The 243,793-nt window shown below is 51.5% G+C and overlaps 5 protein-coding genes and 1 long non-coding RNA gene across 24 annotated transcripts; 2 read left to right on the top strand and 4 right to left on the bottom strand.

Annotated features, from left to right (window-relative positions):
- The first annotated feature begins 423 nt into the window (after positions 1-423).
- Positions 424-58,504, top strand: CROCC (ciliary rootlet coiled-coil, rootletin). 11 transcript variants are annotated; one of them, XM_073007791.1, is made up of 37 exons: positions 454-526; positions 8,715-8,850; positions 10,358-10,512; positions 14,879-15,064; positions 15,157-15,240; positions 15,319-15,380; positions 15,459-15,624; positions 16,417-16,523; positions 20,326-20,562; positions 21,336-21,432; positions 22,108-22,191; positions 22,617-22,850; positions 23,573-23,772; positions 27,108-27,290; positions 28,434-28,578; positions 29,230-29,376; positions 29,719-29,949; positions 31,276-31,469; positions 31,744-31,871; positions 33,627-33,796; positions 36,247-36,426; positions 37,165-37,299; positions 37,675-37,818; positions 38,575-38,813; positions 39,252-39,411; positions 42,106-42,273; positions 44,541-44,913; positions 50,959-51,128; positions 51,235-51,355; positions 51,644-51,807; positions 53,777-53,992; positions 54,700-54,924; positions 55,367-55,516; positions 55,820-56,020; positions 56,203-56,334; positions 57,005-57,187; positions 57,880-58,503. In XM_073007791.1, exons 3-37 carry the CDS (start codon positions 10,378-10,380, stop codon positions 57,964-57,966), a joined length of 5,838 nt encoding a protein of 1,945 aa, XP_072863892.1. In that variant the 5' UTR covers positions 454-526; positions 8,715-8,850; positions 10,358-10,377; the 3' UTR covers positions 57,967-58,503. The 11 variants fall into 11 exon arrangements, with proteins under 11 accessions (XP_072863890.1, XP_072863892.1, XP_072863888.1 ...); XM_073007783.1 differs by lacking the exon at positions 454-526 and adding an exon at positions 560-2,160 and having other exon boundaries at positions 57,005-57,166; positions 57,880-58,504; XM_073007782.1 differs by lacking the exon at positions 454-526 and adding an exon at positions 560-2,160 and having other exon boundaries at positions 57,880-58,504.
- A 1,783-nt stretch (positions 58,505-60,287) lies between these two features.
- On the bottom strand, positions 60,288-66,555 carry MFAP2 (microfibril associated protein 2). 4 transcript variants are annotated; one of them, XM_007980329.3, is made up of 9 exons: positions 66,432-66,555; positions 64,013-64,090; positions 62,883-62,969; positions 62,657-62,683; positions 62,468-62,554; positions 62,259-62,303; positions 61,394-61,481; positions 61,071-61,144; positions 60,288-60,825 (listed from the first exon to the last, which is right to left on the bottom strand). In XM_007980329.3, the coding sequence occupies exons 2-9, from the start codon at positions 64,047-64,049 to the stop codon at positions 60,722-60,724; spliced, it is 549 nt and encodes a 182-aa protein (XP_007978520.3). In that variant the 5' UTR covers positions 64,050-64,090; positions 66,432-66,555; the 3' UTR covers positions 60,288-60,721. The 4 variants fall into 4 exon arrangements, with proteins under 4 accessions (XP_007978520.3, XP_007978519.3, XP_007978523.1 ...); XM_007980328.3 differs by having other exon boundaries at positions 62,883-62,972; positions 66,432-66,554; XM_007980332.3 differs by lacking the exon at positions 66,432-66,555 and adding an exon at positions 64,169-64,192 and having other exon boundaries at positions 62,883-62,972.
- Positions 62,982-72,383, top strand: LOC119625289 (uncharacterized). Of its 3 annotated transcripts, none has more exons than XR_012089770.1 (4): positions 62,982-64,879; positions 67,481-67,604; positions 70,539-70,612; positions 72,280-72,366. It is a non-coding gene; the product is annotated as an uncharacterized lncRNA (long non-coding RNA). The 3 variants fall into 3 exon arrangements; XR_012089768.1 differs by having other exon boundaries at positions 67,952-70,612; XR_012089769.1 differs by lacking the exon at positions 70,539-70,612 and having other exon boundaries at positions 72,280-72,383.
- Positions 71,794-98,839, bottom strand: ATP13A2 (ATPase cation transporting 13A2). 4 transcript variants are annotated; one of them, XM_037998373.2, is made up of 29 exons: positions 98,603-98,839; positions 92,202-92,296; positions 91,892-92,074; positions 91,532-91,590; positions 91,233-91,347; positions 90,863-90,942; positions 88,862-88,939; positions 88,599-88,668; positions 86,950-87,057; positions 86,796-86,862; positions 86,567-86,698; positions 83,562-83,717; positions 82,929-83,039; positions 82,798-82,844; positions 82,520-82,708; positions 80,138-80,344; positions 78,999-79,094; positions 78,756-78,915; positions 78,522-78,642; positions 78,247-78,371; positions 76,589-76,749; positions 76,349-76,465; positions 76,153-76,268; positions 74,465-74,617; positions 74,281-74,377; positions 72,877-73,100; positions 72,640-72,791; positions 72,298-72,467; positions 71,794-72,193 (listed from the first exon to the last, which is right to left on the bottom strand). In XM_037998373.2, exons 1-29 carry the CDS (start codon positions 98,610-98,612, stop codon positions 72,056-72,058), a joined length of 3,537 nt encoding a protein of 1,178 aa, XP_037854301.2. In that variant the 5' UTR covers positions 98,613-98,839; the 3' UTR covers positions 71,794-72,055. The 4 variants fall into 4 exon arrangements, with proteins under 4 accessions (XP_037854301.2, XP_037853972.2, XP_007978517.3 ...); XM_037998044.2 differs by having other exon boundaries at positions 86,950-87,084; positions 98,603-98,838; XM_007980326.3 differs by having other exon boundaries at positions 76,153-76,232; positions 86,950-87,084; positions 98,603-98,838.
- Positions 98,840-105,905: 7,066 nt separating this feature from the next.
- SDHB (succinate dehydrogenase complex iron sulfur subunit B) lies at positions 105,906-139,399 on the bottom strand. Its single transcript, XM_007980323.3, has 8 exons — positions 139,244-139,399; positions 130,131-130,258; positions 120,808-120,893; positions 116,311-116,447; positions 115,469-115,585; positions 111,389-111,490; positions 110,028-110,150; positions 105,906-106,112 (listed from the first exon to the last, which is right to left on the bottom strand). Exons 1-8 carry the CDS (start codon positions 139,313-139,315, stop codon positions 106,035-106,037), a joined length of 843 nt encoding a protein of 280 aa, XP_007978514.1. The 5' UTR covers positions 139,316-139,399; the 3' UTR covers positions 105,906-106,034.
- A 13,766-nt stretch (positions 139,400-153,165) lies between these two features.
- Positions 153,166-206,914, bottom strand: PADI2 (peptidyl arginine deiminase 2). The gene is made up of 16 exons (XM_007980321.3): positions 206,727-206,914; positions 191,371-191,554; positions 189,662-189,734; positions 182,602-182,663; positions 180,241-180,358; positions 179,096-179,221; positions 173,179-173,357; positions 171,270-171,373; positions 170,397-170,508; positions 169,217-169,324; positions 165,973-166,124; positions 162,341-162,485; positions 161,518-161,611; positions 157,755-157,840; positions 156,464-156,592; positions 153,166-155,662 (listed from the first exon to the last, which is right to left on the bottom strand). The coding sequence occupies exons 1-16, from the start codon at positions 206,816-206,818 to the stop codon at positions 155,429-155,431; spliced, it is 1,998 nt and encodes a 665-aa protein (XP_007978512.1). The 5' UTR covers positions 206,819-206,914; the 3' UTR covers positions 153,166-155,428.
- Between the last annotated feature and the right edge of the window lie 36,879 nt (positions 206,915-243,793).

Genomic DNA, 243,793 nt, shown 5'->3' with positions numbered 1-243,793 from the left:
CCTTCCTCAGGGCTGTACCTCAGTTAGCAAAACAAAGGCATTCTCTCCGACGGGTCAAATCACCGAAGCCTCGGGATCGTCGCTGGGGGCTGTGACGGGCCTGGCATGAAATGTCCCCTCCGTCTGGGTGGGCGAAGGGTCAGTGCTCAGGAGTTTCAGGCCTTTAAGGCCGGGCCAGACTACAGGGGGACTCTGCAGCCGGGTGGGGGTTTCGATCCCGCACTGTGGCCTTGCAACTGCGAGGCCTTGGGGGTCGTGCTTTGTTCGCCTGAAATCCTCGTTCGTGCGTGCAGGAGGCGCCTGGCTTGCCCGGCGGTGCGAAGCAGCAAGCCGCAGGGCGCAATAGGCGTGTCCGCCCAGGGCGGCCTCTGTAAGCCCCGCGGCGCGCGGCTCCCGGCTTCCGGCTCCCGGCCCCGCCCCCGCCTCCGCCCCACTCCCGCGCGGAGCAGGCTCCGCCCCCGGTTCCCCCTGCCCGGTCCGGCCCGCTTGGCCTCGGCTGCAGCGGCTGCGGCGAAGGCGCGCGAAGGTAGGAGGCCGGGGGCGCGCGCGTGCGCGGGGGCGGGACGGGCGCGCTCCCGGCGGAGGAGGCCGCGCGCCTGGGGACGGGCTGGAGGCACGTCCCGGGTTTGGGGGCGCTGTGGGCTCCTCACCCGCTGCTGCTCGGCACGGGAGGCCAAGTGAGCGTTCCCGACGGGCTCCGCGGATGCCCCGCTGCGTCCTGCCGCCCATCCTGCCCGGATTGTCGCGGGCCGGGGGCACGACAGGAGGCCGGGGCCTGCTCGGGCGCAGCGGCCTGCAGGGCGCAGCCGTCCCTCCGCCGGCCGGGGTCCTCTCGCTCCGCGGGCGGCCGTGGGAGGCCCTCGCGACGGCAACTGCCCCCCGCAGACGCCCTTTGCAGCTCCTGCGTGCGGTCCCTGCTCTGTACTGCCCTCCTCGTGTGGGACGCGGTTTCGTCTTCATTGCAGCCCTGCCGAGTCGGAAGCATCTCCATTGTGCGGATGCGGAAACTGAGGCCTAGAGCGCGCAGTTGGGCTGGCCACAAAGGCAGGGCCGCCGGCTGCTGTGCGGGGATGGGGCCCTGCACCCCTTGCGCCTCTCACCATGCGGCGTCAGGCCCCTGGGCCCGGCAGCGTCTCTGGAGTGGGCATTTTGAACGAGCGCCCTCCTGATTTTCACACAAACCCAAGCCTAACGACCATGCTGGGACGGATGTCTACCCCTCTGGTGACCAGCTCACAGCTCCCTCCGGAAGACGATTGACTGGGGAATGGGGACCCTGGGGAGGGGGCCTACACGGTGCCATCTGTCTGTTTACGCCAGAAAGCAGATTTCTGGGTTTTTTTCGCTGGGCTCCCAGCAGGTGCTTAATAAACAGATCTTGTGGCAGGAGCAGAGGCCAGCGGGATTCAGGCAAGACTCCGGGAGTCAACTCCTGGATCTCGGAGACTCCCCACCCGCGCACATTTCCCTGACTTAACCCTCCCCTCCCAAGTCTTTCAGCCCTTGGAGGGGAGGCCCCCTTTCCACCCAGGTGGCCCCTGTGGGGGTCACTGCCTGGTTTTCACCCTGAACTTCTGGGATGCGGCAGATGCAGGATGTGTTCGCTGGTGTCCTTCCGTGATCCCCGTCTGTGACTGACACCATCTTTGGCCCAACATGACCCCAGCCAGAGCCAACGGGAATCATTTCTTTTTCCATTTAACATCCTACATTATTACTTGGCTCTTAGCATTCATTAATTCATTCAGCAGCTCTTCGTGGAGCTTTGGCCTTAGCCCATGCACTGTGGAAGTGGCAGAGAACTAAGCCAACCTGGCACTTTGGGAGGCTGAGGTGGGAGGACCGCTTGAGGCCAAGAGTTGGAGACTAGCCTGGGCAACATCTCATCTCTACAACAAGTAAAAAATTAGCCAGGCATGGTGGCACGTACCTGTGGTCCCAGCTACTCAGCAGGCTGAGGTGGGAGGATCCCTTAAGCGCAGGAGGTCAAGGCAGCAGTGAGCCATGATTTTGCCACTGCACTCCAGCCTGGACAACAGAGCAAGACCCTGTCTCAAAGGAAAAAAAAAGGAGGAGACAGACAACATACATGTTGGAGAAAACGGAACAGCCACTGGAGGGACCTCTTTAGCTGGGAGTCAGGGATACCTCCCTCAGAAGGTGATATTTTTGAGCTCAAATCTGGCTGACAAGCAGCAGTGAGTTGTGCAGAGGAAGGGGGAAGAGCGTCCCAGGGAGAGAAAATGGCAGTGCAAAGGCCCAGAGGTGGGAGCAGGCCTGGTGTTTGAGGAATCAAGAAGGCCATGAGCAGCCGGGTGTGGTGGCTCACACCTGTAATCCCAGCACTTTGGGAGGCCAAGATGGGTGGGCCACTTGAGATCAGGAGTTTAAGGCCAGTCTGGCCGATATGGTGAAAGCTCATCTCTACTAAAAATACAAAAATTAGCTGGGCGCGGTGGCCCACGTCTGTAATCCCAGCACTTTGGGAGGCCGAGGCGGGCGGATCACAAGGTCAGGAGATCAAGACCATCCTGGAGAACACAGTGAAACCCCGTTTTTACTAAAAATACAAAAAATTAGCCAGCCGTGGTGGCAGGTGCCTATAGTCCCAGCTACTCGGGAGGCTGAGAAGGAGAATAGTGTGAACCCCGGAGGCAGAGGTTGCAGTGGGCCAAGATTGTGCCACTGCACTCCAGCCTGGGCAACAAAGCCAGACTTTGTCTCCAAAAAAAATATATATACAAAAATTAGCTGGGCGTGGTGGTGCTTGCCTGTAATCCCAGCTACTCAGGAGGCTGAGGTGGGAGAATCGCTTGAACCCATGAGGCGGAGGTTGCAGTAAGCCGTGATCATGCACCACTGCACTCCAGCCTGGGTAACAGAGCAAGACTCTGCCTCAAAAAAAAAAAAAAAAAAAAAAAAAAAAAAAAAAAAAAAAAAAAAAAGGCCATGAGCGAGGGGGAGAGAGAAGGAGATGAGGTGGGAGAAGTGGGGGTGGAGTCAGATCTGGTGGGCCCTGTGAGCCATGGAAGGACTTTGAGCTTCATTTTAGGTGCGGTAAGAGCTAGTAGAGGGCTTTGGGCAGGGGAGGGGTATGACCTCTACTGTGTGAAATTGAGTGGGGTGAGGGGATGAGCAGCGAAGCAGAGAGACCCTTGGGGAGCCATCTGAGCAGTCCAGGCAGTGGCTTATGTAATACACATCGGAGTCCTGGGGTGGTGCCAGGCACACAGCAGGCGCTGCAGGATGGCAGTCATTGCTGTTACTGTTTTTGTTTATCTGAGGCAGTGTCTTGCTCTTTCACCCGGGCTAGAGTGCAGTGACACAGCCGCAGCTCGTTGCAGCCTCAACCTTCCAGGCTCAAGCAATCCTCCTGCCTCAGCCTCTCAAGGAACTGGGACTACAGGAGGTATATGCCACCATGCCAGGCCAGTTTTTTGGTATTTTTTGGTAGAGATGGAGTCTCACTATGTTGCCAGGGCTGGTCTCAAACTCCTGGGCTCAAGCAGTCCTCCTACCTTGGCCTCCCAAAGTGTTGGGATCACCCAGCTTGCTGTTATTATTTAAGACTCTGGGCTGGGCGTGGTGGCTCATGCCTGTAATCCCAGCACTTTGGGAGGCCGAGGCAGGTAGATCAGTTGAGGTCAGGAGTTTGAGACCAGCCTGGCAAACATGGTGAAACCCTGTCTCTACTAAAAGTAAAAAAATTAGCTGGGCGCAGTGGCGCATACCTGTAATCCCAGCTACTCAGGAGGCTGAGGCAGGAGAATTGCTTGAGCCCAGGAGGCAGAGGTTGCAGTGAGCCGAGATCGTGCCACTGCACTCCAGACTGGGTGACAGAGCGAGACTCCGTCTCCAAAACAAAGCAAAACAAAACAAACAAAAAAACCAAAAACCCTTTGGAATCAGGCACACCTAGGTCACGGCTGTGACTTGAGCTCTTTGTGGCTGGGTGCTTTGGAGCCAATTATTTAATTTTGCTGAGACTTCATGCTGTCATCTGTAAAGTGAGTAGAGTGGTGCCGGGAATGTTAAAGCAGGTAAGGGACAGATGTAACATTTTGCGCACAGGGACTGGCTCATGGTTAGTTCAATATTTTTGTCATAATTTCCAGTCAGCAACAGGAGGATAAAGAAGGGGTAAGCGGATAAGAGGTGCTGCTATGTTTGAAATGAGTAATCTCTGAGGAGCTTTTTGGCTAGTTCCTGCCGCTAACCCTGGCAAAAGGCAGGTTTGGAGGGTGGTAGTGGGGAGGGAAGGGTACAAAGGGTGTCTCTTCTGTATTTGGTCACTAAATAATGGCCCAGCATCTAGAACAAGGCACAGGGTTCTAGCTTGGGTACTAGAAAGAGCCAATAATACTCATGATAGTAATGATAACAGTAGTAATAGCCAACACTTACCCGCTGTTTAACTGCTGGTAGTAATTAAGGTAACACTAGCTAATGTGATAGTGAAACCCTGAATCCTCAGAGGCTTAGCACAATAGAAGTTTATTTCTCATTCATGAAAAGTCCTGTTGGGTGTTTGGCCAGTGGCTTTCTATGTGACCCGGGGACCCAGATCCCTTCTGTCTTGTGGTTCCAGCATCCCCTAGGACCTTGGAGTTATTTCCTTCTAGCTGATGGACCAGGAAGGAGAGAAATAATTAGGGCCAAGCCTAAAGTGGCACGCTTTCTTTCTGTCTTAATTCTATGGACCAGAAGTTGACCACAAGGCCATACCTGACTGGAAGGGAGTCTGGGAAATGGCTTTCAGCCATATTCCTAAGAGGAAACGGAAATGCTTTGTGGTGAGCACATTGCAGCTTCTGCCACACCATATCCAGGCATATAGCTTAGCACGGGGTATTTTATTTAATGCTCATGCTAGAAACAGGCAGCATTATTATCCCACTTTGCAGATGAGGAAACTGAGGCTCAGGGAAGTGAAGACTCTGGTGAGGGGCTGGTGAGCCAAGATTGGAGTCCAGGTGGCCAGATGCTGAAGCTGTTAGCATCCAGATTTCTAAGAGGAATTCAGTCTTTTTTTTTTTTTTTTGGAGAATTGGGTGGAAGTAATGGACACATACAACATACACAGGGTTCAGATGTGACTTCCTGGGACCCACAGAACCCATCAGGACTCTGCAGGAGAACTTTGGGGATGGAGCCAAGGGTTGGTGTCACCTGGTGCCAGGGGCTGATATCCTGTCCCCTTCCCCCAACCTTAGGGCTGTAGTCAGGAGAAGGCATAGTTCAGTCCCCTAAGGACATCTGGAGCCCCCTCTGCTGAGCTGGGCGTGCAGGGCTGGACATGCTGGTCCAGGGGTATTTGTATTTGTGGCTTCCCCCTTGCTCTGATAGGCAGGTGTGCAGCCTGTAGAGGGGATTTTTGGAGGCTGCCTAGAGGTAGAAGAGTGGACATCCCTGTGGTTTGTAGTGGCAGCTCTCTGCTGCTGGCTGGTTTAGTTTAGTTTTTTTTTTGAGACAGAGTCTCGCTCTGTCACCCAGGCCAGAATGCAGTGGTGCGATCTCAGCTCAGTGCAACCTCTGCCTCCCGGTTTCAAGTGATTCTTGTGCCTCAGCCTCCCGAGTAGCTGGGACTGCAGGCACCCACCACCATGCCCAGCTAATTTCTGTATTTTTAGTACAGATGGGGTTTCACCACATTGGCCAGGCTGGTCTAGAATTCCTGACCTCAAGCAATCCACCTGCCTCGGCCTCCCAAAGTGTTGGGATTACAGGCGTGAGCCACCGCACCCGGCCAGTGGCTGGTTTAGTTTTGCCCAAATCTGGCTTGCTTGCCATTGCAACTTGGCAACATTTATCTTTTCTGCCCTGTCTCTTGGTTTTCCATCTGCAGGACAGGTCCCTTAGTTGGGCATGAGCGGTCCAGCCTGGACTGATGAGCATTTGTACAGCACCGTGGCATTCTGGGTCTGACCTCGATACAGTAGTAGAGCCTCAAAGTGCAAATGCTTTGGCCTTGCCCTTCAGTCACTTATTGGGAGGCAGCTGGTCAAAGTGGAATGAGCTCTGGGCTCACCACTTCCCTGAAGCATGTCACCTTGAATAGGTGAGAGCCCAATCTCTCTGAGCCTCAGTTTTCTCATCTGGAAATGGGTTGAAGTAAGGATTTAATGAGATAATGTGAATATGCCCCCTTTAGGGCACAGCATGGAGCAGAAGGCACCCAGAGGCCGAGGGCTGAGGCATAGCAGTGAAGCAGGACGAGCCACAGGCAAAACTCCTCAGACACCGGGTTAAAGAAGGAAGGAGCTTTATTCGGCTGGGAACTTCGGCAGAATTGTGTCTTAAAAGTGGATCTCCTCGAATGAGCAATTCCTGTCCTTTTTCAGGGCTTACAACTCTAAGGACAGGAGCCCAGACACATGATGCTAATGATGAAAGGAATAGTGGCCACCATTGGCTAATAGCTCACCACCTGCCAGGTGTGGCAGGTACTATCAGTCTCATTTTTTTGTTGTTTTTGGTAGGACAGAGTCTCGCTATGTTGCCCAGGCTGGTCTCAAACTCCTGGACTCAAGTGATTCTCCCATCTTGGCCTCCCAAAGTGCTGGGATTACAGACCTGAACTACCACGCTTGGTCTAGTCTCATTTTATTTTATTTTATTTTATGTTTTTGAGACAGAGTCTTGCCCTGTCACCCTGGCTGGAGTGCTCTGGCACAATCTTGGCTCACTGCCACCTCCTCCTCCCGGGTTCAAGTGATTCCCCTGCCTCAGCCTCCTGACTAGCTGGGATTACATGCACATGCCACCATGCCCCAGCTAATTTTTTTATTTTTATTTATTTATTTATTTTCTTGAGACAGAGTCTTACTCTGTCGCCAGGCTGGAGTGCAGTGGCACGATCTCAGCTCACTGCAACCTCTGCCTCCCAGGTTCAAGCGATTCTCCTGACTCAGCCTCCCAAGTAGCTGGAATTACAGGCATGTGCCACCACGCCCGGCTAATTTTTTGTATTTTTGGTAGAGATGGGGTCGCACCATATTGGTCACGCTGGTCTCAAACTCCTGACCTCAGCTGATCTGTCTGCCTTGGCCTCCCAAAATGCTGAGATTACAGGCGTGAGCGCCCACACTCGACCTGGACTGTGCCTTTTGGATTTTCAAATGAATGAAATGAGTATTTCTTGGGTGTTGGACATGTGACGCCCCCGCACCGTGTCATGTGCTGGTTATGCACACACGATATTTTCTTTCATCCTCAGACAGCTCCATGAGATGGGTGCCAATATTATCACATCTTATGTAAGAGGACACTGAGGCTCAGAGAGGCAAAGTCACTCTCGCTGGTGCACCCAGCAAGTGGGGGCTGGGGTGGGTGTGGAGGGGCCAGAAGCTTCCCAATAAGTGCCCGCAGGGCAAGGCTGGGGCATTTGTAGGTCGAGGCTGTGCCACTGTGTCTAGGTCAGACCTAGGAATGCCGCAGGTGTTGCATAAATGCTCATCAGTCCAGGCTGGACTGCTTATGCCCAACTAAGTGCCTAGCCTGCTCTGGGTGACCTCACAGCCTGCATTCTTTGCCCTACACCTGTTGTGGGAAAGCGTGCTCCCAGCGTGCTATAAATCCTCACATTCATAGCTAACCATGTGACCCCAGTTCTGGGCCAGCAAAGATGGTCCTGAAGACCTAGGACTCTGGCCTTTTCCTGTCTCATGGCTACTGACCCCATCCCCTGGGTTTGGAGGGCTCTAGGACCCAGCAACCTGTGGAGGGTGGAGAGTGTGTGAGGTCCTGACCTCTAGGTACCTCCCCTCCTTTTCAACCCCCATTCCCTCTTCTCTCCCCTCCCTTCCTTTCTCTCCCTTCTTCTCCCCTCTCTTTATCCTTCCTCTTCCTTTGGCTCCCGCCTCTGCTTCCCTCCTCTCCTGTCCTTTCCCATCCCCTCCCCCCTCAGCCCCCATCCCGCTCCTCCCACCCGGGTGGTCACATGGGGGCGCCGCCGGATTTAAGCTTAATCTGCCTGGTGCTCAGCACAGCAGCCTGGCTGTGGCGCGTGCTGACTGAGCTAGTCTTGGGGTCCTGGGGAAGGGGGCGGGAGGAGTGCCCACAGCCTCCCCCCCATGAGCTTGGGGCTGGCGGGGGCACAGGAGGTGGAGCTGACGCTAGAGACGGTTATCCAGGTGGGTCCTGGGGGCTGTGCCCACCCTGTCTGGGGCGGGCTAGCGTGGACTTAGCAGGAGTGGTGAGAGGTGTGTACGTCTTGGGGGTCAAGGGGTGGGAGGGGTGTGGTGGTGGTGGGGCGTAAGGGGCCCCTGTTTGCAGTTCCTGGCAAGACATGGGGCAGATGTACACACAGGGTGCACCTGCTGTGGCTCCCTCATCCCAGTGCCCTGCATTGGGAGAAGGGGGGTCCCTACTTCCAGATTTTAGGGTTTGGAGGACCTCTGGCATAGCCGGATCCTCATCCATCTAGGGTCGGAGCCGAATTGGAGCCCCCAATACTGGACTGCCTCAGTGGGGTTTGGGAGTTGCTCGTGGGGTTTGGTTCGCATCTCTGGCCCTGGGTGGCCTTCTTCCAGGGGCGGGGAGAGCACAAGAGGCTCCTCCCACGGGGATTTTTTGGATTCTAATTCCCAGGCTTCACTCCATCTTGTGGGGGCTCCTGGGGACCCATATCTTGGGCAGTAGGACTTGGCTCTTCCCTCGAGGCCAGGGAGCCCCGGGTCCCAGGTCCCCTGAAGACCCTCTCGCTTTTCCCACAGACACTGGAGAGCAGCGTCCTGTGCCAGGAGAAGGGTTTGGGCACGCGGGACCTGGCCCAGGACGCTCAGACCACCAGCCTGCTTGCCCACATCAGGGAGATTGTCACCCGCAACCTCTCCCGGCCTGAGAGCCCAGGTGCCACCCCCATCCGCTCCCCTCCACAGACACCACCCACATTTTACCTCTTCGCATGTCCCTTTCCTGAGCAGTCACCATGATGATCATGACTGTAACTCGATGTGGGGCAGGCACAACCTTATGATAGAAGAACCCATTTTACAGATGAGGAAACGGAGGCTCAGGGATGTAATTTGCCCAGACTTATTCCGCATGTGGTGCAACTAGAAGGAAGGGCTGAGCATCCCCTCCGTGCTTGCCTGTAGCCTGCTGCCAAGATGTGAACCCCAAATCCCATATTCCCACCCGGGGAAGTCGTGAGCTGGTTGAACCCAAGATATAGGGAAAGGGCAGCTCAGCTCAGACCAGGGTTTTGCAGAAGTCTCAGTGGATGGCGCTGTCCATGCATTTCCCACGTGGGCAGGAAGGCGGATGGTCCCTGCTTCTCTCAGCGGGTGGCACACATGGTGTCGTTATGTGGCTTGAGGGTCTGGGAAGGGCACAGTCAGTTGCAGCTGGTGCGCTGGCAGCTGTCCGTTATGGCGTTTTGGTGTTCTAACCATTGTCTCTGTTCAACTGACAAGCTACAGACGGGCCCCCTCCTTGGGAGCACCAGGGATGTTGGTGCCCTGGAGCCCCAGACAGAGACTCAGGGGGCCCTCACCCTGACACCTGGGGTGTATGTCCAGTTCTCCCAGGGTAGAAGGGGAACCCACAGGAGGTGGACAACCCCGCTTCTCCTGCTGGCCTTTCTTTCCCTCTTCTCTGTTTCTCCTCCTCCTCACAACCTGACCCACGCTATCCTGAGTCCTAGCCTTTAAAGTTCCATGAAGCTCTTCCCTTGAGTGTGGCTTTGATGCTTTTCTGGGAGGATCTGGTTACTATTCTACCTTTTTTTTTTTTGAGACAGAGTCTCGCTGTGTTGCCCAGGCTGGAGTGCAGTGGTACAATCTCGGCTCACTGCAACCTCCGCTTCCCGGGTTCAAGTGATTCTCCTGTCTCAGCCTCCCAAGTAGCTGGAACTACAGGCATATATCACCATGCCCAACTAATTTTTGTATTTTCAGTAGAGACAGGACTTCGCCATGTTGGCCAGGCTAGTCTCAAACTCCTGACCTCAGGTGATCCTCCCATCTCGCCTCTCAAAGTGCTAGGGTTACAGGCGTGAGTCCGCGCCCGCCCCACCCATTTTACAGACAAGTAAAACAGGCCCATGAAAAGAATAGTAATTGGAAAAGGAGGGAGCAAGAACTCAGGGGTCTCCTGGCTCCTAGACTGAGCCTCTCTCCTGCACCTCCAAAACCTGCTGGGCCACACTTTAGCTGGAGCTGTGTTCACTTTATGTCCAGCTTTGTATCCCCTCCTTGCCTTCCTCCCTGTTCTCAGCTCTGTTTGCAGGCCTAATGCTGCAGCCATTCCCCCCTGGGCTCATCCCAGGGGCCTGGATGGTTTTCTTGCCCCCCCATGTGGGGAGGATGTCCCACTGGACCCAGAAGCCAACCATGTGCCCACTGTCCCTTGCCAGTCCCGCTGCCAGCCACGGAGATGGCATCGCTGCTGTCGCTGCAGGAGGAGAACCAGCTGCTGCAGCAGGAGCTGTCCCGCGTGGAGGACCTGCTGGCCCAGAGCCGTGCCGAGCGCGATGAACTCGCCATTAAGTACAACGCGGTCAGCGAGAGGGTGGGTGCCGCCCAGGTGGTGGGCTAGGCCAGAGCTCCCCTGGTTTGAGGGCATGGAGGCATCTAGACCAGGCCCACACACGGGGCAAAAGATGGGCCCTGGTGTCAGGTTGGCCTGAGCTTGGATTGAGGCTCTGCCGCCTTGAGTGGCGTTGAACAAATCACTACATTCTTCAAGCCTGTTTTCTGTAGTGGGGATTGTAATGGGACGTGGAGTTGTGTGAATAATAGGAAATAATAGAATAAAGTGCCTGGCATAGGGGCATTTTGTTCCCGTCTGTCCCAGGCCTGTTAGGGGTGCAGGACACAGAGAACGAGATCCCTAGAGATTCCTGCCCCTTGAGTTTCTGGGCATCTCCCTGTGCTACCATTGCCACGGGCCTTGGGGCTGAGGCGGTGGCTGGATGCTGGCTCAAGGCTGGTGTGGCCACCCGCAGTGTTCTGCAGGCCATCTGGGGCAGCCACAGGACCTGCCGCCACTGCCTATTGGAATGGGTTCCAGGCAGGGAAGGAAGGAGAAGCAGGCCTGTCTTCATGTCCAGGCAGGTTTCACATCACCTGTGCTGCAGGCTTGTGGGGGTCCCACGGCCTGGGGCGGGAGCTGGGTGTGTGCCGGTGCCAGGGGTGTGGGATGCTCTTGATGCACTGTCTGCTTTGGGCCTCCAGGTGGCCGGGAGGTGACCCTGGGAAGTTGGTGGTGGCTGAAGATTGGTAAGGGAGTTACAAGTGGGACCGAGTGTATGTGTGCAGATGGGAGGCATGCAGGTGGCAATAGTGTATTAATAGTAGCTACTGTTTATTGAGTGCCTACTGTGTGCCAGGCACGTGCTGAGTGTTTAACATTTAATACACCAAGTTCGGGACCATTATGATGCCCATTTAACAAAGGAGAAAACAGAAGCTCAGGGAGGGGAAGCACCATGCTGGGGGCACACAGCCAGTTAAGGCTAGACACCAGGTCTTCCAGCTTGCAGCCCCAGTGCTCTGTTTGGTTTCTAGACTAACGCAGTCTAGAACCAAAGTTCTAAAGTTTTGTTTCCTACGTACAGGAAGAGACACTGGGCTAGGGATTTCAGGGCACAGCTGGCCCCTGCAACGCTGGAAGGGACCCAGAGAGGCAGGGGCTGGCCCAGGGTCCCCTGTGTGGTAGTGGCAGAGCTAGGGTTGGCGTGGGACCCCTGAGCTGGGCTTGTCCAGGCTAGAGCCTGCACTGGGAGGAGGGTGTGTGTTCCTGTGTGTGATTGTGGGGCGTGTCCGTGTCCTGGGATTTGTCTGGCTGGACAAACCCCCAACGAGTTGGGACTTGTAGAGGAGCCAGGTAGGTGGCCCGCAGTGGCCCCTAGCATCAGGTCAGTGGAGAGCTAGTTTTCCCAGGGTCTGCAGCGGGTGTGTAGGGCATGCTGGCCCCAGTCTTGCATTGTCAGTGGTGATGGGGCCCTGAGCCAGCCCTCCCTTTTCTTTTGGCCCGTGCATGGCACAGTGCCACACCCCCAGGGCCTGCCTCTTAAATGCCACCTTCTGAAGCTAGCCCTGCCCCCAGTTGGCAGGGAAGGGAAAAGGTGGGAGGTGACAGGTTCCTCCTCTGCTGGGACACAGCAGTTGGGGCTGGGACTGCAGCACAGGGGGTCTGGGTTAGTGTGGAAGGCTCCCTCCTGTGGCTAGGGGGGCCCCAAATGGCATGCAGAGGACGCCCGCTGCTTCAGTTGTCCTCTATCCACCGTGGTTTGAATGAGGCCTCACCTGGAGGGAGGGGTGGAACAGGAATGACTGCAAAGGCCTTTCCTGGAGGGTGGGTCCCCAGAGAACTTCAGAGCCTGGAGATCACCTTATCACAGATAGGGAAAGTAAGTCCTGGAGAGGGGGCATGATAGGCCCAAGGTCAGTGGTGGTGCTGGGATGAGACCCTTGGTCCAGGGCTCTGCAGTTGGGCAACATTCTTTCCCTGCCACCCCCTTTTCCCCATGGCCACAGGTGGCAAGTGCCTGCCCCTGCGGCCCTCACTGGCATGGTGGGCTGGGTTGGGGTGCAGTCAGTGAGATTGTTCTGATCTTTCCAACCCTGCAGCACCCTTGGCATGGAGAGTGGAGGGAGGGTCAGGTATCCTGTTGACTGCATGTCCTGCAGGGAAACTGAGGCACTCCCAGAGGCCACCTCCCAGCCAAGAGAGAGGACCTCCGGCCCCCTACAGGGGTCCCCCCTTCTTGCTGTCCCTGAGAAGCAGGTGTAGGCACAGCTGAGAATGGAAAGGAGGGAGTGGCCACGCCTCCCTTGGCTCCAGAGGACAGACCCCTGGGCTCCCTCGTGTCCATAGCAACCTGGAAAGAGTAAATTGAATGGCGGTCCGAGGGCAGCGGTTGCTAGGGGAGACAGTCAACTTATTTCATCTCTGGCTTAGTGGCAGCCTCCTTTCCTTTTGAATTGCAAGTAAAATTGAAAGGCTGTTTTGTGCGGGGTGAAGTTTGTGGAAAGGGGTGAGGTGTGGCCAAGAGGGTCCTGGCTCTGGTTCTGAGCATTGGAGAAAGGGGAGGAGAACCCGGCAACGGCCTGAACCCCTCTGTGTCCCAGAGGCAAACAGTACCTGCTTTACACAGATATGCAGTGTGGACACGACACGGGCCCCACACAGAGACACACAGATGCACAAAACAAGCCACAAACAACATAGTGAGACCCTAAAACCAGGCCACACAAAAGCACTCCAATTCACAGAATGTGCACAGCGTAACCCGCACCCACAGATGGTGAGTGTGGGGCTAGTGTCAGAGTCAGCTGGGCTGGGGTGTTGTCCCTGCTGGGTGCCCCCAACCCACTGTGCGCTCTCACACTGCCCTGCTCCTCTCTCACCTCCCTTCTCCCCAACAACTGGGGAAGATCAGGGGCCAGCAGGTGCCTTAAGGGAGTTGAGAGGGTTCCATGGCTGGTAGGGGCAGCCAGAGCCCACAGGGGTCTGAGGATGCAGGGGATGGGAGCTGCCTGGGGGTGGAGGAAGGGCGGCAGCGGCAGAGGCTTTCCTGAGGTGAGGACGAAGGGCGCCTTTTTTTTTTTTAAAGACGGAGTCTTGGGCTGGACACTGTGGCTCGTGCCTGTAATCCCAGCACTTTGCCAGGCTGAGGAGGGCAAATCACGAGGTCAGGAGTTCGAGATCAGCCTGGCCAACATAGTGAAACCCCATCTCTACTAAAAATACAAAAAATTAGCCAGGCGTGGTGGCATGCACCTGTAGTCCCAGCTATTTGGGAGCCTGAGGCAGGAGAATTCCTTGAATCTGGGAGGCAGAGGTTGCAGTGAGCTGAGATCGCGCCATTGCATTCCAGCCCAGGAGACAGCGCGAGACTGTCTCAGTAAAATAAAATAAAAATAAACAAAGATGGAGTCTTGCTCTGTTGCCCAGGCTGGAGTGCAGTGGCGTGATCTCGGCTCACCGCAACCTCCGCCTCCCAGGTTCAAGCAATTCTCCTGCCTCAGCCTCCTGAGTAACTGGGATTACAGGTGCATGTCACCATGCCCGGCTAATTTTTGTATTTTTAGTAGAGACGGGGTTCCATCATGTTGTCCAGGCTGGTCTCGAACCCCTGACTTCAAGTGATCCACCCACCTTGGCTTCCCAAAGTGCTGGGATTACAGGCGTGAGCCACTGCACCCAGCCAGAAGGTGGCATTAATATACAGGCGCTGTATAGGGCAACATCTATGTGCATCTTTTACAAATCTTAATGTTGTATATTTGAGGGGGTTCATTCGTGTCCACCTGGGGATGTTTAAGGTTGCCTGTATGTGTTATTGTGTGCATGTCTTTAAGCTCAGATATGCATATGTTGATTGACACCTCTGTTTTGAATATATTCCCATGAGCTCATGCCATTAATTCACCATCACAACAAATATTTTACTGAGTGTGAGCCATGCATACCACAGCCACCATTCTAGTACTAAGATACACTGAGGAACAAAAAATCCAGGCTTTCCTGAGCTCACATTGGAGTGGGGGCGTGGTGGGGAAACACAGGCATCAGTGTAATAAACAGAAACCACGACAGGGCTGAGTGTTCTGGAGGAGAGGCACATGGTGTACTGAGGCCCCTGAGGTTGATCCCACGTGCATCTTTGAGCTTTGCCTGCATAGTTTGGGTTTGTGGGCTCACCTGCATGTGTCCATGCATGCCCCATCTGCATGTCTGTGCATGGCTGCATCACCCCCTGCACATGTGCACTGCCCCTGGGCTTGCCCACATGTGCCTGCTCCCTAGGGTGCCAGACTATCAGCCTACAAGGCATTGTGGGTCTGGTCCCAGCCTGGTGCCCCCTACAGAGGCCTGAGCCTGCCTTCCCAGGAGGCCCAGGACTCTCACCCACGGCCCTTCCCTGCAGCTGGAGCAGACTCTGCGGCTGGAGTCTGGGGAACTGGAGACGCAGGAGCCCAGGGGGCTGGTACGGCAGAGCGTGGAGTTGCGGAGGCAGCTGCAGGAGGAGCAGGCCTCCTACCGGCGCAAGCTGCAGGCCTACCAGGAGGGCCAGCAGCGGCAGGCCCAGCTTGTGCAGCGGCTGCAGGGCAAGGTCAGGGCCACCCACTCCTGCTCCTATCCTCCCACATGTTCACTTTGCACTACCCCAATCCCTGGGGCTCACCATCAGCTCCCCATCCCCAGATTCTCCAGTACAAGAAGAGGTGCTCGGAGCTGGAGCAGCAGCTGCTGGAGAGATCCGGAGAGCTGGAGCAGCAGCGACTGAGGGTGGGTGCCAGGGTGGGGCAGGGGCAGGCCCTGCCCTCTACCTGCCCAGCCTGATGCTTTAACCTTTCTCCTACCCAGGACACAGAACACAGCCAAGACCTAGAGAACGCCCTCATTCGGCTGGAGGAGGAGCAGCAGAGGTGAGGGCGCAGCAGGGAGGGCCAGGGCTGGCAGGATGGCCCCCTGGGCGAGTGCCTGATCCCCTGTGCCCCATTCAGGAGTGCCAGTCTGGCCCAGGTGAATGCCATGCTCCGAGAACAGCTTGACCAGGCAGGCTCGGCCAACCAGGCTCTGAGTGAGGACATACGAAAGGTGACCAGTGACTGGGCACGCAGCCGCAAGGAGCTGGAGCAGCGGGAGGCAGCATGGAGGCGTGAGGAGGAGGTGGGCATGGGGGTGCAGGGAGGTCAGCTTGACCCAAGGGGAAGGTGCATTGGAGAGGGAGCACTGTCCAAGGGAGCATGTTAGCAGAAGTAAATAGCCGTCATCACAATAGCTGGTCTTTATCAATGCGTAGCATGTACCATGTGCACGGTGTGCATTGACCTTTATTCCTCGTAATAACAGCATGTGGTAGGTGTTATCATTCTCCTGATTTTAAAGAGAGGTTAAGGCCAGTTGCTGTGGCTCAGGCCTGTAATCCCAGCACTTTGGGAGGCTGAGGCAGGTGGATCACCTGAGGTCAGGAGTTCGAGACCAATCTGGCCAACATGGTAAAACCCTGTCTCTACTAAAAATACAAAAAATAGCCGTGCATGGTGGCACACACCTGTAATCCTAGCTATTCAGGAGGCTAAGAGATCGTGCCACTGCACTGCATCCTGGGCAACAGAGCAAGACTCTGTCTCAAAATAAATAAAGACAGGTTAAGTAACCTGCCCACAGTCATGCAATTGGCAGCTGGGAGGCAAAGCTAGGTCCCTGGCATTTTTTCCCTTCCTTGCTGCCTCTTGCAGCCAAAAGAGGATTTGAAACCCAGGTCCCTGTGCAGGAGGGAACCATGAGGCTTGGGAGGCTGAGCATGGCTGCTTGGACACAACTCTGCGCACAGGCCCACAGGAAGACCCGCTCCCTTGAATGGTGGTGCCTCCTGGAATGGTTGGAGATGGGGGAAGCTGGGGGAGGGAGTAAACCTGCTCTCACCCCAACCCTTCTCTTGGCATGTCTTCCCTCCAGTCTTTCAACGCCTACTTCAGCAACGAGCACAGTCGCCTGCTCCTCCTCTGGAGGCAGGTAGTGGGGTTCCGGCGGCTGGTCAGCGAGGTGAAGATGTTCACCGAGAGGTGAGGCCTGGCCGGGGACGGGGCAGCAGCTGAGAGCCAGCCCTGCTCTTTACATCCAACTCAACTCAGTTGAATCTTAGTTCAACTCAATGCACCTACTGTGCACAAGGGCGTGTGAGGACACAGAGGCAACTTGTAATAGCCATTACCATAGTCATGGCAGTCAGCATTTATTAGATGTTTACTCTGAGCTAGACTCTGTATATTTCATTTCAACTAATATTCATAGCTTCCCTGTGAAGTAGGAACTGTGTTCATTTCCATTTTACAGATGAGGACATTGAGGCACAGAGAGGTTGAGTGATCTTCCTGAGGTCACACAGTAGTACATAAGTGGCTGAGTCAGAGTTTGAAGTTCCTGATTTTTCTTTTTTTTAAACGGGGTCTCGCTCTGTCACCAGGCTGGAGTGCAGTGGCACGATCTTGGATCACTGCAACCTCTTACCTCCTGGGTTCAAGGAATTCTCCTGCCTTAGCCTCCTGAGTTGCTGGGATAACGGGCATGCCGCCACGCCTGGCTAATTTTTTTTTTGTCTTTTAGTAGAGACGGGGTTTCACCATGTTGCCCAGGCTGGTCTCGAGCTCCTGAGCTCAGGCAATCCGCCAGCTTCAGCCTCCCAAAGTGCTGGGATTATAGGCATGAGCCACCGCACCAGGCCGAAGTTCCTGATTTTAATACACTAGAATATTCAGCTTTGCTACCAAGGACCTCACAGCCTCTAGTGATGAAGAGACGTAGATCCCTAGAATTCTAGACTAAAGAAGCGAGTGGTCAGTGATATGTACATGGGACAGAGAGAATGTCCTGGAGGCTCAGAAGGATGGGAGGGGTGGGGAGGTCAGAAAAACCGCTTTGTGGAGATGGAATTTGCTCAGAGCCTCAAGGAACGGGTAGGGTTGAAGCAGAGCAGCAGGCACTCCAAGTAGAAGCAAGGCATGAGCAAAGGCAGGGAGGTGTGAGCCCATGGCAGCTAGCAGGGTTGCAACGAAGCGCTGGTACAAGGAAAGGAGAGCCTGCCTCAGCAGGGGAGCTTGGGCCTGCCTGATGTTTGAACAGGGGCGTCTGATCAGTGTGAGCAGTCCGCTCAACAGTAGTGTTGGGGAGGCTGTGGAGAGAGCCCCAAAGCAGGGGGCCAAGCTGTTTCATTTAGTGCATTAAAAACCTTTTAGTAATCTTTTCTTTATTTTTTCTTTTCTTTATGGCTCACTACAGCCTCGGCCTCCTGGTCTCAAGCAGTCCTCCTACCTCAGATCCTGTGCAGTTGGGACCACAGGTGCATGCCACCAGGCTTGCTGATTTTTTTATTTCTTGTAGAGTTGAGGTCTCACTTTGTTGCCCAGGCTGGTCTTGAACTCCTGAGCCCAAGTGATCCTCCTGCCTTGACCTCCCAAAGTGCTGAGATTACACACACCTGGTTTAATAATCTTTTCTTAATATCATCAAATAGCCAGGGTCTAGATTTTCCATATGTCTCATAAATGTCACAGATAGGCCAGGTGCAGTGGCTCACGCCTATAATCTCAGTACTTCGGGAGGCCGAGGCAGGCAGATCACCTGAAGTCAGGAATTCGAGACCAGCCTGGCCAACATGGTGAAGCCCCCATCTCTACTAAAAATACAAAAATTATCCAGGTGTGGTGACACACTCCTGTAATCCCAGCTACTGGGGAGGCTGAGGCACCAGACTTGCTTGAACCCAGGAGGCAGAGGTTTCAGTGAGCCGAGATCACACCACTGCGCTCCAGCCTGGGTGACAGAGTGAAACTCTGTCTCAAAAAAAAAAAAAAAAAAAAATTCACAGATAGGAATCTTTCCTACAAAAATACATCTACAGGCTGGGCATGGTGGCTTATGCCTGTAATCCTAGCACTTTGGGAGGCTGAGGCAGGTCAGGAGTTCAAGACCAACCTGGCCAACATGGTGAAACCCTGTCTCTACTAAAAATACAACAATTAGCTGGATGTGGTGACGTATGTCTGTAATTCCGGCTAATTGGGAGGCTGAAGCAGGAGAATCACTTAAACCGGGGAGGCAGAGGTTGCAGTGAGCCAGGATCACACCACTGTACTTCAGCCTAGGCGACAGAAAGAGACTCCATCTCAAAAAAAACAAAAACAAAAACAAAAATTTTAAGTAGCCTTTTAATATTTTTATATTTTACTTTTGATTAAGTCACATGTTCACAAGGTTCACATTTCAAAACAGTACACAGTAAAACGGCTCCCTCTCCCTGCTGACCCCAGATATCCCCCTTCCCTCTTTGGAGGCAAGCAGCATTATCAGCTTTTTTTTCTTTTTATATATACAATTTTTTTCTTTTTTCTTTTTTCTTTTGGCCACCAAGTTACTATGAGACGCATTATCAGTTTCTTTTTTTTTTTTTTTTTTTCCGAGATGGAGTCTCGCTCTGTTTCCCAGGCTGGAGTGCAGTGGCACGATCTTGGCTCACTGCAACCTCCATCTCCCAGGTTCAAGTGATTCTCCCACCTCCACCTCCCAAGTAGCTGGGATTACAGGCATGAGCCACCACACCCAACTAATTTTTGTATTTTTAGTAGAGGCAGGGTTTCGCCATGTTGACCAGGCTGGTCTTGAACTCCTGACCTCAGGTGATCTTCCCACCTCAGCCTCCCAAAGTGCTGGGATTATAAGCGTGAGCCACCGCGCCTGGCCTATCAGTTTCTTAAGTGACCTTCCAGGGTTATCTTATATAATCAAATAAAGCAGATCTCTCACACACACACACACACACACACACACTTTTTTGTATATACGCCTGGTAAAATTTCCTCTTCACCGTTCTTGAAGACACTTTCCTCACCTACCAGTTTTAACTGGGAAGTGACTCTGTGTCAGACTGGGAGGAACTTTTTCACTGGTTTTCTTTGACCACAGAGTGTTCTACTGAATGGATGTACCATCATGTACTTAGTAGTAGTCCCCTTTTGATAGACATTCAGGTTGTCACCAGGATTTTTTTACACGAGCAATGCTGCAGTGAACCTCCTTGTGCACAAGCCATCTTCTCTGTGCTGGGGTCTATCTTTGGATACGTTCTTAGAGGAGGAGCTGGTGGGAAGGTCCTATGCATGCATAGTTCTCGGAACTCTCCCCCAGTGCTCTCCCTAGTGGTTGTACTCACCCTCCCACCAGCTGTGTAGGGGAGCGCCTGTTACCCCAGAGTCCCTCCCTGTGTATTATGTGACCCTTTCCCCCCCCCCCCCGATCTGATAGTGGACAAATGGCATCCCAGTGTAGGGTTTGTGGTTGTATTTTTTTTTCTTCCTCTTTTGTTTTTGAGATGGAGTCTCACTGTGTTTCTCATGCTGGCCTCAAACTCCTGGGCTCAAGCAGTCCTGCCTCAGCTTCCCACATAGCTGAAACTGCAGGTGCATGCCACTGCACCCAGCCTAATATATTTTTATTTTTATTTTATTTATTTATTTTTTTGAGACGCAGTCTTGCTGTGTTGTCCAGGCTGGAGTGCAGTGGCATGATCTCGGCTTACTGCAGTCTCCATGTCCTGGGTTCAAGCAATTCTGCCTCAGCCTCCCAAGTAGCTGGAATTACAGGCGGGTGCCACCATGCCCCACCAATTTTTGTATTTTTAGTAGAGATGGGGTTTCACTATGTTGGCCAGGCTGGTTCAAACTCCTGACCTCAGGTGATCTGCCCGCCTCGGCCTCCCAAAGAAAGTACTGGGATTACTGGTGTGAGCCACCACACCTGGCCCCAGCATAATTTTAATTTGTAGTTGGGAGTGAGCCCCATCCCATCGCCAGCCTGTGCTCTCTCCCCAAGGGACCTGCTGCAGCTGGGAGGGGAGCTGGCCCGGACATCACGAGCTGTCCAGGAGGCAGGCCTGGGACTGAGCACGGGCCTGCGGCTGGCAGAGAGCCGGACTGAGGCAGCCCTGGAGAAGCAGGCCCTGCTGCAGGCCCAGCTGGAGGAGCAGCTGCAGGACAAGGTGCTCCGAGAGAAGGACCTGGCCCAGCAGCAGATGCAAAGCGACCTGGACAAGGCTGACCTCAGTGCCAGGTAGGTATGTGGTGGGTGCCGCACAAGGCAGGCGTCCCTGCAGAAGGTAAAACTGGAGAGTTGGGGAGAAGGGAGCATCTGTTCACTAGGCACAGGGCCTTCCTCTGTGAGCTCAGCCAGTCTTCCCAGGCACCCCACTGAGGTTCCGAAGGCACTTGCCCAGTGTATATCATAAACAGCTTAGCCTCTGATGACAGAACTTGTGGCCGGGTGTGGTGGCTCACACCTGTAATCCCAGCACTTTGGGAGGCCAAGGTGGGGGGATTACCTGAGGTCAGGAGCTCAAGACCAGCCTGCCCAACAGGCAAAACCCTGTCTCTACTAAAAATACAAAAATTAGCCGGGTGTGGTGGTGCGTGCCTGTAATCTCAGCTGTGAGGGAGGCTAAGGCAGGAGAATCGCTTGAACCCAGAATGTGGAGGTTGCAGTGAGTGAAGATCACATCACTGTATTCCAGCCTGGATGACAGAGGGAAACTCTGTCTCAAAAAAAAAAAAACAAAAAAAAAGAACTTGTGCCCCTTACTCCTGCCACCTGGACAAGTCCTCAAGTGCTTTCCCATGAGATAAAGCTGGTGGGAACCTCATTCCCATTTCACAGATGAGAAGTGTGAGGTCTGGAGAGGAGCCGGGACTTGCCTAAGGTCACACAGCCAGGGAGGTGGATGTTAGGGTCCCTGCCTCGGGTTTGGAGAAGCATGGTGGACACAGAGCTAGTGGATTTGAGAGGCAGGGGTGGTCCCCTATTCACCTCTGTTGCTCCCCCAACTCCAGAGTGACAGAGCTGGGCCTGGCAGTGGAGCATCTTCAGAAGCAGAATCTGGAGAAGGATCAGGTCAACAAGGACCTCACCGAGAAGCTTGAGGCCCTGGTGAGCTGTCGCTTCCCCTGAGATGTGGCAGGGTGGGATGGGGTACCAGCCAGATCCATGGACGCAGGCTTAGGGCTGGGCTGCCTGGGCCACCTGGGTCACCCCCAGCGTCTCACTCACACCCAGGTTCAGCCCTCACAGGTGTGCAATCTTCGTGGTAAGCACACTCACCTCCTCCATCCCATTTCTTCCCCCCAGCAGCCCAGTAGTGTAATCCTCATGACACAGATGGGGAAACTGAGGCCCAAGAGGGGAACTGCTTGTCCAGTCTCAGAGCCAGTAAGCAGGAGAGTGGGGACTTGAACTCCCATCCACGCTCTCCAGGTCCAGATGCTGCCTCTGGCAACCCAGCTACTCCCCCTCCCCCACCAGTGGGACACTCACTACTCCAGGGTACGGCCTGGTTTGGTCACCCCTCTGTGTGGGGCCTGGCCTGGGTTCTAGGTTTGGCTCTCCTCCAGTTGACTGTGTGACCTGGGGCAGGACACAGCTCTTCTCTGGGCCTGGACTGTTCAGCGAGGGCCTCGGGCCTGCTGTGAGGTCTACCAGGTGGCTGGCCGATGGATATGGCTTCAGAGGCCACCTGGTCAGTGGTGGGCCAGGGAGGGAGGGGAAGGGGAGGTTTCAGATAAGATAGAACCCAGACCACCCTTTGTCTCCCTAACTGCACTCCAGGAATCGCTGCGACTACAGGAGCAGGCGGCCCTGGAGACAGAGGACGGAGAGGGGCTACAGCAGACCCTAAGGGACCTGGCACAGGTGTGAGCCCAGAGAGGCGGGAAGACAGGGCCCTGCCAGGCGGTCCTGGGCTCCCCTGCCACGCCTTTCGGTGGCCTGGGACTGAACTGCAAATAGGTGCGGGCCTGGGGCCCAGGCTGTAGCTGCTCAGCAGCCCTGCTAGCTCAACCGGCCCCTGCCCTGGGGAACCCCCAGTGTCAGAGGGGAGGCACAGCCCTTCCGGAGCCCACCTGTGAGCAAGGCCAAATGATGTCTTCGCAATAAATCGGAGGCCTCAGCTGCGAGCTGAGAACTGAACTAGTGGAGGAGGTGAAATCAGGAAGGCTTCTTGTAGGAGGGATCATTTGGGATGAGGCGGCCCCCAGCCTCCCTTGGGCGTCTTTGCCCAGCTAACCCCGCGGTTCCTAACTCTGTGGCCTCTTTCTGCCTTCCTCCCCTGCCCTCAGGCCGTCCTGTCGGACTCTGAGAGCGGCGTCCAGCTGAGCGGCTCGGAGCGCACCGCGGATGCGTCTGACGGCAGCCTGCGGGGTCTCTCGGGCCAGCGGACTCCGTCCCCACCGCGGCGGTCCTCACCTGGCCGAGGCCGTTCGCCCCGCCGAGGCCCCTCCCCGGCCTGCTCAGACTCCTCCACGCTCGCCCTGATCCACTCCGCCCTGCACAAGCGCCAGCTGCAGGTCCAGGTAGGAAGGGGTTTGAGTGTTCTGGGCGCCCCCAGACGTCCTGGGGGAGGTGCTCGCGCCCTCCGGGTGGGGGTGGGGGTGGGGGTTGGGGCGGGGGCTGGTCCGGGGCCAGGGTCCAGAACAGGAGTCTGAGCGCCCTGTGGTGCAGCCAGAGCCCTTAGAAATAGTGTCTGAGGGTGTCAGGACCCCCAAGGAGGTGGCCGAGAGCTCTGCGGTGAAACAGAGCTCAGAAGTAGGGGTGCTTGGGCAGCTGGTGGAGGGAGAAGAATGCGGCAGTGTTAGGGTCCTGGTAGAGAGGGAGCCAGGACCCTGGGAAAAGGTCTAGCAAGGGGAATCTGAGCCTAGGATGAGAGGAGCTTGGCAACTAGGGGCAGAGCCAGGGTAGGGAGGAGTCTGAGGGTGGAACCAGGATGGAAAGGAGAGGGGCCTGGGAGCCCTGGAGACTAGTGTGCCTGGGGGTTTGTGTGGCATGGGGGGAGGGGAGACTTTGATAGGAGTTGTCTGGGACCCCAGGGAGGTGAGGGCTCAGAGGGTGGTGAGGGCACATAGTAGGGGAGTGGAAGCCTGGATCTCAGGCCTAGGCCCCTATCCTGTCCCAGGCCAGGTCCAGGCCCTGGACCCTGCCTAGCGTAGACTGGTGTGTATCCCTGGAACCAGAAGAGAGTAGGTGGGCTCTGGAGGCCTCCCAGGACCCCTCTAGACTCTGTGATCCCCACCCCCAGGACATGCGTGGGCGCTATGAGGCAAGCCAGGACCTGCTGGGCACCCTGCGGAAGCAGCTTAGCGACAGCGAGAGTGAGCGGCGGGCACTAGACGAACAGCTGCAGCGCCTGCGGGACAAAACCGACAGTGCCATGCAGGCCCATGAGGACGCCCAGCGCGAGGTGCAGCGGCTGCGGAGTGCCAACGAGCTCCTGAGCAGGTGCTGGGGAGGTCTGAGCTGGGGGCTGCTGAAGAATAAACAAACATCTGGGCATAACACCAGTTGAGCCTTATGCGCTAATATTGTCACCAATAGCTACATGTGCCTATTAATATTTATTTATTTGTTTATTTATTTCTTTATTTTTGAGATGGAGTCTCGCTCTGTCGCCCAGGCTGGAGTGCAGTGGCACGATCTTGGCTTACTGGAAGCTCCGCCTCCCGAGTTCATGCCTTTCTCCTGCCTCAGCCTCCCGAGTAGCTGGGACTATAGGTGCCCGCTGCCACGCCAGGCTAATTTTTTTTTTTTTTTTTTTGAGGCGGAGTTTCACTGTGTGGCCTAGGCTGGAGTGCAGTGGCGCGATCTTGGCTCACTGCATCCTCCGCCTCTGAGGTTTAAGCAGTTCTCACCTCAGACTCCCGAGTAGCTGGGATTACAGGTGCCCACCACCACGCCCGGCTGATTTTTTTGTATTTTTAGTAGAGATGGGGTTTCACCATCTTGGCCAGGCTGATCTTGAACTCCTGACCTGGTGATCCACCCGCCTCCGTTTCCCAAAGTGCTGGGATTACAGGCATGAGCCACCGCGCCTGGCCAACATTTAGTTTTTATTATTCAGTTTTGTTTTGTTTGTTTTGTTTTGTTTTGTTTTGCTGTGTTTTGAGTCATGCTCTTGCTCTGTTTCCCAGGCTGGGGCGCAATGGCTCCATCACAGCTCACTGTTGCCTGGAACTCCCAGACTCAAGTGATCCTCCCACCTCTACCTCCCAGCTGTTCCTAGTTGGGGGCCAGGGCCTGGGCCTGGCCTGGGGAAGGATATGGGACCCATGCCTGAGGGTTAGGTTTCCACTCCCTTCCTCTGTGCCCTCACCACCCTCTGAGCCCTCACCTCCCCGGGTCCTGGGCAACTCTGATCTCAGCCCCGAGGATGCTAGACAAGCCCCCAACAGTTCTAAATTTTTTGTAGAGATGGGGGTCTCACTGTGTTCCCATGCTGGTCTTGAACTCCTAACTTCAAACACTCCTCCCACCTCAGCCTCCTAAATTGCTGGGATTACAGGTATAAGCCACTGTGCCTGGCTCTATTAAAATTTAATTAAAAATTTTAAAAAGTGAAAATTCAGGCTGGGTGTGGTGGCTCATGCCTATAACACCTACTGTGTGCCGGGCTCTTGGCTGAGTGGTTTTTATGTACTCTGTCATTTAGCCTTCCTGTCAAACTCATGCAATTCGGAACTCTGTTGTTGTAAGCTTGAGAGACTCGCTCAGATTCGTACAGCGTGTGTGGCTGGGGGTGGCAGGGTGGGAATTGGAATTCAGGTCCATGTGAGAGTAAACCGAGGCTTGCTATGCCTGGAAAGGAGAAGATCTTTTTAAGTAGTTGTGTTCACAGCAAACATCTCATTTGGCATTCTGCTATTTGTACTTAACAGCACATTGTCGACTGGGCACAGTGGCTCACGCCTGTAATCCCAGCACTTTAGGAGGCCAAGGCGGGTGGATAACTTGAGGTCAGGAGTTTGAGACCAGTCTGGCCAACATGGCAAAACCCCATCTCTACTAAAAATTAAAAAAATTGGCCAGGCACAGTGGCTCACACCTGTAATCCCAGCACTTTCGGAGGCTGAGACTGGAGGACTACTTGAGGTCAGGAGTTCAAGACCAGCCTGACCAACATGGAGAAATCCTGTCTCTACTACAAATACAAAATCAGCCGTCCATGGTGGCGCATGCTTGTAATGCCAGCTACTTAGGAGGCTGAGGCAAGAGAATCGCTTGAACCCGGGAGGCGGAGGTTGCGGTGAACCGAGATCACACCACTGCACTCCAGCCTGGGCAACAAGAGTGAAACTCTGTGTCTAAAAAAATAAGTAGCCAGGCGCGGTGGCTCATGCCTGTAATCCCAGCACTTTGGGAGGCCGAGGCGGGCGGATCACAAGGTCAGGAGATCGAGACCACGGTGAAACCTCGTCGCTACTAAAAATACAAAAAATTAGCCGGGTGCGGTGGCGGGCACCTGTAGTCCCAGCTACTCAGGAGGCTGAGGCAGGAGAATGGCATGAACACGGGAGGCGGAGCTTGCAGCGAGCCGAGATCGCGCCACTGCACTCCAGCCTGGGCGACAGAGCGAGACTCCGTCTCAAAAAAAAAAAAAAAAGTAAATAAAAATAAAAGTAAAAAATAAAAAAAATTAGGGCCGGGTGTGGTGGCTCATGCCTGTATTCCCAGCACTTTGGGAGACCGAGGCGGGCAGATCACTTGAGGTCAGGAGTTTGAGACCAGCCTGGCCAACATGGTGAAACCCCACTTCTAACTAAAAATGCAATAAAGCTGGGCTTGGTGATAGGTGCCTGTAATCCCAGCTACTCGGGAGGCTGAGGCAGGAGAATCACTTGAACTCAGGAGGTGTAGGTTGCAGCAAGCCAAGACTGTGTCACTGCACTCCAGCCTGGGCGACAGAGTGAGACTCCATCTAAAATTAAAAAAAAAAAAAAAAAAAAAAATTGCTGGACACGGTGGCTCATGCCTGTAATCCCAGCACTTTGGGAGGCCCAGGCGGGCAGATCACGAGGTCAGGAGATCAAGACCATCCTGGCTAACACGGTGAAACCCCGTCTCTACTAAAAATACAAAAAATCAGCTGGGTGTGGTGGCAGGTGCCTGTAGTCCCAGCTACTCAGGAGACTGAGGCAGGAGAATGGCGTGAACCTGGGAGGCAGAGTTTGCAATGAGGGGAGATCACGCCACTGCACTCCAGCCTGGGTGACAGAGTGAGACTCCGCCTCAGGAAAAAAAAAAAAAAAAAAAAATCATGTTGTGAAGTTTTTTTGCACCTACTGCCAGTGAGGAAAGTGGCAGCTCACAGCAAGTCTTTGGGGTCCCAGTTGTTGCCTTCTCCTCCCTTCCCTGCTTTGGCCACCATGTGCCTATGTAGCAGGAAGCTGTGGGATCTGCAGACTCAGCTCTATCAGGCTTCCCAGAATTGAGGGGCATGGCGTGTTATAGGGGGCATTTCCTGGTCACATGGCCTAGCAGAGCTGGTGGCACAATTGCCCGTGTGTCCCAGGAGCCCAGCGTGGCCTCTTCTACCTGGTGGGGTGCTTGGAGATCACCCCAGTGCCTCCATTCACTCCACTGGGCCTCCAAGTGGACGGGCTGGGGAGAAGGAAAGCCAGGTTCTTCTGCTGGAGGGTGTGAGTGAAATGAGTCAGCCATGGGCAGGGTGGTCAGGGAAGGCTTCCTGGAGGCAGGTGCCTTGGAAGATGGAAGGATGTAGCTCATGGCTAGAGGAGCAGCCCCAGCATCCCCTCTGCTCCCCTCCCCTTGTCCTGAAGGGAGAAGAGCAACCTGGCTCACAGCCTGCAGGTGGCCCAGCAGCAGGCCGAGGAGCTGCGGCAGGAGCGGGAGAAGCTGCAGGCTGCCCAGGAGGAGCTGCGGCGCCAGCGGGACCGGCTGGAAGAAGAGCAGGAGGACGCGGTGCAGGATGGTGCGCGGGTGCGCCGGGAGCTTGAGCGCAGGTGAGCAGCATCTCGCCTGCCTGCCAGGGCCCTTCAGATGTGGCTCAGATCCCCTGACAGTGCCCCCGGGGGTTAGGGAGCACCCACTGGGTCCTGGGCCTCCTACCATCTGGACCCCTCTGATGTCGGGTTAGCAGACCCATTTCAGGAAATTGAGGCTCAGGGAGGTGTCGTCACTTACCTGGGATCAGAGAACTAGTTAAAAGGTAGAACTTGGATGATAATAACAACAATAATTAAAATAACAGTAGTAATATTAACAATAGTATTTTTAAAATTTAGTTATGATCATAACAATATCCTTACTAATTTCACTAAGTACCAGATACCATTTTAAGCAATTCAGTTCTCATTCAACTCTATGATAACTCTGTGTCGTAGAAGCTGTTATCTCCATTTTGTGGATGGTAAACTGAGGCACAGAGAAGCCATGTTCCTTGCCCCAGGTCACACAGCTAGTTAGCAGAAGAGCCAGGATTTGAACCCAGGCATTCTGCCTTCAGAGTTAACCTCTTCCCCACTGCGCTGTTTACCTCTCTGGGACGCAATCGATGATGATGTTTAGTAGACTGTGGTGGTGCATGTTATTCTTGTTTCTGAAGGCCCTTGGGGAGATGTATCAGGCACCATTTTAAGCACATGTGAGGTCTGTATCCTTAAAACAGGCAAGGCATGGTGGCTCACATCTGTAATTCCGGCACTTTGGGAGGCCAAGGCAGGGGAATCACCTGAGGTCAGGAGTTCGAGACCAGCCCGACCAACATGGGGAAACCCCGTCTCTACTAAAACTACAAAATTAGCCAGGCATGGTGGCGGGCACCTGTAATCCCAGCTACTCAGAAGGCTGAGGCAGGAGAATTGCTTGAACCCGAGATCGCACCGCTGTACTCCAGCCTGGGTAACAGAGCAAGACTGTCTCAAAAAAACAATGTCACGAGGCAAGTGTTACCTCGTTTTGCAGATGTGAAAACAGAGGCCCAGGGTCATGCAGCTAAGTGTAGTGGGCTTGGTTGGCCTGTGGGTCAGACTCTTTCTCTCCAAACTCCTGCCTCAGGCCTGGTCCCTGGCCCAGCATCTTGCTGGCTACAGGAGGTTCAGGGCAGGAAAGTGATGTGGGCCACCCACCCGCCCTCTGTCCCGCAGCCATAGACAGCTAGAGCAGCTGGAAGGGAAGCGCTCAGTCCTGGCCAAGGAGCTGGTGGAGGTGAGGGAGGCGCTGAGCCGCGCCACGCTGCAGCGGGACATGCTGCAGGCCGAGAAGGCCGAGGTGGCTGAGGCGCTGACCAAGGTGGGTCCCTGTTTGCTGCACAACCATAAACCTACCTCTGACCCCCAGCCTCAAGACGTCTCGCTCTGGCATGGACTGGTCCCAGTGTCAGGCAGACCTCTGAGCCTGGTCACAGACTGACCCCTTCCTTCTGGATACAGGCTGATCTTTGTCGCAGGCCACAGACCTCTGGACCTCTGGTTCCAGTTATAAGTGGACTGACCTCTCTTGATAGCCATATCCCTGCTCTTCTGGATGCTCCTGGGGGCAGTGCCTAAAGCTCAGGGTCATCCAGTGCCTGAGACTCAGCTCCTGGGGTCTGAGAGTTGGGGCCACAGCCCAGAGAGTCCTTGGCGGGGGGGCTGGCCTTGTTCACTGCAGCCTGGGCTCTGAGCAGTGCTATCCCTAGACCGTACTCAGGGGATCCTCTGAACTCTGGTCCTGCCCTGCAGCTTGAGCTATTTTTGCACAGCTCTGTGGTGTGTGGCTTTTAAATGGCTCCATAAGCAGCGGGCTTTCTGTGGTGATTTTTTTTTCCATCTCACACTATGTCCCCTCCTTGTCTCCCCTCCCCTGTCTCCGAGGGTCCATCTCTCTGGGTCTCTTCTTGTCTCTCCTCACCTCCTCCGGACCTTTCTGCGTTTCCTCATCTCTGAGGGCCTGACTCTGCAGGCTGAGGCTGGCCGCGTGGAGCTCGAGCTCTCCATGACCAAGCTGAGGGCAGAGGAGGCCTCCCTGCAGGACTCCCTGTCCAAGCTGAGCGCACTCAACGAGAGCCTTGCTCAGGACAAGCTGGATCTGAACCGCCTTGTTGCCCAGGTACGCTGTGCACCTGCGGGCCCACTGCCTTGCCACCCATCCTCCCCACTCAGTGAGGCATCCCAGGCCCAGCCCTCCACCTGTCTTGGCCGCTGCCTCCTTTTTTGTCTCTGGTTCTCTCTCTGTCTCCGTCTGTCTGTCTATCTTCTCTAGGTGTCAAAGCACAGAAGCTCCATGGGCCCTCATCTCCCCCTCCCCAGTGTCCCACACACCCAAGGGCACTGTCCTTTATTCCCTTGGAGCCTCCCCTGGGCTATTGTGGGTGGTGGGTGGGTGGAGAAGGCATCCTCGTCCTGGGAGGGGCACCCTGCTCATGAGGCCCCACTCGTACCCGGCCTACAGCTGGAGGAAGAAAAGGCCGCCCTGCAGGGCCAGCAGCGGCAGGCAGAGCAGGAGGCCACAGTGGCGCGGGAAGAGCAGGAGCGGCTGGAGGAGCTGCGGTTGGAGCAGGAGGTGGCAAGGCAGGGCCTGGAGGGCTCCTTACGAGTGGCGGAGCAGGCCCAGGAGGCGCTGGAGCAGCAACTCCCCACGCTGCGCCATGAGCGCAGCCGGCTGCAGGAGCAGCTAGCGCAGGTGGGCCAAGCCGTGTGTGGGGGCGGTGTGGAGAGCATGTGGGGCAGGCCGGGCTCCCAGCCCCCTGCATCCAGTCCTGGGTTAAGTCACAGGCTCTGGAGCCTGCTTCTGGGTTAAATCCAGCCCCACTTCTGCTAGCTGGGGACCTTGGACAAGCTGCCCAACCTCCCCATACCTCAGTTGCCCCATCTATAACATGGGGCTAGCCGGGCACAGTGGCTCACGCCTATAATCCCAGCACTTTGGGAGGGTGAGGCGGGTGGATAATGAGGTCAGGAGATCAAGACCATCCTGGCTAACACAGTGAAACCCTATCTCTACAAAAAATTAGCTGGGCATGGTGTCTGGCGCCTATAGTCCCAGTTGCTCGGGAGGCTGAGGCAGGAGAATCGCTTGAACCTGGGAGGCAGAGGTTGCAGTGAGCTGAGATGGTGCCACTGCACTCCAACCTGGGCAACAGAGTGAGACTCCGTCTCAAAATAATAATGATGATGATAATAATAATGATACAGATTAATAAGAGGTCAAGACTTTTAGAATTGGAATCTTAGACTTTTGGGAACATCACATCTGGAAGAGACCTTAGGATTTCAAGTATCCAAGGACCTTCATGCAGTGTCTATCCTGGAGCCCCTGGGTTTCTGGGAGGGGCCTCTAGAGGATGGGGCAGGGGATGCAAGGAGCAGGGTGTAGGCCTCCACCTTGAGGCCTGCTGAGCAGCTGCACTTGTGTCTGTTTTCTATATTCAACTTCTCTGCAAGTTTAGCATAATACAAGGGTTCTGTTACTTGTTAGTCCCAAAGCTGAGTGAGGGCCCTCGTTTGTTTTTGGTTTTGTTTTTTTTCTTTTTTTGAGACAGAGTCTTGCTGTGTTGCCCAGGCTGGAGTGCAGTGACGTGATCTGGGTTCACTGCAACCTCCGCCTCTGGGATTTAAGCTGTTCTCCTGCCTCAGCGTCCCAAGTAGCAGGGACTATAGGCGTGCACCACCATGCCCAGCTAATTTTTGTATTTTTAGTAGAGAGAGGGTTTCACCATGTTGGCCAGGCTGGTCTTGAACTCCTGACCTCAAGTGATCCACCAGCAAAAGTGCTGAGATTATAGGCGTGCACCACCGTGCCTGGCCAGGCCCTCGTTTTTGTACACACATGCACTGCAGATCTAGAGAAGGTCATGACTTGCCCAAGTACATATAGCACATGAGGGCAGACCCTGGGCTCGAACCCAGGCCTTCTGCCAGGACTGGGTTAGGCCCAGAGTTGGGGTGCTGCACAACGAACAAGCTGGGGCATGCCGAGAGTGCTGCTCAGTCTCTGGGTGGGGGCCAGCTCTCCCGGCAGCTGAGCGGGCGGGAGCAGGAGCTGGAGCAGGCCCGGCGGGAGGCCCAGCGGCAGGTGGAGGCGCTGGAGCGAGCGGCCCGGGAGAAGGAGGCGCTAGCCAAGGAGCGCGCTGGCCTGGCTGTGCAGCTGGCGGCTGCGGAGCGTGAAGGCAGGACCCTGTCAGAGGAGGCCACGCGCCTGCGGTAAGGCCTTGGGCTCTTCCCAACCCGCCTTGGGGGGTCCTCCTGGGGCCACACCATGACCAGCCACACCCAGGCATGGGCCCCCAGGGGCAGTTACTAAGGAGTCTGGCTTGCCAACACATCCTAGCTGTGGCTCAGGCTTCCCCAGGGAGTGTGGACCTGGCCGGGCAGGTAGGTTGGCACTTGGCCCATGCCTGGCCACTCCCTGAGATCCACAGTTTCCTGGGGCCAGGGAGGCTGAGTCCCAGGGCCTCAGGGACTGTATGTGCTGCAGCTTGGAGAAGGAAGCCCTGGAGGGCAGCCTGTTTGAGGTGCAGCGGCAGCTGGCCCAGCTTGAGGCCCGCCGGGAGCATCTGGAAGCCGAGGGGCAGGCCCTGCTGCTGGCCAAGGAGACCCTTACTGGTACGAGGGGCTGGGGACTTGGGGGGAACACCAGGCTCCAGCCCAGACTGCAACCTCCCAGGGTCTGGGGTCTCACGGAAGTTGGGAGCACTGGAGTAGGAGTCTGGCTAGTCTGGGTTCTAGTCCTGTGCCACCACTTAGACCTGACCTTCCCTTGAGTAAGCCCCTTTCCTCTCTGGGCTGCAGATTCCTCATCTCATTATTAGAGGTGTCAGTGCCCACTTTCTAAGCCTATTGCCAGGATGACGTGGGAAAAGCGTGTAAGGCTGTGTGGCATGGTGCCTGGCTGAGTCAACGGTAACTGCAATTCATCCCTCATCAGGCCTGTTAAAAAGTCTGAGTTCTCTGTGGTTTTCAGATGACTCTCTTGGCCCCAAAATCCCAGCCCTGCTTCCCTACACCGTTCCTCATCCAGTGTCTGAACTCAGGGCTTCTTTCTGCTCACCTAACATTAACTAAGCACCTACTTGGGTCATGGAAATTAATTTTCCTGTCCTTGTACACCTGAGCCAGACAGAACCAGGAAGGGAGATGCTGGTGGGTTTCCAACCCGGGAGATGGTTTTTAGATGGTGGCTATACCATTTCCATTTCCTGTAGTCATTTCCATTAATACTGATAGTTAACGTTTGACAGATATGTTTATGTCAGTCATTAAAGGAGATGCTTTATGTGTAGCTGTGCGGCTTTGGGAAGTCGCTGCTGATTTCCTCTGAGCCTCCGTTTCATCATCTGTTAAATGGAGATGAGGATAAACTACCTAGGCATGTTATGAAGACAAAATGAAGTTATATCTAGAATACTTAGCTGGGTGCTTAACCTATAGTTAGTGTTGAGTCAGTAATAGGGTTGTTTTTTGTTTGTTTGTTTGTTTGTTTTGAGACGGAGTTTCACTCTTATCGCCCAGGCTGGATTGCAATGGCATGATCTCGGCTCACCTCAACCTCCGCGCCTCCCAGGTTCAAGCAATTCTCCTGCCACAGCCTCCCAAGTAGCTGGGATTACAGGCATGCGCCACCACACCTGGCTAATTTTGTATTTTTAGTAGAGACAGGGTTTCACCATGTTGGTCAAGCTGGTCTCGAACTGTTGACCTCAGGTGATCCACCTGCTTCGGCCTCCCAAACTACTGGGATTACAGGCATGAGCTACCGGACCCAGCCTGTTTGTTTTTTGAGACAGAGTCTCGCTCTTGTCGCCCAGGCTGGAGTGCAATGGTGCAATCTCGGCTCACTGCAACTTCTGCCTCCCTGGTTCAAGCGATTCTCCTGCCTCAACCTCCCAAGTAGCTGTAACAACATACGCCCACCACCACACCCGGCTAATTTTTGTATTTTTAGTAGAGACAGGGTTTTGCCATGTTGGCCAGGCTGGTCTCGAACTCCTGACCTCAGGTGATCCACCTGCCCCAGCCTCCCAAAGTGCTGCGATTACAGGTGTGAGCCACTGCGCCTGGCCTAGGGTTGTTATATCTTTGGCATCCTTCCCATTTGGGAGGCCTTCTCATCAGTCATTTTATGCCTTTAATGCCATTCTAGGTAGGCAGGAAAGGGGTCAGGGCCAGTGGGCCCATGTAGCAGATAGGGAAACTGAGGCCCAGAGAGGGCAAGCCAATTCTTCAAGAGGACCCAAACTAGCTGCCAGGCAGGCCCTCTGCCTCTGGGATTTTGCCCATGTGGCTCACCTGGCCTAAGTCTGCTGGCCCAAGGAAAAGTTTGAACCCAACCCTGCCCTTTCCCCCATTCCTCTTGTGCAGGGGAGTTGGCGGGCCTGCGGCAGCAAATAATAGCTACACAGGAAAAAGCCAGTCTAGACAAGGAGCTCATGGCCCAGAAGCTGGTGCAGGCTGAACGGGAAGCCCAGGCCTCTCTGCGGGAGCAGCGGGCAGCCCACGAGGAGGACTTGCAGCGACTCCAGCGCGAAAAGGTTCAGGCAGCTGGGGAGGGGTGGGCAGGCCTCAGAGCCAGTGTCTCATCGTCGTTCTTCCTCTGCCTTGGTCTCTACATCTGTGAAATGGCACTTCCTCTCTGTTGTGGAGGCCCTGGGGACAGCTGGGAGGACTTGGGGTACGGGCAGTGGGGGAGGTTGTGGTCCTTATTAGACATGCAGATTCCCAGGTCCCAAATCTGGTCCAGCCCTGGTAATCCTGATGCAGAGGGTCCACAACCACATTTGGGAAATGCTGACCTAACATACAGCAGGAAAGCACTTTCATTTGCTAAGTACTGTTTGCATATGAAGGGCCACTCAGACCTGAATATATAGAAAGGCAAGGGACCAGGGAAGTTACTAGAACACTGACTGACTCTGGGGTTACATTGCGTGGGTTTGAATGTAATCTTGGTCACTTACTGGTGATGCTACCCAAGGTGTCTGTGCCTTCATTTCTCCACCTGTAGAAATAGGGACAGGATAGTGGAAGGTATTGAGGATGAACTGAGACCATCCACATAGAGGGCTGAGCATAGTGACTGGTACTTAGCAAATGCTCCATAAGTTATTATTGCTGGCACTGGTATGCTCTCCAGAGTGGCCCTCAGGACAGGAGCCCTGGGCCACCAAATCCTAGACAGGGCTACCTCCGACAGAGGTGCAGGCTATGACTGCATGGCTCCAGGGGATGCCACACACCCTGCAGTCCCCATGGCCTTGGGTGGTTGTTATCATGCTTCTCCAGCAGGTGGCGATAAAACTCTTTTTTTCCTTTTCTTTTTTGAGATGGAGTCTCGCTCTATTGCACAGACTGGAGTGCAGTGGTGCAATCTCGGCTCACTGCAACCTCCACCTTCTGGGTTCAAGCGATTCTCCTGCCTCAGCTTCCTGACTAGCTGGGATTACACGAACGCATCACCACGCCTGGCTAATTTTTGTATTTTTAGTAGAGATGGGATTTCACCATGTTCCTCAGGCTGGTCTCAAACTTTTGACCTCGTGATCCGCCTGCCTCGGTCTCCCAAAGTGCTGGGATTACAGGCATGAGCTACAGTGAAGCTCTTAAAGAAGGGGCAGCTTGGCCGGGCGTGCTGACTCAAGCCTGTAATCCTAGCACTTTGGGAGGCCGAGGTGGGCGGATCACAAGGTCAGGAGATCGAGACCATCCTGGCTAACATGGTGAAACCCCATCTTTACTAAAATTACAAAAAATTATCTGGGCATGGTGGCATGCACCTGTAGTCCCAGCTACTCGGGAGGCTGAGGTAGAAGAATTGCTTGACCCTGGGAGGCAGAGATTGCAGTGAGCCGAGATCACGCCACAGCACTCCAGCCTGGGTGACAGAGCAAGGCTCTGTCTCAAAAAAAAAAAAAAAAAAAAAGAGGCTGGGCGCAGTGGCTCAAGCCTGTAATCCCAGCATTTTGGGAGGCCAAGGTGAGTGGATCACGAGGTCAGGAAATCGAGACCATCCTGGCTAATACGGTGAAACCCCATCTCTACTAAAAATACAAAAAAATTAGCCAGGCATGGTGGCGGGCGCCTGTAGTCCCAGCTACTCAGGAGGCCGAGGCAGGAGAATGGCGTGAACCCAGGAGGCTGAGCTTGCAGTGAGCAGAGATCACGCCACTGCACTCCAGCCTGGGCGACAGAGCAAGACTCCATCTAAAAAAAAAAAAAAAAAGAAAGAAAAAACGGCAGGCACCTGCCCCTGGGCTCCCCAAGTGGGCTGCTCTTTGCCTGTGAACTCTGCCTGCCCACCTTTCCAGTCCCCAGGGATCTAAACTCCTGTGACCTCCCCCTTGCTCTTCTTGCCCTTTGCATTGCCTGGCTTGTCCTCATTAATGTCCCCTAGTCTGTGTTCTTCTCTCCAGCTCCTCTGGCAACCCCTGACCCCATTCATTCGTCACAGCCAATCCTAACTCCCCTCCATCCCAACCCCAGTCCCTCTTCCACAGCTGTTGGAACATCCCCTAAGCTAAAAATCAGATTGCTCCTTGTCACCTTGGCTCGAGTCGTCTCTCCCACTCCCCTCACTGTCCTTAGAATCCCCGTGGCCCACACGGCCTGTCCTGGCCCGGCCACTGCCTGGGGCTCTGGCACTGTGGCTCACTGCATCCCATTTCCCTCTGCACCCTGCATCCTCTAGGCCTTTCCAGGGGCTGTGCTCTTGGCCTGGGGTTCTTTGTCTTTTCTCTCTTTACCTGGCTGACAGCTGCTTGTCCCTTCTCAGGGGATCATGTTGGGACCACCAGGCCAGCCCACTGCTGCTCCTTGGCACTTTCAGAAAACCCTGGCGTGTCTCCGTCACCCCCTTGTAGTTACCTGGTCACCCTCCCTGTCGCTGAGGGTATGGGGGCCAGGTGGCTCTTGATGCCCTGATGTCTTGGGGGTTCTGCCTGGGCCCCTCCTGGTGTGTCACACGCGTTCGGTCCTGGCCCCCTAGGAGGCAGCATGGCGGGAGCTGGAGGCCGAGCGGGCTCAGCTGCAGAGTCAGCTGCAGCGTGAGCAGGAGGAGCTGCTGGCCCGGCTGGAGGCCGAGAAGGAAGAGCTGAGTGAGGAGATTGCTACCCTGCAGCAGGAGCGCGACGAGGGCCTCCTCCTGGCTGAGAGCGAGAAGCAGCAGGTTCGTGAGCCCTGGCGTGGCCTCTGCTGCTCTCTGAGCTGCTCCTGTTCTGGGGTGGACCCTGCTCCGCCACATGGCAGCTAAGAGCCCTGGGGCAGGCCACTGCCCTCTTGGGGTCCTCTGTTTCCTCACCTGCAGGACGGGAGGATTAGAAGAGGGTTCGTGAGGCCTTGCTGTGCTCCATGCCTGGTACACAGTGAGCACTCACTGAGTGACAGTGACAGTTGTGACACCAGGAAAGCTGTTCTGTATTCTCCCATGCCTCGTCCCACCCAGGCCGGGCATGGATCCTCAGGGCTGCCTTCTGAGCAGTCCCCACGATGCCCACAGGCATCAGCTGATCCATCCCCACAAATAACAAGTCCCTAACTTTCCTACAACGTAACGGAGACAGGGCAGACTGCGCCCATCTCCTCTCCTCACTAGCTGTGTACCTGGGTGAGTCGCTCTGCCTCCTTGAGTCTAGTTTGCTCGTCTGTAAAATGGGTAGAATGAAAGACTCTGCTGTCAGGGTGCTGTGGTGGGTCAGTGAGCTCTATGAGTGGTATCCATGTCCAGGATTCTTGTGACTGCCCTTGTGCCCTCTTCCAGGGCTGCACATCTGCCCTGGGTCCACCTGCGGTGGCACACTCAGGCCTCTAAGCCCCCAGTGGGCACATTTCCTAGGCAGGAAGAAGCCTGAGCATGTCCCCAGGACCAGCCCATCCCCCAAGCCCTTTGTCCCCTGCCTTTGCCCAGGCCTTGTCTCTGAAGGAGTCTGAGAAGACGGCGCTGTCAGAGAAGTTGATGGGTACACGGCACAGCCTGGCCACCATCTCCCTGGAGATGGAGCGGCAGAAACGAGATGCCCAGAGCCGGCAGGAGCAGGACCGGGTAGGGCGGGCTGGGCAGCTGGGCTGCCGTCTCATAGAGAGGCACATCCCTGGCTGAGGAGGCCCCACCACGGGGAGGCATGGCCCTGTCCTGGAGAAGCTTCCAGGCTGTGGGAGAGGAGGTTTAGCCCTTCCTTTGGGAGCCCCCATCTGAGGGAGGTGGCTCACCCCTGCCCTGATGAATCCTTTGGGCCTGAGGGAGAGCCTGGCTACACGGGCAGCACTCACTATGCATCCAGGGGTCGGCAGAGGGTCCGGCAGGCCAGCGGGAGGGGCCGTGTTTAGAGCTGAAAGTGGATAGTGCACCAAGCAGGTTGGGAGCAGCCAGGGCCTGGGGACACAGCAGGACCGAGTCTGAGGAGCCCCTCTGTCCCAGAGCACCGTGAACGCTCTGACGTCCGAGCTGCGGGACCTACGGGCCCAGCTGGAGGAGGCTGCTGCAGCCCACGCCCAGGAGGTGAGGAGGCTGCAAGAGCAGGCCCGAGACCTGGGCAAGCAGCGGGACTCCTGTCTTCGTGAGGTGAGCAGTCGCCCCCTCTTCTGAGCAGCATACCCTAAATGGCGCTGTGTGCCTGGGGGCCTAGTTCCCCAGGGCCCCGGAAGAGTATAAGATTCCTCCCTGCATGTGAGGACCAATGAACAGCACTTAGAAAGGAGGCAGCAAGCATTGTGAAGCGCCTGTTGTGTACAGGTGGGATTTAGCAAGCATTGTGAAGCGCCTGTTGTGTACAGGTGGGATTTAGCAAGCATTGTGAAGCGCCTGTTGTGTACAGGTGGGATTTAGCAAGCATTGTGAAGCGCCTGTTGTGTACAGGTGGGATTTAGCAAGCATTGTGAAGCGCCTGTTGTGTACAGGTGGGGTTTAGCAAGCATTGTGAAGCGCCTGTTGTGTACAGGTGGGGTTTAGCAAGCATTGTGAAGCGCCTGTTGTATACAGGTGGGATTTAGCAAACATTGTGAAGCACCTGTTGTGTGCAGGTGGAATTTAGCAAGCATTGTGAAGCGCCTGTTGTGTACAGGTGGGATTTGGCCTCAAGGAGGGGTGAGTCGGGTCTCTGCCCTCTTGGTGTACTCAGGACAGTCCTGACTGATGGTGACTTCAGGTGAAAACATTACTGATTGCAGCACGCCTTGCTCAAATGATAACTCACAGCCTGCGGTCTCAGCACTCCAGAGGGATGGGGCAGACTCCCTGGGGCCAGGGATCTGGGGTACAAGACCCAGCTTGAGGGGTGGTCCCTGACCGCTGGCCTGGGGACACCTGCTGTGCTCACAGGCAGAAGAACTTCGGACCCAGCTGCGTCTGCTGGAGGATGCCCGTGATGGGCTGCGGCGGGAGCTGCTGGAGGCCCAGCGCAAGCTGCGTGAGAGCCAGGAGGGCCGGGAGGTGCAGCGCCAGGAGGCAGGCGAGCTGCGGCGCAGCCTGGGCGAGGGCGCCAAGGAGCGCGAGGCCCTGCGGCGCTCCAACGAGGAGCTTCGGGCCGCTGTGAAGAAGGCAGAAAGCGAGCGCATCAGGTGGGGCGTCACAGGGGGACCAGCCCTGAGTTCTCATGGAATCCCATCCCTGAAATCTAACTTCAGCCCCAAGGTTCTGGGGAAATTGCCCAGATACGGATCCTCTGTCTCCTAAGCAGAGCCTGGCACCTGGCTCATTTTAGGAAGGTTTCCTCCCTGTTGATTGGGGAAAGGGGCAGAGGGGCAGCGGGCAGGGTTGGGTCCAGACTCAGACCCACCCGCCTCATCACCCTGGAAACCAGGTCCCCTTCTGGAGTCACTAGTCTACCCCTCCCAGCCGAGGGCCTGGGCCCCAGCCCTGGAGGGCTCAGCTCTTGGGAGAGGCCACATAGGCGGGCAGTGCCTGACCCACTCCAGAAACTGGAGGAGGCAGCTTTTGTGTAGAGCCACTGACTACTCCCAGGACCCAGGGCAGCCCCTGACCTCTGCCCTCTCCAGCCTGAAGCTTGCCAATGAGGACAAGGAGCAGAAGCTGGCACTCCTAGAGGAGGCACGGACAGCCGTGGGCAAGGAGGCCGGGGAGCTGCGAACTGGGCTGCAGGAGGTGGAGCGCTCGCGGCTGGAGGCTCGGCGGGAGCTGCAGGAGCTCCGGCGTCAGGTACTTTCCCTGTGCCACTCTTTGCCCCAGGGTTTGCTGTGTGTCCTAGGGCCAGTAGCTCCCCCTTTCTGGAATCATGTTTCCCTCTATGTAAAACCAGGGGCTTGAACTATGACAAGCCCTCTTACCTAACCTTGGTGTGAATGGATGGGCTTTGAGCAGTCCTTGAATCCCTGAATCTGTGCAAAAGTCTGCGTGCATTTGTGTGCACGCTCAGGCTCACATTTCTCCAAGGTGAGGAGCTGGTGTCCTTGTCTAGTTCTCAGAGGAATCTGCGAACAACAAAAGGTACACATTTCGTGAACTAGGTCAGAGGTTGGCAAATAGTTTTTTGTAAAGAGCCCAAATGGTAAATATTTCCGGCTTTACCGGCCACACAGTCTCTGTTGCAGCTACTTGGCTCTGCCGGGGTAGTGAGAAAGCAGCCCCAAACAGCTCATGAACGGAGGGGTGTGGGTTCCAGTCACACTTTGTTTAGGGACACTGAAATGTGAATTTTCTGTCATTTTCATGTGTCAAGAAATATCGTTCTTCCTTTAGAAATGATCCATTTTCAACGATTTAAAAATGTAAAAAAAAAAAAAAAAAATCCTTAGCTCAGACCCTTATAGAAACAGGAGACTGGCCGAATTTGGCCTGTGGGCTGTAGTTTGCTGACGTGTGAATTAGATGATCTCCAAACTCATCAAGAGCAGCGTGCATTGAAGAAGCACCTGCTGTCCTCACCCAGAGATATCACAACCAGGCCAGGTGCAGTGGCTCATGCCTGTAATGCCAGCACTTTGGGAGGCAGAGGCCAGTGGATTGCTTGAGCCCAGGAGTTTGAGACCAGCCTGGGCAACATGGTGAAAACCTGTCTCTACTAAAAATGCAAAAAATTACCCAGCTGTGGTGGCTCATGCCTTTAATCTTATCCTTCAGGAGGCAAAGACGGGAGGATTGCTTGAGCCTAGGAGTTCAAGACCAACCCAGGCAACATAGTGAGAACCAGTCTCTACAAAAAATTTTAAAAATAGCTAGTTGTCGTGGCACGCTCCTGGAGTCCCAGCTACTTGGGAGGCTGAGGTGGGAGTATCCCTTGAGCCCAGGAAGTCAAGGCTGCAGTGAGCTGTGATCACATCACTGCACTCCAGCCTGGGCGACAAAGCAAGACCCTGTCTCTTAAAAAGTTTTTAAAATTTTTATTTTTATTTTATTTATTTATTTACTTTTTGAGACGGAGTCTCAACTCTTGTTGCCCAAGCTGGAGTACAATGACGCGATCTTGGCTCACTGCAACCTCTACCTCCCAGGTTCAAGTAATTCTCCTGCCTCAGTCTCCCGAGTAGCTGGGATTATGGATGCCCGCCACCACGCCTGGCTAAGTTTTTTGTATTTTTAGTAGAGACGGGGTTTCACTGTGTTGGCCAGGCCGATCTCGAACTCCTGGGCTCAAGCAATCCACTGTCCTCTGCCTCCCAAAGTGCTGGGATTACAGGCGTGAGCCACCGCACCCGGCCACAAATTTTTGCTGGGGTTACAGGCGTGAGCCACACGCCTGGCCCCCCCCAAATTTTTTTAAAAAACTTTGTGGCCTGGCGCCAGGCGCGGTGGCTCAAGCCTGTAATCCCAGCACTTTAGGAGGCCAAGACAGGTGGATCACCTAACATCAGGAGATCAAGACCATCCTGGCCAATACGGTGAAACCCCGTCTCTACTAAAAATACAAAAAAATTAGCCGGGCATGGTGTCGGGTGCTTGTAGTCCCAGCTACTCTGGAGACTGAGGCAGGAGAATGGCATGAATCCAGGAGGCGGAGCTTCTAGTGAGCGGAGATCGCGCCACTGCACTCCAGCCTGGGTGACTGAGCGAGACTCTGTCTCAAGAAAAGAAAAAAACAATTTGTTTTTAGTTACAAAAAGGAGATATCACAACCGGATAGCCAGAGATATTCTGATACTCTGATAGCCAGAGATACCACAGCCCCCTTCACCCAGGCCCCTTCCTGAGAAACCACAAGACTCCCTGAAAGGAGCTTGCGTTTGCACGCCAGGTTTTGCTGGGCGTGTTTCATGCTATGGCATCTCCTGTTACCCTTGCTGTAGCACATGGGGTAGGTAGGCAGTACCCCCACCTGCTCCTGTGGGGAAATGGGGGCTTAGAACGTTGCAGTTGTCTCAGATCGAATCCCAGTCTGGTGTGTGTGAGCTCTGTGAGTTTGGGCAGGTTACTTTGACACTCTGAGGCTCAGTTTTCTCATCTGTTAAATAGGAATAATGTTACTACCTCCCTCATATAGCACTGTACGAAGATTAAATGAGTTAATGTAACTGAAGTGCTTAGAACAGGACTGGACACATGGTAAGCGCTTCAAACATGTTCATCACCATTGTAGAGATGAAAGATAACCCAGGGAGCTATGGTTTCTGCCTGTGAACTCGTGGTCTGCTAAGGGCTGAGCCCTCCTTCTACTATACCAATCCCCTCATGAAAGGTCATTTTGGCCCACTGATTAAATGATAGACAGGCCACTGGTGCCCAAGTGCCTGGCATCGCCTGAGCTCGGTGTGGTTATCTAGGGGCCAGCTCCCAGTGGATATGGGGTGGTATTCGATATAGGTGTCCCTAGAGCAGTAGGTCCCAAGTGGCCTTGGGCCAGGACTGGGAGGGCACAGGGGCAGAACTGAACCCGCTGCCGTTCCCGCTCTCTCACAGATGAAGATGCTGGACAGTGAGAACACCAGACTGGGCCGGGAGCTGGCGGAGCTGCAGGGCCGCCTGGCGCTGGGCGAGCGGGCAGAGAAGGAGAGCCGGCGGGAGACCCTGGGCCTCCGGCAGAGGCTGCTGAAGGGCGAGGCCAGCCTGGAGGTGATGCGGCAGGAGGTAACTGAGCAGGCGGGTGGGCTGGTGCATCTTTCCTCCCTCCAGCAGGAAGCAGGTAGGCACCCCAGTGCTGGGACCATTCTGAAAGGCCACTCCCTAGGGCTCGTTCCTTCCCCCACTCCTTGTGACCCTTCCCAAGTTATAATAACAGCCCAAAGAACAGTGGGTCTACTGTATGCCGCCACAAAATGGGCAGGGAGAGGCCCTGTAAATACGACCTTGTTTGACTCTTCCAGCAGCCCCATGGGGTAGATACCGTTAGCCCCATTTTTATTTTTACTTTTTTTTTTTGAAATGGAATCTCACTCTGTCGCCCAGGCTGGAGTGCACTGGCGCGATCTTGGTTCACTGCAACCTCTGCCTCCTGGATTCAAGCGATTCTCCTGCCTCAGCCTCCCGAGTAGCTGGGATTACAGGTGCTCACCACTACACCCAGCTAATTTTTTTTGTATTTTTAGTAGAGACAGGATTTCACCATGTTGGTCAGGCTCATCTCAAACTCTGGTCCTCGGGTGATCCACGTGCCTCGGCCTCCCAAAGTGCTGGGATTACAGGTGTGAGCCACCACGCCCGTCCTACCATTAGCCGCATTTTACAGAACCCTCAGAGAGGTCGAGGGATCTACCCAAGGTCACACAGCCATCTAGGTCTGTCTGACTCCAAAGCCCACACTCTTCCTGCTCTGCCTTTTCCGGCTGTCTCATCGCTGTGAATCTGTTGTATGCCCCGGAGCAAGTCACTTCATCTCTGTGCCTCAGAGTGCTCATAAGAGATGGACTAGCGCAGCCGGGCATGTATGAAGGGCCCTGGCACAGGTCCTGGCAACCAGCTGCTCAGTAGATGGGGTTTCCAGTGAAATTGGTGACTGTGAGAGGTTGACTCTCTAAATGGCAGGGGTGGCTTTGTGTCTGTGTGACCCTGCATCCCATTGGTAAATGATTTTTTTTTTTTTTTTTTTGTTTCTACATCTTTATTTATTAATTTTCTTTATTAATTCAACTGTCAATGGACACTTAGGTGTTTTTTTTTTTTTTTTTTTTTTATTATTATTAAACTTCAAGTTGTAGGGTACATGTGCACAACGTGCAGGTTTGCTACATATGTATACTTGTGCCATGTTGGTGTGCTGCACCCATCAACTCGTCATTTACATCAGGTATAACTCCCAATGCAATCCCTCCCCCCCTCCCCCCTCCCCATGACAGGCCCCGGTGTGTGATGTTCCCCGGTAAATGATTTTTTAATGCATGCCCCCACTGTGTGCAGATTGATTGATAAATTATGGGCAAGGAGGGGCAATGTAGCCTAGTGGTTAAGGGAACAGCCTCTGGTCACACCTCCCTCTGGAACCAGTGGGCACTTAACCTTCCTGGCTGTTCACTGTGTTCCCAGCCTGCAGCCCCTGTGTGGTGTGCCTCCCTGCCTTCCCCCACCCCCTAGGGCTGTGAGTACATGTGATTAATAAGCTGCTGTCAAGCTATTAAAAACGTTTAAAAAACAGAAACAAAAACAGCTGGGAGCAGTGGCTCACACCTGTAATCCCAGCACTTTGGGAGGCTGAGGCTGGTGGATCACTTGAGGCCAGGATTTCGAGACCAGTCTGGCTAACATGGTGAAACCCTGTCTCTACTAAAAATACAGAAATTAGCTGGGCATGGTGGTGCTCACCTGTAATCCCAGCTACTCGGAGGCTGAGGTGGGAGGATCACTTGAACCCCCCAGGAGGCAGTTTACAGCGAGCTGAGATTGCACCACTGCACTCCAGCCTGGGTGACAGAGCTAGACTCCGTCTTCAAAAACAAACAAAAAACCCACAAAAACAACAACAAAAAAACAGCCTTTGGAGCTAGAATGCCTGGCTTTGAATCCCAGCTCTGGCAGTTTACTAACTCTGTGGTCTTGGACAAGTTACTTAGCATCTCTGTGCTTGTTTCATCTTCTGTAAAGTGAGATCAAGTCATAGAGTAGTAGAGTTAATGTTTTTTGGAAAGTTACTTAGTGTCTGGCACTGATAAGCCCTATGTATTCAAATGCTAGCTGTTATTACTAATAAACTATGGGCATTACAAGGCTTGTATAAAGAATAAAGAGATTAATTAACAAATTATAGTATTTCCTCTCACGGGGATGTTTTTGCACCTCCTGCTTGAGTGGCGAGCACTAAAGGATAAAGGGTTGTGCTGACCACACAGCCAGGGATGGTGGGCTCCAGTCTGGGCCTTAGGGGTGGGGGCCTTGCCGACCCCCACCTCCTGGCATCACTCCAGCTCCAGGTAGCCCAACGGAAGCTGCAGGAACAAGAAGGCGAGTTCCGGACCCGCGAGCGACGCCTGCTGGGCTCCCTGGAGGAGGCGCGTGGCACTGAAAAGCAGCAGCTGGACCACACCCGCGGCCTAGAGCTGAAGCTGGAGGCGACGCGGGCCGAGGCTGCAGAGCTGGGCCTGCGGCTGAGTGCAGCTGAGGGCCGGGCACAAGGCCTGGAAGCCGAGCTGGCCCGCGTGGAAGCGCAGCGGCGCGCAGCGGAGGCCCAGCTGGGTGGCCTGCGCTCGGCTCTGCGCCGGGGCCTCGGCCTCGGTCGCGCGCCCAGCCCAGCCCCGCGGCCGGTGCCCGGCTCCCCTGCCCGGGATGTACCCACAGGAGGTAAGGGCAGCGCCGCGCTGCAGGGAAGGGGGGAGGTAGGCGGGCCTCATTGAGGCCCCGCCCCCACAGGCCCCGCCCCCACAGCGCTGTTTTTTTTTTCCCAAGGCGTCCACCATACTCCTCCACTGAGGCCCGCTTCTTAGCCCCGCCACCTCACCAAGGCCCCTCCCTTCACTGATCCGTGCTTCTCAAGGGTGCTTCTTTTTTTTTTAGACAAGGCCTCACTCTATTTCCCGGGCTCAAGTGGTCCTCCCTCCTCAGCCTCCTGAGTAGCTGGGACTACAGGTGTGCCACCACACCCAGCTAATTTTTGTAGTTTTTGTGGAGACGGGGGGGGGGGGGGGGGGGGGGGGGTGGTGTGTGTGTGTCTCACTGTGTTGCCAAGGCTGGTCTTGAACTCCTGGCCTCAAGCGATCCTCCTGTCTAGGCCTCTCAGTGTTGGGATTACAGGCATGAGCCATGGCACCCAGTCTAGGCCACTTATTTTTGCGGGAGGTGGGGTGGTTCTTTTTTTTCAATTTTTGAGACAGGATCTCACTCTGTCACCCCAGTTGAAGTGCAGTAGCGTGATCTTGGCTCACTGCAACCTCTGCCTCCTGGGCTGAAGTTATCCTCCTACCACAACCTCCTAAGTAGCTGAGACTACAGGTGTGCACTATAATGTCGGCTTAATTTTTGTGTTTTTAGTAGAGATGGGGTTTCACCATGTTGCCCGGGCTGGTCTTGAACTCCTGGACTCAAGGGATCCTCCTGCTGGGATTACAGGCATGAGCCACTGCACCTTTCCTGGATGGGGAGATGGAGAGCTCTTAATGCCCTTGACTCCTTTTTTGATTTTCTGACCCTCCATCCTCTTCGTTGACCCCTGCCTTCTCTCCAGCAACATCCCATTTTTTTCAGCCTCTCTTCCTCAGCTCCACACCACACCTGTGACCCCAATATCTCCCTCAGATGTATACACCACCAGGCCTGACCCCTTCCAGGAAATCCTTCCAAAGGAAAAACCCGGCAAGGGACATTGCTGGTGGGATTGTAAAATGCTGCAGTCACATGGAAAATAGTTTGGCAGCTCCTCAGAACACTAAATATAGAATTACTGTAGACCCAGCAATTCCACTCCTAGCTATATACCCAAAAGAATTAGAAACAGGGACATGAACAGATATTTGAGCACCAATGCTTATTGCAGCATTGTTCACAGTAGTCAAAGGAAACAGCCCAAATGTTCATCTACAGATGAATGCATAAACCAAATGTGGCATGGCCATACAATGGAATATTATCCAGCCTTCAAAAGGAATGACATTCTGATACATGCCACAACACAAATAAACCTTGACAACATTACGCCAAGTGAAATCCATGTCACCAAAGGACAAATACAGTATGATTCCACTTATATGAAATATCTAGAATAAATTCGTGTAGAGAGCAGATTAGAGGTTACTAAGGGCTGAGGAAAGTGGAGGATTTGGGGGTTACTGCTTTATTTAGTAGTTAAAATTTTTGTTTGGGGCTGTCCTAGTTTGCCAGGGTGTGCCGGGCACAGTAACTCATGCCCGTAATCCCAGCACTTTGGGAGGATGAGGAGGGCAGATCTAAGATCAGGAGTTCAAGACCAGCCTGGCCAACATGGTGAAACCCTATCTCTACTAAAAATACAAAAAGTAGCCAGGCGTGGTGGCATGTGCCTGTAGTCTCCTAGCTACTCAGGAGGCTGAGGCAGGAGAATCACTTGAACCTGGGAGGCAGAGGTTACAGTGAACTGAGATCATGCTACTGCACTCCAGCCTGGGCAACAGAGCAAGACTCCATCTCAAAAAAATAAATAAATAACTAAAAACAATACAGTATAACAACTATTTCCATTTAGCTGTATTTGGTATCATAAGTAACCTAGAGATGACTGAAAGTGTATGGGAGTATATGGCAGGATGCACATATGTAATATGCAGTATCCCTTGGTATCTGAGGGGCATGGGCTCTAAGACCCCACTGGATATCAAAATTGGTGGATGCTCAAGTCTTTGATATGAAATGGCATAGTACTTACATATTATATATGTGCAAGTACTATATATACACATTATGTATGTGTGTGTGTGTGTGTATATGTGTATATGCACATATATATATATATATATATATATATGTATTTTTTTTAGTAGAGATGGGGTTTCACCATGTTGGACAGGCTGCTCTCAAACTCCTGACCTCCAGTCGGGATGATCTGAGAACAGATGATGGTGATGGCTGCACAACGTGTGAATGTAATTCATGCCACTCAGTTGTACACTTAAAAATGGTGAAAATGGACTGGCGCGTTGGCTCATGCTTGTAATCCTAGCACTTTGGGAGGCCAGGAGTTCAAGACCAGCCTAGCCAACATGGTGAAACCCTGTCTATACTAAAAATACAAAAAATTAGTCAAGTGTGGTGGCAGACGCCTGTAATCCCAGCTACTCGGGAGGCTGAGGCAGTAGAATCTCTTGAACCCAGGAGGCGGAGGTTGTGGTGAGCCGAGATCGCGCCATTGCACTCTAGACTGGGCAACAAGAGCAAAACTCTGTCTCAAAAAAAAAAAAAAAAAAAAAGGCCGGTCATGGTGGCTCACGCCTGTAATCCCAACACTTTGGGAGGCTGAGGTGGGCAGATCACCTGAGGTCAGGAGTTCAAGACCAACCTAACCAATATGGTGAAATCCCGTCTCTTCTAAAAATACAAAAATGAGCCAGACGTGGTGGCACATGCCTGTAATCCCAGCTACTCAGAAGGCTGAGGCAGGAGAATTGCTTGAACCCAGGAAGTGAAGGTTGCAGTGAGCCGAGATTGTGCCATTGCCCTCCAGCCTGGGCAACAAGAGTGAAACTCTGTCTGAAAAAAAAAAAAAAAAGTGAAAATGGGCTGGGTGCGGTGGCTCATGCCTGTTAATCCCAGTACTTTGGGGGGCTGACGTAGGTGGATCGCTTGAGTCTGGGAGTTTGAGACCAGCCTGGGGAACATGGGAAAACCCCATCTCTATAAAACAAAAACAACAACAAAAGTTAGCCAGGCATGGTGGCGCATGCCTATAGTCCTAGCTACTTGGGAGGCACAGGTGGGAGGATCTTTTGAGCCCTTGAATTAGAGGCTGCAGTGAGCCGTGATAACACCATTGTGCTCCAGCCTGGGCAACAGAGCAAGACCCTGTCTCAAAAAAAAAAAAAGTGGTGAAACTGGGACACTTTGTGTTATATATGTTTTGCCACAACAACAAAAAAATTAGACCAGGTGTGGTGGCTCACACCTGTGATCCCAGCACTTTGGGAAACCGAGGTGGGCAGATCACAAGGTCAGGAGATCAAGACCATCCTGGCTAACACGGTGAAACCCTGTCTCCACTAAAAATACAAAAATTAGCCGTGCGTGGTGGCGGGCATCTGTAGTCCCAGCTACTCGGCAGGCTGAGGCAGGAGAATCCCATGAACCCAGGAGGCGGAGATTGCAGTGAGTCGAGATCACACCACTGCACTCCAGCCTGGGCAACAGAGCGAGTCTCCATCTCAGAAAAAAAAAAAAAAAAGGACAAAGCCAAGGGAAGGGCTGGGGCAGTTCATGCGGGGGCAGCAGGTGCCTCACTGAGGAGGTGATGGGTAAGGGGAGAATGTGAGCGAGCAGCTGGGGGAGGGAGGTCCTGAGTGGAGGTGCCCCTGTCCTGTGGACAGCAGGGGCCATCAGTCCCAGAGCATCAAGCAGGGGACTGAGGGTTGGGGACGAAGGGTTTGCTCCAATAGACATTGTAGGCCTCTACGAGGACTTTTACCCTGAGACGATGGGACCTTCTTTTTTTTTTTTTCCCATGCCATTCTCATGATAGTGAATAAGTCTCACGAGATGATGATGGGACCTTCTAGAGCTGGTCCCCCAGGGGCAGGCCTGCTTTTTGGGAACCTTTTGGGTGGTGAGCAAGTTCATGGCTGCGGAGAAGTTTCGGTGTCCCTCCGCCACCTAGGCAGGATGCTCATGGCAGGACCTGTGTCCTGCAGTTCCAGTGCCAGCCTCCAGGTAGTGCCCTGGTTCCACCCGCCCTACCCGCTCCACCTCCCCCAGCGATCTCTCCAAGCAGAGTGCACAGTTTTCTGCCAGAGAGTGGGGCTGCCTGGATTCCCACCTCAGCCCTGAAACTTCCCAGCATTGAGAACAACCAAATCACTTTTTTTTTTTGAGCCCAAGTCTCACTCTGTTGCCTCTGCTTCAGTGCAATGGTGCGATCTCGGCTCACTGCAACCTCCGCCTGCTGGGTTCAAGCAATTCTCCTGCCTCAGCCTCCTGAGTAGCTGGGACTACAGGCGTGCCACTGCGCCTAGTTAATTTTTTGTGTGTTTAGTAGAGATGGGGTTTCACCAGGTTGGCCAGGCTGATCTTGAACTCCTGACCTCAGGTGACCCACCTGCCTTGGCCTCCCAGAGTGTTGGGATTACAGGCGTGAGCCACCGCCCCCGGCTGTACCGTCTTTTTTTTTTTTTGAGACGTAGTCTCGCTCTGTTGCCCAGGCTGGAGTGCAGTGGCACAGTCTCAGCTCACTGCAAGCTCTGTCTCCGGGGTTCAAGCTATTTTCTTGCCTCAGCCTCTGTACCTCAGCCTCCCAGGTAGCTGAGATTATAAGCATGGGCCACCATGCTCAGCTAATTTTTCTATTTTCTTCTCTTCTTTTCTCTTCTCTTCTCTTCTCCTCTCTTCCCCTCTCTTCTCCTCTCTTCTCCTCTCTTCCTCTCTCCCTCTCTCTCTCTCTTTCTCTCTCTTTTCTTTTCCTCCCCTCCCCTCCCCTCCCCTCCTCTCCCCTCCTCTTCTTATTTTGATGGAGTCTCGCTCTGTTGCCCCGGCTGGAGTGCAATGGTGCAGTCTCGGCTCACTGCAACCTCTGCCTCCCAGGTCCCAGTTCAAGCAATTTTCCTGCCTCAGCCTCCTGAGTAGCTGGGATTACAGGCTCCCACTACCACACCTAATGTTTGTATTTTTAGTAGAGATGGGGTTTCACCATGTTGGCTAGGCTGGTCTCGAACTGCTGACCTCGTGATCTGCCCACCTCGGCCTCCCAAAGTTCTGGGATTACAGGTGTGAGCCACCGCTCCCAGTCTGTTTCTTTTTTTTTTTTTTTTTTGAGACAGAGTCTCGCTCTGTCATCCAGGCTGGAGTGCAGCAGTTCGATCTCAGCTCACTGCAAGCTCCGCTTCCCAGGTTTAAGCAATTCTCCAACCTCAGCCTCTCGAGTAGCTGGGATTACAGGTGCCCGCCACCACGCCCAGCTAATTTTTGTATTTTTAGTAGAGATGGGATTTCACTATGTTGGCCAGGCTGGTCTCAAACTCCTGACCTCAAGTGATCCGCCTGCCTCGGACCCCACGGTGCTGGGATTACAGGCGTGAGCCACCACACCCAGTCAAGAGAACAAGCAAATCACTTAACTGCTGTGTGCCAGCCTTGCCTGGGAAGAGGGTAAATTGTTCCTTACCTGTCAGGAAGTAGTCGTGAAGATGAAGTGCCTAGCACAGTAGGCACTCAGTATGGAGAGACGTTGAGGTTATGCAGCAGCCACCCTTGCACTGGGCCCTGGGAACAGTGGTGGATTGAAGAGACGAGGCCCAACCCTCGTGGTGCTCATGGTCTGGGTGGGGTGGCAGACATCAGACCCCCCTGAGGATGGAATGAGCTCACTGTAATCCAGCCTGGGGCCAGAGAGGCCTCTGAGGGAGGGGGCGGCCCTAAAGGACGGGCCAGGCAAAGAGACACCATGGGGAGAGGGGGAGCAGCATGTACAGAGGCCCTAGAGCTGGGACAAAGAATGTTCTAGAACATGGGGGATGCAGGGTGGCCAGTTTGTAAAGGGTGAGAGGGTTTCAGCTGGGATGGGCAAGAAGACCCGTAAGCTATAGCAGAGAAGTTGGGCTTGATTCTGAGGGCTGTTGGGAAAGGCAGGGATGACAGTGAGTGAGATGCATTTGGGAGTGAGTGAGATGTGTGGGAGGCCCGTGGCTCCTGCATCACTGAGCAAGTGTTCTCTTCTAGGAAGTGGGGACGGGCTCAGCAGCCCCAGCACCTTAGAATGCAGCCCTGGGTCCCAGCCACCATCTCCAGGACCTGCCACCTCCCCGGCTCCTCCAGACCTGGACCCGGAGGCCGTGCGCGGGGCCCTCCGGGAATTTCTGCAGGAGCTGCGGAGTGCCCAGAGGGAACGGGTAAGCCTGGGCATGCGTGGCTGGCTAGGGAACCTGCAGGGCCCTGGAGGGGTTGCAGGGTGTCAGAGCAGGGGTCTTCCTTCGTTCCCCCATGTTGGGGCTGCAGGATGATCTTCGGACCCAGACCAGTGCCCTGAGTCGCCAGCTGGCTGAGATGGAGGCTGAGAGAGACCACGCAACCTTGAGGGCCAGGCAGCTGCAGAAGGTGGTGGCTGAGAGTGAGGAAGGTGAGTCTGATCCTCGGGGTCCCTGGTCTCTCTCCTGTGTTTTGGGCAGTTGAGGCAGGAGCCGGAGCATTGGCCTCTGACCCTGCCGTGGCCCCCATGACCTGACTCGGGGCTGTCTCCAAGAGGACCCTCCTTGGACAGCCTCACCTGTGTGCAGACCTGCACACTATGAAGGGTGCAGACAGGCTGGCCCTGCACTGGGTGGAGTGCAGGCTGGACATTTTGTGACCTGGTTTGGGTCTCGGGGCTGTGCTTGGCCATGCCTGATGGGGTGGGTGGTGGCTGCAGCCCGGCGCAGTGTGGATGGGCGGCTGAGCGGGGTCCAGGCGGAGCTGGCACTGCAGGAGGAGAGTGTGCGGCGCAGTGAGCGGGAGCGCCGGGCCACGCTGGACCAGGTAGCCACACTGGAGAGGAGCCTGCAGGCCACTGAGAGCGAGCTCCGGGCCAGCCAGGTGGGCACGAGCTGAGGGCCAGCGGGGGCGACGGAATCTGTGTACCCGAGTGGTTGTCTAACTCTTAACGTGTGTCTCCCTGTGTCTGTCTGCCCGAGTCTCTCTGCAACCCACTGAGGTGACCAGCCTGTGAGTCTGTGAAATCACATTCAGACTCCATCCTCTCATGTCACTTGTGGTCACTAGGCTGTAGAAAAAAGAGCTTGGTCAAGGTGCAAGAGCTCATGCCTGTAATCCTGGCACTTTGGGAGGTCGAGGTGGATGGATCCCATGAGCCCAGGAGTTTGAGACCAGCCTGGGCAACATGGTGAAACACCATCTCTATGAAAAATACAAAAAGTAGCTGGGCATGGTGGTGTGGGCCTGTAGTCCCAGCTACTCGGGAGGCCGAGGTGGGAGGATCACTTGGAGCCCAGGAAGTTGAGGCTACAATGAGCTGTGATCATGCCACTGCACTCTAGCAAGGCAGTGTGAGACCCTGTCTCAGAAAAAAAAAAAAAAGAAAGAAAAGAAAGAGAGCAAGGCTGGGCGTGGTGGCTCACGCAGGCCTGTAATCCCAGCACTTTGGACTTTGGGAGGCTGAGACGGGCGGATCACCTGACACCAGGAGATCGAGACCATCCTGGCCAATATGGTGAAACTCTGTCTCTACTAAAAATATAAAAAAATTAGCCAGGCGCGATGGTGGGCGCCTGTAGTCCCAGCTACTCAGGAGGCTGAGGCAGGAGAATGGCATGAACCTGGGAGGCGGAGCTTGCAGTGAGCCGAGATCGGGCCGCTGCATTCCAGCCTGGGCGACTGAGCAAGACTCCGTCAAAAAAAAAAAAAAAAAAAAACAGAGAGAAAGAAAGGAAAGAGAGAGCTTGGGCTTTGAGTTGTCGTCTGCCTGGTTTTCGTTTTCCTCATCTCATCTATAAAAGGAGGAGCAGTGATTACCTCACAGGGTGATACACATAGGCTCTTATCACAGGTGGTACTCAGGGAGCCTCTGTTTTATGTCTCTGTAGTTCCGGGGTTTTTGTGTGTGTTTGGGGGACAGCTGCGGGTGCCAGTGTGTGTGTCTGCCTGTCTGGGGCAGGAAACTCAGGCCCTGGTGGTGACAGTGCAGCCACAGTTCCTCTCCGCCCTCCCCAGCCTGTCCCTCTATTACTGCCCCCCACTCAACCCCCTGCCTCTGGCCTGGGGCCGAGCTTAGCTGGATTGTTGTGTCTGCGGCTTCAGCCCTGGCCGTGGGCCCAGCCGCAGGGGCTGCGGGAGGAGGCCAGGAACAAAGCTGGGCAGGAGCCAGAGTGGGGGCCCCAGACAGGGCAGGGCTAGGGCTGTGGGCAGGGTGGCAGAGGGGCCAGGCTCAGGATGGGGGCTGGGGAGGCTCTAATAACACCCCTGTTGATCCACACTGTCTCTAGGATAGAACCAGGGATTGGAGGACCCCTAGTCTGCCTTCCTGTCCCATCCCCACCCCCCAGGCCTTCTTCACTGGCTGACCCTGGGCAGGGGAGGGGGAATCACAACCTGAAACCCTAGAACAGCAGGGCCCCCTCAGAACTGTTGGGCTCAGCTCAGTTTGCACATGAGTCAGTGGGGCAGGAGAAGGGCCTTGGAATCTGCATTTCTACAGCCCTTCCTCAGGGCTTCTGTGAGCACCCAGGTTGTGGTACCCTGGGACCAATCCAGTATCCCCACTGTGCAGATATGAAATTGGGCCAGACAGCGGGAAGGGGCAGTCCTGGGTTCCACAGCCCATTGACCTGGGCTAAAACTGGAAAGGTGGGCTCTGGGATCTTCACGTCCACTCATCCTGGGAACACATGGGGAGACCGAGGTCCCCAGAGGGTCCCAGGCTGGCCCCAGATCACACAGGTCACCCTTCGAGGCTGCTCCCCACTCTTCCCCTGTGGGCTCCAGGGCGTGTGTGGGAGGGCTGTGGGGTGCACTGGACGTCTGGGCCTGAGCGCCGTGCCACCTGCAGGAGAAGATCAGCAAGATGAAGGCCAATGAGACAAAGCTGGAGGGCGACAAGCGGCGCCTGAAGGAGGTCCTGGACGCCTCCGAGAGCCGCACCGTCAAGCTGGAACTGCAGCGGCGCTCGCTTGAGGGGGAGTTGCAGCGCAGCCGCCTGGGCCTGGGTGACCGCGAGGCCCAAGCCCAGGCCCTCCAGGATCGGGTGGACTCCCTGCAGAGACAGGTGGGCCCCTCTCCAAATCACGGCCACAACATTCGCATGCCCTATGTCAAGAGCTTTGTAGGCATTACACAGTCCCCCAACAACCCTGTGAGGCAAGTATTACCAACATCCCCGTTTCACAGATGGACAAATAGAGGCCGAGAGGTGATGTCATTGTCCAAGATCCCACAGCTAGTAAGAGGCAGAGCCAAAATTAGAATTCAGGGGTATTTGATGACAGAATCTGCATGCATAGGAGTCATCTGGGATAAGTTAAAGAGATGTAGGTTTCACTCATTTCCCTTTATGCCTTAACTGCTAGGAAGCTCAGCTCTAACTGGAATGTTAAATAATTTGGCTAGCCTTGCCTGAACACCCACCAAAGTCAAAAATAGAAAATTTTAGTGTTGTGGTGGTTACCCTTTCTCTTCCATGGCAGAGAGGAGAGGGGAATGAGGACAGGGAGGAGACCAGTGAGTCTGAGACAACTAGGTTGATGGCACTCTGGGCATGAGTAGTTAGTCAGCAGTGGCGTGGGGCCCAGGTTGCAGTAGGCTGAGCCAGCGGGAGTTCTTAGGAACAGAGGGCAGAGGGTCTCGATGATGGAGGCCCAGAGAGAAGTGGGAAGGGAGTGGATTTGGCATGCCAGGTGGAGGTCACAGTAGGAGCAGAGGTGTAGCGGCCAGATGGGAACAGCCCCCTGATTGTTCTGGCTGTCCTCCTGTCAGGTGGCAGACAGCGAGGTGAAGGCCGGGACCCTGCAGCTGACCGTGGAGCGGCTGAACGGGGCCCTGGCCAAGGTGGAGGAAAGCGAGGGGGCCCTGCGGGACAAGGTGCGGGGCCTGACAGAGGCCCTGGCCCAGAGCAGTGCCAGCCTCAACAGCACCCAGGACAAGAACCTGCATCTACAGAAGGCTCTGACCGCCTGTGAACATGACCGCCAAGTGCTCCAGGTCTTGGGCCCAGGGTCTGACTGGGGTGGGTCCAGTGAGAGAGTCAGCCAGTAAGAGCAGGCCTGGAGGGGGTCCCTGGTAAAGAGCCAGCCAATGGGGCAGTCAGTTGGAGCCAATGAGAGCAGGCTTGAAGGGAGGGCGTGGGCCCAGTAGATCATCAGCCAATGAGAAGAGGCTCTGGGTATGTCCCGTAAGAAGATAAGACTACTAGTATAGACTTGGGGGGCCCAGGTGCAGGGTTTATTGGGGAGAGTTGGGGTCTGAGTGGGTCCTACCTTATGCAGGTCAGTGGATAGGCCGTGGATGGGTCTGGTGTGCACCCCACCCTCCAGGTGAGATGACTGCCTGTTTTGTGGGTTGTGGACCTATCTGGAGGTACAGAATAGAGAGGACTCCTTAGGGCTCCCAGGCCAGCCTGGCACCATCAGCCCCTGTCCCCCAGGAACGGCTGGATGCTGCCCGGCAGGCGTTATCTGAGGCCCGGAAGCAAAGCAGCTCTCTGGGCGAGCAGGTGCAGACGCTGCGAGGCGAGGTGGCTGACCTGGAGCTGCAGCGGATGGAGGCCGAGGGCCAGCTACAACAGCTACGGGAGGTGAGGGCCAGGGTGTGCCCCCTCTGTCCCCAAGACTGTGAGGCCCTGGGATAGGGTGGGGACGTTCCCACCCATCTCAACCTCATCCCAAACCCTGGTGCAACCTCCAGTAAGGAAACATGGTTCATTCAGAGCATAGTTCTGTTATACAGATGGAGAAACTGAGACTCTGAGAGAAAGGTTTGGCTTCAGGTGACAATTCTCTGATGTGGGCCTCACCATCGCCAGCCTCATTATCCCCAGGCTTCAGATAAGTACGCTCAGGCCCAGAGGGATTCAGGGCCTGCCTGGCTTCTGTTGCAGGTGCTGCGGCAGCGGCAGGAGGGTGAGGCTGCAGCTCTGCACATGGTCCAGAAGCTGCAAGATGAGCGGCGGCTGCTGCAGGAGCGCCTGGGCAGCCTGCAGCGCGCCCTGGCTCAGCTGGAAGCCGAGAAGCGGGAGGTGGAGCGCTCAGCCCTGCGGCTGGAGAAGGACCGTGTAGCCCTCAGGAGGACGCTGGACAAGGTAGGCTGCTCCCTGGGCTTTCCCCTCACGTCCTCTGGGGCCTAGCTGTGGTGGATCCCACTGCACATCCCCAGGGTCTGCTGCCTCTGGAGGGGTTAGGTTATTCCATTGGGGTTCAGGAACCGGAGCCCCCTCAGTAAGCTCCTCCTGGCACCCTGATCTCCTCTGGCTCTCCTGCCTAGGTGGAGCGGGAGAAGCTTCGTAGCCATGAGGACACAGTGCGGCTGAGCGCAGAGAAGGGCCGCCTGGACCGCACCCTCACGGGAGCTGAGCTGGAGCTGGCAGAGGCGCAGAGGCAGATCCAGCAGCTGGAGGTCTGACCCCATCCACTCCGGGACCCCAACTTCATCCCCAGTCTGAGTGCTCAGCAATTCCAGTGTTGCTGATGGCCCAGCCAGCCCAGGGCCCACAACCCCCTCTTCCAGGAGCCCTGAGCCTTCCAGTGACCCAGCCGGGCTATGGAGGGAGGGGTTCTCCATAAGGTGTACGGAAAAGACACTAAAGGCCTGTTTGCACGTGAGCCTGTGGGTTCATGTATGTTGTGGCCATACGGCAGTGTGAGAACCCATGTGATCATTCTTGTGTATGGAGCATGAACCTTGTGCATGGTGTGGCGTCTCTAGGTATTGTGAATATGTGTGTACAGATGTTTTCATGTATGTGGGAGTTGGGCCTTTGCACATACACATGCACCTGTATGAGTCCAAGTAGGGATTTACATGCTTGCCTTTGTGCATGACGTCTGAGTGTGTGAGTGTATGTGTGTGCGTGCGCACGCACCTACCTGAATGGGGGTCATTGGGTGCACTCACCCTGGGCTCGCAGGCTCACTGTCAGGGCCAGCAGGATGGAAGATACACAAGGATCTCTCCTGCCTTCCCCCTCTGCACTGGCCACGTCCCAGGGAGGTGCCTGACAACCTGTCACACATGCATACACGCACTCATGCTGGGCCAGAACCCTGACCACAGCCCCTCTCTGCAGGCGCAGGTGGTGGTGCTGGAGCAGAGCCACAGCCCAGCCCAGCTGGAGGCAGACGCGCAGCAGCAGCAGCTGGAGCTGCAGCAGGAGGTGGAGCGGCTGCGCAGTGCCCAGGTGCAGACTGAGCGCACGCTGGAGGCTCGGGAGCGGGCCCACCGCCAGAGGGTGCGTGGGCTGGAGGAGCAGGTGTGCAGGCCCCCTCGGAAGGCTGGGCCAGGATCATGTGTGGGGCTGGAGGAAGAGGAGAGACCCAGTCAAGACCTCGTGGGTATAGGCAGTTGATGGCTCCCATAACCGAAAAGGGTGGGGTTGGCTCTGCGCTGGTATCAGCCAAGACCAGACCAGGGGCCACGGGATGCTCCTGGGCCCCAAGGCCTTCCTGCCGTGGCTCTGCTCCCCCTGGCTCCATGCTCAGGGCAGCCTTCTCCCTGGGTGACCAGGTGTCCTCAGCAGCTCCAGCCTCAGGTTCTCCCAGCAATCTGTCATCCCCGAAGACAGCAGCGGCAGAAGTCCCAGGGCTGTCCCTCACTGGTCTGCTCAGATCACACACCCCTTCCTGACCATGCCTGAGCCAGCCTTGTCAGCTGGAGGCTGGGTCACATGTCCACCCCTTGGGTCTGGGCTAGAGCCACGCCCACCCAAGTGATGATGGGGATAAACAATGAGGGTAGAGTTGCCCTCAAAGGTGCCGACAGTCAGAAGACGCCTGACTCTGCAGTAAGGAACAAAATGAGAAGGGCAGGACAGCCCCTGGCTCTCAGTCAGGTCAGACCTTTCCTGAAACTGTGGCACTGTGTCCCTCTGGGTTCCCAGCTGCCTTCCTTTCTCTGAAGCCAGGCTGAGGACCTGACTGGCCTTATCTTCCCTTTTTTCCCCAGGTGTCCACACTGAAGGGACAGTTGCAGCAGGAGCTTCGAAGGAGCTCAGCACCCTTCTCCCCACCCTCCGGCCCCCCAGAGAAATGAGCCCCTGCTGGCATCTGGAAAAAGGCCCTGTGCCCGGGACAGGGGAGGACTCTCCTTTTGGACAGCCCACCCCCCAGAGCCCAGTCCCTTGGGGGCCTCAAGCTGGGGTGGGATGAGGAGGCGCTCCGCTGGCAGTGCTGAGGAGGGGTACTCCAGCTCTAGGCCTGGCGAGGCTTCCTGGCATCGGCTGCAGGCCCCACCTCAGTCCAGCCTCCCTCTTCCAGGATGAGCCACTGTAGATCATACAAGTTCCTCCTTGAGGGGCTGAGCCGTAGCCAGGGTTGGGGAGAGCCCTCATCTCTGGTCAGCCCTGGAGCAAGGGTTCGTGGGAAAGAGGAGAGGGGCCAGACCCAGGGCAGGGGTCAGAGGCCCAGTCCCTGACTCTGGCTTCCCAGGGATCTGTCTGCCTTAGTTGAGAGTGTGTGTCAGGAAATTCCTCAGAGTGCTCAGAGTCCCTGTATTTTTATACCTTTTTACAATGTTAACTGTTCAGAACTGTTTTTTGTAACAAGACTTCCTTTTCTAAAAAGTTTGTACAGATGTGTCCCTCTTCTAGACGATTGGAGGAGACGGGGTCGGGGGGAGACAGGTGGGGTCTGGGGCAAGAGGGATGGGGCCCTGTAGGGAGGGGTACTTGGGGAGGTGGCAGGGAGAGGCAGGGAGGCCTGTGTTGGGAAGGGAACTTGCCAGCCTCACAGGATGTCAGATGGGGAGGCCTCTGGGGTCCTGAGTCACCCAGCGCACAGAACAGATGGGGCTGTTGAAGCCTGGGACTGGGCTGAGCCTGGGCAGCTCGACTCTTTCCAGTCTATGCTTTCTTGCCCCTTTCTCTGGCCCCTCCTTAGATCCAAGCCCACCCTCGGGACAGTGACAGGCCTTCCAGGCAGCATGGCAAACAAGTGCAGGTTTGGGTGTGAACATGCCTGGCTCCGCTGGATGATCCTGAGCAAAGCTGTGTCCCAGGCTGGAGTACAATGGCACGATCTCAGCTCACTGCAACCTCCGCCTCCTGGGTTCAAGTGATCCTCCTGCCACAGCCTCCTGAGTAGCTGGGATTACAGGTGCCCGCCACCATGCCCAGCTAATTTTTGTATTATTATTATTTTTTTTTTAGTAGAGACAGGGTTTCACCATGTTGATCAGGATGGTCTCAAACTCTAGACCTCAGGTGATCCACCTGCCTTGGCCTCCCAAAGTGCTGGGATTACAGGCATGAGCCACCATGCCCAGCCTGCTTAACCTCAATTTGCTCATCTGTAAAATGGGAACCTACCACATAGGGCGACAGGGGAAGTTCACATAGGAGGTGCTCAATCAGTGTCTGAAGGAGAAATTAACACTCATCCTCATCTGCTGGAGTCCAGCTGCCCGATTCGGCCACAGCACTGCCGCTGACAGCTGTGGACCCGTGGGTGGGACCCTTGGGTGGGTTACTTCATGTCTCTGGGCTCAGTTTTCCTGTCTCTAAGAGGGGGATATGAATTACATCCACCACATATGCCTGTTCAGAGTTAAGGAGTGTGCGAGCCTTCACGCAGAGCCCAGGCTCCATGTGCTGGTCAGAGGGAGGTGTTATAATGGCTTGCTCGTTTTTGCCCTCTTTTTTTCTTTTTTTTTGAGACAGTCTTGCTCTTCCCAGGCTGGAGTGCAGTGGCGTGATCTTGGCTCACTGCAACCTCTGCCTCCCAGGTTGAAGCAATTCTTGTGCCTCAGCCTCCTGAGCAGCTGGGTTTACAGGTGCACGCCACCACGCCTGGCTGATTTTTTTTTGTATTTTTACTAGAGACAGGGTTTCGCCACATTGGCCAGGCTGGTCTCGAACTCCTGGCCTCAAGTGATCGGCCCACCTCGGCCTCCCTAAGTGCTGGGATTACAGGTGTGAGCCCCTGCGCCCCGCCGTTTTTGTTCTCTTAATGGCACCCATCTCCCCAACTTCTCAAAGGCCTTGGATGTCAGTCCGCCTGCCTTGATCCCATGCCCTCCAACCCCATGGGCAGCCTCCCATCTTCACTGTGTCCCTCTGGTGATGGGAACTCATGTCTTCACCAAGCAGCCCTGATCATGAGAAAGCTGTGTCCCTGAAGCCTTCCATCTCCCATGCAATTCCTGCAACACGCGTGCGTACGTACACTGTCATGACGCAGTGTTCTGGGCAGGGCAGAACTGGAGCCGGTGGGTGAGGAGGTGGGGCTGGGACTGCAGAAGCACAGGGCACCTGAGCAGACCGTTCACTCCAAGGGGTGGGGAGCCTCTCAGGACAGTCTGCATTGGGGGCACTTGGCTGTCCCCTCTGTGCTCTCCACCGAAAAAGTGACTCGATCTTTTGTAAAAACTTGTTTTTAATTTTGTATAAAATAAAGGTGGTCCATGCCCAGGGGGCTGTAGGAAATCCAAGCAGACCAGCTGGGGTGGGGGGACATAGCCTACCTCAGGGGACTGTGAAGTGGGGACTGTCTGTCCTCAAAAGGGGCTGAGAAGGCCCGTCAGGGGCCAAGGTCCCACAGAGAGGCCTGGGATGCCCCCCCCAACCTGAGGGGCAGAGACTAGGCAGTGGGGAGCCCCCATCATGCCCCAGAGGTGGCCACAGGCTGAAGGAGTGGCCTGAGGCACCGCAGCCTGCAACCCCCAGGGCTGCAGTCCACTAACTTTTTACAGAATAAAAGGAACATGGGGATGGGGGAAAAAGCACCAGGTCAGGCAGGGCCCGAGGGCCCCAGATCCCAGGAGGGCCAGAACTCCGGATGCCAGCACCACCCTAGCAGCCCCCACAGCTCCTGGCACAGGAGGCCGCCACGGATTGGCACAGGCCGCTGCTGGCCATCACGCCACATTTGGAGAACTTGTCCCGACACAGGTCAGCTATTGGGGGCAGGAAGGAGGGGGGGTCAGGGTGGAGCTGGGAGATGAGAACCGCTGTCCCTCCCCCAACTCTGGTGATAGGAGTGTTTTGAGGATGAAAAGTAGCAGGGAGGGGAGCTCAGGGTGTCCTGGAAGTGGGCCTGGTGGATAATACGTGTTGAATAAACATCAGGTGGGTGACTAGGTAGCCAGATAATGAAGTGGACGTGGGGATAGGGGAGGTCTTGGGGAGGAGGCCTTCCTACCTCGGAGGAGCTCCTCGTGGGCACACACTGTACGGACACAGATCTCCTTGTTAACGACGTACACACGGCGGAGGCTGCAGGGACAGGGCACAGGAGGTCTCAGCCCCACTTCCACCCAACCCCACTGGCATAGCCCAGACAAAACCCGGCATTGGAGTCCAGGAGTGGAGGTCCCTGGCCCAGGCTCAACCACAGAACTGAGCTCAACTTCAGGACTCACTATCTTTCCTCCAACTCCCACCTTGGCTGGCCAGAGCTGTCCTGTGTGCCCTCTAGCCCCCCAAACTCCGGAGTCCTCCTGACAGCTGCCCACCTGTGCTCACCTGTAGAAGCAGACCTCGTTGATACACTGTTTGCACGGCTTGTGTATGGAGTAGAGGCGGGTGCACGGGTACTGTTCCTCACGGCAGTCTGGTGACAGGTGGGGTCAGACTAGGAGCCCAGAGTTGGGGGGCGGCCCCCAGCCTCACCCACCTGAGGCTGGCTCGCAGGGCCTAGTCCCCCCGTACCCTCAGGCCCCGTGCAGACACCCATACCTACACATGCCCACGTAGACACGTGCAGCACTGTCAGACTTACCAGGGCTGTAATATTCATGTATCAACTCACAACCACACTTACTATAGAAGCCTAAGTTCAACAGAAATTCCCACCCACCCATGCATCCTCACAAAAGCCCATACCAACTTCCAGGCAGATGTGCCCACGCTCACAGAAGCCCACATAGGAACACACACACCAACCCACACGAGGGTAAGCACACAGATTCTCTCACACACACCTTGTTCTTTCAAGCTCGCAGCTGGGGCAGCCAGAGGGGCACCGCTCAGCCAGCCTGCGCTCCCTGGCCCTTCCTTGCCTCCACATGGGCACCACCCAGTCTGACTGACAGGAAGTCCCCAGGACACTCCCTGCCCCCCCCCCCCCCCCCCCAGTAACTGTGAGGACAGGGGACTTCCTAGGCTGCCAATTTAGCCTCCAGTCAGGCACGCTGGGGACTGGTGGGACCTCCTGGAGCTGCCTAGGGGGGCCTGGGGATGCCAGCCTACAGTAGTCATACTGCCCACATTACTGCCAACAGCCCACATGGGCAAGGGACAAAGACCTCCAGCCCACCAGCACCGCCCCCTACTCCACCCCAACTTCAGGCCATGCCTCCATTTCTCTGGCTGTCAAGAAAGCCCTTACCAAGAGGCCCAGGCTCTGTGGGCTCCGCCTCCGCATTTCCTGGTTCTGGTGTCGAGACAGAGGTAGGCAGACATCACTGGGAGGGGTATCTTCAGAGCAAGGGGAGTCACCTCTCCCAGCCCTGGCAGACCCCCACTCCCAGGGTGGACAGAGTGGGGAGGGGTGAGGCAGGAGCTGGGGCAGGGGTGGGAGCAGGGTCTGGCGCCTACCTGGCGTTGGGGCTGGGATGACTTCCTGTTGGACTTGCTGCTGGGACTGGAACTGGAACTGTTCCTCGGAGGGCCGAGGAGTCACCTCTGCAGCCAGGGGAGAATAAGGGGGTCTGCTCCCTCTACCCCTCCCAGGGGCTCTCCCCACCCCAGCTGCCCGCCCGTCCTATCCTACCCCCAGCCCATTACCTTGATAATCATAGTAGTCTGGGTTGTCTGCAAACAAAGATGCAAGTGGAATTGGTGGGAGTCAGGCTACTCCCCCAGCCCCAGGGGCAAACAAGGTCCCCACTGAGCCAGGGACCAACCCCCAGAGTTCCCATCAGCCTGTCCAGTGCGGTCCCTGGCTGAGCCATGCACATCTGAGCAGCCAGGCCTCCGTGACCCGGCAGGGCTGGGGGTGGAAGGCCCTTACCGATCTGGTCGCTATAGTGGGTGTACTGGACGTGGTCAGGGAACGGTGGCAGCGGGTCCAGGTCGTACTGGCCCTGAGCCAGCAAGCCTGCTGTGGGGAGGCAAAGCATGTGGGATACCCCACAGGGAAGGGCAACGGGGGCCTAACGCGCTTCTGGGGAGGTGAGGCGGGGGTCACAAGGGCAGGTCTGTAAGAACCTAGGATACTACAAGCAGATTCCTAGAGGATCCAGACTCTTCTTCGATGGTAAAGACGCTTCCCCACCTTGGTCATGGTCACCTCCCTGACCTCATCCTGCCCCTTCCTGTTGCTGGCCTCCTGGCTGTTCCTGGGACTCCACATGCTCCTGCCTCCCTCAGAGCCTTTGCACCTGATGCTCCCTGGGCCTGTGAGGCCTGCTCAGCTGCTTCAGGTCTTCCCTGGAATTTCAGCCTTGGAGAGGCCGCCCCACCCCCAGCCCACCTGCCCTCCTGCTGATTTCCGTCCAGCACTCAGCACATGCTGGCATTTCTCACATCTGCTTGTTTCCTATTTGTCTTCCTTCCCTGGACTGGCCGCATGATGAGGAGCCACCATGTGTCTGCCTGGTTCATCGCTGAATCCCCAGGGCCTAGCCCAGCACTTGGCACGTTGTAGGGACTCAACACATCACAGCTGAATGAATGAATCTTGGGCCTGCTAGGACTTTTGTGGTCCTCATTGATTCTCCTCATTTGGCCAGTACGGACCCCTCCAAGGTCGAGACTGTACAGAGCTGAAGGGCCCTGAATGGATCTAGAACCCAAGCGTCCGGACTCCCTGCCTTGGGTGCCCCTGCACCTCCACCTGCACATCGGCTCCCAGAGGGGCATTGTGCCTTGTGCCATGGAGTCCTTGTGCCTGGGACGTGCCCTCCAGAGCCCTGCCTGCCTGCTGCTGTGGAGGGCTGGGGGAAGGGCCGGGAGCTGCCTCTAGATGCTGCCAGTGTTGGCCGGTCCAGTCTGTGGTCCAAGCAGGCAGGAGGCCCTGGGAGCTGGGGAGCTGAGTTCTGGCCATAAGTCGTGACAAAGGCTCACGGCTAATCCCCCCTACTAACCCTACTCCCCACCCCCACATAAGGGGAGCTACCCTCTGCCCCAGGAGCCACTTACCAGGCAGGAATAGCAGGAAGAGGTAGGCAGCTCTCATGGCAACGAAGAGGCAGGCCGGAGTGGTGTCAGAGAGGACAGCTGGGGAAAGACCAGTGGGAGCTCTACCCAGGGCCGCACCCAGGACAGCAGAGCCCACCTTTGATCCCCTGATTTTACCCTGGAGAAAGTGGCACCCAGAAGCCAGGCATGGGAGGGCTGGAGTGGAGGGACATCCCAGTCCCTGCTGGCCCACCCAGGTGTTCAGGTCACAAGGAACAAGGCCTCCAACCCAGCTCCAGGGCTGATCTGACAAGCACACCCCGTGTCATGTGTGTACTAGACACAGTCAGGGAAGGGTGGACCCTGCCCTGCTCACGAAGGGGACATTCCTAACGTGCTCCCAGCCCGGGCCATTCTGTCCTCACCCACACCCATGCTCAGCCCTCTGGCCCAGCGCCTCCCGGGGTGTCCAAGGCACTGACTGCATGAATCGCTGAACCAGGCCCATCCTTGGGACCCCAGCCGTGGCCAACCGGCATCACCGCCTGGACTCAGCAGCGTCTGCCAAGCCCACCACCTGCTCCCAATTAGCCCCTGGGCCCTGAGCATCCTGCTCAGCAGAAAACCACATCCACATGGGCCTGCCGGGCCCCCACAGCGGCCAGGCCGGGCAGGGCTCCCAGCGCCCAGAAGACTCCTCTCCTGCCAGGCCTCCAGGCCTCGCAAGACCTGGCTGTGTTCACCACAGGCTCACCAGACCTGGGCTATCTGCAGCGGCAGGAAACACTAGAGTGAAGTCTGAGGGGCTCCTCTGGATTCCAGAACAGCAGCACTGAAGAGGCCATGACATCACCCGGCCTGGGGGTTCCGCACCCCCTGACATTGTAGGCAAGTATGTGTGTCATTTGGAAGGAGAGGGCACCGGGTCATGGCTTTCATTAGGATCCTGCCATTCAGGAGCCCAGCCTCCAGTCCTGGCCACTCGGTGGGACTTGGGGAAGCCTCCAGTTCCCCACATCCAGCCCCAGCTCCGTGGAGGGCCACCTCAGGTCCGTCAGCCTTCTGTAGGGAGGGCTGCGAAGGTGGGGTCCATTCTCCAGGAGGGCCCCTCCCGGCTGCAACCCAGGAAGTCTTTCCAGAAAGCTAGCTGGAAACCCCAACTTTGCTCTATTTTCCCCACTGGGAATCCAGGGGGAGGGGAGGAAAAGGGGAGAAAGCATGGGGTCTTTCCCTCCTTCCTCTGAATCCTGAGGCCTCCCTGACCCCCTGGCCCTCTCATGCCTTGGGCACCTCACTGAGGTGGAGTGGGAGTGGGGAGACCAGGCTCAGGACCAAGCTGCCCCAGAGGTGAGGGATAGCTGACTCCCCACACCCCATTCTGAAAACCCTTGACCTCCTCATGGAAGGGGGATGAAAAGACCCCAGAGCCTTCATCGCCCCTCTCCCCACCGTCGCCCCCCTCCCCACCGTTGCCCCTCTTCCCATCATCGTCCCTCTCCCCATCATGGTCCCTCTCCCCATCGTTGTCCCTCTCCCCATCGGTCAGGCCGGTCGGAGCCCCCGCTGCTCAGCAGAAGGCGCTGAATTGGGGCATGAGGGGCTGCAAGGTGTTGGGGGATGCCTGTTGGTCCCCTGCGTGGAGTCTTCTTCCCTAGGACTGGCCCCCAAACCCAGGCTTATTGGGGGAGGGAGGCCCACGGGCTAGCGGGTAGACAGGAAAGAGGGAAGTCAGTGTGGAGTTCATGGGCTCCTCCCAGGGGACCACATCTCCAAGCACTTCTAGACCAAGGGGTTTTGGGGCGTGTGGGAGGCCAGGACCTGCCCGGGAGGCTGCCCCACCCCCACCTCTGGCCTCTTCCACAGCTGCGGCCTCCCCCAACCCCGACTCCCCTGTGTACTGGGAGGAGGGGGACAGGGGGCCCCGACGCTGGCTCAGACCTCAGACGGAGGGCTCTGCCCGCTCCAGAGCCGAGCTAGGGGGGAGGGGTCCCGGCGGGGGGAACCCAGATGCTGCAGCTCAGCACAGCTGGGACCAGTCAGCAGCGGAAACTTGTTCCGCGCGGCGCGCTCGCGTCTCTGATCTCTCTTTGTCTCTCTGCGTCTCTGTCTTGGCCATTCCCACCGGGGGCCCCCCACCCCACCCGCCACATTCCAACCTCCCCGGGAGAACAAAAGATGTCCCATCCCCCGACGCCCCCACCTCTGGCTCCCCCCAAACTCGGGCTCCCCGCCCTTCCCAATTCACGTTTTCTCTGCAGAGCAACCCCAAACTTTCCAGGTGCCCCCTTGGCGTCCGCTCTGAAGGCGCTGGGTTCAGGACCTCCGCGGTCGCCCCAGGATCGGGGACCCGGAGAGCCTGGCACCCCCGTCCCCGCGCCGGGGGACCCGCCGACGCCCCTGACCGACCCCCGGGGCCCCCGAGCGCCAGGCCCGTGCCTACCTGTCCGGGTCACTCCGCCGCCCGCTCCGAGTCCGCCCGCCGCCCGCCGGAGCCGCCCCTTGGCCCGCTCCGAGTCCCCCTCCGGGCCCCCGACGGGGCTGGCGCCCGCCCTCCAGCCCCAGAGCCTCTGGGTCCTAACGCGAGCGGCCCGCACAGGCCGCCACGCCGTGCCCTCGGGGTTCCATCTCCTCGGGGGTGTCCCCGGGGGAGAGGTGCCCGGAGCCGTCCTCACGTCCATGCAAAGCTTCCTCCTTCTCACAGCTGCTCCTCACTCGACGTCGACGGGGTGAGGTGGGTGAGGTGAGCAAGGGTGGGTGTGTAGCCCATTTCACAGAGGAGAAAACCAAGCTTCCCAAAGTGACTCACCATAGGCCCCTCAGCCAGAAAGTAAACCTCGCTTGCACTCTGCCTTCTCCCAGCTTACAGGACACCCTCCTGCCTTGGTTTTCCTTCTGCCTCTCCAGCTGAGCCTGCTGCCTCTCCCAGGCCCACACCATCTCCTCCTACACTGCTGAGCTCTGGGCCATGGCTGGCTTCCACAACCAGCCGTTCTTTCTTTCCTTTTCTAGAGACAAGGTCTTGCCGTGTTGCCCATGCTCGTCTCAAACTTCTGGCCTCGAAATTTTGGCCTCAAGAGTTCCTCCTGTCTCATCCTCCTGGGTTGCTGGGATTATAGGCAAGATTCCCTGACCCGGGTCATAACCAGCACTTTTTTCAGCCCTGACCCTATCTATGTGTCCCACAAATGTCCCCAAGGTGCATCAACTTCAACAAGCATCCAAGTCCAAATTCACAACCTCCTAACTCTCCCCAAGACCTGGCCTTCAAGACCTGGCCTTCCAGGGTTCCCAGTATTCCATTGGCCCCCCAGCCTTCCATTACCCAGGCTTCCTCCCCTACCCTTAGCCCTGCATCTAATCCAGCACCCACCTGCAAATGCTACTAAAAATTTCTTTTGTGACTCTGTCCACTGCTCCCTCCCTGGCCTAAGCCACTGTGAGACCAAGTTGCAATCCCAAGAAACCACATTTGTTCTTTCTGCTTGTCAGAAGCTGACAAAGCCCTGACTCAGTGGCCAGCGGCAGCGCAACAGAAGGATGCCTTGAAGATGGCAGGCAGGGCAGAACACAGGCTCCCACGCCTCTTGCTTGAATCACTGCATTGTTAGGAAAGGTAAGTTCAATGATCCTGGCTGTGCCTTTTCCTGTATGTAAGATAGCACCTGACAGGACCGATGATTATGCCTCTATAATCTATATAACTAGGTGCATCCTCGAACCCAAACCTTGGTGAGATTTGCTCTAGTGTAGCTTCTGAAGACATTTGATGTAACTTTTTTCTTCTTTTTTTTTTTTTTTAAATGAGACCAGGTCTCGCTCTATCATCCAGGCTGGAGTGCAGTGGCACCATCACAGCTCACCTCTTGGGCTCAAGTGATCCTTCCACCTCAGCCTCCCACGTAGCTGGGACTACAGGCAAGAGCCACCATGCTCGGCTAATTTTTTTTTTTTTTTTTGTAGAGAAGGGCTTTTGCCATGTTGCCCAGTCTGGTCTTGAACTCCTGAGCTCAAGCAATCCACCCGCCTCAGCCTCCAAAAGTGCTGGGATTACAGATGTGAGCCACCGTGCCTGACCATAACTTCTGAGTATATACAGAACCACCTGCCTCTGTATCTAAAGTGTGGGCTGAAATGCTGCTTTGGAGCAGTCCGACAGAGACGCTCTGAAACGCTCTCCCAGGGTGCAGTCCTCAGTAAGACTCAATAAAAGTAACTTTAATTTTTTCAGTGGCTGATTTTCTTTTTTTTTTTTTTAAATGGAGTTTCACTCTGTTGCCCAGGCTGGAGTGCAGTGGCGTGACCTTGGCTCACTGTAACCGCCACTTCCCAGGTTGAAGGGATTCTCCCACCTCAGCCTCCCAAGTAGCTGGGATTACAGGTGCATGCCACCATGCCAGGCTAATTTTTGCATTTTTTCTTTTTTAAGTAGAGACAGGGTTTCACCATGTTGGCCAGGTTCCTGACCTTAGCTGATCCACCTGCCTTGGGTTCCCAAAGTGCTGGGATTATAGGCATGAGCCACTGTGCCTGGCCAAAAGGTGGATTTTTTTTTTTTTTTTTTTTTGAGACGGGGTCTTGCTGTCTGTCTCTCAGGCTGGAGTGCAGTGGCGCGTCCTTGACTCACTGCAACCTCTGCCTCCCAGGTTCGAGTGAGTCTTATGCTCCAGCCTCCGGGTGCTGGGACTACAGGCACCCGCCACTGTGCCTGACTTTTTTTTTTTTTTTTGTATTTCTAATAGAGATGAGGCTTCACCATGTTGTCCAGGCTCGTCTTGTACTCCCAGTTGATCCACCCACTTCGGCCTCCCGAAGTGCTGGAATTACAGGCGTGAGCCACTGGGCCTGGTCAAAAGGTTGATTTCTTCTTTAGTTGACACCACCATCATTTGCCTGGGCTCTGCGATAGCCTCCACTCCGGGCTCTCCCACGTGGGTCCTGCCTCCCTCACCCCTGCAGATCATGGCCGCTTCTACTGAACGCCTTTCACTCAGGTTGGGGGCTCAACTCCCCTGTGACTTCCAGGACCCCTGCCCTTTATGGCAGCCTGGCTCTGCCTCCTCTTCCTCCTCTAGCCACCAGCCTTTGGGGGCTTTCTTCCAAATCCCTCTTCTTCCCAGACTGGGGTGTTTCTTCCTCCCGAGCACTGGCTGAGGTCTCCTCCGTGGGGTCACAGATCAAACCCTCCCTTCCTCAGAGGGGCCTTCCCTTTTTCCTTTTTTTGTGCTTTCTAGCTTTACTGCTTGCAGCTCTCTTGTTGGCCTGTCTGTGACCATGTGAGCCCTGTCCCTCTTCCTGATGAGACTGTCATCTTGCCCCGTGAAGGCCGGGACTGAGGCCTGTTTTTGCTTATCTTCGGTTTTGCTGATTAGGCTCAGAGCCCGGCTCTGAGCAGCAGTTCAGCAAACATTTGTGGAATGAATGAGTGAACTGTACTCTAAACTCTTCCCAGAGAGACTGGCTGGGAGTGCAGATCCTCTGCCTCTGGGGGAGCCTTCAGTCCTGCCCAGGAGCCTAGGCCTGAGGCGGGAGTGAGAGTTGTAGGGGCTGCGGGCTGGGAGGAGATGAGGATGGTCCCTGACTGAGACCCTTGCCGTGTGATCTCTTCACCCCTAGTCATTCCCCCACTTCCCTTAGACTCTGAGTCTTAGGAAGGGACTCAATATGTCCTGTGCCTCCTTCATTCCCCAGGATTGCTTTGTTGAAGAATGACCATGCCCCGTCCCCCAGTGTCTATTGCAGTGCCACAGAGACTTTTGTCACCTGGAGAGAGGTGGGCCCTCAGGCCAGCCCAGCCCTCTCTGCCTGCCCTTAGACCCCACTGCTGCCAGGAGCAATCCCACTGGCAAAAGAGAGGAAATCGCCCAGTAGAAATGCTGTCCCTTACCCTCGAAAAAAAGAGGGAGGCTGGGCGCGGTGACGCACACCTGTAACCTCAGCAGTTTAGGAGACCGAGGAGGGCGGACCGCTTGAGCCCAGGGGTTTGAGACCAGCCTGGACAGCATGGCAAAACCCCATCTCTACAAAAAATACAAAAATTAGCTGGGTGTGGTGGCGCCTGCCTATAGTCCCTGCTACTCAGGAGGTTGAGGTAGGAGGATCACCTGAGCCTGCGGAGGTGGAGGCTGCAGTGAGCCATGACTGTACCACTGCACTCCAGCCTGGGCAACAGAGCAAGACTTTGTCTAAAAAAAAAAAAAGAAAAACTGGGAGACTGAGGGGCTAAAGCTGCCAACTCGTGTCCTGGCTCCCAGGTCCTCTCTGCTGCTTCTACCCATTCCCCTGGCTGTTTCTTTGGGCAGGGGAGGGGATGGGGCTGTGATTGCTGTGCTCCCACTATGTCCTTGGAGATGTGCTCCTTCCCTGCCAGGCTTTCATGCTGGATGGTGAACTGCTTGCAGGGTGAGACCATGTTTTTGTCCCGTTTTATTCAGTTTGTTGAGTTAGTCCTGATGCCTGGCACACACCTGTCCAATAGATTCATGAATAATCGGCTAAGGGTAGAGGAGGTATTTGAACCCAGGCCTCTCTGTGGCTTCCTCTGAAACAGCATCTGCCACCCTGAACCGTCGCTGGCTGGCAACACAGTGCCCGGAGCAGAGGTCCACCATGATGTGCCTCCTGGTAGGAGTTACATCCTCACACCCACATCCCTTCTCCCCAGCATGATTCAACGTTTTCTCAGCCCCTACTCTGGCAGGCCTGGCGATAGCACCAGGGGTTCCAGGAATGAGGTTGGCCAGGGCTTTTGGAAGGCAGGAAACAGCCAGTCTTTCCTGTTCTCCCCTGCCCAGATGAGCCAGACAGCCAAGCTGCCTCTCTAGAGCAGAGGGGCTTGGCCAGGGGCCCGCTGGTGAGATGAGCTCAGAGGCACCCACCCTTCCCTGAGGGATGATGCACGTGGTTCTGGCTGGGAGATGTGGGCTCTGAGCCTGGATTTCATCTGAGGGAGGAACTGCCCACAAACATGTCCCAGGATGTTGGGGTGGGACGGGGAGGGGGAAAGGTGGGAGAGAGGGAACTGTCCCCTAGCAAATGCCTTCCAGGCAAGCCCACATCTCCTTGTCCTCCAAAGGAGGGTAGGAGGGTTAGGAACATCGAAGCTGGAGTCAAAGCTATCCAGCCCCACTCTGACTACTTGTGCAAACTCTAAGCCCTGGTTTCCTCATCTGTAAAATGGGAATAGTACCCGACTTGTTGGAAGGATGACATGACAACGTGTGTAAAATGCTAAATGGGGCCAAGCGCAGTGGCTCATGCCTGTAATCCCAGCACTTTGGGAGGCCAAGATGGGCAGATCACCTGAGGTCAGGAGTTTGAGACCAGCCTGGTCAACACGAGGAAACCGTCTCTACTAAAAATACAAAATTTAGCCGAGCGTGGTGGCACACGCCTGTAATCCCAGCTACTTGGGAGGCTGAGGCAGGAGAATCGCTTGAACCTAGGAGGCGGAGGTTGCAGTGAGCAGAGATCACGCCACTGTACTCCAGCCTGGGTGACACAGCAAGACTCCATCTCAAGACCAGAAAAAAAAAAAGCTAAACGGAATATCCAGGCACATGCTGGACACAGGAAACATTGTTACTGTGAGATGAGTGCCAGAGGCCCAGAGAGGGGAGTTGGCCAATGGAGCCTGAAAAACCAGGGGGTTCCAGGGGCTTGTCAGGCTGAAAAACCAACCCCCCAGGGGGTTCCAGGGGCAGACACATGCAGGGGCTGCCAGCTGGGCACCCGGGGGTACGTGCATTTCCTCCTGGGCAGGTGGGAGGGTCTATGGTGCCAGGTACGAGACAGGCACGGCAGAGCCAGGAAAATATCGTCACTTTATTTGCTACACTGACAGCAGCGCTGAGGGGAGTTGGAGGCTGCCATTCCTACTCGGGATGGTCCGAGGTGGGGGACAGCAGTCAACGCTTCCCCACGGTGGGGGTGGCCTCGGGGGAGGAGTGTAGACAATCGCCAACCTCGGGGATGTGGGAGGTGGTGGCGGTGGTGTCGCTGGAGAGGGGTCCAGTTGGTGGCTCAGAGGCAGGGAGTTCCAGTGTCTGGGGTGCCTGTAGGCCTGCACTACCTCAGGGGGCCGGCGGGCAGCAGCGGCCAGGGCTGCTCGGCCAGCTCTCGTTCCAGCTGCTTGAAACGCTTCTTGGAAGTCCGCTTGGGCCGGAGACGGCGCAAGCAGGCGGGGAGGCACTGGTCTAGCACGCTCTGCAAAGGGCAGGGAGGGTGTCAGGGGCAGCCGGGGCTGAGCTGGGATCAATCCACCCCTACCTCCCTTCTCTCCTGCTGCTGAGACCCAGGACGGGCCCCACCTCCAGCATGAAGGCCCCCACGAAGTTGAAGGTGACCAGACCCAGCAGCAGCAGCTTGAAGCAGGTGTCGGTGATGTTCCTCAGCGCCAGCGGCCCCTGCAGGAGGCCGGGGACCAGGACAAGGCCCACCAGGATGGAGCTCAGGAGTGCCAGGGCCACCAGGAAGGGCACTGGGAGCAGGAGAGTCTCTCAGGCAGGAGCCACGCCCCCGGGACCCACAGACACACGTGTGCACACCAGTCTCCACTCAGCCGGCATCTCTCCCATCTGCCTCCCCCAGCACCCCAGGGCTCCTTCCTCCCTCCCTCCGCCAGCATCTCCCGCCCACGCCTGCAGTGGCACCATTGGTGTAGAGGGGCCGGCGGAAGGGCGCCCCCTTGGACACGGCTGCAGCCAGGATGAGGTACTGGAAGCTGGACAGAGAGAAGACCACGGTGTTCTCATAGTTGGGCAGGTTGTCTGGTGCGGGCACTGTCCTGTTCAGAGGCACGAACCTGAGGGTACAGGGATGGGGGTCAGGGAACGAATGTGGGGTGGACGGGGCAGGGGCGGGATGGGGGTGGTCAGCTCCCCACTCACCACGGCTGGGCCAGGGTCAGGAAGTAGCCCCCTAGCTGCACGCCGGTCACCAGGGCCACCTGCAGCAGCAGGCTGCTGAGCACGGGCACGCTGAGCAGCGCCCCCGGCGGCCGCACCCGCCCCAGGGCCAGCGCTGGCCCCGTGCGGCTCATGAGCACTGCCACTGTGGTAGTGATGACCAGGTCAATGGCCAGGAACTGCAGGTCACCCAGGTTGGTGTTGATCTGCCACAGGGAAGGGAGGATAGAGGGGAAAGTAAGACCTGGCCCTGGCATCCCCTAGTCTGATAGCAGAGGCCCCACCCCTGCCCTGTCTGATGGGTAAGGCATCCCCCGGTCTAATGGGGGCAGCACCACTCTCCTGCCAGCCCAGTGGAGGAGGCATAGCTCTTTTTTTTTTTTTTTTTTTTGAGACGGAGTCTCACTCTGTCGCCCAGGCTGGAGTGCAGTGGCCGGATCTCAGCTCACTGCAAGCTCCACCTCCCGGGTTTACGCCATTCTCCTGCCTCAGCCTCCCGAGTAGCTGGGACTACAGGTGCCTGCCACCTCGCCCGGCTAGTTTTTTGTATTTTTTAGTAGAGACGGGGTTTCACTGTGTTAGCCAGGATGGTCTCGATCTCCTGACCTCGTGATCCGCCCGTCTCGGCCTCCCAAAGTGCTGGGATTACAGGCTTGAGCCACCGCGCCTGGCCGGAGGCATAGCTCTTGATGTGAGACAAACCTCTGGTCTGATGGAAAGGGCACCTGTGCTGACCTTCAGGACCTAAATCTGAGGGGAGGTTTCCCTCCCTGTAACAAACTCCCGGCCCCATGGGGAGGCTTCGGCTCTGCCTTGCGGAGTCCCTATAGCTACCAGAGCATGCGCAGTTGCCGCCCTCAGGAAGCTCCTCGCTTTCAGGCAGACACGGGGGCAGACCCGAGTGTAAGATGTGCGCTGCCCTACAGTGTCACCTCATTCGCTGGGGCTGAGCAGGCCATGCCCAGAGGAGGGGAGGGGAGATCTCCTCCAAGTAGGGTGTGGGAGGTACAGCCAAGGTATAGGACAGAACAAGTGCGTCTGGAGAAATGGGCAGACCTGTGGGAATGGGGCAGGGGCAAGGGTTTTGGCCCTGCCTCCATTCAGTCTTCCCTGCAGATGGGGGAGCTCCCAGAGTTGCAGTCAAGATGTTAGCCCATGACAGCTGCTGCCATTTGTGAGGACCTAGTGGGCACCAGGCTCCGTGCCTGGTGTTTTTCTCTTCTCCCCCGAGCCTCGCCACCTCTCCAACCACACAGCTGGAGAGTGGCAGGGTCAGGATCTGGGCCCACATCATCTATCCCAGGACCTGCCGGCTCCAAGGCACACGGCTGTGTCCCCTCCCTAGTCTTGGGACAGCTCTGGGTATGGAGCTCTGCAGGTACTCACCGTGTAGAGGATCAGGACAGAGATGAACTGGGTCAGGCTGTACAGGGCCATGTACTTGAAGACGCTGAACGAAGTGTCAAGGGAACAGCGCCCCTCCCTGAGTGGCAGGGCATGGACATTAGGGGGTCTAGGTTGACTGCCCAGCCCTGCCGAGCCCTCGCCCACCGGTCCCTGCCTGTCTTACCTGATGACCATGGGCACGCACTCAATACTGGCCATGCTCGAGGTGAAAGGCGAGACCACTGACGCTTCTGCCTGGGACAGCGAGATGCCGACATCGGCCGCCTTCAGGGCCCCACAGTCATTGGCGCCGTCTCCGCACATGCCCACGCAGTACCTGAAGAGAGGTGTGGCCCGGTGTGGCCCGGGGAACGACCCTACCCACCCCAGGCATGGGCTAGCAGAATATGATGACAGCTGGGCCCCTAATGCCACATGGTGCCTGGTGCACAGGAGGTGCTCAGTGAATAGATGCAATTATTATTATAATCATTATTATTATGTTTTTGAGACAGAATTTCACTCGTTGCCCAGGCTGGAGTGCAATGGCGCCATCTCGGCTCACTGCAACCTCTGCCTCCCAGGCCCAAGCGATTCTCCTGCCTCAGCCTCCCGAGTAGCTGGGATTACAGACACCCGCCCCCACGCCTGGCTAATTTTTTGTGTTTTTAGTAGAGATGGAGTTTCACCATGTTAGCCAGGCTGGTCTCAAACTCCTGACCTTGGGTGATCCACCTGCCTTGGCCTCCCAAAGTGCTGGAATTACAGGCATGAGCCATTGTGCCCAGCCTATTATTTTTTGAGACAGAGTCTCTCTCTGTTGCCCAAGCTAGAGTGCAGTGGTGTGATCTCTGCTTACTACAACTTCTGCCTCCCAGGTTCAAGTGATTCTCCTGTCTCAGCCTCTTGAGTAGCTGGGATTACAGGTGTGCACCACCACGCCCAACTAATTTTTGTATTTTTAGTAGAGATGGGGTTTCACTATGTTGGCCAGGCTGGTCTTGAACTCCTGACCTCAGGTGATCCACCTGCCTCAGCCTCCCAAAGTGCTGGGATTACAGGCATGAGCCACCGCGCCCGGCCTATTACTATTTTTTGAGACAGAGTCTTGCTGTGTTGCCCAGGCTGACGTGCAGTGGTGTGATCTCGGCTCACTGCAGCTGTGGCCTCCCAGGCTCAAGCAGTCCTCCTGCCTCAGCCTCCTGAGTAGCTGGGACGGCAGGTGTGTCACCACACCCGGCTAATTTAAAAAAAAAATTTTTTTTTTTTTGAGATGGAGTCTCGCTCTGTCGCCAGGCTGGAGTGCAGTGACACGATCTCGGCTCACTGAAACCTCCACCTCCCAGGTTCAAGCAATTCAACTGCCTCAGCCTCCCAAGCAGCTAGGACTACAGGCGAGCGCCATCATGCCGAGCTAATTTTTTTTGTACTTTTAGTAGAGACGGGGTTTCACCATGTTGGCCAGAATGGTCTTGATCTCTTGACCTCATGATTCGCCCACCTCTGCCTCCCAAAGTGCTGGAATTACAGGCATGAGTCACCGCGCCCGGCCTAATCTTTAAATTTTTTGTAGAGATGGGGTCTCACTTTGTTGCCCAGGCTGGTCTCAAACTCCTGGGCTCAAGCAATCCTCTCACCTCAGCCACCCAAAGAGCCACCAGAGATTACAGGAATAAGCCACCGCACCCAGGCTACAATGATTATTTTTAGCATGAAAGACCTGGGAGAGCCTGCCTGCTTTTGGTGGGGAGGGGTGACAGCTCTCTGGTGCCTGAGGAGGGAGACAGGGCCCTAGGGAAGGACAGATGAACAGATGAACGGACAAGCTCAGTCCCTGCAGGCCCTTGCCCACACCCTCTGCCGAGCACTCACTGAAGCTTCTGTAGCTCGCACACCAGCTCTGTCTTCTGCTCAGGGGCCATGCGGGCGAAGACAGTGCCCTGGACCAGGACCTGGGAGCACAGGGAGATGGGGGAGGGCTGAGGCACCTGCCAGGGAGAGCGAGCCATGAGGAGGGAGACAGAGTGGGGGAGGCGCGGGGCGGCCAGGGAGCTGGGGGCGGCCCTACCTTGGGCAGCAGCTTGGGGAAGTGCTTCATAATGATACCAAAGGTGGGCCCGCTGAGGGCCAGGTGCCTGGATCGGGGGTCTGGCTCCACGGTGTAGCTTGCAGCCTGGTCAGGATCCTAGGGGCCCAGGAAGCTCAGCTTAGCTCCCCCTGCCCACCCTGGAGAGTTGGGGCCTGGGTCAGGTGACACAGGGGTGGGGTCACTGGGTGCGGCACAGCTGGAACTCTGGGTTAGCCTCACCTTAATGCCATTCACGACTGTGGGGGACTCCATCGGCAGGAACTCGAGAGAGGCAGGCTGACCCCGCTCAGGGTGGGTGGCGTGGACGATGATCAGATGCTCCTGGGGGGCCACCATGCCACAGCCCCGGGCCACAGTAACCGCTGTCTGCAGGTTGTCCCCTGGAGGGTATGGGGCAAGGTGAGGGTCTGAGGCTATCCGGGGAGGCCATCCTCACCCTGATCCTGACAGATGGGAAAACAGGCTGGATGAAATCCATCTGCCACCACCAGCCGAGTGAGCTGAGGCAGGTTATCAACATCCTTTTGCCTCAGTTTCCTCATCTGTAGATCCAGGCATCGAAGGGTCTTAGGAGAAACTGGAGCCCCGGGCTGGAGCTCCATATCTACTCCTTTTTTTTTTTTTTTCTAAGACAACAGTCTCTCTCTGTTGCCCAGGCTGGAGTGCAGTGGTATGATCATGGCTCACTGTAGCCTCGACTTCCTGGGCTCAACCAATCCTCCAGCCTTAGTCGTCCAAGTTGCTGGGACCATAGGCACATGCCACCATGCCTGGCTAATTTTTGTATTCTTTTCTTTTGGCGGGGGGATGGAGTTTTGCTCTTGTTGCCCAGGCTGGAGTGAAATGGCGCAATCTCAGCTCACTGCAACCTCTGCCTCCCAGGTACAAGTGATTCTCCTATCTCGGCCTCCTGAGTAGCTGGGATTACAGGCCTCCACCACAATGCCTGGCTAATTTTTTGTATTTTTAGTAGAGACAGGGTTTCACTATGTTGGCCAGGCTGGTCTCGAACTCCTGACCTCAAGTGATCTGCCCGCCTCAGCCTCCCAAAGTGCTGGGATTACAGGCGTGAGCCACTGCGCCCGGCCATTTCTGTACTCTGTAGAGACGGAGTTTTGCCATGTTGCCCAGGTTGGTTTTGAACTCCAGGGTTCAAGGGATCCTTCTCCCTTGGCCTCTCCAAGTGCTGGGATTACAGGCACGAGGTACCGTGCCCGGCCAGAATCTTTCTCTTCCTCCTCCTTGAGCTTGTCACAGCTTTTTTTTTTTTTTGAGCCGCAGTCTCGCTCTGTTGCCCAGGCTGGAGTGCTGTGGCCGGATCTCAGCTCACTACAAACTCCGCCTCCCGGGTTTACGCTGTTCTCCTGCCTCAGCCTCCCAAGTAGCTGGGACTACAGGTGCCCGCCACCATTCCCAGCTAATTGTTTTGTCTTTTTTAGTAGAGACGGGTATCACCGTGTTAGCCAGGATGGTCTCGATCTCCTGACCTCGTGATCCGCCCACCTCGGCCTCCCAAAGTGCTGGGATGACAGGCATGAGCCACCACGCCCGGCCTTGTCACAGCCTTTGAGGCTGACATCATTATCCCCATTTCTCAGGGGCGCCGCCTGGAACCCGGGCTGTCTGACAGCACACTTGGGCTCCTTGGAAGTCACTCCACTCCTCTGAGCCTCAGTTTCCTCATCTGTCAAACAGGGATGACAATTACCACTTGGTGGGGGGGATATTGTGCAGATTCACGAAATGTTTAAAAAAGACCTGGCCTGAAGCAAGGGCCCAAAAAGATGCCCCAAAAAGGGATCCCTGGTACCCCTTCTCTCTGCTAGGAAGGGGTGGATTCATGCCCTGCTAGCCCGGGCCCCTACATGCCATTGTACCTGTCACCATGACGGCACGGATGCGGGTTCTCCGCAGAGCCTGGATAACTGGCGTTGTCTGCGGCTTCAGTAGGTTCCTCATGACCAGCAGCCCCAGGAGGCTCAGCTCTCGTTCCACAGTGTCCCTGGAGGGTGCGCAGACCTGGATCAGAGGCCACGCAGTAGCCAGAGCTCCTCTCCCAGCCACCAGGCAGGGCATCTTCCCTGGGCTCTGCCTGCATGAGAGCCTCCCTCTGCCCTGTCCTCAGAGAGGGTGGGACAGGGGACAGGCCCACCTTGTCAGTTGCTGGGCTGCCTCTAGGCTGGACACAGTGGGCAGTGACTTGCTGGCCAGGGCCACGACGCGGTAGCCAGCAGCTGTGTAGCTCTGCAGCATCTGGGCGAAGTCGGTGGGCACTGCCAGGGAGAGGCAGGTGTCACGAGGAGGGGACAGCAGGGACAGAGGCTGGGCACCCACCCCATTCTGTCCCAATGCCCAACCAGGGGGCCTCAGGGGCTGCCCCCTGCACCTGTCTCGGGGTTGCAGAGCCCTGCCACCAGCTCCGGGGAGCCTTTGACGTAGGCCTCGGGCTGAGAGGCCCCTGGCCACGCCACCACCACACTCATGCGCTGCAGAGCCGAGGAGAAGGGGAAGCGGCAGAGGACGCTGACTGGCACCGGGGGCTCCTCCTGGAGGGTTGGAGAGGCAGCTGAGGCGCTGGCTGCGGAGCCCACCCCTCTGCCCTGCACCCCAGAGGCTCCCCTCAGCTCACCATTCCCTGCAGCTGGGGCTCCCAAAGTGGAGGTCTCATCACTGCCAAGACCTGGGTCCCAAATGCCGAGTCTGCGGCCGGCTCCTCCTCCAGGACCTGGCAGGCAGGCAGGCAGGGAAGGTTGGTGTCTGGGGGCTTTGGTGCACAGAAAGATTTGAGCTAGACTCAGGGAAGACTTCCTTCGTGGGAGACTGGATGGTGGGTTAAGAATGTGGGCTTTGGAGTCAGGTAGACTCAAATTCAAACTCTAGCTTTGCGGCTTACAAGCTGTTGGGTGACCTGGAACACGTTACTCCAAATCTCCCAGCCTCAGCATCCTCCGGGAAGCAACATTTGAGCTTGCCTGCTAGGGCTTGGGGAAGAGGAAATGAGACCAGGCCGCTGCAGCCGCGCGCTGGCGCATACTAGGCGCTCAGCATGTGACCCTGCCATTATTACGTTATTTTTATTTTAAGACAGAGTCTCACTCTGTCACCCGGGCTGGAGTGCAGCGGTGTGATCTCGGCTCACTGCAACCTCTGCCTCCTGGATTCAAATGATTCTCCTGAGTAGCTGGGACTGCAGGCATGTTCCACCACACTTGGCTAATTTTTATATTTTTAATAGAGATAGGGTTTCACTATGTTGGCCAGGCTGGTTTCAAACTTCTGACCTCAGGTGACCTGCCCACCTCAACCTCCCAAAGTGCTGGAATTACAGGCATGAGCCACTGCACTCGGCCTATCATTATTATTATTATTCTTTGAGACAGGGTCTTGTTCTGTTACCCAGGCTGGAGTACAGTAGCGTGATCACAGCTCACTGCAGCCTCACCCTCCCAGGCTCAATTAATCCTCCCACCTCAGCCTCCTGGGACTACAGGCATGCACCACCACACCTGGCTAATTTCTGTATTTTTGGCAGAGATGGGGTTTTGCCATGTAGGTCAGGCTGGGGTCCTGAGCTCAAGTGATCCTCCCGTCTCGGCCTCCCAAAGTGCTGGGAGCCACATTACAGGTGCGAGCCACTGCACCTGGCCTGTTATTATTAATGGTGGGCATAGTAAGAGACCACTCTGGAAGACTGAGAGGGAAGACGGGGTAGGATTCGTTAGGCCCCGCTGCCCAGAGGCAGGGGGCTGACCTGCTTGGCCTCCTCACCCAGCCAGTAGACTCCACCATCTTCAAGTCCATGGGGTCGCCCACGGGGGTGTCCTGGAGTCGGCTGAGGGCATGGCAGGTGGCCAGTGCTCGGAGCAGGGGCCCTACGGGCAGGCGGCGGGGCTCTGGGACCAGTGGCAGGAATGCCTGCCCCTTCAGGGGCACCACCCCCATCACGTCTAAGCCGTCCTCAGTGAGGGTGCCCGTCTGTGGGAGACAGGTGGGGGGGGTAGTGATGAGTCCTGGGATGGGGGTGCCCTGCTGAGCCGGGCATCCAAACCCCAGGCCCAGCAGACCCTATGGGAACCCCAGGAACCCGAGCTGGAGCCAGAAGATGCCCTTTCTTGCCTGCTGTCCTTGGCATATGCGGTTCCCTCTGCTGGCGTCCCCCTGCCCAGCCCCCGCTGTTTCCCTGTCTAACATCATCTCTTCCAGGGAGCATTCCTCCTTAACTCCCAAGGTCAGGGCAGGGGGTTTGCTCTGGGCTCCTACCCATGGCCTCTTCACTTCCCCACACTTGTGCACTGTGGTTAAGAACTCAGCCCACGGTTGGCACTCTCTCTCTCTCTATATATAAAAAAAATATATATATATATACATTTTTTTTTTCTTTCTTTTTTTTTCTTTGAGATGGAGTCTTGTTGCTCTGTCGCCCAAGCTGGAGTGCAGTGGCGCGATCTCGGCTCACTGCAACCTCCGCCTCCCGGGTTCAAGCGATTCTCCTGCCTCAGCCTCTTAAGTAGCTGGGATTACCGGTATGCGCTACCTTGCCCCGCTAATTTTTGTATTTTAAGTAGAGACGGAGTTTCAACATGTTGGTCAGGCTGGTCTCGAACTCCCAACCTCAGGCAATCCACCCGCCTCAGCCTCCCAAAGTGCTGGGATTACAGGTGTGAGACACCACGCCCAGCCTCAATATATTTGTTGACTGAGTGCACGAGTCAGTGCCTGCGTTCCCTACCCTAGACTCTAACTGTCCAAGTACGCGTTTGGCTCCTTGGCTAGCCTGGGAGCTATAGGAATCTGGTCAGCCCCCTCCCCAGTTTATTTTTTTGAGACGGAGTCTCGCTCTGTTGCCCAGGCTGGAGTGCAGTGGCTCGATCTTGGCTCACTGCAAGCTCTGCCTCCTGGGTTCAAGCGATTCTCCTGCCTCAGCCTCCCAAGTAACTGGGACAACAGGCATGCGCCACCACACCTGGTTAATTTTTTATACTTTTAGTAGAGACAGGGTTTCACCATATTGGCCAGGCTGGTCTTGAACTCCTGACCTCATGATCCACCCGCCTTGGCCTCCAGAAGTGCTGGGATTCCAGGCATAAGCCACTGCGCTGGGCCTTCTCCCCAGTTTAAAAGCTCTCCGTGGCCCCCGACAGCCTCTGAATGTCATCTAGCCTCTAGCCTCTGTCAACCAGGCCACTGCCTACCCAGCCCTGTCCTGCTCCACCACTCCCCATGCCCACGTACATGCCACATCTGTGCCACGCCACTCCCTGTGCCCCAGGTGCATGGTACATCTGTGCCATGTCACTCCCGCCTTTTACCCTTGCTCCTCCCTGACCTGCCCCTCACTGAGGTCACTGATGGACCTGCTCAGGGGGATTCCTTGACTGCCTTCTAAGGAAGTGTCCCCATCTACAACCCATCATGCTACCCCAATGGCTTCCTTCCTAAAACCCATCACCTACCCCCCACCCCGGCAGGTCCTCTGTGCACTCCTGGATCACTTATTTTGGTGGGGGACACACACACTCCAGTGACCACAAGGATGCCTGTGTTAGTCACTGCTGGGCCCCAAGGGTTGAGAGCAGCACGGGATGCACACTAGGGCCCCAGGCCCCCACCGGTAATTTTTTTTTTTTTTTTGAGTTTCACTCTGTCACCCAGGCTGGAGTACAATGGCGTGATCTTGGCTCACTGCAACCTCTGCCTCCTGGGTTCAAGCGATTCTTCTGCCTTAGCTTCCCGAGTAGCTGGGATTACAAGCATGTGCCATCATGCCTGGCTAACTTTTGTATTTTTAGTAGAGACGGGGTTTTGCCATGTTGGTCAGGCTGGTCTTGAACTCCTGACCTCAGGAGATCCGCCCATCTTGGCCTCCCAAAGTGCTGGGATTACGGGCGTGAGCCACCGTGCCTGGCCCCCCACCAGTTCTTGAACATATGAATACATGATTCTAGACATTTTATCTGCTAGACCATGAGCCCAGTGAGGGCGGGAGTGGGGTGGGGTGGGGGACAGGGGTGTATCCTCTGGGGGTTTCCATCCCTAGATAGGACCTGGCATCATGTGGGTGCTGCTGAGAGAATAACACGGGAGTGGAGGCCTGGTTGGGGTGCCTGTGGCTGTCCTGCTCCCCCGTGCCAACCCCGCCTGCGGCCCCACCTTGTCGAAACACACCAGCTGCAGCTTGCCCCCCAGGTTGATACGCAGTGGGTGGATGCAGAAGATGCCCTGTCTTCGCAGCCGGCCCTGGGCATAGAGCGTGCACACGGTCATGGCAGCAGGCAGGGCGGGCGGCACCACCACGGTCACCAGGTCCAGAGCCCGGATCACAATCTCGTTCAGAGGCAGCTGGCAGGGGGCACCATGAATGTGAGCACCTGGCTGGTTGGCCCCTGGGCCCTGCCGGCAGCACCCGCCACCCCACCCCCAAGGCTTACCTGGTTTCGGTAGAGGATGAAGATGCTGTAGATGGTGCCGAGGAGAGCTGAGGGGACAGCGAGGGACTAAGTGGGATTGGGGACCCAGGTGGGGAGGCTATGGGCAGAGGAGGGTACAGGGGGCCACTCACCCAGGACAGAGAGGGCAGCCACAAACTTCATGCTGTGTTTATAGAACTTGAAGTTGATGGGCCGGGGGTGCAAGATGGAGCTCACCAGGCCCCCTTTTGCTGTGCAGAACCCTGGGGAGGAGGCAGGGACCCCCAGGCAGGGAAGCCAGGGTGAGGACAGGTCTTCCCCACCCCTAGCCCTCCCGACCTGTGCCTTTGGAGTTGCAAGACACGGTGTTTGTGAGATTAGCCATCAGCAGTGTGGAGTCCTAACAAGTCTGGCCCAGCTCTTGTAGGCTTTTTAAGGGCTTTAAAGAAGGAACTAGTGGATAGCATCTAAACATTGGGTGGTTCCTCTTAAAATCCAGACAGGGAAGGCTCCTGCCGGCTGGCTATATCCCTGTCCACTCCAGCACTGTAACCCTGGTGGCTCCTCCAGACCTTGCAATGCTTGGCCTTAGTTTGGCCCAACTTCTCCTGCTAAGATGGGAATGTCAGACCCCAGCTGTGGGGCAACTTGCCTGAGGTCCCACAGCAGGGCAGCAGCAGAGGTGGCGTGGGGTCCAGGGTTTCAGGTCCCACCCTGCCCTGCTCCACCTCTCCCATGCGTGCTGAGCCCAGGATCTCTCTCAAGCCCAGCCTCCTGGCTTATACCTGTGCGGGTCACCACTGCCAGGACGTGCGGTCCCACATAGGCCCGGGCCTGCAAGATGAGGGTCCCGCAGAAGAGCGTGTGCCGCCGGTGTGTCTCTGCACAGTAGGGCCCCAGCCCCTCAGGCAGCGCCGTCTTCAGCACTGGAACGCTCTCTCCTGGCGAGGAACATGGTGTGATGACCCCTCCACACCCCTCCCTCCCACCAGCAAGCCAGGAGTTACGTGTACAACTGTCCCACAAGCTCTAGGTCTCCGTTAACTCGGTAACTAGGTGTGAACAAGAAATCACAGCCCCATTTTACAGAGAGGAACACTGAGGCTCAGAGAGGACAGAGACATAAAGGCACAGGGAGACACTCCTGGAAGCGGGTGGCAGCCAGCTCCCAGGAACCAGCGGGGGGGTCAGACAGAGCGTGTGTGGGCATCATGTGTGCAGTGGGGTGGGGTCGGGGGGTTGTTCTCTTTCTGCTACAATTATTTTATAACATGCATGGAGTGCTTTTCTAACTCCAACCAATAGAAGTATTTACAAGGGGCCAGATGCGGTGGCTCACGCCTATAATCCCAGCACTTTGGGAGGCTGAGGTGGGCAGATCACTTGAGGTCAGGAGTTCGAGACCAGGCTGGCCAACATGGTGAAACCCTGTCTCTACTAAAATATAAAAATTAGCCGGGTGTGGTGGTGGGCACCTGTAATCCCAGCTACTTGGGAGGCTAAGGCAGGGGAATCACTTGAACCAGAGAGGTGGAGGCTGCGGTGAGCCGAGATCGTGCCACTGCACTCCAGCCTGGGCAACAGAGTGAAACTCTGTCTCAAAAGAGGAGGGGAGGGAAGGTGGGAAAGGAGGGGGAGGGAGAAGAAGGGGTAGGGGAGAGGAATATTTACATGGAGGGGGCAAATATTTCCATAAGTTGGAATGAGAAGAGCACTGCATGCTTGCCATGGCCCTGTGAAGCCCTGGGCAGGCTGCCTGACAAACAGTGGCACTCCCTTATCGAATGCCTGCAGGCTGGGACTACTGAGCACCTACTGTGTGCACATTCCTTCGAGGGACTCAGAGACAATTCTGCCACGTCTGCCTCACAAGAGATGAACAGATGAAGCATGTATAGACAGTTTGTGGAGGGCTGGGCTCAGGGCGTGTGCCCACGAATCATACTGATCATAATTACTACTTTTTTTTTTCTGAGACAGAGTCTTACTCTGTCACCCAGGTTAGAGTGCAGTGGTGCGATCTCGGCTCACTGCAACTTCCACCTCCTAGGCTCAAGCTTAGCCTCAACCTCCCACCTCAGCCTCCCAAGTACCTGGGACGACAGATGTGCATCACTACACCTGGCTAATTTTTTGTATTTTTGGTAGAGACAGGGTTTCAACATGTTTCCCAGGCTGTTTTCAAACTCCTCACTTCAGGCGATCCGCCCACCGTGGCCTGCCAAAGTGCTGGGATTACAGGTGCGAGCCACTGCGCCCGGCCTACGATTAACTATTGTTATATAAATACAACGCCAGCCAGAAAGCTTCCCTGGAAAAAAACCACTATCCTGCGGTTTTTAGTAAACTCTCTCCAATCTCTACCATCAAAATATAACACATCTCAGAGAAAGAAATACTTGCACATATCAAGAGACACAGGACAAAGCTGCTCCTGTGGCATCCTGTGCAATGGCTGGAAAGTCACATTCTAAACACTCATGGCCAGTGGGGCGGTTGAGTCAGTTACGATACATCCGTATTGTGGACTCTCAGGTAGCCGTGAGGTGGGGCCATCCATGCTTGTGGAAGGATGCCCAGGAGAAAAAGCAAAGTATGGAACAATACACAGCACAGGATCCCACAGTCAGAACAAAAGGAGAAGCGTATCAGCGCATGTGCACACACGTTACGTGGAAAAAGGTGTGGAAGACACCTCACACCCTTCACAGTGGCTGCCCTGGGGAGGGGAAGGGAAGGGAAGGGGAGGGGTCTGTGGGGGAGTGAATGGGGACCCCAGTCTCTCACTATGGGAGAGGGCTTCCCACTCTCCTGTGCCATCTGGAATCTTTATGACCTGAAAGTGGGCACTGGTATAGAAACAGCTCAGATGCAGCCAGGTGCGGTGGCTCACGCCTGTAATCCCAGCACTTTGGGAGGCTGAGGTGGGCGAATCACTTGAGGTCAGGAGTTTGAGACCTGCCTGACCAGCATGGTGAAACCCCATCTCTACTAAAAATATAAAATTAGCCCGGTGTGGTGGTGCATGCCTGTAATCCCAGTAATACTTGGGAGGCTGGGGTAGGAGAATCACTTGAGCCCAGGAGGCGGAGGTTGCAGTGAGCTGAGATCACACCATTGCACTCCAGCCTAGGCAATAAGAGTGAAACTCCATCTCAAAAAAAAAAAAGGAAGAAATAGCTCAGATGCACTGGGTGGCCAGCCATTTATGCTGCACCTGTCATGCTGTTGAGCGCTTTGCGCAGCTCTGTCCAGGAGGAGAGCCTGACAGTCATCTTACAGAAGAGGAAACTGAGGCACGGAGAGGTTAAGTTGTAATGGCCCAAGAGTGTGAGGTTAGTAAGTGCTAAAGCCGGGACTGTTACTTGAGAGAAAAAGGAAAAGGAGGCCGGGCGCGGTGGCTCATGCCTGCAATCCCAGCACCTTGGGAGGCTGAGGTGGGTAGATAACCTAAGGTTAGGAGTTCAAGACCAGCCTGGGCAACATAGTGAAACTCCATCTCTACTAAAAATACAAAAATTAGCTGGGCGTGGTGGTGTGCACCTGTGGTCCCAGCTACTCAGGAGGCTGAGGCACGAGAATCACTTGAACTCGGGGGGTGGAGGCTGCAGTGAGCTGAGATCATGTCACTGCACTCCAGCCTGGACAACAGAGTGAAACTCCATCTCAAAAAAAAAAAAAAAAAAAAAAGGAAAAGGAAAAGGAAACTCAAATGAAAACTTTTGCTGCAGGGCAAAGGGTTGGATGGCAGGGGAGGAAGGAAGCTGCAGGCCAGGGGCTGGGGGCTCACCTGTCAGAGAGCTCTCATTCACCATGCACTCGCCGGCCACCAGGGCCGCATCGCAAGGCATCAGCCCACCCTCCTGGGGCAGCACCAGGCAGTCTCCGGGCACTAGCTCACTGGAGTCCACCCACTCTTCTTCTGCAGGCAGGTAGGAGATGAGCTCAGCTGGGCGGGGCCAGCCCTAGCCACGCCCCCCCAGGTTCCTGCCCCCACTCCCTGGGCTCTAGCTCCTCACCTCCCCCTGGCCGGCACACGCACACGCGCATGGACAGCTTGACCATGTCCCTTAGAGTCTGGCTTTGCTGTGGGCAGGGGACAAGAGGGCCGTGAGTGGGTGGGGGCCCCTGGGGACCCACCTGCCCCATCCCCGCCCACCTCATGGCACTCGCCTTTCTGGTCTTGTACAACGACAGGCAGATGGAGATGGCGGAAATGAGGAAGATGCACAGGGCGTACCAGTAGTAGTGGTCAGCCAGCCACAGCGCGATGCTGAAGGCCTGGAACCCATAGTAGGGGTTCAGTGCCTGGGGGAGGGGCAGGAGGCAGCGTCAGGGCTGCGTCCCCCAGGGCAGCCCAGCCACAAGCTGGGTCTCCTGTGCCCATGGGAGCAGAGGGCCCAGTGGCTGCCAAAGGACTGGAGCCAGGCCTTTCTCCTGGTCAATCCCATCCCCACCCACCCAGACATCCCCAGGGCCCTCAGTTTCTCCACTCCAAAGAGGACAAGGGTTTATGACCAGCCTGGTCGACATGGTGAAACCCCATCTCTACAAAAAATACAAAAATTAGCCTGATGGGGTGGCCTGTACCTATGCTCCCAGCTACTCAGGAGGCTGAGGTGGGAGGATCACTTAAGCCGGGGAAGTGGAGGTCGCAGTGAGCTGAGATCGCGCCACTGCACTCCAGGCTGGGTGACAGAGAGACACCCTGTCTCAAAAAATATAAACAAATAAATAAATAAATAAATAGAATGAGGGTATTTACTGAACCCCCACTACATGCCATGCGCTTTATCTAAGTGTCACACAACAGCAATGACAAATCCACAAGGCGGGTGCCACCATTAGCACCATTCTACAGATGAGGAAACCAAGGCATGGACGGGTTAAGCCACTGGCCTAAAACCACATAGTTCCAGCCGGGTGCGGTGGCTCATGCCTGTAATCCCAGCAATTTAGGAGGCCGAGGTGAGTGGGTCACCTGAGGTCAGGAGTTCGAGACCAGCCTAGCCAACATAGTGAAAGCCTGTATCTACTAAAAATACGAAAAAAACAAAAAAAAATTAGCTGGGCGTGGTGGCAGGCGCCTGTAGTCCCAGCTACTTAGGAGGCTCAAGCAGGAGAATCGCTTGAACCCAGGAGGCAGACGTTGCAGTGAGCCAAGACCGTGTCACTGCACTCCAACCTGGGCAACAAGAGCAAAACTCCATCTCGAAAACAAAAAACCAAAAACCAAAAACCACATAGCTCCTAAGAGACAGACTGATTTATACGGGGCCAGACTCAAAGATCTCTCTCTCTTTCATGGTGCCTGCCCCTGGTCAGAGGGCTGGGATGTTCACACTTTATTCTAGATGTGCCCAGGTCACTCACTGGCTTCTCTTTGTCCCTGTGTGACCTTGGCCATGTCACAGCCTCCCACTGAAGCTTGGGTTTCTCAGGTGTGAACAGTACAGTCCCAGGCCCAACCCACGGGGCTGCTGGGAGCACAAAGTAGGGGATGCACAGAGAGGACCCAGGCTCTAGAGTGTGTCTCTGGGGACCCGGTAGGAGCTTAGGCCGTGTGGATTTGCCTCTTGGCCTCCAATCCTTGCAAGTGGGGCCCCAATCTGTGACCCAAGCCTTGGGCAGAACCTCCAGTTCCTGGACCTGGTCTCTCTGGCTGGGCTGACTGCGGCAGGTTCTGAGATGACGATCTACTATGGAGAAGGGGACAGCTGGTCTGGTTGCCACCGTAAAGTGGCCCAGAGGAGGCAAGCCCTGGGCCAAGGTCACACAGCACGCCAAGCCAGGGCTGGAGCAAGACCCAGGGACAGCCCTACCTCGTCCACCAGCAGCTGGGGGTAGGACTTGACCGGTACGCTGATCACGTTGGGGCCATAAATGGCCTTCCTGGAAGAGGGGATGAGTCCAAGCCATTAGAAGGAGGAGCTGTGGCTGGACCCTCCCGGGGTGAAGGAGCTCCTCATTTTACAGCTGGGGAAACTGAGGCCCAGAGAAGGCAGGTGACTGGAAGCCAACCACATTGGGGAGCAACACAAGGGGCCTCAGTTCTCAGGACGCCCCGGCCTCGGGCAGCACTGACCTCACCGTTTGGTCCTGGAGGCTGAGGCCATGGCGGGAGCGGTGGATGTCGTCACAAGAGCGGCCGTGGTCCAGCAGGCTGGGGATGGGTGCGAGGGGACACGCATGGGCCACGGGGCCTGAGCTCTGCATTCCCTACCCTGTGCAGGCTGGAGACTATTGGCTCCAGGCTCCCCATCCCTCTTCTGCCACACTGAGCTCCTGGGAGCAAGTAAGCCCCCCTTGAACCCAAGGCTTGGCTTTGCCCTTTTATTCCTCTCACTGGGCTCCAAACCAAGTCACTGAAGAAGGAGAACAGAGAGATGATGCTAACAATATGAACAGTGAAAGAGTAGCTGTTATTTAGTGATAAGGGCACTATTTATACTGATGATACCTTGGGCGAGTCACTTAACCTCTCTGCCTCAGTTTTCTCATCTGCAAAATGGGGGCAGTGACAGCACCTACCACATAGGGCCATGGGTGGATTAAGTGGAGCAAGCCTCATGGACTGCTTTGGACGTGCCTGCCATTTGCTAAGTGATGAATGCACAAGTGATTTTTGCTATTATCCCCATTACGCAGCAGAGGCTGTTGCTGCCATCCCCATCTCCCCTCTGCCTCACTTCCACGACAGCTGGACCCTGTAAACACCTGTCTTTACCTGAGGCCTTCTGGCTGTGTGTGCACCCTCTGCCTGTGAGCCTGGAAAGCGCAGAAGGTTCGTGTCCCATGACTGATAATGGCAGGGAATTGATGAGTAAGTGTCCCAGCTCCCTCACTCCCTGTGTGAGGTCACTCGGAGGTGTGTGGTCTCCACTGTCCTGAGGAGATCCCCAGGGTGACTGAACTCGGGGTGTCCACAGCAGTGGCAGCCAGCATAACCTCCCTCCGTGCTTCCGTCCCTTCCCCAGCACTGCCTGGGATCATCTTCAGAACAAACTCCCTGCCCTTGCGACCTCGGCTGGGGGTCTGCTTCTGGGGCATTCAAACTGAGGTGTGTGAGCAGGTCCCAGGGGCTCACGCCTGTAATTCCAGCACACTGGGAGGCTGAGGTGGGTAGATCACTTGAGGTCAGGCATTCAAGAACAGCCTGGCCAACATGGTGAAACCCAGTCCTACAAAAAATACAAAAATTAGCTGGGTGTGGTGGCACGCACCTGTAATCCCAACTACTCGGGAGGCTGAGGCAGGAGAATCCCTTGAACCCAGGAGGCAGAAGTGCAGTGAGCCGAGTTTGTGCCACTGCACTCCAGCCTGGGCAACAAGAGCGAAACTCCATCTTAAAAAACAAACAAACAACAAACCCCCCCCCCCACACACACACACACACAAACTAAGGTGTGTGGTGAGCTTGTGTTTTTCTTTTTTGAGATGGAGTCGTGCTCTGTCACCCAGGCAGGATGGAGTGCAGTGGCGTGATCTCAGCTTACTGCAACCTCTGCCGCCCGGGTTCAGGCGATTCTCCTGCCTCAGTCTCCTGAATAGCTGGGATTATAGGCACATGCCATCATGCCCAGCTAATTCTTGTATTTTTAGTGGATACAGGGTTTCAGCATCTTGGCCAGGCTGGTCTTGAACTCCTGACCTTGTGATCCACCTGTCTTGGCCTCCCAAAGTGCTGGGATTACAGGGGTGGGCCACCGCGCCCAGCCCGAGCTCGTTTCTTAAGCCTTTTGTAGGTGGCAGAGCAATGACTAAACCCCGAGGGGACAGTCTGAGTCCAGAGCTGATGGTCTGATTCACAGTGGTGTCACCACCTCGGACCAGATGCGGTGCCAAGCTCTACGTGAATTATTATCTATTTCACTGTCAAAACAATCCTAGGAGGAAGAAGTTATCTTCATGCTCTATTTACAGACAGAAATCCCAGGCCTGGAGGGGCTCAGTTACCTGCCCAAGGTTTCAGAAAACAAAAGCATCAGAGGTGAGAGGGGAGCCCAGGCCATGCCATGCCACCATCTATGCCCAAGCCAGTGCCACTCTGGGAGGTGATGAGAGCCACACAGGCCCTGACTCCTACCTGACCTGGTAGAAGGCTTGCTGGGTCTCAATCCAGATATAGCGCTGGCCCTGGAAGAGGTAATACCGCAGCATCCGCTTCTGGGTGGGAGAGAGGAGAGGATGGGTTGGAAGCTGGCCCCAGCCCCAGGAGTGTGCTTGTGCTGGGAGCTGAGGGATGGGGAGTAGCGGGCAGTGACTGGAGTCACCAGACGGAGAGGTGGGGAGGGGCGTGAAAGTGTAAACGTGCTCAGAGAGCATCCTGGATGTTTGGGACAACAGAACCAAAAGGTGATTGGAGAATATGAAGTCTGACTCTCCCATTGCACAGATCATGAAACTGAGGCCCAGAGAGGGGCAAGGACTTTTCCAGAACCCATCCGTCCACTCACCGCCTCCTCGCTCTTGTGGAGCTGGGCCGTATCCTTCCAGGCACCCTCTGGTACCGCCCCCACTGCTGCCTGGCTCCGGCCATCCTCCACCTGGGCCTGTGGGGGCGGCTCCAGACTGGGGAGAGGGGGTGGGAGTTACTATCAAGTTCTGGGAGCTGCCCTGGCACCTCCCCATGCTCACAGAGCCACCTTCCCTCCCTAGGATGGGAGGTGCCAGAGTCAGTCTTCATCAGGGGGCAGAGGGTTGGGGAGGCCAGGGGATCAGGGGCTTCTGGGAAGCGGCAATGGGGCTGCCTCACCTGCCCTCACCGATGGCCTCAGTCTGCACCTGGACAGTGAAGAGCTGCCAGGAACTATCCTGGAACACAGAGGTGTGGACTCAGTCCCGGAAGAGTCCCCTCCCCTCCCAGGCCCTGTCCCACAGCCAGGGGGCCCCTGCTGGAGAAGGCAGAAATCAAGGCTATGGGGAGCCCTCCAGAAACCACCTGACCCGTCTCTTGTGCCCACTGCTGAGATGGGAAAGCTGAGGTCCAGAGAAGAGCAGGACCTGCCTAATGTCCTATGGAAAGTCAGTGGCCGGGTTGGCACCCAAGCATCCTCCACCCCCGACCCTGACCCTCACTGCCCTTCTTTAGCCCCAGGCTCGGCCTGATTCTCACCTCTTTGTCTCTTATTTCGATAACGAGTGTTTCGGCGTGGGCCAGGTTGCAGGGCCGGAGCCGCAGCCGCACCCCCCACAGGGGCTTCCAACGGAAGAGCAGCAAAGGGATCCCAGCCATCATCCAGACCACGACGTGATAGCCGATGACCCTCCATGGACTGCCACAGTAGCCGCTGAGCCTCTGAGAACACAGCGAGAGAGGGCCCAGGTCGGGGTGGGGGCAGGGCTGGAGTAGGAAGCTGGGGTGTCTGGGTGGGCCTGGGCACTCTCCCCCTGCAGCTTTTCCCCACCCCACTCTGCCCACTCACCACGGATGAAACTGAGGAGCTGAGGGGATCTATTGATGTCCCTATCGTCAGGGTCCCATAACCGGTGGGCGTGCTGCCCACGAGAGGGCTGCTGTCTGTGGACAGAAAAGAGAAAGGTCATTTGGGGAGGTGCCTCCTCCTCTTGCTTCCTTAAAAACAATAAACATCAGCCTGGGCGCGGTGGCTCACGCCTGTAATCCCAGCACTTTGGGAGGCCGAGGTGGGTGGATCACTTGAGGTTAGAAGTTTGAGACCAACCTGGCTAATATGGTGAAACCCATCTCTACTAAAAATAAAAATATTAGCCGGGTGTGGCGGCACATGCCTGTAATCTCAGCTACTCAGGAGGCTGAGGCAGGGAAAATCACTTGAACCCGGGAGGTGGAGGTTGCAATGAGGCGAGATCACGCCACTGCACTCCAGCCTGAGCAACAGAGTGAGACTCCATCTCAAAAAACAAAACAAAACAAAACAAAAAACAATAAGCACCTGGTCTGATAGAGCCCAAAGCTCATGTCTTACTGTGTCCCTTATCTGGCTCTTCTGTCAGTTCTTACTCACAGTGTTTTTTTTTTTTTTTTTTGAGACAGAGTGTCACTCTGCCACCCAGGCTAGAGTGCAGTCACGTGATCTTGGCTCACTGCAACCTCTGTCTCCCAGGTTCAAGTGATTCTCCTGCCTCAGCCTCCCGAGTAGCTGGGATTATAGGCAGGCACCACCATGCCCAGCTAATTTTTGCTTTTTTGTAGAGATGGGGTTTCACCATGTTGGCCAGGCTGGTCTCGAACTCCAGACCTCAAGTGATCTGCCCACTTTGGCCTCCCAAAGTGCTGGGATTACAGGCGTGAGCCACCGTGCTTGGCCAATAGTGTCTTGTTTCCTTGCGTGTGTGGTTCTCTCTGCTGTGTATGGCCCAGAATTGGAGAATGGGGCCTGGTCAGTGCCCCAAGCCCCCACGGTGCTCGTGCATCCAGCCATTAGCTTTCTTGGAGCTCTGGGTCTCACTTTTCCCTCCTCATCCAGTCCCTACCCTGAGGGCAGGGGTCATGGCTGCTTATCTTCATTCGATCCCGTGCCCAGCCCAGGTCTGGCAGTGAGGAGATGCAAAATCGAGTCTGGACTGATAAGAGGTCAGTCCTGCAGGCCTATCTTTACAGATGGGTAAACTGAGACCTGCGGGATGTTATCAGGTGGTTCTATTGTAGATATTCTTTTTTTTTTTTTTTGAGATGAAGTCTCGCTCTGTCGCCCAGTCTGGAGTACAATGGCATGATCTTGGCTCACTATAACCTCTGCCTCCCAGGTTCAAGTAATTCTCCTGCCTCAGCCTCCCGAGTAGCTGGGATTACAGGCACCCGTCACCACACCCAGCTAAGTTTTGTATTTTCAGTAGAGACGGGGTTTCACCATGTTGGTCAGGCTGGTCTCGAACTGCCGACCTCAGGTGATCCGCCCACCTCACCTCCCTGAATGCTGGGCTGACAGGCTGAGCCACTGCGCCTGGCCACAGATATTTTTTTCACTCCTCGCTCCTGTGCTGTAGAGCTGTGGCCTTAGCAGGGCAGGCAGCCAGTGGATGTTCTGGGGTTCCAGAGTGGGTAGAGCTCACCACTCCCGCCCTTGGACAGCCTCTGTCAAGGTTCATCTACGGTCCTAGACCACCTGGAGCACCTTTTACACATGCAGATGCCGGGGCCCTCCCCAGACTGGCGGGATCAACTCCTCAGGCCCGGGCAGGGGTGGGCTGGGCATCTGTGGTTTCATAGGAGCCTCTGGAGAAGTTCACTGAGCAGGCTGGGAAAGTTGGGCGGGTGGGGGTAAGGCTGCTGATATTCTGGGCTCCCTCCCCCATCCCCCAGTCTGAGCCCTTCTAAAATTTCTACCCAGAGTCCAGAGTGCCCCAGGCAGCTGCTGTGGGCACAGTACCCCCAGCCTCTGAACAGCCCCATCCCCAAGCACTCTGGCTTCAAGACTCCTAGAGGGCTCACTGTGCACAGGGTCACCTTGCCCTGGCTCTCTTTACATGGCTAACGTATTAACCCTGCCAGGTAACCTTGGTTGTGATCTCCTTTCATTAATTAATTAATTAATTAATTTTTCACTCTTGTAGCCTCAGCCTCCCAAAGTGCTGGGATTACACGCATGAGCCACCGGGCCCAGCTTACAGTTTTCAGTATATAAGTCTTTTTTTGAGACACAGTCTCTCTCTGTCACCCCTGGAGTGCAGTGTCACAATCATAGCTCACTGCAGCCTTGACCTCCCAGGCTCAAGCGATTCTCCCACCTCAGCCTCCAAATAGCTGGGACTACAGGCACAGACCACCACGCCCAGCTAATTGTTTTTTTTTTTTTTTTGAGACGGAGTCTCGCTCTGTCGCCCAGGCTGGAGTGCAGTGGCGCGATCTCGGCTCACTGCAAGCTCCGCCTCCCGGGTTCACGCCATTCTCCTGCCTCAGCCTCCTGAGTAGCTGGGACTACAGGCACCCGCCACCGCGCCCGGCTAATTTTTTGTATTTTTAGTAGAGACGGGGTTTCACCGTGGTCTCGATCTCCTGACCTTGTGACCCGCCCACCTCAGCCTCCCAAAGTGCTGGGATTACAGGCGTGAGCCACCGCGCCCGGCCAGCTAATTGTTTGTTGTAGAGATGGGGTTCTGTCTTTTTGCCCATCATTTGTTCTTAAGAATTTCTTTTTTGATGCTGTGTTTCTTTCTTTTTTTTTTTTTTTTTGAGACGGAGTCTCGCTCTTGTAGCCCAGGCTGGAGTGCAGTGGCCGGATCTCAGCTCACTGCAAACTCTGCCTCCCGGGTCCACGCCATTCTCCTGCCTCACCCTCCCGAGTAGCTGGGATTACAGGCGCCCGCCGCCTCGCCCGGCTAGTGTTTTTTGTATTTTTTTAGTAGAGACGGGGTTTCACCGTGTTAGCCAGGATGGTCTCGATCTCCTGACCTCGTGATCCACCCGTCTCGGCCTCCCAAAGTGCTGGGATTACAGGCTTGAGCCACCGCGCCCGGCCGATGCTGTGTTTCATACAGCAAGTGCCTTTGCCTCTCCGGGCTTCCATTTCTCATCTCTAGGACGATAGTCTCGAAGCATCCAGCACACACGGAGGCAGAAGCCAGCTCGTCCCAGGTATTTGAAGTTCCTTGGAGGGGTTGCCTGGAGAGGTGAGCAGGACCCGGCTTCCGGACCAGGGGCGCGTGGCTTCTGCTCATCCATTTCCCAGGCTCTCTTCTCCTTTCACATCACCGTGCTGTCTGAAGCCACGGCTGCCCCACGGCTCCCTAGGCCCATTCAACAGTTGCTCCTTGTACCTTAAAACCCTCAGGCCAGCCAGGCGCAGTGGCTCACGCCTGTAATCTCAGCCCTTTGGGAGCCCGAGGCGGGTGGATCACAAGGTCAGGAGATCAAGACTAGCTGAGACCATCCTGCCTAACATGGTGAAACCCTGTCTCTACTAAAAATACAAAAACAAAATTAGTTGGGTGTGGTGGCGGGCGCCTGTAGTCCCAGCTACTTGGGAGGCTGAGGAGGGAGAATGGCGTGAACCCGGAAGGCGGAGCTTGCAGTAAGCTGAGATCACACCACTGCACTCCAGCCTGGGCGACAGAGTGAGACTCAGAAAAAAAAAAACAAACAAAAAAAACCCTCAGGCCAACAGCCCAGCGGGCTCAGGGATGGGAACGGAGCCATCACTGTGGTGCTGATTTGATTTCCTCCTGCACCAACCCACAAGGTGGGTTCCCTTACCCAGTTTGACAAACGAGAGCACTGAGCGTCTGGGGCAGCTGCCCTCAGACTTGTCTCACAGCTGGAACAGGGCTGACCTTACTCCCAGGTCCTCTCTGCCCAGCACACCGACTCCTGACATTCCCATCAGCATCAGGCTCATGTGGGTGTCACTGCCCTGCCTGCTCACAGTACCTGCCATGTGCTGGGGGGTCAGGAAACACTGACTGACTGACTGAATGAATGCCCGTCTCATGGACACAACAGAGCTTGAAGGCAAAGGTGGTGGGAGTTGGGGGGGGAGGGGCTCAAGCCTCTTCCTTGTTCTTTTTTTTTTTTTTTTTTTTTAAAAGAGACAGGATCTCACTCTGTCACCCAGGCTGGAGCACAGTGGCACAATCCTAGCTCACTGCAGCCTTGATCTCCTGGGCTAAAGGAGGTCCTCCTGCCTCAGCCTCCCGGGTAGCTGGCACTATAGGCAGGTGCCACTGCACCTGGCTAATTTTTTTTTAGTAGGGACAGGGTCCCATTTTGTTCCCTAGGCTGATCTTGAACACCTGGCCTCATGCGATGCTCCTACCTCAGCCTCCCAAAGTGCTGGGATTACAGGTTTGAGCCACCAGGCCCAGCCTCAAGACTCTTTATGAACAAAAGGTTCTTCATAAAGAGGGTGGAGTCCCCAGTATGTAAACAGCGGTCCCCCTGGGAAGTTCTTCCTCATGTCAATTGTATGACTGTCACTTCACAATGGCACTCTCTCAGTCAACCTTGGCAAGGAGGAGGAGGAGTACGGAACTTGAGGGAGGAAGTCACTGCTGTGGAAACCTCCAGAGCCCCTCCCTGCAAGGATCATGCCCAGGGCACTCTCTCCTGCAGTACATCTGTTTATCCCCAGCCACAGCCCAGTCTCCCCAGGGCGGCTGCAGGAGGGTATCCGAACACTCACCAGCTCAGACCACCAGCCCAGAACAGGCACCCACAGGCTGTGTGGGGGGCGAGAGCACCTTCATGATGGCATTGCTCTTTTTTTTTTTTTTTTTTTTTTGAGATGGAGTCTCCCTGTCTCCCAGGCTGGAGTGCAGTGGCGAGATCTTGGCTCACTGCACCCTCTGCCTCCCAGGTTCAAGCGATTCTCCTGCCTCAGCTTTCTGAAGTAGCTGAGACTACAGGCACACGCCACCACACTCAGCTAATTTTTGTATTTTTAGTAGAGATGGGGTTTCACCATGTTGGCCAGGCTGGTCTTGAACTCCTGACCTCAAGTGATCTGCCCGCCTTGGCCTCCCAAAGTGCTGGGATTACAGGCGTGAGCCACTGTGCCTGGCCTGTCATTGCTCTTCTGATTAACAGCAGCTCCCATGGAGCGCTCACCATGCCCTGTGGAAGCCCTTCAGTGTGCTAACTCAATGAAGCTTCACACACAACCCTCTGGGGTAGTGACTATGATTATCCCCATTGTACAGTTGGGGAAACTGAGGAACAGCATGTGAATCCCTTGTCCAGGGTCATAGAGTTTGAAAGGGGAGAAGCTGGAAATGAGTGTGTCTGAATGAGCACATTCCTCCTTAAGACCATTCCATGAAAAGTACAGATTAGGATTCCCATTTAAAACGCGGCTCAGAGAAGTGGATTAACAAGCACAAAGTCACACAGCTATGAGCGGCCAAAACTGGACTTGAACTTGGTCTGAGGTCACAGCCCCGGGGCAATGTCACCAGCACTGTGGAGCGGAGGGGCTAGAGCCATTTGGGACCTCTTATTTCCTGCGGAAGCCTCGGCTTCCTGCTGGTGACCTGGCAGCAGTCCAGGGCGGCTGCCTCCTCCGGGGCTGTGGTTCCCGGAGGCAGGGAGCTCCTGTCTTCTGCCAGGCTGGGGCGGGAGTGTGTGTGAACCGTCTTCCCATCTTTGGATCTGGATTCTAGGGGACGTCTTTCCTCATTCTTTCCCCTCCCTCGCCAGGGGTGCACTCTAGGCTGTGGGGCTGGAGGCTGAGTGACAGACACTGAGATGAGACTTTTCTGGATAGAGGAGGGTGACTGGCCCCATTCCCAGCAGGTGGGATTTAAATTAGACCCTGGAGGAGTGGGCGTAGGGCAACTGGCCCGGGATGGGTCGCATGGAGGGTGTGGCCCTTGGTCCCGGGTGTGACAGCTTTTCTCTAGGGGCCTGAGGCAGGGGATCAGGAGTGGTGCTGTGGCCCAGGACATCTACCCAGAAAATGCGGTCCTGGCTTCCCCAATCCCATTCATTCATTCAGCCCAGAGGGGTTGCCCAAAGGCCCGAGGATGCAGCCGCCTCCCCGACCTGGACATCCGTCACTCGGGGTGAGATCCAATTAAGTGGACGTGGGGTGGCCTCCCCGTCCCCACACGCCCCAGGACCCTCTTGCACAAGCGCCCGGCTTCCAATCCCGCGGCTGTGGGGTGCAGGGGAGGGGAGGGACTGGCTGTGCGCGTCGACGCCATCCCCGGCCTCGGCGTCTCTGGGAAGAAACCGGGGCCGAGTCCCCGTCCAAAGGGAGGGGACGGGCCCAGGATCCCTGCCCAGGGCCCGCTCCCTGGGCTCGCGACCCCGCGATGGGGGGCGTCACCTCCCCTTTCCCTCGAAGGGGCGACGACTAGGGGCGGGCCCGGGACCGCACAGGGCTCGGGCCGACCCGGGCTCCTCACTCACCTGCGCTCATGCCGGCTCCTCGCGCTCATCGCCGGCCCCGGCGCTGCGGCCCTCGGCCTGGGCCCAGGCGTGCTCAAGGCCCTGGGCAGGGGCGCGGTCCGGGCGGCCCGGGGCGGGGGACGCTGGGCTGGCGCGGGGCTGGAGCTGGGCTGGCGCGGGCGGGGCACCTGGGCTACCAGGCTCTGCGCGGCTCCGACACTGCCGCAGTCCCTCCGTGCGCGCCGCAAGCCCCGCCCGGCCCTCTGCGGCCCTCTGCGGCCCTCGCCACGCCCGCGCCCGGGCTGCCGGGACTTGTAGTCCCCTCCGACTCCTCAGCACACACCGGGGGCGGGGCGACCTGAGACACACCTCACGGAGGCAGCCCCCCTGCATGTCCCAGTGGTTAGGGACTGTGCGTGCTGGTCCAGCTCTCCATGTCTTCCAGGCCATGCGACCGTGAGCAAGTCACTGATCCTCTTTGGCCCTCTTTTCCCAACTTATAGGATAGCAATGCCTGCTTCACAGAGAACTGCTGCGAGGATCACACAAGTAAATGCGTGTCGACTGGGTGTGGTGGCGCATGCCTGTAATCCCAGTTACTCGGAAGACTGAGGCAGGAGAATCGCTTGAACCCAGGAGGTGGAGGTTGCTGTGAGCCAGGATCGTGCCATTGCACTCCAGCATGGGCAAAAAGAGCGAAACTCCGTCTCAAAAAAAAAAAAAAAAAAAAAAGAAAAAGAAAAGAAAATGCGTATCAAACACTTGAGACAGTGCCTGGTGCTGCTTGATGAATGCAGAGAAGGAAGACACACCTACCCAGAGATTCACAGGGTCAGATGTGCCTCCACAGAGACCCAGGGAGAGTCTGCCATGATGCACTGGAGGCCTTGAAATGCCAGAGAAAGAGAAGCCTCACAGCGTGACCTGTAGACACACCTGCACTGAGGGGATTCATAGAGACCCCTGAAAGGCACCAGAGATGTCATACCTGTGTGCAGCATTTATCCCGCTACCCCATAGTGACAGGCACAGGCATAGTGCTCCCTGTCTCCAGGACCTCTGGACAGAGAAGCTCCAAAGGGGAGAGTGGATCTGTGAGATCCCAGGGCAAACAAGGGAGGGTTCACGTTAGGGCCAAGGATAGACTTGGGCAGGATCACCAGTCATTTGTCCAGGATGAACTTATGGAGTGCCAGCACCGCTCTAGGAGCCAGGAACGTGAGAATGAACAAAACAAAACGCCCTTTTTCCTGCGGAGGCTGCTGTCTACTGAGAAGTAGCCCTAGTCAAGGAAAGGAAAACTCCAACGATCCCTGTTGTGGAAGGGGCTGGAAGGAGACACAGCTGTGATGGTGGTGAGGGTGTGGGTAGGGGATAGACCCCAGGAGGGAAAGCAGCACCTGATTCATAGCAAGATCCCAGTGACTATTTGGTACAGGAACATGCATTGGCAGGACTTGCTGGTGGATAGGATGTGGGGGTGCAGGAATGTGTGGAATTCAAGATGCTTCTCAGGGTTTTGGCTTGAGCAGTGGGGTGCCAGTGGAGCCATTTACTCAGCTGGGGCAGGCTGCCCGAGCCAGCCGGTTGGGGGCCATTCCTGTTGACCACCTGGGGCGTGGGACTGGCTTCCTTGGGCCAGGTGACAAGAGTTGTTTCATCTTCCGGTGACACTTCCAGGGGAGGCAGGTTGCTTAACTTTTCAGAACTCCCATGTCCTCCCCTAGGGCTTAGCTCAGTTTCTGGCAGGAACCCAGCCTCCAGGGCAGCAGGAAGGCTGGCTTTGGAAGTGGCTAGCCCAGGTGGCCTTGGCAAGAGGTAGTATGGTACGGCGGCAAGGGGCTGGCTCTGGTATCAGAAAGACATGGATGTGTGAGTTGCTTTCTAGCTGTGTGAGCTTTAAAACGTCACTTTCCCTCTCTAAGCCTCTCCTTCCCCACCTACAAAATGGAAGTCATGGAGAGGATGAAATGAGATGGCAGGAACTTGGTAGAAGCCAGCTGCTTGCTTTAGATCCTGGCACTGGATGAGAGGCTTCAGAAAAGCAGAGGGGGCCGGGTGTGGTGGCTTATGCCTGTAATCCTGGCACTTTGAGAGGCTGAGGCAGGTGGAGCAACTGAGGTCAGGAGTCCAAGACCAGCCTGGCCAAGGAGGCAAAACCCCACCTTTACTAAAAACACAAAAATGAGCCAGGTGTGGTGGTGCGCGCCTGTAATCCCAGTTACTCAGGAGGCTGAGGCAGGAGAATTGCTTGAACCCGGGAGGCAGTGAGGGCAGTTGCAGTGCGCCTACTGTACTCCAGCCTGGGCCTCTAAAAAATAAAAAATAAAAATAAAATAAAAATAAAGAAATAAAAAAGCAGAGGACTTGGGGACTGCATGGGAGACTGCCTTGCAAGGGTGCCCCCTTCATTCTTTTTATTGCTAAGGCTACTTGGCCTTAAAGGGGCTCTATTCCCTGAGCCAGCTGGGAAGGAGCCACACCTGCAGCTCGTCTCTTCTCCTTAATGAGGCAGGAGGCCAGAGGAAGCTTCCTTCCAAACCACAGAGGATGTGGGAGGCCCTGCCATCTGCTTGGGGTTACCTTTGGGGAAGTGGCTCTCGGTGTGTGGTCATCAAGGAGGTCTGTGACCCAGGCTGTCTTCCCGGATAACCGTGTCTGAGATTTCCAGTCCCACATGGGCGAGAACCGACTGAACAGTTTCCCTTCTAGGCTGTGGCTCTCTTGGGAGCCCATGTAGAGGGCGTAACAGGCCTGGTCCCAGTGGCAAAAAGCTTGAGAAATCACTAATTTGGGCCAGTTTATTCCAGAGCATTGTTTTACTTTTCAATTTCTCTAGTTTCACCAGATTTTTGCAACAAAAGAGGATTTTTTTCACCTAGTAAATCCTGTTGGTAGGATTGTGGCTATCTAGACACACAGTAAAGTGGGTTTTCAGTTTTCTTTTCTTTTTTTTTTTTTTTGTTTTTGAGACAGGGTCTCTCTCTGCTGCCCAGGTTGGAGTGCAGTGGCATGATCTCAGCTCACTGCAGCCTCGACCTTCTGGGCTCAAGTGATCCTCCCACCGCAGCCTTCTGAGTAGCTGGGACTACAGTTGAGCACTACCATGCCCAGCTGATTTTTCTTTTTTTTTTTTTTTTGTAGAGATGGGGGTTTGCCATGTTACCCAGGCTGGTCTTGAACTCCTGGGTTTCAGAGATCCACCTTGGTCTCCCAAAGTGCTGGAATTACAGGAGTGAGCCACTGTGCCTGGCCGAGTTTCAGCACTTTGTATGGTAGTTATCCTTGGGCCAGAAAGGGAAGGGGCCTGAAGAGAATTTGACCAATGGGAGTCCCTCCCTGCCCTGAGCAATGTGATGGGAGAGATGAGAAATAAGCAATATTAGCCTTGCACGGTAAAACCATCCTCCCAACAGGGAGGCCTCCAGCTCTGGCCAGTCATGTCAGAAATATACCAGCTGTCAACTCCAGAGGGCTGGGAAGGAATTACTCTTGCAGCCTCCCAGCATTCACTAGAGAGTCTTTCAGATAGTAGGTACTCAAGACAAATCCGTTCACTTGAGTTTATGGAGCATTTACTCTCTTGCAGGCAAGATGCTTTCACATTTACTCTTATTTAGACTTCAACCATAATTCTGAGAAGGGAGTGCTGTTAATTCCCATTTTAGAGATAGGAAAATAGAGACACAGATGTTCAACATGTCCAGAGCTAGGTAAGAAGGGATGGCTGGCTTCAGTCCTACGAAATTCTATTTTTATTTTTAATTTCTTTAGAGGCAGGTTCTGGCTCTGTGATCCAGGCCGGAGTGCAGAGGCACGATCATAGTTCACAGCAGCCTCTAACTCCTGGGCTCAAGCAATCCTCTGACCTCCCAAAGCGCTGGGATTATAGGCGTGAGCCACAGGGCCAGGCTGGAAGTATTATCTTGTAAATGAAGGCACATTGGGCACAGAAGTAACATACAGGACAAAATACTGTTCCGTTCCCTGCACAGGTCTGCAGTTTTACTGGAAAAGCCTTTGTGACTGTTTCAATAGAACATTTGTCTCCAATTCAATGAAAGATGAAATAAGCAATAAATGGCCGGGCGCGGTGGCTCAAGCCTGTAATCCCAGCACTTTGGGAGGCCGAGGCGGGCGGATCACGAGGTCAGGAGATCGAGACCATCCTGGCTAACACAGTGAAACCCCGTCTCTACTAAAAATACAAGAAAATTAGCCGGGCGTGGTGGCGGGCGCCTGTAGTCCCAGCTACTTGGGAGCCTGAGGCAGGAGAATGGCGTGAACCCGGGGGGCGGAGCTTGCAGTGAGCCGAGATAGTGCCACCGCACTCCAGCCTAGGGCACAGAGCAAGACTTCGTCTCAAAAAAAAAAAAAAAAAAAAAGAAGCAGTAAATTAAACTATCAGTTGATACTACCAATTTAACTTGGAGTTCAGCTGTGGAGAGTGACCATCAGAGTCAACCCAGCCTCTGATGACGTTGATCTGAAGTGGCAACGCCCAAGCTACACCCTGCCTCTTAGCAGTTGTTGTGGACCCATCTTTACAAGGCATTAAGTTGTTCATGAGAAGCAGGGTGTGCTTGCTCACACCTGTAATCCCAGCACTTTGGGAGGTCGAGCCAGGTGGAACGCTTGAGTTAGAGATCAGCCTGCCCAACAAACACGGTGAAACCCCGTCTCTACTAAAAATACAAACATTAGCCAGGTGTGGTGGGTATACCTGTAATCCCAGCTAGTTGGGAGGCTGAGGCAGAAGAATCGTTTGAACGTGGGAGGTGGAGTTTGCAGTGAGCCAAGATTGCACCACTGCACTCCAGCCTGGTGACAGAGAGAGACTCCAATAAATGAATGAATGAATGAATGAATAAGTCATTCATGAGAAAAACCCATCTTTCCTTACAGATCTGGAGATTAGAAGCCAAGTCAAAGTATCCATGAATCCAAGGAATGTGACCTTTCCCCAGGCTGATAGAAAGCCACTGGAGGTCTGAACTGGGGAACAGAAGCTACCCACAGACATGGCCCGCAGGTCAGGTTCCACTGTCTTTCAAGAAGCCAGCTGCACTCCACAATCTTAGGCTTCAACGCCACAGGGCCGTGTACCGTGTGTCTCAATGAGATAGTCAAGAATTCCAAGATGCTGTAGTGAAGGGTACATGGCCCTGTTCTCAAAATTTCTGATGTTTGTTCCTTTTTCCTTTGTGACCTTGGCTCCTAGGTGGCAGGAGGGAAAAAATCTTGTTCATCCTTGTCCCCAGCACCTCACCTTCCATAATGCCTGAGACAATGCTTGTTGAATCAACCCCTTTTAAGCCAGAAAATGCTCATTAAGGCTCATTATCGGTGAGTCACACGTTTTCTCAGCTGCTTGCCTCAGGATGCATGAAACTTTTGTTTTCCAGATGATCCAGAGGTTTCCAGCTACAACTTAAAAAAGCAGCCTTGGGCGAAAAGGAGAATAGGGACCACCCGAATGTGCCTTAGTAGGGGAATGGTTAAGTAAGGGCACACCTATGCCACAGTGCTCTTAAGCTGCAGTTCCAAAAATTTTTACATACACATACACACAGATTAAGGTAGGTCTTTATTAGCACTGAAGTCCCTTCTATGTGAGATAAAAATAGAAAGCTGCTGGCGGACTACAGGGTACCCTATTTTTTTCTTTTTTTTTTTTTTTTTTGAGACGGAGTCTTGCTCTGTCGCCCGGGCTGGAGTGCAGTGGCCGGATCTCAGCTCACTGCAAGCTCCGCCTCCCGGGTTTACGCCACTCTCCTGCCTCAGCCTCCCGAGTAGCTGGGACTACAGGCGCCTGCCACCTCGCCCGGCTAGTTTTTTCTATTTTTTAGTAGAGACGGGGTGTCACTGCGTTAGCCAGGATGGTCTCGATCTCCTGACCTCGTGATCCACCCGTCTCGGCCTCCCAAAGTGCTGGGATTACAGGCTTGAGCAACCGCGCCCGGCCCCTATTTTTCTTTAAATCTTTTTTTATAGGTTAAAAAAAAAAGAGACAGGGTCTCACTATGTTGGCCTGGTTGATCTTGAAGTCCTGGCCTTAAGCAATCCTCCCACCTTGGCCTCCCAAAGTGCTAGGATTACAAGTGTAAACCACTGTGCCAAGTGTTTTTTTTTTTTTTTTTAAAGGGATGGGGTCTCACTATGTTGCCCAGGCTGGAGTGCAGCAGCTATTCACAGGCGCAATCATGGCAAACCATAGCCCCAACCTCTTGGGCTCACGCGATGCTCCCGCCCCAGCCTCCTGAGTAGCTGGGAATAGGGGCACACGCCACAGCTCCTGGCTCTATGGTGCCTTACTTTTGAAGGGAGAGTTTTAAATATGCTGCATATCTGTAGTAACGTAGGGTGTGGAAGGAAATGTCTAAGCTGTCAACGGGGTAAGTTTGGAGGAGCTTCCACTTTTACTTTCCCCCTTTCCCCTTTTTTGCATTGCTTTTTTGTTTTGTGGAGATAGGGTCTCACTCTGTTGCTCAGACTGGAGTGCAGTGGTGTGATCTCCGTCACCGCGACCTCCACCTCCCAGGCTCAAGTGAGTCTCCTGCCTCAGCCTCCCAAGTAGCTGGGATTACAGGCATGTGCCATCGCTGCCCGACTAATTTTTCTATTTTTACTAGAGACAGAGTTTCACCATGTTGGCCAGGCTGGTCTCGAACTCCTCACCTCAAATGATCCACCTGTCTCAGCCTCCCAAAGTGCTGGGATTACAGGCGTGAGCCACCACACCCGGCTGTGCAGTGAGCCTCCCAGCCAAGGCACAGGTGCTGTGGAGTTCATGTTTGCAGTGAGAAGCCCCACGAGGTCCTCTGTGGAACTAACTGGATTCACAGCTGATCAGGGTCATTGCTCTGTGCTGGAGGAATCTCAAACCTGGCTTCACCAACGTATCCAAAGACTTACCAAGACTTAGTTTTCAGTAATTCTGGTACTGAAAACTATAGAAACTGGGATGACATAGAACACTAACACTGAGTGTTCAGAATAAGTGCCAGGCATTCTCATACCAGATGAATGAAGTAGGCACAATTATGGATCCCATGTGCAGATGGGCAAATGGAGCAGCATAGAGGTGAAGGAACTTGTCCAAGGTTGTCCAGCTGGTGAGCAGCAAAGCTGGGAACAAGCCACAGGCCCTGTCTGATGTCAGTTCCACGCCTCATCACTTCCTTCTAGCTGGGGTACCCCAACCCCGCTCAGCTCTGGAGCCCTGTCCATCTCTCCAAGGACAAGGACTCCTGGCACCTTCACATTCCTCTGCAGCAAGTAAAGGAACAGGGTTCTTTTTTTTTGTTAATAAAGTAGAATAACATTTATTTCTTAAAATTTTTATTATACATGCTGTATTCATGGAAAACCAAGATCTTTAAAGGAACTCAAATTAGATATAAATTATGTTCAGCTCTGAGCTGGTTTTAAATCATGTTTAGCATGGAAACACTTAAACTGAAGCTTTCTTCTCCTTATAGGTTGCCATCATTTTCTTGATTTCTGCAATAGCTTTCCCTGGATTCAGACCCTTTAAAAAAGAGAAGAGAATCAATAACAAATGATAACTGAAACTGAATGGGAAAACCCAAGATCTTGGGTGAAACTCCTTCCTCAGCTGGTTCAGTGTCAAAGCAAGGTGAATGCAAATCAAGTCCCTCAAAACCATAGGGGTTGGGCTAAGGGCTCTCTTCTACCTTTTTTAACATTTGAAGATGGTTAGTTCCCTCTGGCAAGAGCTCTGCCACGTTCAGTTCCTTCTTGTGTGGCTCACTCTAACAGGCAAACAGGCCCAGGGCAGAGCTGCACTCTCTGACTGCTCAAAGACACCCAGGATAGTGTCTCTTCCAGGACTACAGGCCAATGTCAAAATCAGCCAGACATCTCTAAATCTTTTACATCATCACCATTATTATTAAATCGGCAGCAGCAGAAATCAGCATATACCAGCTCTCAAAGGTACGTGGAAGAAACGACCCTCTATTAACCCTTTGTAAAACCATGATGAGTTCAACTGGCCAATACCATTGGTGTTAGCTGCAGTTTGTCCCTACAGCTGTTAACATCTGCTTTGCAGGAGGCATAATAATTAAACCCACTGAATGCCACCCTCATTGAAGCAGAAAGGGAGACAAGCAAGTACTTGGTAAAATGAGACAAGGTCTTATCTGACGTTAGTGAAGGCTTCCCTCATTTTAGAAGGATAAGTCTACCCCCCTAAAGTGTTGTGGAAAGAAAGAAGAAAAGGAAAGAAAGAAAAGAGATATTGAGAGAAGAGAAAGAAGATACTTTTTTTTGTTTTTTTTGACAGGGTCTTGCTGTGTCACCCAGGCTGAAGTGTGATCATAGTTCACTGTGGCCTGAAACTCCTGGCTCAAGTGATCTTCCGGCCTCAGCCTCCCAAGTAGCTAAAACTACAGGAGCATGCCACCACACCTGGCTAATTAAAAATTTTTTTTTGTAGAGATAGAATCTCACTATATTGTCTAGACTGGTCAAAAAGACATGCTTCATATACTGACATGGGATAATCTCCAAAATATAGTGGGTGAAAAAATACAGGTAAGTGTGATATGAAAAAGGCAGAAGAGGACACATACGCATTTGTGTGCAGCATAAAATGCCTCTGAAGTTCACACAAGAATCTGACTTCTAGGGAGGTGGCTGGGTGGAGCGGGAGGGAGACTTTCACTGTATAGCCTTCTCAATCTGGAACCACCTGCGTATTTCCGGTCCCCACAGGCTCAGGAAGGTGTTTAGACTTAGAAGGTTGGTACATACCCAATCCGTGCAGGAAGAAAGAGCACTGGATGGGGAGGCAGATGGTCTAACTCCAGTCCTACCTTCCCACTGACCTGACAGTGATCTTGGGCGGGTCACTCCCCTCCCAACCTGGGGCTCAATTTCCCCATCTTTACAAGGGGGTTAAACTTGATGGTTCTCAAGTCCCTTCCAGTTTCATGATCGGCCTATGTCTATGTTTCAGTCCCAACTTCCAGCCGTTTTATAGAAGGAAGGGCAAGGCACAAAGAACCTGTTCTTGGCTGTCTCATCGTCTGCTGCACCCATCCCCTCCATGCACAGGTTTGTGACCAGGAATGCACCTTAGAGTCACTTGCAGAGCTTCTGAAGAAGTACACAGCCAGGCCCCACCACTGAAGATGCTGTCTCTGTCTCAAACAAGCTCACTACTCATGTTTTTAAAAAAATAACAGAAGGTGACACTTGAGTGCTTACTCTATGCCAGGCACTGTTCCAAGCGCTTTCATAGCGTAACTTGCCTCAGAGGTCAGTAGCTATTCACAGGCGCAAGCATGGCAAACCACAGTCCTGGGGATAGGACCCAGATGGAAGCCCAGGCAATAGGGGGGAGCTGGAGCCTGGGGGCTCCCCTGGCGAGGCCACTGGAAACACAGAGAGTTTCCAGGCAAAAAAATCACATGTGAATTCTACAACTTGGATTTGATGTTTTCAAATACATGATGTAATCTTTTTTTTACCGCTAACTGGCCACCCTACAGTTTTCCACCTTGCCGTCCACCGACTCACTGCAACTTTTAAGTGAAATCACTCGCCCAGTCTTTGCTCAGAAGGCAGCCATGTTCTAAACCACACAGCCCTGGCCCTTCCCTGCCCACTGGGCAAGGCTGACTGGACCAGGGCTCACACCTGCTATGGTTTGAACATGTCCCTGAAAGTTCATGTGTTGAAAACCTAATCCCCACTGCAACGGTATTGAGAGGTGGGACCTTTCAGAGGTGATTAGGTTATGGCGGCTCTGCCCTCACCAATGGATGGCCATTATCATAGGAGTAGGTTCCCGATAAAAGGATGAGTTTGGATTAACCAGGTGTGGTGTGTGCCTGTAGTCCCAGCTACTCAGGAGGTAGAAGGATCACTTAACTCCAGGAGTTCCAGGCAGAAGTGAGCTATGACTGCACCACTGCACCCCAGCCTGGGCAACAGAGACCCTGTCTTTAAAAAAAAAAAGGGAGGAGAAGGGCTGGGCATGGTGGCTCATGCCTGTAATCCCAGCACTTTGGGAGGCCAAGGTGGGCAGATCACCTGAGGTCGGGAGTTTGAGATCAGCCTGACCAACATAGAGAAACCTCATCTCTACTAAAAATACAAAATTAGCTGGGCATGAGTGGGGCATGCCTGTAATCCCAGCTACTCGGGAGGCTAAGGCAGGAGAATTGCTTGAACCTGGGAGACGGAGGTTGCGGTGAGCTGAGATCGTGCCATTGCACTCCAGCCTGGGCAACAAGAGAGAAACTGTCTCAAAAAAAAGGATGAGCTTGGGCTCCCTTTCTTTGCCCTTCTGCCTTTTGCCATGGGGTAATACAGCATGAAGGTTCTTGTCAGATGCCGGTACCAGCCTCTAGAACCATGTGTCAAATAAACTTTTTTTTTTTTTTTTTTTTAGACGGAGTCTCGCTGTGTCTCCCAGGCTGGAGTGCAGTGGCATGATCTTGGCTCACTGCAAACTCCGCCTCCCGGGTTTACGCCATTCTCTGCCTCAGCCTCCCAAATAGCTGGGACTACAGGTGCCTGCTGCCACGCCCGGCTACTTTTTTGTATTTTTAGTAGAGACGGGGTTTCACCATGTTAGCCAGGATAGTCTCAATCTCCTGACCTTGTGATCCACCCGCCTCGGCCTCCCAAAGTGCTGGGATTACAGGCTTGAGCCACCGCGCCCGGCCATAAACTTCTTTATAAATTACCGAGTCTGTGAAATTCTGTGATAGTACCACAAAATAGACTGAGACAGAACCTGGCCAAAGGGCAGCCAGTCTGTAGCCAGCTGTGGCCTCTGATGTGCAGGCATGAGAAGCTGAGCTGGGCCAATGTGACACCCTCTTGGGAACCTGTGCTGAGAAGTGCTGGGAGCAGGTGGCGGGTGGCTGAAGCTGGAAGTGTGCTGGGAGGCAGAATCCAGGCCAGAGTGAGCCAAAAGCAGCAGCAAATGCAAGCAGGAAGAGGAACGAAAGCCAGAGCTTTGAGTCAGAGAAAACCTCCACAGAGCTGAAGGAAAGAACAGGCTGCTGGAGAGCAGAGCAGATTAGCAGCCGACATCGCAAGAAAGAGATGGAGAAAAAATGTAGTCCTCACAGCTGCCAGCATTCTGATGGCTTTCGCTTTCTGTTTCCTATGAAGTCAGGCTGAACGCAGGTACCTGCTCATGGGTTCCTGTGCATCCTTAACTCCCACAATGTCCCTGTGTAGCCCACAAATAAAGCCTGCTCCGGAGGTGGCCTGAGTCAGTCTACTCCTTGCAACTAAGAGCCAAACGAGCCCCTAGGTTCACACTGAAGGGACAGGCACATGCTGCTCCCTTTTCATCTCAAGTGATGGGTTGCTCTCCACCAATCGCCTCTTTGTGGGCACATGCTACCTCTGGCATGTCAGCTCTGAGGCAGAGCTGAGGGTCACCAGCCCTACGTACCTTAGGACAGGTCCTTGTGCAGTTCATGATGGTGTGGCAGCGGTACAGAGAGAACGGGTCCTGCAGCTTGGCCAGGCGCTCCTCTGTGAAGTCGTCTCTGGAGTCAATCATCCAGCGATAGGCCTGGAAAACCAGGGACTGATTAGCTGAGCTGCCATCAACAGGCCAAAGCGGTACCCTGGCTCAACTCAAAGCTCTGGGAGTGCAGAGGAAAGGGAATTCACTCAGCTTAGATGCCTCATCTCCACACTAATTCTTGTCCATCTTTCAAGGAAAGGTTCCCAACATGTGTAGCTCCACTTGATTAATGGTCCCTGCAAACCTTTGATCCATACTGCACCTAGTACCCGGGTGCTTCATTATACACACTGGGCATCATCTCCTAATTATTTCATGTTGCTCAATAGCTTCCTACCCAGCTTATAATTTGGTGAAGGTAGGGACTATATCATATAACCCTCTTATCGGTCTTTATGGCACCTACCCATGCTGGACTCGCTGTCTCTGAGTAAAGGAATGATTTAACAGACCTGTCTACAGATAGTATTTGTCCCACTTAAGGATTCTTTGAATTCGCACAGCCCTCTCAGCAGCCTGAATCAGAAGCTGAAACGAATTAATCACATGACCATGGACCTGCTCTGGCAGTGTTACTTAGAGGACCTCTACATCCCCAACAACTCGGAGCAGCTGGTAAAGTGACAAGTGTGAGGGTACTTCATTATTCAATCTTTACATGGCTGGGAATCAATACTGCTCATGTGGTCACACAAACCTGTAACTTCTCTTTCTGTGGGAAAATGAGAAAGAGAAGTTGGTTTTTGAGTTGCTTACACTATGAAAAGCACACATCTAAAAAAGCACAAGCTTTCTGGGAACAAAGACAGTGACTTTTTTTGCAGTGAACACCAATACTATTTTCTTTCTAGGCAACCCCTAAATCCAGGCTTTCATTAGCTGGGAAACAGCTTCCAATCTCATAGCTGGGCAGCTGCCCTTCAAAGACATTGCTTTCTCCCCTGCTTGCACACTACAAATCTTATGTTACAAATCCTATGAGAGGGAGACGGGGAGCATCTGACCACCAGGCATACGGAAATACGTTTTAAACATCTGCAAGGCATGGTTTGCCACCCCTTGGGGTGACTCTTACCACACTGAAACAAAGGCAATTTGCAGACAAGGCCCCAGATTTACCAAAAGCAAGTGAATGCAATACAACCAATTACCCTGTTTGGACTAGATGGCAATGAAGGAAACCAGGCCCCTCAGAATGGCTGGCTTACAGCTATCTATTGTCCTCTTGGACTTCTGGATGCTTCAGTAGCAATTTCTCTTAAAGCAATTAAGGAGAACCTCACCTGCATAAGAACTGCAGGCCCCAGATATTTGTCTCCGTTCCACCAGTAGCTGGGGCAGCTGGTGCTACAGCAGGCACAGAGAATGCACTCGTAGAGCCCGTCCTGTATGGGGAGAAAGGAGAGGCAGGAGCTTGTGCGGGGAGAGACTCTGCTATGTCTTCAGCTGATTAAATGTGACCTTTGGGGTCAGTGCATGAATACAATGCCTGCTTGCATGTGAATTTTCTTGGCAAAATCCAAGGTGTGATTTGCAGATATTTAGCAGATTAATAAATATCTTGCAAGTGAAATGTAAACATCTGCCCAGGGTTCTTAAGTCCACGTATAGTGCACTTTCCCTTCAATAAACAAGAACCTCTCACTTGTCTAAAAAAGAAATAGAAAACAAGAACACAAAAACAACTCCCATCAATTCCAACTTCCTGGAATGCGGTCAAGAGGGGAGAGATTCAAAAGTATGGGGGCTGAAGCAGCAGAAGTCTATAGCTGCTTCTGCCCTGGGCTCAGCAGAAGGGCCCTCAGGTTTTCACTGGAAATCTCAACATCATCCCCAGTGACTGCCACTGCCAATCCTGACGGAGAGCCCTGCGCCTTACACGCTTTCCTCAACTGATCATCACAGTAATCCTGTGAGGTGAGTCCAGCAAGCTCCACTTACAGGTAAAGACCAAGGCACAGAGAGTGAGTTAGGCCATGTGCCCAGGGACGTGCCACTGTAGGCAGCAAAATCAGGATGTGGCCCCGGCAGCTGGCTCTGGCTTCCTGCACTTTCACACCTGTCACACTGGCTCAATCTGCCCAACAAGTCCGAAACACAAACCGGGCTTTCTGAGTTTGGAAACAACAGAAATGGATTAAAAGCAGCAAAACGAAAGGGGCCCACTGACACCTGAGGTGACAGTTGAGAACAGATGAGACAGAACCGATGGTTGTGACTAAACCATGAGTCTTCAACCAAATCCATTTGGTTCAGCTGTTCAGATGGCTGGTGGGAGTGTCAACTGGCCCCATTGGGCTAGAAGGCATAAGGTCATAGGATTAGGGGTCTTTAGAATAGTCATATTCTTTAACCCACTCCTAGAAAAATCCGTAAAAAGAAATTAGAATGTTTTGGGGCAGAACTTGAAGGATAAAGATGTTCATCTAGCCTTATTTTTAACAGTAAAAAACTGGAAACAATTTCATCGTCCAGCAATAGTGAAATGGTTTTATAATGCATGGTGCATACATCTGAAGCAGTAGAAAGCAAAGTGTAAGTTAATGCTTATGAAGAATTTTAAGAACATGAAGAAAATGCTCACAGTAACATAAGTGAAAAAAGCAGGATATAAAAGCATATTTACATTTTGGTCCCAGCTACATAAAAATATAGTGTAATAAACAAAAAACAAAGGAAATTATAAATATTAACATATTAACAGAGGTTATGTTTTGGTGGTGGAATTATCAATTTTTTTTTTGAGACAGAGTCTTCCTGTGTCCCCCTGGCTGGAGCGCAGTGGCACAATAACAGTTCACTGCAGCCTGGAACTTTTCTGCTCAAGCAATCCTCCCATCTCAGCCTCTTGAGTAGCTGGGACTATAGGTGCACACCACCATGACTGGCTAAGTTTTAAAGTTTTTGCAGAGACAGGGTCACCCTATGTTCCCCAGGCTGGAAATTATAGCTTATTTAAAAAATGATGGAGCCTCTCTGAACCTATTCCGGTTTGGGGGCTGCCCAATTAAAAATAAATACATACATAAATTTCTCCATATTTTCCAATTATTTATTAAGTTCAGCATACTAATTCAAGGGAGCAAAAAAATGTTAAATGTTTGGTATGTAAATGAGTAAATTTCTATTACAGGTTGGGCATCCCAAATCTGAAAATCTGAAATCCAAAATGTTCCAAAATCTGAAACTTTTTGAGCACCAATATGCTGCTCAAAGGAAATGCTCACTGGAGCATGGATTTCAGATTTTGGATTTGGGGTGCTTAACTGGTAAGTGTAAGGCAAATATTCCAAAATCTGAAAACACCTGAAACCCCAAACACTGAAACCCAAGCATTTAGGATAAGGAATACTCAACTTGTATCTAGAAACTAAACATGCTCAGGGGAACTCTTCAATCCCTAACAGTATCCCATCTGGGAGATGTTCGCTAGCTACGCATCAGTCCTGCCTAGGAATGCAAGAGGACTCGTTGGGCCAGAGGGCCTGGTTCAGCCTGGACTCTGGGATGCATGAGACTCTGGGAGGTAGAAACTGAGGGGCAGGGCTGCAGTCTGAGAAGAGTGGCTCTGAAGTCTCATCCCAGGCTTACTCTGACTTGCAGGCCACTGTGCTGACCCTCACTATCTCGATGGTGACAGACTGGGCACACTTACTAGGACTCCCCTTTTGTCTTTTTTTTTTTTTTTTGAGATAGAGTCTTGCTCTGTTGCCCAGGCTGAAGTACAGTGGCACAATCTTGGCGCACTGAAACCTCCACCTCCTGTGTTCAAGCAATTCTCCTGCCTTAGCCTCCTGAGTAGCTGGGATTATAGGTGTAAGCCACCACACTCAGCTAATTTTTGTATTTTCAGTAAAGATGAGGTTTTATCATGTTGGCCAGGTTGGTCCTGAACTCCTGACTTCAAGTGATCTGCCCACCTCAGCCTCCCTAAGTGCTGGAATTACAGGTGAGCCACTGCACCTGGCTGAACTCCCCTTTCTTAACATTTTATGGGCAACGGGACAGGATGCTAAATATTTACCAAGTCTTAAAAGGTAGAATTCATTTATTCATTCATACAACTGATACTTTTCATATATTCATATATATGTACATGTTTTAGAGACAAAATCTTGCTATGTTGCCCAGGCTGGCGTCAAACTCTCAAACTCCTGGGCTCAGGTGATCCCCTTACCTCAGACTCCTGAGTGGTTGGGACTATTGGCATGCACCACTGCATCTGGCCTTTTTAAAAATTTCTATATATTTTTACAGTATTTACATAACTAATATTTGTTGATAAAATAACATGCGCCAGGGCCTAGGGATCCAGAAAGGAAAAAGACACAGCCATTGCCCTTGGCCCTGTGCAGGTCTGCAGCTGGGGCTCTGTCTCTACTTGGCCCCTTCCTACCTCCTCATGTCCATGAGTATGCAGGGAGGGAGTGTGCAAATCAGAGAAGATTTCTTCGCAGAGGAGTAAAAGTAGTGTAGAAGAAGAAAGACTGAAAACTTGATAATGATGCCTCTGCTTTAAGATTTTATAGCCTGTACACGGGAATGGCAACTCCCAGACAAGTCAGCAGGTCAGGAACAATCCCATCCCACAGATCACCAGAAGTATGAACATCGATACTCTGTTTTGCCATTAACATTTCACTCCCATTTGTAAAGCAGGATGGTGGTAGTTACAACTGGCCAGCATATGTGTTTCATTTTGCCCCCAGTGAGGGAACAGTTCTGACTTACTGGTCACCTTTTAAAGCCCAGGCAATTTACATACTGGTTTATTTTGAAAAAGATGGACTGCAACACAGCAACCACCCGCCCCTGCAGGTGTGGCACAGGGCTCTAGCTCCTTGGTCCACTCTGGGCCATTCATGGGTTCACACTACTCACCCGGCCCTAAGAGGATGACTGCCCCACCCTTGTGCCAGTTCCTTTCCAGGATACACTAAATGGCTTGCATCAGCTCATGTTCCCTGACAAGTCACACTCCTGGCAAACATCTTTTTTTTTTTTTTTTTTTTTTTTTTTTTTTTGAGACGGAGTCTTGCTCTGTCGCCCGGGCTGGAGTGCAGTGGCCGGATCTCAGCTCACTGCAAGCTCCGCCTCCCGGGTTTACGCCATTCTCCTGCCTCAGCCTCCCGAGTAGCGGGGACTACAGGCGCCCGCCACCTCGCCCGGCTAGTTTTTTGTGTTTTTAGTAGAGACGGGGTTTCACCGTGTTAGCCAGGATGGTTTCGATCTCCTGACCTCGTGATCCGCCCGTCTCGGCCTCCCAAAGTGCTGGGATTACAGGCTTGAGCCACCGCGCCCGGCCTGGCAAACATCTTTGCAATAAATTTTTCAGATCAAAACAATAAATAGGGACTAATGACCAGTTTCTCACGCTCTTCTATGGACTGCAGATACTGCTGCTTGCCTTCCTGAGATTCATCCTTCTTCTTCAAATAAGGCTCAATGGATTTGTACTGAGCATAGAAGTTGCTCAAATCCTGTGGTTAAGAGGAAGAAGAAGAAAAGGATCAGATTCCATCATCACCTCAGCTTTATTTACCCCATTTCTTGGACACTTGACTAGTCATCCACTCTATGCCAGGCAGAAGCCAGACTCTCTTCCTTTGTCACGAATATATGCAAAGATTACAAAAGGAAAAATGGTCACAATGTGAAGCATGGTTAGGAAACGTCTCCCTAACCTACCTGGGAAACCTGCCAATCCCACAGTCCTTTCTGCCCTTGAAAACACCACGTCAGCAAAGGTGGTCAAATACAGGGAAGCAGAAATTAAAGTAGAACTCATAAACAGCTGCTGCTTTCCCAACAGGTATTTTCCACATGATTTCTTTGTAGTTATGGCCAAATTATTCATTTCTGGGAATGTTCCAACTCTAAAATTCTGTGCCCTGTTATTCTCAAACAAACCTCACCAAATGAGCTGCTGGAGGATTTTCTAGGCATTTATCTTCTGCCATTCAAATTCTTTAATTAAACTCTGGTCACACTGTCTCAGATCTGGGGATTTTCCTAACCTCTCAGTGACACTGTGGTCCTCCTCTTGCCATAACATAGGAAATAGTCCCATCCATTTACTATCTGACTAGAAGAGGAGCCTTAAATACTCAAATCCTGCCCTAAAAAACTAATAGCATAACGCATATAGCACCACCCCCCATGCAAGCAAAAACAAAAACAAAACCAGAGAGATGCAGAAACTCACGGGAACAAGGTCCTTTATCACATACATATGTGGAAGAGGGTAGATTTTTGAGACCTTATTGAGGTTGGTGTCAATCCTTCGGGTGCAAGCTAGAGTGTTGCCTCCATTGATGTTCATTGCACAAGAGCCACAGATGCCTGAAAGAGACACACATTTAACACATCCTCACCTATATCTGGAATCAGTCCTGCCCCAAATCCTTTCTTCTGGGTCCTCCTTGCTCTGCCATCAGGGGCAGCACTGACATGGAACATGCCTCTGACAGAGGTGCCTGTGGCCTTTTCTCCCTTCTTTCCTTCTTCCTGCCTCGAATGTGGTTCTAATGGCTTGAGTTCCAAAAACCACTCTATGACCATGTGGCAACCTCGAGGTTAGAAGCCACATGCCAAGGATGGCACTGGAGGAGGCCTGGGGCTTGGGCACTACTGGCGCCATAGAGTTTCCACAGCAGTTCTAGCTCTGTGTCAAGTGTTTTGAGAGAAAAATCAGCCTGTGTGTGTTTTTTTTTGTTTTGTTTTGTTTTTAAAGAAACGGTCTCACTCTGTCACCAGGCTGGAGTGCAGTGGTGCAATGATAGCTCACTGCAGCCCTCAACCCCTGAGTTCAAGTGATTCTCCCACCTCAGCCTCCCAACTAGCTGGGACTACAGAAGCAGCCCACCACACCCAGCTAATTTTCTGTAATTTTTGTACTGACGGGGCTTGTAGAGACAGGGTTTTGTTATGTTGCCCAGGCTGGGCTTGAACTGCTGGGCTCAAGCAATCTGCCTGCCTTGGCCTCCCAAAGCACTGGGATTACAGGTGTGGGCCACTGCGCATCTGTCAGTGTTTTTTTTTTTTTTTTTTTTTTGAGACAGAGTTTTGCTCTTGTTGTCCAGGCTGGAGTGCAATGGCACGATCTTGGCTCACCACAACCTCCGCCTCCCCGGTTCAAGTGATTCTCCTGTTTTAGCCTTCCGACTAGCGGTTGGCGTGGTGACTCACGCCTGTAAGCCTATGTTTTTTAAAGCCACTGTTATTTGAACACAAATCTAACAGATACAACACCCAAAAGTAAAGTAAATCAACACTGTCTTGGTCATCTTAAGGTTGAGGTGACCTGGATACAGATTATCAAGAGATAACTCTTCTTTTTTTTTCTTGGCTGAGTCTTGCTCTATCACCCAGGCTGAAGTGCAGTGGGGGAGTCATAGCTCACTGTAGTTCACTTTAGCCTCAAACTTCTGGACTCAAGCGAACCTCTACCACAGCCTCCTGAGTAGCTGGGACTACAGGCACGTGCCGCCATGCCCGACGAATTCAAAAAAATTTTTTGTAGGTTGGGTGAAGTGGCTCACACCTGGAATCCCAGTACTTTGGGAGGCTGAGGTGGGCAGACAACTTGAGGTCAGGAGTTCGAGACCAGCTTGGCCAACATGGTAAAACCCTGTCTCTACTAAAAATATAAGTCGTGGCAGGCGCCTGTAATCCCAGCTACTCGGGAGGGTGAGGTGGGAAAATCACTTGAACTGGGGAGGCGAAGGTTGCAGTGAGCCAAGATCGCACCACTGCACTCCAGCCTGGGTGACAGAGCAAGATTCCATCTCAAAAAAAAAATAAAGAAATTTTTTTTTATAGAGCAGGGTTTCACTTTATTGCCCAGGCTGGTCTCTAACTCACAGCCTCAAGTAATCCTTCTGCCTTTGCCTCCTACTCTGTTGGGATTACAGGTCTGAGCTACCACACTCAACAGACGTAAGGCTTTTCTACTTAAAATAAGCAGCATAGTACCGTGGGGTTATGAAACCTACAAAAACTGACTCAGCATGGACTTTCCAAAGAGGAGAAGAATCAACTAATGTGAAACTGAGGCAAAGCAAAGCAAACTAAACAAAAAACATGCTGACTCAGGACCCTGACATGAGAATTTTCTTAGCCTGGACCTACTTCCTGTATATGCAAATTTCCTGGGCATTTCGGAGTTTAAAAATGATTATGTACTCTAAACCTCTAGTGCCAGTCCTCTGAAGCTGTTTTTTGAAGATCATTAGGTCAGAGAAACCTGATTGCTTGAGAAAGTTGCACTGGTTATCACCATTTTCTTTTTTCTTTTGAAACGGAATCTCGCTCTTTCGCCCAGACTGGAGTACAGTGGCGCAATCTCAGCTTACTGCAAGCTCTGCCTCCCAGGTTCAAGTGATTCTCCTGCCTCAGCCTCCTGAGTAGCTGGGATTACAGGCGCGTGCCACCACACTCGGCTAATTACTATATTTTTAGTAGAGACGGGGTTTTAACATGTTGGTCAGGCTGGTCTCAAACTCCTGACCTTGTGATCTGCCCGCCTCAGCCTCCCAAAGTGCTGGGATTACAGGCATGAGCCGCCACGCTTGGCCTCACCTTTTTTTTTTTTTTTTTTAAATGGAAAGGGAGTCTATGTTTCCCAAGCTGGTCTCAAACTCCCAGCCTCAAGCTGGCCTACCACTAGACCTTCCAAAGTACTGGGATCATAGGCGTGAGCCACTGTGCCCAGTCAGTTATCACTTTCATAAGACTAGAAAAGACAGTAAGACTCTCTCCCTCTCATGTAAATCTTAGTAAGAGTTTAAGAGAACACAAAGATGTGTCTTAAGCAAGAGACTGGATATTATCAATACATTTATGTATACCTGGCATCCAACTAGAGCAGTTTGCTTTTACAAGAAATGGCATAAAAATTAAAAAAATAAATCCAATGACCTTTCTCTCAAAAAGGCTCTCTGGGAATTCTCTTTCAAGATGGGAATTAAAAAAAAAAAAAAAAAAAAGAAAACCAGATGGGCATAAAAAGGAGTAGCAATTGATACAATTCTGCCTCATTTTTCTTTTAGTCCAGATGGGTCATACCTTATGTTCTTGGCCCTGAAAGAGACCTACAGGGAAAGGTTACTGAAAAGCATCTAACTTTCCTGTGGTGTCAGGACTTACATGGGGAAGGCTGCTGTTTAACTGCTGCAGAATGTTCCCTGAACAGCAGGACTCGGCTGAACTATCATCATATCCATCAGCATTTGCAAAAACTAGATTTAAATAAGATTAGCTGAATCAAAACAGATGTCTTAAAAGACTTGAAATGCTTGAAATGTACAGTCGAACAGATAAAAAGCGATGAGCTATTATTATCTATACTGGCTTTTCCTTTTTTTTTTTTTTTTTTAAGGCTTCTCTTAGAAAAAAGCTCAGTGTCCTCACAAAACCAAGTTACTCTCTGCTTTTGTTTTATCTAAAGTATTCCAAGCCAAGTCAGTGCCTGAGAGAGCAGATCTGGAGTCTGGAGTCTGACAGCTTTGACTGACTCCTGGCTCTCAAGTCACTCTCTATGTGTCCTTGAGGAAGTCCGTTACCCTCTCTGGGCCTCTCCTTTAAATTGAAGGTCGATAATAAGCACACTCATCTACCTCATGTCCAGTGCACAGAACAGGGCCGGGCACACAGTCTGGCTCCATGGCCATCAGGCCAGTCGGCCTTCACAGCACCCTGTGCAATTTTTGCCATATCTGAGAACCACCTGAATCAACTTTCTTTAAAGTATCTCTTGAGTTTTCTTTAACTTGTTTTCTTAAATTCACATTAAAAAACCACTTATATCCCTATTATACCATTATTAGTAATTATATTTTTCTTTTTTTTTGAGATAGTCTCTCTCTATTGCCCAGGCTGGAGTGCAGTGGCATGATCTCGGCTCACAGAAAACTCCAGCTCGCGGGTTCAAGTGATTCTCCTGCCTCAGCCTCCCCAATAGCCGGGATTACAGGGGCCCGCTATCATGCCCGGCTAATTTTTGCATTTTTAGTAAAGACAAGGTTTTACCATGTTGGCCAGGTTGGTCTCGAACTCCTGACCTCAGGTGATCCACCCGCCTCGGCCTCCCAAAGTGCTGGGATTACAGGTGTGAGCCATCGCACCCAGCAATAATTATATTTTTCTGATACAGAAAATAAATACATTGCTATTGATGTAGAAAATGTTGGTCTGCACACTGCCTCAAATGGGCTCACGTGGTGCCAGCAGCACAAGTAACCACACGCTGAGGGAGACACTGTGCCAACCAATCCGGAACACAGCTACCGAGTACACGTCATGCTGGGAGCTGAGGGAGACACGCACATCTCCCCTGCTGGACAAGCATAAGTGCCAGACAGAAACTCTCCACTGCTCCCTTAATAAAAGAGCTCAGCAGCATGGAGGGTGCCAGCCAGCAGGTCCTAGCTAGGCCGTGAGGCGTGCAGCAGCTCATAGGGTCCGCCAGGTGCAGTAACCACAGGATAGAATGCTCCTAAAGGAAAGTAAACTCAGAAACCAGAACTTGCACCATGGTTAGAATTTTGGATGCATTTACCCAAGAAAAGGAACTAGGTCACACAGCAAGTTCCCCCAGCAGAGAGCTGCAGCTGTTTTCCAGATGTCTCTATCAGTTTTGGCCAGCTCAAGCCTCTTTGGAAGACCACAAGTATCTGGAGCCTAACAGGAATGAAATGCTCACCTTCTCTGCATGATCTTCGGAAGGTCAAAGTAGAGTCAATTTCATTCTTAATCTTGATTAAAGCATCCAATACCATGGGGCCACATCTAACAAAGAAAAATATCCAGTGGTATTTATGTAAAGTTCAACCTCCTTACACTTTATCATAATACAATCAGAGACACCTGGATGCATTCGCTTATCCATCTGGCCTTCTCAGGTCACCTTCAGAATTTGTTCCGTAGTTTTGTTTTTGCAGATTCTTACATATTTTAAGTACTGCACAGTTCTATTTTGAAAATCACAGTGCAAACATATTTCTAGGAAATGGAAAGCTAAAGTAGAAGTAGACAAGTATGAAACAACTTCCATACAGTGGCCAAGTTTTTGTTTTTTACTTCTGAAGCTCCCTGCAAAGTTTTTCCAAATAATTTATTTCAAATTTTAATTTGATTTTTAGGATTTAGACAATAGTTTTAAATAGTAATTAATAATACATAACTGTAACAGAAGACATAGTACAGAGAATAAAAGACACCCAATCACTCACAGTCCCCTAATCAAATCACTGTGAGCCTCCTAGAACATAGAAGTCAGTGGCATGGTACTAAGCGCAGCATCCCTAGGCGTGGGACCTGGAGTGCGGGCCTGGCAGCCAAGAGCCTGGTCTGAACTCTGGCTGAGCCACTTGCCAGCCTACAGGCAAATGATTTAGTTTCTGCCTAGGCATTTCATCCCAAGTGCACAGAGCAGCACCTGCATCTCTGGAGGTGAGTTAATACACACGAGATCTTTAGAGCAGCATCTGACACATAAATCATAGTTTAACTATAATAATCATCATGTAGAAACTATGATTCTATGGAAATTACTCTCTCTGAACCTCAGTTTATCTGTAGAGCTAATATTTACGGCACAGGATTATTGTGAAAATTACATAAAAATATGTAGTTTTCATAGTACCTGGCACATAGTAAGTGCTCCACAAATCTATTTTCTGGTTGCCACCCCTGCCCCCATTCCTCTCAGTAATTATCTAGCATGAGATTAAAAATATATTTAAAAATATGCCATTTCTTTTAGCATTATCTGTATTCCATTTTTTTTTTTTTCTTGAGACGGGGTCTTGCTCTGTCACCCAGGCTGGAGTACAGTGGCACGATCTCAGATCTCTAACGTCTGTATTCTGGGCTCAAGAGATCCTCCCACCTCAGTCCCCCAGTAGCTGGGACTACATGTGTGCAACACCACACTCAGCTTAATTTTTGTATTTTTTTGTAGAGATGGGATTTCGCCATGTTGCCCAGGCTGGTCTCAAACTCCTGGACTCAAGTGATCCTCCTGCCTTGGATTCTCAAAGTGTTGGGATTATGAGTGTGAACCAATGGTGCGATCTTGGCTCACTGCAATCTCTACCCTCTGGGCTCAAGCGATTCTCCTGCCTCAGCCTCCTGAGTAGCTGGGATTACAGGTGCATGCCACCACACCCGGCTAATTTTTGTAGTTTTAGTAGAGATGGGTTTCCCCATGTTGGCCAGGCTGGTCTTAAACTCCTGACCTCAAGTGATCCACCTGCCTCAGCCTCCCCAAATGCTGGGACTACAGGTGTGAGCCACTGCACCCGGCCCATTATCTGTATTTGTATCAGCAATATGCAGACATCCTTTCTGCTGGACCTCTGCTAACACCGGGAATTGGAAGCTTTAAAAACCTTTGCTATTCTGATACTGGCGAAGTGTTATTGTTTTCAGCGTTTTAAATTGAGATTTCTGAATACTACAGAGGTTGAATGTTTGTCAGAAATTTACTAATTTTTCTTTATTTCACAATTATTTATTGAACATTTACTCTGCCAGGTTCTGTTCTAGATGCTGGGGATGCAGCAGAGAATAAAAGACACGATACCACCTGCCTGCACAAAGCTCTGTTCCAGAGGACTCATTCTAGACACTCAGTCTGTCCACATTCTTTGCCTCTGTTTACCGGGGTCTTAAGAATTCTTTTTCATGATCTGAGGCTCTCATATATTATATCTGTTGCTATTTCTGCTTGCTCCCTGTCAATAGTAATTTGCTATTTGACTCCTAATTTTGGCAATGGAATTTTAAACATACATGAGTTAAATGTTTACATTAATAAAGGTGGTTATTTTTTCTTTTACAACATTATCTATCACTTTTAAGCCTAAATAGACCACTGCCCTTCCTGAGGTCTGATATTTTACATTTTCTTCTACTTAAAAAAAATTTTAAGTTACTCCCCTAAAACTGCAAAAACTTTATCAGTTGTCCCAAATCACTGACTAAATCCTCTTTTGCTTCTTATTTGTACTACCTTTCTCCCATATTTAATACTGGGACCTCAGATAAAATTAAGACTGTTTTGTTGCTACATTTTTATTCTAATGATCTGCCTGTTCTTGTCCTAGCATATTTTAAATGACAAAACCAGTCTTTGTTTTTTTTTACATTACAAAGGCTAATATTTGCATCTTATAAAAATTTCAAAATCCCAGCACTTTGGGAGGCCGAGGCGGGTGGATCACCAGGTCAGGAGATTGAGACCATCCTGGCTAACATGGTGAAACCCCATCTCTACTAAAAATACAAAAAATTAGCCGGGCGTGGTGGCATGTGCCTGTAGTCCCAACTACTTGGGAGGCTGAGGCAGGAGAAATGCTTGAACCCGGGAGGCGGAGGTTGCAGTGAGCCCAGATCGCACCACTGTACTCCAGCCTGGGCGACAGAGTGAGACTCTGTCTCAAAAAAAAAAAAAAATTCTCCGGCTTTAGCCTTCCAACATGCTGGGATTACAAGCACGAGCCACTGCGCCTGCCCAAGGTTTTGTGTTACAAGATTACGTTATCTATGAGAGATGGGTTTACTTCTTCTTTTCCAATTTCCTTTTCTTTCTTCTTCTTGCCCAATTTCCCTGGCTAAGCCTCCAGTAAAATTTTGAATGGCTGATGTTAGCATATAAAATAGAATTATTCGTAGCCACTGAAATACACACACACAAAAATAGTATTTTGCATATTGACCTTACATCCTGCAGCCTTGCTAAATTTACTTACTCTTTTAGTTTTGTAGACTCCCTGAAATTTTCTATATAAACAATCATGTTGCCTGTGACTAGAGTTAGTTTAATTTCTTCCTTTATAAGCTTATATATGCCTTCTACTTCTTTTACTTGCCTTTGATGGACTGGCTAGAACCTTCAGTACAATGTTGAACTCAAAAACAGAGTGGACAACCTTCCTCGTTCCTGATCTTATGGGGAAAGTGTTCGACATCTCACAATAAAGTATGCTATCAGCTGTGGTTTTCACAGTCTTCATCTGGCTGAGGAAGTTCCCTTCTTTTCCTATTCACAGTTATTATTATTTAAATAAAATTAGGACTATTTCTTTTAATTCAAATTCCTTATAGTTTTATTTATTCTGTTAAAATATACACACTGAAAATTATTTAACCTATTATCATTTTTAAAAATTGTGAATTAGTGTTGAATCTTGCCAAACGCTTTTCTGCAATATATTAAAGCAATCAAATGGGTTTTTCCCCTTTATTCTGTTAATATGGTGAATCACACTGATTTTCAAATTCATTTATTTATTTATTCATTTTGCACTTTTTCTTGCGTTTAAACAGCATATAACTTGGGTTTTGCTTTTCTTAAAAAAATCTATTATGACACTGTTGGCTTTTTAACTGGAAGTATTTAATGGTTTTTACATTTAATATAGTTATTGACGTGGCTGGATTTAGGTCTATCATTTTACTACTTGTTCCATCATTTTGCTGCTATTCTCTTCTTCCCTTCTTATTCTAATATTTTTAGACTAAGTAAATATTTTTAGAAATCAATTTTAATTTATATATTGGCTTTTTAGCTATATCTCTTTGCACTTAAAAAAACACTCTTGGCTGGGCATGGTGGTCCACACCCATAATCCTAGCACTTTGGGAGGCTGACGCAGGAGGACTGCTTGAGCCCAGGAGACCAGCGTGGGCAACATAGTGAGACCCTGTCTGTACAAAAAAAAAAAAAAAAAAAATTGGCCAGGCATAGTGGTACATGCCTATAGTCCCAGGTACATGGGAGGCTGAGGTGGGAGGACTGCTTGAGCTAGGAGGTCTCAGGAAGGGAGGATTGCTTGGTTGAGCCTGGGAGGGTGTAGTGAGCTATGATCACGCTACTGCATTCCAGCCTGGATGACAGAGTGAGGTCCTGTCTCAGAAGAAAAAAAAAAAAAAGTTACTCTAGAATTATAACTTACATAATTTACATCTTTAACTTTTTATGCCTGTTTAGAGTTACTATTGTGCCACTTTATGTAATGTAAGAATCCTGCTACATTATTATAGGTCTATTTACCTGCTGCTCCCAGCCCCTACACTATAGTTATCATATGCATTACATCTATGTGAGTTATATATAATAGAATACAATATCATAACTTTGCTTTAAACAGTCATACCAATTTTAACAAAATTAAGAGCAAAAAAATCCATGTTTAGCGCTCTTCATTCCTTTTCTAAGAGCCAAGTTTCCACCTGGTATTGTTTTTCCTCAGCCTGACTAACTTCCTATAGCATTTCATGTAGTACTGGTCTTCTGGCCATGAATTCTTTTTCTTTCTGTTTATCTGAAAATGTTTCCATTTCATAATCATCCTGAAGAATCTTTTTTTCTGAATGTGGAATTCCAAGCTGACAGTTTTTCTTTTAGTACTTTAAAGACGCTATTTATTTCACTGTCTCTTGGCCTCCAGTTTCTGATGAGAAGTCAGCAATCTTTCATATGGTTTCCTTGTATGTAATGTGTTGTTTTTCTCCAGCTGCTTTCAAGATTTTCTCCTATTTTTGGTTGTCAGCAACTTGACATCATGGAGCAGGGCATAGTTTTATTTTTATTTACCTAGTTGGGGTTCACTAAGCTTCCTGGATACGTAAATTATGTCTTTCATGGGCTCAGGAAATTCCTGGCCATGAGTTGTTCAAACAGATATTTATTTTGCCTTTTCTTTCTCTCCATTTTTTCTGGAAGTCCAATTACATGTGTGTTAGGTCCATCCATCTACTTACCCATCCATGGTCTTGCTCTGTTGCCCAGGTTGGAGTGCAGTGGCACAATTATAGCTCATAGCAGCCTCTAAGCTCAAGCTATCTTCTCGCTTCAGCATCCCAAATAGCTAGGACTACAGGTATGTGCCACCATTCCTGGCTGATTTTTCAAAGAAAAAATTTTTTTGGTAGAGACAAGGTCTTACAGGTTGCCCAAGCTGGTCTTGGACTCCTGGCCTCAAGTGATCCTTCTGCCTTAGCTTCCCAAAGTGCTGGGATTACAGGCATGAACCACCATGCCTGCCCTAGACCTTTTGATGCTGTTCCATAGATCACATGAGCTCTTTCCCTTTTCAAAAATCTTTCTTTTTCTTAAGAACATATAATTTCGGCCAGGCGTGGTGGCTCACATCTGGAATCCCAGCACTGTGGGAGGCCGAGGCGGGAGGATCACTTGAGGTCAGGATTTCAAGACCAGCCTTGCCAACACGGCGAAACCTTGTCTCTACTAAAAATACAACAAATTAGCTGGGGCGTGGTGGTGCACATCTGTAATCCCAGCCACTCAGGAGGCTGAGGTGGGAGAATCGCTTGAGCCTGGAAGGCAGAGGTTGCAATGAGCCAAGATTGCGCCACTGTACTCAAGCCTGGGTGATACAGCAAGACTCCATCTCAAAAAACAAACAAAAAACCCCAAAAACAAAAAAATTAGATAATTTCTATTAATATTTTTAAGTTTGCTAATTCTTCTTATTGCCATTTCCAGTCTGCTGTTAAAGCCATCTGATGAATTTTCCTTTTCAAACATTGCATTTTTCAGTACTAGATTTTCTATTTGGCTTTTCAATAGTTTCTATTTCTCTATGGAAATTTCCTATTTCATTTAAGCATAATTTCCTTTATATGTGAGGAAATTTAAAAATTATTTAAATTCCACTGGGCTCAGTGGCTCATGCCTGTAATCCCAGCACTTTGGGAGGCTGAGGTGGGTGGATCACCTGAGGCCAGGAGATCAAGACCAGCCTGGCCAACATGGCGCAACCCCAACTCTACTAAAAATATAAAAATTAGACGGGTGTGGTGGTGGGCGCCTGTAGTCCCAGCTACTCAGGAGGCTGAGGCAAGGGAATCGCTTGAACCCGGGAGACGGAGGTTGCAATGAGCCAAGATTGCACTACTGTACTCTAGCCCAGGCGACAGAGTGAAACTCAGACTCAAAATAAAAAAAAAAGAAAAAAAAAAAAGAAAAATTAATATGCTGTAGAGAATCTGGATGGTATTATGTTTTTCTGAAAAGTGTGGATTTTAAAATTTTACACAGGCAATTAATATGGCTGAATGCAAGATTTGGGCAGAGTTCATGAACAGCATTTAGTGCGCCTCCTCTGTGGTTCTCTTCTTTCCAGGCTTTCCCCCTCATTTCCTAGTGGTTGTGGAAGCCCCAAAATGTGTCTTCTCATTATTCAAGCTAAGATTGTTTCTTTTTTTTTTTTTTTTTTGAGACAGTCTCACTCTGTTGCCCAGGCTGGAGTGCAGTGATATGATCTTGGCTCACTGCAACCTCTACCTCCCACATTCAAGTGATTCTCCCCCATTAGCCTCCCAAGTGGCTGGGATTAGAGGCATGTGCCACCATGTCTGGCTACTTTTTGTATTTTTAGTAGAGATGGGGTTTCATCATGCTGGCCTGCTTTGGCCTCCCAAAGCACTGGGATTATAGGTGTGAGGCAACGCACCCAGCCGGATTGTGGTTTTCCATCTAACTGTTAGTCCCGTTACTTCCCATACCAACTTGGACTTGCCCTCAGCAAAATCATGTAATAATAAAACGGTAATTTGTCCAATGCCATTTCATTCTTCCAAGTGTCAACTCCCCTCCAGTGTCTGCCCACTCTTGGTCCTTCTCCACTGTTCAGGCAGTTGTTTCTTACATTTCGTCTGGAGTTGATAATTGTTATTTGTAGGAGGGTTAGTCTGATAAGAGCTACTGTGCCAAAACTGGAAATGAACCCAAAGATTCTTTAAATTTTTTATCATTAAATAATAGTTATGGGCCGGGTGCTGTGGCTCATGCCTGTAATCCTAGGACTTTGGGAAGCTGAAATGGGTGGATTGCTTGAGCCCAGGAGTTTGAGACCAGGTTGGGCAACATAGTGAAACTCCATCTCTACAAAAAATACAAAACTTAGCTGGGTGTGGTGGCATGTGCCTATAATCCCAGTTGCTCAGGAGGGTGAGGCAGGTGGATTGCTTGAGTCTAGGAGGCTGAGGCTGCAGTGAATTGTGAGCATGCCATTGCACTCTAACCTGGGTGACAGAGAGAACCCTGTCTCAAAAAAATAGTTATGACTTTAACTCTTCCAGTTTTAGCCACATTCTCTTAAGTTTTGATTTGCAATGTCTTTATTTTCTAGGTATCTGGCAATATTTTTTATGTGTTCCTGATCAAATAGGCAGTTAGAAATGTACTTTTTATTTTCTAAGCAGTAGCATTTTTTGTTTTATTAGGTTTTTTTTTTTTTTGAGACACAGTCTTGCTCTGTCACCTAGGCTGGAATGCAGGGGTGAGATTTCGGCTCACTACCTCCCCCTCCCAGGTTCAAATGATTCTCGTGCCTCAGCCTCCCAAATAGCTGGGATTGCAGGCACCTGCCACAACACCCAGGTTATTTTTATATTTTAGTAGAGACAGGGTTTCACCATGTTGGCCAGGCTGGTCTTGAATGCCTGACCTCAAGCGATCCATCTGCCTCAGCCTCCCAAAGTGCTGGGATTATAGTTGTGAGCCACCGCGCCCAGCCTGTTTATATTTTTAATATGAGTTCTTAGTTTTATTGTATTTTGGTTCAAAAATGTGGTCTGTGCAATTTCTATTCCTTTGAATTTTGCTGGGGACTTTTGGTTGCTGAGTATTTGAAAATTTTGTCTATTTAAGAAGATTATATATCAATTAATGCTACCTCATTAATAGCACTTATGTGTCATCACAGAAAGTCAAAATAAGCATTAAGAGTATTTGTGGTTTTCAAACTTTTTTTTTGGTGCCACAGAAGCTTTTGTTTGAAACAAATAAAACACTTATTCACTTACATATAAAATAGATCAGAGAACAGTTCTGGTTGTACAGGGGCATGGAGTAGAGCAGGAGGCTAGAGCCTAGCTTGCTAGATTCTTTGTTTTCTTTGGCTAACTGTGAAGTTCCCTAAAAGTAAAAGATGCTGGAAGAAGAGTAGTTTTGAGAGATGTGATGTGAAGAAGGACTCAACCTGCTACTGCTGCTTTTGACAATGGAAGCAGAGGCCAAGAGCCAAGTAGTGCAGCAGCCTCTAGAAGCTTGAAACGGCCCTCAGCTTACAGTCAGCAGAATGACAGGGACCTCGGGCTCACAACCACAAGGAACTGCATTCCGCCAATAGCCCAAATTAGCAAAAATATTTTCCCCTAGGCTCCAGAAAGGAATGCAGCCTGCTGACACCTTTCTTTTGACCTACAGAACTATAAGATAATAAATTTAGGTTGTTTTAAGTCACTAAGTTTGTGGTAATTTGCTCTGACAGAAATAGAAAACTAACACACAAGTCCAATTTTTAACATTTTAACCACATCCCTACCTTGTCCATTCTAGGCAAGTTTCTGGCAGTTCTGTTATTATTACAGAAAATACAGGTCCAGATGTATAAGATATAATCAATACATTCAGCATTAAAAAAATGGTAATATGCTGAATGACTTTAAATACTGTGCATAAAGTTAACTGTACCAGTATTTCTAGAAATTTGTCATACTTTCATTTGGGAATTATTTTGGTATTATTTTTCTGAATCAGGTACCAACCTCATTTTTTCTTTTTTGGAGACAGAGTCTCGCTCTGTTGCCCAGGCTGTAGTGCAATGGCATGATCTCAGCTCGCTACAACTTCTGCCTCCTGGGTTCAAGTGATTCTTGTGCCCCAGCCTCCTGAGTGGCTGGGATTACAGGCATGAGCCACTACACCCAGCTAATTTTTGTATTTTTAGTAGAGACGGGGTTTTGCCATGTTGGCCAGGTTGGTCTGGAACTCCCAACCTCAGATGATCTGCCTGCCTGAGCCTCCCAAAGTGCTGGGTTTACAGGCGTAAGCCACTGTGCCCGGTCCAACCTCATTCTTGTTTTAAAAACAACAGATTCCAGAGCCACCGGATGATCTCGGATTTTTAAGCCTTCCAAGGGTGTGAAAAGCATGGTTCTAAATCGATCAAGAACTCTCCTTCAATACCTGGCTTTCATAGAGATACTCACTTATTAAGGTCAATTTCGTAAGTCTGCATATGAGGTTTGTCTCCAGCCTTGTCTGGGTCCCATCGATAGATGGCAAATTTCTTGATACGGGGAGCTGCGGCTGCAGCTGTCTGGGCTCCTCGGGAGGCCTGAAATTTTTAAGTTCACAAAAAGGAAAAAAAAATTAGAAATGCAAGATAATTCCATTTTGCGGGCACAACAGATGTAATGCTGGATATAAACTCACACATTACTGATATATAATCTTCTGGGAAAAGGCAGTCATTCAATATCCAACAAGTATTAAGCACCTATCATATGCTAATATATCAGACATGGTATTAGGGGCTAGTGCTACAGCACTTAATACACAAAAACCTTCATCTTCACAGAACTTACTTTGTAGTGAACAAGAGTTAAGTTAAACATTCACAATGAAAATAAAGAGTAACACTGATGGGAAAGTACAGGGAGCGCTGGATGAATACAGCAGAGACTTCAATGAGTGTAGAGTCAGAGAAGGCTTCCTCAAGCGACATCTAAGTGGTGGCTTGACAAACCAGTATTGAGGGGAAGGAGTGTGGGGTGTGGTCTGAGGGTGGTGGCTTATGCCTGCAATCTCAGTACTTTGGGAGGCAGAAGTGAGAGAACTGATTGAGCCCATGAGTTTGAGACCAGCCTGGGAAACAGGGCAAAATCCCATCTCTACAAAAAATAAAAATTAGCTGGGTGTGGTAGTGTGCGTCTCAGGAGGCAGAGGTGGGAGGACTGCTTGGGCCTGAGAGGTTGAGGCTGCAGAGAGCCATGATAATGCCAATGCACTCTAGCCTGGGCAACAGAGTGAGACTCTTTTTCAAAAATAAAAAATAAAAAAAAAGAAAGAAAAAGAAAGAAAGAAAAGACTATATTCCAGGCCTGCTAATTTTTAAAATAAACTGATATAGAAAAGTAAAAACTCGGAAAGTTAATTGACTAATTACAAAAAGATGCAGTGCTATTTATTACTGAGGCAGGAGAAGACCATTTGGAGACAGGAAGGCTTCACTACAGCCTCTGATTCATCTCAGGCCAAGTCTTCATTTGCATAGGGTATAACCAATAGGAAACCCCTACAGGGTACTTAAATCCCAGAGACTGTGCAGCTGGGGCTCTTGAGCCACTTGCTGGATCCCACTCCCACTCTGTGGAGTGTACTTTCATTTCAATACATCTATGCTTTTGTCTTCTGTTGCTTTGTGTGTTTTGTCCTATTCTTTGTTCAACATGCCAAGAACCTGGATGACCTATGGTCAAGACCCTCACCAGTAACATTATTTCTTGTTAAAGCTCCCGTATTAACTATAGCTAAAAATACAAACATCAGCTAACAGTAGAAAAGAAAATATACGAAGAAAATGAAAGTTAAGATGAAAATATTTTACCTTATCACCAAGCTGGCTAAAATCATCAACAAAAGGAAAGCCATTTCTACAAATGTTTTTCACCAGGAACCCCATTTTGTAAACTGACACGAACACCCAATGCCACCTTGTGGTATTTGGAAGTGAGAAGAGGAAAGATTCCTAAAGGTATCAACTCCAGTGGTCTTTGCTTGCTTAATGTCCCATTTTTTTGGGTCTTTTTTCTGTGAGATTTAATAAGGTATAATTCATTATAATAAAATTCACTAGTTTTAAGCATATAATGTGATGAGTTTTGACAAAGCAATGTAATCCTACCACAATTACAACAGAATAATTCCATCCAAAAAGGTCTTTTGTGCCCTTGATGGCAAACATAAGTCCCCTTTCCCTACCCTTAGCAACTGATCAGCTATCATCACGAATCTGCCTTTTACAGAATTCACATAAATGGTATCATATGGTATGTAGTCTTATGTCTAGCTTCTTTCACTCAACATAATGCTTCTGAGATTCATATGTTACTGCATATATCCATATTTAAATGCTTTTTAAAAAAATTAACCTATTTATTTATTTATTTTTGAGACGGAGTTTCACTCTTGTTGCCCAGGCTGGAGAGCAATGGTGCGATCCTGGCTCACTGCAACCTCCGCCTCCCGGGTTCAAGCGATTCTCCTGCCTCAGTCTCCCGAGTAGCTGGGATTACAGGCATCCGCTACCAGGCCCAGCTAATTTGTATTTTTAGTAGAGATATGGTTTCTCTACGTTGGTCAGGGTGGTCTCAAACTCCTAACCTCAGGTGATCCGTCTGCTTTGGCCTCCCAAAGTGCTGGGATTACAGGTGTGAGCCACCGTGCTCGGCCAACCTTTCTACTTTTTAATAATTACAGATTCATATGCATTTACAGAAAATAATACTGAGGCCAGGTGCAGTGGCTCACACCTGTATCGCAGCACTTTGGGAGGCCAAGGCAGACAAATCACTTGAGGTCAGAAGTTCAAGACCAGCCTGGCCAACATGGTGAAAATCCATCTCTACTAAAGATACAAAAATTAGCCCGTTGTGGTGGCACATGGCTGTAATCCCAGCTACTTGGGAGGCAGAGGCACTTGACCCCGGGAGACGGAGGTTGCAGTGAGCCAAGATTGTGCCACTGCACTCCAGCCTGGGCGACAGAGTGAGACCCCGTTTCAAAAAAAAAAACACACAAAACAAAACAAAGAAAATGATACTGAGACTCCACATACTCTTCCCACCTGTAATCCCAGCACTTTGGGAAGGTGAGATTGGGGAATCACCTGAGGTCAGGAATTCAAGACCAGCCCAGCCAAAATGGTAAAACCCCATCCCTACTAAAAATACAAAAACAAATTAGACGGGTGTGGTGGTGTGCGCCTGTAATCCTAGCTACTTGGGAGGCTGAGGCAGGAGAATCCCTTGAACTTGGGAGGTAAAGGTTGCAGTGAGCTAAGATTGCGCCACTGTACACCACCCTGGGTAACAAAGCAAGACTCCATCTAAAAAAAAACAAAAAAAAGAGACAGGGTTTTGTTCTGTCATTGATTGTGCAGTGGCATGATTACAGCTCACTGCAGCCTCAACCTTCTGGACTCATGCGATTCTCCCATCTCAGCTTCCCCAGTAGCTAGGACTACAGGCATGCACCACGATGCCCAGTTAGTTTTTTTATGTTTATTTTTGTAGAGATAGGGGTCTCACTATGTTGCCTAGGCTGGTCTTAAACTCCTGGCCCCAAGTGATCCTCTGCCTGGCCCTCCCGAAGAGTTGGGATACAGGCATGAGCTACCATGCCAGGACCCACATATTCTTTACCCAGTCTCCCCAACAGGAACATCTTGCAAACTGCAGCACATCACCACAACCAGAATACTGACCGTACTAGTCAAGATATGGGACATTCCCATAAGCACAGGATCACTAACATTGCCCATTTATAGCCCTGTCCACTTCCTCCCACCCTCCCTCCCCTGTACTCAAGCCCTAGCAATCACTAATCTGTTCTCTACTTCTCAAATTCTGTCATTTAAAGAATGCTATATCAATATAATCATCTAGTATGTAGTCTTTTGGCATTGGCTTTTTTCATTCAGCCTAATTCTCCGGAGATTCATCCAAGTTGCTGTGTACAGCAATAGCTTTTTTCTTGTTATGGCTGAGTAGCACTCCACGGTACAATGTACCACAGTCTGCTTAACCATATAACTACTGAGGGACGTTGGGGGTGTTTCTAATTTTTGGTGACATGAATAAAGCTGAAATGAACACTTGTGTACAAATTTCTGTGTGAACGTTAAGCCTTCATTTCTCAGGATAAACACCCAGGTGTGTGATTGTTGGGCTGTATGGTAGCTACAAGTTTAGTTTTTTTTAAGCAACTGACAAAACTATTTTCCAGAGTGGGTGGCTACTGTGCCTGAGGCAGGTAGTAGGGTAAATGGAACAATATGCCTTTTAAAAAATGGGGCTACTTCAAGTTTTTGCCTTCTAATTTGGATGTTTTTATTTTTCATTTTTTAAAAAAATATTTATTTATTTATTTTAGACGGGGTCTCGCTCTTGTCCTCCAGGCTGGAGTGCAATGGTGCAATCTTGGCCCACTGCAACCTCCATCTCCCGGCTTCAAGCAATTCTTCTGCCTCAGCCTCCTAAGTAGCTGGGACTACAGGTGTCTGCCACCACGCCCAGCTAATTTTTATATTTTTAGTACAGACAGGGTTTCACCATATTGGCCAGGCTGGTCTTGAACTCCTGACCTCAGGTGATCTGCCTGCTTTGGTCTCCCAAAGTGCTGTAATTACAGGTGGGAGCCACTGTGCCAGGCCTTTATTTTTTATTTTTATAGACATATGGTCTAGCTCTGTTGCCCAAGCTGGAGATCATGGCTCACTGCAGCCTTAAACTCCTGGGCTCAGGTGATCATCCTGACTCAGCGTCCCAAGTAGCTGGGACCATAGGTGCACACCATCATGTCTAGCTAATTTTTGTAGAGACAGGGTCTTGCCATGTTGCCTAAGCCGGTATGGAACTCCTGGGCTTAAGCAATCCTCCCACCTCAGCCTCCCAAAGTGTTGGGATTACAGATGTGAGCCACTGTGCCTAGCCCTAACTTGGACTTTTTTTTTTTTTGAGAGTCTCATTCTGTTGCTCAGGCTGGAGTACAGTGGTGCGATCTTGGATCACTGCAACCTCCACCCCCTGGGCTCAAGCAATTCTCGTGTCTCAGCCACCCAGGTAGCTGGGATTACAGGCATGTGCCACCATGTCCGGCTAATTTTTGTATTTTTAGTAGAGACAGGGTTTCACCATTTGGCCAGGCTGGTCTCGAACTCCTGGCCTCAAGTGATCCACCTGCCTCATCGTTCCAAAGTGTCGGGATTACAGGCGCGAACAATCACCCCAGCCCCTAACCTGGATTTAAACAGAATCTGGGACTGAAGAATAACCCCCAGTTCTTTTTTTTTTTTTTCGTGAGACAGAGTTTCACTCTGTCGCTCAGGATGGAGTGCAGTGGCGAGATCTCAGCTCACTGCAACCTCTGCCTCCTGGGTTCAAGCGATTCTCCTGCTTCAGCCTCCTGAGTAGCTGGGATTACAGATGCGTGCCACCATGCTGGGCTAATTTTTTTGTATTTTTAGTAGAGATGGGGTTTCACCATTTTAGCTAGGATGGTCTTGAACTCCTGACGTCATGATCCAACTGCCTCAGCCTTCCAAAGTGCTGGGATTACAGGCGTGAGCCACCATACCTGGCACAACCCCCTAGTTCTAAAGCCTGATTTAGTATTGTCAGTGGGCAACAGGCATTAGGCTCTATCAAGCTGGGTGTCAGTCCCACAAGGTCTGTGAAATGACTGTGGTTACCTGCAATGTTTTCCCTTCAACATTTCTTTATAATACTTAAATATCTGTTTCATGTTCACTCTACACAGATAATCGATCGTGTATTATCTTTCCAAAAGAGATTAAGTTTGTATTAGAGCTAATTTAAATTTTTAAAAAGTCTTATCATATGAATGATATGAAATAAGAGCAATGCCAGGATGTACTACACTGAATATCTAAGTCAATGTATCCCAACATCAATTTTGGGGTGCCCCAAAATGTCATTTTTTTTTCAGTACGACTAATTTAAATTTGTTTTGTGTCAAAAATGTATTTTATAGGCCAGGCGTGGTGGCTCATGCCTGTAATCCCAGCACTTTGGGAGGCCGAGGCGGGTGGATTACCTGACGTCAGCAGTTCGACCAGCCTGGCCAACATGGTGAAACCCCATTTCTACTAAAAATACAAAAAAATTAGCCAGGTGTGGTGGCGGGTACCTGCAATCCCAGCTATCCAGGAGGCCGAGGCAGGAGAATTGCTTGAATCCGGGAGGCGGAGGTTATGGTAAGCCGAGATCGCACCACTGCACTCCAGCCTGGGCAACAGGGCGAGTGCGACTCTGTCTCAAAAAAAAAAAAAAGAAAAAAAAAAGTATTTCATACAACATTTGGTGGGGCAAAGGGGGTTTACCGGAACGAAAGAAGATTCTGAAATCAAAATCACCAGAGGTGGTCATGGTTCTGAAAGTGATGGAGCTTTGCTCATCTTGAGGTCTGTACAAAGAGTTAATTCTCAGGATTATGTTATCTGTGATCCACCAAAAAATTCGCTGAATACATAAATCTAAAAATTTGCCACATTTCATTCATTGAACCTTTATGTCACACACTGTGCCAAATAATCTCTAATCTTTATAACATTTCTATGAAAAATGTTATATTGTTCCCAGTTAAAAGATGAGGATAGGATCATATAGGAATACAGGTCACTTGATTCAAAAACTGAAGCTTTTAGCCATTATAACTAGTAGTGAAAATGCAAACATAAAATGGAACAGTACAAAAAGATAATTCCATTTCACAATGAGATCCAAGGAACAAGAGAAGTTGTTACTCTAATCATACAATGAGACTATATGATTCTCTCCCCTTTGGAGCAATTTATACTACAAATCCTTAATGAAAGAGGGCCCCTTGAAAGCATTTTTATGTTAATCTACAAGACTAATGAGTATTCAAGGCAGAAAGTACATTCCTAGGAAATCCTGGATAATATGAACTTCACAGTTTATAATTTAAGCAAGGTAAGCAATAACTGAACTGAGAAGGGTGAATTCTGAATGGTGCTGAAGGCTGGTTGTTGTTTCTCTAGTAAAGTGTCCTTAGGGTGCAGGCTTGGAGTTGGATGGAGTGGATAAAGATTTGGAGGCCAGAGAAGAAGGCGGGGGAAATAGAGAGGAAGAAGGCAAAAAGGACTGTATGAAGATAAGCCTGAGTAATATACAAGGTGCAGGCTTGCTGAAAAGTGTGATTGGTGATGCTTCAAATCCAAGCTCTATCACTTGTATTCTTCTGCAAATTATTAACTTTTATAATTCTATTTCTTCCTTTATAAAGGGTGGGTAGTATTAATAACCGCCTCATAAGATAACCGGGGGGGTCAAGCTTCTAGCATAGCCCAGAAAATAATTTTTGCTCTACACGATTGGCAGCCTTATCAGTCTTTGTATCCTTCTGATTTGTAGATAGGTATCCTAGTCCCGCCAGCCTAAGGAACAAGATACACATTTAAAAAAAAATTTTTTTTGAGACTGAGTTTCGCTCTTATCACCCAGGGTGGAGTGCAATGGTGCCATCTCGGCTCACTGCACCCCTCCACCTCCCAGGTTCAAGCGATTCTCCTGCCTCAGCCTCCTGTGTAGCTGGGATTATAGGAGCCCACCACCAAGACCAGCTAATTTTTGTATTTTTTTTTTTTTTAAGTAAAGACAGGGTTTCACCATGTTGGCTGGGCTGGTCTCGAAATCCTGACCTCAGGTGATCCACCTGCTTTGGCCTCTCAAAGTGTTGGGATTACAGGCATGAGCCACTGCACCTGGCAAGATGCACACTTTTAAGTAGTTGGTTCTCGCCCTAAAGGAGTTCATAGTCCAGATGAAGAAATAAGGCAACACAAACAATAGTTAATATATTAAACACTTAAAGGCAGAATTGTAGTCCAGTGGTCAGACTATACGCATAAAAATAATTCAGAACCTGAACCTGAATGTTACCCACAGGTAACACACCAAGCTCACTACTGAATTCTTTTGAGGTGGCTTTTGTGGGTATAAATGTACATTCCCATAAGGAAGTGAAGGCCTTGGGGCTCTTCTATTTTCTGTTGCCCTCAGGAGGCCCTGCAAAGGCCTTGCCTGGAATTACAACAATGACCTATGAAACTAGCCGTTTCTACAATTCATTGCTAGAAGAGGGGCCTGAGCTTTACAACTCTCTCTCATTAGTGGGGCTCTCACAATTTAATTGTTTGCTCAGCAACTATAAAAAGAACAGGTAAACAAGCTCATTATCAATCATCAATTTAATACTCATAAGATGTCAGCTTGAGGCACTGGTAGGCTGTCTTCTTCCTCTATCTCCCCTTTTCAGAAAGGCTGATGCAGACAGAGTGGATGCAAGTTCACACACAGCATACTGGACAGAACTAGGATTAGAACATGGGCAATACGTACTGTGTTATGCAGCCATGGCAGGTACTTAAGATGAAAGATGTCCTCATTTAAGTGCAAGAGAGGAAGAGGAACTAAAATTTCTTGGACACCAACCATGTCCCAAGATCTATGCTAAGGAGTTTTTCCGGTACTATGTTAAAAAACTGTCTCAGGTCTGCCAGTTCTTGGGAATGTGGTATTTTGAGCAAGCCAAAAATTTTTTCTGGGGACCTCAAGTTTTCTAAGCTCCAAAAAGGAGGGTAAGAATTCTTACTTGCCCACCTTAAATGGGTTGTTGAGAAGCCCAGAAGAGGAACAGACTTAGAAAGGATTTGCAAATCCTTAGTCCTTTATGTATACAAAAGCAATTTCCCTTCCCTTTCTAAATGTTCCCACTTAGAAGGCAGGTCAGAAATGTGTTGTTTCTTGGCTATAGAAGGGGCGTGGGAAAATCTGTCACCGCACATTGCATAGTAATAAACAAGAACAGCGCCAAGCTCTCTGTCATTCCATGTTAACTCTATGAAGTCCGTATTATTACATGCCCTTTAGAGTCAGAAACACTGAGAGAATACTAGTGTAACTGTGGTGACATTGCTTTAAGGAACCCAGTCTTTCCTACAATCCCCGCCACCCACGGCCGGGATCCTTCGGGGTACGGGGCTGGATGCATTTCCCTTCATCTCTCCCTTCCCCTGCCCTGTCCCCAATTCACACTTCCTTTCCTCACCAATCCCGGTCCTCAACCTCGTACCCTAGAGGAATGACCTCGCTTCCCAATTCCCATTCGTCACACCCCGCAGGTCTCCCTTTTCTACAGAGGCGATAGTTTGGTGGCAGAAAAAGGGCTGGAACTCCAATGTTTGGATTCGGATTCTGGTTTCTGCAGTCATTCGCTTGCCATCTGACCTTGAGTAATTCAAGTCCCCTTTCTGAACTCCCCCCCAACCTTAGCTGTAAAAAATTGCCCCTGCCCTAACTCAAGCTGCGGCGAGGCGCAGAAAGATAACTGACAGGGATGCTCCAAGCCAAACCAAAGCACTGCGCCAGCGGGAGAAGGTCCTCCCTCTCCCTGAGGCCTTGCCCTAGGCTTCCTTAGTCTCTCCGCGGACCTATCAGCTCCAGGCAGTCTCCGTGACTTTCCTGCCTTTTTCCCTCTCTGAGACTCCAGGACTCACCTGCAGGCAGGCTCCGCCAAGGGTTGTGGCCGGTAACCGGCCCCTCAAGGAGAGTGCGACCACCGCCGCCATCTTGGCTCTTGACGTCAGCCCCACCCCTTAACCCCGAGGTCTCTCTCCGCCGATGTCCCGTCGAACATCGCGGCGCCCAGCCTGCATCCACTGAGGACCCGCTAGCCGCGTAGGAGCCACCGAGTGGGAGGCGGCTTCCGGTTTCCCGAGTGGGCGGAGGGAAGGCGGGGCAAGTTACAGCGAGCAGTCACAGCGAGCGTGCGCAGTAGCGCAGTAGCGGCGCATGCCCATTTGGTTTCCCCCGTGACCTTCTTAGAAAGGGGAGGAGTCTGAGAGGCAGGGCGACTTTCAGGGGGTGGGGCTAAGACTTAGATGGGGCGGAGCCATCCTACCCCGGTCCCTGCCCCGATTTTAACCCATTTTTTCCTGGAATTTTGGTTTGTTTGAGACGGAGTCTCGTACTGTCTCCCGGGCTGGAGTGCAATGGCGCGATCTTGGCTCACTGCAACCTCCGCCTCCCAGGTTCACGCGATTCTCCTGCCTCAGCCTCTCGAGTAGCTGGAATTACAGGCGCACACCACCACACACGGTTCATTTTTTGTATTTTTAGTAGAGACGAGGTTTCACCATCTTGGCCAGACTGGTCTTGAACTCCTGACCTCGTGATCTGTAAACCTCGGCCTCCCAAAGTGCTGGGATTACACGCGTGAGCCACCGCGCCCAGCCAATTTTCTTTCTTTCTTTTCTTTTCTTTTCTTTTTGACAGGGTCTCACTCTGTTGCCCAGGCCGGTGTGCAGTCTTGGCTCACTGCAGCCTCGACCTCCCAGGCTCAAGCGATCCTCCCGCCTCAGTCTCCCGAGTAGCTGGGACTACAGGCGCGTGAGCCGCCATACCCAGGTAATTTTTTTTTTTTTTTTTTTGAGACGGAGTCTCGCTCTGTTGCCCAGGCTGGAGTGCAGTTGCGCGATCTCGGCTCTCTGCAACCTCCGCCTCCCGGGTTCAAGCAATTCCCTGCCTCAGCCTCCCGAGTAGCTGGGATTACAGGCGTCCGCCATCATGCCCGGCTAATTTTTTTTTGTTTTTAGTAGAGACGGGGTTTCACCATCTTGGCCAGGCTGGTCTTGAACTCCTGACTTCGTGATCCACCCACCTCGGCCTCCCAAAGTATTGGGATTACAGGCGTGAGCCACCACGCCTGGCCGCCCGGGTAATTTTTTTAAAAGATTGCTTGTAGAGATGCAGTCTTGCTATGTTGCCCAGGCTGGTCTTGAACTCCTGGGCTCAAGCAATCATCCTGCTCCGACTTCCCAAAGTGCTGGGATTACAGGGGTTAGCCACCGCGCCTGGCCTTCCTACGAATTTGTCAGTCTTATTGCTCATCTCTGACGCTTACTGGCTTGAATCGGGCATTTCTGTCACACATTGTGCAGCTTGCCGGAGGCTGCCTAGGTTTCCTCACTGAGTGTCCCAGACAAACTGGGCAGTTGGTGAATGAGCTGAGGTGATTTCAAGGGTGGCTGGCAAAGGTGCCATTCTTTTGTTTGTTCGTTCATTCATTCATTCATTCATTCATAAATATGAATGGAGTGGCTACTATGTGGCAGGCACCAAGTGCTGGGATGCTACAGGGAATGAGCAAGTCAGGTGGTCACTGCTCATTGAATTTACTCTCTAGTGGTGGAGATGAACAAGTGAGCTGACAGCGAGACACTGTGAGCTCTGTTCTGTAAGAGAGGGTGTGCCCAGAGAAGGACACCCAGTCCTTGGTGGCTTTGTTAGCCATTTAATATAAGAAACCATTTCTACTCTGAGCCAAACATTATGGTTCATTATCCCACTTGATCCCCACAGCAGTCCTGTGAAAAAGGGTTTCTGATTTTGTTTTTTCTGAGTTTCCATTTTAGTCATCTCAGCTGCTTTTTTCAGCCCCCTCCATGGATCTGCTCAGAGCTGGCCTCACTCTCAGGACTTACCTTGGGCAGGAATGGCCTGGGGCCTCCAAGGCACCTGCTTCTTCTGTCACCCCAGGCGTTTGTGTAGATTGTTAACCTTGCAGGTCCCAAAGTTTCCCAGGAGTGATTTGTTTTTCCTTTTCTGCCTGCTTATTTTTGACATGTGACGTTCTATAGTCTTTGGTTTCCACTCTCACAGCTGATGTGGATGCTACTGGAGACACTGAGATGGCCAGGTGAATTGGCTGGATGGGCTAAGTTTCTGGAGTCCTTGACTGGAACCCTGCTATACTGCCCATGTGACCTCATTAAAGGGAGTGTGTAGTGAGGCCTGAACCTCTAGGTCTAACCTGGAATCTTCAAGGCCATGTGACCTTGGCTAAGCCCCTCCCCATGTTTGACCTATAGTTTCCTTGCCTGAACCATTAGGGTGTTGGGCCCTCTGATTTAAGATGCTGTGATTCACGTGGCTGTCTTGTGGATAACTGGTAACAATGCTGAGTCACCTTGACTTTCACTGGCACTGACCCAGGACTGGAACAGGCCCCTCTGGTCTGCCCCATGGGGCCTCTTGGGTCACCCAAACTGGCTGAAATATGGGAAGACTGCCACTCTCTCTCTAACTCCCAACTGAAATGTCGTCTGAGCTGAAGAAAGCTCTTCCTGCAAGGAATGTATTTCTAGAGAATTGGTCCTCTTAGCATTTTCAGGGTTCTTTCATCTCAAAGGCAGACGCACCCCTAGATAAGCAACTACCCTTTTAGTTTGCCCAGGTCACCTTGGAAAAAGCAGTCTGAGGCCAGCATAAGTGAGACCTTGATTTATGGAGGGACTCTTGGTGCCCGTGGGCCCACACGCCCTGCAGTCACATCATTCCTGGGCTTCGTGGGGATTTGGGGAGCTCAAAGTTATGGAGGAATAAATTCCTGGGCGGCTGTACCTCCGCCCTGGACTTTGGGATTCTAGAAAGTCACAGCTGCAGAAAGACTTAGAGATTTTCATGGCCTGCTCCTGACATGTTTTCCCAAGGTGTCCTCGTGATAAGACCCTCGGTTTTTTTGGTTTATTTCCATTCGTCTAGAGAGTGACATACTGCTTTTCACCAGACAGTCTGCTAGGCACTATGTGCACACTGAACTTTATCACTTACTACGGTGTTTACATAAACAGTCTCATTTAGTCCTCCTAACAACACTTTTGGGTTGGAAAAGCTGCCCCTATTTTCCAGACTTTCTCAGTCTTTGGACAGCAGGAAAACTGAGCAGCCTTAGGTGAGCATTTTGCTTTAGGAGGTCTTTCTCCCCCAAGAGCTGGAAGTCATGTCCAGAACTGAAAATTAAAACCAGCATGGCAAGTTGGCTCATACCTGTAATCCTAGCACTTTGGGAGGCTGAGGTGGGAGGATCGATCCCTTGAGCCCCAGAGTCCGAGACCAGTCTGGGCAACATGGCAACACCCTGTCTCTACAACAAAATTTAAAATTAGCCAAGCGTGGTGGTTGTACACCTGTAGTCCCAGCCTTGGGAGGCTGAAGTGGGAGGATTGCTTGAGTGCAGGAGGTCGAGGCTGCAGTGAGCTGCAATCACACCACTGCAACTCCAGCCTGGGCAACAGAGCAAGAGCCTGTCTCAAAAAAATGAAAATAAAAAACAAAATAAAAAAGCATTATGTTGTATGAACTGACATTTGTACAATCAATTGTAGTCTGGTGTCTCGTAATTTAGGGCAAGCTGGATGATTTCCCCCAGTCAGAGGGTGAAGGAGGGTTGGATTTAGGAGGAAATATCAGATGTTGCTTGGGAGATTCATTTGCCTCTGGGAAAAACCTACTTCACAGCAATAGATTGTGGTGGGGCTCTGGGGCCTTCCATCTAAAATTTAGGATTTTTTTTTTTTTTTTTTTTTTTTGAGACGGAGTCTTGCTTGGTTGCCCAGGCTGGAGTGCAGTGGCATGATCTCGGCTCACTGCAAGCTCTGCCTCCCGGGTTCACACCATTCTCCTGCCTCAGTCTCCCGAGTAGCTGGGACTACAGGCGCCCGCCACCACGCCCGGCTAATTTTTTGTATTTTGTTTAGTAGAGATGGGGTTTTACCGTGTTAACCAGGATGGTCTCAATCTCCTGACCTCGTGATCCGCCTGCCTCGGCCTCCCAAAGTGCTGGGATTACAGGCGTGAGCCACTGTACCTGGCCAAAACTTAGGATTTTATTTGCCTTTAGTCAGTGGGCCTCATCCTTTCTGTCTCTCTGGCTGTCTCCTGAGCATCTCCATCTGGGTGTCCCAATGGTCCTTTAAACCCAAACTATCTCTTATGGTACATCTCACCTGAGAAGTTTATACTTCTCTTATTAGCACCACCATCTACCTGATATCCAAGCCAGAAACTCGATGTCATCTTGGTTCTTCTCCCCGCCCCACATCCAACCAACTCCCACCATAGCCTCCAAGGCTCCAGGCTCCCCTGCTCCCCTGCGGCCCCTTCGAGTTGCTTCTGTTCCTGTAGTACAACCTGCTCTGTTCCCCACCTCATTCCCCACCTCCATGCCTTTGCATATGTCCGTGTCTTGGATTTGGAGTCTCCTTTCCTCCTCCTTCATGTGGCAGACTTGTCATCACTGAAGACTCAGCTCCAACTTTTTCCTCCCTTAGGAAGTCCCTCCTTGACTGTTCCTATCAAAGTATCCTCTGCATATGCCATCCATGACACAACACCCGCTTTAACAATGACCCATTCATATGTCTGCCTCCCTAGACTGTGGGCAATCTGAGGGCTTGACCCACTTAACTCTATTTGATTTTCTCCATATAACTTATTGCTATCTGCAAGTTTGTTTTTAATTCTTTTTTTTTTTTTTTGAAACAGAGTCTTGCTCTGTCGCCCAGGTTTAAGTGCTGTGGCATGATCATGGCTCACTGCAGCTTCGAACTCCAGTGCTTAAGTGATCCTCCCACCTCAGCCTCCCTAGTAGCTGGGACCACAGGCGTGCACTACCATGCACAGCTACTTTTTAAAAATTTTTTGTAAGCCGGGCATGGTGGCTCACGCCTGTAATCCCAGCACTTTGGGAGGCCAAGGCAGGTGGATCACTTGAGGTCAGGAGTTCAAGACCAGCCTAGCCAACATGGTGAAACCTGTCTCTACTAAAAATACAAAAATTAGCCGGGTGTGGTGGTGGGTGCCTATAATCCCAGCTACTCGGGAGGTTGAACCTGGGAGGCTGAGGTTGCAGTGAGCTGAGATCGGGCCACTGCACTCCAGCCTGGGCGACAGAGCTTTTTTGGAAAGACGGAGTTTTCCTATGTTACCCAGACCAGTCTTGAATTCCTGGGCTCAAGTAATCCTCCTGCCTTCCAAAGTGCTGGGATTGCAGGACTGTGTGTCCATGGCTGAACTAGTTTTTTTTGTTTGTTTGTTTGAGAGGGAGTCTCGCTCTGTCACCCAGGCTGGAGTGCAGTGGCATGATCTTGGCTCACTGCAAGCTCTGCCTCCCGGGTTCACGCCATTCTCCTGCCTCAGCCTCCCGAGTAGCTGGGACTACAGGTGCCTGCCACCACGCTTGGCTATTTTTTTGGTATTTTTAGTAGAGATAGGGTTTCACCGTGTCAACCAGGATGGTCTCGATCTCCTGACCTCGTGATCTGCCTGCCTTGGCCTCCCAAAGTGCTGGGATTACAGGCGTGAACCACCGCACCCCGCTGCCTGGACTGTTTTTAATTTTTTATGAATATATTTATTGTCAGAGCCTCCCATGACGGATGTCAAGGACTCCCAGAATTGGAATAAACGGAATTGGCAAATCAAAATGTCAACCAGCCAGCAGCACAGACCCTTTCTAGCCCCTACTCCAGTCCCATCTATGATCGTTCTCAGAGAAGCCTTGTCCCTTATGCTAGGGCACTCGGTGGTCATCTGTAGTAAGGTTCATGGGGATATTGGGGTGACTGATGATGGTAACTGACACATTTGGAGGACGTACTGTGTACCAGGCACCATGCAGAACACTTTGGGTACATGTCCTCTCTCTAATCATTTCAGCAAAGGCACAAGGTAGGGATTACTATTCTTCATTTACAGTTGAGGCAACTGAGCCTCAGAGAGGGTCAACATCTCACTGCAGGTCACCCAGCAAGTAGGTCAGCCTCTTCTGTTACGTAGGTGGCTGGGCGGCAGGCTGTGCACCTAAGGCTCCTGGGAACATGGTGGTTGCAGCCACTCTGGTCCACCTGCAGAGGGTACTGTTGCCTCACAGAACTACTGAAGCCTCCCTGCCAGACCTTGCCAACCTGCCCTTAGAAAGGCCTTATCTAAAATCTCTTCCCTCATCCCATGCAAACCCCACCATATAATTAGACTTCTCAAAATATTCTCTTCGAGTGGGATGGGGACAATCATAGGCTACAGTCTTCTCCAATTTCAAGAGCAGCCTCTGTGGAACTCCCGGAGCAAAAAGTCATGAGCTACCCCCACTCCAGATGGAGCTGCGTTTCATACAGCTGAAGTCAGCTCAGCTGCTGGGACTTAGCAAGTGGTCCAAGGCCTTCTGGGGACTGTCATGCTGCTGGCCCTGTAGCAGCACACACACACATACATTTGGAGCTCACCCACCCTGCTAACCTCTGCCTCACTCCCAGATGCCTGCCATCACCAGCATACTCTCAAATGAGCAGTTAGTTTGTTCCTCTGGATGTGTATGAGTGGGCGCTTTGCAAACACGGTATATTGCCATGATCAAACGCCCTTTCCAGCTCAAAAATCTGGATTTTGAGCACTGTTTCTATCAGAGACAGAGCCATGCAAATGAAATGCAAAAACGAATAGTGATAAATATTCATGTGTAGCAGCTAGATGTCAGCCAGCTGGAAACAAAAGTCAGAGAGCTGAAGAATGTTAAAGGCAATTTGGCCTCTTAGGGAGGCTGGTAGCTAGAATGGTTAAGGGTGCAGGCCTTAGGGATCTGAAATCCTGTTATATCAGCCGTTTGCTCTGTGATCTTGAGCAAGTTGCTTAACCTCTTTGTGCCTTCATTTCCTATTGTGTAAGGTGGTAAAAAAGAAACAGAGTCACATTGCAGGGAGGAGAATTAAGTGAATTAGTGTCTATAGGGAGCCATCAATCTTAAATTGGTAGTGGAGAGCCCAGCTGGGGGAAGGAAAGAGGTAAAAGATAGCTGTGCCTTATTAGGGGAAATAGATTATGCTTATCAGAATGGGAAGACTTCAGCATACATATGATGTCAAGGATTTCAGGCAGCTCTAAAAATTATTTTAGAATACTGTACATATGTAATTAAATTCTCACTATGTAAAAATTTCAAGCCATAGAGATAAAGCTTAAATCCCCTCAGTCACACTTCCTTTCCCAGGGGTGATTGCTATTGTCAGTTTCATGGGATTGCTTCCAGATTTTTTTCTTTGTATTTACATATGTATGTTTCTACAGAAATCCATGGCTTTGCTTGCTGTTTTTATTTTATTTTATTTTATTTTATTTTATTTTATTTTATTTTATTTTATTTTATTTTATTTTATTTTATTTTTAGATGGAATCTCGCTCTGTCACCAGGCTGCAGTAGAGTGGTACAATCTCGGCTCACTGCAACCTCTGCCTACCAGTTCAAGTGATTCCCCTGCCTCAGCATCCTGAGTAGCTGGAATTACAGGTGTGCACCACCATGCCTGGCTAATTTTTGTATTTTTAGTAGAGACGGAGTTTCACCATGTTGGCCAGGCTGATCTCGAACTCCTGACCTCGTGATCTGCCTGCCTCGGCCTCCCAAAGTGCTGGGATTACAGGTGTGAGACACTGTACCCGGCCGTTTTTATTTTCAGAAAATACAAATGATAATATACATGTTCTGCAAGCTGCCATTTTTTCATAAAGTGCTGTGTCTTGGAGGTCTTTCCATACTAGTATGCATAGATCTGTTTCATCATATGTGCTGCAGAATATTTAAAAGCAGGGCTGTACCCTGGTTTGCCTGTTCCTCAGGCAATTTCTTAAACATGTTTTCCCTATAAGTTTAATATCAATAAACAAACATATTACTGTCAGTTTCCTAAAATACAGGATTGATCATGTGACTGCAGTGACCTCACACCTTCAGAGGGTTTCCAGGGCACCAACCCTAGTGTTTCCAGCATGACTGCAATCTATATTTTAGCTACTCACTATAATCACAATTTTGCAGACATATTATACACCCGGACCTCTTTGTGTCTCTACTCAGCTTGGCAACCCCTCCTCCCCTCTTTGCCTAATCATTCATTTCTACATTCATTCGGCAGTCATTCATCTTAGCAGAAATGAACACCAGGCCATCCTTGGTCATTCTTCCAGCAGGAAAGATGTGTGTGTGTGTGTGTGTGTGTGTGTGTGTGTGTGTCCACAGATTTTTGTACCTTATTCATTCCTCCATTCAGCAAGTATTTATCAGGTGCCTATTCCATCAGTGTGCCTCTCTGTTTTCCTGTCTGTCTCCCTGACTCGGCTGTCAGCTCCTTGAGGGATGAGATCATGTCTCATGCACAGGGCATTCCAGGGAGAACAGACACCCTGGTTCGCCGAGCATAGTTCCGGATTCTCCTGTTGCTCTGGTGGAATTATTTGTAGGGCTCCTCTGAGCTCTCAGAAATGCCCTGGTTTAGATGAAAAATTGTAGGATCACTGGTTTTACACACAGTAGACTCTTGGCAAATGTTAATGGAAACAAGTGAACGGATGGATGAATGAATATAATTTGCTTTCCACGATTTAGAGATGCCATCTTACTCCGAGCTGAGGACTAGAGAGAACACATACTGAGCTACATAGAGATCATTTCATTATGGGCTTTATTGCCTTAGAGGAGTTTGTAGGAATCCTATAATCGCTAGACATCTTGCTTGCAGGTAGAGGGGATATCTTGTTGATAAGATTCTTCTAATAGGACACCTGACATGCTAAAAGTGGACTGGTGCAAAGATAAGGTAACATTTGTGAATGAAAGAATGCTAAACTTGGGTTAGGAAGCTGTTTCTTTTTTCTTTTCTTTTTTTCTTTTGAGACGGTGTCTTATTCTATTGCCCAGGCTGCAGTGCAGTGGGCACTTGACTCGCTGCCATCTCCACCTCCCGGATTCAAGCAATTCTCCTACTTTAGCCTCTCCAGCAGCTGGGATTACAGACGTGCGCTACCATGCCTGGCTAATTTTTGTATTTTTAGTAGAGACAGGGTTTCGTCATGTTGGCCAGGCTGGTCTTGATCTCCTGACCCAAAGTGCTGGGATTACAGGCATGAGCCACGGTGCCCGGCTAGAAAGCTGTTTCTGAGATGTAGTCAAGAGCAGGAGCTCAGTGGGTGAGCTCTGGAGCCAGACCACCCAGGTATGAATCCCAGCTCTGCCATTTCCTGCTGAGTAATCTTGAGCAAGTCACTTCCTCTCTCTGAGCTTCAGTTTCCTCATCTGTAAGGCGGGGATAACAGCCTCACAGCTTAGTTTTGATAATTAGATGAGATGACGAATGCAAAGTATTAGGTCGAACCATCAAAAATCGCCTTTATTTGACCATTTTGACCTTCCAAATGGGGTTTCATATAGTTCCACCTGGCGGGAATGCAGTCAGTGTTTAAGAAATGTTTGGACTGACTTTTCTGCTTCCATTGCCTAGCTGAACAGATGTTTCATTCTTTTATTCAAAACACATTTGCTGACCACCAACTATGTGCCAGGAATTGCCATCAGTGGGAAAACAAAATATTCTCCCCCTTTTTAAAAATTATACTTTAAGTTCTAGGGCACATGTGCACAACGTGCAGGTTTGTTACATATGTATACATGTGCCATGTTGGTGTGCTGCACCCATTAACTCGTCATTTACATTAGGTATGTCTCCTAATGCTATCCCTCCCCCTCCCCCCTCTCCCCTCCCCACCATAGGCCCCGGTGTGTGATGTTCCCCTTCCTGTGTCCAAGTGATCTCATTGTTCAATTCCCACCTATGAATGAGAACACGTGGTGTTTGGTTTTCTGTTCTTGCGATAGTTTGCTGAGAATGATGGTTTCCAGCTGCATCCATGTCCCTACAAAGCACATGAACTCATCCTTTTTTATGGCTGCATAGTATTCCATGGTGCATATATGCCACATTTTCTTAATCCAGTCTGTCGCTGATGGACATTTGGGTTGATTCCAAGTCTTTGCTATTGTGAATAGTGCTGCAATAAACATATGTGTGCATGTGTCTTTACAGCAGCATGATTTATAGTCCTTTGGGTATATACCCAGTCATGGGATGGCTGGGTCAAATGGTATTTCTAGTTCTAGATCCTTGAGGGATCACCACACTGTTTTCCACAATGGTTGAACTAGTTTACAGTCCCACCAACAGTGTAAAAGTGTTCCTATTTCTCCACATCCTCTCCAGCACCTGTTGTTTCCTGACTTTTTAATGATTGCCATTCTAACTGGTGTGAGATTGGTATCTCATTGTGGTTTTGATTTGCATTTCTCTGATGGCGAGTGATCCCCCCTTTGTGTGTGTTTGTGTGTGTGTGTGTGTGTGTGTGTGTGTGTGTGTGTAATGGAGTCTCGCTCTGTCCTCCAGGCTGGAGTGCAGGGGCATGATCTTGGCTCACTGCAACCTCTGCCTCCAGAATTCAAGTGATTCTCCTGCCTCAGCCTCCTGAGTAGCTGGGATTACAGGTGCCTGCCATCACACCTGGCTAATTTTTTGTATTTTAGTGGAGACCGGGTGTCACCTTGTTGGCCAGGCTGATCTCGAACTCCTGACCTTAGGTGATCTGCCCGCCTTGGTCTCCCAAAGTGCTGGGATTACAGGCATGAGCCACTGTGCACGGCCGGAAAACAAAACATTCCTTTGAAAGACTGAACGTATCTCTTCAGCTCTTCAGTAGCACAGTAGCCTGCGCATGGGGCCTTAGCATGCTGGTCAGAGACTGTTAGTCATCTTTGGGTATAACCAGGGCTGTCAGAAAGCAGACTTTTGCTGGTGGAAGGTGAGGGGTCGAGGCCAAGCTGGCGTGGCCTGAACCCAGCAGTTTTCTTAGAGACTACCCAGAGAAGACCTTTGCTTTTTCAAAGATCAGGGCTGAGAAAGAGCCCAGCTGGCCAGGGGGATGGGGTGAAGGTCTTTCACATCAACCAGGCTTAAGACAAGGCTGCAGAGCGGGGCTTTCTGCCTGGGGGCATCCTTTTCCTGCATGTTCAGCTGGAGAAGGGATCCTACATGCTGCCATTTGGTGTCACTCACTGTATTTAGTTGCTAATAACTTTTCCATCAGCCCCTTGGATCTGATACCACTTGGGTGAGGATCCTGCATGAATCTCACTGGTGAGGCAGATGGATTCCTGGCTGCTTTTTGTTTCGGAGGCGAGACCTCCCCCCAACCACTTCCATGGGGTTTTGGCTATGCCAAAATGTGGCTCAGATCCCATCTGGAATGCTGGAGAAATCTGAGATAACAAGCTGTTCTCGCCTGGGACTCCAAGTACACATTTTAGATTAAATGCAGAATCAATTGTATCCACAGAAACAGTGAGAGTAAAGAGAGGACCTGGTGGGGCGTTCCCATCTTGACAGTGGGCAGAGGGAACTTGGCCAAAGACAATCACCTTGCAGAGAGAGAGGGAGGTCCTGGCAACTTGGCAGCAGCCATGATTCAGACAAGAGGACTTTCTGGAAGGGCAAGGGTCTGCATACCAGGGCCAGTGATGGCTCGTATCTATTTTACATTTCTCTTTTCAGTATTATAATAATAAACTTTTCTTAACCATTGCAGTCAAACTAGCTGGACACTGGGGGTTTAAGGAATGTGCCTATTTCCATAATTGGCGCTCAGCCTGGCAGAGAAGATTCTAGAACAATACCTTCCAATATGATAGCCACTTATGGCTATTGAGCACTTAAAATGTGGCTAGTCTGAATAGATGTGTGATATAAGTGTAAAATAAACATTAGATTTCAAAGACTTACTACCAAAAATGAGAATGTAAAATATCTCACTGAAATTTTAAAATTTGGATTACATATTGAAATGATAATGATTTGGATAGATTGGGCTAAAGAAAATATATTATTAAAATTAATTTCACCTGCATTTTACTTTTTAAATGTGACTACCAGGAAATTCAAGATCACATTATGTAGCTTGCATTATATTTCTATTGGAAAGTGCGGCTCAAAAGTCTCAAGGTGACACTCAGTGACCCTGAGGTGGGTGATTGGCCAAGATGTGAAAACATCACCAGGATGAACTTGTTGAACATCCCAGTATCCCTTGGGGAGTTGCAGAACTAGGTGGGTCAGGAAATCCATGAAAGATTGGCCTTGCAGTGGCTTGGACTACATTAGTTGGGTATAAAAGGGGATTTCAGCAGGGCACAGTGACTCACGCCTGTAATCCCAGCACTTTGGGAGGCCGAGGTGGGCAGATCACAAGGTCAGGAGATGGAGACCATCCTGGCCAACATGATGAAACCCTGTTTCTATTGAAAATACAAAAATTACCTGGGTGTGGTGGTGCATGCCTGTAATCCCAGCTACTCTGCAGACTGAGGCAGGAGAATCACTTGAACCAGGGAGCTGGAGGTTGCAGTGAGCCAAGATCATGCCACTGCACTCTAGTCTGGCGACAGAGCAAGACTGTCTCAAAAAAACAACAAAACAAATCCCCAAGAAGGGGATTTCAGAGGCCTGGTCCCCTGGGTTAAGCCTGGGAGTAAGTCAACCAGTGATTTTCATTTTGCAGTGGCCTCTTTAAAACAGCGGCACCAAGACATTTGTCCAGAAGCCCAAGATGGGACTAAGGAGTGAGAAGAGCCCCAGGTGTCTCCCAAAGAACTTGGAAGCAGCTTCTAGACTCAGCAACCAATCAGGTGGCTCCGTTTTAGGGCCTCAGGAGTTTGTACACAAAGACCCTGTTAGATCACGGTTATGTTGTACGGATTTTCATACCATGGGTCAAATCACAAATACTTGTGTGTAATAGCTTTTTATTAAAAGAACACAGCATCACCCAGAGCAGTGGACATGGCTGGTGACCTGCCCAGATCCTGTTCTGGTTGTGGCAGCCCATTTCTCCAGCCTGTGACTTTGCTCCTAATCCCAGTTGTGATCTTTAGATGGTTGTCTGTGAGCTCCTGGTACCCCCTCGCCCATTCAGAGGGCCACAGTCCCCACAGCCGATGACTGGTGCAGATGGACAAAGACTCAGCCTCCAGACAGGACAGCTCAGAGGTGCCATTTATGCTCCAGAGCTCTCCAGGGATCGGGCTGAGGTTTCACCTCACACTCTTGTATAGTTTCTTCCCCTTCCTTGGCCTGCTCCCCCAGTTCCTATCTTGGTTTCTCCTGGAGGCTCTTTTTTTTTGAGACAGGGTCTTGCTCTGTCATGTGGGTTGGAGTGTAGTGCAGTGACACAATCGTGGCCCCCTGCAGACTCCACGTCCTAGGCTCAATCTATCCTCTTGCGTCAGCCTCCCGAGTAGCTGGGACTACAGGCATGTGCCACCATGCCCAGCTATTTTTTAAAATTTTTTATAGAGATGGGGATCTCACTATGTTGCCTAAGCTTGTATGGAACTCTTGGGCCCAAGTGATCCTCCTGCCTCAGCCTCCCAAAGTGCTGAGGTTACAGGCATGAGCCACTGTGCCCGGCCCTTTCTTAATAAATCACTTGTTGTCAAATGCTCATCTCAGGGTCTGCTCCTGGGGAACCCCATCAGAACAGCATGGTCAGACTTTATTGCAGGTACTGGTCTTCACCTTTGGGGTTGGCCATGTAATATGCAGTCACTGAGTGTGTGGGGGATTCCGAACCCTCAAGATATCTATGCTGAGAGCCCAGACCGCGTGCCCAGAACAGCAGGGGCTGCAGGACCAGGAAGGCCCAATATGTGGCTTGCCTCACTCCAGGCCGTGTCTATGAAGCAGCAAAGAACATCACACCAACAGCCATGTGACTTCCCCTTGGACCATTTATTTCATTGTTCTTTAGTCGAGCTCTTCTCTAAACATCTTTAGATCTCTACCACAGGCTCTTTTCCAGAAATTTGAAACTGCGTTCTTCTTGCCATCTTCACGACACCCCCTGCCCTCTTACATAGGATATTTCAACATCAAGGTGGAAACAGGAACTTAGCTGAGTTTTGCAACAGAGAAGTGTATTCTAGGCCTACATTTATAGAAAGTGGGGGTGGGGAAGAGCCATGAGTCCACAGGGGTATATCCACACCGAGGGTCGTCACACTGGGTGGGCAAGTGAGATGGGAAAGGGTGTGTGAGTCCTGGGAGCTTCAGAAACATCAGAAATTACCGACATCATTGGGGAAAGCCTTAGAAAAATCTATAAAGACACACTGTCTGCACGTGGGAGGCGCTCACTTCCCCCTAATGTAGACTAAAAAAAAAAAAAAGAAAGAAAACTCATAAACCCACATTAACCAAACACACACACATGACAAACTCTAAGTCTCCAGACAGACACCCTCAAATAGGCACTTGGTGTTTTCAGCTCTGGGGCTGGAGAGATCTGGGGCTTTGACCTCCAAAGGCAGGAGTTGCTGTCCCCAGAGAGGAGACAACAGCTTCTGGAGGCTCTGGGGACTCACTGGATGGGTACTGGCCAGCTAGATGGTAAGGAGGGCTGTTTAAAGAAGACCCCCTCCCACCGCCCATTTCACCATGACAGTGACTTGCTGGAAGTTTTGTGCCCTGAGGATGAATTTCTGAATATAGTGGGCTAGCATTTCTAAAGAACGCATCACTGAAGGGGCAGGGGCTGGCCTTTAAATGTGAACTTTGCATGTTGGGGACTGATGGGTTCCATGCCAGTAGGGACCAGGTCCAGATTGCTACTAACCACTGTGTTTGCAGAACCCAACACCGTGCCTGGCACTTAGGGGCATACAAAAAATGTTTGTTGAATGGTTGAATGAAATAATCCCAAATAAAAATCTTGTTCCTCCAAGAATATAATTACATTATAACCTTTTCATTGGTTATAAATTGGTTCTTCAAAATGGGATTATAATTCATTTATTCTTCTGGCCCTAAAGGAACTTTTAAAGATTGAAATTGAGTCTTCTCACTTGGAGCCAGGAATGAATCTGGGTATGTCCAAATGAGAGGGTCTTTGGCAAATGCACTGGTGAATTTCAATGGGATAATCAAACCACCCCTAAGCTGGCAGCTGACCCAGAACTGGCTGTTGGGCTGGAGGGCAGGCCAGGGTCCTTATGTGTTAGATCTGGTGTCTGGGAGGAGGGGCTGGTCACTTATTATGACCCAGGGAAGGCCTGATTCTGGCTGCTGGTGAACAAGTTCTTGTCTAGCTGTCTGGACAGATGGCATCAGGAATAAAAAGGAAGAAAGTCAAGGCAGTGGGAGGAGGAAGGTCAGGGACTGGCCAGAGAATCAAGGACCAGGCAAGAGAGGATGGATATGGCTGACCAGGGGCATCTTTACACATTGAACTGTCAGGCCACAAGTATGCTGGTCTGGGGAGAAATCCCCATGCATGCGGGGGAACCTGCATCCGTGAGACAGATGAGGTAAAAGGAGCATCCCACACGTGGGGAAACCTGCTCAGATGAAATATTTCCAGGAAGGTTCTAAGCTAACTTACTGGACCCTGAGGGAGTGGGGAGGACTAGCCAACAGTGTCCATGCTGCAGAGAGAAAGCCAAGAGGATTTGAGAGATTGGTAAGGAATGAAAAATTGGAGGTGGCCACCTGGAAACCCTAAGGGAGGTGGATTTGAAATGACAATGGCAGTTCAAGATACGTCTAGGGTCCTGGGGTCCTGGGGTCCCTTTCCACGGATTCTACCTTGATTTTCAGAGCATGGCTGCTGGAAGAACTGGCAATCCCAGAATCTCCTTCCCTTCTCCCCTCATTCAGTGTCAGACTAGAGACTCAAAATTCTTTGGGGAACGGTTTGGGCACATGGTTTGCTGTGTTTTGTTTTGTTCCTTATGTCAGGGCTATAGAGACACTGGCCCAGCTATTTTCAGCAGGGACAGAGTCGAGGCTCACTGGGGATGGCTTCAGAGGACACTGAGGCCCCGCTCAGGGAGGCCAAGGCACAGATACCCCAAATCCCACCCCACGTCCCAAAAGTCTCCCAGCGGGGCTGTCCAGTCCATGTCAGCAGAAGGCTCTGGGCATGTGAGGGGTCTGGAGAACTCAGGGAAGGAGGCAAACACCAGGGCCCCTGGCAGGTCAGGGCACCATGTGCCACCACTTGAAGGTAAAGGGCTTCCTGCGGACGTTGGTGCCGCAGTGGACTTCCCCCAGAAACTTGTGGTAGGCAGAAATGTCGTCGATGAAGGTGCATTCGAGGCCCAGGGGCTCCAGGAGGCCACGCACGTGCATCTCCAGGCAGCATTCCTCCTCGACCTGTGGCCCGAATGGCTTGGGGATGCCCAGGTCCTTGTCCAGCACGATCATGTTCACCTGTGATAGGGGATTGTGATGGTAACAGCTTCCATTTAGTGAGCACCTACGATACACATGCCCGTCCTAAGCTCACTGAACCCTCACAGCAACCCTGTGAAGTAGTAACTGCGATTGGATAGAGATGGAGCAGGGCTAAGTCACTCACAAATGGCAGAGCTGAGGCGGAAAACCAGGCAATCTGCCTCTGTATGTGTGTGTGTGCAAAAGCATTCACATGTCTGCACATGTATGTATACATGGCTATACATGCATGCATCAGTGTGTACATGTACATGTGTATGAATGTGCACACATGCATGGGTATGTATGCATTTGTGTGTGCATGTGTATTTGTGTGTGCATGTGTGTATATATGTTCATGCTGCACGTGTTTCTGTGTGCACGTGTATGTATACGTGTCCACGCATGCACGTGTGTTTATGTGTGCGCATGTGTGTATATATGTGTCCATGTGTGCATATGTATTGTTCTAACCTCTTTCTATATTATGAAAGACTCTCCTCTATGTAACAGGAATCCCTCCTGTACATAAAGGACTTTTAATCTTTTGCACAGCACTTTCCTATCTGTTAAGGAAAAGGGTTCCCAACATCTCAGTGAAGCAGCTAGGACGAGCATATCACCCCTAGGAGGAAATGGAGGCCCAGAGAGGGCAAGTGCCTGAGGTGAGGTCACACAGCAGTGCAGCCAGGATTGGGACCTGGGCCTCCCCATTGGACAGCCTCAGTTGAGGGGTCCTTCTGGATCTGGCTGCCCTATACTGGCATGGGGTGAGGGCTGGGGTCTGCAGGGCCTCACCATGTTTGGGAAGAAGGCTCTGGCACGGTGGTCCTTGTCCATCTTGAACAGAGCGGGCAGGTCAATGATGTCCTGCTCTGTCAGTCCCAGCTCCTTCTTGAGGATGTCACGGTTCCAGTCCAGGCAGCGCTGGGAAGGAGAAAGGAGGGAGGGCATGCAAGTGAGGGGGACACACACCTGCCACCTTGTCAACCCCATCCCAGTCTGCAGCACCAGGCCAGGGGCCCCGGCACTCCAGAGAGACTTCTAGCACTCAGTGGGCACCTCTGCAGCCTCTCCCCGGCCCTGTCTACCAGGGTTCAGGACAGAGGATGGTCACAGATGTCAGAGCAGCAGCTGCCATTTCCCCAGCACTCACTAGAGCCGGTCCCTGTACTAACTGCTTCCCACACAGCACCTCAGTGACCCCTCGGGCCACCCAACACTGATGATTTTGGTAATAACAAAAGCTAATGTGTACATGTGCCTGGTACTGTCTAACGGCATTACATAGACTGCTTATTTAAGTTCCAGCCCTGTGATACAGATGCTATTATTATCCCCTTTTAATTTTTTTTTTTTTGAGACTGAGTCTTGCTCCATTGCCCAGGCTGGAGTGCAGTGGCATGATCTCGGTTCACTGCAACCTCCACCTCCTGGGTTCAAGTGATTCTCCTGCCTCAGTCTCCCAAATAGCTGGGATTATAGACGCCCGCCACCATGCCTGGCTAATTTTTATATTTTTGGTAGAGATGGAGTTTCAATATGTTGGCCATGTTGGCCTTGAACTCCTGACCTCAGGTGATCTGCCCGCCTCGGCCTCCCAGAGAGCTGGGATTACAGGCATGAGCCACCACGCCCGGCCAAAATTTTTATTTATTTATTTATTTTGTAGAGATGAGTGTCTCACTATGTTGCCCAGGTTGGTCTCAAACCCCCGGCCTTAAGCAATCCTCCTGCCTTGGCTTCCGAAAGTACTGAGATTACAGGCATGAGACACTGTGTATGGCCCCCGTTATCCCCTTTTTAGAGATGAGAGAACCAAAGACAGCCTTAGTGAGTTGCCCATGGTCCTACTGTCCCAAGTGAGGGGCGGCACAATTTGGTACTCCTTTAACCCCGGGACTTTAGCCCAGAAGTAAAGCAAGGAGGCTGGCTGAATGCTGGTGGAGGCTCTTCCCCGTGCTGCTGTGCTCCGGGTCAGGAGCTCCTGAGCCCTCGGCCATTCTCTGCGGAAGGCCCAAGGATGTGAGGGCCTGAGCCTCATTCCTGCCAGGGGCCCTCTGGCCCTGCACCCCTGCCCTGCCCTCACCTGAAAGTACAGGTTCTCCTGCACAAGGCTCTCGTTGGACAGAATCTTGTTGATGGTGATTCGCTTGCTGCTCATTCCACCCAAGCCTGCGGGGGTCAAAGGACAGGGGATGGTCAAGCTTTAGCTACCCAGGCTGGGTGTTCCCCTTTTGCCAAGACCCTCCAGTCCCTGGGCTAACTGCTGGACTGGGACTGGGGAGATGGGGCTGGGGACAGGCTGGATCACAGGAGGGCACTCCCAGGAGAAATCAGGCCCCCTCTGTCTGGGAAGAGCAGCACACACTCTTTTCTCCAGAGTTGACTATGACATCTGAGCCAGGACAGTGGTGGCAGCTGCCTTGCTCTCACTCCGGCCAGTGGGATCAGGGGTGGTACAAGTAATCCCTTGGTTCTCCCACCTAGAGCCTGCTCCTAAGGATGAGCAGCTGACCAGCATGAATGTGGCAGAAGCAGCATGGCCAAAGGGGACACCCTTCCCATTTTCCAGAACTGCCTCATCTTGGCTGCTGCTCTGGAGTGGCCTGCGTCTGGCTCCCATACCACACGATGGCTTATTGTGGCTTCCAGCTTGATTAGTAATGCCTAATGCTCAATGAGCACCTACTATGCGGCCGACACTCTTCTAAATGCTTTACATTGAATTAACTCATGGATCCTCCCCACATTTCTATGGGGTAGTCGCTACCCTGAAAAATGAGGAAACTGAGGTACAGAGAAGTTATGTGACTTGTCCCAGGTCTTACATCTAGCAAGTGGCAGAGTTGGTGTGTAGATCAGTCTGATTCCAGAGCCTATGCTCTTAACCTATTATTTATTTATTTATTTATTCTTTTTTGGCCTCATCTGGGAAGAGCCTGCTGGTCCATTGCACTTCCCAGGTTTATAGCTGGATAGCAGCAAAGATGCCCAGCTATAAGTTGGATGTAATCTTTGAGGCTTAGGGACTCAGAAGGCAGGGTCCAGGTAGAGACAGAAAACTTTAGGGATCTGTGATTTTCTAAAACTGATCCAAGTTCAGGGGATAGGTTCATATAAGAATTTTTCCGGAGGGCAAGTTTGTAGTTTTTATCATCTTTTAAAGGGATGTGTTTTCCCCCAACGTTGTGGGCTCTGATCCAGCAGAGATCCTGGCTCTTTGGCATCGCCTGGTTCGCCTTCCTGTCCAGGTCTCCTATGTGCTTCCAGTCTCTGCTGACTGCACATCCACACATCCTCCCTCTGTCTGTCCCCATTATGTGAATGTCTAAGTCCAGGAAATAATGTCTCACTCCAGTACTGACGACAACGATGTCTGACCATGCCTTCTGCCCATCAAAGTCCACTTTTCTTCCTGTCCCCAAACTGCATTATATCTATTTTCTCTCTATCTGTCTTTCTAAAATACAAGGAGAAATCTGGGGCACTGCTTGTCCCTATTTGTACAAAAATAATGGTCCCTATATCCTATGGGTAGGTTTTGAGGGTATGTTTACTATTAGAGAGGAAGCCTCCAGGAAGTCAGGACTCAAGCTTGCCAATCCAAGAACAAACTTCCCATTGATGGGGAATTTAAAAAGGGTGGTGGTGTTAAATTGGTCTTGTCTGTCCTAGACACCAGTGACAGTCAGGAACACTGTCTTTGGATCTGAGGGGCAGTCATGTATCAACCAGCTATGGGAGTGGATACCAAGCAGAAAAGTGACAAAAGTAATTTAAGAAAAAAACAGGCTGGGCACGGTGGCTCACGCCTGTAATCCCAGCACTTTGGGAGGCTGAGGCGGGCAGATCATGAGGTCAGGAGATCGAGACCATCCTGGTTAACACGGTGAAACCCTGTCTCTACTAAAAATACAAAAAATTAGCCAGGCATGGTGGCAGGTGCCTGTAGTCCCAGCTACTCGGGAGGCTGAGGCAGGAGAATGGCTTGAACCTTGGAGGTGAAGCTTGCAGTGAGCCGAGATTGCACCACTGCACTACAGCCTGGGTGACAGGGTGAGACTCCATCTCAAAAAAAAAAAAAAAAAAAAAGGTATAATGGCTATAGAGAGTGCTGATGCTTAGCCAGCATTGTAGATGTGTTTAATGTCCCGGAACTGTGCCCTTACAAATGATTAAAATAAATGTAGGCCGGGCACGGTGGCTCACACCTGTAATCCCAGCACTTTGGGAGGCCAAGGCAGGTGGATCACGAGGTCAGGAGATCGAGACCATCCTGGCTAACACGGTGAAACCCCGTCTCTACTAAAAATACAAAAAAAAATTAGCCAGGCGTAGCGGCGGGTGTCTGTAGTCCCAGTCACTCGGGAGGCCGAGGCAGGAGAATGGCGTGAACTGGAAGGTGGAGTTTGCAGTGAGCCGAGATCATGCCACTGCACTCCAGCCTGGGAGACAGAGCAAAACTCCGTCTCAGAAAAAACAAAACAAAACAAAACCAAAAAACCAAATAAATGTATTAGATTAGGTATATTTTATCACAATAAAAAAGGTATTGGACATAAGGATGGCAACAGCAAAACATTGGGGACTACTAGAGTGGGGAGGGAGACAGGAGGGAAAGAGTTGAATGACTAACAATTGGCTACTACGCTCAGTACTTGCGTGATGGGATCATTCATATCCCGAATTACACAAAATACTCAGGTAACAAACCTGCACATGTACCCCCTAAATCTAAAATAGAAGTTGAAAAAGAAAAAAAAAAGTATGAGGAATTGGCATGGTGTCTGTAACCTGGCTGGCTGTCTCCACCTGATTATCTTTCTCTCTTTCCATGATTAATTCAAATCCAAACCTCATCCCGTCTATATATGTCCCAATTATGTGAACGTCCAAATGTAGAAGATCATGTCTCACTCCTGGGCTGACAACCACGATGCCTGACCATATGCCTTTTGCCCACCAAAGTCCACTTTTCTTCCTGTCCCTAAATTGTATCGTATCTATTTTTCTCTCTATCTCTCTTTCTAAAATACAAGCTCCTTGAATGCAGACTGCACATCAGTTTTCTTTTCTTTTTCGAAATTTTTATTATAGAGAGTCTGGGTGCGGTGGCTCATGCCTGTAATCCCAGCACTTTGTGAGGCTGAGGCAGGTGGATCACCTGAGGACAGGAGTTCAAGACCAGCCTGACCAACATGGCGAAACCCCATCTTTATTAAATACAAAAAATTAGCTGGGCTTGGTGGTGCATGCCTGTAATCCCAGCTATTTGGGAGGCTGAGGCAGGAGAATCGCTTGACCTGGGAGGCGGAGGTTGTAGTGAGCCAAGATTTCGTCATTGCACTCCAGCCTGGTCAACAAGAGTGGAGCTCTGTCTCAAAAAAAAAAAAAAAAAAAAGAGTATTATAGAGATGGGGCTCTCACTATGTTGCCCAGATTGGTCTCGAACTCCTGTCCTCAAGTGATCCTCCTGCTTCAGCCTCCGAAGGTGTTGGAATTGTAAGCATGAGCCACCAGACTTAGCTGCATGTCAGTTTTCAACCATTTAACCCTCCACTGGGTCTGCTGCCATTTAAAGTATACACTAGGCCTTGAAGATGTGCTATGCACTGCTGGTGACACTAAGGAGCTATGGGCTGCTCACAGTCCACCCAATCACAGCAAAGGTCACAGGAGGCCAGAGGTGCTTCCCACCACAGTGACCTCACAAACCCCGGATCAGGCCAGACACCCAGGGAAGTGGAGCTGGGTGCTCAGGGACAAAGTGCTCATCTGCCCCACCCTCCCGAGGGTCTCTCTGGGGCCTCCAGCTCGCCACTTCCTGCCAAGGCCCTGTGACCACTTACCTTTGAACATGATGGCCTCTCCATGGCCGTCCTTCTGCTTCTCTCGGAAGAGCTTGTAGCAGGCCGAGGTGCTGGCCATAAGCAGCAGGAATTTCTCCAAGAGACAGTCCAGAGGGACAGAGTCAGCAGTGGGAAGGCACCCAAGGAGCATGGGGGAGGCCCTGCACTAAGGACCCATCACCTTGCCTGCTCATTGCCTCAGGCCCCCAATGCCGAGTGGCAAAGGCTGCTGGGGAGGGTGTTCTTTGCTTCAGAGGAATATTTCTCACCTTTCCTCTACCTCAGCAATGTCACCAGGTCAAGGCTCAGAGCCAAAGGTGGCCTTGGACAGGACTTCTCCAAGTTGCCAAGCAGCCATGCAATTTGCAGGGAATTTCCAGGGTATGAAGTTGTACCCATAAGAAAATGAAAGAACCTCTTTCCAGTGCCACAGGTGCATACTCTATTTCTCTCTAGAATGTTATCGCCAGCACAGTAGCCACTAGCCTTGTGTGACTATTGAACACTTGAGCTGTGGCTAGTCTGAATTGAGATGTATCATATGAGTAAAATCCTTACCAGGTTTTGAAGATTTAGTATGAGAAAAGAATTTAAATCTCTTGTTAATAATTTTTAGGTTGATTACGTGTTGAAATGCTAACATTTTGGATTTATGGGGTTAAAATTTTACCTGTCACAGCAACAACATGCAAACCAGCTTCAGCCTACTTCCTCCTTCCTTTATGCTGTCTGGTTCTCCTAGCTCTTGCCCTCTCTGGCAGGGGCTGGTAATATATGGGTTTGCCGCTACCCCATTCACTCCAGCCACAGGGGGCTAGCTTACCTTTGTGCCGGGGATGGGGACAAAGGACATGAACTCATCCACGTGGCCCACAGTCAGCCAGTCCGAGTAGAGCTCCACGGGCGCCTGCACCTGCTGGGCCTTCAGGAAGTCACGCACCACCTTGGTCATCCTCCGACCACCAGACCTGGAGAAGGGAGGAAGAGGAGTTTCAGAAAACTACCCACCTTACCAGAGGGCCTGCAAAAGGAGTTTGGTCTCTGGGACCCATCCCAGACCCAGAGTGGCATCAGCAGAGAAGTCCCAGGAAGGAGACGAGGTTGGGTTAAGAGACCCTGGCACAGGCAGTAAGGTGTTTGAGTCCAAGGGGAAAGAAGTAGGTGTTAGTTGTAGCTGCGGCCTGTATGAAGGGCAGGGAGCCCAGACCTCAGCCCTCAAGGGTGCCTGTGACTGTGCGGAGGCCACATTCTGTGTGTGAGAGTCCCACCTGGCCTGCCGGAGGGGGCTAGGGCACAGGAGGGCTCCCAGATCTGCCCTCCTCCACATGCTTCTTTGCTACATTAACTTCTACTTATTTTAATCTTTTTTTTTTTTTCCCCGAGATAGAGTCTTGCTATGTTGGCTGTAGTGCAGTGGCATGATCTTGGTTCACTGCAACCTCTGCCTCCCAGGTTCAAGCAATTCTCCTGCCTCAGCATCCTGAGTAGCTGCACTACAGGCATGTGCCACCACGCCCGGCTAATTTTTGTATTTTTAGTAGAGACAGGGTTTCACCATGTTGGCCAGGCTGGTCTTAAACTCCTGACCTTGTGATCCACCCGCCTCAGCCTTCCAAAATGCTGGATTACAGGCGTGAGCCACTGTGCCTGGACTTACTTTAATCTTTAATCAGTTCAAGAGACACCTCCTCCAGAAAGCCCTTCCTCATTTCTTTTTTTTTGTTTGCTTATGTGTTTTTGTATTTTGAGATGGAGTCTAACTCTGTTGCCAGTGCAGTGGCATGATCTCGGCTAACTGCAACCTCTGCCTCCCTGGTTCAAGTGATCCTCCTGCCTCAGCCTCCCAAGTACTGGGACTACAGGTGTCCACCACCACGCCCAGCTATTTTTTTGCATTTTTAGTAGAGATGGGGTTTTACCATGTTGGCCAGGATAGTCTTGATCTCTTGACTTTGTGAGCTGCCCACCTAGGCTTCCCAAAGTGCTGGGATTACAGGTGTGAGCCACTGCTCCTGGCCAGCTCTTCCTCATTTCTAGACTCCCCAAGGTCTTCGATCTCTCCATTATCCTCTGAAGATAACCCTAGCTCCTTAGGGTGGCCAAGAAATTCCCTTCTGATCTGGCTCCTGCCCGGCCCTCCTCCCTTGCTTCCCTCCCTTCCCCTAGTTCTGTCTGCTTCAGACACCTGCTACACTTGCTATCCCTTGGGGCTTTTCCCTTTGCTGTTCCTTCTGTATGGAATGCGCTTCCTTTACGATATCCTGATGGCTGCCTACTTCTTAACATCCAAGCCTCAACTCTAGTCATGTCTTCAAAAAAACAACAGCTAAGGCACCCCTGTCCCCAGGAATGTTTTATCAAGTCACCCTGTTTTATCTTCTTCATTGCATGTATCAGCATTCAGAATTAGCTAATTGATTTACTTGCTTGCATGTTTATTTACTGTACTGCCCTTACCCAGCTGTAAACTCCCTGAGAGCTGGGACTTCGTCTGTTCGATCACTGCTGTATCCCCAGAGCCTAGAATAGTGCCTGGCACAGAGTAGCTTCTCAATAAATATTTGTCTTTAAGGGGCCCTCCCTGAGCTCCTCAAGGGGATTGGGGGCCCCTCCCTGGGCTGCCCTGACTCCCTGTCATTCTTTCTGTCGTTGTACGTCCCTCTATTTCATCAGGTTCTATGTGCATGCCTGAGACCTCTACCATCTCCTTGAAGGCAGGGGCTGGGCCTCCTGTTTGGGACCCTGTGCCTGACACAGGGCCTGGCACTTGGCTGGTGCTCAGGAAATGGTTGCTGAGTGAATAAGTGGCCACTGAGTGGAGGGAGAAGGAGGCAAGAGTGGGCAAACAATCGCTGCCTGTGCCAGTGGCCTCCTCGCAGAAGGTTGAGCATCCCATGTGACTCGGAGGAACCTGGTGCCCAAATCCTGGCTGATCCCATCTGTGCATGCTCCTGGCAGCCCTTTTGTGGCATGAGAACCTAAGGTATTCACTCTCTCCCCAGCAACTGCCCTGACAAGGAAGAATCTTTTCACTGGCTGGTGGATCAACTGGGCAGGGAGTGAGGAGAATCATGCACAGGCCTGGGAGCCAGGGACTCACATTTCTGGGGTAGGACCACATCTGCTCATACCTCTTTTAAGTATGGTATTCCTGAGGATTCACTGGTATGCTCCCACTCATACCTGTCAGTTTTCCTTTTCTGGACTCCTCCCTTCCTTCCCCAGCTGATTTATTTAAAATTTAATTGAATTTAATTTTGTTTTCTGAGACGCAGTTTCACCTTTGTTGCCCGGGCTGGAGTGCAATGGCACGAGCTCGGCTCACTGCAACCTCTGCCTCCTGGGTTCAAGTGATTCTCCTGCCTCAGCCTCCTGAGTAGCTGGGATTGCAGGCATGCGCTACCACGCCCAGCTAATTTGGTATTTTTAGTAGAGACGAGGTTTCTCCATGTTGGTCAGGCTGGTCTCAAACTCTGGACCTCAGGTGATCCACCCACCTCAGCCTCCCAAAGTACTGAGATTACAGGCATGAGCCACCGCACCTGGCCTAATTTTTTTTGAGACAAAATCTCTCTCTGTCACCCAGGCTGGAGTATAGGGGCATGATCTCAGCTCACTGCAACCTCTACCTCCCAGGTTCAAACAATTCTCATGCCTCAGCCTCCCAAGAAGCTGGGATTACCACTATGCCTGCTAATACTTGTATTTTTAGTAGAGACGAAGTTTTGCCATGTTGTCCAGGCTAGTCTTGAACTCCTGGCCTTAAGCAATCTGCCTGTCTCTGCCTCCCAAAGTGCTGGGATTACAGGCATGAGCCACTGTGCCCAGCCTATCTATCTATCTGTCTGTCTGTCTATCTATCTATCTATCTATCTATCTATCTATCTATCTATCTATCTATTTTTGAGATGAGGTCTCTTTCTGTTGCCCAGGCTGGAGTGCAGTGGCCTGATCTCAGCTCACTGCAACCTCCACCTCCCAGGCTCAAGTGATCCTCCCAACTCAGCCTCCTGAGTAGTTGGGACTACAGGTGTATGCCACCATGGCTGGCTAATTTTCGTATTTTTTGTAGAGACAGGGTTTGCCATGTTATCCAAGCTGGTCTCAAACCCCTGGACTTGAATGATCTGCCCACCTCGGCCTCCCAAAGTGTTGGGATTACAGGTGAGAGCTACCGTGCCCAGCCAGCCAGCTGATTTATAACCTCATTATACGCCTTTCCAAGTGGGGAAGAGAGTTGTTTATTTAGTTATATATTAGATCCTAAATCACACGAAGACGTAAAGGTTCGCTTAATTTTCTTTCCAAGAGTGTCAGTCTCTTAACAGGAAGTCGTGGGAGGGAATAATTCTCCCAGCCACTTGCTCCCATGTGTGAGCAACCCAGGCCACCCTAAAAGAGAAACAGTGACCTCCCCACTCCCCCAGCCCCCAGCCCCAACCTGGCTTCTCTTACAGAGGAAAGCTGCTCCCGATGAGGATGCGGCCCAGAGGGTATGTCTTGCCGTTCACGGTCACTGGGGGACTGACCTCCAGGTTTCCAAACGAGTCAAGGCTGGTGACAGGCTCAAAGAGGGGCTCCCGGGTCACGTAGCCAAAATCTGGGCCCTAGGCAGATGGCACACACCTGCATTAGTCTTCTGCAGCCAGGGTCCTCAGCCCCCAAGCCAGCTACCCTCTTTTACCACCTTCAGTCTGCGTCGGTGGGCACTTAGTTTCTAGGCGGGTTGTCCATGGTCTTCCTATGATGAATAAAGAGCAGGGGGGCCTGGGCATAGGGAGGCTGAGTGTGTGAGCATGTCGGTGTAAGTGTGACGGTGCAGGTGAGAGTGCGTGTGAGAGTGAGTGGGAGTGTGAATGTGAGTGTGTGGGCATCTGCATTCCTGTGTGTGCCTCTATTTCCCAAGCACAGATACATATTGGTGATTTCAGGATTAGTCCCCATTTTATGCTATGCACTTTCAGTTTCCCCATCTGTTTTTTTTTTGTTGTTGTTGTTTGTTTTTTTTTTGAGATGGAGTCTTGCTCTGTTGCCCAGGCTGGAGTGAGGTGGTGCGATCTCAGCTCACTGCAACCTCTGCCTCCCGGTTCAAGTGATTCTCCTGCCTCAGCCTCCCCAGTGGCTAGGATTACAGGCAAGCACCACCCCTGGCTAATTTTTGTATTTTTAGTAGAGATGGGGTTTCACTGGGTTGCCTAGGTTGGTCTCGAACTCCTGACCTCAAGTGATCCACCCACCTTGGCCTCCCAAAGTGCTGGGATTACAGGGGTGAGCCACTGTGTCTGGTTCATTTCCCCATCTATAAAGAAGTACCAGATTAGGTAACCTGAGGAAGGGGAGCAACTTGTATTATTACTTCACAGTAGGAGAATTTTGCATCCTGACCCATTGTCATGTGACTTCCGGCATCTTCCTGCAAAAGGAATATACTTCCCTGCCCAGTGTCAGACTTGGTCACATGACTTGCTTTGGCCAATGAAATGTGAGCAGAAGGGATGCATGCCAGTGAACAGCAGAAGCCATAGGAACCCCTATGTGTGTCTGCCAACTCTTTGACTTCTCCCTGTGCTAGGAGAATGGCATTTCCCAGACTGGGACTGCTCTGGCACCTTGAGTGCTAGAGTGAGCAAGGCATGAAGAAGCAGAGTGGCAGACCAGCAGCAGCAATCAACATGGAATGCCAGCAAGACACAGGCCTTTGCTATTGTCAGTCATGGAGATTTCGGGTTGGTTTGTTACTTGGTGAAGCTGACCAATACATGCAAAAGTGGCAGCTATGAATATACATGCCATCTCAACCCAGTCTCAACCTGCCAGACTTGCCACTGAGCCCAGAGGAAGCCTCAGAACCCTTCTTCACACAGAACTCCAAAAAACTGGAGTTAGCACACAAGACATAACCCCATTGGCCCCTGAAATTTAAGATTCCTCTCATGACTTTTGGGGTACAAATACAGGAATCTTGTTTGGGAGCTTGCACTGGGCTTGGGATGAAGCTTGCCTGACAAAATCCAGTGGAGTAGGAGGATGTGGCTTATCCTGGCTCAGCTGAGAGGCTCCAGGGACAGCTGAGCCCATGGGGTGGACGGCAGCAGCTTAGCGCTTTCTCACCTTGGGGTCCCAGCTGGCAACATGGGAGCTTGCCAAGGCTGGGGTGCTGGGGCTCTGCAGCACCATACAGGTGGGCAGGTATGCAGCACAATGCTGGGCCTGGTCTGGGCCTCAAGGAACAATGCAGCCGGGGGCCTTGGAACCAGGCCAGCCTGGAGTACTGAAGGCAGGTGGTGACCTGGAAAGGCCTCGTTTCTCATGCCTGTGGCAATCATTGCTGGTGGTTGGTTTGACTCTACTCATCATAGTGTTAGGGAAAGTGGACAATAGGCTCACTGAGGACAGGGCCCAGGGAATGATAACCATAACAGCAGCGAATAATGGTCATTATATCAGCCATGGCACTGATGACTTATATAATGCTTTCAATCTTCACAACATTCTGTGAGACTGATATCATTTTTATCTCCATTTTACAGATGAGGAAACTGAGGCTTGTGGAAGGTAATTGCTTGTCCAAGGTCACATGGCTGCTAAGAGGTGCAATTAGGACTCAAGACCAGGTCCGCCTGACATTCCAAAGCTCTGTGCCGACGCCACTGGCTCTAGCATCTCCTTGTGAACAGGGCACTGGGTTAGGAATGTGGGGCAGAACAGGTGTGAACCTGGCACAGGGTCAGCTCTGGGCAGCCCTGGCGTCTGACAGGAACGCTGTCCTGCATGTGACCTTGGGAAAAGTCCCCTGACCTACTCTAGTCCCTTGTTTCATGCCCTGTTCAAACCTCCCCCAGCGTGTTCAGGGCAGAAGAGTGCAGACAAAAGGATTGATTTCAGTTCTACCCTCACACACTAGGTTGTTGAGGGCCTAAAAGGGGAGTGAGAATGGCTTCCAGAATGAGAGGAGTCAGATGGCTTAAAAACAAACAAAAAACATGGCCGAGTACAGTGGCTCACGCCTCTAATCCCAGCACTTTGGGAGGCCAAGTTGGGCAGATCACCTGAGGTCAGGAGTTCGAGGCCAGCCTGGCCAATATGGTGAAACCCCATCTCTAGTACAAATACAAAAATTAGCCAGGCATGATGGTGCATGCCTGTAATCCCAGCTACTTGGGAGGCTGAGGCAGGAGAATCGCTTGAACCCGGGAGATGGAAGTTGCAGTGAGCCACTGCATTTCAGCCTGGGTGACAGAGCAAGACTCCGTATCGGAAAACAAAAACAAAAACACACCCACACACGCACCGAAAACCATAGCCTCAAGGTGCTGATGAACTTGGAAGTCGGAACCATGATTTTGGACAATTGCATAACTATGTTTTTTCTTCTTTGAAACTTACTTAACTCACTTTGCTGCAATTTGGAGGGGAAGGGCAGCAGCAGGGACCAGGGCCTCTGGAACTAGATCTTACTCTATTTCCCTTAGTTCCCATTTCCCACTAGAAAACGCTCCATGTTTTGGAAAAACATCAGTTATCAGAGCAGGAAAGGACCTCAGAGGCAGCTATCCCAAGTGACCCGTTTTGCAGAGGAGAAACAGAGGCTCTGGGCAGCAGACGAATGTGTCAAGGTGGCCCAGGGTCTCCTGACCACTCTGTCTTACGAGAGTCTCCGGGATCATCCTCCATCCCCAAGTGGCCCTAAGCATCTTACCAGGAGCTCCTTCACAGGAAAGTCTTTTAGGTTTCCATCTCGGGGGGAGTCCAGCACCACGGGGAAGCCTTTGTGGGGGGCCTCGATGTAGCCAAACTCAATTTCATCCTGCAGGGACACCAAGGAGAGCTGTTAGATGAGCCCAAGGGACAATTTGTGCACATGGGCAGAAAACTCGAGAAACACAAGAGCACCAAGGAAAAAGAATGTTTATCTTGTTCCCTATCCCCTGGTCCCCCATCCTCCTCCCCTCACACTGACGATGGCAGCATAGGTGTCCACAGGCGGTCTCTGCACATCACAAGCAGGTTTCTTATTGATATCAGCTCCATTGTTTTTTTTTTTTTTTTGAGACAGGGTCTCACTCTGTTGCCCAGGCTGGAGTGCAGTGTCATGATTATGGCCCACTGCAGCCTCAAACTCCTGGGCTCAAGCGGTCCTCCTGCCTCAGCCTCTGAGTAGCTAGGGCTACAGGTGTGCACTACCATGCCAGGCTAATTTTAAAATTTTTTGTGGAGGCAGGGTCTTGCTATGTTGCCCAAGCATGTCTTGAATTCCTGGTCTCAGGCAATCCTCCCACCTCAGTCTCCCAAAGTGCTGGGATTACAGGCATTATCCACCATGCATGGCCTAGACCTCACTTTAAAAAACACGATAACCAGGCGTGGTGGTGCACACCTGTAGTCCCAGCTACTCGGAAGTCTGAGGTGGGAGGATTGATTGAGCCCGGAAGGCAGAAGTTAAAGTGAGCTGAGATTGTGCCACTGCACTCCAGCCTGGGTGACAGAGCGAGACCCCCTCTCAAACAAAACAAAACACACAAATAGCAAACAGCATCCTGAATATGTTTTCCTTTGAGTAACAACTTAACTTGAAGCACATCCTGTATCCATATTGGCTTCATCCTTTTTAGCGGTTGCACAGAACTTCCGGGAAGGCTGTTACTCAGTCCTCCACGGATGGACATTTAGGTCGCTTTGCAATCTTTTGCTACTACAAGAAGCAGCACTGCAGCGCACTGCCTTGTATGTTCATGTCTTTGTGCACGTGTGCAGATATAAGCTGACAGAAGAATCTCCATCTGCAGAGCTGCTGGGTGCCAGGAAGTTTACATGAAGCTGACTCTTCTTTGCCTGACCCCGGGGTCATGTCCTTCCCAGCCTGGACCTGGGCTCCTCACCTGGATCCAGCGATCGCCTCGGTTTATGTACTGGAAGCAGACCTTCAGGTCACAGTTGGTTTTCTCCACCAGGTTCTTCACCTCTTTCAGGAACAGGTAATTATCCTTCATGCTGAGAAATTGGGGGAAGAAGGAGAGGCCAAGAGAAAGGGTGAGGAGGGGCCAGAGTCATCGCCCTGAGATGGTGAAAGCAGCTGGTATCTCTGGGCTATGCTGGGCAGATCAGTCTACACCTGTGCTCACGGCCACCTTTATAAAGGCTGCTGGAATCAAAGGCTAAGTAAACCCACCCATTCATGTGGCGTTTGTCAAGGTCATGAACAAATAAAATGAGGAGGGGAACTCTCACCCCTACCTGTCCCAATGCCTTACGCCTCTGACTCCACAGATTTTCAAATCAGAGCTATGCCTGGCATGAAGATGGGATGCATGTGAGGACCCGAGGGGTCCCTTTTGGGTTGCCAGACATCTAATCATAGGCACTTTTTCCCTTGGTTCTCATCTTGCTGTTGTGGACCTAGCTCATAATAGGTGGTCAATAAAAGTCTGTTTAATGAATGAGTCAGATGAGCTGCATTTCCACTGCAGAGGAGGTTGCTAAGTGCGTGGTAGGGGGTTCAGCAAGAGAACAGAATGGCAGCTATTATTTTTAGAGTATACCCTGCATGCTGGATCTTGGATAAATGCTTTGCCTGCTTTGCCTCATTTAATCCTCACCATGACTCTATGATGTGGGCATTTCAGAGAGGCCGAGAAAGTTGCTCAAGGTAACACAGTGGTAAGTGATGGGGCCAGGAACTAGACTCATGTCCATCTGACTCGGCCCTTGGCCACTCTGCCATGCTGCCTCTCCGGGCTGGGGCCATCCCTTACCAGCATACAAACACCGACACAGGAGGCAGGATGTTGGGGGTCATGATCCACGGAGCAATCCGGAATATCACGGTGTCTGTGAAGATGGGTGTCAGGGGAATGTCCTGGGTGTGAGAGACAAGGCGTGGGGGGTCAAAAGGTCTTGTCAGGGTGCTTTCTTTGCTTGCCTTTCAAAGCGGGTGAAACTGATGACTGAATACATTTCCTGAGTACTTGCTGTGCACCAAGCCTGTGCTAAGTACTTTCACACGTGCCAATTCTTTTCTGCCTTCCGACCACCGCAGGAGGTAGATACTGTTATGATCCTCACTTTTCAGATGGGGAAACTGAGTCATGGGGCTGTTAACTGCCCGAGGTCACATGGCTGGTAAGTGGTAGAGCCAGGCTTTACACCCAGGCAGTCAGCTGCTGAGTTCATACTCTTAACCACTGTCCTATCTTGTCCTATCAAACTTCTCTTCCTGAAATCGCCCCACACAACGGTTGAACCAGCCCCACGCCTTCCTCTGTTTTTGCCCTGGGCACCTTTTCTGTGTGTGGGCATTTTGGCATTGTTTTGGGTCAGTTTTGCTATGTACAGACTGTTTTGTTTTAAGGAATGGTCAAGCAGCTTGCCTGGAACCCGAGGGAAAGTGAGGTCTGATTCCAGAGTTCCTTTGTGGGGCTGCCTTTCAAAAGCTATAGGAAATGGACCCCATCCTTGGTGGGGATGTGCGGGGGTGGTGGGACTGTTGCACGGCTTGCCTTGCTTGCCGTGGTCTGCCTTTTGAGTCTCTGTGGGTGCTTGAGAGATCCTGGGGTTCCGGCTGCCCTGGGCATGGGTGCCATCAGAAGCTCCATCCCTGTCCTCTATCCTGTTGGCTTTGCCTTTTGCACTTCCCAGGGAGCTTGAGGGTGCTTTGTAAGTAGAACTTTACAAGTTTGGATGCTCACAACCACCCCAGGCAGCAGATGCCTTTTGGACTTCCTGTCTTACAGATGGAGAAACTACGGCATATTACCCTTAACTAAGGAAATTAACAGGAAGCTTAATTCACTCGCCTAGTGTCGTGTGGTGGTTAAACCAGGAGTTGAACCTGGGCAGTCTGCTGCCAGGGCTCATTCTTATACATCTCAGCTAGATCCAGCCTCACCCTTGTATAGCACCCATTGTATCCTTTCCCAAAGTGGCCTGGGGATAAAAATGAGGGGCTCTTGTGTCTGTGAGAGCAGTCAGGTCCCTCCCTTTTTTTCTGAGTGAAACAGGGTGGGCCTGAGAGACTAGGGTCTGGGGATAAAAGGTCTTTGTGATGAGAGGTTCTTGTGCACACAGCATGCCCTCAGTGAGGGGGGCTTCCCTAGAGGGACAGGACCTCTTCTTCTCGTCCAGCTTCTCCCGAAAGCAAGAGCAAAGCTAGCTGAGACGCCTGGCCCCAGGGTAGGACACAACCTGAAACTGGGATTTGGGGTTCAGCCTGCAGTCAGAGTTGGTATAACCCACAGTTGGGGGAGGGATCAGAGTAGGGCAGGAAGTACAGAGCGCACAGTAGGTGGTCAGCAAACCCCACCCGGGTGGCTGCTTAGAGCCTTGTGCTAATCAGCAGGACTCTGGGCCTCAGACCTAGGCAGGGAGCAGGGAAGGCCAGGGTACAGGCGTGGAATGTGTCAGAAAACATTGCCCACAGGGAATCCATGGGGAGCAGGAGCAGCAAGGAGACTGGCTCAGAGGGCCCAGGAGCATGGCTCCGAGGACCCTGGCAGCCACATGCAGGCTTTGCAGGGGTCATCGAGGTCTCCTAGCCTGGACCTACCCCCTTGGCGCTCTGAGCGGGGTGGAGCATAGTGTGGGCTCCTAGGAATGGCCCGCTGGTAAAAGCCCCACCCTGGTCCCCAGGGGTAGCCCCCTGTGGTGGAAGCCTGGAGCCCTCACCTGGGCCATGTACTCCAGCAGGCTGACATGGATGGAGACCAGGCCTGAGAAGCCCTCGTCGGGGAAACAGAGGCCTTCCACGAAGAACAGCAGCTCTGCAGAACCACCCGTGTACTTGACCACATGGTAGAGCTTCCGCCGGCCCAGGATGTGGATATAGCGTTGGCCGAAGAACGGGTCTGGAGGGAAAAGGACCAGCGTCAGACTCCCACCCACATCAGCAAGAGGTCAGTGGGGTGGTATCACTGATGGGGACAAAAGGGCAACGTAGTTTGTTCTCTAGATAGAGAGAAAAGCACAAGCAGAAAATACCACCAGAATGGCCATGGCTAGGAGTCATCATCATTTTCTCAGCACTGCTGTGTGCTGGCTGTGTGGTGCTTCACCAGACAGTCACCCTCTCTGGCTTTTGGCTTCCTCGTCTATAAAATGAACAAGCTCTCTTGTGAATGGCCAATAGGAAATTGCCAGCTGAGCAGTTAGTGGTGTCAGGGGAGGATATAATTGTTTCCATTTCACAGATGAGGAAACCGATCTCAGAAAGGAGGAGTGGCTTGTCCAAAGTCAGAGAGCCAGTAAATAGCTGAGCTGGGACTCAGGTTCAAGTCCAATTCTGAATCCCAAGTTCTCATCCCCTTTGTATAAACAAAACATAAACGTGCCCATTAGTACCAAAAATTCCCTCCATATCATGGAAGCCGTGTTGGTGTAAAGGCCAGTGCATGGGCTGTCCATTTTTGTGGCTGGGCGGAAAGGCAGGTTCCTTCAGTGCTCCTGCCCTCCTGAAAGCTCCCAGTTCGACTTGTGCTGTCCCCTCTGCCTGAAACAATCGTGTCCCTTCTTCCTTCAGGCCTTGGTTTGTGTCACTTGCAACAATCCGGCCCAGATACCCCAGAGACAAAGCCAGGGGCTCTGCTTGGAGCTCCCACAGCTCCCTGCCATCTCCATCACAGCCTTTATTTATTTATTTATTTATTTATTTATTTATTTATTTATAGACAGAGTCTCGCTCTGTAGCCTAGGCTGGAGTGCAGTGGCGTGATCTTGGCTCACTGCAACCTCTGCCTCCTGGGTTCAAGCGATTCTGCTGCCTCAGCCTCCCAAGTAGCTGGGATTACAGGCATACACCACCATATCTGGCTAATTTTTGTATTTTTGGCAGAGACAGGGTTTCGTCACCATCTTGGTCAGGCTGGTTTTGAACTCCTTCCCTTGAGTGATTTGCCTGCCTCACACTCCCAAAGTGCTGCTATTACAGGTATGAGCCACCACACCTGGCCTCATCACAGCCTTTTTAAATGTGGGTGACCTGTGCAAGGGTAGAGACAGGCCCAGTGGGGCCCAGGGCCTGCCTGGCACATGGTCATGTTTAACAAATCTCTACTGAACGAACCAATGACTCCCACAACACTCCCTGTGGGAGACCAAGGGGGAATTTTCAGGCAGATTGAGAGCACACGAATCAGGCAAGGACCTTCGGGGAGACAGAGGTGGTCCAAATGCAGCCTCTCTAAGAGCAGTGCTCAGCTGATGATAAGATGCAGCAGATGTGGGAAGCGTCATAACGGCAGCTATGGGTGAGATCCAGTCTGGTTACTTGGGGTAGGGTGGGGAGGGCGAGGGGGCGAGATGGGAAGCATTTGAGCAGAGGAAGGCAGCCTTTGAGATGCCCTTGCGGGGAGGCAGAAATGGGTGTGGTGGGGAGAGGAGATACTTGCATTGGTAAAGGCATGGAGATAGGACCCTACGCAGTTCCAGAAGGAATTTCTTTATGCCCTGTAGAGCTGGAAGGGCAGAATCAACCTCAGCTTAGTGCTTTCAACGACAATGATAATGGTTAATGACCAGATGCTCAAGGGTTAGAACACGTAATCAGAATAGCCTGGCACAAACCAGGTGCTTGATTAAAACATGTGAAATAAGTGAATGAACCACGAAGCCAGGGCTTGGGAGGGTTCCTCTTGTGGGACAATGTGCCGAATTAGACCCGGGTTATAAATCTCACTAAGGGTGCTTCCCTTAGTGGTTATGACTTCCAATGGCAGAGGGACCTGGTTTAAATACTGCTCTGGCTTTATAAGCTATAAAACCTCAGGGAGCCGGGCGCAGTGGCTCACGCCTGTAATCCCAGCACTTTGGGAGGCCGAGGCAGGCGAATCACGAGGTTAGGAGTTCGAGACTAGACTGGCCAACATAGTGAAACCCCATCTCAACTGAAAATACAAAAATTAGCCGGACATGGTGGCGCACGCCTGTAATCCCAGCTACTTGGGAGGCTGAGGCAGCCTCCCAAGCCAAATCTCTTGAACCCAGGAGGCAGAAGTTGTGGTGAACCGATATCACACCACTGCATTCCAGCCTGGGCAACAGAGTGAGACTCCATATCAAAAAAAACAAAAAAAACAAAACCTCAGAGAATTCACTTAACCTCCCTGAGCCTCAGTTTACTCATCTGTTAAGTGGGAGATAATGATACCCACGCCACAGGGTCAGTGTAAATGACACAGCCTCAGTAACTTCAGTAACCTCGGTAACCATGGGTAACCATCGATAACACTGCTTGGACCTGTATTACAAGGACGTGAAGGAGTTTTCATTGAATAGTTTCCGGACAGAAGGCAGGGAAACCATGTCCCACCTCATCCTCCCTTGGGAAGGAGGAGTCCAAGAAATGAGGTGGAAAAATTCAGATACTGAAAGTCCCAAAGAATAGAAAGTGAGGTCCTGCTCACCCAGAAACAATAGTGTGCACCCTACGGCCCTATCACTCAGTGGATTCAGATAGATTAGCATCACACAAACATTTTCTTCCAAGCACTTGGGCCCTCCCACGTCCACAGGCCCCAGGCTGCACTTGAACTGATGCTCAGGGGAGAGTCAGGCCTAGAAGCCAACTTGTCCTGGCAGAAGTCACACAGCCAAAGCTTTCCCAGGGCTCAGAGCACCTGGGGGTCTCCCCCAAATTCTGGGGTAGGAACAGGGATCTGGCCAGGGTGGTGGTGGGGCAGGTGGAGGACACATTCTAGTCCGTCTGCCAGCAGCTTTCTCCCTCCCGATGTGGCCCGTGGCCTGTGATTCACAATACACCTCTATTCTGGGCTGCTTTCTGACAGTTGGGGCCAGCTCCGGGTGGACTGATTCCTTGGTGGGAACAATTCAGCCATTGTTCCCAGGAGCCTCCTTTCCCCGTCCTCCATCCCTGGCTCGGCACAGACCCCACACTGAGCGTGGCCAGCTCTCTCTGCAGGAACCAACAATGCCGCTCTATTGAGTGGTCCTCGTGCCTTGGGCTGGGCCCATTGACCACCGTGACCTCTCTGCCCCAGGCGTTGGCCAGCACGTGGTATGATTTGCCTTAACCTTTCCAGCTACTTCGGAATGATTCCACTTCCCAGTGAGACTCCTTGATAGTGTGACCAGCTGATTTGGTTTCCCTAGGACTGAGGGGTTTCCTGGCATGAGGGGCCCTCAGTGCTAAAGCAAGGAAAGTCCTAGGCAAACTGGATTACCATATCCTTGTATAAAGAGGCAAGGCCCCAGTGCTTGGTGTTCTGGGCAGAATTTGAGGCGGAGGCAGTCACCAGGTCTTCCTAGGAAAACTGAAGCCTTCTGTCCACTCCAATCATTATAACCAACAGTCATCATCATAATTTCAACAAAAGCCTTAATTGCCATTTATGGAGAGCTTTCCAAAGGCCAGCTACCGCACTTAGTGCCTGACACACCTTCCTCATTTGATCCCCACCACCATCTGGGACACCCGGCATACCAGGATAGTCGGGACAGTTGGGACTCTTGCTATTCCCATGCCACATCAGAGATGAGCACCCCAAGGCTGGGGCTGGTGAGGAGACTTGCCTGGACCCAGAATGGTAGCTCCCTGACTCCAGCACTCCCTGTAGGGGTCCTTCAGTCTCCAACCCAGCCCCTTGCCCTTGGGGAGAGCTGGTCTGACCCTACCAGGACACCTGACATTTGCTCATCTATAGGGGTACCTGGAATTTGACATAACTCCAAAGTGTTTACCTGGAAGAAAAGGAGACTGTGCTACTGGTCAATTATCTGTCGTCCTTTGCTTGTGTGTGTGTGTGTGCGTGTTTGTGTGTGTGTGTGTGTGTGTGTGGTCTCTGTCTAAGAGTTTTCACCCAGAGTCAACATTATTGGGAAACTGTCTCTTCTGGGTCCCCACCGTCTCAGTTATGGCTGCTCCCCACAGGATGGGCAGCCCAGATAAGAGGATCCAAGGGACATTCTCAAAGCCCTTGCGGTAGTAGTTCCTCTTTTCTCTTGTTTGCTCAGGACCCGTCTCAAATGGCAAGTGACGGGGAGGGACGAGATTATGGAAACAGACCAGAGTCCACTCCCATTAGCAAAGAGAAGAAATTTCTAGATAATGTCCAGACGTCATGATTTGCCACAGGTCTCACGTCATGACACCAAGGTCAAGAGGCCAAGGTTGAGGTCCTGCTTGCATCCCTCCTGCTCCCGCCGGTGAGCCCATCCTCCTTGACAACCTTAGCCTGGATGGTGTAAACATCGACATCTCCGGCACCCTACGGCATCGGAGACAGCCTGACTCTGGGCACATTCCGACCTGTGTGAGGTCACTGCCTGGAGCCCAGGGTGAATCAGAAGGAGGACTGGCATTGGGTGACGGCTGGCCACTGCCATCCTGGCTAAATACCTCTCTGATGGGAGGGTCCAGGGTCCCTACTTACTTCCTGGCAAGTGCCCTGGATCTAGTGGGCCTGTCTAGAGGTGGGTCCAGGGCCGGGCCAGAGATCCTGGCCCCACTAGGCAGCTGGGCATGCAGAAGCACCCCCCCCCCCGCCCGCCACCCCACAACCCGCCTTGTACCATGGCAAATTGCAATGCCGACTATTTTGCTGAGGGAGCTTTTAGAATACATACATCATTATTATGACAGTCCCTTGCATAAAACCCTCTAATGGCATTCCATTGCACTCGGAATAAAATCCAAACCCAGTCTGCATGCTCTGGCCCCTGGCCCAGCTCACTGACCTTGACTCCCAACCCTGCTCTGGGCTTCCATCTGCTCTTCCCACACTCCAAACTGGTCTCCTCCTCCAGGCTTTGCAGATGCCGTTCCCTCTGCTTAGAACACTCTTCCCTCAGCTCACAAGTGGCTGGTTCCTTCTTATCGTTCGTTTGAGTCTCAGCTCAGATGTCACCTCCTCAGAGAGGCCTTTCCAGAGGCAACCATCTAGTAGTGCCTCTGCCCTGCCATTCTCCTCACTTATTCTATTTCATTTCCTCCAATTGTAGTACTGATTATGTCTCTCTTGCTAGACTGGCAGCTCCTCGAGGGCAGGGTGTGATTGTCGTGTTTACTGCAGAGATCTCAAAGCTGAGAACAGCGCCTGGCACCGAAGAGCTCAACACATATTCACAGAAAGGGTGAGGCAGAGCCGGCAGCTACAAGGACTAGCTCCAGGGCAGGAGCCTGTGCCCTACACAGTGGGGGCCCAGGACACCTGTTGTCATCAAGAGGAGCAAGGGGTCAACTCTTCAAGGGTGCCCACTGCATCTTTAGGGGGTCTTTGAAAGTCAGAGATGGCAGAAAATACCTGGAGGTGGTGCCTGCCCTGCCTCAGGTATCCTGAAGGTGACATGACTTCAGAAAAGAGGTGCCCAAATGCCCTTCCTCCCCTGATTCGTCGGGAAGAAGGGCCTCTGGGTTCTACATAGACCCATGTCACTCCAGACTCCTTTGAGAGGAGGAGCGATGTGTCCCCATGGAGTCTTTCAACTTCATGGGACAGCAGCATTGCCATGTTACAATCACCCAGAGACCAATCCAGGTCTTCTCCAGGCACCTGCACCTGTGAAGGTCACAGATGCTAAGGGGAGGAGGATAGGTGGCTAGAAAGGGCTGGGCTGGGCTGGGGTCACTCACTCTCCACGTAGAACACGCCCACTTTGTCTGAGTCTGACATGGAAATGTACAGAACCATCTCGTATCCGGCGGGGAGGCGGTCGGGGCCTTTGGTCCGCAGGATCATCTGGGACATGTCCTTGAGATCTGAGGGACAGGAGGTGAGAATGAAGAGATCTGCTGCTGGAGCCTCAGCTTCCCAATGCCTTTTACTTTGATAATCAGGAAAAAGTCCCCATGGATGTGTATTAATGGAAACTATAGAAAAGCATAAAGAGACCGTGTGCTGTGGCTCACACCTGTAATCCCAGTGCTTTGGGAGGATGAGGTGGGTAGATCGCTTAAGGCCAGGAGACAAACACCAGACTGGGCAACATAGCAAGACCCCATCTTTACAAAAATAAAAAAATTTAGCTATGCATGGTGGCATGTGCCTGTAATCCCGGCTACTCAGGAGGCTAAGGCAGGAGGATGGCTTGAACCCAGGAGGTTGAGGCTGTAGTGAGCTATGATCATGCCACTGTACTCCAGCCTAGGCAACAGAACAAGGCCTTGTCTCAAAAAAAAAAAAAAAAAAAGAAAAGAAAAAAGCAAAGCAAAGCAAAGCATAAAACAGAATAAAAACTAGTTGTCATTTCCAACACTGGAGATGATTAACTTTTTGGGGAATTTCCTTCTGGTCTATTTTCTTTTTATTCTTTTTTTTTGTTGTTGTTTCAAGACAGAGTTTTGCTCCGTTGTCCAGGCTGGAGTGCAGTGGTATCTTGGCTCACTGCAATCTCTGCTTCCTGGGTTCAAGTGATTCTTCTGCCTCTGCCTCCTGAGTAACTGGGATTACAGGTGCATGCCACCATGCCCGGCTAATTTTTGTATTTTTAGTAGAGATGGGGTTTCATCATATTGGTCAGGCTGGTCTTGAACTCCTGACTTCATGATCCACCTGCCTTAGCTTCCCAAAATGCTGGGATTACATGTGTGAGCCACCAAGCCCAGCCCTCAAGTATTTCCTATGGTTTTGCCTTTGGCTTTAAGCAAGAGTGGTATTTGTGTCCACCATCCCCAGAGGCTTGAGTCCACACCTGCCTCACCCTCAGCCCAGCCCAGGACTGGGCATGAATCTTTTCACTCCTCCCATCCTGCCCCCCAAGTGCAGGGCCTGCTGGCACCTTCCTTGCTGTAGACCTTCTCATCACGGCAGTCCTCCTTGGGCAACCAGGGTGTCTCTCGGTCACAGTTCACCAGTAGGATGGCCCCCTGGCCCTCGGGGCCCCAGGTCCAGGATGCCTACAGTGGCAGGAAGAAAGGTCAGTGCTCTCTTCTCTATGCTTGTATAGACCCCATGGGACACCGGAGAGACAGCCCCAGGATGAGGGTAAAGAGTAGCTGCCACCCACTGGGGCAGCTGTGACTTGGCAAATGTGAATCTCAAGACTGATGTCCACAGAGGATGAACATGGGCATCAAAGGCAAGTTCAGGAGAGGCACAGAGACAGGAAGGCTGACCGAGGCATTTATGGGCCTCCTGTCTGATGCGGCTGGTGTCTGGCATGGGTGGAGGCAGGGAGGTGGAGGCTGGCCAGAGAAATGAACAGACGGACATTCTACCACAGGTCCCGAGGTCCCTAGGGGAGCTCAGGAGGAGACGCCTGGGTGGATGACACCCAGCTGTTTCCAGACGCCCTCCTAGTGCTCCAAATAGGACCTGCACGGTGCTCCACTTTCTACACTGCAGCCAGAGCGCTACTAGAACAAACTCGGGCCAGATCGTGTTGCTTCCCTGCTTGAAGCCAGGTCAGGGGCTCCCGGTTGAATTAGGATGAAGCCCTGATTCCTTGCTGTGGCCTGGAAGGCCTGGTGAAACTTGCCTTCCTCTCTATCTCATCTCCTCCACCTTGCCCCTCGCTCACTCTGCCCCACCCATCCTGGCGCCTTTCTGCTCCCAAAAGACTCAAGCTCCCAGGCCTTTGCCCATGCCAGTCCCTCTGCTGCCATCCTGCCCCTTTCCACCTGGCCCACTCTACCCCTCGTTTATTACATCATAACTGTCTCTTCTTCCTGGAGGCCTTTCTGATTCTCTAGGACAGAGCAGCTTCCCCAGATCCACACCTGGCACGGTACACATCCTTTTTGGGAGGACTTAGGACAATTGTGATGAGACACCATCCACAACACTCAATTTTTAATGTGGACCATGGGCTCCTTAAGGCCAGGGCTGTGTTTCTCTTATTCTTTCTGCATCCCCTGGGCCCGACCCACTCCTGGAACGGAAAAGACGCTCAGCAAATATTTATGGGATGAGTGAAGAAAATGTGAAAACTTCACCGGCCCAGATTTAGAAATTCTGGCCAAGTTCAGGCTCATGGGATTGCGTGACTTTGCCAAGACTGCACAGCCCCTTGGGGGATGTTGGAAGCTGTTCACCTGGGGCTGCTGGGCCTCAGAGGTCTCTGTGGAGTTCATTTTCATATGGCTTGGCCACAGACTCAGAGAATGAGTGTGCAGGGCTGGCCCTGGTCTCAGGCAAGCCTTGCTCGTGATCCTAGAAGAAGGGACTCTCCCACAGGGCTGAGAACCCTCTCCTGACCTGCAGAGAGTCAAGGGAGCAGGCTTCTAGGACCCAGGCTTCTCATCAGGCTGTGTTTATTTCACTTCATAAGTACCCCTCTAAGTATACATTACCCTAGGCTTCAGAGTGTTATTATAAAAGTCACATATGCCCACAGCAAAAATTGAGATGATATAGAAGGGCAGAAAACAGAAAGCAGTTAGAAGCAACAGCCTGAATGCACACAGAGCAAGACTGATGGAGCCTAAAAACTGTGTTGAGGGAAAAGTACAAAAGAGAATGAGATGGAGAAACCATGCTGTCTGCACAAATTAAACATACATGCACACCAACCACACCACATGCCTCCTGAGAGTCACCAGAGCAGAAAGAGACACATTAAACCCAGCAAAATGGTCCTCTGTGGGGCAGCAGAATGGAAGTGGGGAATGCAAGATAAAAGAAAATAAGTAAATGAATGAGGGAACAAATGAATGAATGGTGAATGAATGAATAAACAGAAAGAGGAGAGGAGCTGTGCGTGCACCAGCAGAGATAATACCGCGCCTGGAACTGAGAATGATGAATGCGACCCTCTGTCCTGAGGGTCTGTCTCCCCCACCTCCCCAGTCTTAAAAGAAGAGGCAAAATAATAAGAGCAAATGCCTTCACAGCGCTTCCTCTGCAGAAGGCACATTTATCCTTTCCAACAGTTCCATGAACTGGGCGTCCCCATCACGGGATGGAGAAACTAGGACTCAAGAGCCTGCTCTGTAGCCGTCTCTATAAGATGCCTGAGCTCGTCTGTGGGTTCCATCATTGGTATGCTGTGTGTCTGGGAGCCTGTCTTGGGCCTCGGTCTCCTGAGCTGTGAAATGGGAATTGCCTGCTTGGTGGGAGAACCATGGCTGCCTGCACGATCTGGGGCTGTGCCCTCAGAAGCCCCGGGTTCAGGGTGGTGCCTGCCCTGATAGCTAGGTACCTTCTTTGGGTTGTTCTTCTCCACCACGCCATCCCGGTCTGCGTCCACATCCAGGGAGATCTCTGGGGAGAAGAGACATGGGTGAGTTGCTGAGCCTGCCAGGCAGGGTGGGGCAGGGGCACGAGGAAGACCTGTGGGATTAGGGTGCATCTCAGTCATTCATTTGGTCACGGGAAAGGGAGGACCTCGCTGACATCATCTTACACAACCCCCTGCCTCAACATTCCACTACTCACTGAAGACCATCGGCAGACACTGTGTGGACTTCGTAGCTTATGGCCGCAGGAGCTGCCATCGGGGAGGTCCAGGTCCTCCCACCACTTCTTTGTTCTTGCTGGGGGTTGGGGAATGATCCTCGATGCACAGATCTGGGAGCCTCAGTTCAGGGGTGAAGTCTCATGCCCAAGGTCACATAGGGATGCTAGCAGAACTGGGGTACACAGTGCAGTTGGTCTGATTCATAGTTCATATTCTGAAAACTTACAGGCATAGCATTCCCAAACTGCCTTTCTCAGTCTACCCGGGCATACGCATAGGTGTGCACACGTGCACCTGTGTGTGTATGTCTCTTTCTCTCCAAGAACTTCCAGTGGTCTAGATCCCACCTTCAAGGTTTTACTGTGGGTGGGAAGCTGTCTCTAAGCCCTCTTGGTCTGAGGGCACCTGTGAGTCCAGATGGAGGAACCAGGGCCAGGCCCCCACTTATCCCTTCTTTTGGTGAAGGGACCTTCAGCATCCCTAGGCCTGCCATGGAGATAGGCTTTGTGGAGGCTGTAGGGAAATGAAAAGGTTTAGCATCAGACAAGATGGAGTTTAGACCCTGGTTCTCTGCTTATAAGCTGTGTGACTTTGGGCAGGTTAGACAACCACTCTGAGCCCCAGTTTCCTCACCTGTAACATGGGGCCGTTCCTGGTTACAGCAGGTGCATTAACAGCAATGGAAGGCACTACTGACATTTTTGAGCCAAATAATTCTTTGTGTGGGTACAGCCTGTGCATTGGAGGATGTTTAACAGCCCACCTGGTTTCCACCTACCAGATGCCAGAAACATCCCTCCCAGTCACGACAGCCAAAAATGTCTCCGGGTATTGTCAAATGTCCCTTGGGAGGCGAAATTGCCTTGAGTTGGAGACGGACAGGGTTGAGTAGGGATGTGGTTGGGAAGGTGTTGGGAGTGTCACACACGTGACGTGTGCAGGTTCCAGGCCCCTAGAGCTGCCCGAGTGGGCTCGTCTCATGCTGAGCATAACTTGGACCTGGTGGGTGCTGGGTGGTAATGAATGCATTCCTGGTTAGTCCCCTTGGCAGGCACACCCTCTGCCTGGAGGGCATGGAAAGGAGGGTCCTGGCACACGAAGCGCACTGATGTCACCCTTCTCTGGGCCAACCGAGCCCAACTGAGTCCAGAGATCACGTTCAGGTCCTCCCTTTGCCTATAGCCTGCATGCCCTAGGCCTGCATGTGACTTCTCCGGTCTAGAAGGAGGCTGCAAGGGCACCTGGCCCTTGGGAGAGGCAGCCCTCTGTGTCCCCGCCTCTGCAGCCCTGCGGTGAGTTAGGTGCTGTAAGGCGTAATTTGTAACCTCCTGCCTCCGATTGCATTCACTCCACATTTCACTGCTGTGGAGCTACGGTGCTCCGGAAACTGTACTAGGCAATGGGCAATGGAGGCACAGCACCTGCTCTCAAGGTGTCCACAGTCCCATAAGATAAAGAGCATTGCTCCCGTTTCACAGGGCAGCAAACCCAGGTTCAGAGAAGCCGCTTGTCAGCAAATCGGGCTGGTAATCCGGGAGGCCAGTGCAGGATAAGGACCCCAGGGGAAAGAAGGGAAGGCGGTGTCACCAGGGGCTGGTAAAGAGGCTGGGGTGCAGGGGCAGGAATAATATTGGTTTTGGCTCCTGCACCTTTGTGAAATTTCCAGCTGGTCATGCCCACTGAATGTTGCCTTTCAGGGAACTCAGCTTCCTGAAACTCCTCCCTGGGAAGGAGCTGCAGGTCCAGCCTCTTTAGGGAGCCACTCTGTCCATTTCAAGGTAACGAGCTCTCCCTTGCGGGCATCCTGCTCTGCAGATACACAGCGTTTTCCATGGCGTGCTCTCTCGGCCACCCCAGGGGAGGCGTGATCACCCCCACCCGCTAACGATACAGATGAGGAAACCCAGGCTCCCAGCAGGGAAGTGACCACGGAAGTTCCCAGAGCAGAGCCAGGCTCTTAGCAGGGCCTCAGACTCCAGATGACTTCTCTCTGCTATTCCCTGCAAGGATCCCAGGCTGACCTCCCCACAAGCTACTTCCAAAAGCCCAGCCCAAAGTCAAAGACCCAAGACTTGCTCCCTTGAAGGTCATTCCCAGAGGAAGTACCCACGTCCGCACCTTGGCAGCCCTGTGGCCTTCGTCTCTAGGCTGCAAGGTGACATTACACTGGGACTCCTTGTGGTGGGTTCATGACAGCAGTGGGGCCATGGGCTAGGAGAGAGATTACTGTGCACTCTAGACTGCTTTATTTCACTACGAATTCTTAAATGTAAACATTTTATTCATGTAATATTTGGACACAGTGCAAACAAAATCAAATAAAACAGTAACACACTTTCTAAAGAAAGACAGCAGTTCCTTGTCCAGCCCTTCTCCTCAGCTGCCTGAGGCAACCTCCCTAATACTAAATACTCATACTTATTGTGATTTCTTGATTGATTGAATTCAGACAGGTTTTGTTACCTTCCTGTTATGAAATGTGGGCATTTCACAGTGTGGCTCCCTTATCGTCCTCCCAGCCTCTCACAGGGCTTCATAACTCCTCTCTCATGACCCATGACCTGTCCCCGTAATCCACTGAAATGACCTTCTGGCCCCTTCACCCTCAGAGACCTCCCACCCCGTAGTCATGCCCCTAGGACTTCACCCCTGTAAGGCCTCCCCCAGTGTCTGATTTAACTAGATTCCAGGGGGATGCTGCGGGGAGGGGCAGAGAACATGCCCAGAGCATTGTCTCTTGGGATGGTTCCGCCTTCCTGAGGGGGAGAGGAGGGAGAGGACCTCTGCTTCAGGGCCTCTGGGCTCCAGACGACATTTCCCAGAGGCTCTGGATCCCACCTCAGCTCCCCAGAATAGCCCCAAGGCGTCAGGTGGCTCCTGGGTGTGGGGCAGATTGATGGGAAATGTCACTAGGATTGGGTTCAAGGCAGTCTGCCCTGAGAATGAAGACACTGAGGCCTCAGCTGTGACCGAGAGGCACCGGCATCTTGGAGGGTCGCCAGAGAGTGGCAGGGTGCCTAGTCTTCTTGCCTTACTAAGCAGCCCGAGGTGTTGTGGAAAGGAAGGACTCCCTCCCCCACAGCCAACCAGGGCAAGTATCCCAGGCTCTGGTGAGAAGGCATAGGATCAAGCCCCTCAGGCTGATGTTAACATTTTTTGAGGCCCGCGTATGGGCACTCCTTCCACTGCCAGGACCTCAAATAGGGTGGGATTCTTCCTCCCTCCCCACACCTCACCTCTCCCTCTCCCCCATCCCTCGCAAAAAAAGGAAGTCTTTGCAAATCAACCCTAACCAGAGTCTTGAAGGTCCTTAGGGATTAATTAGCTCAAACCCCTCATTTTATAGTTTGCAAAAAGTGAGTCCTAGTGGGAGTGGCTACTTGTTAAGGTCACACAGCAAGTCCTTAGCAGGATTGGGACCAAGACCCAGAGCCTGATTTGGCCAAAGGAATTATGAATTTGTTCCCAAATCCCAGGAGGAAGATAGACGGACCATATGTTTCTTTAACTTCACCCAGGCAGAGAGAAAATGTGGCTACCCCAAGACCAACAGAGAAAAGCAGGCAGAGCATTGACTGAGCACCCACTCTGTGCTGGGCCCTTAGCACACAGCATCCCACTGAATCCTTGCAAACGCCATGCAAGGCTGCTCTGTGAAGCGCATTTTGTAGATGAGGAAGCCAAAGCTCAGGGGGATGATGTGACTTGTCCAAGGTCAGAAGGTGGCTGGAGGTGGGCAGAGAAAGATCTTAGGCTTACTTCTGTCTACTCTGAAGCCAAGGCTCTTTCTGCTGAATGTGGACTCAGGATAGGACCAGGGTGGGAGAGATTCAGATATATTTTTGTGCCTGGGGGACAGTCCCAGCATCTCGAGATATTGGAGGTATCCTTGCCTCTGAGGCACTGTCCCTGAGTGACTGATTACTCAGGATGAGGGGCTCAAGGGCTCATGGGGCAGATGCTCGACAAAAGAGAAGACCCAGAAGGGACAGACATAACAGTGGTTCCCAAGGGAAACCAGATTTTCACCAGGATCTCTGTTGGAACAGGAAACAGTAGTTCAATGGGGTTGGTTTCTCATAAAGTTTTCTTTTTGTAATTAAATGACTGTCTTTTATTCTGTTTTTTGTTTGTTTTGTTTTGTTTTGTTTTTGAGACAGAGTCTCACTCTGTCGCTGAGGCTGGAGTGCAGTGGCACTGTGTCGGCTCACTGCAATCCCTGTCTCCTGGGTTCAAGCAATTCTCCGGTCTCAGCCTCCTGAGTAGCTGGGATTACAGGTGTCCACCACCACGCCTGGCTAGTTTTTATATTTTTAGTAGAGACAGGGTTTCAGCATGTTGGCCAGGCTGGTCTTGAACTCCTGACCTCGGGTGATCCACCCGCCTTGGCCTCCCAAAGTGCTGGGATTACAGGCGTGAGCCACCACGCCCGGCCATGACTGTCTTTTATTCTGAGATTATGCCTTGCCTATTATTTAGGAGTTAAAATGATGGTGATAGTTGATAGTAATTTTTTTTTTTTTTTTTTTTTTTTTTTTGAGACAGAATCTCGCTCTGTTGCCCAGGCTGGAGTGCAGTGGCACCATCTTGGCCCACTGCAACCTCCACCTCTCGAGTTCAAGCAATTCTTCTGCCTCAGCCTCCTGAGTAGCTGGGACTACAGGCATGTGCACCACGCCCGGCTAATTTTTGTATTTTTAGTAGAAATGTGGTTTTACCATGTTGACCAGGCTGGTCTCAAACTCCTGACCTCATGATCTGCCCACCTTGGCCTCCCAAAGTGTTGGGATTACAGGCGTGAGCCACTGTGCCTGGCCTCAAATTGTTTTATTAATATATATATTTTTTCTTTTTTGCCAAGCATCAAAGCTGTTAGTCTTCTCATTTTTGGGGGGTGGGGGGAGGGGACATTTGATTGGCCCATGGAATCTAAATATCTGGAACTTGCGGCAGTTAAATAATTATTAAGAGACCTCGGACGGATGAACTCGGTCACTTGTCCTGGGCACATGTGGCATCTTTTGGGACTCAGCCATGCTGCCAACTCTGCGTGGGCTTCCTCTAAGCACAGCTTTGTCATCATCTAGTGAGCAGGAAAAGTCCAGTCCTGCCTCCTTATAGACCCTTATTTTGCCATCTATCCTAAGGCTGTCTTGCTTTGGTAGAAGTCTTGTTAATGGTGCAGTCAGTCTTCTGGGATCACCCTCGTTTGACAGGTGTCAGGCCTCTGTCCTTCCTGCCCCCGTCCTCAGGTGTCCCTGTCTCAGTGGGATTAGGTTTCCTCAGGGACTGTCATCTGAGACTGCCTGTGTGCTGTGTGCATGCAAGGTTCACACACGTGCCAGGGCTCAGCACAACCCAGGAGTCTTTGGTTATCATGTGCCGCCCTCACCAAGGTCATCTCGAGGTTCCCTACCCCAGGGCTGGGCACCTCCTTGGTGCAGAAAGAGGGACAGAGGGACCAGCAACCAAAGCCCATTTGGGAATTAGCCAAGAATGAGAAGGGCCATGCTGCTAAGCCTATTTCAGCAGCTGAGAGCACAGGGCTAGAGAGGGAGGGGCTGGCTTGGGAACTGGTTGTATTTTGGGGAGGTTCTGAGACCCCCCTGAGAATGTGGGATAACTGGAATGACTTGGCATCTCACCAACCATTTCCCGGAGATGTGGCTGCAGGCAAGTATTTCTTTGTTTACCTTTTCTGAGCCTTGATTTTCTCATCTATAAAATGGGGATGATAATAATGTCTCTCCTTGAAACAGTTGGAAGAAGAGATTGAAATCGTGACGGTAAAACATTGAGTACTGGAGCCTGGCACACCACAGGTGCTCAATTAATATCAGGTGTTTATCATTCTCCCCCTCCTGCTCCTCATCAAAGTGCCCAGCACAGCTCTAGACACAGAGTAGGTCTGCAATAAGGAGGCCGCATCATTATTTTTAAAGCACTCAGCATGCAGTTGACTCTCAATAACCGGTAGTTCCCTTCCTCTGCCATGTGGCAACTCTGTCAATGTTAAACCAAGGCTGAACAAAATGACTCTCTGAAATGTCCTCCTGGCTTTAATATTCTATGATTAAAAAATGAAATAAAATACCATAAACGTAATGCCTCAATTTCAGGGGGTGGGGTGATGGAAAGTTCAGATGATCATAGTCCAGTGTCCTGTAGAGCCAGGCTAGGCTCCGCCTCCCTGGCATGCAGGCCTGGCACCCAGCGTAGGACAGTGTGATGCCATGGACAGAACCTGAGACAGGAATAATCCTGGGTTCTGGACTCAACTTGCCACCCAGTTGCTGTGTGATGTTGAATGAATTCCCTAACCTCTCTGGGCCTCACCATCCTGTGGATCAAATAAAAGACTCTGCACCCTCAGGGCTGAATCTGGGGAGAACCAGGGGGCAGCTGGGATTGTCAAGAACAGCTGCTAGTTTTATAGACTGTGGCCATTCCGCTTGCCATGAGAGGTACACTCTTCTCTAGGCTGTAGGGGAGAAGTGGGGGCGGGGGGGACACACTTTCCTTTCTCCCTTTTAGGGTCCACAGAGCCTGGGAAGGGGACCTTGACACTGGGGGGAATTACTAATGAATCAGGGAGTGCCTCTTCCTGCAGATAAGTCCCCACCGCAGTACGGAAGGGCCGGGGCAGGGCGCATGTGACATCCCTCCCCAGGACTGTACCATTCAAAAGAAGCTCCAAGTACCAGGTCAGCCGCACTGAGAACAGCCTAAGTGCCCCAGAGAAGGACAACAGTGCCAGGCCCTGGGAGATGAAGGCACCGAGACGGCAGCCACGCTAACTCACCAATGGCCGTGAGGAAGAGCCCCGCCTGGTCAATGGGAATGCTGCCTTCCTCATCGTAGTAGTTGACGGTGACCTTGATGAGGAGGAGGCACGTTGGGATAGAGAGAAAAGAGAGCAGAGATCACAGATCACAAGCAGGAAAACCTGAAGCAACTGCTGTCCCTCACAGCTCACAGCCTGTCAAGCCAATCCTCTCCAAGCATTAGAACCCTCTCCTCCAGGAAGCACTCCTGGGTTGGTGGGCAGCTTCCCTCAGCTAACTGAACTAGACTGTGGACTCCCCTCCTGCTGGCTGAGAGTGCAGTCAGGATGCCGTCTGCCTTCCTGTGCCACTGTGTGCATTCTGTTGCCTGGGGGGGGGGCCATATCTGCCATGTTGCATGCCTAGTGCTCACTGAGGGGACAGGGCTGAGGCTATTTTCTCTGGACCATGTTCAGTGCCATCACTGTGATGGGGCACAGGGTAAAGTTCATAATTACAGAACCCAGCAAGGAGACAGTTCTGGTCTCAGCCTCACCACTTGGACAAATCACCCATGGGCGTTCAGCACCCCATTTTACAGACAGACCAAGGACACTTGTGACTGTAAGCTCCAACGATTCTGTGGTTCTGAGACCCTAAACTTTCTATCACTCAGCTGTCTATAATTTTCATCCTTTATGAAACCATCGTTCCATGGTCTAACCCCACAATATCCACACGACTACCGAGCACTGGGAATGTAGCTGTTCTGAATGGAGATGTGTTATAAGGTGTAAAACTCACACTAATTTTAAATTTGGTATGGAAAAGGAATATGAACTACCAGCCTGGGCAATACAGTAAGACCTGTCCCTCCAAAAAAAAATATTAGCTGGGCATGATGGCACGTGTGTGGAGTCCCAGTTTCCTAGAATATAAACGACCGGCCTGGGCAATATAGTAAGACCCCCGTCTCTACAAAAAAAAAAAAAAAAAAAAAAAATTAGCTGGGTATCATGGCAGGTGCCTAGAGTCCCAGCTACTTGGGAGGCTGGGGCGGGAGGACTGCTTGAGCCCAGTAGCTTGAGGTTGCAGTGAGCTATGATCGCACCACTGCACTCCAGCCTGGGCATCAGAGTGAGATCCTGTCTCTTAAAAACAAACAAACAGGCCGAGCGCAGTGGCTCACGCCTGTAATCCCAGCACTTTGGGAGGCCAAGGCGGGTGGATCACAAGGTCAGGAGATTGACACCATCCTGGCTAACACAGTGAAACCCCGTCTCTACCAAAAATACAAAAAAAAAAAAAAAAAAAAAAAATTAGCTGGGCATGGTGGCGGGCACATGTAGGCCCAGCTACTCGGGAGGCTGAGGCAGGAGAATGGTGTGAACCTGGGAGGCGGAGCTTGCAGTGAGCCAAGATCATGTCACTGCACTCCGGCCTGGGTGACAGAGGGAGACTCTGTCTCAAACAAACAAACAAACAAACAAACAAAAACCAACAATTTTGTTCGTATTTTTTATATAGATGGCATGTCAAAATGATAATATTTTGATAGATGGGATTAAGTAATATATATTAAGACAATTAATGTCACCTGTTTCTTTTTGCCTTTTCAATGTGGTTACTGCAGAACTGAAAATGACACATGGCCCACATGCGGTTTCTATGGGACAGGGCTGGTCCAGCCTGCCTCTATCCCGGCATGGCCCCGGGCCCGCGGAGGCTGGACTTCCCGCTGTGGTACCTTGTCACTGCTGGCCTCAGTGCTCGCCTGGCTCATGGTGACCCGCAGGGTGGTGCTGGGCGAGAGAAGCCAGCGTTGCTTGCCATTGGTGGCCACCTCCTCGGCCTCCCCATCGCGCACCACCTCTACCCGCACGCGTTCCGAGTGCTTCAGGCTGAAGGTTTGGGCCCCGGCTGGGGCCGCGCTGTGGGGAGAGATGAGAGAGGGTTAGGGGGAGCCCTGGGGCGGGTGAGATGGGGGGGCTTCAAGAGGAGACTCCTGCTTCCAGCACTTTGGGAGGTCAAAGCTGGAGAATCACTTGAGCCCAGGAGTTTGAGACCAGCCTGGGCAACATAGTGAGATCTTGTCTTTACATAAATTAAAAAATTAGCTGGGCATGCTGGTATGCGCCTGCGGTCCCAACTACTCAGGAGACTGAGGTGGGAGAATTGCTTAAGTCTGGGAGGTTGAGGCTGCAGCGAGCTATGACTGTGCCACTGCACTCCAGCCTGAGCAACAGAGCAAGACCATGTCTCTTCTTTCTTCTTCTTCTTTTTTTTTTTTGTAAGACAGAGTTTTACTCTTGTTTCCCAGATTGGAGTGCAATGGCGTGATCTTGGCTCACCACAACCACTGCCTCCCGGGTTCAAGTGATTCTCCTGCCTCAGCCTTCCGAGTAGCTGGGATTACAGGCATGCACCACCACACCTGGCTAATTTTGTGTTTTTAGTAGAGACAGGGTTTCTCCATGTTGGTCAAGCTGGTCTTGAACTACCGACCTCAGGTGATCCGCCCGCCTTGTTCTCCCAAAGTGCTAGGATTACAGGTGTGAGCCACCGTGCCCGGCTCTTTTTTTAAAAAAGAAGACTTCTGGAGGGGCAAGACTGCAAGGGTCCCCCTAGGTAATCTGAGCTGGGAGACCCCAAAGGATCTAGCTGCATTGCAGTCACCTGACTGTGAAGAGGACATGTGTTGAACATGAAATCTCTTGGGCCAATCTTGCACCTGCTGAGTCTGAATGTTCGAGGGTGGGGCCTGGGGATCTGAATTCTTAACAAGCTTCCCAGTGCCTCTGATGGGTGGCCAGTTTTGGGAGCCACAGGGTCCTGTGAAGGTGAAAGATGAAGGCCCAAGCAGGAATGAATTTGCTCCACTATCAGAGCTGAGCCTGGAACCCTGTCTCCCTGCCCAGGGTCGCTGAGTAAAGTGCTGAGTCCTCACAGGGATGGAGCCCAGAGCCTGGGTCCTAACAGGGCAGAGGTGGGGTGTCTCTTATTACAAAGATCCCTTCCTTCCTGCCACAGCTTTCTTGGTGCCTGACATCCCCCACCTTCTGAGTCATTTCTTGGGGTTCAAAAGTCGTTTTCCACTGCAAAGGAAATACTTTCAGAATTCTTGAATTCCGACCAGGAGAACAAATTGGTGTGATCTCGCTGCTGTGGACTGTGTCTCCCCAAATTAGCATGTTGAAGCCTTCACCCTCAGTGTCATAGTATTTGGAGATGGAGCTTTTAGGAGGTAATGGAGGTAATTAAGGTTAGATGAGGTCATAAGGGCAGGCTTCCTTTTCTTTTTCTTTTTTTTGAGATGAAGTCTCACTGTCTCCCAGTCTGGAGTGTAGTGGCGCAATCTCAGCTCATTACAACCTCTGCCTCTTGGGTTCAAGTGGTTCTCCTACCTCAGCCTTCTGAGTAGCTGGGATTACAGGTGCACACACCACACCCAGCTAATTTTTGTATTTTTAGTAGAGACGGGGTTTTGCCATGTTGGCCAGGCTGATCTCGAACTCCTGACCTCAGGTGATCCACCCACCTCAGCCTCCCAAAGTGCTGGGTTTACAGGCGTGAGCCACCCTGGCCAAGGGCAGGCTTCTAATCAAATAGGAGAAGAAAGATGAGAGAGAAGGAGGAGGAGGAACAGCAAGAGAGGGAGGGATAGGTAGATAGAGATCTCTCTCCATGGCCTGACGAAAGATCATGTGAGGACACAGTGACAAGGTGGCCATTTGCAGGCCAGGAAGAAAGCCGTCACCAGAACCGGACCATGCCACCACCCTGATCTCGGACTTCCAGCCTCCAGAACTGTGAGAAGATGAATTTCTTTTTAAGCCACCCTGTCCATGGTGTTTTGTTGTTGGCTTAAGGAGAGGTGACAGGAAGGACAGGGGACTAAGGGAGGAAGGTGCTTAGGGCTGGCGGCTTTGCTAAATCCAGCCACTGGTCTGAAGGCCCAAGAGGGCTCAGAGGGACTTAGGTGCGATTCTCGTGGGATTTGTGACTAACACATAGGTGTAAGCCTGTCTCAAAGGCACAGCTGCTATTTTGGGGGCCTGGCGCTTTTGGGCTCCAGGAGTTCTCAACTGCAGCAGGCATCAGAATCATGAGGGGTGCTGTTTAAATCTCTACGGCGTTTTTCTTTGAAGGCTGCAGATCTGTGGATCCCATCTCTGGAGAGGCTGACCGGCATGGCGGAGGCTGAGGGTGCTGGGGCAGCTGAAGACGGAAACGGTGGCCAGGGTTGAATGACAGGTGTAGGCCAGTAGCTGTCAAAGCGCAGCAGCAGTGGCTGGGGCGGCGGCACCTGGAGGTCTTGTCACAACACAGACTGTGGGGCCCCATCTCAGAGCATCCGATTCAGGAGGTCTGGTGTGGATCCCAAGAATCTGCATTTCTAACTTGCTTCCAGGAACTGTTGATGCTGCCGATCCCAGCACCACACCTTGAGAACCACTAGTCCAGACAATCAGCACTGTGGACCACTGTTCAGAGCCCTGGGCTGGCCAAGGCCGTGAGCGTGAGTCTGTAGAGGCTGCTGGGCAGCGTCTCTCTGACCTGGGCCACAGACTTCACGGGCTACGGGCAAAGACTACTGGTCTTGGGCTCTGGCAGGAGCGTGGGGAAGGACTCGGCAGCCTGTGGCCAGTGCTGGGAGAGGAGCTCAATGAAGACACCCCAAGGTCACTCTGGTTCTTGTCCTGCCCCCTTCCAAACTCCACAGCCTGTCCTGGGATGATGTGAGACTGAACATTTCTTGGTCATGGCCTGCTGCTGTCCCCTCTCTGCATCCATCTTTTTTTTTTTTTTCTTTTTTTTTTAGGAAGAGTCTCTCTCTGTCACCCAGGCTGGAGTGTAGTGGCATGATCTCAGCTTATTACAACCTCCATGGCCTTGGTTCAAGCGATTCTCCTGCCTCAGCCTCCAGAGTAGCTGGAATTACAGGTGCCCGCCACCAAGCCTGGCTAATTTTTGTATTTTTAGTAGAGCTGGGGTTTTACCATGTTGGCCAGGCTGGTCTTGAACTCCTGACCTCAGGTGATCCACCTGCCTCGGCCTCCCAAAGTGCTGGGATTACAGACGTGAGTCACTGCTCCTGGCCACATCCATCATTAAGAGGGGTGCAGAGTCTGGACAAAAGCCCCGGACTAAGGGTGCACGTGCAGAGGACCTGGGTTTGAGTCCAGTTTTGCCCCTGACTTGAGGGGGTCTGCACATTCTGAGTGTTCATCTGTTAGTCCCTATGCCTCAGGAGGACTGCCACCCTCCTGCCCATAGTTCTCCTCTCACTCCTCCTAGGGCTGGGGCCACGTTTTGCTGAGTGGTGTTGCCACGTGGTACCTGCCCTCCTTTGGGTTATAAGTCCCCTGAGGGTAGGGTCTGGCCTCTCCCATCCTCATTCTTCAGAGTCTAGCACAGGGCTTGGCCCATCATACACCCAAGGGAAGGGGCAGAGGTGAGTGGGATGGAAGGTGAGCCGCTCCCAAGGAGAGGTGTGAGTACACATCCTGACGCTTTAGGTGGCACAGGGAGGAACAATCTAGAAGACTTACGTGTTTATCAAACACAGTATCTTTTTATGGTGACTGATAAAGTCTTGCTATTTATGGTAATGCTACAAAATCTCTGTTTAAAATAAAGTTATTAAGAAAAATGTGAGTTGGGTTAAAGAAAAGTATTAATAGTGCAACAGGTTGAAGATGATTTTGGCCAAAGCCATGAGAGTCTGGGAAACTGTGGCCTCAGGTCTGGGAAGCATTCCTCTCCTGCAAGTCTCAGCTTTGCTCATCAATGTGCTGGGTGGCCTTGGGCCAGGGACTTTCTCTCTCTCAGTTTCATCAAGTGTTAGGTGAGAGGATGGAACCAGAGCAGAGGCGGCTGAGTCCAGAGAGTGCAGAGAAGAGGTCCTGGGCAAAGGGGTGAGGAAGAAGGCTCTAGAAAGCTGGGGGTGGCTGGGCGCAGTGGCTCACACCTATAACCCCAGCACTTTGGAGGCTGAGGTGGGTGGATCACTTGAGGTCAGGAGTTCAAGACCAGCCTGGTCAACATGGCAAAACCCTATCTTTACTAAAAAAAGTACAAAAATTAGCCGAGTGTAGTGGCGTGTGCCTGTAGTCCCAGCTACTTGGGAGGCTGAGGCAGGAGAATCACTTGAACCTGGGAGGTGAAGGTTGCAGTGAGTTGAGATCGTGCCACTGCACTCCAGCCTGGGTGCCAGAGCGAGACTCTGTCTGAAAAAAAGAGAAAAAAAAAGAAAGCCTAGGATATCTTTGCTGGATTCCTGCCACTCACCTTCTCCCTGCCTTAACCAGAGCCACTACTACTACTATTTATTTATTTATTTATTTTCTTAAATTGAGACAGAGTCTTGCTCTGTCACTCAGGCTGGAGTGCAGCGGTGCTATCTCGGCTCACTGCAACCTCCGCCTCCTAGGTTCAAGTGATTCTCCTGCCTCAGCCTCCCAAGTAGTTGGGACTATAGGCATGCACCACCACGCCTGGCTAATTTTTGCATTTTTAGTAGAGATGGGGTTTCACTATGTTGGCCTGTCTGGTCTTGAACTTCTGACCTCAAATGATCGTTTGCCTTGGCCTCCCAAAGTGCTGCGATTACAGGGGTGAGCCACCACACCTGACCCAGGGCCACCATTATTTCATCTGGTTTTATATATTGAGCTTCTGCACACAATTCTATTTAGGAAAAAATGTTTTACAAGATGATCTCTTAGGACCCTGACTCAGTTACTGTAAGTGACGCTTCCTGCCCGCCTTCATTCCTCTGGACCAGTGAGAAACCAAAGGAGGCCTCGGAGGCTCCAGAGGGTTAACGCCCAGCCCACATCGCAGCTCCAGGGCCCCACACCCTCCTATGCCCCAGCACCAGCCCTGTTCTGAGCTGAGCAAACAGCTATTCTTGGAGTGACTCTGGGCAAAGCAACAAAGGGGCCCATTGTGCCCCTGCAGATCCTGTTGGCTGCCTTCCTGCCCAGGAAGAACCCTTTAGAATCCCTCTCGCAGAAAGCAGAAACCCGAGAGCCAGGGGCTTCAGGCACCAGGATTGTCCCTGGAGGCTGCAGGGAGGGGCCCAGGACAGTATTGAGGGAAAGGGAGGGGGCTTGGGGGTGGTTATGACCTTCTTGCTTATTAGAGAGAGGCTAAGGAGAGCATGGATGGAGGGACAGGCTGCCAATCCCTGTGGCCAGGTCTCTTCTGCCTACCAAGGAATCCCAGAACCCAGGACGTGGTTACACTCAATGTAGTCTTTGGCAATACATGAATGAATGCACCTGCCCTTCTTGGCTTTGCAAACTGTATTACCGAAGTGATTTAAAAAAAAAAAAAAACAAACCAGAAATCAGGTCATTTGCTTTCTTGAAGATATTCACTGGCTCCTCAGTGCCTGCCCATACAAGAATATCCAAACTCTTCATCCTCATGTTGAACTAGGGGCATTTGGCCATTGCAACTCAGCTTGATTCTCTGGTGTCATTTTCTGCGGTTCTTTCCACCACTTCAACTCCCTGCATTGTTCCATCTCACTGTGCATTTTGACATATGTTGTTCCTTTTACCAGCAAGACTTTCCCCTGACTTCTCTGCCTGGCAAATGTCCATCTCTTCTTGAAGACCTAATTCAATCCATTTGCCCCCACACTTACTGGCCCTTTAGGCAGTTCACTCCTTGAAGGTAGGGATTGTATCTTCTTGTTTGTTTGTTTGTTTGTTTGTTTCAGCACCTGGCCTAGTACGGGCACACCTTAAGTGTAAATGTTTGCTGAAGGAGGACTGGAGGAGAAGGACTTACTTACATGGTCATTCATTCACTCAACATGTATTTACTGAACACTTACAATGTGCCAGGCACAGTTCTAGGCGTTGGGGGGTAGATTGGTGAAAAAGTGAACACCTTCCCTGGGCCCGTGGAAAAGAAAGACCCTTTTTTTTTGTTTGAGACGGAGTCTCGCTCTGTTGCCCAGGCTGGAGTGCAGTGGCACGGTCTTGGCTCACTGCAATCTCCGCCTCCCAGGTTCAAGCGATTCTCCTGCTTCAGCCTCCTGAGTAGCTGGGATTACAGGCGCGTGCCACCATGATGCCTGGCTAATTTTTATATTTTTTAGTAGAGACGGGGCTTCACCATGTTGTCCAGGCTGGTTTGAAACTCCTGACTTCAAGTGATCTGCCCACCTCAGCCTCCCAAAGTGCTGGGATTACAGGTGTGAGCCACCATGCCTGTCCAGAAAAGATAGACTTTCAATGGATGACATGATTACAGCTGTGATAATTGCTATAAAGGAGAAGGAGAGGGTGCCACGAGCCCCCAGTCTAGGGTTCAAAGAGGGATTCCCTGAGAAAGTGGCATTTGAACTAAGGTCTAAACTTTATACTCTAAAGGACAGGCAGGAATTAATTACACCATTGCAGTGCTGACTGTAAAAAAAAAAAAAAAAAAAGAATTAAACCAGAGATTCTTAAATTTGAGTGTGCATTACCACTACCTACAGGGCCTGCTAAAATACAGGTGAATGGGCCCAGCCCCTGAGTTTCTGATCTATCAGCTATGGAGTGGGACCTGAGAAACTGCATTTCTAACAAGCTCCCAGGTGATGTTGATGCTGCTGGTCCAGGGACCACAGTTTGAAAACCACTGAGTTGGACAAGGGAGGAGAGGAAGAGGAGCACAGATTTCCAAGCAACAGGACAGCTTGCTTGATGGCCCAAGGTGGAGGTTAGTCCTGCATGTTTGAGAAGCTGGAAAGAGGGGAGTGTGTCTGGACTTTGTGAGCAAGGGGGAGGGAGAGTGGTGGGAGCAGGGGTTTTAGATAACAGTGAGGAGCTGGCCTTCCTCTGATTGTAGAGGTAAGTCCCTGAAGGTTTCTAAGCAGGGGTGGCATGATCAATTTTGCGCTGTAGATAGATCATCCAGGGTGCAGGGTCACCCAGAATGCAGGGTGGGGGATGGATTTCAGGAGAGCAACAGAGGAAGTGGGGGAGGGGATGGCTACAGCTGCCCACGTGAGCAATGATGGTGTCTTGGGACCAGACAGTGGCGGTGGAAATAGAAATGGTCACTTGGTGTCAAACAAAGGACATCTGCCCAGCCCCACAAATGCCTCGTGGTCTCTAGGAGCCATGGGTCCTCTCTGGTCTTGGCTCAGTCAGTGGGGAGGGTCACTGGCTTGGCCTTGCCGGGCTGGGGTGGCTCACCAGCCCCAGACTTGAGGGCACGAAGTGCCTGCTCCTCGCTGGCATCTGGCTCTCTTAGCTTGCCCGCCTGGCCTGGGCCTCATTAACACCAGCCGGGGCTCATCCCCAGAGTGACCCCAGCTCCTGGCAGCCTGGGTGTGACATCCTGCTATTGGGGCTTTAGAGGAGTCTGTGGGGGGAGTTGTGGGTGCCAGCCTGGCATGCAACCCCATGGTGAGCAAGAGGCAGGCAAGGACCGGGGGGAGAATGACCTCAGTCCAGACCTCACACCTGGTGCTCGGCTTGGTGATGGCTGCAGCCCTGTGGGTGAGCAGCTGCCTTGAACAGGGATCAGTAGAGGCAAACCATGACGTCTGCCTTCAGCCAGCTTCCCTCACCACCTGGTGCATCCAGCTGTCCCAGGCCTCTCATTAGGGAAGAAACAATCTGATCTATAGCTGCTCCTCTCCTCAGAAACCTTCAATGACTCCCTGCTACTTACAGAACAAAGTCCAATGCCTGAACAACGCATTCAAAGCCCAGTTAGAGCTCATCAACCCTCCAGCCTTATACTCCAGGCCACTGAAACTGTGCCCCTTCTATGCGCCCCAACTTTCCTGCCAGTTATCTCTGGCCCTGAGTAGCATGTTCTTGGTCTCACTCTGAACCCCAGTCCATCTTCAAGACCCAGCTCAGTTGCCACCTCTTTCAGGAAGTCATCCCTGATCTCATCAGCCAGAATATATCTCTCCCTCCATTTATTGGTGTCTCAAACAACACTTAATAAATGTGGTTCAACATTTCTTTCCCGTAAGTGCTATGAACTCTTTGAGGACAGGGATCAGGTCTCATTATTATTTGTTTTCAAAAGAAACCCAATACTAATACGTAACAACTTACTATTTACAATTATTATTATTATTTTTCTTTTTCTTTTTTTTTTTTTTGAGATGGAGTCTCTCTCTGTTGCCCAGGCTGGAGTGCAGTGGCCGGATCTCAGCTCACTGCAAGCTCTGCCTCTCTGCTTTATGTCATTCTCCTGCCTCAGCCTCCCGAGTAGCTGGGACTACAGGCGCCCGCCACCTCGCCCGGCTAGTTTTTTTTTGTTTTTTGTTTTTGTATTTTTTTAGTAGAGACGGGGTTTCACCGTGTTAGCCAGGATGGTCTCGATCTCTTGACCTCGTGATCCGCCTGTCTCAGCCTCTCAAAGTGCTGGGATTACAGGCTTGAGTCACCACGCCCGGCCTATTATTATTATTTTTCTAACCACTAGACCACCAGGGAACTGAGTATTCATTATGTCTCAGGCATTGTACCAAGCCTATGGCCTACATGACCTCAGTCCATTCTTTCGATAACCCCATGAGGCCCATACCACTGTGAATTTCATTTTACAGATGAGCACACTGAGGCCTGTAGAGGGCAAGCACCCACTTCAAGTCTCAGGGACAGTCATGGCCAAGTGTGAGGAGAACTCAAGCTCTCTGAGACCTGGGCCTGGCTGCCCCCTCCCTGGAAGAGAATTCAAAGTCTGGAGTCTTCCCTGAGGTCCGCCAGGTAGGTGTGTCTGGTGTGGGGCAGAGGGGAGGGTCAGGCCTGGCTCTGAAGAGGACCAAATGAGAGCTCCTTACTTATTTCACAGGTGGGAGTCTGAGACTCAGAGAAAGGACACCAAAGACTGGCTTCCTGTCCTGGGTTCTTGGGTAAATAACATAGAGAAGCAGGCCTGGGCCCATCAAAGCCCCTCGGTGTAAGGTCTGGCGTGGCTGGGCAGGAGAGAGCTGCCTTCAAAAACTGCCTCCTCCAAAGTGTAGCAAGTGTGTCTGGCCAGCTAGGGGTGGGCACTGGGGTGAGCCCCTGCCACTGTGCTCCCATCTCAACTCAGGGCCCTGCAGGCAATGAGGGAAGGTCTCAGGGACCCCAGCTATGCAGGGACCATGGGCCTGGTCCTCCTTAGAACACTCCCAACCCCAGGGAACTAGTCTGAAACCGGAGCCCTGGAGCAACTCCTGGCAAGGCCTCCTGTTTGGGGTTGAGGGCTCTGGGTGCTGTTCTAATTTATGGGCCACCTGACCCGGCCTGAATTCCTCCCACCGTCATTCTCTCAGGAACAAGTGCTGCTCGGGCCAAGCTTGGCCACGTGCCCTTGACCTTCCACAGGCCCATCCAACAGTGCCTGTCCCTTGAGGCTGGGGGTGGGGAGCTCAGCCCCATGACAGGCCAGTCCACAGGCATCACAGGCCACATTCATTCATTCGTTTATTCATCCATCCATCCATCCATCCATCCATCCATCCATCCATCCAGGGAGCCCTTCATTGACTCCAGGGAGGATCACAAACAAGGAGGAAGTACGCCTGAAACACAAGTACCAGGAGGGCAGCCCAGCAGAGCAAGCAGGGGCCTGGGCTCTGCACCCCACAGTTTACCAGCTGTGCCACCCTGGACAAACATTCCTTCCTTCAGTTTCCCCAGCTGCGAAAAGGGGGTAATAATCGTACCTAACTCATAAAGTTGTTGCAAGGTTTAAATATGTAAATTATTAAATGCCCGTGAGATGAGCATGCAAAGTGCTGAGAAGGCTGCCGGGCACAAAATAAGTGTTCAATAAATGTAAACTAGTAATATTAAGAAACAATGAGAAGTTGTGCAAAGAAAAAAATGTGATGAGATAGAAGTTCTTGGGACTCAGGGTAGGGCACCATATGGGGTAGTCAAAGAAAGCTGCCTGGAGGAGGTGACATTGGAGCTGAGACTTAGCTGATGAAAGTCAGGCTTGTGGGGATCTGGTGGATGGTGTTCCAGGCAGAGGGAACAGCAACTGCAAAGGCCCTGAGGTGGGAACGAGCTTGGCGCAGCCAAAGGCTAACAGCATCTACAAAACCAGAGTGGCCGGAATGGAGTGTGTGCTGAGGAATTGCCAGGAGAGGAGATCAGTGAGGTGGGGCCTGGCACACTATGGGGAGGGGAGCCCATAGCACCTCAGGCCCCCATCACGGCAAACTGGATCTCAGACCCTCCTGGCCTTTGTCTTAATGACACTTTTTAAAAAAGCAAATACCCTGTAATCCCAGCACTTTGGGAGGTGGAGGTGGGTGGATCACGAGGTCAGGATATTGAGACCATCCTGGCTAACATGGTGAAACCCCGTCTCTACTAAAAATACAAAAAAATTAGCCGGGCGTGGTGGTGGGCGCCTGTAGTCCAGCTACTCGGAGGCTGAGGCAGGAGAAGGGCATGAACCTGGGAGGCGGAGCTTGCAGTGAGTCGAGATCGCGCCACTGCACTCCAGCCTGGGCGACAGAGCGAGACTCCGTCTCAAAAAAACAAAACAAAACAAAACAAAAAAACAAATACATCTGTAGCCCTCACACCAACCAAGAGACAGAAAGTCTGGGAGTGAGTCTGTGGCAGTGTCTAGGAGCGCCTGCCTGATACCTTCTTCCAATCTTCTGCCAGCGAGTTATGGGCAAATTATTATTATTTACTTGATATTACTAGCTGACATTTATCTTCTTTCTATCTTCTGCTGGGACAATGGCTGGTCAGCCTCTGCCTTGGGGAATCCCAGGGAAGGGATTCCTCCCACCTCCACCTCACAGACGCAGCTGGAACCAGGAGACTGCTCTGCACAGGCAAAGGGACAATGATAACATCATTCCAGTGTCCTGAAGCTCCTGCAGACCTCGGGATCTGGATCCTGGCCCCTGTCCACCAGGGAGGAAAAGAAGAGCCCTGCCTTCTTGAGAACTCTCACTGACAGAGGCATAAGCTGAGGGAGGGACAGAAGAAGCCATTCCCAAGGCCCAGCTTGTGGGCAGAGGGTGACCACCCTGCTACCTACTTTACTCCGAGGCTGCTCTCTTTCTAATCCTTCCAGACTCTGGGGGTGTCCATGCCTCCAGGGCTCACAAGAGGTGGGTGGCCAGGATGGAACCAACCTAGGGACTCCCTCTGTGCTCTCTCTCCAACGTCAAGCCCGAATCAGATGGGGACCCAGGCTAGCCCCCCTGAAGACATGGCTTTCGGCTAAAGGGGCCACCTGAGGAGATTGTGTGGGCCAGGTGTACCTGTGTCAAGACTAAGATGAGTACATTTGGGAAGAGTGGAGTAAAGATACTCTTTACTCTGTCTCATCACATTTTTTTCTTTGCACAACTTCTCATTGTTTCTTAATATTACTAGTTTACATTTATTGAACACTTATTTTGTGCCCGGCAGCCTTCTCAGCACTTTGCATGCTCATCTCATGGGCATTTAATAATTTACATATTTAAACCTTGCAACAACTTTATGAGTTAGGTACGATTATTGCCCCCTTTTCGCAGCTGGGGAAACTGAAGGAAGGAATGTTTGTTCAGGATGGCACAGCTGGTAGACTGTGGGGTGCAGAGCCCAGGCCCCTGCTTGCTCTGCTGGGCTGCCCTCCTGGCACTTGTGAGTATCTTTAACAACAATCACAAAGTACAATTTCTAAGAAACACCCTACTTCCTTCTTTCTGTGTATCTACTCATTGCTTGCTGGAGACTAGCAGTCAGAATGAGGCTAGGTCAAGGCATCCATCCCCAGGGGGGCCAGTTTTACTGGGAGAGCATGGGTGGCCCAGAGCACCCCAGCCCTTGGTGACCTGGATGACCCCTCATGGGGCAGCAAAGAGGTCGATTGTTCATCACTGTGACCCTGAGTGTACAACTTCTATTGAACACAAAATCCCTCCTCCTGTTCTCTGATCGACCCTCATTTGGGTCAGTGGAGGCTCAGAGAAGTGAAGTGATTTACTCAAGGTCGCACAGCCCTTGGATGGAAGCTGGTAGGGCAGTGCCTGCCAGGACCACAAGGTCTATTGAGGAATGGGGCCGGGGAGGCCCCTGCTGTGTGTCTGGAGGGGAACAGGCTATGCCAGCATCACAGGAAAGGGAGCCCAGAGCCCCTGGGAAGGGGAGTGGGTGCTGAGGCCGGTTCGCTCACCTTTGTGACTCAGGAGTGAGGGTCAGGACGCCACTCCCTAATTAACTGGGCCCAGCAGCCCCGGGCCTTGTTCTTTGGGGTCTACTTGGAGGCTCTGGGGACATCACTTGGGGTCTTGAGCCAGGACCTGTGTCTGGGCAGCAAAGGACTCCAGGAAGAGTGGAAGGTCAAATGGGAGTTGGTAAAGTCTCTGGGGACAGTGGGCTCGTGGCCAGGGTGGAAGAGACACAGGTTGAGAGGGCTGTCCAGTTCAACCTGCTGGTTTTAGGGTCACATAGGACAGAGCAGGAGATAAGAGCATGAGTCCTAAGTCAAACAGACCTGGACCTGAGTCCTGTGTGACACTGGACAAATGACTCCATCTCTCTGCACCTTACCTTCCTCATCTGTAAAATGGGATGATCAATGAACCCTCCAGGGTCTATGGTGAGGAAGAAAGGAGGTGGTGGGTTCAGTTCCTAAGTGCCCACTAATACCTCCTCCTGTTATCAATACTGACAGTTGCTCTCATTACTACAAGTAATTCGAGTCACAATAGCAATAGCAACTCAAGCTCCTCAGTCCTGGAAGAGGCTTCCTTCCACTGGACCAGTGAGTCCTCAACTGGCTGTGACTTTGCCCCCCTGCCAGGGGACTGCTGGCACTGTCTGGAGACATTTTTGGTTGTCACAATTTGGGGGTTGCTACTGGCATCTAGGGGACAGAGTTCAGGGATGCCACTAAACATCCCGCTACAATAAAGAAATATCAAGCCCAAAATGCAATAGTGCCGAGACTGAGAAATTCTGCACTAGACCTGTCCTGTCCAGGACGGTGGCTGCCAGCACGGTGGCCAGTAAGCACCTGAGACGCACTCAGTCTATGCTGAGATGTGCCGAAGTGTAAAATGTGCACTGGATCACAACGACTTAGCATGAAAAAAAGAAGGTAAACCATTTCCTGGATAATTTTTATATCGATTGCATGTTGAAATGATAATATTTTAAAATATTGGGTTAAATAAAATATATTATTAAAATTATGCCTGTTGTTTTAACTTTTAAAAAGATGTGGACTACTAGAGGATTTAAAATGGAATTGTGGTTTTATTGTGGTTCACACTGGACTTTTCTGGACAGTACTGGTCTAGAGCGCACTGCCCCTCTCTATGGTGGCAGAGTATCTTAAGTGCTGGTGGGGTGAGGGTCTTTGTGGTTGTTGAGACAGGACAAGGGGAATCATCATACTGCTGCCCCCTGCTAGAGGGAGGCTGAGTCCACATCTGCCCCACTGCCTGCCCCTACCCCAGCTGGACCTCTCTTTGCCAGGATAGAGCGATGGCAGGGGGCCTGAGCAGGAACCCTCCTTTGCTCCCCACCCCCGACTGGGAGGATCATGCCAGTCTTTCATGCTGCACCAACCATGCTCCAGCAAATAAACAGGTGGGTATGGTGACAGCTGAGGCTTAGAGACCTGAGCACTCTGGCTCCGTGCCCACTCCCTAGCGGCGCCAGTTCAGGGCTGGGGGTGGGGAAGGCAGGGGAGCTCTTCCAGCCCACCGGTGCCTGTACCACCCTCCACGGCTGTGTTCTTGTCCTCAGAGACCACCCAGTCCACCTCTGAGGTTTACATGGGGGACAACTGAAGCCCAGGCCCAGGGGGAGGCAGAGGTTGAGGCCAGGGGCAGAGGCGTGGGGCAGGTCCCTGATCCCGGGGCTTGGTGGTATCAGCGTGGCCAGTGCCTCTGCAGAGGTGGCAGGAGACTGGTTGGGCAGGCGGGAGGGCTGTCAGGGCTGTGTGGGGAGACACATGATGGGTTCGGGGGGTCTGGGAGAGGCAGGGTGCTCCAAGTGTCAGGATGATTGGGAGCTATAAACCACGATGGTGCCGCTGTGTGAGTTCAGCTGGAGGCAGAGAGAGGATAGGGGACCCACCTGGTGTCAGCACAGGGCCCCACCTCAGAGTCCTGCATGCTCCCTGCCCCCAGCACTGACCCCTCCAACCCTAGCAATGGGGAGCATTTTAAATACTTGGAATAGAGGGGGGCAGATCAAACCCCAGCATAACCCCAGCCCTTCATTCACACCAACCACACCTTTCTTTCCAAGGCCCTGTCCCATGTACTCAGGAAGACAGATCACTGGACTTGGCTGCTTACTGGGATTTGCGGGGAGTGGTAGGGCCCTGCCCTATCTTCAGCTGTCTCAGACATCCCGCACTCAACCAACTTCTTGGACAGAGAGAAGGGGAGGGAGCAGAATTCGGAATCAGGATCCTTTTCCAACAAAGTACCCCACTATACACCCCAAGTCCCTGTTGTCAGCTGGGTGGAATATGGTCCCTCTGCGGTCTCAGAATGAACTCAGGGGAAGGCATCTGGGGACACGGAGCTCAGGGCCAGTGCCTGGGGACAAGCAACCTCCAGCAGCCCCCACTGGGCGAAATCGGAGCCTGAGTAACCTCCAGGGCCAGATTCAGCCTCAGGGCAGCTCCCTTCGGGTCCTGCCCCAGTCCCGGGCAAGTCTCCGCCGGAGCTCCGCTGAACTGGGAGTGGGAAGCAGGAGAGGGGCTGGGTTGAGGTGGGTCCGAGGGGAAGTGATGTGCGGAGGGGAAGTGAAAGGGGAGAGGACGGCGGGGAAGCTGAAGGGGTGTGAGGTGCCCCGGAGAAGAACTGGAGAGGGCCAGACGGAGGGTCACGGGTGAAAGGGAGGGTCTGCGAAAGGGGTCGTGAGGGAGGTGGGGCTGAGGCTGTGTTAGGGGGTCTGGGAGAGTCTCAGGGTTTCAGGAAGGTGGACACAAGGTTCGGGGGTTGTCAGGTTTCTGGATGAGGTTCTTAGGATTTCTGGGCGCGGGGGCCTCGGGATTAGGGACAACTCAGGCTGGACAAAGGCAGTCCACGTCCCCGAGTATGGGCGCGTCTCAGGATTTCTGGGCGCGAGATCTCCGCCCGGGCACCACGGTGGGCCGGCTCACCTGTAGACATCGGTCCAGAGGTAGGTGCCCAGCACGTACACCGCCTCCACGCGGCTCCCGTACTGCAGCCGCACGGTCCGCTCGCGCAGCATCCTCCGCGCCGCAGTGCCCGCGCTCGCTGGCCCGGGGCGGCCGGGAGTACCTGCAGCAGGTGCGCCTTCTCCAGCAGCCTGCGCCCCACGGCCCGGCTTGCAGCCTTATCCAGTGGCCGCTGGGCGGGGCGGCCCGCCCCAGTCCTCTCGCAGTGGGCTGCGGGCCTGTCGGTCAAGCGTGGTCCCGCCCCTAACTCGTCCCGCCCCGCTGCGGTCGTGGTGAAGTCATCAGGGACCACTTTTGTGCTTGTTTGTTCATTCATTCAACAAACTTTCGGTGGGCGCCCAGGTGTTGGGCGCCAGGACGCAGGGCCCTGGCTCCCCTCCGGACGCCCCGGCCCAGTGGGGCAGGAAATGCAAATGTGGGAGCACAAAGAGGGTGCCCTAACTCAGCCTGGGGGCCAGGAAGCCTTCCCAGAGAAGAGGATCCCCGAGCCTTCTTTGCAAAGGAGGCGTTTGCAAACTGAAGGCGAGGAGAGGGAGCTGCCTGTGTAAATCCGGGTACAGCCCGATACCCCCGCCCGCCAACAGTCAGATGGACCTCACCATAGGAAAAATGGGAAGCGGTGGGGATGGGGAACCCGGCAGCTGACAGGGACCAGGACGCCAATCCAAGGCATTAGAGGGTGGGAGTGGGAGCTTGGAGTGGCTGCCTCAGCGAGCGGGTGTGCTCGTGAAATGGGTCTTTCGGGCTGCCGGCTGCTCCTGGACAGGAGGCTGGGCTGGGGATGGGCAAGGAAGCCCCTGGCTGTGGCTAGAGCTGGAGAGGTGGGGATTGATCCGGCCACTGCTTATGGACTGGGATTTTGGTGGCACCTGGTGACTGACAGGATGTGTGGGTTGAGGGAAAGGGGAGGGGTAAGGATTAGGGCCCCGGTTCTGGCCTGGGCCACCAAGGGAAGGGGGGTGCCACACAGAGGTCATCGTGTGTCCCATAGAGGCTGAGATGTAGAATGACAATCAGTGCAGGCCTCAGCCAGCCCCACCCGCGTTCCAGCCCTTCCCCTCCGACCCAATCAGAGCGCTGTTCAGACGCATACATCAACCCTGCTTGAGGAAGTGGTCTTTGGTAGCTGAGGACAGAAACTGAGGGTGGGTGGGCAGAGGCTGTGGGAGGGAAGGAGTGGGGCAGAGGGGATGCATGTTTGGGAAGGAGTTAGGGCTGATGGAAGATGGAGCTCCAGGAAGGGGTGCCCCCAGACAAGAGGGATGAGGCCCACAAGTGCCCAGTGCAGACACACCCAGCCCTTGGACTCCAACCTTCTCCCTGAGGAGGCCCAAATTAGGAGATGGTGAAGAGCCCAGCTGCTTCTGAGTGGCAGGAATTTGGCAGGAATGTGAGTGGGGAAGAGGGAAGGCCCGAATTTTAGCCAGAAGGTTATTTGTCCCCCAAAGGCACAGCATACAGACCCAGGGACGGGCCAGTAACTTTTTTTTTTTTTTTTTTGGAGACATAATTTTGCTCTTGTGGCCCAGGCTGGAGCACAATGGTGCCATCTCAGCTCATTGCAACCTCCGCCTCCCAGGTTTAATTGATTCTCCTGCCTCAGCCTCCCAAGTAGCTGGGATTACAGGCATGTACCACCACACCTGGCTAATTTTGTATTTTTAGTAGAGACGGGGTTTCTCCGTGTTGGCCAGGCTGGTTTCAAATTCCTGACCTCAGGTGATCCACCCACCTCGGCCTCCCAAAGTGCTGGGATTACAGGTGTGAGCCACAGCGCCCGGCTGAAGCCAGTAACTTCTGATGAGCTCCAGGCACCCGACTGAGCACATCCTCCAATCAGGAGGAGTCTCTTGGGGGCCACCTGCCAAACTGGGACAAAACTTGTGTGGCTTGGAGAGACTTTGAGGTGCCCCCAGAGGTGAGCTCGTGTCTGGGCACCCCTCTGCCACGAGTGACTTTGGAGCCCTTGCTGTGCAGCAGATAATGGACACCCACTATGGTTCTTACCTTCCTGGGGTTCTTTCATTTCACTCACGGGGAGACTGGGGCCAGAGTGGGGGAGGACACTGTGCCCCCACTGACGGAGACCCCGGGAGGCTAATAACAGGACATTGCGCAAGGTAGTGATAACATCGGACCGCAATACCCAGGGGAGCAGGAGTAAGAGCGGGCCCTTACTGTGTTCTTTCTGTGGGTCAGGAACTGTTCCAAGCGGCCCTTTTCATGTGTTAGAGTTAGATCACTGAACCCTCCCAGTAACTCCGCCACTTTACAGATGAAGAAAGTGAGCTGTGAGCAGGTGGGGGAATTGACTCTGGGTTGCAGAGCTCCTCAGAGTGGCAGAGGGAGGAACTTGCAGAGCCACTGGGGTGGAGGCAGGGGCAAGGCCGAGTGAGGGCAGGGGTAGAATGTTGTCCATGCTTTGCAGATGAGGAAGTCGCGGTTCTAGGCCCAGCTCGCTTTTGTGCAGCCTCGAGACATGTACCTTGCCATTCGGAGCCCCATTTTCTGCCTCTGTAAAATAACTGATCCCTCAGCACGGTGTAAGGACGGTATTAAATGAGATAACAAGGCGCAGAAAATACTAGCATGGAGCCTGGCACAAGGCTCTAGAAATGAAGCCCCTTCCCCTTAAAAACTCAACTCAGACCTGGCCACCCACACTCAGGGCTCCTGTCTGGGTTCAGGTCATGATGTTGGGCCCAGAGCCTGGTGGATGAGACAGGAGTTTCCTGGTGCCCAGAGGTTTAAAATAGCTGAAGTGGTCACAGCTGTTGGTGGATTCAGGGCCGGAGGTCGCAGGCATCATGGCTGCTCCCCCCTCTCCCCTGGGGTCCGGAAGAGCCACAAAGCATCTCATGGTGTCTTTTGGGGACTTAGCTCAGGCCGGTTCCTGGCACTGACCTGCACCCACCCCTCCAACACCTGCCCCTGCCAAGCCTGTGGGCAGAGTGCCTGGGCTAGGAGGGGCTCTTCTGAGCTGTTTTTTGTTAGGTTCCTTTACTGGGTGTGGGGTCTCTGTGCCAGGCCTTGGGGGAACCTGGGAAGCCACTCAAACTTCAACAGGCCTGCTTTGAGGAAACTAACAGCTCACCGAGAGCACTATACATACAATAATTTAAAAAGAAAGAAATGCACAAGTATTACCTGGTCATTGTGGAAAAGTCAAAAAACAAAACAAAACAAAACAAAAATAACCATGATCACCCATGACCCTGGTAGCACAGATCAGTCTGAATCTGTCTGAGTATGATCTGGCTGGGCTGCCCACAGGCTGCTGTGGGTGAACACACTTCCTGAGCCCTTGTGCCATGCCAGGAGCTGTTCTGAGCCCATTCACACACACATCTCAACCTATTTAATCCTCACGACAGCCCTATGAGGTGGGAGCTATTATTATCTTCCATTTGCACAGAGGCACCAACCAGGCTGGCAGTGAAGAGTGTGGACTTTGGCCTTGGTGGACCTGGGGTCAAGTCTGGCTCTGCCCCTCACTAGCTGGGGGTCTCTCTGGGCCTCAGTTTCTTCTATAAAGGAGATGCTAGGAATTGTTATAAGGAACAAGGAATAACAAGATGATAGTAAAGTACTGCGCATCGTGGCCTGGCACAGACCCAAGTTCCAATAGACGGTAGTTATTTCCTATGCGCATATAGTTATTTTAAGTTTTTGTAAACCTGGGCTTCTGACTACATGCTGTTTTATAACACACTTCAAAGCTTCTACAATGTGAGAGGCTGGACTGGCTGTGGCCAGGTCACACAGAACATTGTAAGTCGTGGAAAAGGCTTTTGGGCTTTCTCTTTATGGGGTCATGGGGGAAGCCTGGGAAGGACTTTGGAAGGTGTCAACAGCACGATGTGTACTTTAGGAAAATCACTGTGGCTGCTGTGGGCAGCTAAATTTGACAGGAACTCTGGCAGGAGACCAGAGAAAGGAGGGGTTCGGGGTCTGGGCCATGGATCCCCAAAGCAATCCCTCTGTGGCCAGGGACCGCCCCAACCCCTGACTCTGCACCATAGGGACCTGCAGGCGTACCCTCAAGAGCAGATCCCCATAACCCTGGCCCTGCCTGGCCCCTTCACACTCCCTTTCCCCTGGCAAAGCCCACCCTTTGGTTTCACTCCCTTGAGAAGAGTCTCTGGGATGGGGGCATTGATTCAACCTCTGCCTCAGCTCTTGGTCCTGAGAGACATCGCGCTCAGAGGGAGGGAAGGGCTGGGGTGCTCCATTGTTCTAACCCTGTGTGAGTTCAGAATGAGGAAGTTGTGTCCGTTCTGCATGCTGCTGTGGCTGTACCCCACCCAGGGGTACATTTATATATGCAGAGAGAGAGAGAGAGAGAGAGAGATTTATTTTAAGAAATTGGCTTACATGATTGCGGGGGCTGGCAAGCCTGAAATTTTGTAGAGTTGGCCAGTCAGAAATGGCGGAAGAATTGATGTCGCGGTCTTGAGACTGAATCTACAGGTTGGAAACAACACGGTTTCTATGTTGCATTCTGGAGGCTGAATTGCCTCTTCTTCGGGAAACCTCAGTCTTTGTTCTTAAGGCCTTCAACTGATTGGATGAGGCCCACCAACATTTTGGAGTGCAATCTACTTTACTGAAAGTCTACTGATTTAAACGTTTATCACATCTGAGAAATATCTTCACAGCAACTGATTCAGACTGGTGTTTGACTAGATGATGGGGCGCCATAGCCTGGCCAACTCTACACAGAAAATTAACCATCACCATGCTGAAAGGTGGGCTAAGGCTTTCATTCATTAGGTCGCCATTTATGGAGCATTTATTTCCTGCCTGGCACCTGTGCTAAGCACTTTGTGTATGTTATCCCACTGAATTCTTGCTACAATCCCAGAAGTAAGTATTTTTATTACCCTTATTTTATACATCCAAGGGTAAGATGACTTGTCCAGACCAGGATTCTATCATTAGTCAGTGAAGCAAAGCTAGAAAGGTGAATTCTGGAGAAGATGTAATAAACCAGTTGTCTGAAGGGCTGCCAGGTGGCCAGAGTAAGTCGGGGAGGTCCTAGACCCATGCTGTCCAACATGTAGCCACTGCCACACGAGGTTCATGTGGCTAATCCAAACTGACACGTGCTGTAGGTGTAAAACAGTGGTCCCCAACCTTTTTGGCACCCGGGACCTGTTTTGTGGAAGACAGGCTTTCCATGGATGGGGGTGGGACTTTATTTCTATTTCTCGTGCACTTTATTTCTATTATTACATTGTAATACATAATGAAACAATTCTACAATTCACTGTAATGTAGAATCAGTGGGCGCCTGAGCTTGTTTTCCTGCAACTAGACGGTCCCATGTGGGGGTGATGGGAGACAGTGACAAGTCATGAGGCATTAGATTCTCATCAGGAGCATGCAACCTAGATCCCTCGCATGTGCCGTTCACAATAGGGTTTGCACTCCTATGAGAATCTAAAGACAAAGCTTTCCTTGCTAGCCCACCGCTCACCTCCTGCTGTGTGCCCAGTTCCTAACAGGCCACAGACCAGTAATGGTCCATAGCCCGGGGGTTGGGGACCCCTGGTGTAAAATACACACAGGTTTCAAGGAGTTAGAAAGAGAAAAAGAAGGTAATTTTAAAAATAATTGACTCCATGTTGGAATGATAATATGGTGAATGTATTTCATTAAATGCAAATGTATTATTAGCTGGATGTGGTGGCTCACGCCTGTAATCCCAACACTTTGGGAGGTTGAGGAGGGAGGATCACTTACATTCAGGAGTTTGAGATGAGCCTGGGCAACATAGCAAGATCCCAACTCTACAAAAAAATTGAAAATTAGCCAGGCATGGTGGTGTACCCCCTGTACTCCCAGCTACTTGGGAGGCCAAGGTGGGGGGAATCTCTTGAGCCCAGGAGGTTGAGGCTGCAGGTGAGAAGTGACTGTGCTACTGCAGGCCAACCTGGGTGACAGCAAGAGCCTGTCTCAAACAAACAAACATCAAAAAGCCCAAAGACGTATTGTTAAAATTAATTGTACCTATTTATTTCAGCTTTAAAAAAGATGTGGTTACTATAAAATGTGGTTACATTTGAGGCACACATTTGTGGTTGGCATCATTTTTCTTTCTCTTTTTCTTTTCTTTCTTTCTTTCTTTTTTTTTTTTTTTTTTGAGACAGGGTCTTGCCCTGTCACCTAGGTTGGAATGCAGTGGCATGATCTTGTCTCACTGCAACCCCCGCCTCCTGGGTTTAAGCGATTCTCATGCCTCAGCCTCTGGAGTAGCTGGGACTACAGGCACGCGCCCCTGTGCCCGGCTAATTTTTGTATTTTTAGTAGAGACGGGGTTTCACCATGTTGGCCAGGCTGGTCTTGAACTCCTGACCTCAAGTAATCCGCCCACCTCAGCCTTCCAAACTGCTGGGATTACAGGTGTGAGCCACTACACCCGGCTGGTTTGCATCATTTTTCTATAGGTGGTGCAGATTCAGACGCCTCTAAACGGTTAGGCAGGGACTTGTTCATGGTTTTTCTGGGTCGAGCCTGGGCACAGCTGGGCACAGCAGATAAATATTTGGTGAAGAGAGTGGAATTGCTTCAGAGTTCCCAGAGGGCAGCAGTGGGGTTAATAGCAAGAGTTAAAAACAAGTAACACGGCCGGGCGCGGTGGCTCAAGCCTGTAATCCCAGCACTTTGGGAGGCCGAGACGGGCGGATCACGAGGTCAGGAGATCAAGACCATCCTGGCTAACACGGTGAAACCCCGTCTCTACTAAAAAAAAAAATACAAAAATCTAGCTAGGCGAGGTGGCGGGCGCCTGTAGTCCCAGCTACTTGGGAGGCTGAGGCAGGAGAATGGCGTGAACCCGGCAGGCGGAGCTTGTAGTGAGCTGAGATCCGGCCACTGCACTCCAGCCTGGGCGACAGAGCGAGACTCCGTCTCAAAAAACAAAAAAACAAAAAAACAAGTAACACACGAAGGCCTCAAGAGGCGGAGACCACAAGGTGGCGCCAGATCCCCACCTTGGAAGCAGGGAGGAGGCGCTGGCCGGCCTGAACCCGAGAGATCAGAATGCCTCCGCCTCTGTCCCACCCTACTCAGCACCTTCCTTCAGCTTTTGGGACCCTCTTTGTCCTGATGGTTTGGGTCAGAATTCAGGGGCCACCTTTGTGTGAGGTCAGTGGCAGGTCCCTTAGAGTGGGAACTTCATGCTGCACAGAGGGTCAACTGAAGCCCCGAGAAGGATGAGTGGGGCCCAAAGAGGGGCAGTGCCCGGGCCAAGGGCGCGGAGCCAATTGGTAAAAGAGGGAGGTCTTTTGTGTCTCATCCTTCAGGCCTGTCCTGTTACCTCAATGCCTTTGTCTTGTGAGCCTGGGTCGTTGATTCATTTTAAAAAGCACTTAATAAATTACAGAGTCAGGTGCTGTGCAGGCGGGAGTGGGGACACAGGTCCATCCTTATGAGCAAAGTGGGACTCCATGTAGGAACAAAAAACATGCAAGGATGCTCACACCCACATGCACACATACACGTACACACCCGTGTGCACACGCACACACACACGTGCACACATGCACACTTGCACACATGCACACGCACACTTGCACACATGCACACACATGCACACACACACACCCTTGTGTAGGAAGAACACCACGCAGTCATTTACAAGCACATTGGAAGAAGGCGCTATAATCATTTCTGCCATACCCCATGAGGTGGCCACATTTTCTATCTCTAGAATTAGTCCACCTGGGTTGACATCCTAGCCCTTCCTGGCTTAGGAGACCTTGGACAAGTCATCTCACTTGAGTCTCAGTTTTCTCATCTATGAAATGGGAGTTAATTATGACACCTCCTTCCCAGGTGGTTGTGAGGTTTAAACAAGATAATAGGCCGGGCGTGGTGACTCACACCTGTAATCCCAGCACTTTGGGAGGCCGAGACAGGCGGATCACAAGGTCAGGAGATTGAGACCATCCTGGCTAACATGGTGAAACTCCCCCGTCTCTACTAAAAATACAGAAAAAAAAATTAGCCAGGTGTGGTGGCAGACACCTGTAGTCCCAGCTACTCGGGAGGCTGAGGCAGGAGAATGGCGTGAACCTGGCAGGTGGAATTTGCAGTGAGCCGAGATCGCACCACTGCACTCCAGCCGGGGCGACAGAGCGAGACTCCATCTCAAAAAAAAAAAAAGAAAAAAAGAATAGGCTGGGTACGGTGGCTCACGCCTGTAATCCCACTATTTTGGGAGGCTGAGGAGGATTGCTTGAGCCCAGGGGCTTGAGACCTGCCTGGGCAACGTAGCAAAACCCTGTCTCTATGAAAAATACAAAAATTACCTGGGCGTGATGGCATGTGCCTGCAGTCCCAGCTACTCAGGAGGCTGAGGTGGGAAGATCGCTTGAGCCCATGGAGGTTGCAGTGAGCCAAGATGGTGCCACTGCACTCCAGCCTGGGTGACAGAGCAAAACCCTGTCTCGAAACAAATAAACAAACAAGATAATACATAGGGTCAAGCACATAGAAAATGCTCGGTCCATCCAGCCTGTGGTTTTAACGGCCTTACTCAAGGCCGCTGGTGGATAGGGCGGCAGCAAAGGCTAAATGCCTGTGAGGGGCCTTGTGGGGTGGCTCATGGCTATAATCCTAGCACTTGGGAGGCTGAGGCAGGAGGATCACTTGAGCTTAGGAATTCAAAACCAGCCTGGGCAACACAGACCCCATCCCTTAAAAAATTTTAAATACCAGGGAGGGAATGTACGAGTATCTGGGTGTGGGTTCCCCCGACACAGATCCTGAGACAGAAATTCAGCATAAATTGTTCATTTGAGAGTCAGTCCCAGGAAATATTGATAGTGGAGTGAGGAATTGAGACAGTAGAGATTAGGGAGTTGATAAAGAGTGCAGTGTCAAGCAATCGAGGGCCATGGGCAACTGGAGCTTGATCCCACTGGGGGTCTCTGGGAGACTGTGGAAAAAGAAACTTAGAGTTATTGCAGTGAGGAGTGAGGGAGCTGGGGTATTTATCCTCCACCAGTCATGGGTCCAGGGCTGTGCTTGGATGGGGTGGGGTGGAGTATTTCCCCTGCACTCCAGGTCTGTTCCTCACAGGTAGAGAAAACCTTCAGGCAGAGATGCCAATGCTGTCCGGAGTCAGGCTCTTGTGCAGTCTTGGCTTCAACAGAAGAGGAAAGGTTAATACTAGCTAAGGCAAGAAGGGAAGGCTTCATGGAAGAGGTGGCCTTTGAGCTCCCCTTTGAAGAACAGGTAGGAGTTTGACAAGCAAAGGTAGGGGAAGGACGTTCCTGGCAGGAGGCAGAGCTCAGCCAAGTGAGGGGAGTGTGGAAGCTCAGGGGGTATGTAGGGTAAATTGTAGGAGGAGATTTTGGGTATAAAACCAAGAAAATAGTCTGGGGCTAAGCCATGGGCGCCTTGAGTGCCAGGCCACAGAGCATTCGACTGGGTTCTGTGGAAGGAGAGAGCCGTGAAAGGGAGGAACCCCTGAGTGTTAGTGAGAATGGGTTAGAGGGATTCTGACAGCAGGTCGGAGGCTGCACTCTAGGTGACAAGTGAAGAGGCCCTGATGGGATGGGACAATAGGACTGGGCTTTGAGACACGCAAACTGAAAGTTAAGGAATATTCTGGGGCAGGTTCTAGAGATTTTGGAACGCGGAGGCTTCTCTGCCCTTCCCCTGTTTAGAAGCCTCAGATGAGCTCCTCCCTGAGCAATGGGCATGGCTGTGCATACACACAGCTTCCAGCAGGAGGCGCCAGGAGCAAAGGCACCTGGCGCAACCTCTCAGAGCTTAAGGAAGGAAGGAAAAAGGGACTCACTCTGAGGAAGTAATTACCCGGATCCCATTCTTTGTCAGGGCAGGGAGCTTGAGGTCTAACAGGACACAGTGGAGAACCCTGGAGCTGCATTTGAATCCTAGCGCTGCCTTTTCCTGTCTGTGCCTTGATGCTCCCATCTATAAAATGGGGGTGATGAAAGTATCTTCTTCCTATGGTCGTTTTAAGAACGAAATGAGATGATGCACATAAAGCCCTAGCACGTAGTAGGTGCTTGGAAAAGGGTCAGCGTTGGTTTGCTGCTGTTGTTATTGGTGGGCAGGAACTGAAAACAGGCATTACCCATGCTGGCTGAAGCCAGCCTGGTCTGTCTGGAGAGGAGCAAGTCACCAGGGCCTGGCTTGATGATGTCTGGTCTATTCAGACCTTGTGGTGACCCTAAGTCTCTGGGAAAGTGGGAGGGGGAAACTTGCTCTTAATTTTCATGGCCATCGTTACATGACTGTGAGTGCTGATTTTTGGCACCCTTGAGGCTTGAGGCTTTTGTGTCAAGAATGGATTATTAGTCTCCTATGGTTTTTGGCTGGGAGCAGTGGCTCATGCCTATAATCTCAGCACTGTGGGAGGCGGAGGCAGGTAGATCGCTTGAGTTCAGGAGTTGGAGACCAGCATGGGCAATATGGTGAAACCCCATCTCTAACAAAAATGCAAAAACATTAGCCAGTCATGTTGGTGTATGCCTGTGATCCCAGCTACTCCAGAGGTTGAGGTGGGAAGATTGCTTGAGCCTGGGAGGTAGAGGTTGCAGTGAGCCGAGGTCGGCCACTGCACTCCAGCCTGGATGACAGAGTGAGACCTTGTCTCAAAAAAAAAAAAAAAAAAGGATCTCCTTTGGTTTTCAAAAATTATTATTCCACTTACTGTCATTTCAAATTCAACAATCCCACTTTAGCTTTGAGTTCAGGTTAAAAATCTTCTCTTATGGACAAATTCCATATTTTTTCTTTTATTTGCTAGAGATGGAGTCTCACTATGTTGCTGGTCTTGAACTCCTAGGCTCAAACAATTCTCCCACCTCAGCCTCCCAAAGTGCTGGGATTACAGGCATGAGCCGCTGTGCCTGGCCTATATGATTCCACTTCAATGAGGTGCCTGCAATAGTCAGATTCACAGGGACAGAAAGTAGAAAGGAGGTTGCCCTGCGGGCTGAAGAGAGAGGGGAATGGCAAATTGTCGTTTAGTGGGCATAGAATTCTAGTTTTGCAAGATGAAAAGAGTCTTGGAGGTTGGCTACATTTAACAACGTTAACGTACTTAGCACTGTTGAACTGCACACTTACAAATGGCTTAGATGGCACATTGTACGGTATGTATATTTTACCACGATTAAAAATTTTAAAAAAATTTAGAAAAAGTAGTCTTTTAAAATATAACAACTTTAGTAGGCCAGGCATGGTGGTTCACGCCTGTAATCCCAGCACTTTGGGAGGCCAATGCAGGTGGATCACCTGAGGTCAGGAGTTCAAGACCAGCCTGGTCAATATGGTGAAACCCCATCTCTACTAAAAATACAAAAATTAGCCAGGCATGGTGGCACGTGCCTGTAATCCCAGCTACTTGGGAGGCTGAGGCAGGAGAATCGCTTGAACCTGGGAGGCAGAGGTTTCAGTGAGCGGAGATCGCACCACTGCACTCCAGCCTGGGCGACAGGTGAGACTCTGTCTCTAAAAGAAAAAAAATAACAACTTAAAAAATTATTATTAAATTATTAAAATGCCTCAACTGAATATTTGGTTCCATTTATAATCTTGGCTAATTAAACATGCGTGAAAATATAATGTAAAAGCTGTCGGAACCCCCAGGACACTTTAGCCTTGAGAGAGCGGTGACAGATCTGAGTCATGTGCCTCTTGTTCCTCAGATTGTAGATGAACTCGCTTTCTTATTTTTCTTGTTCTGTTCAATGACTGGAGAGAATTAAAGAATGTCAGGGACAAACCCCTCCTACTTTCTTAATTAATGACCCTGTGACTCATCCACTTCCCCTTTGTTGTCCTGCTCTGTGTGGAATAGATGCCAGGAAACGCGTAGCTATCATACCCTTCACAAAAAATGTGAAATGTGCCCTCCCCGAAAAGAAACACTGCCCATAACCAGTCAAATGGCTGTAACTATGCGCCAGCCTTGTAGGAAAAGTGCTGTAATCCGGTTAAAAATTTCTCTGTCCCTCCCTCTGTAAATGAAACTGTCACTTCCCTACTTCGGAATGCTGAGTTCATTACTTTGGAATTGGGGTATCTGGGTGGCCATCCTCACACCTTGTGCTTCAATAAACTCTATTTTGTTTTAGTGTTTTTTATATTTTATTTTATTATTATTATTTTTTGAGACAGGGTCTCACTCTGTTGCCCAGGCTGGTGTGCAGTGGCACAATCACGGTTCACTACAGCCTCAACCTTCTGGGCTCAAGCAGTCCTCTCACCTCAGCCTCAGTAGTTGGGACTACAGGTGTGGGCCACCACACCTGGCTAATTTTTAAAAGTTTTTGTAGAGACGGTATCCCACTATGTTGCCCAGGATGGTCTCGAAGTCCTGGACTCAAGGGATCCACTCACATTCAGCTTCCCAACGTGCTAAGATTATTGGTGTGAGCTGCTGTGCCTGGCCTAAACTCTTTTTAAATTACACTCTGACGCTCTTGGTTATTTCAGGTTGACACATATTTAAACATTTTTAACTGCGTGTATAAATTTAATATATTCAATTTCTTTTTAAAATACTTCAGTTGCCTTAATAACAAACACAACGTTCTCAAGCACTTAAATTATTCTTAGAAATCTGGTAACGTATGCTTATCATGAATTTAAATTTTTATAACTTTTTAACACTTCTGACAAACATAGTAAGATTTCAACTTAAAATATCGCAAGTCTAAATCAATCAATGATTCATTTGTGCATTTTACTTTATTTTTGAGATGGAGTCTCACTCTGTCACCCAGACTGGAGTGCAGTGGCATGATCTCGGCTCACTGCAACCTCTGTCTCCCAGGTTCAAGTGATTCTCCTCTGTCAGCCTCCCAAGTAGCTGGGATTATAGGCATCCACTACCACACCTGGCTAATTTTTGTATTTTTAGTAAAGACAGGATTTTACCGTGTTGGCCAGGCTGGTCTCGAACTCCTGACCTCAGGTGATACGCCCGCCTCAGCCTCCCAAAGTGCTGGGATTACAGGCGTGAGCCACTGTGCCCGGCTTCATTTGTGCATTTTAAATTAAACCTTAAGACTTACCTTTTATTCACACAGACTAGGGGTGTGCAATCTTTTGCCTTCCCTGGGTCACATTGGAAGGGGAAGCATTGTCTTGGGCCACACATAAAATACAAATACACTAACACTAACAATAGCTGATGAGCTAAAAAAAAAAAAAAGAATTGCACAAACAAAAATCTCATAATGTTTTAAGAAAGTTTGCGGATTTGTGTTGGGCCGCATTTAAAACCACAGCTACATCCAAAGCCACTGGCCAAGGGTTGGACTAGCTTAACATAGCCCATATTCTCTTAAATATTAAAAGCATTTCAAATTCCAAAGTTGAAATTGTTTGATTCTCTGCATCATTTCTTTGCTCAATTCTTGTCAAGCTTAAAAAATGAGAGCCTGCTAAGGCAATGATGTTGTCACACCAAGAAAATTTCGAGATTAGTTTTCCAACCCATTTTTGGGGTTCCTACCTCCTTTAAGATTCCTTAATGTCCACAGAAACTTCAGGCTTGGATGGAGGTTTTGGCCAAGGTCTCGATAGGACACAAGTCCTATTGTTAGTCATTTAAACAGGATTTCCCATAACCTAAAAAGAGCGGAGACATAGCCTGTGTCTCCAGGCTTCAGCATATGCATTTCCTATTTCTTAAGTCAGATTTGGGGCTAAGTAATACCCTCCCAGGTGGCTTTACCACTAGTTTGGATTCAGTTGGTGTTTTAGTCCACTTGGCATTATAGGAATACCTGAGGCTGGGTAATTGATAACGAAAAGAGGTTTATTTGGCTCATAGTTCTACAAGCTGTATAAGAAGCGTTATGTCTGGACGACCCAGGCTTGGCAAAATACTAAAAGCGAGAAAGAAATAGAAAAGAAGCACTGGCAGGGTGCGGTAGGTAGCTCATACCTGTAGTCCCAGCACTTTGGGAGGCCGAGGCGGGCGGATCACCTGAGGTCAGGAATTTGAGAGCAGCCTGGCCAACATGGTGAAACCCCATCTCTACCAAAAATACAAAAATTAGCCAGGTGTGGTGGTGGGTGCCCGTAATTCCAGCTACTCAGAAGTCTGAGGCAGGAGAATTGCTTGAACCTGGGAGGTGGAGGTTGCAGTGAGCCGAGATCGCGCCACAGATCTCCAGCCTGGGTGACAGAGCGAGACTCCATCTCAAAAACAAACAAACAAAAGACAGAAAGAAACATAGCGCTGGGGTAGAGCCCCAGAAGAGACTCTACTAAGGCAGTGGTGAGGGGAAATGTGGGGCTGGAGCCCCCACAGAGAGTACCCACAAGGGCACTGCCTAGCACAGCTGGGAGAAGAGGGCCGCTGCCCTCCAGACTCCAGAATAGTAGAGCCACTGGCAGCTTGCACCCTCAGCCTGGAAAAGCTCAACTCCAACCTGTGATAACAGCTACATGGGCTGTGCCCACTCAGCAAAGCCATGGGGCTGGGGCTGCCCAAGGCCTTGGGAGCCCACTCCTTGTGGCAGAGCACCCTGAATGTAGGATATGGAGTCAAGGGAGATTATTTTGGAGTTTTAAGATTTCATGTCTGCCTTGCTGGGTTTTGGATTTGTATGTGGCCTGTTCTCCTTTCTTTTTTTTTTTGAGACAGAGTTTTGCTCTTGTTGCCCATGCTGGAGTGCAGTGGCACAATCTTGGCTCACTGCAACCTCCACCTTCTGGGTTCAAGCAATTCTCCTACCTCAGCCTCCCGAGTAGCTGGGATCACAGGCATTTGCCGCCATGCACAGCTAATTTTTTTCTTTTTTTTAGTAGAGATGGGGTTTCTCCACGTTGGTCAGGCTGGTCTCGAACTCCTGACCTCAGGTGATCTGCCTGCCTTGGCCTCCCAAAGTGGCCTGTTCCCCTTTGTTTTGGCCACTTTTTGCCTTTTGGAATGGGAATCTTCACCCAATGCCAGTACCCGCCATTGTATCTTAGAAGCAAATAACTTGGTTTTCATTTTATAGGATCATAGGTGGTAGAAACTTGCCTTGTGTCTCAGATGGAACTTTGGACTTTTGAGTTGGCAGTGGAACAAGTTAAGACTTTTGGGGACTATTGGGAAGGGGTGATTGTATTTTGCAATATAAGAAGGCCATGAGATTTGGAGGCCAGGGGCACAATGATCCAGTCTGAATATTTGTTCCTTCCAAATCTCATGTGGAAATGTAATCCCCAATATTGGAAGTGGGGCTAGAGGGAGGTTTTTGGGCCATGGGGGCAGATCTCTCATGAAGGGATTTGTGCCCTCCTTGTGGTCATGTGTAGTTCTCACTCTATTCGTTCACATGACAGTCAGCTGTTTAAAAGCATATAACACCCCTTCCCTCTCTGTTTCTTCTCTTGCCATGTGACACGCCCACTCCCATTCACCTTCCGCCATGATTGGAAGCTTCTTGATTCTGCCATGATTAGAAGTTTCTTGAAGCCCTCACCAAAGGCATGGTGCCAGCAGATGGATTTACTGCTTGATCCTATTCTGGATTCTGTTCAAAGACTTTTTATCTGTTGGGGACCACTCTGCCACAGGTATTTACATGACATCCAATGGAACCTCCTCCCTTCGTCTGGTTCCTGGGGACAGTTCTAAGGTTTATACGGGGACAGTGAGTCACAGCTTAAGTAGCTAGGACTCAGCTAAAGAAATTGGGTGGTGCACACCTGTACTGTAGGCCCAGCTACTCTGGAGGCTGAGGCGGGAGGATTGCTTGAGCCCAGGAGGTCGACACTGTAGTGAGCAATGATCACACTACTGCATCATTCCAGCCTGGGGGACAGAGACCCTGTCTCAAAAAAAAAGAAAGAAAGAGAGAGAGAGAGAGAGAGAGAAAGGAAGGAAGGAAGGAAGGAAGGAAGGAAGGAAGGAAGGAAGGAAGGAAGGAAGGAAGGAAGGAAGGAAGAAAGGAAGGAAGGAAGGAAGGAAGGAAGGAAGGAAGGAGGGAAGGAAGGAAGAAAAGAAAAGAAAAGAGAAGAAGGGCTTGGTGCTCTCCTCATGGTAATGAGTGAGTTCCACACTCTTTACTGACAATGAGTTGGAAGAGTGGAGGCGGAGTCTGGGGTGGGGGCCTCTTTTTTATTCAGGCTTTGGCTTCCCTGACCACTCAGGCTAAAATAGACCCCTTCCTTCACTCTCTAGCCTCGATTATTTTCCTCAGACTGTTTGTCACCAGCTGCAAATATCTTATGTAGGCAAACAAAAACACAAGACACCCGGTTACATCTGAATTTCAAGTAAACACCAAATAATTTTTCCAGGTTCAAAATATTGCATGGGACATTCATCGTTTCTCCACGCCGCACGTTTGACTGGGCTTGCTGTAGTTTGTCTGGCAACCTTACTTATGTCAATCATTGCCTGTTCTGCATTCTCCGCAAATACCCCATAAGCCCACGAGGGCTCAGTCTGTCTCTGTCTTGTTCATTGCTGTGTTCTTGGTGGCCTGTGAAGGACCCAGCTCATGGTAGCTGCTCTGTGAATGAATGAATGATTTCAGGACCTGAGAGAGGTCCCTGGTTAGCAGCGGGTGCAGAGGGAGTACTACAGGGAGGCAGGTGTTGGCTCTTCCCAAGAAGGTCAGGGATGTGACTGAGAAGCCGGCTGCCTCTAGAGGGCATGTATCCCCCTGGGGCATTTCTGGCTCAGACTGGTCCTCCTTTTTTGGGGGGGTTGTCCTTGGCGATCTATGAAGACATCAGAGTGAGTCTCTTCACTGAGTTCAACACTGAGTTTTCTTCTTGCGGCTGCCTGGGCTCTGACTGGGTTTTACTCCATAGAGATACAAGCTGGACACATTTGTTGAGTTGGTTTTTTTTTTTTTTTTTTTTTTTTTTTTTTTGAGACGAAGTCTTGCTCTGTCGCCCAGGCTAGAGTGCAGTGGCTGGATCTCAGCTCACTGCAAGCTCCGCCTCCCGGGTTTACGCCATTCTCCTGCCTCAGCCTCCCGAGTAGCTGGGACTACAGGCGCCCGTCACCTCGCCTGGCTAGTTTTTTGTATTTTTTTAGTAGAGACGGGGTTTCACTGTGTTAGCCCGGATGGTCTCAATCTCCTGACCTCGTGATCCGCCCGTAAAGTGCTGGGATTACAGGCTTGAGCCACCGTGCCCGGCCTGTTGAGTTGGTTTTTCCAGTGTCTTACTGTGTGTAGCTGGGACCAGTGTGGACCCTGGACAGGAAGGCTCTGTGGTGCCTCTGAGCCCTGACACATTGTCTGCCCCACCATCCTGAGGTCGAGACGGCCCCACAGCCAAGTGGAGTGCGTCCCGAGTCCTGTGGAATCCCAGTGCCCACTCAGGGCATGGCTTCCGGAGGTCCAAGAGAGGACACAAAGGTCACACAGGTGGGCTGCAGAAATGTGTCTTCCCTTGGGATCAGGAGGGCGACCTCCTGCCCTCACAGGCTCTCACGGACTCCGAGCAGGGGCCCTGGGGTCTCCCGTGGGGCTGAGCTGCATGGAGTCACCTTTTGTTGACTGAAATAAAGAAACTGAGGCAAAAATTAATATGGAGAGTTTACTTGGGCCAAGGTTGAGGACAGCAGCCCAGAACACACTTCTAAGGTGCCTTGGGGAGTGCTCCGTCCAGCCTTCATTACAAGCAGGTTTTCGAAGCGGATACACAGTTGTTTGACAAGCGTTCTCACCGGGTTGCAGAGATGACCCTGAGCCGTGATTGGCTGTGCATTGTTGAATGATAGGGTATGAGGTATGGTGTCCAGCTGGCGTTTTATGGTTCGTGTCAGTCAGTCCACATAGCAAGTGGCTTTAAGAGGTCATTATTTAGCTCAAGGCAGGAGAGAGAGATGGCTGCTGTCACATTTCAATGCCTCTCTGGGCCTGATTGTTTAAAGGGGCTCACATTCCTCAGACACAAAATTTCTCTTTTTTCTCACCTTGCTCGCCAGCCAGGGCTTGGGGTGGATGCCTGGCCTGCAGCTGAAGAATGGCAGCAAGGCCTGGATTCCTAGGGGCCCCGTGAGCGGTCACAGCCTCAACCTCAGCCTTGATGGAGCTGACTGTGTGTGCACAGATGTGACACTCTCACCTGGCCCAGACACATGCATGCATGCACGCGTGTGCACACACACACACACACCCTTACCTACCCACACACCTGTGCACACACACCTGGGCACCCGCACATGCACACACACACGCCCTTACCTACCCACACACCTGTGCACACACACCCACACAACTGTGCACCCCCCCATGCACACACATACACACACACCCCTTGGGGTAACCTACATAACACCTGTGCACACACCCCCACACACCTGTGCATCCCTCACATGCACATACCCCCTTACCTACCCACACACCTGTGCACACACACCCACACTCCTGTGCACCCCCATGTACACACACACACACCCTTACCTACCCACACACCTGTTTACCCCCACATGCACACACACACCCCTTAGGGGCTACCTACACAACACCTGTGCACACACACCCACACACCTGTGCATCCCTCACATGGACACACACACATATGCACACACACATATGCACACACTCTTACCTACCCACACGCCTGTGCACATGCACACACCTCTGTACCCCCCACATGTACACACACACTCTCTCACCATATACACACACACCCCTACCTACCCACACACCTGTGCACACACACGTGAGCACCCCCCACACGCACTCTTATCTACCCACACAGCTGTGCACACACCCACACACCGTGCACCCACATGCACACACACATGCACACACACACACACTCCTACACCTACTCCCAGAACACCTCTATGCACAGCCACACACCTGTGCACCCCCACCCGCATGCACATACACACACACAGTCGTCTACACCTATTCACAGAACACCCGTGCACACACTTGGACACCCGCGCACCTCCGCCATGCAGACACAATCTCTTCCTCCATCCTCCCCCGCCCCCCACCCACCCCCACACAGTTCCCACACACAGCGTGTCCTGCCTCAAGCCTGTTGAGCTCTAGGAAGTGTGAGCTCCTGGTGGCCTCCTTGACACTGTTTGTGGCCCTTCTCCTGCACCTTGTGCTGGTTCTCAATGGCCTTCAGCTCAAAATAGTCTATGTGCCGAAGAGACATATTTTGGGGGGGCTAGCACCCCTCTAGGAGAGCATGCCCCCCCTGCAGCATCGGCGGGGGGATGATCCTTTTCCTCCACCCACCTTCGGCTTTCTGGCTGGGGCCCCGTGGGGAGACTTGAAAAAGACAGATGAACAAGCGAAAAACAAACAGACGTTCATTAATAAGCGCATTGTGCATACACATGAGAGCATCCAGTGATCAGTAACCAAAGGGGTGGGTGGGACTGGGGTTTAAATATCAACAAAGGAAAAGGGGTTTTGAGTTTCTGGGCTGGGGAGGGCTGTTCTGGGAAGGGATCGGGAGGAGATGTAGGTAAATAAGAGTCATCTTGTTCTGCAGAAAAACCTCAGGTGAGAGCAGGGCTCCCCAGGAGCAGCTCTCTCCCAGGTATGAGATGTCTTTACAAATGGAAATTTCCCTTACAGAAGGGTCTATTTGTGCAGCTGCTCCATGGCTTATGATGGTGCCTTTTCGACTTATAATATTTTCCATTTACAATGGGTTTATTCTGAGTTAACCCAAAGTCCAGGAACGTACTGAATGCACCATCACACAGCCGAAAAACCCCAGATTGGACCACGGTAAGTTGGGGATTGTCTGCAGTCTATTTTTAGGCAGTTAGGAGGAGGTAAGCAGCTTTTCCTGTGGTGGCTGGTTCTCAGTGGCCTTTAGCTCAAAATAATCCATGTGCCAAAGAAGCCTATTTTAGAGTGACTGGTACCCTTCACTAGCAAGCTGCAGAGCCAGGGTGCAGACTAGGCTTTGTGCTCCAGAATCTGTGCTCCAGATGTTCCACTAAGCTGCCAGCCGTAGCCCCATACTCTCCACATACAACACCAACACACGCATGAAACATACACGAGAGGGGTGCATCCCCATCAACGTCCTCGTGCACACACAGGCACGCCTATGCATGTATACCTCCCTCCCCTCCACCCAGTGCCCCTGCATCCACTCATCCTCACACAGGTGCGTACACCCACACACCTAGTGTGCATAGGCACACATACACACACAGGCACACATGCTCACTCTCTCAGTCTCCCACGCACAGGCAGAGTCACGTTCTTTGTGCCTGGGAAGGAAGCTAAGTCTGTAGAAAAGCGTGTAGCCGGCTCTGACTCTGACCCCAATCTCCTGTCATCCTTCTACTGCCTGCAGGGATCTTCAGAGTGACCCCTCTATCCTCTCCCAGGGCAACCCAGCACTCACCATTGTCACATGCCACTCAGGTGGCTGTGGGTCAGGGCCCTGAAGCAAGGGATCTGGTGGGGAAGGGGGACCCAGCCAGTGGTTCATGGAAATGGGGTAACATGAGCCCCGGCCCTCAGGATCTGGTAGGGGAAGGTGGGCCTGAGCTGCACAGACTGTTCCCTGCTTGCCCTGCAGAGATGAAGCTCCCCTCCAGAAAGGAGATTGGGGCACTGGGCTTGCATTTTTTTTTTCTTTTTTTGAGATGTAGTCTCACTCTGTTGCCCAGGCTGGAGTGCAGTGGTGTGATCTCGGCTCACTGCAACCTCCGCCTCCTAGATTCAAGCGATTCTTCTGCCTCCTCTGGGATTACAGATGTTCGCCTTCACGCCTAGCTAATTTTTGTATTTTTTTTAGTAGAGACAGGGTTTCACTATGTTGGCCAGTCTGGTCAAGAACTCCTGACCTCAAGTGATCCACCCACCTTGGCATCCCAAAGTATTGGGATTACAGGCGTGAACCACCGCACCCAGTCGCATCTGGGTTTGAATCCTTGCTCTGCCGCCTGCTAGCTGGCTGGCCTTCCACAAGTTACCTAACCTCTCTGAGCATCAGTTTTTAAAATCTATTACATGAGGACGAGGACTACAAATAAATATGAAGAGTTACGGCCTATGGAGCACTTATTATGTGCCAGACACTGAGCTAAGGTGATTAGATGGATTAATTAATGTAATTCTCCCCAAAACTTTCCAGGGCAGATCCGTGTGAAATTGCCATTATTATAGGTCAAAAGAGTCAAATGTTGACAAATTTACTTGGTTTAGCCTAATATTATTATCCCTGTTGAGAGGATTCAGAATGTGCTACCCCAAAATATGGTACCTTGGATATTGAATATTTGAAACTGAAAGAATTTGAGAACTGGCAGGCACAGGAAGGACTTTCAGAACTCTCCCTGAAGCAGATCACAAGACCTTCACGTGAGAGGTGCCCTCACTGTACCTGGAGGAAAGGAGCATCTTCATCTCCGAAGACAGAGGGACAGGGAATCCAACAAGCCGCCCTGCTGGGTGTTCCCAGTTTACTGCCCTTAGCTCAGATCCTTCTGTCCTTCACATTTTCCCATGACTCCCTGCCCTTCATCCAACTCAGCAACAAAATGCTTAGCTACAACTGCTTCTGTGGGTCTTCATTTCCTTATGAAGGTTCCTGTGTCATGTAAAATTTGTATTAATACATTTGTATGCTTTTTCCTTGTTAATCTGTTTTTTTCTGTTACAGGAGCTCCAATCAAGAACCTAGGAGGGTAGAAGGGAAAGTCTTTTCCTTTGCTACCCTATGTTACAGATGAGGACACTGAGGCTCAGAGAGGGGAAGCGACCTGCCCAAGGTCACACAGCCAGCACAAGGTAGAGCTGGGATTCAAACCCAGCTCTTAATGGGATTCGAACTGGCTCTTCTGTTACACTTTCACTCCTGATGCTAGCTTTGGTGTGAACCAAACCAGAACCCATCAAGTGTTCAGCATAGCACCAGGCAAACAGTAAGTGCTCAACAAATGCATGGTTCTTTTCCTTGTTTTCTTTCCTTGACTTTCAGGACAAAGCTCTTACTCCTCAATGGACTTGATGATTGACACTGGCTTGATGATTTACTCTGCCCAACACCATGTGTCTCTTACTCCAGTGCTGGGATGAAATCACGTGGTGATCCCACTCCACATCTCACCCTCATCTTCTGCCATCATCTAAATAGTTCCTGGCAGAAGCAATCTATCCTCTTTCAGGGAGTCATCCTGGATGGGCACCTCCCTGCCAGGTGCGCACTTCCCTTCTTCCTGGGCTCAGGCTCAACAGCTCATTCAGTTGGTTCTGCATTTGCCCATGGAGGCCCCGATCTGGGGCAACTAGCCAGCGCTCTGGAGCCAGCATGCCTCCTGAGGTCTTTAGCTCATGTTGGCTGAGCTCCTCTCCTGTGTCAGGTCCTGGGCTAAGTATTTTCTGTGTTATAGAATTTCACTCCCACAACAACCCTTTGAGGGGCATGCTTTTCTTCTCCTCATTTGACAGGTGCTGAGACTGAGGCTCTGAGATTTGAAGGAATTTGTAGACATAAGGTGATCTGTAGGCATGAGGATAAAGGAGGGCTGTGAACCACCACTCAGGAACACAAGAGCACATCCTTGTGCAGGTGACATTTGGGGAGACCCTTGACAAAGAGCTAGCCTCTTAACAGGGAGACGTGGGGAGGTAAGGAGAGAAGGGAAGGGCAAGCTGGGCAGAGGAGACCATGGGAGCAGGGCAGGAAGATAGGACTGGCTTCCGGTATCTTCAAGGATTGGATGGAGAGGGTGGAAGGAAAATAGGGCTGGACTGTGAAGCACCTTGGGCAGCAGCCAGCGGCCAGAGGACAAGGTCTCAGCAGCTAGGAAGCTCAGAGCGTGCCTGAGCAATGAGACCCTTGGGTGGGAATCAGGCAGGGAGAGGAAGGCTGCTGGAGGTCGGGAGGGATTTGTGCCTCAGATAGGATGTGTGTTCCTGGCTTCTAGAAGATTCCTCCACCCAGGACACTCTGATATTCCATAGTTCTAAGAATCTGCAAGTTTAACACATTCTGGTTAAACAACTCCACCATTTTAATGGTTTTTATATTTTAACAATTTAGCACCTTAAGATTCCCTAATTCAAACATTTTCAGGGCCTAAGTTCCTGCATTTCTTCCATTCTAAACTTGTACTAAAAAGCTTAGGAGAGCCAGATGCAGTGGCTTATGCCTGTAATCCCAGCACTTTGGGAGGCTGAGGCGGGCAGATCACTTGAGGCCAGGAGTTCCAGACCAGCCTGGCCAACGTGGTGAAAACCCATCTCTACTGAAAATACAAAAATTAGCCGAGCATGGTGGCACATGACTGTAGTCCCAGCTACTCAGGAGGTTGAGGCACAAGAATCGTTTGAACCCGGGAGGCGGAGGTTGCAGTGAGCCAAGATCATGTCACTGCACTTCAGCCTGGGCAACAGAGCCATGAGACTCTATCTCAAAAAAATAAAAATTAAAAATTAAAAAATTAAAAAATTAAAAGAGAAAAAAGAAAAAGAAAAAAAACTTAAGAGAACTTAAAAGTTCAGAGCTTGTATAACTCACACCTGCTGCAGAGCCTGAGCACCTCAGATCATGTAATGTGAAGATTCTATGATTAATTTCAGGAAGGTGCTCAGCATGTGGGTGGGGAAGCCAGGGGGACAGGTCTGGGTGCATAAGTATCACCTTGCCTCTCATGTCAACTTCCCAAGGGCTGGGTACAGAAGAGGCATCAGGAAGTATTTACAGAATGACTGTTTGGGCAAGAAAGAACAGGTGTCTTAGTCTATTTTCTGTTGCCTATAACAGAATATCTGAAACTGGATAATTTACAAAGAAAGGAATTTATTTCTTACAGTTATGGAGGCTGAGACGTCCATTATCAAGGAGCTGCATGTGGTGAGGTCCTTCTTGCTGCTGGTGACTCTCTGCAGAGCCCCAAAGTGGTGCAGGACATCAGCTGGTGAAGAAGCTGAGTGCTCACACGCTAGCACAGCCCTCTCTTCCTTTTCTTATAAAGCTGCCAGTTCCTCTCCCATGATCGCTTAATGGATCAATTAATGGGTTAATCTATTAACCCATTAATTGACTAATCCATGACTGGATTAACCCATTCTTAAGAGCAGAACCCTCATGACCCAGTCACCTCGTAAGGGCGCCACCCCCCAGTACAGCCACATTGGGGATTAAATTTCAACATGAGTTTTGAAGAGACAAATACTCAAACCATAGCAACAGACCTGGCTTGTGGGTGGAGATGGGGGTTAGGGGTGGTTCTGAGTCAGGTTTGAACGGGCAAAGTTGGGAGGAAACAGTCAAGTGCATTTGCAGGGAAGCCCACACGAAGTTGTCGATAAAAGGTTGAGCATTTGAGTTGGTATTTGAAATGGGGCCATGCCAACATTGGCATGCAACTAAGTGGAACTTGAGATTCAGTTTCACGACTGCTGTGAAGCCAGGGTAAGACAAAAACTGGGTTGGCCAACTTTTTCTATAAACAGCCAGAGAGCAAATAATTTAGACATTGTGGAGCGAGATATGTATTATAACCTTTTAGCACAGATACAGTGTCATTGCCTAATAAGCACAATGTTTTGCTGTCTAATTGGATAACAAAATAATGCACACTTCACTGGGCTTTAAAAATGTGATGCTCCACCATTGATGGATAAATAGATAAACAAAATGTGGTATATACATACATAGAATATTATTCAGCCTTAAAAAGGAAGGAATAGATGGGAGCAGTGGCTCATGGCTGTAGTCCCAACACTTTGGGAGGCTGAGGCGGGCAGATCACATGAGGCCAGGAGTTTGAGACCAGCCTGGCCAACATGGTGAAACCCCATCTCTACTAAAAACAAAACAAAACAAAACAAAACAAAACAAAACAAAAAACAGCAAATTAGCTGGATGTGGTGTCACACGCCTGTAATCCCAGCTACTTGGGAGGCTGAGGCACAAGAATCATATGAACCCGGCAGGCGGAGGTTGCAGTGACTTAAGATTGTGCCATTGCACTCCAGCCTGGGGCACACAGCAAGACTCTATCTCAAAAAAAAAAAAAAGAAAAGAAAAGAAAAGGAAGGAAATTCTGACACACGCTGCGATGTAGATGGACCTTGAGGACATCATGCTCAATGAAATAAGCCAGTCACCAAAGGAGAGATATCATAGAATTCTACTTCTATGAGGTACCTAGACTAGTCAAAATCATAGAGACAGAAAGTAGGGTGAAATAAAATTTACTGGAGGCCATTTTTTTGGACTAAGCTCCTGCACTAGACCCCAGGACCGAGACACTCATGCTAGGTGCCACGTAATCAAACTGACCTTTAAAACAGTCAGCTTTCCAAAACAAACATACAAACAAACAAACAAACACACAAAAACAGATTTATAGCAACCAACAAAGAAGGTCCCAGTCAACCTGAGCTAATGTGATAAGGAAGTCCCCTCTGCTTTCATCCTACAAGGAAAGTAACTTTGAAATGCCCAGCCTACTTTTTGTTCCTTGTTTCTGTTCCCCTTCTGCCATTTTGTGCCCCCAAAGCCAACGCCCTCTGCTCATTGGGGTGCTTTTTTCTATTTCATCGATGGGATGCTGCCCAATTAATGAATCAATAATAAAAGCCAGTGAGTAAGCTCAATTCATTGAAATGTTATTATTATTTTTTTTGACAATGGAATGGTAGTTGCCCGGGGCTGGAGGAGAGGGGAGAATGGGGAGTTCTTGTTTAATGGGTACAGGGTTTCAGTTTTTCAAAATGAAAAGAGTTCTGGAGACAGACGGTGGTGATGGTTGCACAATAACGTGAATGTACTGAACGCTGCTGAGCTATCTAGTTAAAAATAGTGAAGATGGTGAATTTTATGTTGCGTGTATTTTGCCACATGATTATCATGTATTTTTTAAAAGTACAACACTGGAAGTCCACTCTTCTTGTTTTGACATGATGTGTATGCACCAGTAATAAAAAAAATAAAATGCTGCCCCACAGCGATGTGCATGCTGTCGACTTGGAGCTGTGGCATGTGGTTCATAGTGTGCTGAGCAGCCACACAAAGAGATGAGAGCAATGACTCTCAGTGGCTACTACTGAGCCCCACCATTGTAGCAGGAAAGCAGCCTGGATAAATGTAACAAATGGGCCCGGCTGTGTCCCAACGAAACTTTATCTGTGGACACTGAAACTGAATTTCATTTAATTTTCATGAAAATTTCACAAAACTTTCTTCTTTCAGTTTTTTTTTTTTCCTCCAACCATTAAAAAAATGTAAAAACCATTCTTAGTTCATGCGCAGTAGTTGCTGACCCCTGGTGTAAAACATCACATTTCTTGATCATTTGGTCATTTTTTTTTCCTGAGAATTGATTATAATTCTATTTAGTAAGAAGGCTCTTTGGAAGGGGTGATATTTGAAGGGAGACTCAAAGGAGGAGGAGACGAAAGTAGCTTGAAAAGCCAAGAAACCAATATTCCAGGCAGAGGGAAGAGAGAGACAAAAGTGTTTATGCCAGAATGAATCTACCTAACTCATACACAGGACATTCTATAAAATAACTTGCCTGGATTCCAAAAATGACAAAGTCACAAAACAAACAACCGAGGAACTGTTCCACACTAAAAGAAACTACAGAGACACGATTGGAAGCAACACATGATATTGGATTTACTTTTACTAAAATGGGCACCGTGTTGACAACTGGTGAGATCCCGATGAGATCTGTGGATTAGATAGTCGTATTGCATCAATGTTAATTCCTGACTTTGATTCTTGTACTTTGGTTACCTAAGATAATTCCATACTTTTAAGAAATACAAGCTCAAGTACTTACGGTAAAGAATACCATGCCTGCAATTTACCACTAAGTGGTTCAGAAAAATATATACATATGTCGTATATAAATATAAATCTATTATATATACACATATATACACACATATATACACGTGTATATACATATATACGTATATACACGTGTATATATGTACATATATCCATATGTGTATATACACACATATACATACATATGTGTGTGTGTGGGGAGAGAGAGAGAGAAAGAGGGACAGAGGGAGAGGGAGAACACTAGTGTAGTAAGATAATATTTGGGGAATATAGGTGGATGAAGGGTAGGGTATCTGGGAATTCTTTGTATTATTGTTGCAGTTTTTCTGTAAGTCTGAAATTATGTCAATAGAAAAGTTTAGAGCAAAGTATAGGATTGATCATTCTATTTTATATGTCTCTTGATCAATATTGAGAAAAAAGCCTTCTAAAAAAAGATGATACTACTTATCTTCTCACCAATGGCAAATGAGAGTGTTTGTTTTTCTACTTCTATGCCAATACTGAGTATAATTAATCTTTAGAATCTTTGCTATTGCGTTAGATTGAAAATCTCATTTGTCTTAGTGGGCATTTCTTTGGTTATAACTGGGGCTGAGCACAATTTTTAACATGTACTGGCCATCTGTATTTTTTCTTTCACGTAAATAGGGAAGTGAAGGGGGCTAGGGCTAGACCCTGGGCCTCTTCAACACTTAGAGGAGGAGCCAAGACAGTGTGGTGTCATGGAAGCCAAGGAAAGAAGATGCTTCAAGAAGAAGGGAGGGCAACTGTGTCCAAAGCTGCCAAGAGGGCCAGTAAGATGGGGACAGAGGAGTGACCATTGGATTTGGTGGCCTGGAGGTTACAGTCTTAGTTGAGTGTTGGGATGAACGCTTTGTTAGAGTGGGTGGAGGGGAGAATGAGAGGTGACGTTTTGAAGAGACAGACTGTAGCAACTCTTTAAGGAATTTTGCTATGAAAGAGAGTAGGGAAATGGGGCAGGCACTGGAGGGGGAGGTGACACCAAGCAGCAGTGACACTGTGTTTGCTCATGAGAATGATTCGGAAAAGAAAGAAACCGGTAATGCAGGAGAAAGCAGAGATAACAGGAGAAATGAAGTTTTTCAAAAGAAGAGAGGGGTTGGTATATTCTCCTTATGTGATCTCATTCAGTTCCACAGTGAAAGTCCCATCCAGGCACCAGGGACTCCCAATCGCAGATTCCCTCTTCACCCTGACACTCCCCCGCCCTTGGTGGCATGCACACACCTGCCTGTTGGAGCTCTCTCCACGAAAGGTTGTCTTAGTGCGTTTGTGCTGCTTTAGCAAAAATACCCGAGACTGGGTAATGTGTAAAGAACAGAACCTTATCTCACAATTCTGGAGGCCGAGCAGTCCAAGATCCGGGTGCCAGAAGATTCAGTGTCTGGGGAGGACTGCTCTCTGCTCCCAAGATGGTGCTTTCTTGCTGTGTCTTCACAAGGCAGAAGAGTTGGAAGGGGCAAATCAACTCTCTCAAGCCCTTTTGTAAAGACACTAATCCCATCCCGAAGGTCCCGTCTCTTAATTGGGTCTTAGGTTCCAACACGAATTTCGGAGAGACACATTTATACCATAGCAATGGTCAGTGGGCACTCAAGCCCAACCTGGCCAAAAATGAAGACTCATGACTTTGGATAAGTTAAGTATTCTGGGCCTCAGTTTCCTCATCTGTGAAATGGGGATACTATCAGGATGGACCTTATAGAGTGGTTGTGAGGATTACAGAAGGGAATCCATGTAGAGCAGCGTCCTCACCAGGAATGATGTCGCCCAGGGGCCATTTGGCAGTGTCTGGAGACATTTTTGGTTGTCCAACTCCCTCTCTGTGTGTGTGTTTGTGTACACTCATGCATGTATACTTGCATGTACACTAATGGTGTCTAGTGGGTAGGGGACCGGAGATATTGCTTAACATCCCACAATGTACAGGACAACTCCACAACAAAAAATTATCTCATCTCAAATATCAACAGTGTGGAGATTGAGAACCCCCTGATGTAAAGCAAGCCAGGCACAGAGGAAAAACTTGGTAAATGTGAGCTCTTATTATTATTTTAAAACTTCTCTCCAAACCAGCTCCTGCCCATCTTCTGCCATTTTCCCACCTAAGAAGAAGTACCACCATTTACCCACCAATTTTTCAAGGCAAAAAATATGTATACACAGTTTCCTTGAGACTTATTTCCCTCTCATCCCCAACTGCAGTCCATGATCAGCAAATCCCATCCATTTCTACCCCCAAAACATCCTGAATGCTTTGCACCTCCACCTCCACCCCTTCCACTTTATGCCAAGCGTTTGCCAATTCTCCCTTGGGTCAGTGCAGGAGCCTTTGAACTGGATTCCCTGCTTCACTCTCATTTTTGTCAACTCTCCACACAGTGGCCAAAGAGATAGTTTGAAAACGTAACCAGATGATCATGCCCTTCTTCTGCTTAAAATCTCCCATGTCTTCCCACCTCACTCAAATCTCAACTCTCTCCCCCGCTTACAGTCCTGCACGCTCCGGCCAGTCCCGTACTCTACACTTTCCTCCTTGCCTACTTCTCTCTAGCCACGCTGGCCTTCTCTTGTCTTCTTGAATATTCCCAGCTCATTCCTTCTTGGAGATCTTGCACTATCTTTGCTGGTCCCTCCTCTGGAAGGCTTTCCCTTCTGGCCATTGCATGGCTGCCCATTCTTGGCATTCAGATATCAGCACCTCCTTGCGAGACCTTTCCTGACCACCCCTCCTAGAGCAGCTGTGTCAGCTCTATCAGATCACCCTATTTTACTTTGCTCCATATGCCTGCCATAGGAGAGATATATGTGTATTCGCTTGCCTGTTTCGCCTCACTAGGGCATTCCATGAGAGCAGGGACCTTGTCTTGTTCATCATGTACCTCCAATGTCTAGAACCATGCCTGTTATGCAGTAGTGGCTCAATGAATCATTGTTGAATTGATTCTAGATTACGTGGCTTGCCTCTTCGTGACTTTTACTTATTTTCCCACTGAGTTACTACTCTTATTTATCTGTAAGGGTTCCTTGTTTATTAAGAATATTAATACTTTGTCTTTTGATTCTTTCTTCCTTCCTTCCTTCCTTCTCTCTCTCTCTTTTTTTTTTTTTTGAGACAGAGTCTCGCTCTGTTACCAAGCTACAATGCATTGTCGCGATCTTGGCTCACTGCAACCTCCGCCTCCTGGGTTCAAGCGACTCTCCTGCCTCAGTTTCCCGAGTAGCTGGGACTACAGGCATGCACCACCACACCCAGCTAATTTTTGTATTTTTAGTAGAGACGGGGTTTCACTATGTTGGTCAGGATGGTCTCGGTCTCTTGACCTTGTGATCCACCTGCCTCGGCCTCCCAAAGTGCTGGGATTACAGGCATGAGGCACCGTACCTGGCCTTGTCTTTTGATTTTGTAAAAGGTGTTTGCCGAAATAAATGGTGCAACCTTTTAACTGTGATCGTGTAAGTTCCTAGCTGTAGTCACCTGGGTGAAGTGTTCCAGCTTTGGAATATAAACAGTAAAAATCATTAATGGACACTTAGGGTTGGCCATCTCATATGCAGGATCAAAGGGAAGGACCATTTCCCCTCCTTGGAATGCTGAGGGGCTTGGACTCTCAGGCTCTTGCCCTGACTTGGCCAGTGGTATAAGCAGATGACTTTTCGGCATGTCTTTTTGGCTGAGCTGAGTCACTTGCAAATTGGGGATAATGAGGTTCGTCTTTGGTTCATCAGTTTGGTGTGTTTTCAGCTTTTCAGGTGGTAGGGTTTGGGCTTTAATCAACAGGTCCACGAATATTTAGTGAGTTCCGGGTTTGGGCTTTAATCAACAGGTCCACGAATATTTAGTGAGTTCCCTGTCTGTGCCAGGATGGTGAGGATCCTGATAGAATAAGACATGGTTCTGCCTTCAAAGAGTTTACAGTCCAGAGAAGGAGACAGACAAGTACACAAATCACTACAGTGGCTACAAGAAACAAATGTGTGCACAGGCACAGATGTACCCAAGAAGAAGTGGGTGACCGTCTAGAGGGAGGGCAAGGAAGATTTCCCAGAGGAGATGTCATCTGACTAGGGTTTGAAGAAATGAATAGGAGTTTGCCAGACAGGGCCAAAGGAGGGGGGTGGGGCCGGAGGCGCTGTCATAGCAGAGGGAACTGCATGTGCAGAGGCTTGGAGGAAACAGCATAATGGATATGTGGAAACCACAGTTCTATGGGATTCTTGTCTGGCTGACCCAACACTTCCATTACTTCTTTCCTTTCCCAACTTTGTCCTGAGCCAGTGTGGTCTTAGGGAGGTTACTGCTGTGTGATTGCAGGCGTGCTGAGCCTCCTTAGGGAGGGATAGGAGACAGTCCTGCTAGAAGGCACTGCCTGAGAGGAACAGGTCTTCAGGGGGCTTGTTTAGCATCCTTCCTTTGCACCACAAGGGAAGAGGCAGAAGGAGGCTCTGCCTCCATGTCTCTCTGGTTTGTCTCAGTAGTGTCACTCATCATGGGGGAGGATCTTTTCCAGGAGCAGAGAAACCACAGGGCTGGAACCCTGGGAGAATTGGAGAATATTGGGCTGAATGGCAAAGCTAGGTAGAACCTGAGCTACCTTAGTTTGGAGAGGACAAAATATTTCATCTTCCCTAGCACCTCTATCCTTGGTGCTTGGCGGCTGCTGGTTTTGTTTTGTTTTAAGAGACAGGGTCTCCCTCTGTCACCCAGGCTGGAGTACGGTGGCTTGATCATGGTTCACTACAACCTCAAACTCCCGGGCTCAAGTGATCCTCCCACCTCAGCTTCCTGAGTAGCTAGAACTACAGCTGTGCGCCAGTATGCCAGGCTGATTTTTTTAACTTTCTGAGAGACGAGGTCTCACTATGTTGCCCAGGTTGGTCTTGAACTCCTGGCCTCAACCAATCCTGGGAGTTAGGTACGTGAGGCTGAAATGTGTTTCAGCAGGAAAGCGTGCCATGATCAATGAGCAATATCTGCCAGGAGTGCTGGAAGGGAGTATACTTGAGTGCACATTAATAGAAGGGAGAGAATGGGTCTGCATGCCATCTCTGCCATCGCCAACCTCGTACACATAGGGAATCTGAGGGGCAGAGTGTGCGAGGGTCTTATTTATTGCTCTGTCTCCAGTCCCAGAACAGTATCTGTCACACAATAGCAGGAAAGGTCTGTGGAACTGAGTTGCATTACCCAGTTCTCCCAAGTCTCAATTTTGGGACTCTATGAAAATGGGACAAGTGGCTGTTTGGTGCATAAACTCTTGCACGTTTCAGGGGTGATTTTTCTGCAAAAGAACAGACTCCAAAGGAGGCTAGGAAATCAGAGTGGTGCCCTCTCCTGGTAACTTTGGGATACCTGGGCACAGAGGCTGGGAACAGACTGAAGAACCAGACTACAGCATAGCGGACTTGGCCTTTTACAAAAAGATCCATTCAAAAATATTAAATATTGCAGCAGAGCCACAGAACCTTGAGTCTGAAAGCTCTAAGCAGACATTTAGTTCAATTCAGCTGAAACCAAACCAAACCAAACCAAACCCCCACAGACTGAGGTTCAAGTCTCAGCTCCATCTATTTCTAGCTGCAGGGCCTTGGGCAAGTGACTTAACCCTTCGGATTCCATTTAGTTCCCTCACTTGTAAAACACGGACAATGTAATCTCTAGCTCACAGGATTAAATGAAATACGTAAGTAAACTGCCAACCCGGTGCTTCATGTGGAAAATAGGAGTTTCCATTTTGCAAAGTGATAGTAAAAATTTTTTAAAAGAAAGAAAGAAAAAGGATTCCAAAGAACACTAGGAGCTCTATTTCTAGCAAATATTCCTGTAACAGAGGCACATTTTACTGTCTATTCTGCACCTTCCAGAATATTTCACCCCTCACTTCTCCCCTTGTCTTCAGGCCACAGTCTTGTTCTTTTCACCATTTCAATATGGTGTTCTGGGCTGAACCCAAAGGGCCAGATTCATTCCTTTACAACTCAACAACTACTATGTTCCACGCCCTGGCCACAGCATTAGGGCACGAGTTTGGTCCTCAAAAACCTTTATTCTAGATGGGACCAGGTGATGACAGTCAGGCGGCTGTTCAGGGCGGCCATAGGGAAGTCTAGCTCTGCTGGCCCTGGGCAAGTTCCTTCCCGCTGGGCCTCGGTTTTCCCATCTGTGACATGGGCACGTGGGCTTGGACCAAAAGAACTCTGGGGGCCCTTCCCGCTCCGGCCCGGGGGTTGGGGAAAGGGGTGAAGTGCCTGGCGTGAGCAGGCTGAGAGAGGCGCGCCCTGCCGGGCCCTGACCCGCCCGGCCTGGGAGTGAGCCTGCAGCGAGGGATTAGCGAGGCATTAGCCAGGATTAGCGAAGGCAGTGAGCGCGTTAGTGACTAAGCAGCGCGTTGGCATCCCGAGCCACTGCTCCTGGCCCCTGAGCTCCAATCACAAGCCGGGTCTCCAGTCGCTGCCCGGGAGCGGGAGAAACGCGGGAGCCCATTGGCTCCGCGACCTGCAGGGGGACTGGGGACGTGCGGTGGCCCCTCCCTATAGCCCAAAGGCCCCACCTCACTCCTCGCGGAGGTCTAGCTCCCCCAAAAAAGCCCCTGTTTGTCGGTGGTCACAGGCATCCTGCACATTGCCGCAGCTTGGCCTAGAGGTGCAACCATGGGCCTTGGGTTCAAATCCCACCTGAGCCATTTGCCTGCTCCGTGACCTTGAGAGGTTAAGCTCTCCAAGCCCCCAGTTTCCTTACTGGGTCGTGGTAAAACTCGTTATTAATAATAACAATAGCGAAGAAAGGGAAGGAGGGAGTAAGAGAGAGAAGAGGAGGATGCCTAGGAATGGGAGCTATTTCTAGAACTTTTCTTCCCCGTTTTCCAGGTGGGGTAACAGGCTCAGCGAGGTTAGCTGCCTTTCTGCGAATCCCACGGCCAGAAGCAGAAGGCACCCATGGAGCTGCGCCCTGTAAGGATCATCCCTCCCCCAAAGCTCAGGCTGTACCTGCTTCAGGGTCAGGACCTGGGGCCCTACCCTTGTTTCTTCTGGTCTCTCCCAAGACTCTCCCTTATTCCTACTGCTTTGGCCCTGCCAAGGGTGAGGTAGCTCAAGGTCAAAGGTCTGAAAGAAGGAATGGGGAAGTACAAGGCCAAGTATTAGGCTGGTGCAAAAGTAATTGCAGTTTTTGCAATTAGAAGTAATGGCAAAACCGCAATTAATTTTGCACCAACCTAAAACTCAGGCTTCCTCGCTGAGGCATGAGGCAGGCTTCCCTTGGCAGGGAGAAGGCTGAGCCCCTTGCCCGGCCTGGCAAGAGAAGAGTGGGACCCCACCGTAACCCTGGATTTGAATCCAGGACTTTGTGACTTCAGGACCAAGCTCACAGCCTCTAGTTTTCAGATGATTCCATGGAGGTCAGGGCTACACCTCCTATTTACAGAGGAGGGAGACAAGGCTCAGCCTTAGTTTTCTTGGGTGCTGTAACAAACTAGAACAAATTTGGTGGCTAAACAATATACATTGATAAAGAAGAGAAACTTTTTATTTTATTTATTTGAGACGGAGTCTCATTCTGTCTCCAAGACTGGAGTGCAGTGGTGCGATCTCAGCTAACTGCAAGCTCTGCCTCCCGGGTTCACGCCATTCTCCTGCCTCAGCCTCTTGAGTAACTGGGACTGTAGGCTCCCACCACCACGTCTGGCTAATTTTTTTTTTTTTTTTTTTTTTTAGTAGAGAAGGGATTTCACTGGTTAGCCGGGGTGGTCTCGATCTCTTGACCTAGTGATCTGCTCTCCTTGGCCCCCCAAAGTGCTGGAATTACAGGTGTGAACCACTGCTGAAACTTTTTATCTTTAATTAAAAGAAAAAGAAATTTGTGAGACAAGGTGATATGGTTTGGATTTGTGTCACAGCCCAAACCTCATGTGGAATTGTAACCTCCAGTGTTGGAGGTGGGGCCTGGTGGGAGGTGATTGGATCATGGGGGCAGTTTCTCATGAATGGTTTAGCACCATTCCCTTTTTGCTGTGCTTGTGATAGAGAGTTATTGTGAGATCTGGTTGTTTAAAAGTGTGTATCACCTCCCCCCTCACACTCTTCTTGCTCCTGCCCTGGCCATGCAAGATGTGCCTGCATCCCCTTCGAAGACATGCCTGCTTCCCCTTTGCCTTCCATGAAGACTAACTTTTCTGAGACTTCCCCAGAAGCCAAGAAGATGCCAGCATCATGCTTCCTGTACAGCCTGCAGAGTCATAAGCCAATTAAACTTCTTTTCTTTATAAGTTGCCTAGTCTCATGTATTTCTTTATAGCAATGTGAGAATGGACTAATACAGAAAATTGGTACTAAGGAGTGGGGCTTTGCTATAAAGAGACTTGAAAATGTGGAAGCAGCTTTGGAATTTGATAACAGGCAGAGGTTGGAAGAGTGTCGAGGGCTCAGAAGAAGACAGGAAGATGAAAGAAAATTTGGAATTTCCTAGAGACTTGTTGAATTGTTTTGACCAAAGTGCTGATGGTGTTATGGACAATGAAGACCACTCTGAGAAGGCCTCAGGTGAAAATGAGGAACTTACTGGGAACTGGAGTGAAGGTCACTCTTGCTATGCTTTAGCAAATAGCCTGGCTGCATTGTGCTCCTGCTTTAGAGATCTGTGGAACTTTGAACTTGAGAATGATGATTTAGGGTGTCTGGTGGAAGAAATTTTTAAGCAGCAGTGTTCAGGATGTGACCTGGCTGCTTCTAAGCACCTATTCTCATATGTGTGAGCAAATAAATGACCTGAAACTGGAACTTATATTTTAAAGGGAAGCAGAGTGTAAAAGTTTGGAAAATTTGCAAACAGATCATGTGGTAGGAAAGAAAAGCCTATTTTCAGGGGAGCAATTCAAGCTGGCTGCAGAAATTTGCATAACTAAAAGGAAAGCAAATGCTGATAGCCTGGGACACTGTTCCCTGAATCCCAGCTGCTCCTGCTCCAGCTGTGGCTAAAAGGGGCCCAGGTACAGCTTGGGCCACTGCTTCAGAGGGTGCAAGCCATAAGTCTTGGTGGCTTCCATGTGGTGTTAAGCCTGCAGGTGCACAGAATGCAAGAGTTGAGGCCTGGGAGATTTCAGAGAAAGTATGGAAAAGCCTGGATGTCCAAGCAGAAGCCTGTTTCAGGGGTGGAGCTCTCATGGAAAACCTCTAATAGGGCAGTGCAGAGGAGAAATGTGGGGTTGGAGCCCCCACAAAGAGTCCCCAACTGGGACACAGCCTAGTGGAGCTGTGAGAAGAGGGCCACCATCCTCCAGATCCTGGAATGGTGGAGCCATGGGCAGCTTGCACTTTGTACCTAGAAAAGCTACAAGCACTCAACGCCAGCCCTTGAGAGCAGCTGCAGGGGCTGAACCCTGCAAAGACACAGGTGTGGAGCTACCCAAGGCCTTAGGAGCCCACCCCTTGCATCAGTATGCCCTGGATATGGGACATGGAGTCAAAAGAGATTATTTTGGAGCTTTAAGATTTAATGACTGCCCTGCTGGGCTTTGGAGTTTCATGGGGCTTGTATCCACTTTCTTTTGGCCAATTTTTCTTTTTGAAATGGGGGTGTTTACCCAATGCCTATACCCTCCTTATATCTTGGAAATAACTAACTTGTTTTTGATTTTACAGGCTCATAGGCAGAAGAGACTAGCCTTGTCTCAGAGAAGACTGTGGATTTTGGACTTTTAAGTTAATGCTAAAATAAGCTAAGACTGTTGGGAAGGCATAATTATATTTTGCAATGTGAGAAGGATATGAGATTTGGGAGCGGCCGGGGTGGTGGAATGATATGGTTTGGATCTGTGTCCCTGCCCAAACTTCCTGTCGAATTGTAATCCCCAGTGTTGGAGGTTGGGGCTGGTGGGAGGTGATTGGATTATGGGGGCAGTTTCTCATGAATGATTTAGCACCATTCCTTTGGTATTGTTCTCATGATAGTGAGTTTTCACAAGATCTGGTTGTTTAATGTGTAGCACCTCCCCACTCACACTCTTCTTGCTCCTGCTCTGGCCATGCAAGATGTACCTGTTTCTCCTTCACCTTCTGTCATGTTGCAAGTTTTCTGAGGCTTCCCCAGAAACCAAGCAGATGCCAGCATCATTCTTCCCATACAGCCTGTGGAACTGTGAGTCAATTAAATCTCTTTATAAATTACCTAGTCTCAATGCAAGAATGAATTATTACACAGGGTCTTGCTCTGTTGCCTAGGATGGAGTGCAGTGGTTCAATCATAGCTCACTACA

This window comes from Chlorocebus sabaeus, chromosome 20 (genome assembly GCF_047675955.1).
Source record: "Chlorocebus sabaeus isolate Y175 chromosome 20, mChlSab1.0.hap1, whole genome shotgun sequence".
Lineage (NCBI taxonomy): Eukaryota > Metazoa > Chordata > Mammalia > Primates > Cercopithecidae > Chlorocebus > Chlorocebus sabaeus.
Note: the sequence above shows the minus strand (reverse complement) of the source record. Positions and strands in the feature narration are given on the sequence as shown.

Bases quoted from the DNA above. Each gene is read 5' to 3' on its own strand.
- CROCC (XM_073007782.1), top strand. From the start codon at position 2,005: ATGATTTTGCCACTGCACTCCAGCCTGGACAACAGAGCAAGACCCTGT. The intron at 54,925-55,366 runs GTCTTGGGCCCA...CCTGTCCCCCAG, and splicing joins ATGACCGCCAAGTGCTCCAG to GAACGGCTGGATGCTGCCCG. The intron at 56,335-57,004 runs GTCTGACCCCAT...CCCTCTCTGCAG, and splicing joins GGCAGATCCAGCAGCTGGAG to GCGCAGGTGGTGGTGCTGGA.
- MFAP2 (XM_007980328.3), bottom strand. From the start codon at position 64,049: ATGAGAGCTGCCTACCTCTTCCTGCTATTCCTGCCTG. The intron at 62,973-64,012 runs GTAAGTGGCTCC...GCCTCCCCACAG, and splicing joins CTTCCTGCTATTCCTGCCTG to CAGGCTTGCTGGCTCAGGGC. The intron at 61,145-61,393 runs GTGAGCACAGGT...CTGTCCCTGCAG, and splicing joins AACGAGGTCTGCTTCTACAG to CCTCCGCCGTGTGTACGTCG.
- ATP13A2 (XM_037998044.2), bottom strand. The intron at 88,669-88,861 runs GTCAGTGCTGCC...CCCCTCTTCCAG, and splicing joins CTCCAGGACCAAACGGTGAG to GAAGGCCATTTATGGCCCCA. The intron at 72,194-72,297 runs GTGGGGCCCGTC...TGCCCTTTGCAG, and splicing joins TGGGGGCCTTCATGCTGGAG to AGCGTGCTAGACCAGTGCCT.
- PADI2 (XM_007980321.3), bottom strand. From the start codon at position 206,818: ATGCTGCGCGAGCGGACCGTGCGGCTGCAGTACGGGAGCCGCGTGGAG. The intron at 180,359-182,601 runs GTACCTAGCTAT...CTGCCACTGTAG, and splicing joins AGAAGAACAACCCAAAGAAG to GCATCCTGGACCTGGGGCCC. The intron at 157,841-161,517 runs GTAAGTGGTCAC...TGACCCCCGCAG, and splicing joins AGAGGCCATCATGTTCAAAG to GCTTGGGTGGAATGAGCAGC.
- SDHB (XM_007980323.3), bottom strand. From the start codon at position 139,315: ATGGCGGCGGTGGTCGCACTCTCCTTGAGGGGCCGGTTACCGGCCACA. The intron at 116,448-120,807 runs GTGAGCATTTCA...TGTCTCTTTCAG, and splicing joins CCGAAGATCATGCAGAGAAG to GCATCTGTGGCTCTTGTGCA. The intron at 111,491-115,468 runs GTCATTAGTCCC...CTCCCCATACAG, and splicing joins TAGAAGAGCGTGAGAAACTG to GACGGGCTCTACGAGTGCAT.